The sequence below is a fragment of the Cibotium barometz genome, chromosome 41 (genome assembly GCF_041138505.1).
Source record: "Cibotium barometz isolate CiBa-2024 chromosome 41, ASM4113850v1, whole genome shotgun sequence".
Lineage (NCBI taxonomy): Eukaryota > Viridiplantae > Streptophyta > Polypodiopsida > Cyatheales > Cibotiaceae > Cibotium > Cibotium barometz.
This window is the reverse complement of record NC_141086.1, coordinates 15,488,020-15,776,377: the sequence shown is the minus strand read 5'-3', so window position 1 is coordinate 15,776,377 and position 288,358 is coordinate 15,488,020. Positions and strand designations below refer to the sequence as shown.

Genomic DNA, 288,358 nt, shown 5'->3' with positions numbered 1-288,358 from the left:
GGGTTTGCAGGCTTGGTTTAACCCTCATGGGTGTTATATGGAAGATTTTAAAGACAAGTGGTGCAGGTTGGTTGCAAAAGGCAACAGAGTGGGCAGAATGTTTACATTGAATGTAGACATGCCTGAAATGAGTGCTACGATGTTTGCAAATGGTTCAGGAGTTGTTGCAGACACGGACATATGGCATAAAAGAATTGGACATGTAAATGTGCAGAGATTGAAGTCTATGCAGACAAAAGGAATTATGACAGGGCTGCCAAAATTTAAAGTGGAAGGTATGCAGAAAATATGTGAAGCATGCCAATTTGGGAAGCAAACAAAGCATGTGTTTCCACGTAACAGATATGTGAGCAAAAATGCACTAGACGTTGTGCATTCAGATGTATGGGGTCCTACGAAGACCATATCTATGGGAGGCTGCAGGTATTATGTGACTTTCATTGATGACCACACAAGGAAAGTGTGGGTATATTTCATGAAAGAGAAGAGTGAGGTGTTCACTCACTTTCAGAATTTCAGAGTTTTGGTTGAAAAGCAAACAGGAAAATATGTAAAGTGCCTAAGGTCAGATGGAGGGGGAGAGTACTTCTCCAATGAGTTCTCTGAATTTTTGAAGAAGAATGGTATTCGAAGACAGTTTACATGCAGATACACTCCACAGCAAAATGGAGTTGCTGAGCGGAAAAACAGGCACATTGCTGAGATTGCGCGAGCATTGATGGAAGAGAAAAATATGCCACATAGTTATTGGGCTGAGGCTGTTTCCACAGCAGTATACATCATGAACAGGACTCCAACTGCAGCCATACATGATGTAACTCCAAAGGAGAGGTTTACTGGCAGAAAATCAGATTTGTCTCATCTAAAAGTTTTTGGATGCATTGCATATGTGCATGTGCCAGATGAGCTGAGAACTAAGCTAGATCCGAAAGCTGAAAAATGTGTGTTTATTGGATATTCCCTTGAGCAAAAGGGATACAGGTGTTATAACCCTGCTACACGTGAGTTGAGGGTAAGCAGGGATGTTGTCTTTGATGAGATGAGCAGCTAGTATGCTGCTGAAAAAGAAGCTGTTGGGGCTGATGTGAGTGGAAGTGTGGTTGCACAGAATGCAGGTCAGTAATCACAGTCTTTGAGTGGACCAGGAGAGTCCTCATCTAGTGGGTCTGTTGATAGACCATGGAGTGGCAGGCTGCGTCATAATACCAGCCCTGCAAATGTGATTACTACATCACGTAAAGGAAAAGAGAAAGTGGTTGAGCCCCTTGGTATGCCTGACATTTCTGCAGGGCATTCTCATGTTGATGGAGAGTCTAGTGGCTCAGATATGAGCCTTGATGAGGAGCTTGGGATCCCAGCTATGAGAACACCTGGTGTAAAGAAGGCTATAGAAGCCATGAATGAAAAGCTGCGAAGATCAAGGAGAGTGAAGAACCCTGTGCAGAGATTTACATATGATGGTTATGTGGCACATCACTATGCATATATGGCAAAGGTTGTGCAGGTTGTAGAGCCCACATGCATTGATGAGGCTGTTGGAAATGTGTGTTGGGAGAAAGCTATGGATGAGGAGATGGATGCACTATATGGAAATGAAACTTTGGATTTAGTGCAATTGCCTGAAGGCAAGAAAGCCATTGGATGCAAGTGGGTGTACAAAGTTAAACATAACAGTGATGGAAGCATAAACAGGTACAAGGCTAGATTGGTAGCCAAAGGATATGCGCAAACATATTGGATTGATTATGAGGAAACTTTCAGCCCAGTTGCCAAGATGGCAATGGTGAGAGTTGTGATAGCAGTGGCTGCGTCAAAGCAATGGTCTTTACAACAGATGGATGTAAAGAATGCATTCTTGCATGGGGATTTGCAAGAAGAGTTGTATATGTTGCAGCCACCTGGTTATGAGGATGTGAGTCACCCCGAGCATGTTTGTAGGTTGAAGAAAGCCTTGTATGGCTTAAAGCAAGCACCAAGAGCATGGTCTGACAAGATTTCTGAATATCTTGTCACTATTGGCTTTCATGTAGCCAATGCAGATTTCTCGCTGTATTGATAGAGGGGTTGTGCTTGTTGTCATCTATGTAGATGACTTGATCATTACGGGGGACCATGATGCAGAGATCTTTGATGTAAAGATCTTGCTAAGACAGAAGTTTGAGATGAAGGATCTGGGGGAGCTCAGATATTTCTTGGGCATTGAGGTGATTAGGTCACCACATGGTATTGGATTACTGCAGAGACAGTATGGCTTGGACATGTTGTCCAAGTATGGTATGACAGGCTGTAAGCCTATTTCTGTGCCATTGGATCAGAATGGGAAGTTGAGTGCAAATTCAGGAGAGATCTTGGAGGATCCTACTATGTACAGGAGCATAGTAGGAAGTTTGATCTACATGATGATCACCAGACCAGATTTGAGCTATGCTGTTGGGTTGGTGAGTCAGTTTATGCAGGTTCCACGGAAACCGCATTTGGATGCAGTGAGACGCATACTGAGGTATGTGAGGTCTACTTTGCATTGTGGACTATTCTATGAGACTGGGACAGAGATATGTGTACATGGGTACACAGATGCTGATTGGGCTGGTAGTATCTCAGATAGGAGATCTACTAGTGGATTCATGTTTTCTTTGGGGAGTGCTGGTGTGACTTGGAGCAGCAAGAAGCAGCCTACAGTTGCTCTATCGAGTACAGAGGCCGAGTATAGAGGAGCTGCTATGGCAGCATGTGAGGTAGCTTGGTTGAGAAAGCTACTTCCAGATTTGGGTCTATCAGTGGGATAGACAAGTTGCAGTATACAGTTGGCCAGGAACCCAGTCTTTCATGCTCGTACGAAGCACATAGAGGTCCGCTACCACTTCGTCAGAGAGAAGGTCTTGGCAGGAGACCTTGACCTTGTTTATGTCAGCACAGAGGATCAGGTAGCTGACATCTTCACCAAAGCATTGGGTACAGAGAAGCTCCGCAGATTCAGGGCTTCGCTTGGTGTACATGAGATGGAGTTGAGCTCGAGGGGGAGTGTTGAGATATCGAGCTCGTCTAGTGAGGCGGTGGCCACTGATGACCCGCCTGGGGGATAGGCCCCACACTTACACCACTGGCATGGTTGGTGAGATCATGGGAGATATACGGCCAGTGGGATGACAGGCTGTGTAACAGCCATTCTAGAGACTGGCATAGTTATAGCGCCAGCTCATTTAGTCGGGTTCACACTATACAGAACCCGTGTATGTATTGGTTGAGTACCTTTCATATTATGTGTACTCTTATCTTGTATATGGTGTGTTGAGTGTTGAGTAGAGAAGAAGAAGATTTTCAGTCTCTCACCTTGTGTGTTCTCTATTAGGGTTTTGTGAGTGTGTGTGTGTGCTTGCAAGAGCTCAAGCTCTCTTCCCCCCTGCATCTTTTCTGTGGATGGGGTAGAGACTTGTTGTGAAGTGAAGATGGTTTGCAATGCGGATGTGGAGAGCATGGAGGAATATCCTATTATTATGGATTTTCTTGGATAGCTTGATGGTGGTCTGGTACCTGCGACGATGAATGATGTGGATGTTTTTCCATTTGATGCATTATGTGCTGGGGAGTCTTTGGACGATGATACTAGGGGGGTTGGCAACACTCAAGAAGATATGCATGTAGATTGGGCTGATGAAGAGCATTGTGAGGTGAGTATTGTGCTTGAGGATGATATGTGGGTAGTTGCTAGCCTTGATGAACAGGAGCCAGAGATAGACATGGATGCAAATATGGTTGTGAGAGTGTAACAAAAGCTTCTTTGCGTGTTGCTGAAATGCTAAAGGCAAAGTCCATGGATGACAAGGATTCTGAACCAGTTGAGTCGTATGGTTGTGAAGAGATGCCTATTGTACAAGAGCTGGAAGTGCTTGTGGACACTGCTGTTGGAAAGGATCTTGATTTGTGTGTGCATAAAGGTCAAAATGTTCGAACCTGGCCTTCACTGGTTTTGATGAATTGGATGCTAGATGTTGCAATGCCACAGGTTTTGAAGACAAGGAGGTTTGTTGTGGGTGAAGTGTTCTTTCATGGTTTATTTGAAGAGCAAAGGCTCGAGTATGATGCTGTGTGGTCAGAGTCTGTGAATGCTTATCAGATGATGGACGTAAATGATTTTATAGCACATATGGTTGATGTTTGGTATGTAGTGATGCAGCCATTGTTTTTCACAGATGTTGGGAAATGGGATAGTGAATTACAGCAGTTTCCTTTTGATCCTAGTGGATAGCTATTGGACTTTATCTTTTTGTTGCTGAGCATAAATGCTCTAGCAGATGGGGGGGTTGGCAAAGTATGTCAGGCGTTTTTCTGAAAGGTGTTTTGGGCTTGTGTACATATGGAATGCATGGCGTGTATAGAGATTTGCCTTGGAATGCCTTGGCAGATGTACAGGGTGGATGGTTTTGCTACAGGCTTGTACAGGCTTGTTCGGAGTGTGGTCCGCTGGAGGTGGTATCAGCCGTTCAGTAGCTCTGAATATGTGTTCGTATCCCTAAAATAAAATGGGCACTCGAAGATTGTATTCAAAGGTGTGGAAGCATGGGGGGCAATTAATGATTAAGGGGCCAACGTTGCCTTGAATATGGTGTGAAAAGAAAGGCTTGAAGTTGGCTACGTGTGCATGGTAGCAAGGGTAGTGAGCTGGGGACACAAAAAGTAGGTGACGTGGCTGTGGTGCCTGCTGGCGACAACTCGAGGAGGCTGGCAGGTTCTTCAAGAATACGCTTAGAGAAGGCGGTGGCTGATGGGGCGCTAAGTGGAATGCAGGCGGGAGTAGGGGCCCCTGTTTTTGGATGGGCTAGCATGGCTAGCAGCACGCAGGCGCAGGGGAGAAGCCTGGCGTTGGGTTTTGGAGGGATGTGTAGGCGAATACTAGAGGGGCCGCCTGGGTTTTGTTTGGGCAGCCCACAGGAGCTGTCTGGCGAGGGGCTGATGAGCAGATAGAGCTGCAGAGGACAGACAAGAGGTGTGCCTGGCTGGTGGCTACTGGCCAGCAGAGAGGGACAGGCGACAGCTGGGAAGGCTGCCTTGGTGAAGAGATGAAGCTGGTAGCGCAAGAGGGCGCCGGCTGACTGGGCAAAAGGAGCGAGTGGTTTGGGGTCGCCGGTGATTAGCGACCAGAGAGCAGTGGCGGGGAGCAGCGAAGAGGACAGTGTGGAGTGAAGCTGTGGCTGCTGGTGTTGACAGAGGGCTGGCGACAACTGCGAATTGCCAGCAGGGAGAGAGCCGTCTTTGGAGTTGGCGGTGGCTGGATGCTGGGGGGGTCGCCGTTTTCTTTCGGTGGTGTGGTTGGAGCAGCACGCATGCAAGAGAAGAGAGAGCAAGGGGGTTGCTGGTGGGGCACCCTCTGAAGAGAGAGAGTTGATGATAGCCGGGGTGTTGGCACACGCGAAGACAGAGAGTAGTTGGGTTCTCGTTTTGTTTTTGGTGGCTAGAGGAGCTTCACCAAGCGTGAGAGAGAGTGGGGCGCCGTTGGATGCAGAAAGAGGAGAGGTTACGTTTGCTGGGCTGCATAGAGGCTGGTGGCAACGTCAGAGGATTGCCCTCAGGAGAGAGAGTGCAGTGCAGAGATGTATGAGTCAACTGGTTGAAGAGGCTTGGTTGTTAGACAAAAGGTTGTAATTCCAGAGGCAGTGAGTGGCCGTGGTCGAATTCCCTTGGCAGTAAATCCAAGCCAAAGTGTTTGTAAGGTTGTGTGAGTAAGGCTTCTGTGTCGGAAGAAGCTTGTATGAAGTGTTGACTGGGAATTTAATTGTTGGGTGTTTGCTTTGATTCTGGTGCCCCTGTTTTGTGCTGTCTTTCTGGTGTGGGTGGTGTGGTGAACCGTGAGAGAAGTGTTCCAGCCGGTGGCTGGTGGTGCCCCCATTCGTGTTGGTATTTCCAAGGCTATTGGAGTAGACAGCTATAGAGGCAGCTGATTCCGTGTCCGGAATTTCCGACACCATGCATCCAGAAAAGCATGCGCCTACCGCAAATTTGGAGTTCCCTTCCATAGTAGAGCTCCTTTGCCAATAATAGTTGTAATGTGTGCTTTTTAGGTCTAGAAGGGATGTCCCAAATATTGTCTAGAGCTCGTCTTTTGGTCGCAACGTGTATTAAATAAGTCCTACTACCTAATGTGTATAGCTTATAAGTTATTCGGTCACTTATAAGTGTGTGTGAACCTACACCCATAATTATTAGTGTGTGAAATCATAAAGCTATAAATTGGGTTTTTAGGTAAACTTTCCACCTACAAAACACATGTAGACCACTTGTCAGTCCCAAACAGGTGTGCACATACATGTTCACAGGGTGCCCAAGTGGACAATGGAGGCAGATATCTCAAGCATTGTCCAAGAAAACAAGACAAGTCATCCAAAGGTAAAATCAAAGTTATACACACACATGAGTGTAGCGAGATTGGAAGAAACATCCATCTACTTAATTATATCAGCTAAAATTTCCAAGGCTCATGATCCTTCTAGAACCTTCCCAGAACATAAATACAAAAAATCTCTAGGATAGCTAGTCCCAGGGAATCACATTATGTGAAGCTCCATGAGCCATACATGTACACCATGTTAGGCCCCACAAACCACACATGTATTATCATGTCAGGCTCCATGAGTCATACATGTATTGTCATGTCAGGCTCCATATGCCACATAGACACACCATGTCCGGCTCTACTAGCCATATATATATGTCATGTCAGGCTCCATATGCCCACTTCGATTCCAAGAGTGCACAAGTTTGGGTTTGGGAAAAGTGAATATTTGAAAATATGCATGGACACGTAGGAGGCATTATCTTCCTATCTCGACAAGATGGAGTCGGCACCTTGAGCACCTGGTATTCCGGATCTGGAATACAAGGGCCTATGCTTTGGAGTAATTGTTGGATGATTTCGAGGACGAAGTGACAAAACTTTATGGAGGAGGATTTTTCATTGCTTTGGATGCAGGTAAGGATGAGCTTCGCTCCAGTCCAACAGTTGTCACTTTACACCTGCACGTGTAGTGGGCCAGGGAGATGCCACTTGCATCATCCTTCATAGTGTTCCTCTCTAGTAGATTCTTTGGATAGTTCTCGCTCACCTTCAATGGCTCGATGTCAGGGGATTGCTCGTTGGCTGAGTTCTTCCTTCATGTCTCATGAGGAAAGAGAAGCTATTGAAGTCTCCCAAGCAACCGGAAGATGGTGTTAATCCCATTTTGGATTAACAAACATGATCCTCCAATTGAGGACATTAATAAGTGTCATGAAACAGCACTATAAAAGTTGTACATTATAAGATATTTGCCACCCAAGGCCCAGTTAAGTAAGTTTGGGGCATCCAAGTGTGAATAAGGGCCAGTTAAGTAAGTTTTGGGCGTCTAAGTGTGAATAAGGGCCAAATGTATATAAGGCATTTTCTCATAATGAAAAGACACAATCCCCTTTTGTGCTATAGAGAGCTCTTCTTTGTGTCTTGAGAGAGATTAAGAGAGAGAGCATTCTAGCATTGTTCCTCTTCTATGCTTGTATGATTCATGCTTGTGTGGGAGAGTGAGAGAGAGTGATTGCCTTCTTATGCGACGGTGCGAGGAATTGGTAAGTTCCTTATGATAGTTGTGATCTATTGCTCATCCTTTAGGTGAATGCATTGAGTTCCCTCTTGGAAGTGTGGTAGCCCATAATTTTGGTGCCGCTACTGGGGAAACACCTTTGTTTCTTTCTTCCTCTTGGAGTTTCAACTCCCATTGCATAAGATTGATGATTTCCCTTGCATTGTGGTAGTACATTGTGTAGAAAGTGAATGGATAAGATTTGTGTGGAAGTAAGAAAATTGTGTAGAAAGTGAACCATTTTTTGTTCACGACATGAACTTTTCCTGCAAACTCACGGTTTAGTCCAATCCAACGTGCACAGTCAGTAGGCTAAGGCTATGAAGGTTGGTAAAGGAGGGATGTCTACAGCAAGGATGAGGGGTTTTGACCCTAAGAGCAAAATTTTTTGAACACGTGAAAGTGCAGTAAAACATTCACAACGTGAACTGTTTTCTGACACTTCATGCTGTGAACTATTCTCTGCAATCTCACGGTCTCAGAAACAGATCAACAGAATCATATCAAAATTAAATTGGGTCATCAAAGTAGCTTATCAAATCATACATATATGTACTTAAAATTTAGAAAGCTCATCGAAGACAATCGATAGTGCATCGAATCACCCAGGATCTTCCTATCAAAAAAGTGTGGCTTCAGGTCATTCAACAAGCACTCACCGGAGTGTCTTAAGGAACCTGACCACTGTTTAAACTAGTATTGAAGAATTGAGGTACTTTGGGTTTGGGGAGGAGGAGAAACCACCCTCCCTAATCAGGTCCAGTGGTATCATTGATATCCCCCGAGGATTTTTTGGTCTCCAAACTAGTCATCTCACAAAGAAGCACAGTCTGCGGGTATGGATCTGTCAACCAGCACTAGACTTGGTCCAAGGCAATAAGTGCCCATCCAACATTAAATTCAAGGCTATCGAACACCGACACCCCCCGAATGAGATGGTACATGGAAAGTGCAGCTAGGACGGGTCAAGTATTCTTCCCCACCTCAAAGGAAGTAGAGTTAGATCTCAGAAGGAGCGAGGTGGAACGACAACTACTATGAGAGTTAAGCTTAAGGAAGCAAGAGCTCGATACTCGAAGGGCGAGAGCTGAGCAAAAGGAAATGGGAAATTCAAACCTACTCCAATCACGGGGTAAGGAGCCGAAATTGGTCATGGGAAGAAGTGAGAGAGAAATTCCAAACTTAGAACCCATAAATGAAGAGCCTAGAGCTGAGAAAGGGTTTGTAACCCTAGAAGAAGAGGATAACCTAGCGAGAGTGGCGGGCGAAGTGGAGGACCGTCTGGACACCAAAAAAGATATTGAGTAGATGATCAATCATCCTACATTCCTACAAGACATGGAACTTTCAATTCTGCAAAGCTGTACAGAGGTAACTAATGATGAGCCACTCCAAGGTACAATGGTAGGACCATCCCCTGGACTGGAGATACCTAGAAGAGCCAAAACAAGAAGAGGACGAGGTCTAGGAAGGGGGGGAGTAATTCCTCAAAGACGAAGGATGGATCCAACCATTGATCTCAATGTAGCCACAAGGACAGATATGCTAAATATGGCTGATGGAACATCTTCAAGGCCCATTGGACTTCTCGTCGAGAATGTGAAACTCAAACTCTTTACGTTTTGCTACCACCATACATTTGTGGTCATGGACTTCCTGCCTCAACCGGATTCATATGATATAATATTGGAGAGACCCTTCATGAGGGAATCCAAATTGGTACATGATTGGGCATTAGATCACGTGTATGTGCGTAAGGTTCACAAATCTTAAAGATAGATCTGAGAACATGGAAAGCACATCCCATGGAAGAACAACTGTTTGATAATGATTCGGTCACAATGGAACGGACCACATCTGTACAAATATGCCAGCCCTCGTCGGTGCGAAATTCCAAGGAAGAAGAGGGAACGGAAATGTATGTGTCACTTCCTCCTCCAGACTCAGTGAAAACTGGATGCATGTGTTAGCTACCATAGATGCGATGCAACCCAAGGGGACCCAATATGTGGAATCTGGAACTGTCCCCACGACCTCTGTCTATATGGTTAATTGTTGGCAGACCATTGATGAAGCATCAGAAGAGGAGACCTCTAGTATAGAAGGGACCATAACACAAGGCTGTACTAATGCTCAACGTCTCAGAAGGTGGCAAAAATGGAAACGATATATTGTCTGACGAAATGCCCTATTACAAAGAAAACCCACGGATACCCAGTGGCTGAGATACCTTGAGGCCACTAAGGTATACGATGAGTTTTCTAAGGATTGGGGTGAGGAGTTGAGTAGGATATCACTGGAAGGAAGACACAAGGAGAGAGTTACCCTTCAAGAGCTAGAAACACCTAAGCTTACAAAAGCTGAGCATCGAAAACGCAATAAAGCCTTGGTAGAAGCGGAATGTGAGTCTAGAAAGATCATGATTAAAACCAAAAGTGAAAACGAGGACAAACTAGACTTGCTCTTAGTACCTGACCACTTCAAAACCTATACTAAGACAAGCGGAAAGTGGTCCGTGACAACTGACGGCAACAAGGGTTAAGGAGGATGGGCTGTCCACATCATACGATGGTCCGAAGGAAGTGGATATTGCGGGACCAGGGGAGGAAGCTAGACTCGTATACATTGCTAAGGACTTGACTTTGACTGAAGAAGATGATTGCTCGTTGCTCTCCTTAAGGAATTTAAGGACTGTTTCGTCTAGAATTACAAGGAGATGAAGGGGGTACCACCTGAGGTAGTACAACATACGATTCCAATCATGGAAGGGTCAAGGCCAACTAGGCAAAAACCATACCAGATGAATTCTAAGTATGTGGCAATTGTAAAGGAGGAAATAGACAAGCTCATTGCTGTGGATTTCATTTATGAAATCGAACATACGGATTGGTTGTCACCAATCGTAATAGTGCCAAAAAAGAATGAAAAACTTAGGGTATGTGTTGATCTTAAAAAGGTCAACACAACTACTAGGAAATACCATTATCCACTACCCTATACGAAACATGTTTTGGAAATACCATTATCCACTACCCTATACGAAACATGTTTTGGAAAGAGTGGCTGGTGAAGAAACTTACAGTTTCTTGGATGGATTCTCCGGCTACAATCAGGTGTCCATAGCACTAGAGGACCAGCATAAGACAACTTTCAATACATTGTGGGGGGCATTTGCATACAAGGTTATGTCCTTCGTTCTCACCAATGTCCCAGTAACATTTCAACGATTGATGTGCACAGCCTTCAAAGACTACTTACAGAAGTGGTTGGAGGTATTCATTGATGATCTGTGTGCACACTCACACTCTCGATGGGTGGACCATCTGGCTTGCTTAAGGAAAGTGTTTGAGCAATGTTGATTATATCGTATATCCCTGAACCCTTTAAAGTGTCAGTTTTGGGTCAAACATGGTGTGATATTGGGACACAATTGTCTCAAAGAATGGTATATCCACGGATGATAGCAAGGTCAAGTTCATATTGGAGCTGCCACCACCTACTAATTACAAAGATGTGCAAAGATTTATGAGCCACATGGGATATTACCATCACTTCATAATTTTCTATGCTGAAATTGCCAGACCATTGTACAAGCTACTCATTGTCTTTGAATGGACTGAGGAATACCAGGAAGTATATGATTGACTGAAGCAAGCATTGGCTAGCACCAATTCTACAATCCTACAATCCCCCAATTGGGATCTCATATTTCATGTGCATATTGATGCATCAAACTTTTCTATTGGATGCATACTAGCCCAGCCTGGTGAGTTCAAATTGGACTATCTAGTCTACTTTGCTAGTCGTCAGTTAAATGATGCAGAGGTGAACTACACCACCATCGAGAGGGAAGGATTGGCCATGGTTTACACCGTCAAGAAGTATCGACATTACCTATTGGTCAACGAATTAGTATTCTTCGTGGACCATTAAACCTTATTACACTTAGTGAATAAGCCTTGCACCACGAGGAGAATCACACAATGGTTGCTATTATTGTTGGAATTTGACTTTACAGTCACTACTGTAAGAAAAGGAACACAGCATGTCTTAGCCGATCATATGTCAAGAATTCCAACTGGTGTTGAAGATGATCTCCTTGATGCTTGTTTGTTCAAATTGGACATGGTACCCAAATGGAGCAAGGAAATATCAAATTATCTAGCTCATGGTTTTCTGCAAGAAATACCTTTGGACAAAGATAAAATGCGGCGGCTTATCAAGCTTGCTGCACCTTATCAACTGATTTTTGCAGGAGAACTAATAAGCTAGGAAAAGATAATGTGCTAAGAAGATGTATGAGAGAAGATGAGTTCATTAACGATATTGGATGAAGCTCATTCAGGGATCGTAGGCGGGCATTTTGCTGGAGAGATCATGGCTCGCGAAGTGCTTCAAGTAGGATTATGGCTCGCGAAGTGCTTCAAGTAGGATTATGGCTCGCGAAGTGCTTCAAGCAGGATTATGGCTGTTGAGAAGGTTTGATATTGCAGTTTCCCGAACCATCCTTTGCAGCATCAAAATCCTCGAATCTTCGGGTTGCATCCTCTTGGACACGCCAAGCTGTTGCTTCTCTTTCTTGAGCTTCGGTTATTTGTTGGAGTCAGCAGCCACAGCCTCTGACTGTCCTGTAGTTATTGTGGAAGTTGTGTCATTGCTTCTTGGTGGGCCAATTCTTTCCTTTGCATTTTGACTTGGCTTGCACTTATAGTGTCGTTAAGTGTTCTTAATTTTTCTGCATGGGCCTTGTTTGATTGTTCTCTCTCTTGCTGTAAGTGAGTTGCCCTCTCATCGTCGCTGCTTTCAGATTTGAGGTTAGCTGTTACATCTGGCATTGGAGCTCTTCTTCTTTGGTCTTGGCATTGTGCTAGAGCTCTTGTACTTGGTGGGCATGAAAAGTGCTGTGAGCTCATTGGTGTGGGTGACCTCCTTTTGAAGTTTCTCTTTAGCTTGTTCTATCTTTGCCTTGAGATCTACATTTTCTTTGATTCTTTGTACAATGGTTTGGTTGAGGACCATATTATTGCTTTCTAGGGCTTTATATCTGTTGTCTTGCTTCTCCGTGGCCTTCAAGCTTTTCATTATGACATCTTTATGTGTGGCTTCAGCTCTGCTGCTAAGTGGTTCTTTAAGGTTCACACTTGTGTGTTTAAGTCATTAATCTGCTTTCAAAGGGCAACATTATGATCGTGGTGCATGTGTGTTGTGAGGAGGTGGCAACACCAGACCTTTTGCTCCTGCTCCTCCCAGAGTGTGCTTGTGCTTGATCCAGGTTCAGCAGCTCATCCAACCCTTCCATTGTCTCTTGCATGAATTGTTGATAGGTAGTCAACTTTTTGTACGGAGGCCAGCTAGGGTATTCTTTCCTCATCTTCCGACCGCCTTCTTTTGCTTGGGCTTAATGGCTCTGCACTTCTTTGTCTTTTGCTTGCATTATTGTGGGCTGCTGTTTCATGTACTTGAGTCGTTGCTACCTCAACGCCTTGTGTTTTCTCAGCCTGTACTGATGCTTCTTGTTCAGGCGTTGTCTGTGTTGGTATGTGTGCCAAAGCTAAATCTTTAAGTGGCGATAGGTCCGTGAATATCAGCTGTGCAGGGCTCGTCGGGGAAGTAACTTGCTGTATGGGCTCCTGTGTGGCTTGGCTGATTGTGGTTTCTTGCAATGCTTCTTGGTATATTCGGATTTCTTGTGCCACCTCCACCTCTAATCTTTGTGATTTGGTAGCTATATCTGGGATGATCTTCCTCATTTTCTTCTTTGTCTTCTTCAAGGTCCTCATGCAAGTGATTCCATTGAGCCAACTCGGCGGATCATGCCAGAAGTCTACTGCGAGGTCACACCAACAAAGCAGCACAATATGCCATACCCTCTACGAGCTCCTCGCTCTGATTTAGAAGAATTAATTCCCTTGGCTGGAGAGGGCACATTATGGGCAAATGTGGCCAAGCACACAAAGTTGGCCAGCCCCCAATTAGCTGACCTGCTGGAAATAAGGATTGTTACCTTCGTGATCCTCCACCTGCTTCCGCAGGTGGAGGAAGGCTCACCCTGTACACACAAGAGGCGGCTATGCCACCATTGTCACAGATGAGATGTAACCCAAATTGGAAGATTTTAGAATATAACCAGATTGGCGAAAAGAGTACTTAACAATTCCAGAGTACAGCTGTGCGTGCCACCAACACAGTGGGTTGACCCATTATACATATGCTCTACTACTATCGTCTAAGATGTCTTCCGGGTTACATGCATGTCACGTTTGAAGACATGGTGGACACAGGATTTTGACGCTCCCACTCAACGTTCAAATACAAACTCAGAAAGCTCCAATCACGAAGAAATTTCTTCCGACATGAGTTCGGTGACCAGGTCTTTAGATCTCGGTAACAAGTCCTGCGGACAGAACCTACATTAGGAAGGGGGGAATGCTAATCCCATTTTGGTATAAAAGTTGTACATTATGAGATATTGGCCACCCAAGGCCTAGTTAAGTAAGTTTTGGATGCCCAAGTGTGAATAAGGGCCAAATGTATATAAGGCATTTTCTCGTAATGAAAAGACACAATTCACTTTTGTGCTATAGAGAGTTCTTCTTTGTGTCTTGAGAGAGATTGAGAGAGAGAGCATTCTAGCATTGTTTCTCTTCTATGCTTGTATGATTCATGCTTTTGGGAGAGTGATTGCCTTATGCGACGGTGGGAGCGACTCTATGGTGATAGCGTGGAGGTGGAGCTTGGAGGTTTGGAGCTTAACAAGTGAGCTTGGAGGCCTCAAGGGACTCAAGTTCGAAGCATTGGTAAGTGTCCTACGACAGCTGTGATCTATTGCTCATCCTTTAGGTGAATGCATTGAGTTCCCTCTTAGTGGTGTGGTAGCCTATAACAGATGGACGGAGAAGTCATTACCAATTGGACCCGTGAGATGGTTTAGCAACAACATGTGGTTCAGATATGTTTCAATTCCATTTGGTGCGTACGGCTTTGACGGGAACCACTCTCTTAAGAATCACTCCATGGCTTGCTGCTGGGATGACTGTCACAAGGTAGTCTTGAAGTAGTTTATTCCTGTAGATCATGAGTCTAAATTGAAGAAATAATGGGGGAGTTTTATGCAAAAACATGGCAAATTGAAAACCAACTATCTTGCTTGTTTCTAAAAGCTTTTTCTCATGCTCCTAACAAGGACTGGCCGAAGGACTGAATAGGTTGAGCTGTTTGTGGATGGTTTGAAATTGCCTTTGTAAGTACAAGTTCGTGCACATCGGCCCCATGATCTTTTAGATGTGGTTGATCTTGCTACAACCCTTGAGAGGTGGAAGGGTTCCAAGTCTGGGATGTTGGATGTGTCATCTCCACTGTTCTGGGTGCTTCCTTGTTGTTTTTGCACCTCTGGGGGACCTCCCCCAACCAGGGAAAATTTTTGGGATTTTTTTTCACATTTTTTGCACCATTTTCTGGCATGTTCCATTTTATGCTCCATTGGGCCTATTTTATGTTGGCGGACTAGGCTCTCTAGATGCTATATATGCATGGGCTTTGCCCTCAGTTATATCATCTCATTTTCTGCGTATTTTGGGATCTTGGTTGCACCTATGGTGTGCCTTGTACTATCACTCCAGCTTGTAACCACCTTTTGGTGTATATGATCTTCCTTTAGTTCTTGTGCATCCTGTATTTGTGAACTTCACTTTGTCATGGTAGCGGGTTCAAGGCTGAGGATTTATCTAGACAACATCTATATCTATTTCTTCCTGGAGGAGGTGGGCTATGTTTTCTTCTAGAGAGCTTCTTACCTACCCCGGACTAACTAGAACGTTAGGTTCTAGTTGCCATACCCACTCAACCTTCATCGCGCATCAGGAGAAACTCCTGTCTTCACCCCTCTACCTTTTACCTTAGCTTATGCTTTGGCTAGTGGTGGTTGGTTTTTTGCTGTGTTCTCATCTACAATAATATTTTTGCTGAATTAATAGCCTCTTCTACCATTCCTTTTCCTAGCCTTTCCCTCCCTCTTGCTTTTGAACCCTCTCTCTCTTTCCTGCCTTCTTAGATCTGCAGGTTGCGTTAGATCCGCAGGCTACGTTTTCTTATGCTTTAGAGGAGGAGTTTTCACAAAGAGGTTGGCTTCAAATACTTTCACCATTCCCTAGTTGGAGAAAGACTTCAAATTTAATGGCTCCAATCATCCCTAGTGGAAGGATGCCATCTTTAACCTTCTAGTGGGTCTTGATCTTTGGCGGTTCGTTTTGATGCTTCTACTCCAAAGCCCAACCCCACAACTAACTCATCACAGACTACGAAATCCTGGACCAGCATGGATATTCAAGCTTGCACAATCATCTCCTACAACTTGAACCAACCATATCTCTTGGAATTTTGTGGTATGGATAAAGCTACCCAAACCTCTAAGGAATTATGGGATGCACTATGTCATGCCCAAAGCGCAAGAACTCAAGAAGATCCGTTAACAACAAGCCATCTTGGGAGTCCAAATTCCCGATGAGATGACTTTGTCATTGAGTTACCGGGAAAACTTCCTCCATCTTATCAATCCTTTAAGGATATCATTGCCTTTCACCCTGTTCTTCCCTTAGTGTATGCAGTGATTGGCATGCTTCAGGACAGGCTAGATCTCATGAAGATCTCTGACTCTTCTCCTACTATACTGAGTCAACTTTTTGAGCCAAAGGGAAGCCCAAATGGCAATCCTAAGGAGGTAATGAAAACGGCGGCAAATCCAAGGAGTCGTTTGCTTTAGGCTCCAAGGATAAAGATAAAAGAAAAGAAAAGGAAAAATCTACGGAGAGGAAATGCCACTACTGTGACAAGGCTGGTCATCTTCGGCCCGACCGATCGCTTAAAGAAGAAGAGAGATGAGGAGAAAAAGTCAAAACAAAAGGACTCAGACAACAAATAGTCCAAATCCAAAGACAAAGATGTAGCCTTTGTTCTATTCGAAGAGTGCACCTCATCCACTGAGGCGCTTTGGGGCTACTTCTCGTATGACTTAAAACAAGGATATTGAGGACTCACTCTGTCTCTATACAGGCCCAACTTGCGAACAATCAAGCTGTTGATACACTGATTATGGGTAATATTCCTGTAGTCACTCCCTCAGGGAGGCCCCAATACTTGAGAATGTTCTTTATGACCAAAAACTTACTTTTTTTCTCTAAGATAGCCCGGAAAGGCTACGGCTTATACTTTGATAAGGTTTTGGAGATCATTCTCACAGAGGTTCTCAACACAGGATTATCACTCGAGACATACAAGAGGGTGGTCTCTCGAAGATCACTAGTTTTCACGAGGAACCCAATCTTAATCACTCTCATATGTTCCAACTTCTAGCCTCTCATTAGGCTCTTCTTACAGAGGAGGATACCCGCTACCGGCATCTTCCCTTCTCTTCACTGGAGCTTCTTGTCTCCCGCCATATGGTGGAAGGCTTGCCTTGACTACCTCGGATGTTTGGCATCTGCTTAGCTTGTCTACAAAGGCAAGCAACATCGGGATTCTTTCCTGAGGAGGCCTCTTTTAGGGCTTCCACCGCTCTTTAGCTTGTCCATATAGATTTGAGCGGACCTATGACTACGGTCACACCTGGAGGAGCCAGGTATTTTTTCTTATTTGGTGGGTGATTTTTCTTGGAAGGTTTGGGTCTTTTTCCTGTCCCTCCCGAAAATCTCAGAAATTTACAAAGTTCAAAGACAAGGTTGCTATGGTAGAGGCCGACACTAGCCTCAAAGTCATCAAAGTACGCTCTAACAATGGTGGTGAGTTTACTTCTCGACCATTCACTAACTTTTATAATTCCCACAACATACAGAGATAGTTTTCTACTCCCCACACTCCTCAACAAAATGGGGTAGTATAATGGAAGAATAGGACCGTGGTTGAGATGGTTCGATCTCTTCTTTCTCATTCTCAGCTTCCTCAAAAGTTTTGGGCTAAAGCAGGTAACATTGTGTACATCATCAACCATTCCGCCACAAAGACAGTCGATGGGAAGACTCCAGAGGAGGAATATTCTGGGAAAAAGCCATCAGTTTCTCATTTCTATGTCTCTGGATGTGATGCTTATGTTCATGTTTCCAATTCTCATCGGACGAAATTTGACCCCAAATCCACCAAAATGATCTTCGTCGGCTACAGCAAACACTCCAAAACCTTCCGGCTTTGGGATCCCAACAAAGAGAAAGTTATATTATCTTGGGACGTGTGCTTTGATGAAACCACGAAGACTTCCAGATCCCCGAAATCACCTGGAGCTTCATCAACACCTTCCTTGGTTCCACTTTCACCATTGGTTCTTACCTCTCCTCCGCCTTCGTCGAGTACCTCCCCCCCTCCACGGTGGCTTCACTCTACATTGTGGGATTCTCAAGTCCCTTCTCTGACAATTTATCAATCTAGGATTGCTCCATCCAGATTGAAGAGATCTGTCAGATTACAACCTTAGAGTGCTGGCATGCTTACAACTAATTTTGCATTGATGACTTCCTTGATGCATCATGCGGAGCCTTCTACACCAGAAGAGCCTTACAAATTCTTGAGTAGCAACTTGCGATAGAGACGAAAATGGATATTATTAACATAAATCACACATGGGAACTTGTTACCCGCCCTTCTCATAGGAAGGTTAAATTGGTGTCAAATGGAGTTATAAAGTGAAGTTTCTTGTGATGGTTCATTTGCTATGATTATGGATCTTCTGAGTCATACCTTGGAGATGACTAATCTTGGTCTACTTCACTACTTTCTTGGCATGGAGGTCTGGCAGTGCCCACATGGGATATTTCTCTCTCAAACAAAAGTACACCTCTCAGATTTTGGATAGGTTTGGTATGAAGGACTATCGCTCTTTATCTTGCCATATGGACCCAAATCAGAAGTTGAGTTAAAACGATGACTATCCACCCTATCATGATCCTACTCAATATAGGGAGCTTGTTGGCTCACTTATTCATCTCACCATTACTAGCAGGCCTAAGCTTGCTTACAACATTAGTATCCTAAGTCAATTTCTTTTAGCACACCACATACTTCTCATTGACAGGCTGCCGTTCGTGTTCTCAGATATGTGAGATCCCTATTCCCACCGAGCAACGGATTCGGGGTACTAGCAGCGGAAGTAGCACTTCTCGCGCGGGACAGGGGTCCCACACTCGGGGCCTCGCCCACGGATATCCGGACAAGAGACTAATCCGTCGGTTTGTCCAAAACCGAAACCGGAAAAACTTCCTTTACCCGGAAAGCACGGGCGATTCCACCAGGATAACTCTTTACTCTAACGTAGTCAAGATCATTACTGATCAAACTGATCTGACTGCACCTTTAACGGTACTGGGTCAAATCAAGGAAGAACTTGCACTTGGATCATTGGGATCAACGCTTTTTTCCCCATCAAGAGGCACAGCCGTTGATTCCTATCCATAGAACAATTTCTATCCGGGATTTACTTCATCTATCGTAATAATAGAAATTAAATCTCGATTTATGGATCCATCAGTCCAGCCTAACCCCATCCGATCCCATGGGTTAGCCAACCGCCCAACCACTGTAGTGATGGGATCCAATTTGGAATTTGGTTAGGTTTTGTCCCGGGTACCAAGGAAAAGAGTTCCAAGGCCCCCTAGCCGGAAGTTCATGCAAACATAAAACTAGTCATACCACTTACACACCCAATATGAAATTGCCTTTTTCTTAGCATCAACTAGCTTTAAAACAATCCTTTAATAAAACCATTATGTCACTGATGACAATCCTCAAAGTCTCTAGTTGAATCCTTATTTCCAGTCATTCTTTCATCGGTGTACTTATGGCATCATTGGCAACCAGAACGCTCACCACCTGTTCTCTCAGGGGCCTTTTCCATAGTTCCTAGCTCATAGTAACCGGCAATATATTCATATAATAGAATGGAATCTCCGTGGAAGATCAGCAAGATCAACCCACAGATCCATATAAAAGAGCCATGGACTCATCTGTTGAGGACCAGCAAGGTCAATCAACCAGATCCATGCCCGGTTTCAGAGAACAACTCTTACTCCTTGTTCCAATATCTTCCACGACGCACGTGTGGGTATCTTCGGCGACCCAGAGCCCGAGCACCGTATGGTCAGCACCCTCTAGGATCCTTCGCAGGTGACCTAGCGCTTCACTCATAGGCCGCTTCCTTGGTCCCTCATCCACCGTACCAGAAGCTCACCATTTAAATCGAGCCGAGGCTGGTCAAGACCTCGATCGACCTTGCTACGCGAGACGTCCTCCATTGACTCTCCGTCAGCAGTTGCAACTTTATCAGTTCAGTCTTCATGACCTTAATCCTCAAGACGGTCAAAATGCTTCTCCAGCATTCTTGACATAAAACAGTCATTTACAAACAGTCACAAATACAATTTCTATAACGAACTCTTGTCTTTCCATATTATCCACTCTCGGACCACATTACTTATTCCACATTCCATTCAGTGTGTACTCGTTCTCATCCATTCACTCATATAGACTACATTATCTCACATACATCTTCATATTCATTATTCTACATACATATCCATGTTCGTACGTCCACATCATACATCCAATTTCACATTCATACATACGCATCTACATGCATACATCCACATCTACATTCATACATCCATACCTCCATTTCCACATCCACACATCCACATTCATATTCATACATCCACATTCACATGCATACATCCATTTTCACATCCTCATTCATACATCCACATTCACATACATACATCCACATCCGTATCTACATCCATACATTCACATCCACCTCTTCATTCACAATCACATCCATACATCCACATCTACATACATACATCCACATCTACATACATACATCCATACATCCACATCTACATACATACGTCCATTTTCACATCCTCATTCATACATACACATCCACATACATACATACACATCCGTATCTACATCCATACATCCACATCCACATCAACATTCACATTCATACATATACATCTACATGTATACATCCACATCACATTCATACAATCATATTACATTCATTCTCGTCCTAACACATCCCATATACATCTTAACACATCCTAACTCATCTTAACACATTCTATCACATCTCATACACATCTTATCATATCTTTTTACATCTCATACACCTCTTATCACATCCTATCACTTTCCATACGCATCTTATCAAATCTTATCACATCTCATACACATCTTATCACATCTTTTTACATCTCATACACCTCTTATCACATCCTATCACTTTCCATACGCATCTTATCAATTCTTATCACATCTCATACACCTCTTATCACATCCTATCACTTTCCATACGCATCTTATCAATTCTTATCACATCTCATACACCTCTTATCACATCCTATCACTTTCCATACGCATCTTATCAATTCTTATCACATCTCATACACCTCTTATCACATCCTATCACTTTCCATACGCATCTTATCAATTCTTATCACATCTCATACACCTCTTATCACATCTTATCACATTTCATATCTTTTTAAAAAAAAGAGAATTCTTATATTTGATATAAGATTTCTCTACACATTTATTTATACATAAATTCCATTTAAGGAGACTAACACTTTCGAAATTAAAATCAATCTTTTATACATCTTCTTATGCATAAATTCAATTTGGTAGGAAATTACACTTTTAGAATAAAAGAATTTCTCTTATGCATCTAAGTTAAGCATAAAATCCATTTATGAGGAAAATCACACTTTTAGTATAAAAAGAATATCTTTTATGCATACCTATATGCATGAAATCCAATATGATAAAAGTAACACTCTTACAATAAAATAATCAACTTTTATGCATACCTCTATGCATGAAATTCAATTATGATAAAAGTCACACTTTTATAATAAAATAATCAACTTTTATGCATACCTCTATGCATGAAATCCAATATGATAAAAGTAACACTTTTGATATAAAAAAATTTCCTTTATGCATACTTCTATGCATGAAAATTAAAAATGATAAAAATAACACTTTTGATATAAAAAATTTTCCTTTATGCATACTTCTATGCATGAAAATTAAAAATGATAAAAGTAACACTTTTCATATAAAAATTTTCTTTTATGCATACTTCTATGCATGAAAATTAAAAATGATAAAAGTAACACTTTTGATATAAAAAATTTTCTTTTATGCATACTTCTATGCATGAAAATTAAAAATGATAAAAGTAACACTTTTGATATAAAATTTTTTCCTTTATGCATACTTCTATGCATGAAAATTAAAAATGATAAAAGTAACACTTTTGATATAAAAAATTTTCCTTTATGCATACTTCTATGCATGAAAATTAAAAATGATAAAAATAACACTTTTGATATAAAAATTTATCCATTATGCATACTTCTATGCATGAAATAAAAATGGTAAAAATAACACTTTTGATATAAAAATTTATCCATTATGCATACTTCTATGCATGAAATAAAAATGGTAAAAATAACACTTTTGATATAAAAATTTATCCATTATGCATACTTCTATGCATGAAATAAAAATGGTAAAAATAACACTTTTGATATAAAAACTTATCCTTTATGCATGATATTAAAATTCAATTTCTCCATGATTGTAATGAAATTCTTTCAATTAATCTAGGATGATAATTCCTAGAATATGGTAGGAAGTCCTCTTTTTATGCTTTGAATGAGATTATTTTATGCATAATTTTTATAAAAATTTTACCATAGCTCCGCTGCTATGACTGATAAATCTCAATTTTTCTAAGGGATAATGCTTATCATTAAGGAAATAATTAAATGATTTCTAATTGGATTATTAATCCATAATGGATTGAATCATCAATATACATAAACTAAAAGCATAGAAAAAAGCCATTAATTTGGCCTCAAGCATAGCTTAATCTTGGGTTAAGGAAAAGCTTTATGAAAAACTTGATTTGGATTGAGAACGGGTCATGAGTATGACCATTTCTTGAGTGAGAGAGAGAATTTACATAAAAATCATTAGAATTTAAACATAAATGAAAATAACTTCAATAGCATTTATTAAATTATGTAACTCTTCACTACTATTCAAACTTCAATAGCATTTAAAAAAACCATACCAATTAAACTTCTCAAGCTTGAGAGGGGTTGAGAAGAGAGAAACATTGAGAAATTATAGAAAGATCAATATTCACTAATTACCTTACAACTTGCTTGATTCTTTGTTCACGGTAGAGGCCCCCAACCAATCAATTGGTTAAGTATGTTGATGGAGCCACTAATGGGGATTGAAGAAAGAGGGAAGCTCCAAAAACTAGTGAATTATTAAATGAATTCACAGTTCTTGGCTTAGGTGGAGTAGAGTAACGATGCATAAATACTATATCTTTTTCAACAAGGGGGAGGCTTCTATTTATAGGAAAAATTGAGCTCCTAACCAAACAAACTGATTCTAGAATTTTCTAAATCAGTTTGGTCAATATTTGACCATTTTTAGGTCAGTTAAGCTAACTTTTTGGAACTAGACTTAAATGAGGAGAGAGGAGAGATGAAATATCTCAATTTTTATGAGTTTAAAACTCATTCAAGCATGTGAAATATGCACCTCCTTTAAAGAACTCCCTTTCCTTACATATGTGTCATAATGGAATCATTTTAATATTGCTCATAGTTTTTTACTAATAAACCTTGTACATTTTCAACTCTTCATCTTATGTGAAATATGCACCTCCTTTAAAGAACTCCCCTTCCTTACATATATGTCATAATGGAATCATTTTAATATTGCTCATAGTTTTTTACTAATAAACCTTGTACATTTTCAACTCTTCATCTTATGTGAAATATGCACCTCCTTTAAAGAACTCCCCTTCCTTACATATGTGTCATAATGGAATCATTTTAATATTGCTCATAGTTTTTTTACTAATAAACCTTGTACATTTTCAACTCTTCATCTTATGTGAGCATTTACTCATTTTTGGATACCCAAAATATCTCATATTTTTAATATTGCTCATAGTTTTTTACTAATAAACCTTGTACATTTTCAACTCTTCATCTTATGTGAGCATTTACTCATTTTTGGGTATCTTCTTTTACAAATTGGATTTATCTCCTCCCTACACATGGATTGATGCTATTGGCCCATAGGAACCTTAATTGGACCATAATCCAAAAATTTCTGAAAATCTAGACCCTTAGGCTAAGGTCCTTTATACCCATTTCCAATTAATTCCAATTGCACATTGGAAAGTTCTTTTTGAATTTCTGTTTCAGGGGAACTTATTTTAATAAGATGAGTTATTTTTCTATCCAAAAATATTCATAATTTGAATATTCTCTCTCTAGAATAATTTTCTCTCTCTAGGCTAAAACAGTAGAAATAAGGTCTTTATATTTCTGAAGAGGGATTGATTACAGGGGAAGATACTAGACATCAAAAAGGGGGTTGGGGGAGGAATCTTACATTCTACCCCACTTAAAAAACGCGAGATGTCCTCATCTCGCAACTTGTGATAATTTCGCAAGATTCACGAATATGAGACTTAGAGAAAAATTTTAATCAAGATTAACCACCAAGATAAGTCTTAAAGAGAGCAAGATTCAAAATAAGAACAAGATTTAAACTTTATTCATTCTCGGAACTTATACAGTAAAGATAGAGGAACTCTTTACACTTCCATAAGCCCGTCCATCATATGGTCACAAAAACAGTCCTCACAAGCTGCACAAGTATAAGGTAACTCATCTATGGGAATGATTCTGTTGGTTATTGCTGCGCCTATCTCAGTGGTATGAGGTGTTCTAACAAAAGGACCTCCGAGAGGTAAGCCAAAAACGGGGTAAAGGCATATCTTCTCATTAGGAAGAAAACACGCCAGTAAGAAGACCCGCTCAGAAAACCCAAGATGTCTTGATCTCATGACGCAGTAGTATCGAGGACCCAAACCCAAGGCTTCGATAACCATGGCCAAGCGGACATTGTTACGAAAGTGCTGCTGACCCCAGGGTGTTACCCTAGTTATGTCTTGATAGGTCCGCCATTTGGTCTGCGCTACAGAAGTTCCTAGGTGAGGAAAAAGTGAGCGCTCATACTGTTCTATAAAATCCTTCTTCACAGACTCACTTGCATCTTGAAGGTGAGGAATCATTATGGATAAAACTAATTCTTGTTGCCAAGCCATGAAGGAGATTAAGAAAGAAAGGAGATCGATGGGAGTAAGATTACTGTGAACGACAAGTAAAAGTTACGACTTATATAAAGGAAGGAGCTAGCGTAACTTAGAAGCCAACGGTAACTTGCCACTGAAGTTTTACCGTCTTTCCATGATTTGGGTTTGGCATATTTTTCTATAGAAGGCATTTAGAACTTTGAGATGAGGAGATAAAAGAAGTTCGTAAGCTAAATCACCTACTTTCTTTGGTCCACAATATCTGGGAGATAACTTCTTATACTTCCCAAGAGATAAAGAACTTCTTTTGGGCCGTACTCGAATGAAGACCAAAACCTTGATATCCAAAACATCGATTCTCACTTCTGAACTCATTGTTCTGAATCTTAAAACAGGTGGGACTCTTGAGAAGTATTCAGGGAAAAGGTTCTTCCTTTTTTAAACAGAATCTTTCTTTTATTTTAGAGAGAGAATAATTATAAGATCAGAAAGGGAGATTCTTACTCCTGTATACCTCGAAGGCTGGGGGAGAATCTTACATTCTACCCCACTTGAAAAGTGCGAGATGTCCTCATCTCGCAAGTAGAGGACAACTCTTTTGCTTAAGATCCAATTTATTCTGGGGTTCCTTATATTCCGGTTAACCCAACAGAATATGGGGATAAATATCCCTTATATAGAATTCATCATTAAATAACAATTCATTCAGATCATATCATTCATATCTTTAACACGATAATGGTCCATTAGACCGAAAAATTTCCTTCTGAACATTCCTCCACGGAATTTAAGTTAAGCAAGTTCTCAATTTGTCATCTCTTAACTTGATTTACCGTCTCAAGTATTAACAGTAGCAATTTGACAGCACAATCCACTAATCTCATAGTGATTTGCTGAATCATTTTCATCATTTATCATTACAGGGACTCGTCCCAATCATCCACATTGTGGTTTCGCTCAGCTTATTACATTTCAACCCATTTTCAGGGATCATCATTTTTCAATCAGAATCCAAATCAATTCATCAGTTTCCAAACAGAATTAAAAATCATATCAACCACATTCAAAATCATCATCTGGATAGCATTAACGCTTATAATTTCAAGTCTTAGATTTACTCGTATATACTGTCGGTAAAGAGCTGCAGTTATACCCTCGATATATACGGATAGTCATGATACTCGAAACTATAAGGTAAATACCATCATGTCTAGGTCTCAAGCAAGTCAGGGTTCCATACAATTGCGGTACTTCCAATTGAAGACCCAATTAGTAATTTACGAATTTCAATTTGAATTAACAATTTGTATGAATTATATCAAACAATTACAACCTTTTTGTGCGTCTTGATAAACTTTTGACATAATTGGCTCCTCAGTTGATCTTATTGGAGATCTATGACTTAAGTCTGATAAATAGATTTTTCTTTATCCGATCGTCCGTAAAAAAAAACATTTGTATATTTATATACAAGTTGCAATAATTACATAGAGTGGCTCGGCTCCAAAATTCAAAATCTCCTCGAGAGACATATAAGAGGACCGTACTGGGCCATAGTCATGCCCTGTTACATAAGTTCTCTAACTGCGAAGGGAGCTATTATTTTCTCCTTAGGGATAAATCGACTAAGGAGTCTATAAACTCGGCAAGCACGTCTGAAATTTTGAGGCGTTGAAAGATATAGAATGACACCACGCACCATTTTCAGCTTTAACAGGATCATAGTCAATGAGAGATTTTGCCACAGCATTGTACGGCGGTTGCAATGGGCGTGGACATATTGCCCTGCAAACCACTTATGTTGTATTCTCTCCGCTGGGGTAGGAAAATATAAATCCGTGAAATGGCGTGCGAGTCTTGCTCGGCTTGTTTGAGTTGAAGAGGAAGAGATGAGATGCTCGAAGGCAAATGCAATCATATCTTGAGACTGGGTGAGGTCGAGAATACCAGATAAATGTGGAACTTCCATCTATAAAAATAATTTCTTTGATTAAAATTTCTTCATTAAAGAAGCTTACGGAATGAAAATACATTATGAAAATGCTGTTTCTGAATTCTTATTACCAATTTCAGATAAGAATTTAATTATCTTTATTAGCTTTCAAAAGCTGCTCTGATACCAACTATGAGATCCCTATTTCCACCGAGCAACGGATTCGGGGTACTAGCAGCGGAAGTAGCACTTCTCGCGCGGGACAGGGGTCCCACACTCGGGGCCTCGCCCACGGATATCCGGACAAGAGACTAATCCGTCGGTTTGTCCAAAACCGAAACCGGAAAAACTTCCTTTACCCGGAAAGCACGGGCGATTCCACCAGGATAACTCTTTACTCTAACGTAGTCAAGATCATTACTGATCAAACTGATCTGACTGCACCTTTAATGGTACTGGGTCAAATCAAGGAAGAACTTGCACTTGGATCATTGGGATCAACGCTTTTTTCCCCATCAAGAGGCACAGCCGTTGATTCCTATCCATAGAACAATTTCTATCCGGGATTTACTTCATCTATCATAATAATAGAAATTAAATCTCGATTTACGGATCCATCAGTCCAGCCTAACCCCATCCGATCCCATGGGTTAGCCAACCGCCCAACCACTGTAGTGATGGGATCCAATTTGGAATTTGGTTAGGTTTTGTCCCGGGTACCAAGGAAAAGAGTTCCAAGGCCCCCTAGCCGGAAGTTCATGCAAACATAAAACTAGTCATACCACTTACACACCCAATATGAAATTGCCTTTTTCTTAGCATCAACTAGCTTTAAAACAATCCTTTAATAAAACCATTATGTCACTGATGACAATCCTCAAAGTCTCTAGTTGAATCCTTATTTCCAGTCATTCTTTCATCGGTGTACTTATGGCATCATTGGCAACCAGAACGCTCACCACCTGTTCTCTCAGGGGCCTTTTCCATAGTTCCTAGCTCATAGTAACCGGCAATATATTCATATAATAGAATGGAATCTCCGTGGAAGATCAGCAAGATCAACCCACAGATCCATATAAAAGAGCCATGGACTCATCTGTTGAGGACCAGCAAGGTCAATCAACCAGATCCATGCCCGGTTTCAGAGAACAACTCTTACTCCTTGTTCCAATATCTTCCACGACGCACGTGTGGGTATCTTCGGCGACCCAGAGCCCGAGCACCGTATGGTCAGCACCCTCTAGGATCCTTCGCAGGTGACCTAGCGCTTCACTCATAGGCCGCTTCCTTGGTCCCTCATCCACCGTACCAGAAGCTCACCATTTAAATCGAGCCGAGGCTGGTCAAGACCTCGATCGACCTTGCTACGCGAGACGTCCTCCATTGACTCTCCGTCAGCAGTTGCAACTTTATCAGTTCAGTCTTCATGACCTTAATCCTCAAGACGGTCAAAATGCTTCTCCAGCATTCTTGACATAAAACAGTCATTTACAAACAGTCACAAATACAATTTCTATAACGAACTCTTGTCTTTCCATATTATCCACTCTCGGACCACATTACTTATTCCACATTCCATTCAGTGTGTACTCGTTCTCATCCATTCACTCATATAGACTACATTATCTCACATACATCTTCATATTCATTATTCTACATACATATCCATGTTCGTACGTCCACATCATACATCCAATTTCACATTCATACATACGCATCTACATGCATACATCCACATCTACATTCATACATCCATACCTCCATTTCCACATCCACACATCCACATTCATATTCATACATCCACATTCACATGCATACATCCATTTTCACATCCTCATTCATACATCCACATCCACATACATACATCCACATCCGTATCTACATCCATACATTCACATCCACCTCTTCATTCACAATCACATCCATACATCCACATCTACATACATACATCCACATCTACATACATACATCCATACATCCACATCTACATACATACGTCCATTTTCACATCCTCATTCATACATACACATCCACATACATACATACACATCCGTATCTACATCCATACATCCACATCCACATCAACATTCACATTCATACATATACATCTACATGTATACATCCACATCACATTCATACAACCATATTACATTCATTCTCGTCCTAACACATCCCATATACATCTTAACACATCCTAACTCATCTTAACACATTCTATCACATCTCATACACATCTTATCATATCTTTTTACATCTCATACACCTCTTATCACATCCTATCACTTTCCATACGCATCTTATCAAATCTTATCACATCTCATACACATCTTATCACATCTTTTTACATCTCATACACCTCTTATCACATCCTATCACTTTCCATACGCATCTTATCAATTCTTATCACATCTCATACACCTCTTATCACATCCTATCACTTTTCATACGCATCTTATTAATTCTTATCACATCTCATACACCTCTTATCACATCCTATCACTTTCCATACGCATCTTATCAATTCTTATCACATCTCATACACCTCTTATCACATCCTATCACTTTCCATACGCATCTTATCAATTCTTATCACATCTCATACACCTCTTATCACATCTTATCACATTTCATATCTTTTTAAAAAAAAAGAGAATTCTTATATTTGATATAAGATTTCTCTACACACTTATTTATACATAAATTCCATTTAAGGAGACTAACACTTTCGAAATTAAAATCAATCTTTTATGCATCTTCTTATGCATAAATTCAATTTGGTAGGAAATTACACTTTTAGAATAAAAGAATTACTCTTATGCATCTAAGTTAAGCATAAAATCCATTTATGAGGAAAATCACACTTTTAGTATAAAAAGAATATCTTTTATGCATACCTATATGCATGAAATCCAATATGATAAAAGTAACACTCTTACAATAAAATAATCAACTTTTATGCATACCTCTATGCATGAAATTCAATTATGATAAAAGTCACACTTTTATAATAAAATAATCAACTTTTATGCATACCTCTATGCATGAAATCCAATATGATAAAAGTAACACTTTTGATATAAAAAATTTTCCTTTATGCATACTTCTATGCATGAAAATTAAAAATGATAAAAATAACACTTTTGATATAAAAAATTTTCCTTTATGCATACTTCTATACATGAAAATTAAAAATGATAAAAGTAACACTTTTGATATAAAAATTTTCTTTTATGCATACTTCTATGCATGAAAATTAAAAATGATAAAAGTAACACTTTTGATATAAAAAATTTTCTTTTATGCATACTTCTATGCATGAAAATTAAAAATGATAAAAGTAACACTTTTGATATAAATTTTTTTCCTTTATGCATACTTCTATGCATGAAAATTAAAAATGATAAAAGTAACACTTTTGATATAAAAAAATTTCCTTTATGCATACTTCTATGCATGAAAATTAAAAATGATAAAAATAACACTTTTGATATAAAAATTTATCCATTATGCATACTTCTATGCATGAAATAAAAATGGTAAAAATAACACTTTTGATATAAAAAATTATCCATTATGCATACTTCTATGCATGAAATAAAAATGGTAAAAATAACACTTTTGATATAAAAATTTATCCATTATGCATACTTCTATGCATGAAATAAAAATGGTAAAAATAACACTTTTGATATAAAAACTTATCCTTTATGCATGATATTAAAATTCAATTTCTCCATGATTGTAATGAAATTCTTTTAATTAATCTAGGATGATAATTCCTAGAATATGGTAGGAAGTCCTCTTTTTATGCTTTGAATGAGATTATTTTATGCATAATTTTTATAAAAATTTTGCCATAGCTCCGCTGCTATGACTGATAAATCTCAATTTTTCTAAGGGATAATGCTTATCATTAAGGAAATAATTAAAATGATCTCTAATTGGATTATTAATCCATAATGGATTGAATCATCAATATACATAAACTAAAAGCATAGAAAAAAGCCATTAATTTGGCCTCAAGCATAGCTTAATCTTGGGTTAAGGAAAAGCTTTATGAAAAACTTGATTTGGATTGAGAACGGGTCATGAGTATGACCATTTCTTGAGTGAGAGAGAGAATTTACATAAAAATCATTAGAATTTAAACATAAATGAAAATTAACTTCAATAGCATTTATTAAATTATGTAACTCTTCACTATTATTCAAACTTCAATAGCATTTAAAAAAACCATACCAATTAAACTTCTCAAGCTTGAGAGGGGTTGAGAAGAGAGAAACATTGAGAAATTATAGAAAGATCAATATTCACTAATTACCTTACAACTTGCTTGATTCTTTGTTCACGGTAGAGGCCCCCAACCAATCAATTGGTTAAGTATGTTGATGGAGCCACTAATGGGGATTGAAGAAAGAGGGAAGCTCCAAAAACTAGTGAATTATTAAATGAATTCACAGTTCTTGGCTTAGGTGGAGTAGAGTAACGATGCATAAATACTATATCTTTTTCAACAAGGAGGAGGCTTCTATTTATAGGAAAAATTGAGCTCCTAACCAAACAAACTGATTCTAGAATTTTCTAAATCAGTTTGGTCAATATTTGACCATTTTTAGGTCAGTTAAGCTAACTTTTTGGAACTAGACTTAAATGAGGAGAGAGGAGAGATGAAATATCTTAATTTTTATGAGTTTAAAACTCATTCAAGCATGTGAAATATGCACCTCCTTTAAAGAACTCCCTTTCCTTACATATGTGTCATAATGGAATCATTTTAATATTGCTCATAGTTTTTTACTAATAAACCTTGTACATTTTCAACTCTTCATCTCATGTGAAATATGCACCTCCTTTAAAGAACTCCCCTTCCTTACATATATGTCATAATGGAATCATTTTAATATTGCTCATAGTTTTTTACTAATAAACCTTGTACATTTTCAACTCTTCATCTTATGTGAAATATGCACCTCCTTTAAAGAACTCCCCTTCCTTACATATGTGTCATAATGGAATCATTTTAATATTGCTCATAGTTTTTTTACTAATAAACCTTGTACATTTTCAACTCTTCATCTTATGTGAGCATTTACTCATTTTTGGATACCCAAAATATCTCATATTTTTAATATTGCTCATAGTTTTTTACTAATAAACCTTGTACATTTTCAACTCTTCATCTTATGTGAGCATTTACTCATTTTTGGGTATCTTCTTTTACAAATTGGATTTATCTCCTCCCTACACATGGATTGATGCTATTGGCCCATAGGAACCTTAATTGGACCATAATCCAAAAATTTCTGAAAATCTAGACCCTTAGGCTAAGGTCCTTTATACCCATTTCCAATTAATTCCAATTGCACATTGAAAAGTTCTTTTTGAATTTCTGTTTCAGGGGAACTTATTTTAATAAGATGAGTTATTTTTCTATCCAAAAATATTCATAATCTGAATATTCTCTCTCTAGAATAATTTTCTCTCTCTAGGCTAAAACAGTTAGAAATAAGGTCTTTATATTTCTGAAGAGGGATTGATTACAGGGGAAGATACTAGACATCAAAAAGGGGGTTGGGGGAGGAATCTTACAAGATATATATAGGACACCTTGACACATGGGATTTCATATGGCTCTAGTCTTGATTTGGATATTGAGATTTTGATTGGGTTTGGTGATCCAGATACTCGGAGGTCCACTATGGACTATTGTTACTTACTTGGTACCGGACTCATTTCCTGGCAAACAAGGAAGCAGCCTATAGTTGCCGGTTCTTCAACAAAAGCAGAGTATCATACTTCCTCAAAACAATCAAAGAGCTCTGTTTCTTCATTAGTTGCTTGATCATCTTCATGTCCTTCCTCCAATGCCTACTGTTGTCTACTCTGACACAGTCAAAGTGCCATGGCTCTTGCACACGGAACCCGATCTTCCACACAAGTCCAAGCACATTGCTGTTCATTATCATATGGTTCGTGACTACTTGGCGCTTGGGACCTTAACACTGGAGTACTGTCTTACCAAGGCACTTTCCAAAACCAACTTTGGATCACACTTACTTCCACGCACCAGTGTGTCGGTCCTCTTCAGCGGAGGTGTTGAAGGGGTCATCTCCGTTGTTTTGGGTGCTTCCCCATTATTTTTGCACCTCTAGAGGACCTCCTTTTCTGGATTTTTCTGACATTTTTGGCACCTTTTGCTAGCATGTTCTATTATGCTCCAGTTGGCTTGCTTTGTGGTGGCGGATTGGGCTCTCTAGGTGCATGGGCCTTGCCCTTAGTTGTATCATCTCATTTTCTGCATATTCTGGGATCTTGGTTGCACCTACGGTGTGCCTCATGGTGCCTACTCCAGCTTTGTAACCACCTTTTGGTGTAAATAATCTTCCTTTAGCTCCTGTGCATCCTGTATTTGTGAACTTCTCTTCTCTTTCATTGTTTGGTACTTTGTCATGGGACTCAACAACATAGACAATAGAAAAGCAAAGACAAGGGTAGCCAATCCAAGGCCAAGGATGGTAAGGAAAAGGCAAGTGGGGGAGCCTCGATGACTTGCCTCACCCCTAAAGAGCATCATGCCAAGATAGTTGTTGGAGAGTGCTTTTATTGTTACTTCATTGATCACATCATGAAGGATTGTTTGAGAACCTTGGAGGAGGAATCCGAGGAGGCGGCTTCTTCAGCCACCACAAAAAGAGAGACAAAGGGGAATTTCTGAGCACCCACTGTCTTGCCCCCAAAGGATTAGGAGCCATACCCTCCTCTCTGAAGAACAAGAAATAGAAATAGTTATTTGGAGAATACTGTGTATGCTCGACTACCAAGCCTCGGGAGGACTAGTTATTTCTAATCCAAGACTTTAAGACTTCAGCCAATGGAGCAGTTTGAGGAGGTGGCTTCTTTAGATCTGGAGGATGAGTGTGAAGTGTTGGAGAACAAGCCTTATCGAAGTACAAAAGAATAAAAGTGTGTGAACAGCCTCTAAAAGGTCTACATGTGTGTGTGTGTGTGTGTGAACATGCTTTTAGAGTGGTTCAATAAAATATCTAGATATTATACGTGTACCTAAGTAATGATGTCATACAGGAGAGGATCTAAGCCTATAAAAGCATTGTACTCGATTGAAGTAATACGAGTCACATCATTGAGTCGTGAAATTTCTCTCTCTTTGAAGCATTGTCTTTCTCTCTCTAACTGTCTCTCTATCCCTTACTTCTGTTCAACAAATGCCTTATTAATGTTTATCTATAAGCCTCCATATCTCTTCATGCCTCCATTAATTGGTATCAGAGCCATGCATCGCCTGTACATCTGCATGCTACCCAATAGCATAACCCATCCGCTTCATTGTTGCTCACTCATCTCAACTAAACCTGCTTGCTTTGCCTTATGCACAACCGCCCCAGCTTGCGCCTGTTGTCGAGTGCATACGTAGCTGTTGCCCGTTAGCACACATAGTCTAGCACATGCAGAAATAGACATTGTCAACCTGTAAGAGCTAGATTCGATAGTGATTGCACAACGAATGTTGAGCTATTGTACACTCTTGCCTAAGTGCGGCTCTCTTCTAGAGACCTAGCAAAGCAAGAATCTAGAGCACACGTAACCAGCAACAAGAATCTGGAGTCTGCTCTCATTTCCTCAGCAAGTCAACATCAGCTGCATGACTCAAATGGGTAGCAGAAATCAATCAAGAGTCATTTCCTCAGCAAGTCAACATCAGCTGCATGACTCAAATGGGTAGAAGAAATCAATCAAGAAAGTCGTAAAAAAATCAATTTGGGCCTTTTTTTTCATTTTTTGCAAATCCTTCTTAATCAAAGTAATTAACTCTAATTACTTTATGATTTTTTCAAACTTGAGGGTGCAAATTTAGCATTGAAGTATTGCTATAGCATGCTAAAACATCATTGATCAAAACCCCCTTGTTTGGAAACCCTAATTTTAGGGGGCATTATCTCTAAGGGATTAGACATTGACATTGGAAACTTTCCTCTGTTAAGACCTTCCTAGATGCATAGCATATCATGGCTACCCACATGTTCATTTTGCAAAGTTCAATGAGGAAAGTTTCCACACCTGGCAGACTAAGCTGAAGTTTAGTCTCATGAGGGAGGGCCTTTGTGTTAGAATTTGTGCATCTCATTGAGTGTGGGATCTGGCCTTTTATTGGACACATATATTTTTCTCGTGTTTTTGCCTAGTTTGTGGAATTTATGGGTCGTGGGCTGCTGTCGGGCAGCTTCATGCTGCTAGTCGGCCAGCTTCATGACCTCCCTATATAAACTCAGCCTCACTCCTATGTTTTGCTTCTAAATTGTGTAACTTTATCACTTTGGCCTTTCACTGAAGAGGAAGAGAAGATGCGTGAGAATGAAGATGCAACCTAGAAAGCATGGAAGTTAAGAGATCAAAGAGCCTTTGGCCTCATAGCCCTTGGACTCTCTGATAGTTCTATACACGATGTTGTAGATTTCCTGACCTCCAAAGAAGCCTATGAGAAGTTGGACAATAGATTTGGGGCTTAGGAAAAGAACTCCAAAGTTTCTTTTCAAATAGAGTTCTATGGTCTTATGATGCAACCACATGAGAGCTTTGATGCTCATGTGAGCAAGATGAAGTCCTTAATGAACAAGCTTGCAGGTCTAACGGTACATGCTGAAAGAGCTTTAAGGGAACCTCACCACAGTGAAGTATCTGTCAAATCTTACCTTCTTGGAAGGGGTCATAGCCTCCTTCAAGGAATAAAAAAGGAAGATTAAGAATAAAGCAAAGGGGGACAACTCCTCCTTCACAAAGAAGAACTTCAAAGGTCTAGAGTGATTCCTCTGTGGTAGGAACATCATGCAAATAAGGACTGCTATTCAAAGAAGCCTTGCAAACATTGTGGGAAAAACAACCACAATGAGAAGAAGAAAAGGCCAATGTCACAGAGGATGAAGAAATCTACAAAGAAGATGCAAACATTGCTGAGTATGAAGATTCATGGGCCTTTTAAAGGTCTACTACACAGAATGTCACGTGCATCCCACACTTGGATGCCACGTTGACAGATCTGGACAGCAAGTGTAGGACCTAGAGTGCTAAATAGCCCCTTGTGAGCCCTAGTTGAGGACGAGGTAGCCAAGGATCCACTATACCAGTCCATGGCAAGTGTACAAGTCCAGTACATGGTCATGGTCAGGTGTGCATGTTTCGCACATGGATGTGGTGCAAGTCCTGCACACTATCGTCACCCTTTGGAATGATGAAGTGGTGTTCTGGGCATTGATAGGCTTTCAGCCAAATGCAGGGATACCGAGTCAAGCATTTAAATGTAGTTAGTGTGAGGGCAAAAGGATGAAAGGACCATATGTGTGCGAGAGATCAGAGCAAATCAACACATCATGAAATGGATGAATCAGTGTATGTACAATGATGAATGCAATCTTGTACAAGAGGCCCTCTAATGTGAGGTGACTCTGAGTAGTAGACCGGCGAAGAAGCAAAGATAAGGTCGGAGCTGAAGCACGGTCGGTGACGAAGGCTCACGGTGAGAATAGTAGTGGCACTCTCTGAGGTGGTAGATGTGTGTAGTAGTGGGCAGCGGAAATGTAGTGGTGTAGGCTTTGGTGACAAGGGTGCTACTATACCTGAGGGGTGTAGACAAACACAAATCTACAGATGAGTGGACTACAGGAGAAACGCAAATCTGAGGAGCAGAGAAAGAAAGAAAGAAAGAAAGAAAGAAAGATTTTATTAACGTCTTCCAAAAGACCGAACTCGGCCTATGAGACAAATCAGTGTACCTGTATGGGGTATCCTCTATCATCCCAACAAAATGAAAAAGTACTCAACTAAAAAACTGAATTTGGGTGTGCAATAAGTACAATGAGTGGGAGAGGGGATTGAGCTCTACTACTAGGAGAATGCAAAGCTATATGCATGGAGTATACAATCATGATATGCAACCTAGCTAGCTCCATCCTGTACCATACTGGGGGTATAAAATGGTATACATCAATGAAGGGGGTGTCCATAGCTCCCTGAAGAACATGCTTGGGTCTGCTCTGAAGCTAGCCAGTCGCTCCGCACCCTCTCTGTGAAACTGAGCTCTAATCTCTGTCATCTCTCTCTGGTATAGGCGTGGTGTCCGAAAGCCAAGTGTCCTTTGTCTCTTGTGGGCTCTGAGTGTCTCTGCTCTCTAGAGAGTAATTCCCTACTGTGTAGGGGCTGGGAGTGGGATGGATCTCTGAAAAAATGTAGTAATCTATATCTGTCGTCCCCCCTCTGGAGCTGTCTGAGCCTGTAATGATGTCTCTCTATGACGCTGTATGTCTAGAATGAATCTCCCCAGTATGCATTGGTCTGCTGCCTCAAAGATCTGGCTTAGGGAATGTGCCTCTCAGAATAAAATGGGATATCTCTCTCTGATGGCTGTATATGCTCTGCATCTGCATACATAATGCTCGTCACTCTCCACCTCCTCTCTGCAGAATCTGCATACCCTCTCCTCTCTGGGGATCCGTGCTGCTCTGCAAGTCTCGATCTCCAATCGATGTGATGAAACTCTAAACTGACCAATAGCCACTCGGGACTCGTGTGGTAAAAAGCCCTCCATGTATCTAGGCCTCTCTATAAATCCATCATCAGTGATACTCATGAAGTGATCTCTGTAGTATAGCATCTTCGGTGGAAGAAGCTGTGTAGGCGATATCCATGTCTCTCCTGTATAGAGCTGCCATAGGTCTTGTCTCAATACTCTGTTCCTCTCACTATGAGAGAGATGGATATGTGGTGCATCCTGTCATACTGGAATGGTGGTAGATGATCCATGTCTAGGCCATGCTGTGAGAACCAATGTGTGACCTATGCATACCATGATCCTCTGTCTCTTGCCTCAGCTAGCTGTCTAGATGCCTCAAAAGCTCTGTATGACAATCTGTCCTGTGGCATCTCTCTGAATCTGTCTGGCATGCATATAGTCTGGAATATGGCCTCTATCATCATAGGAGGCGTAGCAAACTCTGCTCGGATAATGTCATGAGGTACTGACGGTTTGTTGCGTATCATGCGTGCCATCATGAGGGACTGTGGTCTCTCTATATGTGTCCACCAATGGGTAGCAAGGCCTGGCGCCCATACCGCTGCTCCATACATCAGTGCCGATGTGACTAATGTGTCAAATAGCCACCCCTTCGTCCAGAGCTCCTAAAAATGCGCCTGGTGGCACTGTCTCTCTAGCATAGCCAATGCTGCATATCCCCGTGTCAATCTAGCTCTGGTTGCTGAACCCATGGTGAAGCGTGTGGCTGCTGCAGAGAAGGGAACTCGTAGGTACATGTATGATGTCACCACCTCTACCTGGCATCCTGCGAGAGTGAATGTCAGCTGAATCCTGCCCTGTCTCGATGTATGAAAGACCATAACCTTGGTTTTCCCAGGGTTCACAGTAAGACCCCTCTGTGTGCAGAAATCATCGAGTGCATGTAGATGCTGCTGTAGACCTTCTGGAGACTCAGACAGTAATACAATATCATCAGCATAAAGCATAATATGTACTGAGGTACCTGCTAAATCAACTCCATCTTCGCCTCCCCGTGTAATGAAGTCAGCCACCTCATCAATGTATAACCCAAACAGCGTGGGGGAAAGTGGGCTTCCTTGCTTCACACCAATGGTGCTAGCAATAGTCTCGGACATACCTCCTGGGCATCTGACTCGCCCAAAAACCTGCTCATATAATGCGTAGATGCCCCATGTCATATCTGTTGGTATGCCAAGAGACTATAGGCGTTGAAAGAGCCTCTCTCGTGGTACTGTGTCAAATGCCTTGCGGAAATCCACAAAGCAGCAATAGAGCTTTCTCTTCCTCACTCTGGCTTGATCAATCGTACATCTCAAAGTGAATACATGGTCAGTGGTAGAGAAAGCTCTCCTGAAGCCTGCCTGCCCTGATGAGTGTAAACTTGCTCGTCGTCGCTGAGCATATAAGCTAAGCTCTTGCTCCAACACTGCACCATAGAGTTTGGCCAACACGTGGCCAACCATAACCATCCTGTAGTTGCTCGGATCGAGCATATCCCCTGTTTTGTGAATCGGCGCAATGGTGTGCATCGTCCACTCCGCAGGCAAACCCTCTGCTAGTGCCCTGTTAAACAAGTGTGCAAGAAAAGAAACCAAAAAGTCTACTGCATATATGAGATGCTCACCCTACAGGCCCATATGGTCGGCGGCCCATCCATGTTGTAGGTGGCGGATAGCTTCCTTTACCATCGAGTGGGTAAAGAAGCTAGCTATGGTAGGTCGAAGCTCCTGTGGTGGCTGAGGTATAGGTGGCTATTGTGGGTCGTGGTATAGGCCCTCTGCATATGTGTGCCATGTCTATGGGTCTGCAATAGGTGTCGGTGTCCGGGGCTCTCTGAAGTGCCGCCATGAGATAGGGCTATCTCTAGCTCCTGTATCTCTGCGAAGGCCCGCCTTTTGCGGCGAGTAAGTCTCCTCATCTCTCTCCTCGACTCATGCTCTGTGATTTCTCCCAAGGCTCTCTATATGCGGAGCCGTGAGTATAAGGCTCTGCACTTGTCATCATACCATCTGTTCTCTGGGGCATAGTCCCAGATCTCGCAGGCTCTCTTGAGTGGACACGATGTGGGAAGCTCTGTAATGCAGCCGTGTGTAGGAGTGATGCCAGCTATGGGCTGTAATGGTTTCCATAGGTGCTAGGGGATCCATGAGTAGGAGCCCATCCTCTCCTCTGCCAATGTATATGTCTGCCATGTCATGTGTGAAGTAGATGGTAGTGTGTGGCGTCGGTATGCCAGCTATGGGCTGTAATGGTATCCATAGGTGCTAGGGGATCCATGAGTAGGAGCCCATCCTCTCCTCTGCCAGTGTATATGTCTGCCATGTCATGTGTGAAGTAGATGGTAGTGTGTGGTGTCGGTATGTGCGGGGCCAGTGATACTGGTGATCCGGCTAGTGAAAATGCCAAGTATGTATGATCTGCCCCAATAGGACGAGGTGGAATGGAGAATGAGGTGACAAGCTATGATGCCTCCAAAGACCCCATAATGTAGTCTACCACCATGCCTCCGGTCCGTGTATGACCCCCATGTGGGAAGCATGTTAGCCCTCCTGATCCCGACCACTGTAGCATCCCGTTATAAATAACAAGACGATGCCTCGCTCCCAACTCTAGTAATTGGTCCCCATAATGTCCTCTGTCTGGTCAAGTGTCCTCTGATGCCTGACTAGCCCCTATCTCCTCTGGATCCACAGAGTGGAGGATCTCCATGTCATCATAGTCATACACCTCACACTGTCTGCTCTGTGTGTGGGCATTGAAGTCGCCCGTAAGAAATACTTCCCCTAGTGTAGAATAATGCATAATCTCCTCTGACAAACAAGTGTATGGCGAGGCTTCTGTCTCCTCCTCCTGTGGCATGTCCTCTGTAATGACTGTTGAGATATCGAGCTCGTCTAGTGAGGCGGTGGACACTGATGACCCGCCTGGGGGATAGACCCCACATTTACACCACTGGCATGGTTGGTGAGATCTTGGGTGATATGCGGCCATTGGGATGATAGGCTGTGTAACAGCCATTCTAGAGACTGGCATAGTTATAGCGCCAGCTCATTTAGTCGGGTTCACACTATAGAGAACCCGTGTATGTATTTGGTTGAGTACCTTTCATATAGTGTGTACTCTGAATCTTGTATATGGTGTGTTGAGTGAAGAAGAAGAAGATTTTCAACCTCTCACCTTGTGTGTTCTCTATTAGGGTTTTGTGAGTGTGTGTGTGTGCTTGCAAGAGCTCAAGCTCTCTTCCCCCCTGCATCTTTTCATGGTATCAGAGCCTGGTTCGTGCTAAGGGCTGAGCTGCAAGCAAGAGAACCACAGGAAGCGGTACGAGGGTAAGAGCTTCAACTACTCTTCCCTATTTGTGTTGGTGACTACACCCTTGTCGGGAGCTCTACGGGAGGCACCGGCAACGATCTCTGATTGAGGAGCTTTCTTTGTGGGAGTAAAGCTATTGGGCAACTATATAGTTCTACGGACTGAAATTTCCGGGCCGAAAATGCGATCCGGGCGCGTCTGGACCTCCGTTTTTCAGAAAGCAGGCGATTTCGAGCACTGCGGGTAAGTCATCGATTCTCTGCAGAACTCTGTTTTAAGAACTGCAGGAAGACAGATTGACTGTGCAGACACTGTGGGTGCTGCAAAGAGGTCTACAGTTGCCATTGGGTGTATGTATGCACATTGAAGTCACTGGTTGTGACATTTGAGAGTACTACAGTACCGCTGTGCAGAAAATACAGCAGTTTGTGCAGAAAAACCAGAGTGCAGTTTCTGGTAAAATTGTGTGTTTGGCAAGATGTCAAATGATGGGATAACTCAGATTGTGGCTGAGAAGCTTGACAAGAATAACTTCCATGCTTGGAGGTTCAGGTTGACGAATTTCCTAATGGGAAAAGGCTATTGGGACTACATAGAAGGTGAGCATGAAGAGGCAATGGAGATACCGGATATAAATCCGACTGCTGCAGATGTGAAAGAATTTAAAAACTGGAACCAAGGAGCCAGGAAGGTTATGTATTGGCTCTCCATTAGTATACAGGACACCATGATTGGGCACATTCAGGATACCAAGTCCCCTAAGGAGGCGTGGGACACCTTGGTAAAGCTTTATGAAACAAATACCAAGGCACGTAAGATACAGTTGAAGAATGAACTTCATACTGTGGAGAAAAAGAGCATGTCTATGAATGACTATGCGCTGAAGATAAAGGGTATTGTGGAATCCCTTGCATCTATTGGTGTGTCAGTAGATGATGATGACAAGGTGGAAGTCTGTCTATGTGGTCTCGGGCCACAATACAAGGCGTTCAAGACGTCCATTCAGACTTGGGAAAACATTCCCAACTTTACAGATTTGGTGAAGAGAAGAGCTTGGGTGAAGACCAACAGTCTTCACAAAGCAAAAATAGTTCAGAGCAACAGGCCTTCTACACGAGTTCAGGAAGAGGACGAGGTAGAGGAGGCCGTGGACGCGGTCAAGGAGGTGGCCGAACAGGTAATCAGAATTATGGCCAGCAGCAGAGCAGCAACAACAACAGTCCCAGAATCAACAACAACAACAACACGCAGGTGGAAGAGGCAAATTCAGACACAGGGGGAGTCAAAGAGACCGTGGAAATTGGCAAAGGTAATATAATGATGCACATGAATGCTATTATTGTGGTAAGCCTGGACATGTGCAGGTAGAATGTTATAAGAAGCAGGCTGACATGCAAAATGGGAAAGTGCAGCAAAACAACTATGCATCCTCAAGCAGAAATAATGAGGATAATGAAAGGTTGTTTGTTATGCAGCATGTCGTGATGAATGCCATGTCTGAAAATATTGATGCAGCACAAAAAGATAATGTATGGTTTGTGGATTCAGGCGCTTCGAACCACATGACGAGTCATGGGGAGTGGTTCAAGGAGATGAAAAACCCAGAAAGACCAGGTTTTGTGGAAACAGGGGATGACACTGCTCATCCAATTGCCCATGTTGGAGATGTGCCATTGTCTATACAGGATGGCAAAGTGAAGTACCTTGCAGATGTACTTCATGTACCGAACATAACAAAGAATCTGGTTTCAGTTGGCCAGATGATTGAGCAGGGTTTACAGGTTCGGTTTAACCCTGATGGTTGTTATGTTGAAGACTTCAAAGACAAGTGCAAGTTGGTTGCAAAAGGCAACAGAGTGGGCAGAATGTTTACGTTGAATGTAGACATGCCTAAAATGAGTGCTACGATGTTTGCAAATGGTTCAGGAATTGTTGCAGACACAGACATTTGGCATAAAAGGATTGGACATGTAAATGTGCAGAGATTGAAGTCTATGCAAACAAAAGGAATTGTGACAGGGCTGCCAAAATTTAAAGTGGAAGGTATGCAGAAAATATGTGAAGCATGCCAATTTGGGAAGCAAACAAAGCATGTGTTTCCACGTAACAGATATGTGAGCAGAAATGCACTAGATATTGTGCATTCAGATGTATGGGGTCCTACGAAGACCATATCTATGGGAGGCTGCAGGTATTATGTGACTTTCATTGATGACCACACAAGGAAAGTGTGGGTATATTTCATGAAAGAAAAGAGTGAGGTGTTCACTCACTTTCAGAATTTTAGAGTTTTGGTTGAAAAGCAAACAGGGAAATATGTCAAGTGCCTAAGGTCAGATGGAGGGGGATAATACTTCTCCAATGAGTTCTCTGAATTTTTGAAGAAGAATGGTATTCGGAGACAGTTTACATGCAGATACACTCCGCAGCAAAATGGAGTTGCTGAGTGGAAAAACAGGCACATTGCTCAGATTGCGCGAGCATTGATGGAAGAGAAGAATATGCCGCATAGCTATTGGGCTGAGGCTGTTTCTACAGCAGTATACATCATGAACAGGACTCCAACTGTAGCCATACATGATGTAACTCCAAAGGAGAGGTTTACTGGCAGAAAACCAGATTTGTCTCATCTGAACGTCTTTGGATGCATTGCATATGTGCATGTGCCAGATGAGCTGAGAACTAAGCTAGATCCAAAAGCTGAAAAATGTGTGTTTATTGGATACTCCCTTGAGCAAAAGGGATACAGGTGTTATAATCCTGCTACACGTGAGTTGAGGGTAAGCAGGGATGTTGTCTTTGATGAGATGAGCAGCTGGTATGCTGCTGAAAAAGAAGCTGTTGGGGCTGATGTGAGTGGAAGTGTGGTTGCACAGAATGCAGGTCAGCAATCACAGTCTTTGAGTGGACCAGGAGAGTCCTCTTCTAGTGGGTCTATTGATAGACCATGGAGTGGCAGGCTGCGTCAGAATACCAGTCCTGCAAATGTGATTAGTACATCACGTAAAGGAAAAGAGAAAGTGGTTGAGCCCCTTGGTATGCCTGACATTTCTGCAGGGCATTCTCATGTTGATGGAGAGTCTAGTGGCTCAGATATGAGCCTTGATGAGGAGCTTGGGATCCCAGCTATGAGAACACCTGGTGTAAAGAAGGCTATGGAAGCCATGAATGAAAAGCTGCGAAGATCAGGGAGAGTGAAGAACCCTGTGCGGAGATTTACATATGATGGTTATGTGGCACATCACTATGCATATATGGCAAAGGTTGTGCAGATTGTAGAGCCCACATGCATTGATGAGGCTATTGGAAATGTGTGTTGGGAGAAAGCTATGGATGAGGAGATGGATGCACTATATGGAAATGAGACTTGGGATTTAGTGCAATTGCCTGAAGGCAAGAAAGCCATTGGATGCAAGTGGGTGTACAAAGTTAAACATAACAGTGATGGAAGCATAAACAGGTACAAGGCTAGATTGGTAGCCAAAGGATATGCGCAGACATATGGGATTGATTATGAGGAAACTTTCAGCCCAGTTGCCAAGATGGCAACGGTGAGAGTTGTGATAGCAGTGGCTGCGTCAAAGTAATGGTCTTTACATCAGATGGATGTAAAGAATGCATTCTTGCATGGGGATTTGCAAGAAGAGGTGTATATGTTGCAGCCACCTGGTTATGAGGATGTGAGTCACCCCGAGCATGTTTGCAGGTTGAAGAAAGCCTTGTATGGCTTAAAGCAAGCACCAAGAGCATGGTTTGACAAGATTTCTGAATATCTTGTCACTATTGGCTTTCATGTAGCCAATGTAGATTTCTCGCTGTATGTGAGACATGGTGATAGAGGGGTTGTGCTTGTTGTCATCTATGTAGATGACTTGATCATTACGGGGGACCATGATGTAGAGATCTTTGATGTAAAGATCTTGCTTAGACAGAAGTTTGAGATGAAGGATCTGGGGGAGCTCAGATATTTCTTGGGCATTGAGGTGATTAGGTCACCACATGGTATTGGATTACTGCAGAGATAGTATGGCTTGGACATGTTGTCCAAGTATGGTATGACAGGCTGTAAGCCTATTTCTGTGCCATTGGATCAGAATGGCAAGTTGAGTGCAGATTCAAGAGAGATCTTGGAGGATCCTACTATGTATAGGTGCATAGTAGGAAGCTTGATCTATATGATGATCACCAAACCAGATTTGAGCTATGCTGTTGGGTTGGTGAGTCAGTTTATGCAGGTTCCACGGAAATCGCATTTGGATGCAGTGAGACGCATACTGAGGTATGTGAGGTCTACTTTGCATTGTGGACTATTCTATGAGAATGGGACATAGATCTGTGTACATGGGTAAACAGATGCTGATTGGGCTGGTAGTATCTCAGATAGAAGATCTACCAGTGGATTCATGTTTTCTTTGGGGAGTGCTGCTGTGACTTGGAGCAGCAAGAAGCAGCCTACGGTTGCTCTATCGAGTACAGAGGCCGAGTACAGAGGAGCTGCTATGGCAGCATGTGAGGTAGCTTGGTTGAGAAAGCTACTTGCAGATTTGGGTCTATCAGTGGATAGACAAGTTGTCATTTTCTGTGACAACATTAGTAGTATACAGTTGGCCAGGAACCCAGTCTTTCATGCTCGCACGAAGCATATAGAGGTCCACTACCACTTCGTCAGAGAGAAGGTCTTGGCAGGAGATCTTGACCTTGTTTATGTCAGCACAGAGGATCAGGTAGCTGACATCTTCACCAAAGCATTGGGTACAGAGAAGCTCCGCAGATTCAGGGCTTCGCTTGGTGTACATGAGATGGAGTTGAGCTCGAGGGGGAGTGTTGAGATATCAAGCTCGTCTAGTGAGGCGGTGGACACTGATGACCCGCCTGGGGGATAGACCCCACATTTACACCACTAGCATGGTTGGTGAGATCTTGGGTGATATGCGACCAGTGGGATGACAGGCTGTGTGACAGCCATTCTAGAGACTGGCATAGTTATAGCGCCAACTCATTTAGTCGGGTTCACACTATAGAGAACCCATGTATGTATTTGGTTGAGTACCTTTCATATAGTGTGTACTCTTATTCTTGTATATGGTGTGTTGAGTGAAGAAGAAGAAGATTTTCAGCCTCTCACCTTGTGTGTTCTCTATTAGGGTTTTGTGAGTGTGTGTGTGCTTGCAAGAGCTCAAGCTCTCTTCCCCCCTGCATCTTTTCAATGACATAGGAGGATCCTGATGGAGGAAAGTAACATAGGGCTATGTATATAACCCTAACCCTGCGAGAGCTGTAAGCTGATCCACATGTATCTGGCCTCTAGATCCTGTGCTACTACTCTGAGTCTCCCCTGTAGCTCCGTCTAAATAGAACTGCTACTCCCCCCGACCCTCTCGAGGTACCCTAGCGTGTGGTCCTCTTGTATGCTGACTCCCACTGGAATCCCTCTCTCTGGGCTCTGATGTGTCTTTGTCAGAAGTATGATGTCTCTCCCCACCATAACATGCGCCAGTCATCTAGGCTGCACCCATAGTGAACCATTACCATTCCATAGTGTGCCATGTGTATCTCTGTGAGTGGCCTGGTCTATGTCCCATAGGCCCCAAACCGCTAATCCATGGGCCGGCCATCAATGATGACCTGACCATCTCGATAGAAGGCCTTCTTGCCTTCTCTCCTCGTGTGTAAGACTCGTGGCATGCAAGCACTCCTATGCTCAAGTTGCATCCTCGTGAGATCATCATCCAAGAAAATAGGAGCTCCCTCTAAGCCTCGTAGTATGACCCTCTTCCTCATGAAGGTGACCCTCTCCGTCTCTCCTACAAACTGTAGGATGAGGGCTCGCTTGCGTGTTGAGTCTTTCTCGACTCTCCATGCTTTGGTGAAGGGGAGAGGTTCCTCTTCCCTGTAGCCTAGCTTCATGCATAGAAGCTGTCCATCTTTCTCGGGAGTGGGATTGGGTGTCTCGGCTATACCTGTGACTCGAATGTTGAGGCAGCGGGCATGCCTCATCTTCTCCTCCTCAATGGTGGTGTGAATGATTTGATCTTTCCTTTGAGTCTCCTCGCTCACTTCTTTACGGATGTTCTTCTTCACCACCTCAACCCATCCTAACTGCTTGGCTTCGAGTTTTCCCTCCATGTCCTTTGTGATCTCCTTGGAGATCTCTTCTTTGATGGTCGTGAGAGTGTTGTCATTGATCTCCCCTTCTTCCTTCTCGGTGTTCTTGATGGCTACCAGTTCCACTTTCAATGCACTCACCTCCTCCTTGAGTGCTGCGTTCTCTTCTTCAAGGTCGGTGACCCATGCTTCGAGGGCCATGATGTGTCAGTGTAGTTTGTTCTCCACCTCATTGAGGTTGGAATCGGATGTCTTCTTGTTCTCCTTGATTAGTGCCTTCCGTCTCGAGGGCCTCGAGTTTCTCTTGGAGACTCCGGGCCATTCCTCCATATTACTCTTCAGTCCTTCCCAAAGGAAGGGAGGAGAGAGAGAGAGAGAGAGAGAGTTATGTTGCTGCCTTGGGGGTCTGAGCAACGCTGGGTGGGGAAAGAGGCCCACTGGGCCTAGCGGAGAGGGAGGCGGGCCAGCATAGTGGGCGGTGGCGAACAGTGAAGCGAATCAGCGAGGCGGAATCACAGGGCCTACCAATTGCCCGTCCCCACGGGTCCACGGGGGTTCCCAGTTGTTCCTGGTTTGGTGGAAATTTAGAGGCAATAAAACTAGGCAATGTCCACACGAGAAAACAAGTTCACGTATGAACGTCAATTTATGCACAATGCACTATGGACTGTTGTTCAAACTTGTACACCAGAACATCATGGATCAAGGCACTAGTATGAAACCTCTTTGTTCCTTTTCGCAAGAGTCCGTTCACCAAATGTTCACACCATGGCATCTGTATGGTCACCCATACCCATGGTTGCCATGCAAACCATGATAATAAATTTAGGCATGGGTCAGGATGTCACTCCATGAGCTCTGTGAAATAAATCAGTCCCATGGATCTAGGGGTTCAATATCTAGTTGGTGACCTGGTTGGGCTGGTCAGCCAGCTTAGGGGCCATTGTTGCCTATACAATGGGCTGCCATCGTGCATCCCCTAGCCTTCTTCATTCTTATGTTTGGAGCCCACAACATCCAAACCTGCTATTGCCGTTTATGACCTACTAGAGGTGCCTTAATGAAGCCCAAATAAGTAGCAAGATTTCCTCTTCCTCTTCATTCAGAGTTCCACCTTAAGTCGGCAGCTTTTGGTGTGACGAGGATTGTCCTGGATAGAGTGGCAGGCTCCTAATTCATTTCAACCTTGATTCAGACTGGTATGTTTATAAATAGAGTGTTGCTCATAACAGAAAGCAGGTTCATGTATGAGTATCAAATCTATTGGTGAGGGTGCAAATCCATGGTTGCATCTTCATCAGCTGGTCTGGTGGAAATTCCGAGGCAATAAAACTAGGCAATGTCCACACCAGAAAACAGGGTCACGCATGAATATCAATTCATGTACGATGCACATCAGCTGTCATCTGTATGGTCACTCATACCCATGGTTGCCATGCAAACCTCGATAATAAATATAGACATGGGTCAGGATGTCACTCCATGAGCTCTCTGTGAAATAAATTAGTCCCATGGATCTAGGGGTTCAATATCCAGTTGGTGACAGCTTATGACCTGGTTGGGCTGGTCAGCCAGCTTAGGGGCCATTGTTGCCTATACAATGGTCTGCCATCCTGCATCCCCCACACTTCTTCATTCTTGTGTTTGGAGCCCACAACTCCCAAACCTGCTATTGCAGTTAGAGGTGCCTTAATGAAGCCCAAATAAGCAGCAAGATTTCCTCTTCCTCTTCAGTGAGGGTTCCACCTTAAGTCGGCAGCTCTAGGTGTGACGAGGATTGTCCTGGATAGAGTGGCAGGCTTGTAATTCATTTCAGCCTTGATCGAGACTGGTATGCTTGTTAAATAGAGCGTTGCTCATAATAGTCGTAGAATGCAGTACTAGAAGTATCTGTGCGTAAGTCTCCCATTCTGTTAAACGTGACAGATAGGCCTATGTAAGAAATATGGCACCTTGAGGTTAATAAATATGAGTAGAGAGAAGGCTCAAAGAAATTTCTCTAGATGATAATACGCTCTTTATATGTGGTTAAGACGATTTTATTCGTGTATTTCAAAAGTAATAATCAAGAATGTTAGGTAATGCAATGCAATGTTGTGGTGTTTTATTAAAAAGCTGTCTATGCTATTTAAGCCGCGCTTGATTAAAAACAAAACACAGACAAAGGTTGTGTAGTTATATTATGCAAGAGTCAATCACAAGCTAACATAAATTAGTGGTAAAGAGTGCAAATCTATTGGTGAGGGTTCAAATCCCAAGATTAAAACGGAGCTATTGAAGGAAAGCCTACCTTTACCAAAAGGTGGTATTTGATTGCTTTACATTTGTCCTAGCATTGGTGGGTGAAGGAAAACAATCGTAGAGGTTCTATATGCGTAGGGAAGTATGCGGTGTCATCTTGGGATGCTTGATTCAATGGGGAAGAGTCTTTGCAGGTTTTATAAAGCAAGCTAGTGCAGTCAGATTTATTTTAATGTTTGGCGTCTCCTATGAAGTGACTGGGCTTATAATCTGTGTTGTGAATTTGGACGACAGACATCTTCCCCGCCATCAGTTTGGTAACCTGCAGTCAAAAATGTTCCCAGCCTACTTCAGTATTGTCTCGCCCTAATTCGTTTGTTGGGTTTTGGCATGCTGCATCCATGGAAATCATCTTCAATCACACAGAGAAGACTCAGATCGTGTGCTTGTTGGCATTCTCTTTGATTTCCACAATTGCCAACATTCTCGTGTTTGAGCCTCTCACAATTGCCAACATTCTCGTGTTTGGTCAGATAGTAAATAAAATGGGAATCCACAAACCACCCGTAAGAGGACACGCAAAAGACAGGTTAAGCTATCTTCTCACAGTGTGGCAAGTATGTGATTGAGCTTGTGTTGTGTCCACTGACTATGTGAGAGAGGCACAAGGTGGAGAGAGAGGCATCTCTATTGGGAGAAATAGAGGTTGGTCTCTCCAAAAACAGGGAGGTTGCCAAAGCGCAACCCAAAGCTAGCTAGCAGAGATAAAACAAAAAATTTGGCATGGTTCATGGGCTTCAGCCTTAAAGCAGGAACTTGTGGAGGCCAAATTGCATGCTAAAAGTCAAGCGGCTGAAATCTCAGCCCTCAAAAAGGAGTTGGAAGCCACTTCACAAGGCAAGCTTGAGGATGGAAAATTTCAGCCCTCCTTTATTGAAGAGCTGAATACCATCAAGGAACAAATGAGGATCATTTGAGAGGAGGAGGAGCAACATAAAGAGAAGACATCTTCATGGGTGTAGGTGATCACAGAGACACAAAAGAAGATGGACGAGGCAGAGAAATGGATCGAGGTCGCCAAGAAAGGGAAAGGTAAAGAATCGCCACCCATCCCCACTCCCACCATCATCAACATGACCCTTGAAGAGGAGCAAAGGAGGAAGACCCGGGCCTTAAAGAAAACCATAGATTCTTCATTAAACCAGTAAGAAAATTAGTTTACATGGAGCTTGTAAGCTCTCCTTTGGTTTGAGGGATTGAGGGTTCTACTCTTGTTTGAAGCAAGAGTGGCCACCAATTCACTTTGGAGAGGATTAGGCCAAAAACAATTGAATTATTAAAAAATTCAATGTAGATGGCTCAGGACAGGAGCAGAGTAACAGTGCATAAACACCATTGAGCTTTTACAAAGGGGGAGGCTTCTATTTATAGGAAAAAGTGAGCCTCTAACCAAACAAACTGACTCTAGAATTTTCCAGATTAGTTTGGTCAACTTTTGACCATTTTTGTGTCAGTTCAGCTTACTTTTTGGATCTAGTTTTGAGATAGGAGAGAGGAGAGATGAAATATCTCATTTTATCTCAGTTCAGTATTGTCTCGCCCTAATTCGTTTGTTGGGTTTTGGCATGCTGCATTCTCTTTGATTTCCACAATTGCCAACATTCTCGTGTTTGAGCCTCTCACAACAATCAAGGTAAGATAGTCAGATAGTAAATAAAATGGGAATCCACAAACCACCCGTAAGAGGACACGCAAAAGACAGGTTAAGCTATCTTCTCACAGTGTGGCAAGTATGTGATTGAGCTTGTGTTGTGTCCACTGACTATGTGAGAGAGGCACAAGGTGGAGAGAGAAGCATCTCTATTGGGAGAAATAGAGGTTGGTCTCTCCAAAAACACGGAGGTTGCCAAAGCGCAATCCAAAGCTAGCTAGCAGAGATAAAACAAAAAATTTGGCATGGTTCATGGGCTTTCCTCACTTGAGCTTCACAATTCACTTGATTATCCTAGTCATGTACTCCTTTGTAAAAAGGCAGGCCTTCATGGTGTGTAATAATTGCTTAGGGACTGGTTCAAGACGTTAGCTGTTAATCCTCTCTCTCGTCTCTCTCAGCACAATTATCAAAGAAAACAAGAATATGGTCGACTCTTCCGTTATCGCAATCATAAACCGCCTCTCTAAACTCGAGAAGGGATTTGACAAAGTCCAAGAGCTCGAAGAGAGAACATCCAGGCAAGAGGCTGAGATTTCAGCCTTAAAGGAGGAACTAGTGGAGGCCAAATTGCATGCTAAAAGTCAAGCGGCTGAAATCTCAGCCCTCAAAAAGGAGTTGGAAGCCACTTTACAAGGCAAGCTTGAGGATGGAAAATTTCAGCCCTCCTTTATTGAAGAGCTGAATACCATCAAGGAACAAATGAGGATCATTTGAGAGGAGGAGGAGCAACATAAAGAGAAGACATCTTCATGGGTGGAGGTGATCACAGAGACACAAAAGAAGATGGACGAGGCAGAGAAATGGATCGAGGTCGCCAAGAAAGGGAAAGGTAAAGAATCGCCACCCATCCCTTGAAGAGGAGCAAAAGGAGGAAGACCCGGGCCTTACATGTATGAGTGTCTGGCCTAAAAGACCGTGATGATGCAGAAGGGGAAACCAAGGAGCTCTTCTCTATGATGGGCATTGAAGTCACACACACAAAGGCATGGAGAGTGGGAAAGAAGAGAGAAGGTAGTGGTGGTGAATCTTCTAAGGAGAGAGCACTTATCATTCGTTTCCCCTCCATGGAAGCGAAGAAGGACTTCTTGAAGAGATGTCCTACACTCAAGAAGACGGGAATATTTCTTGGAGATGACCTCACACTCTCGCAACTTGCCCACATGAAAGAAGTTATGCCCGAGATAAGGGCAGCCCAAGAGAAAGGGAAAGTGGCCTTCTATAGAGATGGTAGAGTGGTGATTATGGAGAGGCGCTCTTCATGACAGCGCGAGCCCTATGGGACTACACTCAAAGTTGCTACTTGTAATTGTAATGGATCTCTACGCCTTGATGCAGGGGCTTTTGAGGATAGTTTCATTTGGAGGGACATCATCTTCTACTGTGAGATGCATCAGGCTATGGACAGTCCATGCCACATGTTAGTGGATAACGATGGGAGACAGCTTGTAGACAGGAGACTCGTTCAGAGCATAGAGGACGGGGCTCAAGAGGAGTGGCAGTATTGTTTAGAGAGGAGCTGCAGCCACTGATACATATAGTCCGCAGAGATGAGTAGACTAGGTACATGTGGGTTAGATTGAGGGCAGAGATGGGCAGATATCTCTACATTGCTATATGCTATTTTGCTCCTAGTACATCAATGTATGCATCACCTAGCGGGGCAGTCTCCCTTTTCTATTTTGGATGATGACATTTGGGAGTTCTCCAGGGATGGTGACATCATTCTTTTGGGAGACTTCAATGCCAGGACTGCCCATAACCAGACAGTATTTTATGATACCTCAGAGGAGATGTTGAGGGAGCTTGATGTTAGGAATATGGGCCTATCTAGACTCTCACATGATGAGGAACATACTGTGTATGGGCGGTATTTGATAGACATGGGGACTGCACATGGATTGTTGGCCATCCTGAATGGCCTGCAGAGATTCCCGAGAGCGGACGGTTTTGCTAGCTTTCCACATCGGCATGGTGCTAGTACAGTTATGGTTCAGCCCAGTCTCATTCCCTCTTTTCAGGATTTTATGGTAGGCACTAGGCCGGTTGGAGTAGCAGTGGATCATGCTATCTTGTCCTTCACTCTCACATTTCAGTTCAGCACAGCTCCATTGGGACAGGTCTCCACACACACTCGTTATACCTTTACGAGGGAGACTGACACCGTGTACACGGATGAGATATACAGACGCTTATGTGCCGAGGAACCGGGACGGCCATTAGATGAGCTCACTCAGATATTGATAGAGACGCTTCATGGTGCAGCATCAGAGGCATATCCCCATAGTCAGCCTACACGGAGACGATCTGGGAACATGCCCCAAAACAGCTGGTATGATGAGGAGTGCAGAGAGATGAGGATCAAATTACAGAGAGAGGTGCTCATGGGTGTTACCACTCACAGACAGTCACGGACTACCTTTCGGCGCCTAGTGCGACGGAAGAAGAGGGCTTATCTTGCTCAGTTAGAGAGGGATTTGTATCAGTTAATTATGAGTCAGTACTCGGACGAGGCATGGAGACTATTCCATGAGCATTCACCATCACCAGCCATTACCTCCATAGAGATTTGGGGTGAGTATGTAGCATCCCTGTACATAGCACCAAGACAGCCGCCCTTGCCAGACCCATCGGCCAGAGACATGTGCTTTCTTTACTGCTGAGATGGTAAGGAAAGCTATTGACAGGATAAGGACTGGGAGAGCTTATGATCATGATGGTTTGGTAGCAGAGCACTTTATTCATGCCAGAGATATGCTTGTAGAGCTTATTGCTATGATGTTTAACCGAGCCATGTGTGAGGATTTTCCTGAGACTTGGAATATGTCCACGATTGTGCCTATCTTCAAGTCAAGGGATCCCATGCTTCCTGGGAATTATCGTACCATCATGATTGGTCACACATTGGCTAGATTATATGCATCTATTCTTGAGCAGGAGTTGAGTAGATGGGCAGAGAGAGAGGGCATATGTGCATCAGGGCAGGTAGGGTTCAAGAGAGGTTTCTCCACTCTTGACCATATCTTGACACTCAGAGCTATTATTGAGGAGGGCAGATTATATGGCAGGAGGATTTATTGTTGCTTTGTGGATTTCTGCAAAGCTTTTGACATAGTATCGAGAGCCAAACTGATGCGCAGATTACAGGAGATGGGAGTGCCCACAGAGCTGATTTGGGAAATCATGGCTTTATACAGGACAGTTGTGGGGCAGGTACGTACTACTCAGGGTATATCTGAGATGGTTCACTCCACTATTGGGGTGAAACAGGGCTGCCCCCTTTCTCCCACCTTATTTGGGATGTATGTGGATGAGACTGTTCATGAGGCCCGCAGAGCAAGCAAGTGGGCTATCTACAGAGATGGTAGAGTCATTATCACACTGAGTGCCGTCCCAAATAGGGATGCGGGGTCTATGAGACCAAACAGGGTTGGCAGTATGGAACTACAATGGCATACTGTGGTCGAATCCAGGAGGCTTGAGCGAGATTCTCACAGGCACGGATGTCATTTTTTATACAGAGACTCATCAAAGCCCTAAGAGGGGCTTACCATACATAGCCGGGTATGAGTGGGAGTCAGCTTTTCGAGGCGAGACCCGCACATCAAGAGGAGTTCGTGGCTCTGGGGGGGGGTATCTGTCCTTTTTAGATCCCATCTCCGATAGATTCTCATCATCGTCCGGAAGGACGAGGATGCATGATATCTTTGGGTGCGGCTATAGCTTAGCAGTGTGACAGAGTCATCCACATTGCTGTGTGTTATTTTGCACCACGCCACTCCCCTTACGCCGCACAACATGGCCAGTCACCGTACTTACCATTATATGAGGATATCATGGAGTTCTCATAGTTGGGGGAAGTCCTCCTACTTGGGGATTTCAATGCCAGGACGGGAAGTCAACAAGTCCCACTACTCAAACTAGATGACCCTATCAGACTACAGGAGCTGGACATCACTGACACAGGGCTGCAGTGATCATCACAGGACCGTGAGGAGGTCACAGTGTTCGGGAGATATTTCTTAGAGGTGGGAGCTGCACATGGTCTCGTTATCTATAAAATGGGATGTCCGGATGGCCCTCCTACGGCACCCTCACCTCCTTCCCTCACTCAGGAGGTACTAGCACTGTGGACTACCTTATGGGATCTCCGGCTTTCGCACACCTTATCCCTGACTTCTCCATTCCGCCACTCCCTTTTGAAGCTGACCAAGCCTACCTCTCTTTCACTCTTACCTGCACACCACCCGTCCCTCCACCACCCCCCCATCTCACATTACACTTAGGTCCTCTTTGATCATGAGCTTGACCTTGTTTACTCCAACCACATCTACCGCCAACTCCAAGATGTGGAACCTACTATCCCCCTATCCACCGTCACAACATCACCACCATACTCCACACATCCGCCAGCTTCTTTCATCTACACGCGGCGGTCTACTCTCCCAAGCCACCTTGCGGTGCCATGCCCCATAACTGATGGTATGATGACGAATGTTGGGCCACACGCTCCCGTCCTAAGCATGAGGTACGGATTGGGCAAATCACGAAGTGCTAAGCGCAACGGATTTCTCAACGGCTCACCCAATGCAAGAAACAAGAGTTTTATGCTCGGAAAGAGGATGAGTTATACCGACTTATCTTAGGGCCAAACTACTGCAGAGGCATGGAGGAAACTCCGAGAACATCGCCCTCCCACACCTATCACCTACCCAGACACATGGCACTCCTATGCACGCTCCCTCTATCATATCCCCCATCAGCCACCCCTACCCCTACCCCCGCCCCACCACCTCCTTCTTCACAAAGGGCATGGTCCTCAAGGCCATTTGTAGACTACGCAATGGGCGAGCCCAAGATCATGAGGGACTCACAGCCGAGTACATCTCGCGCATGCCCATGATACCCTAGCGGCCCTACTAGCCTACATGTTCAATAGAGCCCTTTGTGAAGGATTTCCACCCTCTTGGTCCACCAACACCATCACCCCCATCCTCAAAGCCAAAGATCCACTTGATCCTAATAACTACAGGATGATCATGATTGGCCACACATTGGCCAAACTCTATGGATCAGTGCTAGAGGCGGAGCTCAGTTCATTTGCAAAGAGCCAGGGATGAAGAGCCTCAAGACAGGCTGGCTTTTGGAGGAGCTACTCTACCCTTGACCACATCTTCACCCTTCGTGCCATCATTGAGGAGAGTAGAGCATGACACCAGAGGATTTACTGTTGCTTTGTGGATTTTCGCAAAGCTTTGATACTGTACCCCGAGCCCGCCTCTTACACTGTCTATAGGAGATCAGAGTCCCAACTGACATGGTTTGGAGCATCATTGCCCTCTATGAGTCCGTCATCGGACGAGTGAGAGCCCCAGGAGGACATCACAGGAGATTTCCAGCACCATTGGGGTGAAACAGGGCTGCCCTCTATCACCCACTCTTCTCGGCCTCTACATTGATGAGATCTTGAGCTTCATTGATGGATTAGGCGAGGCTGGTCCCACACTGGCAAGCATATTGATCCCCATACTACTTTATGCAGATGACATCGTCCTCCTCTCAGACTTAGCCGAAGGGCTTCAGAGACAGTTGGATGCCTTACATGACTTTTGCACTCAGCGGGACCTCTCTGTTAAGCTTGGTAAAACCAAGGTAATGGTCTTCAATACCTCTCGCCCTGTCACATCCAGATTGAGCTTCACATATAGAGGAGATTGTCTCATCCTATGTCTACCTTGGTGTCACTTTCAGTGGTGGCTGACGCTTTATCATGCTTCCCACAGCACATGCCAGAGTGACGCGGGGATATGTAGCCTTGAGCTTACTTGAGCGACAGTGCTTCTAGGCATATTTCCAGGAGCCCAGGAGAAAGGGCTGGCTTTTTGACACCCTCGTCACACCAGCCTTGATGTATGGAGCAGCTTTCTGGGGGCCAGATTTACCCGATGAGGATTGGCAGCGAGTTGAGAGGCTCTAGGTAGGCCCCAAGTCATGATGTTCTCCTGTATGATCCGCAACAAACCACCAGTCCCACACCAAATTATCGAGGCAGAGTTTCCGATTGTAGTGGAGGCACTCTTCCAGATAGTCACATACCTTCATCACATCAGTCACATGGATCCCCATAGGTACCCGAGGCTTTCCCTGAAGTCCTCCAGAGAGCTAGCACTTGAGGGGCACTCTGGAGTATGGTATGCACTAGTTTCCACTTGGTTCTCAGTATATGGGCTTTGCATGGACTGCCTACCCCCCTTCAGTACAGTTTGGACTCCCCTTTTTTTAGGTTGTCTCACGCGGATACCAACCAAGTTATCAAGTCAGATCTTCTTAGCCTCTACACATATTGCACATGGATCACACCCCCGGAGCTCCCCACACGAAGATGCACTTTTACAGAGACCACCTCCTCACACTCATTGAGGATGGATTCATCCAGCAGAGCAGCCGGGCTACTTGAGTGTTGCAATTGCGCAGAGTGGAGACAGGTAGAGTTGAGCGCATCTATAGAGCCGGGAAGCTTGTACGGACACCCAGAGAGGAGAGGATCTTCCAACTATGCCACACAGAGGTTGAGACGGAGGAGCATTACATATGCCACTACCCAGTATACTATGAGATCCGCGGGAGGTTTCACTATCTATTTCGTGAGGGATTCGGTCCACTCTCCAGGATCATTGATTTCTAGGACCAACATTGCCTGGGCCTCTTCTTGCTTGAGCTTCGTAGACACAGGGACACCTTCTTGAGACACAAGCCCCAGCCACCCCGCCCCCTCCCTCGGCAGCCAACCATCACCAGTTTCTTCCGGACCCAAGAGGTGGAGGACACCGACATAGTGGATCTTGTGGACCCTCCACGAGCTGCTGTGGACCTGCCTCATGTGAGAGGAGTTACCTTGGACCAAGCCTCTGCACTCCAGCGTGCCCGACGCCCTCGACCCCCCCGTTGGCCACGATCACCTCATCAGCTCCAGATCTAGGACATGCTCCACTGCCATCGAGCTACCTTTCCACGTTACATAGCTGAGGGAGATCTCTCGGCCATACTCGTCAACCCCATGCTTGACATTTTGGAGAGTGGTATACCATCTACTCGAAGCTGATGTTTTTATGTTCTTAGTATTCCATGAACGAGTTTCCATGGACAGTTTTGTATCACCCCAGTGAGATAGCTATATTTATGTTTTCATTCTGTTTTATTTTCCATTCCATGATGAGATATGCCATGGACATTATTGTACCACCTTGGTCTCATAGGCCCATTGGGTCTTTAGTAGATGCTTAATATATCTTTCTCTCTCTCTCTCTCTCTCTCTCTCTCTCTCTCTCACACACACACACACACACACACACACACACACACACACACACACACTTAAGAGGCACCTGCAGGATTTGGATAACCCTCCAAGATGATATGGGGCAACAACACACATGCATGCACACAAGATTGCTTACTATCTCTTGTACCTATGCATGTAGATAAGTAAAAATATGCAATCATAATACTTCCTTAAATTAGCGAATACTCTTATCATTTCACACACCCACACACACATTGGTTTCTCTCTCTTTCTCTCACATACTTTTTTAAAAGAAATAGTGAAACCATTGCTTCATTAATAAAGTAACGTACTATCCCAGATTGGGACAACTATGACTCACAATGAGAAAACACCTCGAGTTGTGAAAAAGAGCTCTCCAAGATCAAAAGAATCTATGAGAGACTAGTAAAGTGATTTACAAAAGAAGGAAAAAGGGTTGACATGTGATTCTGGACATGGTAGATAGTCTTGAGTGCCCAAAATCCCATCCTTGGAAATTGTGCCCATTGGTGGCTCAAGACACAAAAGATGGGGCACTGTCTCATGTGGGTGAGAGCATCATGTTGAAGCAATGTGTATGTGCCAAAAGAATCCCCACTGGAAAAACACACATAATACATCTTCATAGAAACAATTGTTTCTTCAAGGGCAACTTCCTCTTCCATATCTGTTCCAATGCCGCTTTCCACGGAGTCAAGGATTTAGATATGCACCATAATAGATGATTCGCATGCTCATGAATCCAAGGGGGAGGGGAAGAAAAGGAGCTTGTGCGCCCTAGAAATTGTGAGCTGATGAAAAAGAAGAGAGCTACCTGTCAAAAAGCCCAGGGTGTTGGGTGATTTGTGTGAGCCAAGTAATTGTGGTTACTTTGGTAAAAATATCCATAATAGAAACCTGTTCTTTTTCACATTTGAAACTGAAAAATAGGTCAACTTGATTTATGAGTCTTTGAGTTGACCTTCTTCTTGAAACCCATGCAGTGGTTGCAATGGTTGCATCATCTCCATAATGACCCTCCAAATCGACTTATGATGCAATCCCAAATGACAATGTCTGATTGCTTGAGGAAATGAAAAACCATACCATGCTCATCAGTAATGTCCCGTATGTGGCGAATTCCAAGCATAGAAAGGTTATAGGACATCGTTGGTTGGGATAATGCAAGTGGCACTTTAAACACTGTACTCCTATGAATGCTCTCTATAGTCAAAGAGTTTCCTTGGTTTGGGGGCTGGCGCAACCAATGTAGGTCCTGTAAAAAGCGGCCCAGTCTTGAATGAGAGCAGTAGCATAGGGTGAACATGTGATTTTGCCATTAAAGTGTTCAAAAACTATATCATCATAACGGGTGACCCAAAGTCCATATGCTTCTGTATGCATGTTGCTCAACATGCGAGCCCATGGCTTTGTGTGTGCCACAAAATCAGGTAGAATCATCATGTTCCTCGCGAGAACATGATAATGGATATTGAGAATATTAAGTCCACCATGCATCTTAGGCTAGTAGGGATATCCAAGATGTGTGACTATCATGTATGTGTGTACATATATACACATACATATATACTAGCAGGGATATCCAAGATGTGTGACTATCATGTATGTGTGTACATATATACACACACATATATACTAGATAGATAGATAGATATACATATACATGTGTGTGTGTGTGTGTGTGTATTTTACAATCACAATAGTAGGTCAGTTGTTGGTAGAAGAGGTAGAGTGTTGTCTCATAGGTCTTGGGTTCTACACACACACACACACACACACACACACACACACACACACATGTATGTGTATGTGTGTGTGTGTGTGTGTGTATTGTAACCACAATGGTAGTTTAATTGGTAGAAGAGGATGAGTGTTATCACAGAGGTTCTGGTCTCAATTCTCGTTGACTACGGTGGACGTGCACCCTTGTACAAATTTTAGTTGTATACACAAGCCGATTGTAAATATACATTTCTTGTTAACTTCAAGAGTTTGTGTGTGTGTGTGTGTGTGTGTGTGTGTGTGAGAGAGAGAGAGAGAGAGAGAGAGAGAGAGAGAGAGAGAGAGAGAGAGAGAGAGAGAGAGAGAGAGAGATGTATGTGTGTGTGTGTATGTGTGTGTATACATATATATATGTAGATATATGTATATCTATGTGTGTGTGTGTGTGTGTGTGTGTGTGTGTGTGTGCGTGCGCATGTATAGAAAGAAAGAAAGAAAGAAAGATTTTATTAACGTCTTCCAAAAGACTGAACTTGGTCTATGAGACAAATCAGTGTACCTGTGTGGGGTATTCTCTGTCATCCCAACAAAATGAAAAAGTACTGAACTAAAAATCTGAATCTGGGTGTGCAGCAATAAGTACAATGAGTGGGGGAGGGGATGGAGCTCTACTACTAGGAGAATGCAAAGCTATATGCATGGAGTATACAATCATGATATGCAACCTAGCTAGCTCCATCTTGTACCATACTGGGGGTATAAAATGGTATACATCAATGAAGGGGGTGTCCATAGCTCCCTGAAGAACATGCCTAGGTCTGCTCTGAAGCGAGCCAGTCGCTCTACACCCTCTCTGTGAAACTGAGCTCTGATCTCTGTCATCTCTCTCTGGTATAGGCATGATGTCCGAAATCCAGGTGTCCTTTGTCTCTCTTGCGGGCTCTGAGTGTCTCTGCTCTCTCGAGAGTAATTCCCTGCTGTGTAGGGGCTGGGAATGGGTGGATCTCTGAAAAAATGTAGTAATCTGTGTCTGTCATCCCCCCTCTGGAGCTGTCTGAGCCTGTAATGATGTCTCTCTGTGACACTGTATGTCTAGAATGAATCTCCCCAGTATGTGCTGGTCTGCTACCTCAAAGATCTGGCGTAGGGAATGTGGCTCTCTGAATAAAATGGGATATCTCTCTCTGATGACTGTATATGCTCTGCATCTGCATACATAATGCTCCTCACTCTCCACCTCCTCTCTGCACAATCTGCATACATAATGCTCCTCACTCTCCACCTCCTCTCTACACAATCTGCATACCCTCTCCTCTCGTCGGGGGATCCGTGCTGCTCTGCCAGTCTCGATCTCCAATCGATGTGATGAGACTCTAAGCTGACCAATAGCTACTTGGGAGCTGTATGGTAAAAAGTCCTCCATGTATCTAGGACTCTCTATAAATCCATCATCAATGATACTCATGAAGTGATCTCTGTAGTATAGCATCTTCGGTGGAAGAGGCTGTGTAGGCGATATCCACGTCTCTCGTGTATAGAGTTGCCATAAGTCCTGTCTCAATACTCTGTTCCTCTCACTATCAGAGAGACGGATATGTGGTGCATCCCTGTCATACTGGAATGGTGGTAGATGATCCATGTCTAGGCCATGCTGTGTCACCTACTTTCATTGAATTCAGATATAAGGGTCACAATATCTGGGGGATAACTTCTTATACTCCCCAACAGATAAAGAACTTCTTTTGGGCCGTACTCGAATGAAAACCAAAACCTTGGTATCCAAAACACCGATTCTCACTTCTGAACTCATTGTTCTAAATCTTTAAAATAGGTGGGACTCCGGAGAAGTAATCTAGGGAAAGGGTCTTCCTTTTTTAAACAAAAACTTTCTTTTATTTTAGAGAGGGAATAATTATAAGATCAGAAAGGAAGATTCTTACTCCAGTATACCTCGAAGGTTGGGGAGGAATCTTACATTCTACCCCACTTAAAAAGTGCGAGATGTCCTCATCTCGCAAGGTAGGGGACAGCTCTTTTTCTTAAGATCCAATTTTATTCTGGGGTTTCTTATATTCTGGTCAACCCAACAGAACACTGGGATAAATATCCCTTATATAGAACTCATCATTAAATAACAATTCATTCAGATCATGTCATTCATATCTTTAACATGATAATGGTCCATTAGACCCAAAAGTTTCCTTCGGAACATTCCTCCACGGAAATTTCAGTCAAGCAAGTTCTCAATTTGACATCCCTTAACTTGATCTACCGGTCAAGTATTAACAGTAGCAATCTGACAGCACAACCCACTAATCTCATAGTGATTTGCTGAATTTGTTATCATCATTCTAGTTATGAATATCATTACAGGGACTCGTCCCATTCCCCCTCATTGTGGTTTCATTATATTTCAACTAATTTTTTAAAAAAATTAACATTTTTCAATCAGCATTTTCAATCAGAATCCAAATCAATTCATCGATTCTCAAACAGAATTAAAAATCATATCAATCACATTCAAAATCATCATCTAGATAGCATTAACGCTTATAATTTCAAGTCTTAGATTTACTCGTATATTTGGTCAACCCAACAGAACACTGGGATAAATATCCCTTATATAGAACTCATCATTAAATAACAATTCATTCAGATCATGTCATTCATATCTTTAACATGATAATGGTCCATTAGACCCAAAAGTTTCCTTCGGAACATTCCTCCACGGAAATTTCAGTCAAGCAAGTTCTCAATTTGACATCCCTTAACTTGATCTACCGGTCAAGTATTAACAGTAGCAATCTGACAGCACAACCCACTAATCTCATAGTGATTTGCTGAATTTGTTATCATCATTCTAGTTATGAATATCATTACAGGGACTCGTCCCATTCCCCCTCATTGTGGTTTCATTATATTTCAACTAATTTTTTAAAAAAATTAACATTTTTCAATCAGCATTTTCAATCAGAATCCAAATCAATTCATCGATTCTCAAACAGAATTAAAAATCATATCAATCACATTCAAAATCATCATCTAGATAGCATTAACGCTTATAATTTCAAGTCTTAGATTTACTCGTATATGCTGTCAGTAAAGAGCTGCAGTATACTCTCGGTATATACGGGTAGTCACGGCCCTTGGAATTATAAGGTAAATACTATCATGTCTAGGCCTCAAGCACGTCAGGAATTCTATATAATTGCGGTACTTCCATCTGAAGACCCAATTACCAAAATTACGAATTTCAGTTTGAATATCAAATTGTATGAATTATCTCACATAATTATAACCTTTTTGTGTTTCTTGATAAATTTTTGTCATATTTGTCTTCTCAGTTGATCTTTATTAACCAAATGCTCTGATACCAACTCTAAGATCCCTGTTCCCACCGAGCAACAGATTCGGGATACTAGTAGCGGAAGTAGCACTTCTCGCGCGGGACAGGGGTCCCACATTCGGGGCCTCACCCACGGATATCCGGATAAGAGACTAATCCGTCGATTGTTCCAAAACTGAACCCGGAAAACTTCCTTTACCGGAAAGCACGGGTGATTCCACCAGGATAACTTTTTACTCTAACGTAGTCAAAATCATTTCTGATCGAGCTGATCCAATTGCATCTATAAGATACATGGTCAGATTAAGGAAGAAACTTGCACTTGGATCATTGGGATCAACGCTTTTTTCCCCATTCAAGAGGCACAGCCGTTGATTCCTATCCATAGAACAGTTACTGTCCGGGATTTATTTTATCTATCGTAAAAACAAAAGTTTGAGTCTCGATTTACGGATCCATCAGTCCAGCCTAACCCCATCCAGTCCCATGGGTTAGCCAACCGCCCAACCACTGTAGTGATGGGATCCAATTAAGAATTTGGTTAGGTTTTGTCCCGGGTACCAAGGAAAAGAGTTCCAAGGCCCCCTAGCTGGATGTTCATGCAAAATAAAACTAGTCACACCACTCACACACCCAATATGAAATTGCCTTTTCACAGATTCAACCAGTTTAAACAATCCTTTAATAAAACCATAGAATCATTGATCACCATCTTCCAATTTATCCAATTGATTCTTAATTTCCCATCATTCCTTCATCAGAGTATCTATGGCATCATTGGCAACTAGAACGCTCAGGGGCCGTTTCGATAGTTCCTAGCCCATAATACTCGACAATATAATCACTTATCAAGATGGACTCTCGTTGAAGATCAGCAAGATCAACCAACAGATCCATATAAAGAGCCATGGACTCATCCATTGAAGACCAGCAAGGTCAATCAACCAGATCCATGCCCGATTTCAGAAAACAACTCCTACTCTTGTTCCAATATCTTCCTCGACGCACGCGTGGGTATCCTAGGCGACCCAGAGCCCGAGCACCGTATGGTCAGCACCCTTTAGGATCCTTCGCAGGTGACCTAGCGCTTCACTCATAGTCCGCTTCCTTGGCCCCTCATCCACCGTACCGGAAGCTCACCATTTTAATCGCACCGAGGCTGGTCAAGACCTCGGCCGACCTTGCTATGCGAGACATCCTTCATTGACTCTCCGTCAGCAGTTGCAACTTTATCATCACGACCTTAATCACAAGACGGTCAAAATGCTCCCCCCAGCATTCTTGACATAAAACAATCATTTACAAACAGCATTTACAAACAGTTTACAAATACAATTTCTATATTAACTCTCATTTTTCCACATTATCCCTCATCAACCCACCTTACTTATTCCACATTCCATATCCACATTCACATCCTTACATCCCCATCTACATGCATACATTCATATCTACACGCATACATCCACAACTCCATGCATACATCCACATCCACATTCACATTCACATCCATACATTTATATCTACATGCATACATCCACCTCCACATTCACATCCACATCTATACATCTACATCTACATGCATACATCCAACTCCACATCTACATCCACATCTACATGCATACATCCACCTCCACATCTACATCTACATCTACATCTACATGCATACATCCACCTCCACATCCACATCTACTTCTATACATCTACATCTACATGCATACATCCACATCTCCATTCACATCTACATTCACATCCACATCTCCATTCACATCTACATCTATACATCGACATCTACATGCATCCATCCACCTCCACATCCACATCTACATCTATACATCTACATCCACCTCCACATCCACATCTACTTCTATACATCTACATCCACATGCATACATCCACATCTCCATTCACATCTACATCTATACATCTACATCTACATGCATCCATCCACCTCCACATCCACATCTACATCTATACATCTACATCCACCTCCATATCCACATCTACATCTATACATCTACATCCACATGCATACATCCACATCTCCATTCACATCTACATCTATACATCTACATCTACATTCATCCATCCACCTCCACATCCACATCTACATCTATACATCTACATCCACCTCCACATCCACATCTACATCTATACATCTACATCCACATGCATACATCCACATCTCCATTCACATCTACATCTATACATCTACATCTACATGCATCCATCCACCTCCACATCCACATCTACATCTATACATCTACATCCACATCTCCATTCACATCTACATCTATACATCTACATCTACATGCATCCATCCACATCTCCATTTACATTCTCATCTATACATCTACTTCTACATGCAAACATCCACATCTCCATGCATAATAAAATTCTTTTAATTAATCTAGGATGATAGTTCCTAGAATATGGTAGGAAGTCCACTTTTTATGCTTTGAATGAAGTTATTTTATGCGTAATTTCTATAAAAATTTTGCCATAGCTCCGCTACTATGACTGATAAGTCTCAATTTTTTCTAAGGAATAAGGTTCATCATTAAGGAAATAATTAGAATGGTCTCTAATTGGATCATCAATCCATAATGGATTGAATCATCGATATACATAAACTAAAAGTATAGAAAAAAGCTATTAATTTGGCCTCAAGCATAGCTTAATCTTGGATTAAGGAAAAGCCTTATGAAAAGCTTCATTTGGATTGAAAAGGGTCATGAGTATGACCATTTCTTAAGTGAGAGAGAGAAAGACCATTAGAATTAAATATAAATAGAATTTTATGTAATTCTTTACTATCATTAATTAAATAACTTCAATAGCATTTCAAAAACCATATCAATTAAGCTTCTCAAGCTTGAGAGGGGTTGAGAAGAGAGAATCATTGAGAATTTATAGAAAAGATTAAAATTCACTATACTTATCTTATAATTTGCTTGATTCTTTGATCACGGTAGAGGCCCCCAACCAATCAATTGGTTTAGTATGTTGATGGAGCCACCAATGGGGATTGAAGAAAGAGAGAAGTATCAAAAACTAGTGAATTATTAAAGAATTCACAGTTCTTGGCTTAGGTAGAGTAGAGTAACAATGCATAAGACATTATATTTTTTTCAACAAGGGAAGGCTTCTATTTATAGGAAAAATTGAGCTCCTAACCAAACAAACTGATTCTAGAATTTTCCAAGTCAGTTTGGTTGAATTTGGACTAGATTTGGACCTAGTTTGATTACTTTTTGATTCGATTTGGTTCCATTTTGATTTGGTTTGGTTCAAGAGATATGAGAGATAAAAATATCACATTATTTTTGAGTTTAAAACTCATTCAAGCATGTGAAATATGTACCTCCTTTAAAGAACTCCCCTTCCTTACATATGTGTCAAAATTTTATTGCTCATAGTTTTTTTACTAATAAACCTTGTACATTTTCAACTCTTCATCTTATGTGAAATATGCACCTTCTTTAAACAACTCCCCTTCCTTACATATGTGTCAAAATTTTATTGCTCATAGTTTTTTACTAATAAACCTTGTACATTTTCAACTCTTCATCTTATGTGAAATATGCACCTTCTTTAAAGAATTCCCCTTCCTTACATATGTGTCAAAATTTTATTGCTCATAGTTTTTTTACTAATAAACCTTGTACATTTTCAACTCTTCATCTTATGTGAAATATGCACCTTCTTTAAAGAATTCCCCTTCCTTACATATGTGTCAAAATTTTATTGCTCATAGTTTTTTACTAATAAACCTTGTACATTTTCAACTCTTCATCTTATGTGAAATATGCACCTTCTTTAAAGAATTTCCCTTCCTTACATATGTGTCAAAATTTTATTGCTCATAGTTTTTTTACTAATAAACCTTGTACATTTTCAACTCTTCATCTTATGTGAGTATTTACTCATTTTTGGGTATCTTCTTTTACAAATTGGATTTATCTCCTCCCTACACATGGATTGATGCTATTGGCCCATAGGAACCTTAATTGGACCATAATCCAAAAATTTCTGAAAATCTAGACCCTTAGACTAAGGTTCTTTATACCTATTTCCAATTAATTCCAATTGCACATTGGAAAATTCTTTTTGAATTTCTGTTTCAGGGGAACTTATTTTAATAAGATGAGATATTTTTCTATCCCAAAAATATTCAAAATCTGAATATTCTCTCTCTAGAATATTTTCTCTCTCTAGGTTAAAACAGCCACAAACAAGATCTCTTATATTTCAGAAAAGGAATTGATTACAGGGGAATATGCTAGACATCAAAAAGGGGTTGGGGGAGGAATCTTACATCCTCAATTGGAGGATCATGTTTGTTAATCCAAAATGGGATTAACACCATCTTCCGGTTAAACTTGGGGAACTTCAAAAGATTCTCTTTCCTCACGAGGCATGAAGGAAGAACTCAGCAAACCAGCAGTCCCCTGACATCAAGCCAATGAAGGTGAGCGAGAATTGTCCAGAGAATCTAATAGAGAGGAACACCGTGAAGGAGACAATGACGCGAGCGACCTCTCCCTTGCCCACTACACGCAGGTGTAAAATGATGACTATTGAACTAGAGCAAAGCTCATCCTTGCTTGCATCCAAAGCAGTGAAAAATCCTCCTCCATAAAGTTTTGTCACTTCGTTCTCGACATCGTCTAACACTTACTCCGAAGCATAGGCCCTTGTATTCCAGATCCAGAATACTAGGTGCTCGAGATGCCAACCCCATCTTGTCGAGATGGGCAGATATAGCCTCCATTTTAGTCTCCTACGTGTCCATGGATGTCTTCATGCTGAGAAGCAAATCAATGAGTTGTGAATCCATGACAAATATCAAGTGATCAAGGACCATGTGAGAGATTTCAGCTCTGGTCAATGAGGGACAGGTTTGGTGGAGCAAGGAGCACAATGTACCCCAATCAACCCAAGTGCAATGAAGAGAACTCAAATATTCACAAATGCAGGTTCCCTAGGCTCTGATACTAACTGTAGAATACTTGCATCTATGTGCTAGGGTTTTGCAGATATAGAAGAGTGCGGCAAAATCACACATTCAATACACACACGAATCCTCAACTACCACTTTGTATTATGTACAAGAAAGAAGTAATACAACTAAAATTCAAGTACAAGAAGGTGTGGCTCGGAATGAAGATTAAATCACAACCCTCTGACCTACTATATACTCTTGGCTATGAAGAAACACTCTGTGAAGTCTAACCATGAGGAAAGAAACACTCTGTGAAGTCTCCATGAGGAAAGTAGATGAATAAAACGTTTTAGCTACCCACATATATATGTGTTGCATGCATTGAGATTGATTGTGGTATAGCACAATAGGGCCATCTTTATACCTTTATGTGGTGAGATCTTTAGCATTCAAGTCACAGAGTAGAGAGAGAGAGAGAGAGAGAGAGAGAGAGAGAGAGAGAGAGAGAGAGAGAGAGAGAAGAGAAGTAGACGACATAGTATTGAGTCCCAATCACCCACTGAAGGGCCACCCCCTGCAAAAGTAGGAGTATTTTCTTATATTAATTCTTTGGAGAACTATTGTACAATGCTTGAGAACAAGTGATATGATTGCCCAATGCAAGGACTGTTGAGAAATGTGGTGCTAAAGACCACAAGGAAGAGGTAGGGAGTGAGAATGAGTAGCCAAGAAAGTGCAAAGCCTAGCATGAAACCACTTAAGCAAAGGGATTTATCCCACATTGATGTACAAGCCCAAGAGTATACCTCCTCATATAAAAGGGGACCATTTCAAGCAATGAAATCATATCACTTGGCAATGCACACATCTCAAGCCTCTTTATGATGAGTACAAGCCTTAATCTTGCTATTTGTGCTTGAGTCTATTACATACACTCATCATTTATGAGTTCACCCACCTTAGATTAATCATGTTAATTGTGTTGTCATTAGTGTAAGATTAGCATGATATCAAAGCTTAGGTCTAGCTCTCCTAGCTCACATTAGGGATTGGATCATTAGCAAGTGTTTAGGTTTCTTTCCATTAGATATTGTAAGTTATTCCTAAGTGGCAAACCTACTCCTAAATATGAGCAAAGGTGATTGGAACTCTTTTTTTTTTTTTGGATGTGTGTGTAGAAGGTGATAAAGATTAAGGTTCCATCCCAAAGAGACCCAAGCAATGGCCAAGAGACCTCCGCCAAGAGAATCTAAAGACCGCTAAGTATCTCAAGGGCGACAGACCCTTTTTCTTTCTTTTATGACATAAGGAGTACCCCTTGAAGATGAGGGCATCGGTCCCGAGGGCCCATAGTGTACCCCAGAGTCCTACCAACATCCATCAAGGTGATAGATTCCTCAAAGGTCTTTTTCTGAAACTTTTAGACATCAGTGTTGACCCCATAGAAACCAAGGCATCGGCCCCAAGGTGCTAAGACAACCCCAGGTCCTACCAAGCATTTCTCATGGCTGTAGACACGTCATGTCTCAATTCACTTTAGATATATATATATTTTTTAGGGTATATTTTCGTAAATTTTTATTACTCCTAGCACCTAGCTCATATCTAAGAGGTAGCCACCACTAGGGATAACTAATATACCTTGAAAGCATAAGAACTTGGCATATTCCATTGGTATATATCCTACACTGGCTTTAGATAGAAATATCTTTTACTAAGTCTTCTAAGACTCTAGAATTCACTCACCATATTTTAAGAACTAATAAAAAACTTAAAGCAGCCAACATTGTGTGAACATGCAAACCATATATTCGAAAGATAAGAGCACATAAAGAAATAAAGATTAAGATTTGAATACACCTGTTGTAGTGCCCTGTTGATGTTGTTCGTTTGCATTGATGAATTGCTGATTTTGTGCAGATTGCTCCTCCTTGATCTTTGTAGGCGTAGCATGTCTCCCCCCTTCCTAATTTGTGTGCACGATAGGTGGACTATTGGGGCGTGTTTGATGCTCTTGTTTTTTACGGAGATCTCTGTAAAATTTTTATTAACAAACAAGAAAAGAAAAGAAAAGAATAAAATTTGCCATTGGTGCCAAACACCGACGAATATAGCCGAGGGGAAAAACCCAATGGGAGAAAAGTGCCCTGGCTTGTCGATCGTATTATGGAGTCACTAAACTTACCCTTGCGCTGGTGGTGGATCCGTGTCCTCGTCTACTGGAAAGATGGTATCAATTTCCTCAAGATGCAGAGACAACCCCTCACAAAAACCGGCCGCTGGAGAAGGTGGTAGAGGAAGGAGTGCTTCCTCACTAAAATATGGCATTGGTTCTATGGGAAGGTTAATCAGACAGTTTCGATTTTGGAACTGCTCAATATAGGTACTCATATTTATCCAATATTGACATGTTGAGGCTTGGGGAAGGAGGGCTTGCAAGATCGGTGGTTGCAAGTCATTTAAGCTTGTATCCCTCCATTGTTGTGCTTGAACCTCCTCAGGTAATCTACGTTGATTTGGTCCTCTCTCTGGTATTCTCACATTAAGAAGATTATGGCGTTGGGGTGTAACTCCCACAATTTGCTTCATTAAGCCCGTGCCATATCGTCTAAAGTAAGAGCGGCATATCCAACAAATATGTGAAGCTTCTTCTAATATGAGCCGTGCACACTCTTGACAATGTGGAAATGGGTGATGCTGTTGATAGAATAACGTGACAAAGTGATGCCCACAACAATTTTCACCTAAGGGAGCATAGAAGTACCTAGAATGTGTTTGAAACGGAGGAGCACTATAACCCCCGCGATGATCTGGTCGAGTACTATCAGGGTCAATGCATGGTGGACATGTATCTTGCCAAATATCCATCAGGAGTTATCTGGACGTAGAACAATGAAATTTAGAACACTCATATCCATCATGACAATTCCAATAAAAAACAAGATTATCTCAAAGAGAACACATCTTCTAAAGGCATAAGGAACTACATTATTCAAACATTGATTTACCAAAGAGCTTTAATTGTAGTGTTAATGCCTTATCTTTAGTTTTTGGTATATCCTTTTTAAGAGGTGGAAACTTTAGCAGTTGTCTTGGAATTTGAGCAAGATAAGAGGATTTAGGCATTGAAATGCTAGAATCTATGCTCAAATGAGACTCATTTGGACATGTCATAGGTACACAAGTTGATGGTTGAATTGTGTAACAAGGAGAAATCGGGACAACCGGTGTTTCAATACATGTTTTAGGAAGATCAACACAAGTAGTTTTGTAGGTGCTATCACAGCCACCTTTCCTTTCTTGAAGAGTTTGTGTTGATTTCTTTTGCACCCACTGATATGGACAATCAAGGGTGGCTTTTGGAATCTTTCTGAAACACTCTGTTACCCCTAGCAAAGCATGGCATTTTGGAAGCCAAATTGCTGTTGCACCCTCATAATAGCCTTGTGCTTTAAGAACATGTTTTGGGACCCATCGATTAACAATTCGAGGTTTAGGCTTGGAAATGATGTGCTTCTTAGGAGGCTTAGCAACTAGACTAGATGGTACAAGTTTGTACGCATCTTTGGGTAGCCACATTGATAATTCCTTCTTACCTGGCCTTCTTTGAGCAGCAACTAGAGTAGTTGGAACATGCCAGCCATGGCCCTCACTTGAGTACTCATCAATTATCCACATCATTTGTTTTGGAGCTTCAAGAGCAAATTTTGATTGTGGGTTGGGTAAGGTAGAAACATTACCCCTTTGACACGATAAAGCTCGTGGTGTAGCAGATCCCAAGATGCAATCAGAATCAATTTGCAACTTGTATTGTCTATTCTTCCAATCTAATGAGCAATTGGTAGCACTTAACCACGATCTACCGAGAACAACCTCTACTACTGCCTTGGACTTACGTGCCACATAAAAGGGCACTGACATCTGGTGATCCTGAATGGTCATCATAATGACACATTTTCCCTCTATAGGGTTATCTTCTCCGGAGAAGCTTCGTAGGTCCACAGGAATTTGCACCAGTGGTGGTTGACCCAAGGCTATCCAGGTGTCAAACAAGAGAACATTATAATCTGCACCAGAGTCAATTAAGGCAGAGACAAAGTAGGTAGTCTCATGAAGGCACACTTGAATATTGAATGGTTCGACATATGGTTCATCAGTAGCCAACTGTATGGCTAACATAGAAGCTTTGCGACGCTCCTTGGCTTTTGCAACTCTAGCTTTAGCCTCCTCTTGAGCCTGACGTTTAAGTAGGTCAAGTGCTTCTTTCCGTGTTTGTGCAGCATGCATCTGTTGAAGCATGGCTTCAGTTAATGGTTCATTGTATTTCTTGAGATGACTTCCATTAATGAAGTTAGACATTTGCTCACCTAGTGTCTCTAAACGCACTGCACCACTTGGAGTAAGCTCATTAATCACAAACGGTCCTAGGCCACGTTTTTTGAGCTTTCTCTTATGCTTCTTAAGTGTGTACAAGAGCACCAGGTCTCCTTTTTTGAATCGGCCAGTTGTTACATTTCTATCATACCATTGCTTTTGTCTCCTCTTCTCGGCATACATCCCCATTACTGCCAATAAGCGGGTCTCATCAAGCTTTTCCAATTCGTCAACGCGTTGTGAAAGCTCATGACCAGTCCAATCCAATTGTTTAGCTACTCGTAGAGTAGGTACAAGAAATTCAATGGGAAGAATTGCATCTAGCCCAAAAGCAAGTTCAAATGGGGTTGTGCCCACAGATGTTTTATAGGCTGTCCTATATGCCCAAAGAACTGAGTGCAACTTTTTCTCCCAATCAGTCCTATGTCCCTCAACAATCTTTGTGAGTGCTGTGCAGAGAATCTTGTTAGTACTCTCGGCTTGTCCATTGGTCTGGGGATGATAGGGTGCAGAACGCTTGTGAATTACCATAAATTCTTGAAGCAAAAATTCTATGACTTCATTTACAAAGTGTACACCTTGATCACTAACGATCTCAATTGGTAAGCCATAGCGTGTAAACACGTACTCATACAAGAACTTGGCTGTGGTTCTGGCATCATTTTTGACTGTTGCCTTTGCCTCAACCCATTTGGTCAAATAGTCAGTTGCGACTATAATATATTCTGCACGCGTGTTACGAGCTGGAGGTTTAATGGGACCGACAAAATCAATACCCCATTTTGCAAAAGCACGTGTGCTTAACATAGGTTGCAATGGCATATTGTCCTTTGTGATGGGAGGTTTGGTCCTTTGACAATCGTCACAACGTTTCACATATTCTTCGGCATCCATTTGTAAGGTTGGCCACCAAAGCCCAGACCACCCAATCAACTTAGCTGTGGTATTGCCAGAAAAGTGTCCACCACCAACACTTGCATGTGCGTGAGTTAAGATTTTCAGATAGTCAGCTTCACATACACACATGCGTAAGTTGCCATCCTTGCCCCTCTTGTAGAGTTGGCCCTCTATCAGCATATAGTTTGCTGCTTCAATTTTAATAGCCTGCTTTCGATGTTTAGGAATTGTTTGATCCAAATGACCATGCTGAAGATAGTCCACAATATACTTACTCCAACTTGGTGTAGTTGAAATTTAGAATAATGTGACATTATGAATTGGCTTCTGAATTTTACATGAAACACAGTTACGAACAAATGTTTCAGCATCTGCATGCATGGTAGGCCACCATTGCCCATCCTGAGAGATACGTCGCACACAAGTAGTAGTTGATGCATGGATTCCATCGATACCCGCATGTGCCCATTCCAAGATCTCCTCATATTGGTCAGGGTTAGGTATAAGCCTCAACACTCCATCATTACCCTGACGATATAATCTCCCTGAGATTAACTTGAATGGTCGCCATAGGTCCACATTAGGACCCGCTAGTTGTATCTGCCCACTTGTCAAAATTTCTAAAATGGATTCAGACCATCTAGGAGCTGTCTCTACAAGGAAAAGTGTTGAATCTAACATATCATCATCCACACCCACAGGAGCTTCTCCAGAGGTGATTCGAGACAAATGATCTGCCCTTAGATGAGTTGTTCCTTTTCGAACTGCAACTTCAAAATCAAACTCAAGAAGGATGATAAACCACCTTACTATCCTTCCAGTTGCACAAGGCTTATTCACCAAATATAGCAATGCTTGATGGTCCACAAAAAATATGAATTTGTTTGCCAAAAGGTAATGGCGAAACTTTTTCACTGCATATATCATGGACAATCCTTCTCTTTCTGTTGTGGTGTAATTCTTCTCAGCATTGTTCAACTGTCGACTAGCATATGAGATTGGGAAATCCTTATTGTGTTCTCCCGATTGATCCAAAATACATCCAATTACAAAGTTTGAAGCATCAATATGGACATGAAAGATTTGGTTCCAATCTGGTGCCCGTAAAATGGGTGCAGTCACTAATGCTTGCTTCAACTTTTCAAAGGATTCCTCACACTCATCAGTCCAATTAAACTTTACAAGAAGAGCATATAACAGTCTGGCTAGGACAGCATACATGTAGATGAATCTACGGTAATAGCCACAATGTCCCATGAATGTTTGTACCCCTTTAGGGTTGATAGGCCGAGGTAATGAGACAATGACATCAATTTTATCCATATCTGTTGAAATCCCATTGCGAGAAACAGTATGGCCCAAAATTTTCCCTTGTCTTACCATGAATTTGCACTTGTCAGGATTCAAGCATATACGATAAAGTTGACACTTTTGAAACACAAGTCTCAGGTGTTCTATATGATCATCACGCTCTTGTGAGTGAACACATAAATCATCCATGAAAATCTCAAGAAATTGCCTAAGGTACTCCTTGTTGAGATATCGAGCTCTAGTGAGGCGGTGGACACTGATGACCCGCCTGGGGGATAGGCCCCGCACTTACACCACTGGCATGGTTGGTGAGATCTTGGGTGATATGCGGCCAGTGGGATGACAGGCTGTGTGACAGCCACTCTAGAGACTGGCATAGTTATAGCGCCAGCTCATTTAGTCGGGTTCACAATATAGAGAACCCGTGTATGTATTTGGTTGAGTACCTTTCATATTGGGTGTACTCTTATTCTTGTATATGGTGTGTTGAGTGTTGAGAAGAGAAGAAGAAGATTTTCAGCCTCTCACCTTGTGTGTTCTCTATTAGGGTTTTGTGAGTGTGTGTGTGTGCTTGCAAGAGCTCAAGCTCTCTTCCCCCCTGCATCTTTTCATGGTATCAGAGCCTGGTTCGTGCTAAGGGCTGAGCTGCAAGCAAGAGAACCACAAGAAGCGGTACGAGGGTAAGAGCTACAACTACTCTTCCCTATTGTGTTGGTGACTACACCCTTGTCGGGAGCTCTACGGGAGGCACCGGCAAACGATCTCCGATTGAGGAGCTTTCTTCGCGGAAGTGAACCTACGGACTGAAATTTTCGGGCCGAAAACGCGTTTCGGGCGCGTCTGGACCTCCGTTTCTCAGAAAGCAGGCGATTTCGAGCACTGCGGGTAAGTCATCGATTCTCTGCAGAACTCTGTTTTAAGAACTGCAGGAAGACAGATTGAGTGTGCAGACACTGTGGGTGCTGCAAAGAGGTCTACAGTTGCCATTGGGTGTATGTATGTGCATTGAGGTCACTGGTTGTGACATTTGAGTGAACTGCAGTACCGCTGTGCAGAAAATACAGCATTTGTGCAGAAAAATCAGAGTGCAGTTTCTGGTAAAGTTGTGTGTTTGGCAAGATGTCAAATGATGGGATAACTCAGATTGTGGCTGAGAAGCTGGATAAGAATAACTTCCATGCTTGGAGGTTCAGGCTGACTAATTTCCTGATGGGAAAAGGCTATTGGGACTACATTGAAGGTGAGCATGAAGAGGCACCGGAGATACCGGATATAAATCCGACTGCTGCAGATGTGAAAGAGTTTAAAGATTGGAACCAAGGAGCCAGGAAAGTAATGTATTGGCTTTCCATTAGCATACAGGACACCATGATTGGGCACATTCAGGATGCCAAGTCCCCTAAGGAGGCGTGGGACACCTTGGTAAAGCTCTATGAAACAAATACCAAGGCACGTAAGATACAGTTGAAGAATGAACTTCATACTGTGGAGAAAAAGAGCATGTCTGTGAATGACTATGCGTTGAAGATAAAGGGCATTGTCGAATCCCTTGCATCTATTGGTGTGTCAGTAGATGATGATGACAAGGTGGAAGTCTGTCTACGTGGTCTCGGGCCACAATACAAGGCGTTTAAGACGTCTATTCAGACTCGGGAAAACATTCCCAACTTTACAGATTTGGTGTCTATGCTGATTATCGAAGAAAAGAACTTGGGTGAAGACCAACAGTCTTCACAAAGCAAAAACAGTTCAGAGCAACAGGCCTTCTACACGAGTTCAGGAAGAGGACGAGGTAGAGGAGGCCGTGGACGCGGTCAAGGAGGTGGCCGAACAGGTAATCAAAATTATGGCCAGCAGCAGCAGCAACAACAACAGTCCCAGAATCAACAACAACAACAACACGCAGGTGGAAGAGGCAAATTCAGAGGCAGGGGGAGTCAAAGAGGCCGTGGAAATTGGCAAAGGCAATATAATGATGCACGTGAATGCTACTATTGTGGTAAGCCAGGACATGTACAGTCAGAATGTTATAAGAAGCAGGCTGACATGCAAAATGGGAAAGTGCAGCAAAACAACTATGCATCCTCAAGCAGAAATAATGAGGATAATGAAAGGTTGTTTGTTATGCAGCATGTTGTGAATGCCATGTCTGAAAATGTTGATGCAGCACAAAAAGATAATGTATGGTATGTGGATTCAGGCGCTTCGAACCACATGACGAGTCATGGAGAGTGGTTCAAGGAGATGAAAAACCCGGAAAGACCAGGTTTTGTGGAAACAGGGGATGACACTGCTCATCCAATTGCCCACATTGGAGATGTGCCATTATCTATGCAGGATGGCAAAGTGAAGTACCTTGCAGATGTACTTCATGTACTGGTTTCAGTTGGCCAGATGATTGAGCAGGGGTTGCAGGTTCGGTTTAACCCTGATGGGTGTTATGTTGAAGATTTCAAAGACAAGTGCAGGTTGGTTGCAAAAGGCAACAGAGTGGGCAGAATGTTCACGTTGAATGTAGACATGCCTGAAATGAGTGCTGCGATGTTTGCAAATGGTTCAGGAGTTGTTGCAGACACAGATATTTGGCATAAAAGGATTGGTCATGTGAATGTGCAGAGATTGAAGTCTATGCAGACAAAAGGAATTGTGACAGGGCTGCCAAAATTTAAAGTGGAAGGTATGCAGAAAATATGTGAAGCATGCCAATTCGGGAAGCAAACAAAGCATATGTTTCCACGTAACAGATATGTGAGCAGAAATGCACTAGATGTTGTGCATTCAGATGTATGGGGTCCTACGAAGACCGTGTCTATGGGAGGCTGCAGGTACTATGTCACTTTCATTGATGACCACACAAGGAAAGTGTGGGTATATTTCATGAAGGAGAAGAGTTAGGTTTTCACTCACTTTCAGAATTTCAGAGTTTTGGTTGAAAAGCAAACAGGAAAATATGTCAAGTGCCTAAGGTCAGATGGAGGGGGAGAATACTTCTCCAATGAGTTCTCTGAATTTTTGAAGAAGAATGGTATTCGGAGACAGTACACATGTAGATACACTCCGCAGCAAAATGGAGTTGCTGAGTGGAAAAACAGGCACATTGCTGAGATTGCGCGAGCATTGATGGAAGAGAAGAATATGCCGCATTGCTATTGGGCTGAGGCTGTTTCTACAGCAGTATACATCATGAACAGGACTCCAACTGCAGCCATACATGATGTAACTCCAGAGGAGACGTTTACTGGCATAAAACCAGATTTGTCTCATCTAAAAGTCTTTGGATGCATTGCATATGTGCATGTGCCAGATGAGCTGAGAACTAAGCTGGATCCGAAAGCTGAAAAATGTGTGTTTATTGGATATTCCCTTGAGCAAAAGGGATACAGGTGTTATAACCCTGCTACACGTGAGCTGAGGGTAAGCAGGGATGTTGTGTTTGATGAGATGAGCAGCTGGTATGCTGCTGAAAAAGAAACTGTTGGGGCTGATGTGAGTGGAAGTGTGGTTGCACAGAATGCAGGTCAGCAATCACAGTCTTTGAGTGGACCAGGAGAGTCCTCATCTAGTGGGTCTGTTGATAGACCATGGAGTGGCAGGCTGCGTCATAATACCAGCCCTGCAAATGTGATTACTACATCACGTAAAGGAAAAGAGAAAGTGGTTGAGCCCCATGGTATGCCTGACATTTCTGCAGGGCATTCTCATGTTGATGGAGAGTCTAGTGGCTCAGATATGAGTCTTGATGAGGAGCTTGGGATCCCAGCTATGAGAACACCTGGTGTAAAGAAGGCTATGGAGGCCATGAATGAAAAGCTGCGAAGATCAGGGAGAGTGAAGAACCCTGTGCAGAGATTTACATATGATGGTTATGTGGCACATCATTATGCATATATGGCAAAAGTTGTGCAGGTTGTAGAGCCCACATGCATTGATGAGGCTGTTGGAAATGTGTGTTGGGAGAAAGCTATGGATGAGGAGATGGATGCACTATATGGAAATGAAACTTGGGATTTGCAAGAAGAGGTGTATATGTTGCAGCCACCTGGTTATGAGGATGTGGGTCACCCCGAGCATGTTTGCAGGTTGAAGAAAGCCTTGTATGGCTTAAAGCAAGCACCAAGAGCATGGTCTGACAAGATTTCTGAATATCTTGTCACTATTGGCTTTCATGTAGCCAATGCAGATTTCTCATTATATGTGAGACATGGTGATAGAGGAGTTGTGCTTGTTGTCATCTATGTAGATGACTTGATCATTACGGGGGACCATGATGCAGAGATCTTTGATGTAAAGATCTTGCTTAGACAGAAGTTCGAGATGAAGGATCTGGGGGAGCTCAGATATTTCTTGGGCATTGAGGTGATTAGGTCACCACATGGTATTGGATTACTGCAGAGACAGTATGGCTTGGACATGTTGTCCAAGTATGGTATGACAGGCTGTAAGCCTATTTCTGTGCCATTGGATCAGAATGGCAAGCTGAGTGCAGACTCAGGAGAGATCTTGGAGGATCCTACTATGTACAGGAGCATAGTAGGAAGTTTGATCTACATGACGATCACCAGACCAGATTTGAGCTATGCTGTTGGGTTGGTGAGTCAGTTTATGCAGGTTCCACGGAAACCGCATTTGGATGCAGTGAGACGCATACTGAGGTATGTGAGGTCTACTTTGCATTGTGGACTATTCTATGAGACTGGGACAGAGATATGTGTACATGGGTACACAGATGCTGATTGGGCTGGTAGTATCTCAGACAGAAGATCTACCAGTGGATTCATGTTTTCTTTGGGGAGTGCTGCTGTGACTTGGAGCAGCAAGAAGCAGCCTACGGTTGCTCTATCGAGTACAGAGGCCGAGTACAGAGGAGCTGCTATGGCAGCATGTGAGGTAGCTTGGTTGAGAAAGCTACTTGCAGATTTGGGTCTATCAGTGGATAGACAAGTTATCATTTTCTGTGACAACATTAGCAGTATACAGTTGGCCAGGAACCCAGTCTTTCATGCTCGTACGAAGCACATAGAGGTCCACTACCACTTTGTCAGAGAGAAGGTCTTGGCAGGAGACCTTGACCTTGTTTATGTCAGCACAGAGGATCAGGTAGCTGACATCTTCACCAAAGCATTAGGTACAGAGAAGCTCCGCAGATTCAGGGCTTCGCTTGGTGTGCATGAGATGGAGTTGAGCTCGAGGGGGAGTGTTGAGATATCGAGCTCTAGTGAGGCGGTGGACACTGATGACCCGCCTGGGGGATAGGCCCCGCACTTACACCACTGGCATGGTTGGTGAGATCTTGGGTGATATGCGGCCAGTGGGATGACAGGCTGTGTGACAGCCACTCTAGAGACTGGCATAGTTATAGCGCCAGCTCATTTAGTCGGGTTCACAATATAGAGAACCCGTGTATGTATTTGGTTGAGTACCTTTCATATTGGGTGTACTCTTATTCTTGTATATGGTGTGTTGAGTGTTGAGAAGAGAAGAAGAAGATTTTCAGCCTCTCACCTTGTGTGTTCTCTATTAGGGTTTTGTGAGTGTGTGTGTGTGCTTGCAAGAGCTCAAGCTCTCTTCCCCCCTGCATCTTTTCACTCCTTGAATACATGACTCATTAACCGCTGAAAGGTTGCTGGTGCATTTGTTAGACCAAATGGCATAACACGATAGGCAAAGATGCCATCTTCAGTAGCAAAGGCTGTCTTGTGTTGATCCTTTGGATCAATTGACACTTGATTGTACCCGGAGAATCCATCCAAGAAACTATATGCCTTTTTCCCTGCAACTCGTTCCAGAACATGATCCGTGATTGGAAGTGGGTAATGATCACGCACAGTAGCTGCATTTACCTTCTTGAGGTTTACACATACTCGAAGTTTTCTATTTTTCTTGGGCACCACTACAATAGGGGAGACCCATTCAGTGTGTTCAATCTCATAGATAAATTCTGCCTCTAAGAGCTTGTCTATTTCTTCCTTTATCTTCCGTGCGAAGTTTTCATTGTAAGTATAAGGACGTTGCTTGGAGGGTTTTGCATCCTCTCGCAATGGAATTGTATGCTGACATATGCTTGGATCAACTCCTTTGAGGTCTTTATAACTCCAAGCAAAAACATCGCGATACTCCTTTATTGTTTGTATTAATAACTTCTCCTCATCTAAGGACAAGTTTGTGGCAATCCACACATAGCGAGGCTCTTCTTCTGGCTTAGCAATATCAATCTTTTTTGCATCTTCTGGACCATCGTATGAAACCCCTGGCACGCTTGGTTTTTGTCGCATGGGCTATTGAAGAACAATCTTCCGATCTTGAAGAGTGTACTGTGTGAAATTGGGAGGAACATTTAGACCTTGTTCTTGTCCACTTGAGTCTTCACTCATTGAAGACCATGCGGTTTTGAGCTCTCCTTTGCCATCTTGCTTCGGATTTTTTTGTTCAACCGTTGTCTTTGCACTTCCCACACTCTTTTTTGAATCAGTTTTAGACTTGAGTTTTGGTTTTTGTTTCTTCGTTTTTTTACAATTTTTGCTAACAGTTGTTAGCTTTTCCCCTGCTTGGAATCCATCTGATCGTCTTATTTGGTCTTTGATACTATCTTGTGCTTGGACATAGTATAGATATCCGTTCTTTCCTGAGAAGTGAGGTGGTGGTCGAGAGTTTTCACTCTTAGACTCCTCCTTTTCTTTTTGTAGTCTCTCACATTGTTCCCGCTCATCTTGTCTACTGATTCTCTTATGGCTCTTACAGCATTTACGTTTAGGTCGGCTTTGAGGGATCTCTACCTGAACCTCCCTTCCTCTCAAGAGTAGGCGTGCCTTTCCTAACTCTTCCTTAGGGATTGTCACATCATTATTAAAATCAGAGTCCCATCCATCTTCCTTATCAGCATCATTAGCAGATTCGAGTGTTAAGTCCTCCACTGAGACTTCCTCGACATGCATAGCTGTTGTGGATGTATCTCTATAGTACAAATCATCTAGAAGGGCACGTGGTTGTACCATTCGTATAGGAATAATATCATATCCATCTGAGTCACAAAATTGAATTGGCTTCAATAAAGCACATGTCGATAATGTTGCAAGGACATGACTCCATTCTAATGGATCAATTAAATGCTCAGGGAAGGGTTGTGGAATGTATGCCTCGTCTGATACACTTCGATTACCCTTAAGTCTCTCAGTGTTGAAATCCCTACATGAGGCTCCACACATCCACAGATCTTCTCGTCCATCTGATAATGTAACTCTTGAGCCCTCAGATGAAGCAGAATCAAACTCATCTATTGGAGACCTTGTTACATCACGATATGAGTGATTCCTTAGGTTGACCCTTGTGATGACAGAATCATGTCAGAGGTACAAATAATTGTATCCCCAATCTTGAATCATTTGAAATTGTCGCATAAATGGTCTACCCAATATCACTTCGTAGTTTGGATGTTTTCCAAAATCCACTACTGCAAAGGTGTGCTCATATTCAATCCCACATGTGGTGACCAATATGTTCTCAAGCAGCCCAAGGGGATGTTCTAAGCTTCCATCTGCTAGCTGCAAGCGCATCCTGGTACTCCTAATAGCTGGTTTGCCCCACTTTTCCCAAATGGACCTTGTCACAATGCCCACTCCTGCACCACTATCAAGTATTGCAGTTGAAGATACTTTTCGCACTTCTAATGGGAGGGTAGCATTTCCCTGATCGTCCTCACAAAATTTTCCTACTTTGTTGATAGGAACTGGCATTACATGCTTTGTCTCAGGGTGTATAGTACACTCATGGTGACCCTTTTGTAGCAATACCTGCTCTGACAAACATGTGGCAATATCATTCCACAACTCAGGTCGAATTTTTATCAAATCAAGCAAAGGTAAGGTACAAGCCACTGGTGCTGACAAAATAGCTTGCACCATACTCATATCCCTCTCCTTTGTCAACCTTTTATGCATGGAGGGTATCCTCAAGGTTTGAGAACAGTTCTCATATTCTCCCAGATATGATGGTAAGGTTTTCATTGTATGCTTACTTCTAGGAGAAACAATTGTTTGAACTTCCTCCTGGATGCTTGGGCGTCTAAAGTTGTTTTCCGTGCCCCTGGTAAAATCCACCTCAGAGAATGGAGGCGAACTATATAGAATACATGTTCTCATGAACTTTCTCGTGAACTGCGGCCCACATCTCATTTGCCATGTCCTCATTAGCATCAATAACTTCATCATTGCATGGGAAGACAAGGCTCGGTGGTGGCAGATTACCCCCTTTCAATTGGGTGTCACTACAAGACAATGCTGCCATACACGCGTTTCATACACGCGATAAATTACGAACGCGTGTATGGTCGCGCTTGTATTTGAATAGAATCGGGCGCGTGTATTTTAGCATTTAAGTTCGCGTGTATTTTTGCATTTATCATCGCGTGTATAAACGCGTTTATATACACGCAGTAATACACGCATAAATACACGATAATATTTACGGGGTAATACTCGCTATTATACACGGAAAAATACACGCTACTGTACACGGATTAATACACGCATGGCAGAGAAAAACTGAAAAAAAACTGAATTCCTTAACAAAATTAAAAACTATTTTCCTTAAACCATCTCATAGTACATTACAGTATACATCATTACACAATCCCACTACATGCATTTACAACAATGAAATATATTCAAAAATAAATCATGCATATGAGATGATAGAAATGTCATCAATTTAGAACATACAGTGACGGATTGGTTAGGGTTCGATCTCATCTTCAATAAGATCCATCCTTGTCAAACGATCAACATCAATATCCATTTGATCAATTGGTAAGGCTACGATTAAATTTATTCCACTATCGATATTCTGTACTCCATTGATAATGGTATCGATGTCCTGATCATCCTCATCAACATCATCATCATCCTCAATGGTAGGGTCATTCTCATGATCATGAGAAATGGCATGCTCATCCTCATTATCACGATCATCTCTTATTTCTTGATCATCGATCACAACATCTTCAATGGCATGTTCGACGTCATCTTCATTGCGGCTTGTTACATCCTCCATATGCTCCATATCAGTGAATGTATTATACATCACTTTGGAATGTGGTGCAATAGGGATGACGTACCACCATTTGATGTCATGCACCATTGGTAGATAGATAACCTACTCAAATACACACAGTACAATAATTAATTAGCATATCAAAAGTCAAGGGGTACGCGAGCTTAGATATATATGTACATAAAACACATTAGTAAAAAAATGCATACCTGCTCACATTGTTGTGGCAATACGAGCCTATCTTTCTTTGTTTGCCAGAACTTTGTAGAGTCAATAGTTACATATCCACTTGCATGGCGTTTTATCGTTGCATCAGGCCCTTTTTCCACCACGTTCATTTGCCATTTGACATCCAAAACATACACAAAGAAGCGACGAAAGTCAAGCCTAAATATGTCTTGGATTATGCCACAATAATCATCCATTTTTCCATTAGCTCCCTCAAAGCTACTAATGACACCGCAATCTTGTGTATTTCTCTTTTCATCAATTCTTTGTGTTCGAAAATGCTTGCCTTCACACCATATAGCATTGAACATAGTGCACTGGACCAAAATAGAAGCAATATTTGTGTAAGCAATGTGAATAAATATTAAAAGCAAATCACTTACAACTAATGCAAAACATTAGTTCTATGTACCTTTGACATGCATCCTCGTGCATACTCCCATTCTTCCGCCGTGATATGCAGCCCCTCGTCGCTCTCTGCTCTCTCCATTTCCTCATGCAACCAATCAACATGGATATCATTCGGAAGTGTTGCTAGATGCTTAGGGTACGCCTTCCGAGAGCCATGTTGCCTCTGAAAGAGAGCTCTTTCTGCTTGCCTTTTTGTCTTTGCATCCTCATATCTTGTAACCCATCTGCTCATCACATCACTATTAAGGATACAAGTGAAATTGAGATCATCAATCAATGTTCTGTCAATTACTTTACTCTGTCCTTTTCCTTGAGGCACAATAGAGGTCATCCTCAAGTCCTCTTCATTGCTCCATAGTCGTGGCAAAGAGCTGTCCACCTGACCAAGAAATTCTGAAATATATACAAGAGACTCTTGTATCAACCAACCCTCGGCCATGCTTCCTTCAGGCCTTGCACTTTGCCTCACAAAGTCTTTTAAGGTCTTCATGAAGCGCTCTAGGAAGAACATCCAACGTGCATGCACAGTACCACATAAAGCAATTTCGTCCACTAAATGCACAATGAGATGTAGTTGACTTGTGAGAATGGTTCGCGGAAAAGTCTCCTCTACCAAACAAACCACCTCCACTGCCATAACACGCGCATCATCCAACGTGGCTGGATCAATTGCTTTGGAACTAACATATCTGAAAAATAAATAAATAGTACGTTATACCTCATGCACGTTCATTTTGCAAGGTATAATGAAGGGTGATCTGAGCATGGGTTTTACATACCTCACAAGCTCGCCCATCTTATAAATACATTTTTTCAAACTCTTATTCGCACAATGGTCGATGCTAGTAGGTAGTATGAACTGCGCACATAAGAGCACATTTATGGTTTATGGCATTACAAAATTTAATTTCAACGTACGTACAAGACTTGGAAAACACTTACTTGAAGCATCTTGTGCCAATCGTGGGACTTCAACCCATATAGTTGCTCAACGCCTCTTTTCTTAGTGGTTGTAAAGGCTCCCTTCAATGATCTCATGCATCCAGTGGGAGTACGCAAAGTGGTGATGGCCTGCTTACCTGCTTCTCCTCTTTCTTTGATATAATCCATGGTGCAGGCGGAAGACGAACGTGCCCACCCACCTCTCGTGGCCAAGCTTGACGCATACGTCCTGCGACCCGCAAGTCCTCACGTACGCTAACATTGTCTCGTTTACCAGTAATATGTTCCCAAATACCAGATCCCACATTCTTGAAGATGTGCATGGGATCAAGAAGATGGTTGATCTTAAGATGGGTCCAATATGGCAGCCAGAAAAAAATGGAGTACCTGCACAAGGGATTGCTCTATGTGACCTTTAATCCAATTAGAGACTACACAAAACAAGATTGAAAAAACATCACTATACCTGTTCATGCCATCTGGAGGAAGAATAGTTGTAGACTCCCAAATACGCTTCCAATCTTTTGCACGAAGTGTTTGTGGAGGAATGTTACTCTTACTAGCAACATATTTAGGATGATCTGAGGGGAGAAATCGATGATGATTATCGAATATAGTCTTACACAAACCATCAGCATACTCATGTACTAACGAAGGGCCACAAACAGGACATGCATGTTTACCCGATGTTTTCAAACCTGTTAAAATATAAATAAAAGTTAGAATAATAAAGTTAAACCGTCTAATTAATATATATAGCCAATAGTAATAGAGTAGGGAGGTAATTAGAATTCTTACCAGAACAATCGCTGTATCCTGGAAAGTCATGCATTGTCCACATCAACACTGCTTTTAAGTCGAAGTGTCGAGAGGAGGGAGGCCTACTAATGTCCACCACCGCAACACCTCTCCATAGTTCCTCCAACTCATCAATCAGTGGTTCAAGATAAACATCCATATGCTTGACTTTATGTTTCCCTGGAATTAGAAGGGATAACATAAGATGTCCCTTCTTGATCGCCATTGATGGTGGAAGGTTATAATTCACCAGCACAACTGGCCACACGCTGTAGGCGGTGCTTTTGAAACCAAATGGATTCACTCCATCCATACCCAGGCCAAGTCTCAAGTTTCTGGGCTCTGTTTTAAAGCTGGGCCACTCATCTTCAATATGCTTCCAAGCAGGAGTGTCTGCGGGAATTCTCCACATGCCATCATCCGATCGATGTGAGGAATGCCATGAAATGAGCTCTGCTATGGATTTGCACTTGAACATGTGTTTGATGCGAGGAATTATAGGAAAGTGTCGCAAGACTTTACGAGGTACATCAAAACTCTTCATATCTGTTCTGTACCTTGCTTCACCGCAAGTGGGACATGTCAGAGCCTCCTTATGCGTCCCACGAAAGAGAACGCAATCATTGACGCATGCATGTATTTTATCATAATCCAGTCCTCCAAGAGATGTCACATAGCGCCTCGCTATGTCTCTTGAGGTGGGCAGTCTATTTTCCTTTGGAAGCATGGAAGACAATAGCCTGCATCCAATATCATCAATTATAATTAGTCTTAAATCCTAAACCTTAAACCACTAATTCAAATTTATAAGTTAGAATGCTTACTTCAACAATGCGTCAAGACTTGCATTGCTCCATCCATAAACTGTTTGTATATTAAGTAGTTCAAGGGAAGCACGTAAAACTGAGAATGTGCACCCTTCAAACACCGGTGTCGATGAAGCTTTATAAAGATGCTCTTGTTCCATATCATCGTCGTCCATACCTTTGGGATCATCCTTAAAAAGATTCCGCACCATATCATCAAGCACCTCCTCTTCCACAACTTCGTGGGGTGCAGGGCTATTGTCGTCCCTTTCCCACTCATCTCTGACAATAGATCCCGAAGCTCCAGCATCATCTCGTCGACGCTTTACGTGCTCTCGTCGCGCGTAGGGTACCATGTTAGGGTGTGGTACTGCATCCTGCTTCAATTTATCAAATTATATGTTACAACTCTATTAATTTAATTTGGATACCATGAGTCATTTGAATACCATCAATTTACATCTACTCACCTCTAAACCTGTTTGATTCCATTCTCCATACATGGAGATGTGATTCAAGGTAATTCGACGTGCTCGTACAATGCATCCTTGACATCGATTACACATACATTTGATCCGTTGTCCCAACCACACATCGCGATTACGATGACGCATTGTCTCATCTTCCCCAGAACTGCTTAAAGAGGTTGATGACATCCTGTGTACAAACCAGAAAACACAAACTCATTATATATTTTTAATGAAAGCACAAAATCGCGTGTATTCACGCGGCTATCTCCTAAAACTTGCGTGTATAAACGCGGCTACTTCCTAAAAAACGCGTGTATTCACGCGGCTAATTTCTGCAAAACGCGTGTATAAACGCAGCTAAAATCATGTACACGCGAATATACCTGCGTTCATAAACGCGAACATAAACGCGACGGCATATTTAAACTAAAAATAGCCCGCCTTCCCCAAATATAGATTTTGAACTTAGAAATCAACAGTGCATGCGTTTTTGCCTGTTTTCGCCTCTTCCAACAGCAAGGAGGGAGCAGAGAAAGGAGCACACACACGGGAGAAGGAGGGAGCAGAGAAGGAGCAGAGAGGACTCACTTTTTCAGAGGTGAGTCACTTTGTCCTGTGCCTTGTCTCTTTTGTCAGATTTGTTTACTTTGCTCTTTGCTCTTTGGGTTTGTCTTTTTGCACACGATTGGGTTGCTGCATCCTGACAGGGGCGACAATGGCTGGTCCTTTTATAAGGACATTCTGTCTTTGTCGGGGGGTCGGTCTTTTCACGCGCATATACACGCGTTTTTTGCCGGGTGTATACACGCGTTTCTGCAGACAGAAAACTGCGGCGTTTCAGATTTCATGGTTTGCAGGCAATTGACTTGTGTAATGACAATGTGTGAGTCAAGAGACAGCCCATGATGTACATGATGATGTTTGTTGCAGGTTCTTTATGGATATTCCAGGTTCTTCATCCGATCCATTTGCGTATAGCAATTGGTTGATGGAGATGATGAATCACTTTGGGCGCCAACCTGGTCCGGTTGAGCTTACAGAGTATATGTATGCCCATCCCCCTCCTTCCCTGCCTGGTGTCTATACCCCTACCGCGAGTATCCAGGGCACTCCAGTGCCGTCTATTCCTCCGAGTCCGACGAGACGGCATGCAGCTTCTCCTCTTCCACGTCCACCGAGGAGACATACCTCGTCCCAGACACACTCACGTACACCCTCACAGCCACCATCACGTGCTCCCTCAGAGCCACCGTCACGTCAGGGCTCACAGCCACCGTCACGTAGACAATCGCCCAGTCGTGACTCCACCCGCAGCAGTAGGAAGAGTGGGAGTGGAGGATGCGGCGGGTGCTTTGGTGGGGGAGGTGGGGGAGGTGGGGGAGGTAGTAGGGCACGGGGTGAGAGAGGAGATAGAGGGAGAAGAGTTAGAGGAGACAGTTCGGAAGAGGAGGAGATGAGAGAGATGGAGAGAGTGGTTTGCTATGATGTGACGGATAGGGGCGGGATAGTGATGGATGCGAGGGGGAGGGAGGTAATGGAGTACATGCGTGGGGTAGTATCAAACTCATATAGAAATTGTTTTATTAAATTTAAAGATCAAAATAGCCGATTAGTTGGGGAGGTGATAGAGGCTGTACACAGTCGGTACCCCAATCCCCCACATGCTACATTCTCGGATGTATGGGGAAGGACGCGACACCTTAAAAAACTCGCGTACGATGACCGGCTAAATGTAGCTGCGGGTGGCTATCCTGCCGAGAAACCTGCCACTGCGCACAAACGCGAGTGGAAGGAGGCAAAGAAACGAGCAGAGGGTGGCGTGAAGAGCAGGCAGCATGTGGAGGCACGACGGATCCAGATGGAGACCGTTGGATCTTCGCATTTCGGATCTGGCGGCGTCGAGTCATGGGAGGCAGAGTTCATAAGTATCCTGTCACTTTATTTGATTGTTTACTTAATTCATTGATTCTATGAATTGTTTTAATCTTACAAATTGTGTTGATTATGATACAGCGACGGGTTACGGGGAGGAAGCCCACAACCCACGATACTGCGTATGCTCGCCGGCATAGCAGACGTGACACGTGGGCCATCTTCAGAGCCGAGGGACGTATTACGGACGCGTAGTTTGAGTTGGCCATGAGACCATACGGTCGACAGGTACTTGAAAATTCGTAACGAATGGTTTTGGTTTATTGAATTGCATATATATATATATATATACTTATATACTATATATTACTTGAACAGGCACAAGCTGCTGATGATCCACCGGCCGCCGCTGCAGAGGGTGGACGTGAGCACTACTCCTCGGACATTCCGACCGATGCGAGCTCATCTGAGCATGGGGGGAGCACCGAGTCATCATCTGGGTCTGAGTAGTACTCAGATTTGTAGTATCACATTCCATATTTAGGATGTGATTGTATATATTTTTTTGTAAACTCGAGCCATGGGCTACTTCGAGATATGGACTCCCTTGTATACATGTATGAAATTTTGATAGTAATATTGAATTGATTGATCGATAGTATTACATTCATGGCTGTCTTGAATCGTGTAATGACAATGTATGCATTCATGTCGTTCTTGTCTTAATCTCCCTCGTGCATATGTTCTTCGTGGATGGTCTAATGGGATGGTCTAATGCACCAAAAACCCTAAACCAGAGAGTGCTATTGGGTGCTGGAATGCTGGAACAATATTCAGGCACCAAATAGCACTCTCTGGATTTTTTTTTTTGCTCTCTGTTCGCGTGTATAAACGCGTCCAAACTGCTAAAATCTGCGTGTATCTGCGCGGATACTCTGGAAATTACCCGTGTATTAACGCGTATAAACTGGCAATAACGCGTGTATAAGCGCATCTAAATAAAAAAACGCGTGTATAGACGCAAGTAAAAACGCGTCTATACATTGGAACTGAACAGGATGCGGCTATGCACCCGTGTATAACCGCGTCTAATATAATAAGAAGCGTGTATACAGGCGTGTATTAACGCGTCTATGAAAAAAAACGCGGCTACACACCCGTGTATACGCGCGTCTGAGAGGTACTGTACACGCGGTTTTACACGCATGTCTCTGGCTGCGATTATACAGGTGCTGATACACGGGCCCGCTACTTTTTTTCACAAGTCATTTTTAGCCGTGCCTTTCCTAACTCTTCCTTAGGGATTGTCACATCATTATTAAAATCAGAGTCCCATCCATCTTCCTTATCAGCATCATTAGCAGATTCGAGTGTTAAGTCCTCCACTGAGACTTCCTCGACATGCATAGCTGTTGTGGATGTATCTCTATAGTACAAATCATCTAGAAGGGCACGTGGTTGTACCATTCGTATAGGAATAATATCATATCCATCTGAGTCACAAAATTGAATTGGCTTCGGTAAAGCACATGTCGATAATGTTGCAAGGACATGACTCCATTCTAATGGATCAATTAAATGCTCAGGGAAGGGTTGTGGAATGTATGCCTCGTCTGATACACTTCGATTACCCTTAAGTCTCTCAGTGTTGAAATCCCTACATGAGGCTCCACACATCCACAGATCTTCTCGTCCATCTGATAATGTAACTCTTGAGCCCTCAGATGAAGCAGAATCAAACTCATCTATTGGAGACCTTGTTACATCACGATATGAGTGATTCCTTAGGTTGACCCTTGTGATGACAGAATCATGTCAGAGGTACAAATAATTGTATCCCCAATCTTGAATCATTTGAAATTGTCGCATAAATGGTCTACCCAATATCACTTCGTAGTTTGGATGTTTTCCAAAATCCACTACTGCAAAGGTGTGCTCATATTCAATCCCACATGTGGTGACCAATATGTTCTCAAGCAGCCCAAGGGGATGTTCTAAGCTTCCATCTGCTAGCTGCAAGCGCATCCTGGTACTCCTAATAGCTGGTTTGCCCCACTTTTCCCAAATGGACCTTGTCACAATGCCCACTCCTGCACCACTATCAAGTATTGCAGTCGAAGATACTTTTCGCACTTCTAATGGGAGGGTAGCATTTCCCTGATCGTCCTCACAAAATTTTCCTACTTTGTTGATAGGAACTGGCATTACATGCTTTGTCTCAGGGTGTATAGTACACTCATGGTGACCCTTTTGTAGCAATACCTGCTCTGACAAACATGTGGCAATATCATTCCACAACTCAGGTCGAATTTTTATCAAATCAAGCAAAGGTAAGGTACAAGCCACTGGTGCTGACAAAATAGCTTGCACCATACTCATATCCCTCTCCTTTGTCAACCTTTTATGCATGGAGGGTATCCTCAAGGTTTGAGAACAGTTCTCATATTCTCCCAGATATGATGGTAAGGTTTTCATTGTATGCTTACTTCTAGGAGAAACAATTGTTTGAACTTCCTCCTGGATGCTTGGGCGTCTAAAGTTGTTTTCCGTGCCCCTGGTAAAATCCACCTCAGAGAATGGAGGCGAACTATATAGAATACATGTTCTCATGAACTTTCTCGTGAACTGCGGCCCACATCTCATTTGCCATGTCCTCATTAGCATCAATAACTTCATCATTGCATGGGAAGACAAGGCTCGGTGGTGGCAGATTACCCCCTTTCAATTGGGTGCATGTCAATTGGTGCAGACCTTTCGCTATGAGCTTGTGAAATGAGCTCACTTTTCATTTCCCGACTTGATGACACTTCTGGTATGTGTGAGATCCCTGTTCCCCACCGATCAACGGATTCGGGGTACTAGCAGCGGAAGTAGCACATCATGCGTGGGTAGGGGTCTCACACTCGGGGCCTCGCCCACGGATATCCGGACAAGAGACTAATCCGTCGGTTTGTCCAAAACCGAAACTGGAAAAACTTCCTTTACTCGGAAAGCATGGGCGATTCCACCAGGATAACTCTTTACTCTAACGTAGTCAAGATCATTACGGATCAACTGATCTGACTGCACCTTTAACGGTACTTGGTCAATTCAAGGTAGAAACTTGCACTTGGATCATTGGGATCAACGCTTTTTTCCCCATCAAGAGGCACAGCCGTTGATTCCTATCCATAGAACAATTTCTATCCGGGATTTACTTTATCTATCGTAAAAACAAAGTTGAGTCTCGATTTATGGATCCATCAGTCCAGCCTAACCCCATCCGATCCCATGGGTTAGCCAACCGCCCAACCACTGTAGTGATGGGATCCAATTTGGAATTTGGTTAGGTTTTGTCCCGGGTACCAAGGAAAAGAGTTCCAAGGCCCCCTAGCCGGAATTTCATGCAAACATAAAACTAGCCACACCACTTACACACCCAATATGAAAATTGCCTTTTTCTTAGCATCAGCTAACTTTAAAACAATCCTTTAATGAAACCATAGTACCACTGATCACAATCTCCCAATTTATCCAGTTGATTCATAATTTCCCATCATTCCTTCATCAGAGTATCTATGGCATCATTGGCAACTAGAACGCTCACCACCTGTCCACACAGAGGCCGTTTCCATAGTTCCTAGCCCATAATACTCGGCAATATAATCACTTATCAAGATGGACTCTCGTTGAAGATCAGCAAGATCAACCAACAGATCCATATAAAAGAGCCATGGACTCATCCGTTGAGGACCAGCAAGGTGAGTCAACCAGATCCATGCCCGGTTTCACAAAACAACTCTTACTCCTTGTTCCAATATCTTCCTCGACGCACGCGTGGGTATCCTAGGCGACCCAGAGCCCGAGCACCGTATGCTCAGCACCCTCTAGGATCCTTCGCAGGTGACCTAGCGCTTCACTCATAGGCCGCTTCCTTGGTCCCTCATCCACCGTACCGGAAGCTCACCATTTTAATCGAACCGAGGCTGGTCAAGACCTCGGTCGACCTTGCTACGCGAGACGTCCTCCATTGACTCTCCGTCAGCAGTTGCAACTTTATCAGTTAGGTCTCCACGACCTTAATCACAAGACGGTCAAAATGCTTCCCCAGCATTCTTGACATAAAACAGCCATTTACAAACAGCATTTACAAACAGTTTACAAATACAGTTTCTATATTAACTCTCATTTTTCCACATTATCCCTCATTAATCCACATTACTTATTCCACATTCCATGTATATGTGTACTCATCCAATCACCTCCTTTTCCATCTCTTCACTTCAGATTCCTTCACATCACATATCATATATTCACATCCATATCCACATCCATACATCCACATCCACATCCACGTTCACATCCATACATCCACATCTACATGCTTATCTCCATTTTCACATCCTCATTTATACATCCACATCCCATATCCACATTCATACATACACATCCATATATCCACATCTACATCCACATACATACATACATCCACATCCACATTCCACATTCACATCTATACATCCACATCTACATTCACATTCACATACATCCACATCCACATTCCCATACATCCACATCTATACATCCACATTCCACATTCACATCTACATTCACATTCACATACATGCATCCACATCTACATGCTTACCTCCATTTTCACATCCTCATTTATACATCCACATCCCATATCCACATTCATACATACACATCCATACTCGCCCTATCACAACCCATATATATCTTATCCTATCACATACACTTCTTACCTCATCCCCCCATACACATCTTAATTCATCTTATCACATCCTAACTTATTTCATAAGCATCTTATCACCTCTTATCACACCTCTTATCACATCCTATCACTTTCCATACGCATCTTATCAATTCTTATCACATCTCATACACCTCTTATCACATCTTATCACATTTCATATCTTTTTTTTTTAAGAGAATTCTTTTATTTGATATAAGATTTCTCTACACATTTATTTATACATAAATTCCATTTAAGGAGACTAACACTTTCGAAATTAAAATCAATCTTTTATGCATCTTCTTATGCATGATTTCAATTTGGTAGGGAATTATACTTTTAGAATAAAAGAATTTCTCTTATGCATCTAAGTTAAGCATAAAATCCATTTTTGAGGAAAATCATACTTTTAGTATAAAAAGAATATCTTTTATGCATACCTATATGCATGAAATCCAATATGATAAAAGTAACACTTTTGATATAAAAATTTTTCCTTTATGCATACTTCTATGCATGAAAATTAAAAATGATAAAAGTAACACTTTTGATATAAAAATTTTCCTTTATGCATACTTCTATGCATGAAAATTAAAAATGATAAAAGTAACACTTTTGATATAAAAATTTTCTTTTATGCATACTTTTATGTATGAAATAAAAATGATAAAAGTAACACTTTTGATATAAAAATTTATCCATTATGCATACTTCTATGCATGAAAATAAAAATGGTAAAAATAACACTTTTGATATAAAAATTTATCCTTTATGCATACTTCTATGCATGAAAGTAAAAATGATAAAAGTAACACTTTTGATATAAAAATTTATCCATTATGCATAATATTAAAATTCAATTTCTCCATGATTATAATGAAATTCTTTCAATTAATCTAGGATGATGATTCCTAGAATATGGTAGGAAGTCCTCTTTTTATGCTTTGAATGAAAATTTTTTATGCATAATTTTTATAAAAATTTTGCCATAGCTCCGCTGCTATGACTGATAAATCTCAATTTTTCTAAGGGATAAAGCTTATCATTAAGGAAATAATTAAAATGATTCTCTAATTGGATCCTTAATCCATAATGGATTGAATCATCAATATACATAAACTAAAAGCATAAGAAAAAGCCATTAATTTGGCCTCAAGCATAGCTTTATCTTGGGTTAAGGAAAAGCTTTATGAAAAGCTTGATTTGGATTGAGAATGGGTCATGAGTATGACCATTTCTTGAGTGAGAGAGAGAATTTACATAAGAATCATTAGAATTTAAACATAAATGAAAATTAACTTCAATAGCATTTATTAAATTATGTAACTCTTCACTACTATTCAAACTTCAATAGCATTTAAAAAAAAACCATACCAATTAAACTTCTCAAGCTTGAGAGGGGTTGAGAAGAGAGAAACATTGAGAAATTATAGAAAGATGAATATTCACTAATTACCTTACAACTTGCTTGATTCTTTGTTCACGGTAGAGGCCCCCAACCAATCAATTGGTTAAGTATGTTGATGGAGCCACTAATGGGGATTGAAGAAAGAGGGAAGCTCCAAAAACTAGTGAATTATTAAATGAATTCACAGTTCTTGGCTTAGGTGGAGTAGAGTAACGATGCATAAACACTATATATTTTTCAACAAGGGTGAGGCTTCTATTTATAGGAAAAATTGAGCTCCTAACCAAACAAACTGATTCTAGAATTTTCTAAATCAGTTTGGTCAATATTTGACCATTTTTAGGTCAGTTAAGCTAACTTTTTGGAACTAGACTTGAATGAGGAGAGAGGAGAGATGAAATATCTCAATTTTTATGAGTTTAAAACTCATTCAAGCATGTGAAATATGCACCTCCTTTAAAGAACTCCCCTTCCTTACATATGTCATATTTTTAATATTGCTCATAGTTTTTTTTACTAATAAACCTTGTACATTTTCAACTCTTCATCTTATGTGAAATATGCACCTCCTTTAAAGAACTCCTCTTCCTTACATATGTCATACTTTTAATATTGCTCATAATTTTTTACTAATAAACCTTGTACATTTTCAACTCTTCATCTTATGTGAAATATGCACCTCCTTTAAAGAACTCCCCTTCCTTACATATGTCATACTTTTAATATTGCTCATAGTTTTTTTACTAATAAACCTTGTACATTTTCAACTCTTCACCTCATGTGAGCATTTACTCATTTTTGGGTATTTTCTTTTTACAAGTTGGATTTATCTCCTCCCTACACATGGATTGATGCTATTGGTCCATAGGAACCTTAATTGGACCATAGTCTAAAGATTTCTGAAAATCTAGACCCTTAGGCTAAGGTTCTTTATAGCTATTTTCAATTAATTCCAATTGCACATTGGAAAATTCTTTTTGAATTTCTGTTTCAGGGGAACTCATCTGAATTAGAAGAGATATTTTTCTATCCAAAAATATTCAAAATCTGAATATTCTCTCTCTAGAATATTTTTCTCTCTCTAGGCTAAAACAGATAGAAACAAGGTCTTTATATTTCTGAAGAGGGATTGATTACAGGGAAAGATACTAGACATCAAAAAGGGGGTGGGAGAGGAATCTTACATTCTACCCCACTTAAAAAAATGCGAGATGTCCTCATCTCGCAAACTGGGATAATTTCGCAAGATGCACGAATATGAGACTTAGAGAAAAATTTTAATCAAGATTAACCACCAAGATAAGTCTTAAAGAGAGCAAGATTCAAAATACGAACAAGATTTAAACTTTATTCATTCTCGGAACTTATACAGTAAAGATAGAGGAACTCTTTACACTTCCATAAGCCCGTCCATCATATGGTCACAAAAGCAGTCCTCACAAGCTGCACAAGTATAAGGTAACTCATCTATGGGAATGATTCTGTGGGTTATTGCTGCGCCTATCTCAGTAGTATGAGGTGTTCTAAGAAAAGGACCTCTGAGAGGCAAGCCAAAAACGGGGTAAAGGCATATCTTCTCATGAGGAAGAAAACACGCCAGTAAGAAAACCCGCTCAGAAAACCCAGGATGCCTTGATCTCATGACGCAGTAGTATCGGGGACCCAAACCCAAAGCTTCAATAACCATGGCCAAGCGGACATTGTTACGAAAGTGCTGCTGACCCCAGGGTGTTACCCTAGTTATGTCTTGATAGGTCCGCCATTTTGTCTGCGCTACAGAAGTTCCCAAGTGAGGGAAAAGTGAGCGCTCATACTGCTCTATAAAATCTTTCTTCACAGACTCCCTTGCGTCTTGAAGGTGAGAAATCATCATGGATAAAACTAATTCTTGTTGCCAAGCCATGAAGGAGATTAAGAAAGAAAGGAGATCGATGGAAGTAAGATTACTGTGAACGACAAGTAAAAGTTACGACTTATATAAAGGAAGGAGCTAGCGTAACTTAGAAGCCAACGGTAACTTGCCACTGAAGTTTTACCGTCTTTCCATGATTTGGGTTTGGCACATTTTTCTATAGAAGGCATTCAAACTTTGAGATGAGGAGATAAAAGAAGCTCGTAAGCTAAATCACCTACTTTCTTTGGTCCACAATATCTGGGAGATAACTTCTTCCCAAGAGATAAAGAACTTCTTTTGGGCCGTACTCGAATGAAGACCAAAACCTTGATATCCAAAACATCGATTCTCCTTCTGAACTCATTGTTCTGAATCTTAAAACAGGTGGGACTCTTGAGAAGTATTCAGGAAAAAGGTTCTTCCTTTTTTAAACAGAATCTTTCTTTTATTTTAGAGAGAGAATAATTATAAGATCAGAAAGGGAGATTCTTACTCCTGTATACCTCTAAGGCTGGGGGAGAATCTTACATTCTACCCCACTTGAAAAGTGCGAGATGTCCTCATCTCGCAAGGTAGAGGACAACTCTTTTTCTTAAGATCCAATTTATTCTGGGGTTCCTTATATTCTGGTCAACCCAACAGAATACGGGGATAATTATCCCTTATATAGAACTCATCATTAAATAACAATTCATTCAGATCATATCATTCATATCTTTAACACGATAATGGTCCATTAGTCTGAAAATTTTCCTTCTGAACATTCCTCCACAAGAATTTTAGTTAAGCAAGTTCTCAATTTGTCATCCCTTAACTTAATCTACCGTCTCAAGTGTTAACAGTAGCAATCTGACAGCACAATCCACTAATCTCATAGTGATTTGCTGAAATCATTATCATCATTCCAGTTATGAATATCATCACTGGGACTCGTCCCATTCATCCTCATTGTGGTTTCGCTCAGCTTATTACATTTCAACTAAATTTCGAAAATCATCATTTTTCAATCAGAATCCAATTCAATTCATCAATTCTCAAACAGAATTAAAAATCATATCAACCACATTCGAAATCATCATCTGGATAGCATTAACGCTTATAATTTCAAGTCTTAGATTTACTCGTATATACTATCGGTAAAGAGCTGCAGTTATACCCTCGGTATATACGGATAGTCATGATACTCGAAACTATAAGGTAAATACCATCATGTCTAGGTCTCAAGCAAGTCAGGGTTCCATACAATTGCGGTACTTCCAATTGAAGACCCAATTACTAATTTACGAATTTCAATTTGAATTAACAATTTGTATGAATTATATCAAACAATTACAACCTTTTTGTGCGTCTTGATAAACTTTTGACATAATTTGCTCCTCAGTTGATCTTATTGGAGATCTATGACTTAAGTCTGATAAATAGATTTTTCTTTATCCGATCGTCCGTAAAAAAAACATTTGTATATTTATATACAAGTTGCAATAATTACATAGAGTGGTTCGGCTCCAAAATTCAAAATCTCTTCGAGAGACGTATAAGACGACGGTACTGGGCTATAGTCATGCCCTGTTACATAAGTTCTCTAACTGCGAAGGAAATTATTATTTTCTCCTTAGGGATAAATCGACTAAGGAGTCTATAAATTTGACATGAAAGTCTGAAATTTCGAGGTGTCGAATGATATAGAATGACACCACGCACCATTTTCAGCTTTAACAGGATCATAGTCAATGAGAGATTCTGCCACAGCATTGTACGGCGGTTGCAATGAGCGTGGACATATTGCCCTGCAACCCACTTATGTTGTATTCTCTCCACTGGGGTAGGAAAATATAAATCCTTGAAATGGCGTGCAAGTCTTACTCGGCTTGTTTGAGTTGAAGCGGAAGAGATGAGATGCTCGAAGGCAAATGCAATCATATCTTGAGACTGGGTGAGGTCGGGAATACCAGATAAATGTGGAACTTCCATCTATAAAAACAATTTCTATGATTAAAATTTCTTCATTAAAGAAGCTTACGGGATGAAAATACATTATGAAAATGCTGTTTCTGAATTCTTATTACCAATTTCAGATAAGAATTTAATTATCTTTATTAGCTTTCAAAAGCGGCTCTGATACCAACTGTGAGATCCCTGTTCCCCACCGATCAACGGATTCGGGGTACTAGCAGCGGAAGTAGCACATCATGCGTGGGTAGGGGTCTCACACTCGGGGCCTCGCCCACGGATATCCGGACAAGAGACTAATCCGTCGGTTTGTCCAAAACCGAAACTGGAAAAACTTCCTTTACTCGGAAAGCATGGGCGATTCCACCAGGATAACTCTTTACTCTAACGTAGTCAAGATCATTACGGATCAACTGATCTGACTGCACCTTTAATGGTACTTGGTCAATTCAAGGTAGAAACTTGCACTTGGATCATTGGGATCAACGCTTTTTTCCCCATCAAGAGGCACAGCCGTTGATTCCTATCCATAGAACAATTTCTATCCGGGATTTACTTTATCTATCGTAAAAACAAAGTTGAGTCTCGATTTATGGATCCATCAGTCCAGCCTAACCCCATCCGATCCCATGGGTTAGCCAACCGCCCAACCACTGTAGTGATGGGATCCAATTTGGAATTTGGTTAGGTTTTGTCCCGGGTACCAAGGAAAAGAGTTCCAAGGCCCCCTAGCCGGAATTTCATGCAAACATAAAACTAGCCACACCACTTACACACCCAATATGAAAATTACCTTTTTCTTAGCATCAGCTAACTTTAAAACAATCCTTTAATGAAACCATAGTACCACTGATCACAATCTCCCAATTTATCCAGTTGATTCATAATTTCCCATCATTCCTTCATCAGAGTATCTATGGCATCATTGGCAACTAGAACGCTCACCACCTGTCCACACAGAGGCCGTTTCCATAGTTCCTAGCCCATAATACTCGGCAATATAATCACTTATCAAGATGGACTCTCGTTGAAGATCAGCAAGATCAACCAACAGATCCATATAAAAGAGCCATGGACTCATCCGTTGAGGACCAGCAAGGTGAGTCAACCAGATCCATGCCCGGTTTCACAAAACAACTCTTACTCCTTGTTCCAATATCTTCCTCGACGCACGCGTGGGTATCCTAGGCGACCCAGAGCCCGAGCACCGTATGGTCAGCACCCTCTAGGATCCTTCGCAGGTGACCTAGCGCTTCACTCATAGGCCGCTTCCTTGGTCCCTCATCCACCGTACCGGAAGCTCACCATTTTAATCGAACCGAGGCTGGTCAAGACCTCGGTCGACCTTGCTACGCGAGACGTCCTCCATTGACTCTCCGTCAGCAGTTGCAACTTTATCAGTTAGGTCTCCACGACCTTAATCACAAGACGGTCAAAATGCTTCCCTAGCATTCTTGACATAAAACAGCCATTTACAAACAGCATTTACAAACAGTTTACAAATACAGTTTCTATATTAACTCTCATTTTTCCACATTATCCCTCATTAATCCACATTACTTATTCCACATTCCATGTATATGTGTACTCATCCAATCACCTCCTTTTCCATCTCTTCACTTCAGATTCCTTCACATCACATATCATATATTCACATCCATATCCACATCCATACATCCACATCCACATCCACGTTCACATCCATACATCCACATCTACATGCTTATCTCCATTTTCACATCCTCATTTATACATCCACATCCCATATCCACATTCATACATACACATCCATATATCCACATCTACATCCACATACATACATACATCCACATCCACATTCCACATTCACATCTATACATCCACATCTACATTCACATTCACATACATCCACATCCACATTCCCATACATCCACATCTATACATCCACATTCCACATTCACATCTACATTCACATTCACATACATGCATCCACATCTACATGCTTACCTCCATTTTCACATCCTCATTTATACATCCACATCCCATATCCACATTCATACATACACATCCATACTCGCCCTATCACAACCCATATATATCTTATCCTATCACATACACTTCTTACCTCATCCCCCCATACACATCTTAATTCATCTTATCACACCCTAACTTATTTCATAAGCATCTTATCACCTCTTATCACACCTCTTATCACATCCTATCACTTTCCATACGCATCTTATCAATTCTTATCACATCTCATACACCTCTTATCACATCTTATCACATTTCATATCTTTTTTTTTTTAAGAGAATTCTTTTATTTGATATAAGATTTCTCTACACATTTATTTATACATAAATTCCATTTAAGGAGACTAACACTTTCGAAATTAAAATCAATCTTTTATGCATCTTCTTATGCATGATTTCAATTTGGTAGGGAATTATACTTTTAGAATAAAAGAATTTCTCTTATGCATCTAAGTTAAGCATAAAATCCATTTTTGAGGAAAATCATACTTTTAGTATAAAAAGAATATCTTTTATGCATACCTATATGCATGAAATCCAATATGATAAAAGTAACACTTTTGATATAAAAATTTTTCCTTTATGCATACTTCTATGCATGAAAATTAAAAATGATAAAAGTAACACTTTTGATATAAAAATTTTCCTTTATGCATACTTCTATGCATGAAAATTAAAAATGATAAAAGTAACACTTTTGATATAAAAATTTTCTTTTATGCATACTTTTATGTATGAAATAAAAATGATAAAAGTAACACTTTTGATATAAAAATTTATCCATTATGCATACTTCTATGCATGAAAATAAAAATGGTAAAAATAACACTTTTGATATAAAAATTTATCCTTTATGCATACTTCTATGCATGAAAGTAAAAATGATAAAAGTAACACTTTTGATATAAAAATTTATCCATTATGCATAATATTAAAATTCAATTTCTCCATGATTATAATGAAATTCTTTCAATTAATCTAGGATGATGATTCCTAGAATATGGTAGGAAGTCCTCTTTTTATGCTTTGAATGAAAATTTTTTATGCATAATTTTTATAAAAATTTTGCCATAGCTCCGCTGCTATGACTGATAAATCTCAATTTTTCTAAGGGATAAAGCTTATCATTAAGAAAATAATTAAAATGATTCTCTAATTGGATCCTTAATCCATAATGGATTGAATCATCAATATACATAAACTAAAAGCATAAGAAAAAGCCATTAATTTGGCCTCAAGCATAGCTTTATCTTGGGTTAAGGAAAAGCTTTATGAAAAGCTTGATTTGGATTGAGAATGGGTCATGAGTATGACCATTTCTTGAGTGAGAGAGAGAATTTACATAAGAATCATTAGAATTTAAACATAAATGAAAATTAACTTCAATAGCATTTATTAAATTATGTAACTCTTCACTACTATTCAAACTTCAATAGCATTTAAAAAAAAACCATACCAATTAAACTTCTCAAGCTTGAGAGGGGTTGAGAAGAGAGAAACATTGAGAAATTATAGAAAGATGAATATTCACTAATTACCTTACAACTTGCTTGATTCTTTGTTCACGGTAGAGGCCCCCAACCAATCAATTGGTTAAGTATGTTGATGGAGCCACTAATGGGGATTGAAGAAAGAGGGAAGCTCCAAAAACTAGTGAATTATTAAATGAATTCACAGTTCTTGGCTTAGGTGGAGTAGAGTAACGATGCATAAACACTATATATTTTTCAACAAGGGTGAGGCTTCTATTTATAGGAAAAATTGAGCTCCTAACCAAACAAACTGATTCTAGAATTTTCTAAATCAGTTTGGTCAATATTTGACCATTTTTAGGTCAGTTAAGCTAACTTTTTGGAACTAGACTTGAATGAGGAGAGAGGAGAGATGAAATATCTCAATTTTTATGAGTTTAAAACTCATTCAAGCATGTGAAATATGCACCTCCTTTAAAGAACTCCCCTTCCTTACATATGTCATATTTTTAATATTGCTCATAGTTTTTTTTACTAATAAACCTTGTACATTTTCAACTCTTCATCTTATGTGAAATATGCACCTCCTTTAAAGAACTCCTCTTCCTTACATATGTCATACTTTTAATATTGCTCATAATTTTTTACTAATAAACCTTGTACATTTTCAACTCTTCATCTTATGTGAAATATGCACCTCCTTTAAAGAACTCCCCTTCCTTACATATGTCATACTTTTAATATTGCTCATAGTTTTTTTACTAATAAACCTTGTACATTTTCAACTCTTCACCTCATGTGAGCATTTACTCATTTTTGGGTATTTTCTTTTTACAAGTTGGATTTATCTCCTCCCTACACATGGATTGATGCTATTGGTCCATAGGAACCTTAATTGGACCATAGTCTAAAGATTTCTGAAAATCTAGACCCTTAGGCTAAGGTTCTTTATAGCTATTTTCAATTAATTCCAATTGCACATTGGAAAATTCTTTTTGAATTTCTGTTTCAGGGGAACTCATCTGAATTAGAAGAGATATTTTTCTATCCAAAAATATTCAAAATCTGAATATTCTCTCTCTAGAATATTTTTCTCTCTCTAGGCTAAAACAGATAGAAACAAGGTCTTTATATTTCCGAAGAGGGATTGATTACAGGGAAAGATACTAGACATCAAAAAGGAGGTGGGGGAGGAATCTTACAGTATGGTTTCTAATGTTGGCTTAAGAGAGGTTGGGCCCCGAGGAATAGGTGGTGGTGGTCCCTCAAGTATTGACTGAGCTTCCCTAATGAGTTGCTGATGTACAGCTAGATTGATCTTCTCCTCACGAGGGTTTGGGTATTCTTGAAGCTTCTTGGGTAGCTCACATAAAGCTGCAATGCGACTTCTATGAGCATCAATGATGGTCTCTAGAGTCTCATTCACTTTATCCACAAAAACAGAACCCCCAGAACTATCCTCAGTCGTACTAGCCTCATTTTGTTTAACACTAAGCCCAGGTTGAGGTTGATGTTCCTCATGCACTTCTTGGGATGTAAAAGTTTTATCCCTCATGTTTTGTTTTAAGGGTTCTTGAGAACTAGTGGATGTACTTTTAGTTTGCTTGTTTCGGTTCTTCTTCCTCCAAGTGGTTTTTTTTTTATTGAACTGTAGGGTCTTGTCCACTAGATTTGTCTTTGCGTCCCTAGTTCGAGGTGTCTCATCAGTCTGTATTTCGGCATTTCGTGTCTGTGATCTAGTCATGACTCTAAGTGGCACGACATCCTCATTCTTAGATGAAGGTGGCGATGGAACTGCCCCTACAAGGTTGAGTGAGACCTTTGGTTGAGAGGTGCCTTCCTCATGTGGTTTCAACAGACAGTCTTTTGGGAAGTGTTCTACACAACACCCTAGACAATATCTTTCAATTGGTGGAAACTGTTGTACTGTGTTATTGGACCGAGATGCTTGCCTAGAGCGATGTGGACAATCACGAGCCCAATGGGGTTCTCCGCACTCATAACAGGGGCCCATTGGTTTGGCCTCTACTTTCCTTGGCTGCCATTGACCTGAGGGGCCTGGAGTCCTAGGTTGGTAGCCGCCTAGCAACATTAAAGAGTTTTGTTCCCTTGGTTGAGTGTCTAGTGCTGGGCTTGGGTATGTGGGACTTTCAAAGATATTTTCTTTGGATGAATATGATACATATTCCTCCTCCACATAGCCTGGGTACAAGAGCACCAGGTCTCCTTTTTTGAATCGGCCAGTTGTTACATTTCTATCATACCATTGCTTTTGTCTCCTCTTCTCGGCATACATCCCCATTACTGCCAATAAGCGGGTCTCATCAAGCTTTTCCAATTCGTCAACGCGTTGTGAAAGCTCATGACCAGTCCAATCCAATTGTTTAGCTACTCGTAGAGTAGGTACAAGAAATTCAATGGGAAGAATTGCATCTAGCCCAAAAGCAAGTTCAAATGGGGTTGTGCCCACAGATGTTTTATAGGCTGTCCTATATGCCCAAAGAACTGAGTGCAACTTTTTCTCCCAATCAGTCCTATGTCCCTCAACAATCTTTGTGAGTGCTGTGCAGAGAATCTTGTTAGTACTCTCGGCTTGTCCATTGGTCTGGGGATGATAGGGTGCAGAACGCTTGTGAATTACCATAAATTCTTGAAGCAAAAATTCTATGACTTCATTTATAAAGTGTACACCTTGATCACTAACGATCTCAATTGGTAAGCCATAGCGTGTAAACACGTACTCATACAAGAACTTGGCTGTGGTTCTGGCATCATTTTTGACTGTTGCCTTTGCCTCAACCCATTTGGTCAAATAGTCAGTTGCGACTATAATATATTCTGCATGCGTGTTACGAGCTGGAGGTTTAATGGGACCGACAAAATCAATACCCCATTTTGCAAAAGCACGTGTGCTTAACATAGGTTGCAATGGCATATTGTCCTTTGTGATGGGAGGTTTGGTCCTTTGACAATCGTCACAACGTTTCACATATTCTTCGGCATCCATTTGTAAGGTTGGCCACCAAAGCCCAGACCACCTAATCAACTTAGCTGTGGTATTGCCAGAAAAGTGTCCACCACCAACACCTGCATGTGCGTGAGTTAAGATTTTCAGATAGTCAGCTTCACATACACACATGCGTAAGTTGCCATCCTTGCCCCTCTTGTAGAGTTGGCCCTCTATCAGCATATAGTTTGCTGCTTCAATTTTAATAGCCTGCTTTCGATGTTTAGGAATTGTTTGATCCAAATGACCATGCTGAAGATAGTCCACAATATACTTACTCCAACTTGGTGTAGTTGAAATTTAGAATAATGTGACATTATGAATTGGCTTCTGAATTTTACATGAAACACAGTTACGAACAAATGTTTCAGCATCTGCATGCATGGTAGGCCACCATTGCCCATCCTGAGAGATACGTCGCACACAAGTAGTAGTTGATGCATGGATTCCATCGATACCCGCATGTGCCCATTCCAAGATCTCCTCATATTGGTCAGGGTTAGGTATAAGCCTCAACACTCCATCATTACCCTGACGATATAATCTCCCTGAGATTAACTTGAATGGTCGCCATAGGTCCACATTAGGACCCGCTAGTTGTATCTGCCCACTTGTCAAAATTTCTAAAATGGATTCAGACCATCTAGGAGCTGTCTCTACAAGGAAAAGTGTTGAATCTAACATATCATCATCCACACCCACAGGAGCTTCTCCAGAGGTGATTCGAGACAAATGATCTGCCCTTAGATGAGTTGTTCCTTTTCGAACTGCAACTTCAAAATCAAACTCAAGAAGGATGATAAACCACCTTACTATCCTTCCAGTTGCACAAGGCTTATTCACCAAATATAGCAATGCTTGATGGTTCACAAAAAATATGAATTTGTTTGCCAAAAGGTAATGGCGAAACTTTTTCATTGCATATATCATGGACAATCCTTCTCTTTCTGTTGTGGTGTAATTCTTCTCAGCATTGTTCAACTGTCGACTAGCATATGAGATTGGGAAATCCTTATTGTGTTCTCCCGATTGAGCCAAAATACATCCAATTGCAAAGTTTGAAGCATCAATATGGACATGAAAGATTTGGTTCCAATCTGGTGCCCGTAAAATGGGTGCAGTCACTAATGCTTGCTTCAACTTTTCAAAGGATTCCTCACACTCATCAGTCCAATTAAACTTTACAAGAAGAGCATATAACAGTCTGGCTAGGACAGCATACATGTAGATGAATCTACGGTAATAGCCACAATGTCCCATGAATGTTTGTACCCCTTTAGGGTTGATAGGCCGAGGTAATGAGACAATGACATCAATTTTATCCATATCTGTTGAAATCCCATTGCGAGAAACAATATGGCCCAAAATTTTCCCTTGTCTTACCATGAATTTGCACTTGTCAGGATTCAAGCATATACGATAAAGTTGACACTTTTGAAACACAAGTCTCAGGTGTTCTATATGATCATCACGCTCTTGTGAGTGAACACATAAATCATCCATGAAAATCTCAAGAAATTGCCTAAGGTACTCCTTGAATACATGACTCATTAACCGCTGAAAGGTTGCTGGTGCATTTGTTAGACCAAATGGCATAACACGATAGGCAAAGATGCCATCTTCAGTAGCAAAGGCTATCTTGTGTTGATCCTTTGGATCAATTGACACTTGATTGTACCCGGAGAATCCATCCAAGAAACTATATGCCTTTTTCCCTGCAACTCGTTCCAGAACATGATCCGTGATTGGAAGTGGGTAATGATCACGCACAGTAGCTGCATTTACCTTCTTGAGGTTTACACATACTCGAAGTTTTCTATTTTTCTTGGGCACCACTACAATAGGGGAGACCCATTCAGTGTGTTCAATCTCATAGATAAATTCTGCCTCTAAGAGCTTGTCTATTTCTTCCTTTATCTTCCGTGCGAAGTTTTCATTGTAAGTATAAGGACGTTGCTTGGAGGGTTTTGCATCCTCTCGCAATGGAATTGTATGCTGACATATGCTTGGATCAACTCCTTTGAGGTCTTTATAACTCCAAGCAAAAACATCGCGATACTCCTTTATTGTTTGTATTAATAACTTCTCCTCATCTAAGGACAAGTTTGTGGCAATCCACACATAGCGAGGCTCTTCTTCTGGCTTAGCAATATCAATCTTTTTTGCATCTTTTGGACCATCGTATGAAACCCCTGGCACGCTTGGTTTTTGTCGCATGGGCTATTGAAGAACAATCTTCCGATCTTGAAGAGTGTACTGTGTGAAATTGGGAGGAACATTTAGACCTTGTTCTTGTCCACTTGAGTCTTCACTCATTGAAGACCATGCGGTTTTGAGCTCTCCTTTGCCATCTTGCTTCGGATTTTTTTGTTCAACCGTTGTCTTTGCACTTCCCACACTCTTTTTTGAATCAGTTTTAGACTTGAGTTTTGGTTTTTGTTTCTTCGTTTTTTTACAATTTTTGCTAACAGTTGTTAGCTTTTCCCCTGCTTGGAATCCATCTGATCGTCTTATTTGGTCTTTGATACTATCTTGTGCTTGGACATAGTATAGATATCCGTTCTTTCCTGAGAAGTGAGGTGGTGGTCGAGAGTTTTCACTCTTAGACTCCTCCTTTTCTTTTTGTAGTCTCTCACATTGTTCCCGCTCATCTTGTCTACTGATTCTCTTATGGCTCTTACAGCATTTACGTTTAGGTCGGCTTTGAGGGATCTCTACCTGAACCTCCCTTCCTCTCAAGAGTAGGCGTGCCTTTCCTAACTCTTCCTTAGGGATTGTCACATCATTATTAAAATCAGAGTCCCATCCATCTTCCTTATCAGCATCATTAGCAGATTCGAGTGTTAAGTCCTCCCACTGAGACTTCCTCGACATGCATAGCTGTTGTGGATGTATCTCTATAGTACAAATCATCTAGAAGGGCACGTGGTTGTACCATTCGTATAGGAATAATATCATATCCATCTGAGTCACAAAATTGAATTGGCTTCGGTAAAGCACATGTCGATAATGTTGCAAGGACATGACTCCATTCTAATGGATCAATTAAATGCTCAGGGAAGGGTTGTGGAATGTATGCCTCGTCTGATACACTTCGATTACCCTTAAGTCTCTCAGTGTTGGAATCCCTACATGAGGCTCCACACATCCACAGATCTTCTCGTCCATCTGATAATGTAACTCTTGAGCCCTCAGATGAAGCAGAATCAAACTCATCTATTAGAGACCTTGTTACATCACGATATGAGTGATTCCTTAGGTTGACCCTTGTGATGACAGAATCATGTCAGAGGTACAAATAATTGTATCCCCAATCTTGAATCATTTGAAATTGTCGCATAAATGGTCTACCCAATATCACTTCGTAGTTTGGATGTTTTCCAAAATCCACTACTGCAAAGGTGTGCTCATATTCAATCCCACATGTGGTGACCAATATGTTCTCAAGCAGCCCAAGGGGATGTTCTAAGCTTCCATCTGCTAGCTGCAAGCGCATCCTGGTACTCCTAATAGCTGGTTTGCCCCACTTTTTCCAAATGGACCTTGTCACAATGCCCACTCCTGCACCACTATCAAGTATTGCAGTTGAAGATACTTTTCGCACTTCTAATGGGAGGGTAGCATTTCCCTGATCGTCCTCACAAAATTTTCCTACTTTGTTGATAGGAACTGGCATTACATGCTTTGTCTCAGGGTGTATAGTACACTCATGGTGACCCTTTTGTAGCAATACCTGCTCTGACAAACATGTGGCAATATCATTCCACAACTCAGGTCGAATTTTTATCAAATCAAGCAAAGGTAAGGTACAAGCCACTGGTGCTGACAAAATAGCTTGCACCATACTCATATCCCTCTCCTTTGTCAACCTTTTATGCATGGAGGGTATCCTCAAGGTTTGAGAACAGTTCTCATATTCTCCCAGATATGATGGTAAGGTTTTCATTGTATGCTTACTTCTAGGAGAAACAATTGTTTGAACTTCCTCCTGGATGCTTGGGCGTCTAAAGTTGTTTTCCGTGCCCCTGGTAAAATCCACCTCAGAGAATGGAGGCGAACTATATAGAATACATGTTCTCATGAACTTTCTCGTGAACTGCGGCCCACATCTCATTTGCCATGTCCTCATTAGCATCAATAACTTCATCATTGCATGGGAAGACAAGGCTCGGTGGTGGCAGATTACCCCCTTTCAATTGGGTGTACGTCAATTGGTGCAGACCTTTCGCTATGAGCTTGTGAAATGAGCTCACTTTTCATTTCCCGACTTGATGACACTTCTGGTATGGTTTCTAATGTTGGCTTAAGAGAGGTTGGGCCCCGAGGAATAGGTGGTGGTGGTCCCTCAAGTATTGACTGAGCTTCCCTAATGAGTTGCTGATGTACAGCTAGATTGATCTTCTCCTCACGAGGGTTTGGGTATTCTTGAAGCTTCTTGGGTAGCTCACATAAAGCTGCAATGCGACTTCTATGAGCATCAATGATGGTCTCTAGAGTCTCATTCACTTTATCCACAAAAACAGAACCCCCAGAACTATCCTCAGTCGTACTAGCCTCATTTTGTTTAACACTAAGCCCAGGTTGAGGTTGATGTTCCTCATGCACTTCTTGGGATGTAAAAGTTTTATCCCTCATGTTTTGTTTTAAGGGTTCTTGAGAACTAGTGGATGTACTTTTAGTTTGCTTGTTTCGGTTCTTCTTCCTCCGAGTGGTTTTTTTTTTATTGAACTGTAGGGTCTTGTCCACTAGATTTGTCTTTGCGTCCCTAGTTCGAGGTGTCTCATCAGTCTGTATTTCGGCATTTCGTGTCTGTGATCTAGTCATGACTCTAAGTGGCACGACATCCTCATTCTTAGATGAAGGTGGCGATGGAACTGCCCCTACAAGGTTGAGTGAGACCTTTGGTTGAGAGGTGCCTTCCTCATGTGGTTTCAACAGACAGTCTTTTGGGAAGTGTTCTACACAACACCCTAGACAATATCTTTCAATTGGTGGAAACTGTTGTACTGTGTTATTGGACCGAGATGCTTGCCTAGAGCGATGTGGACAATCACGAGCCCAATGGGGTTCTCCGCACTCATAACAGGGGCCCATTGGTTTGGCCTCTACTTTCCTTGGCTGCCATTGACCTGAGGGGCCTGGAGTCCTAGGTTGGTAGCCGCCTAGCAACATTAAAGAGTTTTGTTCCCTTGGTTGAGTGTCTAGTGCTGGGCTTGGGTATGTGGGACTTTCAAAGATATTTTCTTTGGATGAATATGATACATATTCCTCCTCCACATAGCCTGGGTACAAGAGCACCAGGTCTCCTTTTTTGAATCGGCCAGTTGTTACATTTCTATCATACCATTGCTTTTGTCTCCTCTTCTCGGCATACATCCCCATTACTGCCAATAAGCGGGTCTCATCAAGCTTTTCCAATTCGTCAACGCGTTGTGAAAGCTCATGACCAGTCCAATCCAATTGTTTAGCTACTCGTAGAGTAGGTACAAGAAATTCAATGGGAAGAATTGCATCTAGCCCAAAAGCAAGTTCAAATGGGGTTGTGCCCACAGATGTTTTATAGGCTGTCCTATATGCCCAAAGAACTGAGTGCAACTTTTTCTCCCAATCAGTCCTATGTCCCTCAACAATCTTTGTGAGTGCTGTGCAGAGAATCTTGTTAGTACTCTCGGCTTGTCCATTGGTCTGGGGATGATAGGGTGCAGAACGCTTGTGAATTACCATAAATTCTTGAAGCAAAAATTCTATGACTTCATTTACAAAGTGTACACCTTGATCACTAACGATCTCAATTGGTAAGCCATAGCGTGTAAACACGTACTCATACAAGAACTTGGCTGTGGTTCTGGCATCATTTTTGACTGTTGCCTTTGCCTCAACCCATTTGGTCAAATAGTCAGTTGCGACTATAATATATTCTGCATGCGTGTTACGAGCTGGAGGTTTAATGGGACCGACAAAATCAATACCCCATTTTGCAAAAGCACGTGTGCTTAACATAGGTTGCAATGGCATATTGTCCTTTGTGATGGGAGGTTTGGTCCTTTGACAATCGTCACAACGTTTCACATATTCTTCGGCATCCATTTGTAAGGTTGGCCACCAAAGCCCAGACCACCTAATCAACTTAGCTGTGGTATTGCCAGAAAAGTGTCCACCACCAACACCTGCATGTGCGTGAGTTAAGATTTTCAGATAGTCAGCTTCACATACACACATGCGTAAGTTGCCATCCTTGCCCCTCTTGTAGAGTTGGCCCTCTATCAGCATATAGTTTGCTGCTTCAATTTTAATAGCCTGCTTTCGATGTTTAGGAATTGTTTGATCCAAATGACCATGCTGAAGATAGTCCACAATATACTTACTCCAACTTGGTGTAGTTGAAATTTAGAATAATGTGACATTATGAATTGGCTTCTGAATTTTACATGAAACACAGTTACGAACAAATGTTTCAGCATCTGCATGCATGGTAGGCCACCATTGCCCATCCTGAGAGATACGTCGCACACAAGTAGTAGTTGATGCATGGATTCCATCGATACCCGCATGTGCCCATTCCAAGATCTCCTCATATTGGTCAGGGTTAGGTATAAGCCTCAACACTCCATCATTACCCTGACGATATAATCTCCCTGAGATTAACTTGAATGGTCGCCATAGGTCCACATTAGGACCCGCTAGTTGTATCTGCCCACTTGTCAAAATTTCTAAAATGGATTCAGACCATCTAGGAGCTGTCTCTACAAGGAAAAGTGTTGAATCTAACATATCATCATCCACACCCACAGGAGCTTCTCCAGAGGTGATTCGAGACAAATGATCTGTCCTTAGATGAGTTGTTCCTTTTCGAACTGCAACTTCAAAATCAAACTCAAGAAGGATGATAAACCACCTTACTATCCTTCCAGTTGCACAAGGCTTATTCACCAAATATAGCAATGCTTGATGGTCCACAAAAAATATGAATTTGTTTGCCAAAAGGTAATGGCGAAACTTTTTCACTGCATATATCATGGACAATCCTTCTCTTTCTGTTGTGGTGTAATTCTTCTCAGCATTGTTCAACTGTCGACTAGCATATGAGATTGGGAAATCCTTATTGTGTTCTCCCGATTGAGCCAAAATACATCCAATTGCAAAGTTTGAAGCATCAATATGGACATGAAAGATTTGGTTCCAATCTGGTGCCCGTAAAATGGGTGCAGTCACTAATGCTTGCTTCAACTTTTCAAAGGATTCCTCACACTCATCAGTCCAATTAAACTTTACAAGAAGAGCATATAACAGTCTGGCTAGGACAGCATACATGTAGATGAATCTACGGTAATAGCCACAATGTCCCATGAATGTTTGTACCCCTTTAGGGTTGATAGGCCGAGGTAATGAGACAATGACATCAATTTTATCCATATCTGTTGAAATCCCATTGCGAGAAACAATATGGCCCAAAATTTTCCCTTGTCTTACCATGAATTTGCACTTGTCAGGATTCAAGCATATACGATAAAGTTGACACTTTTGAAACACAAATCTCAGGTGTTCTATATGATCATCACGCTCTTGTGAGTGAACACATAAATCATCCATGAAAATCTCAAGAAATTGCCTAAGGTACTCCTTGAATACATGACTCATTAACCGCTGAAAGGTTGCTGGTGCATTTGTTAGACCAAATGGCATAACACGATAGGCAAAGATGCCATCTTCAGTAGCAAAGGCTGTCTTGTGTTGATCCTTTGGATCAATTGACACTTGATTGTACCCGGAGAATCCATCCAAGAAACTATATGCCTTTTTCCCTGCAACTCGTTCCAGAACATGATCCGTGATTGGAAGTGGGTAATGATCACGCACAGTAGCTGCATTTACCTTCTTGAGGTTTACACATACTCGAAGTTTTCTATTTTTCTTGGGCACCACTACAATAGGGGAGACCCATTCAGTGTGTTCAATCTCATAGATAAATTCTGCCTCTAAGAGCTTGTCTATTTCTTCCTTTATCTTCCGTGCGAAGTTTTCATTGTAAGTATAAGGACGTTGCTTGGAGGGTTTTGCATCCTCTCGCAATGGAATTGTATGCTGACATATGCTTGGATCAACTCCTTTGAGGTCTTTATAACTCCAAGCAAAAACATCGCGATACTCCTTTATTGTTTGTATTAATAACTTCTCCTCATCTAAGGACAAGTTTGTGGCAATCCACACATAGCGAGGCTCTTCTTCTGGCTTAGCAATATCAATCTTTTTTGCATCTTCTGGACCATCGTATGAAACCCCTGGCACGCTTGGTTTTTGTCGCATGGGCTATTGAAGAACAATCTTCCGATCTTGAAGAGTGTACTGTGTGAAATTGGGAGGAACATTTAGACCTTGTTCTTGTCCACTTGAGTCTTCACTCATTGAAGACCATGCGGTTTTGAGCTCTCCTTTGCCATCTTGCTTCGGATTTTTTTGTTCAACCGTTGTCTTTGCACTTCCCACACTCTTTTTTGAATCAGTTTTAGACTTGAGTTTTGGTTTTTGTTTCTTCGTTTTTTTACAATTTTTGCTAACAGTTGTTAGCTTTTCCCCTGCTTGGAATCCATCTGATCGTCTTATTTGGTCTTTGATACTATCTTGTGCTTGGACATAGTATAGATATCCGTTCTTTCCTGAGAAGTGAGGTGGTGGTCGAGAGTTTTCACTCTTAGACTCCTCCTTTTCTTTTTGTAGTCTCTCACATTGTTCCCGCTCATCTTGTCTACTGATTCTCTTATGGCTCTTACAGCATTTACGTTTAGGTCGGCTTTGAGGGATCTCTACCTGAACCTCCCTTCCTCTCAAGAGTAGGCGTGCCTTTCCTAACTCTTCCTTAGGGATTGTCACATCATTATTAAAATCAGAGTCCCATCCATCTTCCTTATCAGCATCATTAGCAGATTCGAGTGTTAAGTCCTCCCACTGAGACTTCCTCGACATGCATAGCTGTTGTGGATGTATCTCTATAGTACAAATCATCTAGAAGGGCACGTGGTTGTACCATTCGTATAGGAATAATATCATATCCATCTGAGTCACAAAATTGAATTGGCTTCGGTAAAGCACATGTCGATAATGTTGCAAGGACATGACTCCATTCTAATGGATCAATTAAATGCTCAGGGAAGGGTTGTGGAATGTATGCCTCGTCTGATACACTTCGATTACCCTTAAGTCTCTCAGTGTTGGAATCCCTACATGAGGCTCCACACATCCACGAATCTTCTCGTCCATCTGATAATGTAACTCTTGAGCCCTCAGATGAAGCAGAATCAAACTCATCTATTGGAGACCTTGTTACATCACGATATGAGTGATTCCTTAGGTTGACCCTTGTGATGACAGAATCATGTCAGAGGTACAAATAATTGTATCCCCAATCTTGAATCATTTGAAATTGTCGCATAAATGGTCTACCCAATATCACTTCGTAGTTTGGATGTTTTCCAAAATCCACTACTGCAAAGGTGTGCTCATATTCAATCCCACATGTGGTGACCAATATGTTCTCAAGCAGCCCAAGGGGATGTTCTAAGCTTCCATCTGCTAGCTGCAAGCGCATCCTGGTACTCCTAATAGCTGGTTTGCCCCACTTTTCCCAAATGGACCTTGTCACAATGCCCACTCCTGCACCACTATCAAGTATTGCAGTTGAAGATACTTTTCGCACTTCTAATGGGAGGGTAGCATTTCCCTGATCGTCCTCACAAAATTTTCCTACTTTGTTGATAGGAACTGGCATTACATGCTTTGTCTCAGGGTGTATAGTACACTCATGGTGACCCTTTTGTAGCAATACCTGCTCTGACAAACATGTGGCAATATCATTCCACAACTCAGGTCGAATTTTTATCAAATCAAGCAAAGGTAAGGTACAAGCCACTGGTGCTGACAAAATAGCTTGCACCATACTCATATCCCTCTCCTTTGTCAACCTTTTATGCATGGAGGGTATCCTCAAGGTTTGAGAACAGTTCTCATATTCTCCCAGATATGATGGTAAGGTTTTCATTGTATGCTTACTTCTAGGAGAAACAATTGTTTGAACTTCCTCCTGGATGCTTGGGCGTCTAAAGTTGTTTTCCGTGCCCCTGGTAAAATCCACCTCAGAGAATGGAGGCGAACTATATAGAATACATGTTCTCATGAACTTTCTCGTGAACTGCGGCCCACATCTCATTTGCCATGTCCTCATTAGCATCAATAACTTCATCATTGCATGGGAAGACAAGGCTCGGTGGTGGCAGATTACCCCCTTTCAATTGGGTGTACATGTCAATTGGTGCAGACCTTTCGCTATGAGCTTGTGAAATGAGCTCACTTTTCATTTCCCGACTTGATGACACTTCTGGTATGGTTTCTAATGTTGGCTTAAGAGAGGTTGGGCCCCGAGGAATAGGTGGTGGTGGTCCCTCAAGTATTGACTGAGCTTCCCTAATGAGTTGCTGATGTACAACTAGATTGATCTTCTCCTCACGAGGGTTTGGGTATTCTTGAAGCTTCTTGGGTAGCTCACATAAAGCTGCAATGCGACTTCTATGAGCATCAATGATGGTCTCTAGAGTCTCATTCACTTTATCCACAAAAACAGAACCCCCAGAACTATCCTCAGTCGTACTAGCCTCATTTTGTTTAACACTAAGCCCAGGTTGAGGTTGATGTTCCTCATGCACTTCTTGGGATGTAAAAGTTTTATCCCTCATGTTTTGTTTTAAGGGTTCTTGAGAACTAGTGGATGTACTTTTAGTTTGCTTGTTTCGGTTCTTCTTCCTCCGAGTGGTTTTTTTTTTATTGAACTGTAGGGTCTTGTCCACTAGATTTGTCTTTGCGTCCCTAGTTCGAGGTGTCTCATCAGTCTGTATTTCGGCATTTCGTGTCTGTGATCTAGTCATGACTCTAAGTGGCACAACATCCTCATTCTTAGATGAAGGTGGCGATGGAATTGCCCCTACAAGGTTGAGTGAGACCTTTGGTTGAGAGGTGCCTTCCTCATGTGGTTTCAACAGACAGTCTTTTGGGAAGTGTTCTACACAACACCCTAGACAATATCTTTCAATTGGTGGAAACTGTTGTACTGTGTTATTGGACCGAGATGCTTGCCTAGAGCGATGTGGACAATCACGAGCCCAATGGGGTTCTCCGCACTCATAACAGGGGCCCATTGGTTTGGCCTCTACTTTCCTTGGCTGCCATTGACCTGAGGGGCCTGGAGTCCTAGGTTGGTAGCCGCCTAGCAACATTAAAGAGTTTTGTTCCCTTGGTTGAGTGTCTAGTGCTGGGCTTGGGTATGTGGGACTTTCAAAGATATTTTCTTTGGATGAATATGATACATACTCCTCCTCCACATAGCCTGGGTTTACCAAGTCTCTACACATATTTGAATTGTCGTAGTCAACAACCCTCACAGGAGCAGTCCCTGGAGCAGGAGGTTGAGCACCAAGAACAGGTCGTGCTTGCTCTTGTGCCATCGGTGGCTTACGTTCAAAATTAGTATACTATTGATACATTTGTGGAGCCACTCCACCCCTTGGCTGCTCACGTTCCTATCTCATTCTCGCAATGCGAGTACATTCCTGTGTGGTATGGGTAAAGTTCCAAGCACAGGCTTGGCACCACTTTTTTGTGGGTTGGTTTGTGACTAGAGGAGAAAAGGTGTTACAATCCTCTGTTTTATGGTTACCGCCACATGCTCCACAAAGATGAGGACCTGTAGGAAGTACACTCCTCACTCTCTGCTGCTGTTGTTGTGGCTGCATGGGTGGACGATAGGTCTGTCCCAATCTCTGTAGTACTAGGTTAGCTATCTGGTCTGGATTTACTAGCGCGCTAGACCCTGAACTTTGGTCGTCTCCCCACTGATCTCTAGGTTTCACCTCTGGGCCAGAACCATCTTGGAACTTGAAGTTATCGGTGAAATCCATAGCATCATGGCAACACTCATTGAAATTTGTATGCTTCTTCGCATAGAGATGTGTATGCAGAGTCGAATTTTTGAGTCCTTTTAAGAAGAGAGAAATTAATCGACTTTGGGCGGGCTTCTCATCTTCTGGGCAACGATTAATGTACTGCTTCATTCTATTTACACAGTCTCTAACACTCTCATTCTCGCCTTGCTTGAAAGAGTAGATGTGTGCTACCGTGTCATGTTGAATTCCCATCAAGGAAAAAGCAGCAATGAATCTCTCTTCCAAAACTCGTAAAGAAGATTTGTCTGAAGCCTCTAATGCCTGAAACCAAGCCAGGGCTTTTCCCTCAAGAGTGAGTCCAAATCCTTCAATTTGAGTATGCTTATCAGCCACTTGCTCAGCTCGAACTGCTTGCCTAAATGCTGCTACATGGTCGTATGGATCTCCCGACCCTTCATACTTCTTTACCAGTTTCTGAAGAGTTGATGGCCTTACTTGTCTTGAATACTCATCATAGGGCCTACGGCCTCTCACTCTCAGTGGGAATTGTTCCTCTCTTTGGAAAGATGGTCCACATGTTTCCAAAATTGGTGTGGGTACCCTATTACCAGCCTCACCAGGAGGTGCATTAATGGGAGGCCGAGTTGGCTCCCCTACCCTCCGATTGTTATAGTGAGAAAGATGTTGGTGTGGTGTGACCTGTGGTCGCACATTTGGTGTAGGACGATATCTTGGTGCTAGAGTTGGGCTACTAGCAGAGGTCCACTTTGATGTTGAAGGTCCCTCTCTAGTGAACTCTCGTAGGGGAGGAGCAACAGTTTCTCCAAGAAAGGCTGTCTCTCCTGGTTTGGCTGTACTTGTTGAGAACACTTCCATGAATAATGGTTGTCTTTTCCACGTGAGTTCCCGAATCTCTTTCCAATCTAAGGTTCGGTATTCATTGGCCCATTTATCAATTATTCTGTTCATGTGTCCTGCAAACTTCTCAACTCCCACCACATGAGCTAGAGGAAGATCCAGCTGTGGCAATCTAGTTGTGGCATAATATCCCTCTAACGAGTCCTTATAGACCTCTTGAAGTGGGTCATCCTGTAAGACCTTTGTCACAGGAATTTGTCGTACAAACTCCCATTGGCTTTCAGCCCCCTGATCTATTTTACTCTTGCCTTTCCTATCCCTTTCCAAATTTAGATCTACAAGAAGTAAATCATCTATGGATGGCTTTGAGGACTGGGCATTGGATGGTCCAGGCATGTCCGGCTCAATGAGCCAGTCATCTCTAGACTCCCTTGCTCTGGAAAGTTCTGATAAGTCTAAGAACTCGGTTTTAGAGAGCTCCCCTAATTTGTCTACCCTTTCTGGATGGTAGGTGACTTCGTAGCGAACACCATCTCCACCCATGTACATGTTACCCTGGTCATTGACTAGAGGTGCTCTATCAAGTTCTGAGAAAATGTCTGCGATCTTAACAAGATACCGTTGTTGTGGATCCCTAAAGATCTCAGCTCCTTGAGCATTTGTGTAGACATATTGGAGTCTCACATTGAGTGTTAACCCCATGGTGTCGGCTTCAAATGGATTAAAGGATCTTGAGGGTGTCCTATTTGGGGCTACGGGATGACTATTTGTCGGCCCTAGATTGTCCATGGACAATAAACTAGTTGTTCTGGAGGAAAGGGTATCGGATTGGGATTCAGAAAGGGTTTCAGCAATATCTGCCAAATTGCCTACCGATTGGGTCCCACTTTCTTGCGTAGGTACTCTAGAAGGTGCCCTAGGCCCTATGGCAGAATCTACAAGACGTCCCGACCGCAAGTGCATAAGGTCAAATTTTTTGGGTTTTTTTATGTGTTTTTGTTTTGTTTTTTTTAAAATAAAATATATATATATATATATATATGTATATATATATATATATATTTTTAACCTACCCAATCACTAAATGCAACTAAAATGAGTATGTGTGGCGTAACTATCTATCCTATTTTTATTATTATTATTATTTTTTTTAAAATGATTTTTTTAATGATTTAATGATTTTATGATTTTTACTTTTTTTTTAAAACACAAAAATTATGAATCACACTAAAAAAATACTAATTATGCACAAAGTTACAAAAATTAAAAAATGCAGGAAAATACTAATTATGCAAAAAATTTAAATGAAGAATTACAAAATATGCACAAAGGTAGACTCCTAAAAACACTTAAAAATTTATTTATATTTTTTATTTTTTATTTTTAACTTTTCTTTTGTTTTCTTTTGTTTTTTTTTCTCCTTTTGTTGGTTTTTTTTTAATTGTTTGTTTGTTTGTTTGTTTTTTTTTGGTTTTTTTTTTAAACTAATAAATTTCGTGCCTAATTACAAAAAAATATAAATCTACTAATTATGCACTCAATTACAAAAATAAAAATAAAAAATGCACGCTACTTTACTTATGAAAAATTTAAATAATGAACAATGGATTCAAAAAAATAAAAATTGTTTTTTTTCTTTTTTTAAATTTAATTGTTTTTCCTCTTTTTTTTCTTTCTTTTTTTTAAAAAAAATCTCTTTTTCTCTTTTTGTTTTTTTTTCTTTTTTTTATATAAAAAATATTATTTTTTTGTTTTTTATTTAAAAATACAAAAAAAACATGAAAAATTAATAAAAATAAAAAAAATAAAAAAAAGGAAAAATTCCACCTACCTTATCCTCCGCCTCCCGGCTCGCCCGGATTCGTCGCTAGCGCGCGCGTGGGTTGCCTTCAATGCCTTCTGCTTGCCACCGCTTGCTCGCCTTTCGCTTCCCACTGCAGGGCTCCACGCTGCCTACGCCTCTACTCCAACTGGCCTCACCCCAATGCAGCGCTCGATGCCCTTTGCTTGCGCCTACTCCACGCTGCTACAGCTCTCCACCAGTCTGCTGCCGCTCGCCTTCTTTCGCTTCCTCCAGCCGCCGTCTGCTGCAGGCTGCGCCCAGCTTCTTCCACCGCCGTCTGCAGGTTGCTCCCACTGCAGGCGACGCTTGCTACCTTCTCTTCCTCTTCTGAGCTCGCTTCAGTTGCAGCAGTCGGCCATCTACTCCACTGCAGACACCTCCACCCGTTTGTTGTCGTCTTCAAGCTACGCCCACTGCAGAGCTCGCTTCAGTTGCTGCACCTTCGCCTGCGCTTCTACCAGCCTACGCCAGCGTTTCCACCCGCCTACGCCAACGTAAAAAAACGATTATATATATATATATATATAATTGTTTTTTTTTAAAAGCCGTCTCCTCTGCGTTCCTTTCAGCCCTCCAGCGCTTGATGCAGCGCTCACATCACTGCAAATATATATATATATATATATATATATTTATAATTTTTTTTAAGGTCGCCTTCTTTTTTCAGCTGGCCGCCGTCTGCTGCACATATATATATACATATATATATATATATAGATATATATATATATGTATAACTATTTGCCTTTACTTCACTTGAGGGAGATGCCTCCCCACACTATAACAAAACAACAAAACAATAAAAGAAAGGCCGCCTCCAACACTTCCTATCTACCACTCGCCAACCCCGTCAAAAATACAAAAAACTTGAAGTACTTAAATCTGATTAGTGGCGGGATTTCTCTACCGCAATGAGGTTTTAATTAATTTTGTTTTTTTTTTGCTTCTAATCAAAAACCGAAAACACACAAGGCGCCCTTGAGATCACACACTCAATGCCCTTGCAAACTCTACTCTAATCTACCCTAATCCACGATTTTGCAATCAATGGAGCACTTAGTAAGAAGTAATGGTTAACACCCTTCACTAACTTAGGTGTGCGTTCCCCGGCAGCGGCGCCATTGTTTGGGACATCATAGCATAGCGGAGGCCACACTCCAACCCACACACTTGTCAATCCGTGAATGCAACCCGGTTAGTGCATAGAGGCTATCCCGAATGGGAGAAGATGAGTTAACCACATACTAATGACTTCTAGTCCTACTCAATCCTTCTTCAACACTCAAGCAATCAATCTAACATAATCAACACATCAATCTAACATAATCAAAGCATCAAGATTAGGCTACACACAAAGAGCTATCACACAAGCCTCAACTACACATCATTTCATGCACAAGCTTCATCACATGCACTCTACAACTCACAAATCAAAACATCATTAAGAAATCTAGATTAGCAAGTGTGTAGACCAAAATCTCGTATCATTGAAAATGTAGAGAATAAAGAGTACAAGATTGAAGCATGAATGGAGATGGAGAGCCTTGGGAGAGCACTTGAGAAGGAGCTATGGAGCAAGCTCTCTCTATGAGCCTCTCAACCAAATGACCAAAGAGTCCTCCCTAGCTCTCAAATGGGCCACCTTTTATACAAAAATTCTAGAACTCCCAAAAGTTCCCATGTGGGATTATTGTCAAGCCCTCTCCCACATTCATCTACAACTTTGAACTCTTTTCAAGAGCCCTAAGTGTCTTTTTTGTTGCATCCTTGTATTGATCTTCATTCGTCATGCAACAATGACACAGGAATTGATTGAGGAAGCTTGTATTTGTCCAAAGTAGAGTGTGTAGGAGATAGAGGGTCTTGTAGAAAGTTGTGGTGTCCTAGGACCTTTGGGTGTTGCAGCTATGTTAGAACTTGGGTAGATCCAATGTTTTGTTCAATCATTCTTGGTGTGTTTGAAGGTGAGGACTTGTAGAGTGTGGCTGCAGTGTTTATTGAGACTGGTTCTTGTGGAATTGAAGATACAGACCTGAAGGGCTATTGCTAAGATAATCTGGTGAAGATCCCTCTGCTTCTTGGTTTTCTCTTTTTGCTAGAACCATGTCTCAGGGTTGTTGAGATAGGTTAAATTATCATTTATATCCAAAGGATTCCCTATGTGTTTTGATTGATGAGTTGTTTATGCTCTGGTATATGTTGTTTGTTCTGAGATTGTTAAGAGAATACTTGTGTGAATGAAGACTTGAAGTTTGCTGAATCAAGTCTGAGTTAGAAAGCTCTAATTTTGACTCAGCAGGGTCTGACAGAGTCAGATGTGTATTTTTATTAGTTAGGTGATGCTATAGAAGTACAGATTTTGTCTTGTTGGAAGCCTCTTAAGTCTGTTCTAACAATCAAAGAATTATCGAAAGTCAAACGAATAGGTTGTGGGGTGGATAGTGGTCTAGGTTGGCTTAGGGCTGATTCAAGTCAGTAAGGTGTCAGCACAACTAGGGTAGTTGAGTATCAATAGAAGTCAATTGAGGGTATACAAGGTTAGATCTGGTCTTTTTGGGTTGAAAGGAAGTGATATAGGGTTTTTGTCTGGCTATCGGATTTTTAGTCAATTAGCAGCAGCAGCAGTCAGATTTGCAGGATTGAAGAGGAAAGTTTTCCAGAGTCAGTTGTTGTCAGCCTTAAGTTTGTGGAGTTGAGTCTTGGTAGGAACTGAGGTATTTGAGGGATTGGAGGTGTCAGTGGACCCTGGAGTGTTGAGATCTAATTCAGTACTAAATTAGTTGAGTGAGCTATTTTGAGGCTATTTTTGGTGGGTGGTAGTCAACAGGAAGTCAGCAAGAGAGAGATGATATGATCAGTGAAGTTTTGAGGCAAGTATTTGAAGTTTACTGATACTGGAGGACAATTTGGGAGCTTGGCGAACATATTTTTGACTGGGGTTAGCACAACAGCTATCTGATTCAATTTACAATTGGAAGTTGATCAACAAGAGTCAGTTGGGAATTTGGTCAGCTAGGTGTCAACTAAGGTCAACTGAGATGTTAGAAGTGAAGATCATAGTTGTGGGAGGTCAGGACTGACTTGGGAGGATAGCTGGTGGAGTCAGCTGAATCAGTTTGAGGAGTTTAGAGAGTTCAGGTGTCCGACTGCATCAGCTAAAGGACTGAGGGTATCAATTGAGTGGATTGGTACTCTGGATTTGTGCTATGCTTGTGTTGTGGTGTAATTTTATAGACAGTGAAGATCAGAGTTGTGGGAGATCAGGACTGACTTGGGAGGATAGCTGGTGGAGTCAGCTGAATCAGTTTGAGGAGTTTAGAGAGTTCAGGTGTCTGACTGCATCAGCTAAAGGACTGAGGGTATCAACTGAGTGGATTGGTACTCTGGATTTGTGCTATGCTCGTGTTGTGGTGTAATTTTATAGAGCCCTCCCTATGGTGGTGTGCCTGGATGAGCTATAGAGGCAGACTCCCCCAACACATCAACGACGTGATTTTATTTATATGGGTTCTTATGGTGGTGACTCGATGATATGTGGGAAGGCTGGAAATCGATGTATGGTGGGCATGCTATTCTTGATGATGTGGATGGTAATGTCTTAAGGTTTCATGTTGAGGCCATGATTGCTTAATGCCACTGATGTTGCTGTGCTGGTTGTTTTACGAGGATGCTATGTCACATGTTCCCACATTGGGGGGAAGATGTCCTGTCAATTATGTGATGAGGCTCTGAATGTTGCAGGTACCCTTGCACAAACACATGATGTTAAGCCCTCCTAACATGTTTCAAGTCATAGAGACTTAGAGCTTTTAGAAGGCTGACGTTGTGTCCACATCTGAATTGGCAATCTCTAAAAGTAGTTTAGAACTTGCTTCTCAACAATAAGGCATATGCAAGAGAGATGTATGGTTGTCAAATGACACCAGATTGTCCATGATGATGTTCAGATTTCACATGATATGCTCGTGGTGATGACCATGCTCTAGTAGTTTGATATATATGTTTATGAGTAGGATTCAATGGATGTTTTGGTGGAAATTGTTGATTATCTAGCTTGCCACGATGTTTCACTGGTGGGGGATCAGATTTATTATGCTCATAATTATGATTTAAATGCCAATTTCGTGGTGTTTTCTTATGTGATATATCATGGTAGTTCTTTAATGATTGCTTTAGGTATGATCTAGACATATATACTTTTATGATGCACATGATCAAACAGATTGATACACCTTATGCTCTTAAGGAGGATGGTTAAGATTCTTGGAATGATGAGGGTGTGATTTTTGATGAACATATGAAGGGTTCTAGTAAGATGAAGTGATGGGGGTAAACAAGTTCCCATGGACATTAGCAGTGTACTTGATGCTCGTGTAGTGCTGTCTGATGATTCAGAGGGTCGACATCTATTTCCAGGATCCATTCCAAAAATATGATGGTCGGACACGGTCTGACGTATCTAACGATGCTATGCAGTTGTCCGACTAGGTTATTCTAGTTTTGACAATGTTCAATAAGGATCTTCTATTTTTAACGTCTGATATAGATTCGGAGTGTTTGACAGTGGAACCTCTAGAAGACTCTGAGCCAAGATGTTTTTGGACAATTCCCAAGCCGGAGGATTCCCACAACAAGAAGTTTCAACTGTGAGTCCAACTAAAATTTTGGGCTTTCTGACATGTGATGAATTGCACGCAAATTCCAACTCAAATTCGATGTTTGCGTGAAGGATGGAAATCGAACACGGTGATGTAGACATGGGAATGATTCCTGAACAACCACCTTTTTCCTAAAGTTCTGAATATACTCAACGGTTTACTTTAGTTCTGCGGTTTGGGGGGTAAGCACATCTATTGGGAACAATGGTCTTGACACAAAAAAACCCATCATCATCAGCATGCCCACATTGCAAGAATTCTTGGTCTCAGATTGTTCGTGGCCCCCATGGCCATGGCCATGGTGATGGAGAGTTCTTCTCCGAATCATGTCAAGTCCTTTTGTGCAGAGACATTTAAACCTTAACCTAATATAGTTTTTAGATCATAGGTTAAAATAATCAAAGAATCAATACAAAACTCATGCATCGTACCATAAAGATGTTTGATTTAGTAATTACTTTACCTACGGATCATGATTTGACGTGTGCTACATGGCGCTTGATAATTGCAAGTGCAAACTACTGTACACGCTTGATAATTGCGAGTGCAGACTACTCTACGTGATTGAAAATTGCCAATGCCAGATTGATGTAATCACGTAAAGTAGGCATTAATGTGTGTGAAAATATTTGAGCTTGGTGTACACAAAAATATATGAGCCTTATTCAACATATATATAGTCGAAATTTTCACGTGTGGTCTGTAAACGTGCTGCCACGTGTATACGGTTCACATGGCCAGTTCACGTCAAGTCGTATTGCCACGTGTCCATGCAACGGTCAATTATACTGCCACGTGTATACGTACTGACTTACATATGTCAATTATATTGCCACGTGTCTATGTACTGACTTACATTTGTCAATTATACTACCACGTGTTTACGTACTGACTTACACATGTCGAGGTACTACCATGTGTCCACTATCCGCTAGTCATACTACCACGTGAAACTTGTACGTTTGCTAAGAGTAGTATAAAAAAGGGTAACCCAATATTTTTCAAAGTTCTTTACATCATGCAAGTAAGATCAAAATGTTGAAATGTCAAGCTCGTGGAGGATAGCACATGGGTGCTGACAGAGTGACAGTATGGTAGATGGATATCGTGTGGTGTGTTTATGACCGCGTCCAGCTGGTCATGTGTGGTGTGGACATTACATTAGGTTTACTTTGTAGTGTGGACATAACACTATGTTGTGTTCTCTTTTGTGTGTGTGAGAGAGATGATGACTATGGCTTCTCTCCTTCTTTATGATTGATGAATATGGATTAGGGTTTGCTTCTCTTGTGTGTGCTCCCTCCTTCTTCTGTTTTTTATCATGGTATCAGCATAGAGCTCATTAGTTGTGTTGTGAGAGTGAGTGAGAGAAGAGGGAAGAAGAAGAAGAAGCTGTGAAGATTTCCATTGAAGCTATGGAGCAAAAGAAAGCTGTGGAGCTCACCTCGGTTACAGATCTGAAGCTTGGCCTAACGGGTAAGAGTAGCAAAACTCTCTTGAGCGGATTGCAGGTGCCAAAGAGCAGGTTCAGTGAAGATTGAAGTGCATAAAGCAAGCAAAAAATTTCTGGTTTTGAAGCTTTCATGGAAAGCTTGTGAAGGAATGTATTTTGTCAAATGTATTGGGGCAAATACAAAGGAAACACAGAGGTTCTCATGTATTGTGAAAGGGCACATGTATTAGCAACACTGGAGCAAACCATTGCATGAAACATTGATGTATTTCAGGAGATTTGCGAAAGAAAAATTCTGGTTTTTTTGACTCCTGCAAAACAGAGAATATATGCCCCGTGGAGAATCAAATGCGGCAATACTACTCAAAATTGGAGCTTTCCCTTCATACCCATGATGCATTAGGTCATAACTAAGGATCCTATCAACTCAATGGTGATAACCCCTCTCTCCTAGAGCCTCAGAAGCAGGCGACGCTTTTTTGTAGCAGTTTTGGGATAGGTTTCAACATTTTTCATGCCATTTACTCATTTCTACACCATTTGATGCCATTCAAAGCTTGGGGAGTTGAGCAAAGGCATTGCTAAGGCATTGTGAAGCTTGGTTGGAGCTCATTTGTTGGATTAAGAGCTCATTGAAGTCAATTATCAGTCATTTGTAGGTTTACAAAACTGTCTACAGAAACAGAGTCCCACTAATCAAAGCATTAATCCCTACCTGTAGCAAATTAAGCTAATTCCTTTGGTACAAGCAAGGAGCTATGAGTTGCTAAACTTTTGATTCAAAAAGTTTTGAATTTGGATGAGATTTGAAGAATCTATGAGCTTTTTAGTGACTGTTGGTCACTGACATATGCAGAAATAAGCAAACCAAAGAGTCACATTTTTTATTATAGCTCACTCAAACTTAAAGAATTTGGTCATTTCCTCTTAGGAGCACTTGGAGAAAAGTATTGGGAAGCTAAAGCATACCTCAAAATTGGATTTCAACAACTTTTTGAAGGATTAAGGATCATTCTTTGACTGGTTTTTTTACTGGTTCTCTGGCGAGAAAAAACCAGAAAATTTCAACTAAACTTTTTTGAAGTGTAATGCCTTGGATGGTTGAGATACATGCATTGGAGAGTGTTTGGAGGTAAATGTGTATGCAAAACACATATTTGAAGCATTTTACAAAGGATTGAAGTCTTGGATAGCATTTGCAAGTGTGACATTACAGGGTACATTTAGTACATTGTTTCGAGTACAATCTGTAAGCAAACATGGGAGATGGTCTGGTACAAATTGTTGGAGAGAAGCTTGACAGAACTAACTTTCAAGTGTGGAAGTTTCAAATGAAGAGTTTTTTGAAAGGCAAAGGTTTATGGAGTCTCGTGTCGGATGAAGACCCGGAGCCATTTCTACCTCCTCAACCAAATAATGCTCAGTTGGTGGCTCACAAGCAATGGGTAGAGCGGTCTTCGAAAGTGTTGCATTACTTTTCAATATGTGTAACAGATGCCTTGCTTATTCACATCCAAGATGCAAATACATCGAAAGAAGCATGGGATATATTGTGCCGAATGTATGAGATAGACACTGGTGCAAGGAAGATACAACTAAAGCAACAGATTCATAGTGTAACACGAAGGAATAGGAGTATACATGAGTATGTTCAGGAAATCAAGGGTTATGCAGATTCACTATCATCAATTCATGCCCCAATGGATGATGATGATTTGGTTGCTCTCACATTGCATGGTTTAGGCCAGGAGTACAAATCTTTTGATACTTCCATCTCAGTAAGGTTGGGAGGAATGCCAGACTTTAATGAGCTTGTGTCATTGCTCATTGTGGAAGAATTAAAGCTTGGACTTGGTGGTATGAATATTACAGGTGGTGCATCCTCATCCAGTAATGATGAGCATGCAAGGAATCAGGCTTTTTACTCATCTAGAGGCTCTCGAGGTAGGGGGAGATTTGCCCCTCGAGGCCGTGGAGGACGTGGTTGGAATGACAGGTCTACTCAACCACAATCAAATCAGAATTTTCAGAATTCACAGTCATCATTTGGACCACGTGGAGGTCGTGGATTTCAATCCCATAGGGGGAGAGTTGGAACAGGTGCTCGTGGTAGAGGACGATGGCAAGGTCCTCAACAAAATTTGAATGGGATTGAATGTCACTATTGTGGCAAACTTGGACATATGGCAAAAGATTGTTACAAAAAGCAGAATGATGTCAGGAATGGAAGACCACAACATGGAAATTATGCATCTACTAGTAACAATGATGGGAGTTCAAATCATCTTTTTGCAATGAAGCACATTATGGGGACAATGGATTCTCAGAATGCTGGAGATGAGTCATGGTATATGGATTCGGGTGCCTCAAACCACATGACATGTCATGGTGAGTGGTTTGAGAAGATGCAACCATTGGGTACAAATGGTTATGTGGTCACAAGAGATGATACTCAGCATCTTATAACACATGTTGGCAGTGTGCCTTTGAGGATGCATGATGGAAATGTGAAGAATATGTCAGAAGTGCTATATGTACCATCCATTACAAAGAATTTGGCATCAGTAGGCCAAATGGTTGAGCAGGGACTACAAGTAAGATTCAATGAGAATGGGTGTTTTGTAGAAGACTTTAAGCATGGCTGCAGATTGATTACCAAAGGTAAAAAGGAAGGAAGGTTATTCAAACTAGATGCAGGCATACCAGAATTGAGCTCAGCCATGTTTTCAAAAAGCAATGGGATTGTGCAGGACATTGATATGTGGCACAAGAGGATTGGACATGTGAATATACAGAGATTAAAGAACATGCAAACAAGAGGCATTGTCAGTGGATTGCCTAGATTCAAATATGATGGACATATGCATGTTTGTGAAGCCTCTCTTTTTGGAAAGCAGGCAAGGTTGAGGTTTCCTAGAGAAGGAAATATGAGTAACAGGCCACTTGAGATAGTACACAGCGATGTATGGGGTCCTGCACAAAACCCATCTATCAAAGGTAGTCTATACTATGTGACATTTATAGATGATTTTAGCAGGATGACATGGATATACTTTCTGAGAGAGAAGAGTGAAGTGTTGGAAAAGTTCATGGATTTCAAAGCTCTTGCAGAAAAGCAATATGGCTGTTGGATTAAATGTTTGAGAATAGATGGAGGTGGTGAATACACCTCAAAAGCTTTTGAGCATTTCTTGAGGAAGCATGGAATAAGAAGACAGTTGACTTGCAGGTATACACCTCAGCAGAATGGTGTGGCTGAGAGAAAGAATAAAGTCATATGTGAAGTGGCAAGGGCAATGCTCAATGAAAAGAGCATGCCAGATTACTATTGGGCAGAAGCATGTGCTACTGCAGTGTATATACTGAACAAAACACCTACAGCAGCCATTCATGGAAGCACGCCAGAGATGCAGCTTACAAGTTACAGGCCAGACATTGGACATCTCAAAGTTTTTGGATGCATAGCTTATGTACATGTGCCTGACGAAAGAAGAAGGAAGTTGGATCCTAAGGCAGAGAAATGTGTATTTGTTGGATATGCACAGGATCGAAAGGCATACAAATGTTATAACCCTCAAACTAGACAAGTGGTCATCTCACGAGATGTGGTGTTTGATGAGCTTGCTAGTTGGTACAAAGCAAAAGTTGAGGGAGTCATTGAGTCACTTGAGGCAGATGTGCCTGTGAACTTGCCACAAGCAAGTTCTAGTTCTACTACTATGTCTGGGCCAGCAGCAGAAGCTGAGTAGCAGTGTACGTCCATGGTCAGGACGTTTGAGGCATGAGAGTGTGAGCACTGGGAGTAGTGCTATGGATAAAGGAAAGAAGAAGGTCGAAGGAATTAGAGTCACAGGTTATGAGTCATCTAGTTCAGAGAGTTTGGATGAGGAGCTTGGCATACCTATTTTACGCACACCTGGTGCTAGGCAGGACAGATATGTGCCACCACATGCTAGAGTTACAGGTGTACAGAAAACCCAACAAAAGCCATTTCTCCCAAAAATCAATATCACTAGTTCTCCCAATCAATTTCAACAACACAAAGTTCTCCAGTTTTAAATATTTTAGTATTCCATAGAAGGATGGCGTTATATGAAGAATCCATATTAAACATTTTACACATATCACGTTGTCTTTCCATGTGGTACATTATGGAAATGTTCCTATATTTTTACCTTTTTAATGTCAAAATATACTATATGGAAGGATGGTGTGATATGAAGAATCCAATTATAGCATGTTGCACATATCGTGTCATCTTTCCATGTGGTATATTTATATAAACTCTTAAGATGTCTTACATTTTTAATGTCTATTTTTTTTGTATAAGTGTATACATGATGGATGATGAAGAGATGCTAGTCCTGGAACAAACAAATGCAGAAAGACTTTTTGACTTTTTGCAATCAAAGCAGGTGCAGAAAGTAGAAGACTATTGCCTTGGGTTGATAGCAGATGCTTATGAAGCTGCTTTGGACTTCATTCATCCAGATGAGATTAATGAATATCTTCAGTTCCTTGATTTAGAAGCAAGTAATAATTTCATTGAAGCACCAAGGGCATTAGAAATGTGTCTTAAAAAAGCTGAAGAATAGGAGAGCACTCTTCCCACAGAAGAAGAATTTGGAGCTGTTCAAGAGACATGGGAATTACTAATATGGGAAGGGATCCAATGCCAAAGGTTATTGAGGCAGCAGCAAAAGAAATTAATTTACAAGGATCAATGGGAGGACAAACAACTTATTGCAAATGAGAACAAAAAGGTATTTTTTAGAAGTACACATAAGAATGCTATTGATATCCTTTGAGTTAAGAGTTTAATTAAGTAATCTATGTATGCTTCCTTTCTTCAAGCTGAAAATAGCAGATAATGATGGATTCCTTAGCCAAGAAGGAGGCATATGTAGGCAATGGTTTGGGATTGTGTAGTATAAAGGATCCGGGGGCTATGGCCATGAGCACAGCCACACTCGCAACAAAGAAAAATGGAAATAAAAGCTTTGCTATGCATGGCTAGTAACACGGCCAGATGCAAGCCTTGGTGCCTAACAGTCATGCATGTGGCCATGCATGCAACCAGCTGGCCACGTAAATGATCATGCGTATGACTACAAATATGGCCCGCACATGTGGTCGTGCATATGGCCATGCATATGACCGCTCATATAGCCGTGTGTATATAACCACACATTTGGCCACACATATACATGTAATAAAAAATAGAGGGCTCTCCTTGAGGCTACACCCATTAGGACCAAAAATGAAAAAAGAGGGCTGTGTAAGGATTGGATTAAGTTTCTTAATCAAAGTCATTTGATTAAAATAGAAGAGACAAAAAGCTATATTAAATGCCTCTTTTCACCTATATTTAGAGTAGTGTCTTTAATACGTTGACCATTACCTATCTTTTCTTTTTGACCTATATTTAGAGGGTAGTGTCTTTAAGACGTTGACCACCACCTATCTATTCTTGGTAGTCGTCTTACCTATTTTAGTACACTTTTTGAATGTTTTTTAAATGAGCTTATTTAAAAATTCAAATTCATAACGTACTCCTCTCTTCCACAGACATAGCGCGAGTTTTTCTCCCTCCCCGCCATCTCTTACTTTCTCTTTGAATCTATATCATAGTTCTTTCTTTTCTCTTGTTGCTATGGTGACTTAGGAGGTGGATCCTACCTCAAAGAAAAGGCACCATATAAACTTAGTGCTTGACAAAGACTATTGCACAAAGAAAAGTATTCATCATAAAGCTCTATGTGATGAGACTGAAGCTCAAAGACTACATGTAGAAGGGAAAAAGCATGTGGATTTGTGGCTTCAAGGAGTTCTATACTCTCTTGATCCATCAAATGGTAAGCCTCCATCATTTAACACTTTACATGATCTTGTTCAATTCATTGGGTATGGTAGAGAAGACTTATCTGGGTATTGCTCAAGATTGAACAATCAAGCTATCATTTCCTATTATTAACACAAACCCATGGCTGAAAGTATGCTTGGTGTATACAAACAATCTGTTAAAGGGCTCAAAAACATTATGCTCTCACAAAATCAGCATATAAATAAGTTAGAAAGACTACTTCAATCATCTTAAGTAGAGATGGCAGAGCTTAGACAAAGTAACAAAAAATTGGAGGAACGTGCACTCCAAAAAACCCAACTAAAAAGCGTTCCTCTTGGGTTAAGGGCAAGGTCTAGACAGTTTAAGAGTGTAACATGCATAGCAACACATGGGCGTGCTAAGAAGAAATTGATGAAGCTTGCTCAAAGTTACATGAATAGTGTCGGAGGATTTTACATGGATAACCTATGGATAGAACTATTTTCATCAAAAGTTTGCTATCAGAAACAATGAATTAATTTGAAATGCTCAAGCTTCTAGAGTGTGCATGGCTTCGAAGGATGGTAGTCAAGGAAGTTTCCAACATCTCTACCACCTGATGAGGTGGTAAAGACATGTGACAAGGTTTTAATAAGCAACCATATCAAAGCTATGGTACCTAGGGACAGTTACAGTGCCAATGGAGAGTCACGATACGCTCAAGTGGTTGTTTTATCACACAAAAATTTCAAGCATCATTAATACTCAAAATAAAGGTGAGAAGCAATCAGGTGCCACTAGTGATGTTGTGGTGGCAGATGAGTCAATGGCAGGAGCCTAATGGTAAATCTTTGCATGAGTGTTTGAAAAGAGCTAGACAATTTTATAAAATAGCAATCAACACTCTTGTAAAAACAATACTGTCCGAGAGCAGAATCTTTTCCATTACACCCCCCCCTTTGCCTTTCTTCCCCACACACACTTTCACACTTTTACACTTGATGTGATTTTAATCTCCCTATCTCTCTTTCTTTAATGTTGTTGCCTCACTTTAAATCGAAAAAAAAACATTTTTTTAATTATTTTTCCTCCCATTAGTAATTTACTTTTCCTATATTAAAGTTTTTAATTTCTTTTATTAAAAAGAAGAAAAAAACCCTCCTTTTTTTTATTTTTTTCACTTTTAAAACACTTTGCTTTATTTTTTATTTTCTAAACATATAAAATAATCATCTTATGTATAACAAAAAGAACTCCTCTCTTTAAAAAAGAAAATTAAAAAAACATCTATATGTATATATTTATATCATTCGCTTATTATTAAAAGCCAAAATGGAGGAAAACACTATCTTCTTTCTTTCTTTCTTTCTTTCTTCTTCTTCTTCTTCTTCTTCTTCCTCTCTCTCTCTCTCTCTCTCTCTCTCTCTCTCTCTCTCTCTCTCTCTCTCTCTCCGTTTTTCCTCCCCTCTCTTTGCTCTCTCTTCTTTTTCCCCTCTCTCCCCCCCCCCTCTCTCTCTCTCCCCCTTGTTCGTTTAAAAAATTTGGGAAAAAAACTTTTTTTTTCTTATTTCTCTCTCAAGTTACTTTTAGTCCCTACCTTTTTCTCTTGCTTCTCTTTTTTCGCATTGCCACTTATCTATAAAATAGTAAAGAAAACAAAACCTTACCTTACCTTTGTTGCACCATTGATGACTCCGTAGACCACGTTGTCGTGACGTGTGCGGTCTAGCCGGGAACACACTGGGTGTCTGGCTGTGAGAGTTACGTTGATTTGCATTCACTTGATTTGATTATTCAGAGAAAATAAATCCCACCAAACCTCCTCCCTCCTCTCTCAGAGACGCATGTACAAGGGGAAAAAGGTATCTCTCTTGGCTAAACACCAAACCATCATGATCATCAAGTCTTCAATTAAAGCAAGAACATGGCCCAAACACCGTCAGCACCCATTACACATAGCTTTATGAGCTTTTTCTGTGATTGTAACAGCATTTTGATTTTGCAGCCTTGATAACGTCCATGTAGGCATTACATCAGTTTTAACATTAACTTACCAAAGAAAATTCTAACTCACATTTTTACATGACCATTCACATGTCAGCATAGCATCTGCAACCAAAGCCTGCCCCACAAGCTGCAGCCTCAGAATGTCACCTTCATGATACCAACTATAGATAGGCTCATCAGTTCTAAGACTTAGAACCTGGCAACATGATTCTACTTGTATCCCAAAAGCACCTCAAATCTGCAGTTTTCCAACAACAAAGCGTGGCCAGAAGGTGGGCACTGTATCCCTCACTAAGGTATGCAGTCTTAACCTGTCTGGCTTTCTTTTTCAATTGCCTGTATGCAATCCAAGATAGATGCTTTCTTTGACATGACCGCCATCAATGCCTCATGAACTTGGCTATTGTTTTTCAAAAGTGAAGCAGAGAAGAGAACCGCCCATCTGGTAAGATTTTGCTGCTGGTCATTGTTTTTGAGTGTCTGAAAGCACACGCAGCTCCACACGGCCGTCCCTCTTTATCACACACGAACCCCCTCTGCAGCTTCAGCTCATGAGGCGGCTAACTCTTTCACCTCGCCTTTGTGCTGAATAGAAATCATCGGCTTGTCACCAGGACCAGCAAACACCTTGAATGGCCACAGCTTGATGTCACTCTGGACAGAGACGTCAGAGAATCGCCGACCAATGAGGCGCTTAGCATCAAAGACAGTGTTGGTCGGGTTCATAGCGACCTGGTTCTTTTTGGCAGCATCGCCGATGAGACGCTCCGTGTCAGTGAAGGCGACATAGGAGGGATAGTGCGATTGCCCTGGTCATTGGCGATGATCTCCACTCTGTCATGCTTCCTGTTTAAGCTCTGAAGAGGACCTGCATGGGCCACTCTCACTTCAAACGTCGCCAGCTACCGCACCCTTAGCCTGCAGTCACACCACCTTTGGCTCCTCTTCACGTCGCCTCCCCAATTGCAGACCTGCCGCTGCAACCTCTACTTGCGCTGACAGCACACGCCCCCTGCAAGCAAGACCGCCTCTCCCTCTTGGATTCGGCGCTGCACACCTCCCAGAGCTCCTTTGCTCTCCCCTGCATATAGCATGTGGCTCCCGCCAAACTGCTCCCCGGTGACCTTCCAGCTGTGCATCTTCACGTGCATCGCCAGCTTCCAGAACTGTGCGCTGGCACTCCTTCCAATCTCCACGTAGCTAGCCACCTATTCATTATTTTATTTATTAAGGCCACCAATTAATCCTTCTCACACCAAATGCCCAAGACAACTTTGGCCCCTCCTCATTTCAATTTCAAATTCACACGCCACGCCATGACCTTGTCATCAGGAACATCATCAGTTTTCCAAACAATGCTGCCAACTGTCATCATCCACATCATCAACATTATGAATTCCCAAATACGACTACAGTCGGTGCCATACTTGCATCCCGAATAAGCTCCAGATCTCCCATATTTACTCCGAAAAAAAAACACACACCTGACATGTTTCCTGAAAAATCATCAAACCTGTACATCTGCCAGGGGCTTTCATGACAAAGCTTTATTTATCACACCATACATCCATATGTACACAAGCACTTAATCCCATGCATCTGGATTTGTATTTAATGGCCTCACATGCATGGTTTCACACCATAGACGTGCCGTGGCACGACATCCACCCCCTCTAAACCTGCACATCCTCTGGTATGTGCCACACAGGTCCTGTATCTTAGCAATCACATCTGAATGGTTCTGCTTTCCCACCTGGATCAAATACCAATCGCTTTTGGCATATGTGCCATATCCTTTGCTCATATGAAGCCCTATCCTCTCTTAGATTCTCTGCATATGCATAATTATCCTCATCATTCAAAGTGGGAAGCTCTTCAAAATGATTTGCTTCAAAAATTTCCTCAGGCCATGTTTGAAGCCTTTGCACCACATATTGTATGGCCACACCAAGTAACAACTGCATTAACAGCATGGAACACACACTTGGTAACATCCCATCCAAATCTACCTTGCCTGGATCCAGCTCACCCGCTGACAAACATTCATTCTTCTCATCCAAAGACGGAAAAGCATCAACACATACAAAGTCCAACAAGGCATCATCGAGAATAGCCTCCATCTCTGAATCAATCTCATCACAATCATTTGGCTTACATAACACCTGCTCATCCTCACTTGCAACCAACAGTTGACTAGCTTCAAGCATAGAAGAGTCCAAAGCTAATGGGGATCTATTATATACCATGAAATCATCCAATGCATCATCTAAGATAGCATCCAATCCAGGATCAATCGCATTGAAGCCATTATCATCTTGCAATCCAACATGTTGATTATCATGAACATTCATACCCCCATATCTATATCCATTTGGTTGCTCACATGCAGCCTCTTGAGGCTCTGTGACCACACTTTGCATATCCTGCATCTTATCTCCCAGTATTTCTTGATACCTGTCTGCAGATGGGCTTAGATTTATGGGTCCCTCACCCGAGTACCCTTGAATCTGTATGTCATTGAACCCTGTATGATTCAAAAAGACAGATTCAATTTCCCTCTCCAAATCATCATCATAAACAGGCTTCCAAGCTCGAGATTGTTGCTCACAAATGTGGTTGCAAGGTAACCCTGACACTGATGACATAGCATCACCCTGTTTATTGTTGGAACACCCTGTTAGCATTCCAGAATAACCCAAATCCAAAGAACCTTGGCAACCAGCTTCAGAAACAACATCACTGTTGGAATCACCCATATCACTCACCCCCTCTAAATCAATCACACATACTTGTGGCCCGTCTGCATATTCATGTACATCATCCTGCTTATAAGCATCATAACCAGATAAGAATGCAGTGATGATAGCATCTTCTTGTTGTCTTAGATCTTCAAACTCTGCAATCATGCTTTCAGCAAGAAGCATTGGTTCCTGCTGTTCTTCACACATATGATACGACCCCTGAGGAATACCCTTCAAATGTGTCTCCTCAAGCATAGGCATACATACATCATGTGGTATGATTATAGGACCCTGTATGTCTGCACCCAAGGAAATCAGATTATACTTGCACAGTTCACCCATTGCATCTTTATGAGGCTGTAGCAAAGCATCCCTTTTTGCACTGTGAAGGCCTTGTTGCTCACTAATGGCTTTTTGCAGTCCCAATTTAGCATAAACAGCCTCCACAATCTCTGTATCAGCCTTGAATAGCAATTGATTGTCTTCCATAAGGCATGCATCGACAACCGCTTCTAAATTGGCTCGGATTGTTGCTGGAACACTATCACAGCTCACATTATACCTGGAACTCGCATAAATAAGTGCATCTGCAAAATCACTCCATCGTTTGGAGTGATACTCTGCTAGTTCCAGCACTTCATCCTTTAAATCAGGACTTACAAGGTATGCAAAAGATGCAATCATCATGTTTTCTGGAACCCCTTGATTCTTCATCTCTGTCTCATAACACCTTAGATAGCTTTCTGGATCATAACCATCAAATATATTGACCCTGTCATATACCAATTGCACCGCAATTTCCACTGCTTCCTGAATTTTCTTTTCTTCTTCAATCTTCCTGAACCGCTCTTCAAGCTCTTTCATCTCTGCATACAAATGCTCCATTTTGCTAGCCATCTCTACGTACTCTCACCCCAGCGGTTTCACGTCGGGTTCACCAAAAGCTGTCGTGACGTGTGCGGTCTAGCCGGGAACACACTGGGTGTCTGGCTGTGAGAGTTACGTTGATTTGCATTCACTTGATTTGATTATTCAGAGAAAATAAATCCCGCCAAACCTCCTCCCTCCTCTCTCAGAGACGCATGTACAAGGGGAAAAAGGTATCTCTCTTGGCTAAACACCAAACCATCATGATCATCAAGTCTTCAATTAAAGCAAGAACATGGCCCAAACACCGTCAGCACCCATTACACATAGCTTTATGAGCTTTTTCTGTGATTGTAACAGCATTTTGATTTTGCAGCCTTGATAACGTCCATGTAGGCATTACATCAGTTTTAACATTAACTTACCAAAGAAAATTCTAACTCACATTTTTACATGACCATTCACATGTCAGCATAGCATCTGCAACCAAAGCCTGCCCCACAGGCTGCAGCCTCAGAATGTCACCTTCATGATACCAACTATAGATAGGCTCATCAGTTCTAAGACTTAGAACCTGGCAACATGATTCTACTTGTATCCCAAAAGCACCTCAAATCTGCAGTTTTCCAACAACAAAGCGTGGCCAGAAGGTGGGCACTGTATCCCTCACTAAGGTATGCAGTCTTAACCTGTTTGGCTTTCTTTTTCAATTGCCTGTATGCAATCCAAGATAGATGCTTTCTTTGACATGACCGCCATCAATGCCTCATGAACTTGGCTATTGTTTTTCAAAAGTGAAGCAGAGAAGAGAACCGCCCATCTGGTAAGATTTTGCTGCTGGTCATTGTTTTTGAGTGTCTGAGAGCACACGCAGCTCCACACGGCCGTCCCTCTTTATCACACACGAACCCCCTCTGCAACTTCAGCTCATGAGGCGGCTAACTCTTTCACCTCGCCTTTGTGCTGAATAGAAATCATCGGCTTGTCACCAGGACCAGCAAACACCTTGAATGGCCACAGCTTGATGTCACTCTGGACAGAGACGTCAGTGAATCGCCGACCAATGAGGCGCTTAGCATCAAAGACAGTGTTGGTCGGGTTCATAGCGACCTGGTTCTTTTTGGCAGCATCGCCGATGAGACGCTCCGTGTCAGTGAAGGTGACATAGGAGGGATAGTGCGATTGCCCTGGTCATTGGCGATGATCTCCACTCTGTCATGCTGCCTGTTTAAGCTCTGAAGAGGACCTGCATGGGCCACTCTCACTTCAAACGTCGCCAGCTACCGCACCCTTAGCCTGCAGTCACACCACCTTTGGCTCCTCTTCACATCGCCTCCTCAATTGCAGACCTGCCGCTGCAACCTCTACTTGCGCTGACAGCACACGCCCCCCTGCAAGCAAGACCGCCTCTCCCTCTTGGATTCGGCACTGCACACCTCCCAGAGCTCCTTTGCTCTCCCCTGCATATAGCATGTGGCTCCCGCCAAACTGCTCCCCGGTGACCTTCCAGCTGCGCATCTTCACGTGCATCGCCAGCTTCCAGAACTGTGCGCTGGCACTCCTTCCAATCTCCACGTAGCTAGCCACCTATTCATTATTTTATTTATTAAGGCCACCAATTAATCCTTCTCACACCAAATGCCCAAGACAACTTTGGCCCCTCCTCATTTCAATTTCAAATTCACACGCCACGCCATGACCTTGTCATCAGGAACATCATCAGTTTTCCAAACAATGCTGCCAACTGTCATCATCCACATCATCAACATTATGAATTCCCAAATACGACTACAGTCGGTGCCATACTTGCATCCCGAATAAGCTCCAGATCTCCCATATTTACTCCGAAAAAAAAACACACACCTGACATGTTTCCTGAAAAATCATCAAACCTGTACATCTGCCAGGGCCCAGGGGCTTTCATGACAAAGCTTTATTTATCACACCATACATCCATATGTACACAAGCACTTAATCCCATGCATCTGGATTTGTATTTAATGGCCTCACATGCATGGTTTCACACCATAGACGTGCCGTGGCACGACAACGTGTAACTTGAGTCTCAACCACCTTGAAACCAACCTTCACATGATCTCGTACTCTACCTTGTCCAACCGCCGCTGTCATCCCTTTAAGAATACTACTAATGTTAACCCTCACTAGATCTCCACCATCACACATGTCTTATGAAATCCCATGCAATAGGTAGTTATATCTTGTAATCAACATCAACACACAATCAATTTCAACATATACTATTCGCCTAATGCTCTACATATATCTCTATGTCTATGTATTTGTGGCCAACTTGATTAGTAATGTTTATTCTCCTCAATCCTACATCTACTTTCATGGTATTAGATTCTCGGGTTCCTCGCTTATCCTGAGTACTCTGGGAAAATCAAAAGAGAGTAGGCTATTATTGATGAATTCCTCTCCTCTCTAGGTGAATATTTTTCTCTACTACTATTATGGCTAGCGCATCTGCATGAGAAGAATAGGAGAAGGTGTATGAGAAGAACATGGAGTGGGAGATTTACAACAACCAGCACGAGATGGCCCAGTGTTGGCATACAAGAAGGGACTAGCGCATGCATAGTTCTATGTATACAGAGAGCTCATGCATAAATCTCTATGCATAGAGCAACACATAAAGTAATGCATACAACTATACATAAATCTATGCACATACATACGTAGAGCCTATGTATGCATAGAGCTTGTGTGTGTAGAGCTTGTGCATAAAGCTCTGTGTGTACAGCAGTGCATAAAGCAATGCATAGAGCTATGTATGCATACATAAAGACTTGCATTTCTTTATGTATCGAGCTATACATAGAGCTATGCATGTATACATAGAGCCTTGTAGCTCTATGCATTCATACATAGTAGCTCTATGCATTCATACATATAGCTACAAGGCTCTATGTATGCATAGAGAACATGCATAAACCTCTATGCATAGAGCCTTGCATGCATATATAGGGCCTTGTAGCTCTACATATGCATTCATAGATCTATGCATACATACATAGAGCTACAAGGAGCTATTTATGCATGTATAGTGCTCATGCATAAAGCTCTATGCATAGTGCAACGCACAAAGAAATGTATAGAGTCTTCTAGCTCTATGTATGCTTACTTAGCTCTGTGTATGCATACTTAGCTCTATATATGCATACAAAGAGCTATTGTGTATGCATACATAGAGTTTAAATTCTCTATACATGCATGCATAGCTCTATGTATGCATAGAGCTCGTGCATAAAGCTCTATGTGTAGAGAAATTCATAGAGCTATATATAGAGCTATGTGTGTATACATAGAGTCTTATAGCTCTATGTGTGCATGCATAATAGCTCTATATGTATACATACATAGAGCTACAAGGTTCTATGTATGCATGCATAATATCTCTATGTATGCATAGAGCTCATGCATAAAGCTCTATGCATAGAGTAACGCATAAATCAATGCATAGAGCTATACATAAAGCTATGCATGCATACATAGAGCTATGTATGCATGCATAATAGCTCTATGTATACATAGAGCTCATGCATAAAGCAATGCATAGAGCTATGCATGCATACATACATAGAGGCTCGTAGCTATATGTATGCATACATAGAGATATTATGCATGCATACATTGAAGTGTGATTATTTTGTGAGATTTTAGTTCATAGCTTTTTACAAGATGTTTAAAAAAATTTACAGCTTTTTGTAAAGACACAAACTATAACTAGCTCAAAATAAAAGAAATACTCATCTTACATTAAAGAACAAAACCATACAATATATAGACAAGTTTTTTCTTTCCAAATATCACATCAAGTTTCCACATAGGCCATAAAAAAGTTACATTTTGAAGATTTCACATGCTAAACTAAGGCTTTCCACACTAAAGATATTATCCTAAGTGTCATCATCATCCGCATTGGGATCAGGCTCTTTTGTGAGTGTCGAATTTGGTGTTGGCACGCTTGTTGTCATCGATGTTAAGAGGTGTGTGAGCATTGGAGAATATTAGGTCATCTTCATCGGTAAGGAGTTGGGTTTTGAGTTGTATTTCATTGGTAATTGAACCATTTTTGATTGCGTCATCTTCATGAGTGCTCGACATCTCCTCTCTAATATATATCTATGAATCTATATATTCATCTTTCTTAAATGTCTCATCATGAGGCTTTCTTATTCTTTCAATTATTCTCATGCATGAACATAAAATAATTGATTGCACAATGTACTTAGTGAACACAAATGTGTTGGCTCCATGGAATAGATACCATATTTAAATGACTTCTTCTGATTCAGCTTGCATAAATAATTAAACTATACAACATAATGCATCATTGACCAAACCACAATGCTTTTTCTGAGGACCCCTTTGTGGTTGGACTATGACCATCCAAAAAAAGACAACCAATGGACATACAATACATTTTACTATTTCATGTACAAGAAGCATGAAAAATACTTTTAAGTAGACTTACATTCTTTTCTCAAAAGCCACTATTGTCCTAAATCTACATAACAGGCAAGTGGTTATTTGGGTCCAAAGTTACATTTCTAACTTACCAAATGTAATTCATTTCTTAAAATCGGTAAGTGTTTACCTTCTATTTTGCACAAGAGGAAGCATCTCCTCTAAGAAGTTGTAGGGTGATGACCATCTTTGCCATTGCCATCTAAGTCTCGCTCATCACTAGTTACACCTCCATTATCAACCCGGCTAATCTATTGGCCTAGTACTTGGCATGCTTCCATTGATCGAACAATGATAATGTGGAATCTTGATCTAACCATGAGAAAGGTGACAAGAAGGCAACATCTTTTCAAAGCAACCTACCATGGGTTGAATATTAATACCAGCAATGGTGGAGAGATGGCATTCTATACGACTGGAGAGGGGGTCAACCCTGTTAGCAATAATGCTATGTGGTAAGACTCTCCACAGTGGTTTATCTCGTAGTACAAAGGCAAAAAAAAGAATTGCTAAAAAAAGTGGGTGCTTTCTCCAGTGTTGTGAGCAATTGAAAATTAGCTACTAGGGGGTTGCAGCCCACAACTTCTCCCTTCTTTTCCTCAAAGGAACAGGGAACACCCCTCTTTCTTCTCGTTCACAAAAATAGGAGGTTCATGTGAATCAACAAGCTATACCTACTCTTTATTGTGAGAAATGCAAAGCTTCAATTTTGTTGCAAGTGGATCTTTGATACTAATTGTGGCATTCTTGCAATGTTGTCTTATATCTAGCATACACACATGCGCATACATAGAGCACACAAAAGGAAAGCAGGAGGAAGACATCTCGCAACCATAGACTCGCTGCTCGGAGGCACCCTTGAGATTAGGAAAGGTAGATATGCACCACCATATCATGACTTATGAGACAAACCTGTAGTCAGACCACTACAACACATATCCTATTCGCCTAATGCTTTACATATATCTTTATGTCTATGTATTTGGGACCAACTCGATTAGTAATGTTTAATCTCCTCAATCCCCCATCTACTTTCATGGTATTAGATTCATGGTTTCCTCGCTTTATCCTGAGTGTTGTGGAAAAATAAAAGGAGACCAGGCTATTCCTCTCCTCTCCGGGTGAATATTTTTCCTCTACTTTTATTGTGGCTAGCGCATCTCCTCCCTGCATATGCGATTATCTCAATTGACTCAAAGATAATCTCAAATTTTGACTTTTGTGAAGATGATGCAATGCAACTTATCAATTTCTTTGCAAAAGATCACCACAAATCCTATATTTGGAGCTGTGCATGCCCTTGGGCTTGATCGATGTGCAACAATTTAGTGCTCCAGATTGCACTATATACCTATTATAATTGACAAAGGCCCTTTTAATCCTCCACCCCAACACAAATTCGAGGATGCCCAACATGCAACTTGCTTGTTGCTAACTCTTGTAATTCTTGGAACCCCACTTTTAATATGTCCTAATTAGGCACAAATCGCCACGAAGACCTTCAGAATTTTGATGCAACCCTCCTAGCCCCCAATTTTGGTGCCTTCCTTGCCCCCCTCGTGCCCAACTAAGACTGCTTTCTTGGGCTTCCAAATATGCGATCTCCTTCACCAAAGTCAATCCCAGTGTGCCCACTCACCTTGATGCTATAGGAAATCAAGGTTTGGTAGCATAGTAGATAGGAAGCAGGCTATGGAGGGTCGAATATCTCCACCACGTTAATGTGTGTGCACAGAGAGAGAGAGAGAGAGAGAGAGAGAGAGAGAGAGAGAGAGAGAGTAGATTGCACGACTCAAGGCTGAATGTATTGATATTATAAGCCTACAACAGCTACATGCTTTTATAGGCTAGTAGCGAGTGCTCATCATGAAAAACTACTTTCTGAAGCAATGGAAAAACTGCCTACTGAAAAATATATCCAAGATATTTGAGATTCTTTTGAAAAAGGACATCATAGAATTCTGTTCAGTTTTCATGAAGATAAAACACTTTTTTAATTCTCTTTTTAAACTAGAAATCCAAATATGCAATAAACTATTTGAGTAAAAATACTGGAGTGATATACCTCTGTACATGAGAAAAACCTACAAATAATAATAATGAGGTTTATCCATTTTTGTACAAAAATTAAAGAATATAATTTTTACATATCATTAAATTCAAAGTATTAGTAGTTTTTTAGTCCTTTAGAACCTCTACCCTTGAGATAAAGCAATGATCGACTAAGTCTTACTACCACTCGAAGAAATTTAAACGGCATTGCGAAGTTTAAACGCACACACATCATGAGAAAAAGCTGTCAGGAAAGCAACAACACTGACGGGGACATCTTGCTTGACTCGAAGAAATTACCTGGAAGTAGCCAATCTCTTCTAATGGAGACGAGAGGCTGACATAGCGCTAAGAGAGAGAAGCAGAGGAAGAGAAACGTAGTGGGGGGAGAGAGGGAGAGAGAGAGAGACACACACACACACACACACACAGATGTTCAGGCAGTCTCTTGGCAAGGATGATGACGATCTTGATCTCGGGGCAGGAATGAACAAGCGACCCCGCCTGAGCAGCGAAGTGAGTCCGCGTGCAGTGTTTATCAGCCACATCATGGGATTCACATGAAAGCGTGGATTTGCAAATACACTTTACTATTTCCTGAAAAGCCGTGGGATCAAACCAATAATGCTATGTGGTAAGACTCTCCATAGTGGTTTATCTTGTTTTTTTTAAATAAAAAAAGCATAAGCATAAGTGGGTGCTTTTCTCCAGTGTTGTGAGCAATTGAAAATTAGCTACTAGGGGGTTGCAGCCCGCAGCTTCTCCCTTCTTCTCCTCAAAGGAACACAGGGAACACCCCTCTTTCTTCTCCTTCACAAAAATAGGAGGTTCATGTGAATCAACAAGATATACCTACTCTTTATTGTGAGAAATGCATATCTTCAATTTTGTTGCAAGTGGATCTTTGATACTAATTGTGGCATTCTTGCAATGTTGTCTTATATCTAGCATACACACATGCGCACGCATAGAGCACACAAAAGGAAAGCAGGAGGAAGACATCTCCCACCATAGACTTGCTACTCGGAGGCACCTTTGAGATTAGGAAAGGTAGATATGCACCACCATATCATGACTTATAAGACAAACTTGTAGTTAGACCACTACAATACATATCCTATTCGCCTAATGCTCTACATATAGCTCTATGTCTATGTATTTGGGACCAACTCGATTAGTAATGTTTAATCTCCTCAATCCCCCATCTACTTTCATGGTATTAGATTCATGGTTTCCTCGCTCTTTATCCCCTGAGTGTTGTGGGAAAATAAAAGGAGACCAGGCTATTCCTCTCCTGACTTTTGTGAAGATGATGCAATGCAACTTATCAATTTCTTTGCAAAAGATCACCACAAACCCTGTATTTAGAGCTATGCATGCCCTTGGGCTTGATCGATGTGCAACAATTTAGTGCTCTAGATTGCATAAGCTCCTATGTACCTATTGTAATTGACAAAGGCCCTTTTAATCCTCCACCCCAACATAAATTCAAGGATGCCCAACATGCAACTTGCTTTAGGCACAAATCGCCAAAACGAGGACCTGAATTTTGATATAACCCTCCTAGCCCCCAATTTTGGTGCCTCCCTTGCCCCCCTAGATGGGCTCTTATGTGCCCAACTAAGACTGGTTTCTCGGGCTTCCAAATATGCGAGCTCCTTCACCAAAGTCAATCCCAGTTTGCCCACTCACCTTGATGCTATAGGAAATGAAGGTTTGGTAGCATAGTAGATAGGAAGTAGGTTATGGAGGGTCGAATATCTCCATCACGTTAATGTGTGTGCACAGAGAGAGAGAGAGAGAGAGAGAGAGAGAGAGACTAGATTGCACGACTCAAGGTTGATTGTATTGATATTATAAGCTACAGCAGCTACATGCTTTTATAGGCTAGTAGCGAGTGCTCATCACGAAAAACTACTTTCTGAAGCAATGGAAAACACCACAGAATTCTGTTCAGTTTTCATAAAGACAAAACACTTTTTTAAATATATTTTTAAACTAGAAATCCAGATATGCAATAAACTATATGAGTAAAAATACTGCAGTGGTATACTTCTATACTACATGAGAGAAACCTCTACGAATATTAACGAGGTTTATCCATTTTTGTACAGAAATTAAAGAATATAATTTTTACATATCATTAAATTCAAAGTACTAATAAATTTTTCGTCCTTTAGAACTACCTACAACTCTACCCTTGAAGCTGGATATTGGCTTTGAAAAATTACACTAACTGCTAGTTTTTGGTGAGCAGTGCCACACAGCCAGTAACCTTATCTTTTAGAGATAAAAGCAATGATCCTTATGTTTTAGAGATAAAAGCAGTTTAAACGCGCCTTCACACACACACTGGACTGGGACATCTGGGATATCTTGCTTGACTCGAAGTTTTAAAAGTCCGTCTCTTCTAATGGAGAGAGAGCGAGAGAGAGAGAGAGAGAGAGAGAGAGAGACACACACACAAACACACATGTTCAGGCATGAACAGAGAAGCGACTCCGCGCCCTATTGCTCATCTGCCTTTGTATTCATCTATCGGGGCACCCATGCGGTGTTTATCAGCCATCATGGGATTCACATGATGTTTTCTTTGGGAGCATGACCATTATGCCATCGGTGTATTTTACTTGCCTGACTTGATGCTTCAATAGCAGTAGGTGAGAGTCGCCATTTCTCACACATGTCAGGGTGTTTTGTCGTTTTTTCTTGTTGTACAAGTTTCTTTGTGTGCTTTTGCAAACTTTGCTTTAAGTGAAAAAGATAAGATCTTTCACAACCCTTTGATACATTATATGGTCCCCCATTATACACTACTCTATTGGCTATCCAATTGGCACTTGCTTCATCTGCCCATGAATCCTGCAAAGCCAGCTGGTGGATAACCTTGTTCTCTTATCACATTATTAAGATTATTCCAAAACGGTATTTGAGAGTCACACCCTCCTCTTTTGTCTCGCATATAACAATCACTATTAACCCTTTCAAGCTTAACAATAAAATCCAACAATCAATGCACTGTGAAACTAGCAACCATCTAAAGCATGTGTTCCTTTTACGATAGAGACATGTTGTAAATAACTCACCTTGGATCGTAAACTGAACAAGACATTGTTGCCCATCCATCAATTCTATGGGTGTAATCAAAATGTATCCAAACTTTACATAGATCTCCATGTTTTGATTAGCGTATTCAGTTTACCAAGTCCACACTTGAACCTGGTCCTTTAGTGGACATCTTGAAGAGAAAGCATTTCTCTTTAGTCCCGGAAGTGACAATTATGGAAAATAGAAACATGTATTTTATTTAGAGATAAAAGCAATGATCCTTATGTTTTAGAGATAAAAGCAATGATTGAGTAAGTCTGACTACCACTCGAAGAAACCATGGCAAAGGTTAAACGCCGGAGGTTTTGCTTGACTCGAGGAAAGCATTGCAAAAGAAGTTGCCTGAGGTTTTGCTTGACTCGAAGAGACCATTGCGAAGTTTAAACGCGCCTTCACACACACACTGACTGGGACATCTTGACTCAAAGAAACCATTGCGAAGTCTAAACGCGCCTTCACACAACAACACTGAGTGGGACATGTTGCTTGACTCGAGGAAATTACCCGGAAGTAGCCTGGATTGCGAAGTTTAAACGCGCCTTCACACAACACTAACTGGCTTGCTTGACTCGAAGAAATTACCTGGAAGTAGCCTGGATGCTCTGTGTGATGCCTCATGGCTCGAGGGCTTCCGCCTGGAGACCTTTAACAAGTACCAAACTACTTTTGATTTGCAACCGTTTTTTGTAGAGTTAATCTTCTCACTTATATCACTAATCTATGCGATATTATCTAATTATGTGCATTTTTGAAGGACGGTTGCTGGAAGCTCTCGTAGAGAGGATAGCACAGGAGATTCAGGGCAGGATTCCCGTGGAGGATGACCTCAAAGCAGTTGGTTTGGTGGAGAGGGTCCATGATGTGCTCGAGCTGTTTCATTTGAAAGAAAAGGGAAGTGTGTACTTTGTGCTGCTTTGGGGCATGGGTGGCATTGGCAAGACCACTCTTGCTCGCGCTATTTACAGGAGACTTGGAAAGGAGTTTCAAGCAGCAAGCTTTGTGGAAAATTGTCAGCGTAAGACACCGAGTCAATTACAGAATCAGCTCCTCGAAGATTTGCTGCATGAAAAGAAGTTCCAAGGGGACGATGTGGGAAAGAAGAAAGGGCATTTAAAAGCTGGATTAAGGGGGAAGGAGGTCCTGATCATATTGGATGATCCAGAGAACTTTGAATCCATCGAGGAAATCATAGATCTGGCATCCCTTCAGCCGGGAAGTCGAATGCTTGTAACATCCAGGAACCAAACAGTATTTCCTCACGGCGGCAATGATTTCTCTGATGTCATCAGGGGTGAACGCTATGAGGTACAAGGCATGGACCGTGATGAGTCCTTGCAACTTTTGTGTCTGAACGCTTTCAAGAAGCCTTCGCCAGATCTAGGTTTTGAAAAGCTAGCAGAGAAAGTAAGTGAAGCATGCGCTGGTCTTCCCCTTTCGCTGGAGGTGCTTGGTAGGCATCTTAGGGTGAGGAAGGAAAAGAAATTCTGGGAAGAAGCAATCAAGACTTTAAGTAGTAGCGCTACTTCAACGTTCAAACGCATAGAGACTTGTTTGAAGGTTAGCTATGAGGCTCTTAGTAAGCATGAGCAGGAAATGTTTCTAGATGTGGCTTGCTTCTTGATTGGTGAAGGCAGGCAGAGTGCCGAATACTTTTGGGAAAGCGATGATTTGGTAGAGGGGGGATAAGTTGCCTTTTGAGCTTGGTAGACCTCTGCCTAGTGAAGGTGGATGAAAATGAGTGCCTGACAATGCACGATCACTTGAGGGATTTGGGGAGAGGCATTGTCAAACAGTCGGGCAAGTGGAGTAGGGTGTGGGATGATACCGACTTGACGCAAGTGCTGCGAAGTAAGCAGGTGCATATCCACTTCTCTATTTACTTATCTGTTTTCAGCACACATTTATGTATGCAAACAATGCCGTAGGAAGTAAAGACAATACAAAAAGGAAAGACTACAAAGATTCAAATTAGTTGTTGCGAATGCCTAGAAAGCAACTTGTTCCACTGTTCATCCTTAACTTTTTACTCGAGAAACTCTTCTGATTGGTGACTGGTCGCTTTTCCTTTTTTCCATCTTTGCACTTGCACTTGTTGTTTTGAAGCTTTTTTCTGGTGTGGAGGGTGGGTGGCTCTATTGCAGGAGCATAATGCAGATGCTTGTTACAGATCTACATTCACTAATGTAGTTCCCATCGACTCAATAACCCAGACACTCGTTAAATATATGGATATTGCCCAAACATTGTAAGATCTACATGATTGATAAAACACGATCCATGCAATAATGGCTTGGTTTATGGTTGCAGGGTCTTGATCAAATCCGTGGGCTTGCCACTTACCGGAAAAACTTGAATGCGAGTTTGCTTTCCCAAATGCAATCTTTACGATTGCTTTTTCTGCATGGAACATATCTGGAGGGTGATGATGAGGGGCTAAAAGCATTGGAAATAAGGTGGTTGAAATGGGCTCCTTCTAAAGAAATATTAGACCTGGAGTTTCTTACTGTGCTGGAATTCCGGTACACTAGGAACTTTAAGGTATATAGTCATTATTATTATTTTTAAATGTTTGATTTGATCTTCAAACTTTTGTAATTTCATGAGATCTGACTTTAAAAAGTGAACTTTAATTTTACAAGAGAGAATTCAATTTAAGAAATCCATGATTGCAAACTGACTTCCTTTGAGCAGCTGAAAATTTGATAATGTTAGAAGACTCTGGTCTTTTAAAAGTTTAGATGTTCTGAACTTTGATTCATGTACTTTACAGATGAAACCTTCTTCTTCCTTCGGGCAGCTGAAAAAGCTTCGGAAGCTTGACATGGATGAGTTCTCTGAGCTGCAGGAGCTACCGGAAGATTTTGGGTCTCTTGAAAGTCTAGAAGAGTTTTGTGGAAGGGGCTCAGTCATCACGAAGCTTCCTGCTTCCTTCGGGCAGCTGAAAAAGCTACGGAAGCTTGACATGGATGAGTGCTCTCAGCTGCAGGAGCTACCGGAAGATTTTGGGTCTCTTGAAAGTCTAGAAGAGTTTTCTGGAAGGGGCTCAGCCATCACGAAGCTTCCTTCTTCCTTCGGGCAGCTGAAAAAGCTACGGAAGCTTGACATGGATTGGTGCTCTGAGCTGCAGGAGCTACCGGAAGAGTTTGGGTCTCTTGAAAGTCTAGAAGAGTTTTGTGCATGGGGCTTAGCCATCACGAAGCTTCCTTCTTCCTTCGGGCAGCTGAAAAAGCTACGGAAGCTTGACATGGATGAGTGCTATGAGCTGCAGGAGCTACCGGAAGATTTTGGGTCTCTTGAAAGTCTAGCAGAGTTTTGTGGAAGGGGCTCAGTCATCACGAAGCTTCCTGCTTCCTTCGGACAGCTGAAAAATCTACGGAAGCTTGACATGGATGAGTGCTCTCAGCTGCAGGAGCTACCGGAAGATTTTGGGTCTCTTGAAAGTCTAGAAAAGTTTTCTGGAAGGGGCTCAGCCATCACGAAACTTCCTTCTTCCTTGGGGCAGCTGAAAAAGCTACGGAAGCTTAACATGAATTGGTGCTCTCAGCTGCAAGAGCTACAGGAGGAGTTTGGGTCTCTTGAAAGTCTAGAAGTGTTTTGTGGAAGGGGCTCAGCCATCACGAAGCTTCCTTCTTCCTTCGGGCAGCTGAAAAAGCTACGGAAGCTTGACATGGATCGGTGCTCTGAGCTGCAAGCCGGAAGAGTTTGGGTCTCTTGAAAGTCTAGAAGAGTTTCATGCATGGCGCTCAGCCATCACGGAGCTTCCTGCTTCCTTCCGGCAGCTGAAAAAGCTACGTGAGTTTTACATATAGTACTATAAAAAGATATAAATCATTATATACCTTTCTACATATTGATTTGCTTATAACATTTTGTTGAATTTTTGTTCTTTGTTATAAAAATATTTATGTTTTACAAATTTATATGATAAATTTTTTACTATAAAATTTATCACATAAATTTTTACTATAAATTTTTTGTTCTTTATTATAAAAATATTTATGTTTGATAAATTTATATGATAAATTTTTACTGGATATTTTTGTGGACTTCATTTGGAGTATTTTGTTAATTTTTCTAGCGCCACACGTAGCGGTGCTTTTAGCAATGTTTATAAATGCCATTGAGTGGTGCTTATAACGATGAAATATAAAACACCGTTAAATCGGTAAAAAACGTCAAAGTTTATGGAATTCAATTCTATTATACATGTCCACTAGCTTAATCTACATAATCATTAACACTATATGTCCACTATTCATTTTCTCTGTCCTTGATGTTTGTGTACTCTATCCCATTGTTATTAAACACTTTCCAATATCCTTAAGGAGAAAATTAAGCGTGTGAGCTGCACGTGAAAACCATGTTATCTTTGGATGCTTTGTCATTACATTTTGTTTTGCTAATTTGTAATTTGATGCATTATCTGAAACTACTGCAGTTACATTTTTACACCCACCCACACGAGATATTGTGGACCATATGTAATTACACTGAGAATCAGAGATCAAGCTTACGAACTTTTACTTCCTCCAATTGGGAGCACACGTTGCACTTGGATCTATGGGCCTACATACAAGGTGGCTACCATTGGACATAAAGTGGTAAGGTGAGGTGGCACGGTGCTTATGTGGATCCTCTCGAAGCTCATGTGGACATAAAGTGACATGTACATTTAAGATTTGTGTCTACCCAAGGCTCACACATGGCATGATCTCTAGGATTTGAATATTACCAAGCCTAGATTTCCAAACCTAACAAGGATTGGTTTTAGACTTGAAAAAGGGAGAGTAGACACAATATGGAAATTTTCACCTTGGAGGATTGAAAACGGACCTTTCCATACTTAAATTAAGCTAAAATCCACAATATTTTTCATGTTAATCTACTAAAGAAGTATGTGTCTCGGATACTAGTCATATATTGGATGATGAATAAGTTTCTTTTCTTACCTAAGGATAAGTAGAATTGGAACCAGAAGCATTTTTAAACGTGAGAGAAAAGCCTCTCAAAAACATGATTTTAAAAGTGTATACAGTCAAGTGTAAGTTTTTCCCGCCTAGGGATGCCACTTATATCATGATAGTGCTACACAAGCACGAACATGCTATATTACGATAGTGCTACATAAGTACAAACATGGTATATCAGTATTATATCACCATAGTGCTAAAAAAAGAACAAACGTTGTCGTGCCACAGCACGTCTATGGTGTGAAACCATGCATGTGAGGCTATTAAATGCAAATCCAGATGCATGGGATTAAGTGCCTGTGTACATACGGGATGTATGGTGTGTGGAGGGTTTTGCTTTTAAGGGCGTCGCCAGGTGTTAAGGGTTGACGGTATTGGCTCTGAGCTTGTTACAAGCCTGTTCGGAATATGGTTGGATTGAGGTGGTTTTAGCTGTTTGGTTGCCTTGAATTGTGTGCACATCCAAGAAATGAGTGGACACTTGCAGATTGCATTTGGAAAGTGTGGAAAGTGGGGAGCAATTAATATTGGTGTTGCCTTTGCTTTGGTGTGAAAAGGAGAATAAGGTGGCCATCTTAGGCAAAATAAAAAAATATATATATAATATTAAGTGGCCAAAAAGTAAAGGGAACGTGGAGCGTTGAGGGGCTGCCAACCCATGCTTCTGGAAGCTGGTCGGCGCAACTGGATTGCAGAGAGCCGCCGCCGATGTGTGTGTGTGTATAGCCAAGAGTGTGTGTGGACGGCGGGAAGCCGACGGGGAAGAGAGCCCGGTGTGTTCTGGTGTGAGGGCTGCAGAGAAGAGCAGCGATGGGCTGCTGAACCGTGGAAGGGCTGCAAGCAGAGTTTAAGGGGAGGTCCGCCTCTGGTTGGAGCAGTAGTTGTGGGGGAATCCTACCACCTACAGGGTCTAGGGGGGGTCGCCTCTGCTTGTCATAAGAGAGAAGAGCCGCCTCTGATGGGCGAAAAAGGTGAGGAGGTGTTGCTGTGAAGCACCTCGGCTGGTAACGAAGGAGGAGAGCAGCGAAGGAAATAAACATCCACTGCACGAGTAGAGGGATTGAGGCCGCTTTGGTCAGAGGAGAGAGTCGCCTGGACACGGCGCAAGAGGGAGAGAGCCCGTGACTGGTGTTTGAGTGGCGAGCTACAACCACAGGCGCTGCAGAAGAACAAAGAGTGGGTGTGAGAGGCGACAAGGACAGAAGCGCAGCAGCAGCTATACTAAAAGGGAGATCACCGTGGAGTGAAGAGCTGGGATTGTGGACTCTTGCTGTGATAGGGAAGTCGGCTGATTTCTTGACGCTGGTGTATCTTGGTCCCCACCCAACGTGCCTAGGTCGCAGTTGTCGGAGGACACAACGATCCATGTGGCTGCGATCTTGAAAGATCAAACAAATTGGCTTATAAGCATGCTCCATGAGGTGGTGCTGGGCAAGGACATTAAGCTGTTTTTGAAGGTAGAGCTGGGTTCTGAAGGACTGCAGAGATAGTCGCCTGGGCTCCCTCTGGCGCAGCTGCAAGACAAATCAAAAGGAGGCTGCTGTGCGTGTGCAGTTGACGGGCTGAAGGACTGCAACGATGTGGAAGCTGCCGATCGACCTTTGACTGTACAGGCTTCCTTATCCCTAGCTTGAAGGAATACATTAGAATTATTGGAATGTTCTTATATGCAGATGTCAAAGCCACAGTGGTGCAAAGTTGTGAGGTTGATGCGGGTCCTCCATGTGGCAAATATTGTTGATGTGTCTATGATCCGAGGGAATGCAAGTGAATGCATAAGCCTTGAAAGCTCAGTATTGTGAATATGATGTGAAGGTTCATAAAGTTGAGGTCCTATGTTTATGACATGTTATGATGATGTCAGCCTTGTCTTTGATATGGACTATGGTGCCAATGCTGGCCATGAATCTTGGATGTATATACCTATGAGATGTTTTTCTGGGGTTTGATGTGATGAGTTTTATGAATCAAGCTATGTTAATGCCAGTTTTTGGCTTGGATCATGAGGCTTTCGTTTGCTTTGACTACCCATGTATGGCTGAGTCTTAAATTAATGATGGTTCTAGCTTTTGCTAGTGATGCCCCTTGAAGTTCAACCACTTACTCTCACAGCCAGAAGCCTCGTGCTTTCCCAGCGACACCGCCCACGTCACGACAGCTTTGGTGAACCCGACGTGAAACTGCTGGGGTGAGAGTGTGGTGAAATATACAGGGAAGCTATGGCTGAGAATTCTGAGGGTCAGGGGGTTCATTTTGACCCCGGAGTTATGCAGATGTTTCAAATGTTTACCATGTACATGCAACAGCAACAAGCTGCTGAGAGGGGACAAATTTCCACGACCAAGGCATTGCAATCAATTGTGAAAAAGGTGGATCAATTTGATGGGAAGGACATTACAAAGTACCTGCGCAATTATATAAAGGAGATGGAGCTAAACAGGGTGACTGAGGAGGATATGGTTCGAAGTTTCGAGCTGGTATGCGTTCCTGAAATAAGAGAGCGCATAAAAGGATTGCAGACAGCACAGGGTGGCAGAAATTGGGAAGAGTTCAAGCTTGCTTTAAAGGATGAATATTTCATGGAGGATTCTGAGCGAGTGACCAAACGAACTTTCTTGGAATGGGTCACAAAACCTAAAATGGGAATTTTTGCCACAGAATTGCTAAGAGAGTTTGAGAAGCGTTATACCCAGTTGTCAAGGATAGAGCGTGCAACTTTGGATAGAGAAAAAACAGAGCTCTTCTTACAGGCAGCTGGGAAAGATCTCGAGGAGAAATTGGAAATCCTCCTTGAGGACAAGGATACAGAGCAGGGATTAAAGAGTGATTGGAATGATGTTGAGGATGCAGTCACTATGTTAGCAAAGCGGCAGCGGAGGAGGGATAAAATGGTGATGGGCTCTGCACCCCCCATAGCTGCTGTTGCCCCTGAAAATCTACCCAAACCAGCTGCTGCAATTCCCAAGGTAGATGGGCCAATGGATGAGCTTATCAAGGGTATGCGTGACTTAAAATTGAAGATGTCCAGGATTGAAGAAAAAGGTCTACCATTGGGGCAGGCTTCTATGCAAAGACCTCAAAGCAAAGAAGGGTTTACATATAGATGCATATGGTGTGATGACCCAGAGCATGCAAAGAAGGATTGTACCAGCTATAAAGAAGCTCTTAAAAATCAACTTGTGTTTTTCAAAGATGAGAAAATCCATCTTACAGAGACTGGTCTTCCATTGAGTACAAACTTTGGGAAAGGAGGGATGAAAAAGCTGGTAGAGGATATGGCTGCTAGTCATGCCATTTCTATGGTTGAGGCAGCAACCTATGGATTAAAGGTTGGTCAATTAAAGCAGGGATTTGAGAATGATGAGGATTATGAAAATGATAATTTTTGGCCATCAACAATGGAATTAATTGCGTCAAAGAAAGTGTCAAAGCAAGCTTTGCATGAGGCAGGTGATTGTATACGTCTTGAGACTGGCTGGGAGGAGCCTGTGGATTCTTTATCCATTCATGCCTATATTGCCAAATGCCAAAATAATGAGGCACAGGTAGAGGAGAAGCGTAAAAGGGAAAATGAGGAAGGAGGGCCATCAAAAAGAGTTACACATGGAAGTGAAAAGAAGGATCCTGGGCCATCACATATGCCTCCACAGCATAGCAGACCTCCACAGGATGTTTCAATGGAAGAAGTGCCAGCAAAAATGAAGGAGAAGGGTAAAGGGAAAAGTCCACTCTACAAGCTTCAATCTGATATTGAAGTTGCAACAGATCTCAAAAAGGTACTTGAAGAAAGGATTCTAAACAGCAGGGTGGAATTCACACTAGGGGAAGTCTTGGGGATTGCAAAGAAAGAATTTCATGATGAGATAATTGATATTATACGAAGAAAAAGGCAGTCCATAATTGAATCTATTCCATCACAAGGGGAGGCAAGCACTTCCAAGACTCATGGAGTACAGGTACAGAAAAAGGAAGAGAGAGAAAATGTGGTGGAATGTAATCACTCTGCTGATGGGGCACGACAAGTGCGCTTTGTGGAAGAGGATGATGAAAAAGAAGTTCTTACAAAGAGTCATTACTCCAGGAGTCATTGGGCAAGAGCAACCACTGAAACCCTTGTCAAGATAGGTGATTTGGAAGAGCCATATGTCGCTCTAATTGATCATGGGTCTGAAATAAATCTTATGGCTAAAAATCTCTATAACAAATGTAAGTGGCCAATGGATGTGGATCATGGGTGGATGATTAAAGCAGCTAATAATTCATCTGGAGAGCTTTATGCAGCATGTCCAAATGTAAGGGTAACTATAGGGGATGTGAAGGATGATCAGAATTTCTTTGTTCAGGAAATGTCATCGTATCCCCTTATCCTTGGGCAACCCTACATTACAGCTATAAGGATGGAAACAAAGGTTTTAGATGATGGTTCAGCATATGCAAGAATAAGGAGTAAAGATGGCAAAAAGGCTGTTCAGTTTTTGACAGTTTGCATTAATCATGAAAGGAATCGTGAGTCTCTTCGGGCACAGTCACTCCCAAAGATAAACAGAGAGTTTATGAATTACAGGGAGATGAGGGATTTTGGCCAGGTGCCATTGTAAAGCGGGATTCCAATGGTACAAGGGAAAATGAGTTCTCGTAGGACTCAATCAATGTAAATAGTTTTTCAGCAAATTTTCAGGGATTCTCCAGCTATGGGTCACTGGTTTTTGTAAAAAGCAAGGATTTGAAGCGTGGCATGCAAAAACATATACAAAATGAACAAAAAAGTTTTGAGCAGTGTGGTCTTTTGGAGAAGAATGAGTTTATTTCAGGGGTGCTTGATGAGGTGTCATTTATAGATACTATGGATGTGCTTTTTGATATGGGAAGAGCATGCTTACAGGGTGGAAATGAAATGATAAAGGTCTCATCTGTGGAGATGTATGATATAATCCAGGAATTTAAGGGGGTGGAATGTAAAAACATGAATTGTGAGATGGATGCTCATGTTGATACAAAGTACAAAACGGTTGCAAAGAAGGTGAAACCAGTTGCCTTGCCCTTGCCACCAGGAAGCAAGGAGAAGATAGATGAAGCTTCAAAGCAGCCAAATCTTAGAGATCCGAAGAAAATTGGACATAAATTTACTCAAGAAACTCTAAAAGAACTGAAGATTGGTGAGAAGGATTTTCTGTTGTCAGTGGAAAGGGAATGCTTTGAGGAGATGCTTGTAAAACATGGGAAAGCTTTTGCTTTTCAGCCGCATGAGATAGGCTGTGTTGATCCAAGTGTAGCAGCACCAATGGTGATCTTTACTGTTCCACATGTGCCCTGGAACCTGCGGCCAATTCCAGTTCCAAAGGCTCTCTTGCCAAAGTTGATGGAATTACTAAAGGAAAAGATCAGGATGGGAATCTTGGAGCCTTCATGTGCCCCATATTCCAACAGATGGTTTACTGTACCAAAGAAAAATGGGACATTGCGCTTTATTCAAGACATGCAACCTGTAAACAAAGTCACAATCAGGAATGTGGGAGCAGGTCCAATTGTGGATGAGTTTGCAGAAGCATTTGCAGGGAAAGCTATATACTCTATGGGTGATCTGTATTCGGGATATGATCAGTTCCAGCTGGATATACAAAGCAGGGACTTGACCACAATGAGAACTCCTTTGGGATTAGTAAGGATGTGTACCTTACCACAGGGAGCCACTAACTCAGTGGCACATATGATGAATGGAATGAATAAAGTCTTACGAGACTTCATACCACAAAAAACTATGCCATTTTTGGATGATGTGCCAATAAAGGGCTGTGATGAGAAAGACAAAGATGGGGATTTGGATTCAAAAGGGTGCCGCAAGTTTGTGGCAAATCATATAAAGGATTGTGACATGATTCTATCCAGGCTTGAAGAAGTGAATCTTACTTTATCTGGGCTGAAATCAATGTTTGGAGTTGGTGAAGTGCTAATAGTGGGACATCTTTGTAGTACTAGTGGACGCCGACCTTGTCCAGCCAAAATAGATGCAATACAAAGAATGAAAGAGACATGCATTAATGTTACAGAGCTAAGGAGATTTCTTGGAGCATGTGTCTTTTATGTTATTTGGATCCCACATTATGCACATGTAGCAGATCCTCTTTATCAACTTTTGAGAAAAAATCAAAAATTTTTGTGGAGTGCAGTACATATTAAAGCTATGCGGAAGCTGAAATATTTGCTCCAATCATCACCCATTTTGAGAAAGGCAGATTATGAGTGTGGCAGGCCTGTGATTGTTATAGTTGATACTAGTCCTACTGGGATAGGATGGGCAGTAGGGCAAGATGATGAGGATGATCATAGGTATGTAATTAGATTTGGAGCAAAGGTGTTAAGCCTTCGGCAACGAAAGTATCCACAGATCAAGAGAGAGTTATGGGGGATAGTCACTGCTCTAAAATGTGAAAAAGAATATCTTATTGGGGCATCTGTACTTGTGGAGACTGATTGCTTGCCACTTCTTGGGATGATAGCAAGTTGTACCACTCCAGATATTGCTATGCTTAGGTGGATTACTTATATCAAGTCACTAAATCCTGAGTTTGAGCATATTGCGGGAAAAGATAATCCAGTTGCAGATATGCTATCAAGAGCTAGGTATGAAGATGAGAAAGAGATGATTAGTGACATTGATGATGTGGGTACAAAGTTCTATACTACAGCATATGCAAAAGGGGATCATATTTGCCTATCAAATGCACTTGAGTCTTTTATTGAGGAAATATATGAAGGAGATTGGTTGCTTATTGGTCAATATTTGAGTACTCTGACAAGGCAAGAAAATTGGTCTGACTCAGAATTTAAGAGGATCCGTAGAAAAGCATATGGTTACTTTCTAAAGGATGGGTATCTCTGGAAGCATCCTAAACAGAGGAATGCTATGCCACAGAGAGTCATATGTGATAAAGAGACTCAAGGAAAGCTTGTGAAAGAATTCCATGAGAGTCTCTGGGCTGGGCATAGAAGTGTGTGGGCCACCTTTACCAAAATAAAGGAAAAATATTGGTGGAGAGGAATGTACAAGGATATTTCCCAATATGTGGAAACATGCATAGTATGCCAAATGTACTCAAATGTGCGGCATCGTGATGGCTTGCAACCAACCTACCCACCTGCCATGCACTACAAATGGGTAGTGGATCTAGTTACAATGCCTTTGGGAATTTGGCGGATGCGGTATATAGCACTTGCAAGAGAAGATTTGACAAATCAGGTAGAAGGGCGTGCTCTTAGAACAAAGAGTACGGGAACAGTATGTAAATTTCTCTTGGAAGATGTGATCTGCCGATATGGTTGTGTTGGGAAAATAACAGCTGATAGGGGTGAGCTAGATGTTGAAGAAGCAAGGGAATTCTTCTCTAGAATTGGTATCAAACTGTCCCTAACATGTGCTTACAATCCTGAGGGCAATGGGAAAAGTCAGCGAGGACATCCTCCAATCATTAAAGCTTTGGCTAAGGCATGCAGAGAAAGGATGAGAGAGTGGCCAAAGCTGCTACCATATGCCTTGTGGGCTGACCGTACAACTCATAGCTCAGTGACAGGATATATGCCTGCAGAATTAATGTATGGTCAGAAGCCAGTGATGCCAGTTGAAGAAGTAATTCTAACTTGGAATGTATTGCCCTGGGTGGATGGATTGAACAGAGATGACCTCCTTGCATTGCGAATAAGACAGTTGGAGAGGAGGCCTGAAGATGTAGAGCTTGCTAAAGCTCGCTTGAAAGATGCAAGGCTGAAAAATAAAGAAAGATTTGATAGTAGACACAGACTCCGGCCAAAACCTATTGAAGAAGGTGATTGGGTTCTAATGTATGATAGTAGCCTTGACAACCAATTCACTGTTCAAAGAAAATTTGCAAAAAGATGGTTTGGCCCTTACATTGTCAAGCATGTGCATGGAAATGCCACGTATACTCTGTGTGAGCTTGATGGAACAGAAGTAAAGAATCTTGTGGCTGGCAAAAGAATCAAGATATTTAAAAGAAGGCATGATGGTGATCCTTTTGATTCACAAGAGATTCAGGATGAGAAGCTTGACAGTGGTAGTATGGATATGATTGAAGAGGAAGAGGATAATCTTCCTGGAACTGCAGAAGATGAAGACGACATCCAGTTATATGTGGACCTTGATGATGATTTGGCACATACCAGAGGATGTGCAGGTTTAGAGGGGGTGGATGTCGTGCCATGGCACGTCTATGATGTGAAACCGTGCATGTGAGGCCATCAAATACACATCCAGATGCATGGGTTAAGTGCTATGACGAGTCATTATATGCATTAGGACCTCAATGGAAGGCTTCTTGGGCCCTTTTATTTGGCAGTTTAAGGAGTCAAACCTTTTCTCTTAAGAAGAAACGTTTTCTAATTAGAAGCTTCAAAACGGCTACTTTATTCGAATTTGAATTTTGGAGGGAAAATCAAATTTAAAATCTAGCGGACAAAACCATATCATGTAACATATCTATGGAAAGCTCTTGATGCGTAGATCACGGATCTATAATCTCCGCTCAAATCGGAGCTTGTATGTAGAAGTTATGGAGGTCCGAAAATTGTAAAATTGCCTCCCCCCCTTTTTGGAAGAAAAAGTGCACCCTTTGACCACTCTTACACCTCTCTTACAAACCCAACATTTCAGTCCACATGGCAACCCCCCATTTGGCTATTCCTTAATCACCTTGATTAGGCTTGGGCAAATTAAAGGGCCCAAGAAGACCCCATTCACTTCCTAATGGATGCCATGTACATATGTTCATATTGTAAATGAGGTTCAATAAGACGAGCTGAGGCTGAGCCAGATCTAGGAGTTTTTGTATATGAGTATGGAGGATGATGTTTTTGCTGTTACTCAGAGCTCATGGGCAAGTTAGAAGCATCCAGTTATATATGATGGCATGAGGGCATACCAATGCACAAAGGAATGCATTTATGAAGGCATGGAGAAATACTTGAATGAGCAATTGGGGATTCTATAAATCACATGGGCCGATATGATGATTTATAAACTATGAAGGTGTCAAGAGAAATGGAGATTTAATGAACATCACAGTGCCGAAGAGTTCATTGAATGTGGGGAAAATGTGGAGATAGAAAACTGCACTTGGACTTCATGGATCATCATGTAGAGGTACATGTATCTTATGTATATCTAATGTGGAGATAGAAAACATGGGGCTTGTAAGCATGTCTTCATAGGTGTGAGAATGCTTTGGGAATCTTATGTTTGTGCCAAAGCAGAGAATTCAAAGTGTCATCGGCTAAAATGCCTTATGGGTGAATGTATGTTAAGGTTATGCCTTGCAACCTTAATGCTAAGGTTAGAAACAAAGCATTAAGGCTAGCAACATACGTGGCTAGCAGCATACGTGGAAAAGGGAAGATATTTCTGTAATTTAGAATTTTCTGGAGCAAGCGCAGCATTTTGTAATTGGAAAATCCGGATGAATAGCTGAAAAAAGGGTGGTAAGCACGAGTTCTCCGCGGGAAAGAGTGAGATATACCGGAGGCAGACGGCGGCGAACCAGTGTGTGAGAAAAATTTCTGCAGAGTGAAGGAACAGCGTCCATTCGACCAGAACGTTTGGTTTCATGCAGTGAGCGACTGTGTATGGTGTGTTGGGGCTCGAAATAGAGAGCAAAGTTGCTTCTATCTAATGATATGCTTATTACAAATTCACAAACCTAGCTATGCGCCGGCTCTACGCTGCCTGCAGTGAAGCGTGGAAAGAATATTTTTCAAGAAAATCCGAATGAATCGCTTTTCCACGTCGTCAGATAAGTGAAGCTTGATAAAAATCTCTTTGTTTTTTTTTACCTACCTCTTGTTAATACACGATTCCAACGAACCTTCTAAGGTTTTGTTAAAAAAAATAAAGGGTGGATTTTGATATGAAGAAATGTGAGAATATTCCATCAAATGACATGGAATCAAAGAGTCAGAAATGCAGCAACGACTCTAGTGAGAATTGATTTTGATTCTACCTTAGTGGAACTAAATGCAGGCCATGGATTTCTTTTAAAATCATATGAATATGTTTGAGTTATGCCGAATATCATTTTGTGTTTGTGAGTTGTTGGAATTTTAAGCCAGATTTTCAGGTGATAAAGAACATTATGAGATGTTGGGAATGGTGACAGTGGATGTATGGAATGAAAGGGGACACATGTATGTTGGAAATACTTAAAGGTTATGTTATGCCTACATGTGATTAGCTGGAAAGTTTTGGAAAAAGAAGCCAGTGAATCTATGCTTGGAATGGGATAAGCAATTGGAACACGAATTTGAGGATGATTTTGTCTTATGCTTTTTGGGAAATTTTGAATGTGAGTTCCCTTGTTAGGTTTGGCACCAACTCTCACAGCTAAAAGTCTCGTACTTTCCTGGCTACTCCGCACACATCACGACAACGTGCTATACCACGATAGTTCTACAAAAGCACAAAAGTGATATATCACTATAGTAAAACATGAATGTACGATATCATGATCGTTATATATATTTTCCATGATGTGCTATCTACCACGATCATGGCACGTATATGTTTTATTAAAGTTTGCTTATTTTGTATGTTTAATTTAAATTTGTATTATTTTCGTGACATTCTTTTCGATGCATAACAAAATTGAAGACATTTCTACTGATGCTTAGGGCTAAGGAAAAAAAAAAAGAGTGAGATAACATGGCTATTGCGAGTTTGGTTATCCTGCTTTGTAGGCAACAAATACCACTTTAAGTGTGATTAAAGTTATGTATGCTGATTTTTTGGAGATGAGGGAGAGAAACAAAGGTAATGCAAAGGGATATAGTAACATACCATTCTTTTTATTTGTCAAGATACAATGAGGTAGCACAAAAATGACATATGCATCTCAAACGGTTTAGAAAAGAGAAGTATAGTGTTTGTTGAAAGGTACTCTTCATTATCACAAAAATGACATCAAAAGTCTACAAAAGACTAACTATATTACGCATCTCAAAAGGTCTACAAAGACATATACAGTGTTGTTTGAAAAGAACTCTTTATGATCATCCGTGTCCTCTTCTCCTTCATTTTCTAAACGATGTCCTCTTCTCCTTTGGCATCAACTCATCAAGGAGGATTAGTGACCCCTCTCTACTTACAAGCTATTGGTCAAATAATGGAATAGAGTATTAGCAAGAGAAGTTGTAGCAATTAAACTTTTCTTACCATAAAAGCCTCAGCCCAGTTGACACCTACCATGCACTCATTTTACATCCAATTGAGGAGAGCACCCATGTTGTGGGGTGAATGGCATAGTCACAAATATGTGTTGGTGAATGAGGTTACCAAGATTCTACAGAACTTATGAAGTAAGCAAAGAAGAGCCCCAACCTAGATGTGAGACAGATGAGCTATGGCTCCTTGCCTCTTTCTACTACTTCTACTTACTAGGATTCTCATTGGATACAATCCTCCAATCATGCTCACTGATGCCAATATGTTTGTTCTTACCTTGCTTCTTGCAACCCTACAAGTGTGAGTAGGTGATGTTTCATCGCACCAAGCATCCATTTTTTTTCAAATCGTTTTGCATCTACTACTAAATATTCCATGTGGAGCTGTTCAATAATGTAATAATTCTTCTTGTGAAACTGAGATCTCCTTCCAATGCATCATCACCTCATTTTGAAAAGCTAGCCTCAGCAATTGCCTCATCCGGTGTTCAATGACCCCTTTATCAGCATCATTAAGGAGGATTACTCCCCGAGCATCATCAACATTATAAGGAGGTACATTATAAGGAGGTAGATTAGAAGCACGCAGCATATGAGATGTAAAAGTTGTGCACACCTGGGTTTCCTCACAAGGATGGAGGGATGGTTACTTCCGGAGTAGATGTGACACTTTCTTGTGGGGTAGATGGGATACTCATTTGTAGGGTTGATGCCATAGCTATGTGGGTTTCATTATAGGGTAATAAGATCTGGAGTGAATAATGGGTTTCAAGAACTTGAAAGCGATGGTGTTACTGCATCCATGCCAACACATAGGCTACCACAATCACCACCATTGCCACCATGCACACTACTTCTACTCTAACAAGGCTGACCATGTCTCAAGATGCTGGATGCATCACTGTAATGTGATGCCCTTAAATCTTGGATCATCAAGAGCGACTAACAGGGTGGCCTCCAAACGTAATGACTTATTACTCTCGCGAGAGATTCACAAGAATGTCTTACAATTCTTCATCAATGAGATGATCCTGCAAGACAAACCTCTTATACTAGAATGTGTCAGTGGTGTGGCCATAGAAAGAAGGCACATGCACACTTAGTGTGGATGCATTCGGCTCCTTAATCTTGTAAAAGGACTAAGAAAAATCACAATGAGCAAATATGGAGATAAAGAGGGATAAAAATGGTATATAGAAAGGATGAGAGAGAGAATGTTTCTCACATCTTCTTGTTGCATGATGACAATCAAGAGCCATTACTGAACAAGTGACTCAATCTTATAGGTTATTGGGATTGGTTGTATCCCAATTCTCACAAAACATGGCGACTAAACCACCATGATGGATAGAGAGAGAGAGAGAGAGAGAGAGAGAGTGTAAGATTCCTCCCTCCAGCTTTTGAGGTGTACAGGTGTAAAAACCTTCCCTGCTGATCTTGTAATTATTCCCCTCTCTGAAATAGAAGAAAGATCCTGTTTTACCCTGTTTTGGCCTGGAGAGAGAAAATATATAGAGAGAGGTAATCCAAAATTGAGATATTTTTGGATATAAAAATTCTCATAGTGTCTAAAATGGTTTCCCCTGAAACAGAAATTCAAAAAAAACTTTTCAATGTGCAATTGGAATTAATTGAAAATGTGTATAAAGGACCTTAGCCTAAGGGTTTAGATTTTCAAAAATTTTTAGATTATGGTCCAATTAATGTTCCTATGGGCCAATAGGATCAATCCAACTGTGAGGAGGAGATAAATCCAATGAATAAAAGAAAATACCCAAAAATAAGTAAATGCCCACATAAGATGAAGAGTTGACTGAGTACAAGGTTTATTAGTTAAAAACTATGAGATATTACTAAAAAAATGAGATATTTTGGTATTATGATACATTTTTGACACCTTGGTAAGGAGGGGGGAGACTTCAAAGAGGCGCCTATTTCACACATGTGGTGGAGTTTTTAACTCAAAAAAATTGTGATATTTTTATCTCTCCTCTTCAAACCAAATCAAAAGGGAGCCAAACTAGGTCCAAATCTTATCCAAATTCAATCAAACCGAACTTGCAAAATTCTAGAACCTAGTTGGACTTGGTTAGAGGCCTCTCTCACCTATAAATAGATCCTTAGTCTTTTGTAAAAAGATATGTGAATTATACCATGCCAGTATTACATTAAAATAATGATATTTTTATTATCTCTTTAAAATCCTCTACTTTTGGAGAGAGTGGAGCCTCTCTCTCTCTTCAACCATCCTTAGAGCTTTCCTTTCAGCACACTAACCAATTGATTGGTTGGGGGCTTCTTCTAAGACAGAGAAGCAAGCAAAAACAAGAGGTAAAGTGTAATTTTATGGTTTTTCTCTACTATTCTCAATGTTTTCACTTCTCAACCCCTCTCAAGATTGAGAAGTTTCTAAATTAAGTGTTTATAATGCAAATCAATCTTTTCTTAAGAGTTGTAAAGAGTTTACATTTATGCTTAATTAGGATGCTTTTTATCTTTATGTCTCTCTCCCCCAAAGAATGGTCATTCCTATGACCAATTCTCTATTCAATTGATGTTTCTCATGGAGAAATTCTCAATTCACAAATCAAACTCTAGGCTTGTGAAGCTAGAGGTTCAGAAAATGGTTTTTTATACTTATATGCTAGTAAATTATGGTAATCTTATGAGTTAAAGAAGGTGGATGCAGACCTTGCAAGAATTTGATTTTGAAATCAAGTACTACCCAGGCAAAGAAAATGTGGTAGCAGATGCCCTTAGTAGAAAAGCCTCCTTGCTTGCAATTACTGTAGTGTCAAATCCTTTGATTAAGAGAGAAGATCATGCAGGATAGATTCTTTGGCCCTATTGCTACCCTACTTATGCAAGAAAGCAAAACTCCACAGGAGTTGAACCGAGTTCAAGGGTACAGCCTGGATGATGGAATTATGTATTATAATCACAGGCTATGCATTCCCAATGATGAGGAAACTAAGGATCAAATTCTGATGAATGAAGCCCATGACAGCCTTATTTTGCAGGACATCCAAGTTTCATCAAAACCTACATGTCTATGAAGAAAAGCTTCTTTTGGCCTGGTCGAAAAAAGGATGTGCTTAATCATGTACGTCAATGTCTGACCTATCAGAAAGTCAAAGCCAAGAGAGTAAAAATGCCTGGGAAGTTACATCCATTAGACATCCCCCAGATGAAGTGGGAATGCATCAGTATGGATTTTATTACTAGATTACCTTCATTGCAATAAGGTTACAACTCCATCTTCGTGGTAGTTGATAGACTAACCAAAGTTGCCCATGTGATTCCAGTAAAAGAAACCTACACTATTGTAGTGGATGTGGCCAGAGTGTTCCTCAAGGAAATCTTCAGATTGCATGGCCTACCCAGAAGAATAGTAAGTGATCGAAATCCCAAATTCACGTCAAGATTCTGGACTGCATTTTTTGATGCAGTAGGAACTTTCTTGGATCTCAGCACAGCTTACCACCCTAAGACCGATGGTCAAACAAAAAGGGTAAACCAAGTAATCAAAGATATACTTCGGTCATGCTATGGCAGGGAACCCAAGAAGTGGCTAAGCTATCTGCATCTAGTCGAGTTTGCTTACAATGCTTCTTATCACTGAAGTATTGGGATGAGCCCTTTCAAAGCTCTATATGGACAAGATTGCTTAACTCCTTTAACTTGGTCCGACCCATTGATTAGGGTCGAGATGTCAAGACAGATGCTTGACGTCATGGAGTAGCAGATGCAGGCAATTCGTAAAGATATAAAAGCTGCCCAGGATAGACAGAAGCAGTATGCAGATAAGAAGATGACAGACAGAAAATTCGAAGAAGCAGATATGGTCTTCATTCAAGTACGCCCTAAAAGAAGTTCTCTATCTCTTGGAAAGAACAAGAAGTTATCCCCCAGATATTGTGGGCCATATTTGATTACAAAGAAAGTAGGTGACTTAGCCTACGAGCTTCTTCTGCCTCCTCATCTCAAAGTACATAATGTATTTCATGTCAACCTTCTTAAAAAGTATGTACCAAGCCCAAATCATGTGCTTGATGATGAAATCTTAACTTCTTCAACCCAAGGGCAGATGGAACTCCAACCTGAAGAAATCCTTGATGTTCGAGAAAAGGTTCTCAGGAATAGAATTCTAAGAGAATTATTGGTCAAATGGAAGTTCTATCCTTTTGAAGATGCCACCTGGGAGAAAGAAGCCGAACTGTTGCGGGATTATCCCTAATTTGCGAGATGAGGACATCTCGCATTTTTCAAGTGGGAGAGAATGTAAGATTCCTCCCCAGCCTCTCAAGATGTCCAGCATCTTCCCCTGTAATCAATCCCCTCTTCAAAAATATAAAAGATCTTGTTTTTACTTGTTTTGGCCTAGAGAGAGAAAATATTCTAGAGAGAGATTATTCAGATTTTGAATATTTTTGGATGGAAAAATATCTCTTCTTAGTAAAATAAGTGCCCCCGAAACAGAAGTTCAAAAAGATTTTCAGAAGGTGCATTAGAAATCAAGTATAATTTGTTCAAGAGGCCTTATCTTAGGGGTCCAGATTTTCTGAAAATTGTAAATTAAGGTTTTGAGGGGCCAATTAGATTCATCCAAATGTGTGGAGAAGATAAATAGAAGAAATAAAGAAAATCCCCCCAAAAATGCGTAAATACTCACAAAAGATGAAGAGTGGACTAAGGACCAAAGGAATTACTAAAAAAAAGGTTTTTTGACACCTCACAATGGGGATTCCCCCCCTCATGAAGGAGGCGCCTACTTCACATGTGTGGTGGAGTTTAAAATTATCAAAAATTGAGATATTTCATCTCTCCTCTCTCCTAATTCAAGTCTAGTTCCAAAAAGTAAGCTAAAGTGACCTAAAAATGGTCAAAAATTGACCAAACTGATCTGAAAAATTCTAGAATCAGTTTGCTTGGTTAGGAGCTCACTTTTTCCTATAAATAGAAGCCTCCCTCTTTGTTGAAGCTTAATTAATAGTGTTTTATGCACTGTTACTCTACTCCTCCTCCCAAGAGCCAAGAACTGTGAATTTCTTAATAATTCATTAGTTTTTGGCCATTCCCTCTTCTAAAGAATTGGTGGCCACTCTTGTTACAAACAAGAGTAGATCCCTCAAACCATCAAGCCAAAGGAAAGCTCCCAAAATTTCATGTAAGTAAGAAATCTTACTATTTCTTATTTTTTTAAAATGGTTTTCTAAATTGTTTGTTATCTTAAAATGATAAACAGATGCTATGCCTTCTTGGAAAGGCTTTCTCTCTCTCTCATTCTTAAAATCAGCGCTTCTTTATCCTAGTTAAGTGATCTAATTGTTGGAAGTAAACTTTTCATATTGTTTCTCTCTTAAAAGTGAAAATTGATTAGTTTAGAATGCTTTAAATCAATTGGGGATAATTCCTAAGTAGATTAAGGTTAGAAAAATTAAAAAATGGTCAGCCATATAAAGGAGGTTATGGCGAATTTTTTTAAAAATTTGTGAAATAAATTTTATCTTTTATTAATCAAAAAGAGTAATCTCCATCGTTTGTGTATTCTAAAAGTGTCATTTTCATTCATGCATAGAAAGATGCATATTGATTATTTTTATTATAAAAGAGTGATTTTCAAAAGAATTAAGTTCTATGCATAGAAAGATGCATATTGATTATTATTTTTTATTATAAAAGAGTGATTTTCTATGCATATAAAGATGCATATTGATTATTATTATTTATTATAAAAGAGTGATTTTTATTAGAATTAAATTCTATGCATAGAAAGATGCATATTGATTATTTTTTTATTACAAAAGTGTTAATTTCATCAAAATGGATTTTTATGCAAAGATAGATGCATAAAAGAATATTTTTTTAATTATAAAAGTGTTACTTTCATCAAACTGGATGTTTATCCATAGATAGATGCATAAAAGAATATTTTTTATTATAAAAGTGTTACTTTCATCATTATTGATTTTTATGCATAAAATGATGCATATAAGATTTTTTTTAAATTATAAAAGTGTTACTCTCATCATTATTGATTTTTATGAATAAAAGAATATTTTTTTATTATAAAAGTGTTACTTTTATCAAAATGGATTTTTATGCATAAATAGATGCATAAAAGAATATTTTTTATTATAAAAGTGTTACTTTCATCAAAATGAATTTTTATACATAGATAGATGCATAAAAGAATATTTTTTATTAGTAAAGTGTTACTTTCATCAAAATGGATTTTTATGCATAAATAGATGCATAAAAGAATATATTTTTTATTATAAAAGTGTTACTTTGATCAAAATGAATTTTTATGCATAAATAGATGTATAAAAGAATATTTTTTATTATAAAAGTGTTACTTTCATCAAAATGGATTTTTATGCATAAGTAGATGCATAAAAGAATATTTTTTATTATAAAAGTATTACTTTCATCAAAATGGATTTTAATGCATAGATAGATGCAGAAAAGAATATTTTTTTATTATAAAAGTGTTACTTTCATCAAAATAGATTTTTATGCATAAATTGATGCACAAAAGATTTTTTTTATTATAAAAGTGTTACTTTCATCAAAATGGATTTTTATGCATAGATAGATGCATAAAAGAATATTTTTTGATTAAGATTTTTAAAAAAGTAAACTAGGGCGTCGCCCTGCATGTGGGATCGACGGTGGAGGTGGGTGGAAAGCACACAGCCATCAGATGCAAGTTCAGAAAAAGTAAACTTGGGAAGGTGGCATCGACGGTGGAGGTGGGCGAGAAGGGCACAGCTGTCGCTCAAACCTGGGGAGCAAGTAAACTAGGGCGCATGCTGCGTTCAACGACCGAGGACCAGCAACCCAGAGGAGCGTTTGAGGGGGATTTCCTCGCCCACATTCAGCATCGTCTGCGCCTCCCGTTTGGTCTAGAACGATTCCACAAGTACCCTCTTACCACAAGTACCCCTTCTTCTTCTTTGTATATGAAGAAGAGGCAAAAGTGTGTTGTTTTTTCTCCTTTGAAGGTAAGAGATGGATGTACTAGTTGGTCAGAGGGCTTCTGATGTACTAGTTGGTCAGAGGGCTTCTTTGCAAACATGGTACTAACCTTAAATTGTATTTGCCATGAAACTTTGTAATCTTCCAATTCAAAAGACTCGATCAAAGAAAAATGTTCAAATCCATGATAGTGAAGGCTCCTCACATAGAAACAAAAATATCAATGAGGAAGTGTCGATGAGAAATGTGGAATTCGAGGGAAAAGCCTCCCTTACAATGGTATGAAAATACTACTCTTCAACCTTTGTACTACTGTATTTCTTGTTTTCCTTACACTAATATACATAAATATGCATTGTTTCTTGTTTCCTCACTTTAGGAGAAAATTGTCAACAAGGAGGCTCATGTAGTGCTCTCTAAAAAAAGTAAGAAACGGAAGAAGGTAAGGGGTGGAAGATGTCTCTTTGTACACAATTTAAGAGTAGGCTTTATTTTACATACCTTGGCTCCTTATGTCAAGTCTTGTTTGTTTGAACTTGAAGGGGATGGCTTGCAATGTAAATGCATCTCATGTTGATATTAGCTCTCCGAGTGAGAGTAAGCCTTCAAATGTAATAATAACAATATCCACTGGTGAGATTAAGACGCACAATGTCTTGGGCATGGTAAAAGATCTAAGTGTGGTATATGAAAGGTATACTTTATTTAACTCTATGGCTTGAATATTGAATTATCTTAACATATGCTTGGTTTCAATCTTAACATGTTTGATTTTGGGTTATGTAGACTTCAACACGGAGAAACTATTCACTTACACTCTACACGTTGGGGATTCATTGCCGAGGTGGATGTGCAACTAGCCGAGTCAATCATGCATGTGGAAGCGTCTACTCGTGTGCTTAACCTATTTGCCATGTCGGTAATTTTTTTAGTTCTGAAATATAGCTTTTGGATTTGCAGCTCAAAGATGCTTAAAGCATGCTGATTTTGTAAGTGGATGGAAAAAACCCTACCTGTAGATGCTGTGAATGTACAACAAATCTCTTTTAGGGCTTCTACCACCTTCTTCTTCTGTTCATCTCGATTCCTCTGATTTCATTTCAAGATGAGAAGAGGTAAAGGCTTTTTCCCTATCCTAATAGCCGCTAAGCTAGAGGAACCCCAAACAAACCTGGTGGGAGTCTCAAAAACAAATGTTGGTTCACAATCTATCACCACGGGTAAAGCCGTATAGTCACAGGTACAAGGTTGTGTGGACCAGCACATCAGTCCCATCACCACGCAGGTAACTCAGCTGGAACCGTAAGGTTTCAACTTGACCCATCACTCTGGATACGGTGCCCACTCCAAGTTAATCATGAGGGAGAAAGGCCCTTCTCAGGATTCCTCTTCTCGTATGTGAACCACACGGGTCACATGTATAAGAATATGTCACAGTGAAAAGAGAGATATCAAGACAAAGCACAATAGACAATGAAATAGATACACAATGGAGAGAATAAAAAACTTTATTTATACCAAAGAGGTACAAGTGATGGTGTTGTCCACCCATATGCTCTCTAGTAGAGCTTAGATGGAGATTTAGATAGACTCTGGTGGATGGAGGATGTACTAAGTGTAGAAGGGGGTGGATACTTACGAGAATTGGATGCCTTAGCTCATGGCAACCATGTGCATATATAGCATTGTAGGCGGTGTGGTAGATGCATAGACAATGAGGGCAGTTACACTGCATAGACACAGTCACTGTGTCTATGCAGTTACACTGCATAGACACAGTCACTGCCCGCGTATCAAGAATGCGGCCCACCGATCACCACCCACTAATGATGGACCTGGTATCTGAGGGAATATTCCTCATACTGTCGTCTTGCAGTCTCCAGTACTCGAACCCCCACTAGGGAGGCTGCTAGCCCCCTAGGATCTCCCAACCGAGGTGATGCCCCGGGCCCCAACTAACGCTCGTACCCTAGCTCTCCAACTCATTCCACACACCTAGCTCATATCTCCTTACATGACAATAGGCTCTTCTCTCCCTTTCCCTTCTCTACTGCCAGTCAGCTCCATCCTTCTCCTCCGGTAGAGTCTTTACGTGTAGGAATGATTCTTTTCCATAGAACAATTTTTATCCGGGATTTACTTCATCTATTGTACCATAACAGAATTTAATCTCATTTTAGGGATCCATCAGTCCAACCTAACCCCATCCAGTCCCGTGGGTTAGCCAACCGCCCAACCAATGTAGTGATGGAATCCATTTAAGAATCTGGTTAGGTTTTGTCCCGGGTACCAGTGAAAAGAGTTCCTAGGCCCCCCAGCTAGATATTCATGCAAACTTAAAACTAGTCACATCACTTACACACCCAATATGAAATTGCCTTTTTCACAGATTCAACTATCTTTAAAACAATCATTTAATGAAACCATAGTGTCACTGATCATAATCCTCCAAAATATCCGGTTGAATCCTAATTTCCCGTCAATCCTTCATTGGTGTACCTATGGCATCATTGGCAACCAGAACGCTACCTGTCCACTCAGGGGCCTTTTCAATAGTTCCTAGCTCATAGTACCCGGCAATATATTCACTTATAAAAATCAAAATGGAATCTCCGCTGAAGATCAGCAAGATCAACCAACAGATCCATATAAAAGAGCCATGGACTCATCCATTGAGGACCAGCAAGGTCAATCAACCAGATCCATGCCCGGTTTCAGAAAACAACTCTTACTCCTTGATCCAATATTTTCCCCGATGCACGTGTGGGTATCTTTGGCAACCCAGAGCCTGAGCACCGTATGGTCAGCACCGTCTAGGATCCTTCGCAGGTCACCTAGCGCTTCACTCATAGGCCGCTTCCTTGGTCCCTTATCCACCGTACCGGAAGCTCACCATTTAAATCGAACTGAGGCTGGTCAAGACCTCGGCCGACCTTGCTACTACGTGCGAGACGTCCTCCAATGACTCTCCGTAAGCTGTTGCAGTTAGGTCTCCATGACCTCATTCACAAGACAGTAAAAATGCTTCCCCAGCATTCTTGACATAAAACAGTCATTTAAAAACAGGCAGGGGGAGTCAAAGAGGACGTGGAAATTGGCAAAGGCAATATAATGATGCAGGTGAATGTTTTTATTGTGGTAAGCCTGGACATGTGCAGGCAGAATGTTATAAGAAGCAGGCTGACATGCAAAATGGGAAAGTGCAGCAGAACAACTATGCATCCTCAAGCAGAAACAATGAGGATAATGAAAGGTTGTTTGTTATGCAGCATGTCGTGAATGCCATGTCTGAAAATGTTGAAGCAGCACAAAAAGATGATGTATGGTATGTGGATTCAGGTGCCTCAAACCACATGACAAGTCATGGGGAGTGGTTCAAGGAGATGAAAAACCTTGAAAGACCACGTTTTATGGAAACAGGGGATGACATTGCTCATCCAATTGGATGACACTGCTCATCCAATTGCCCATGTTAGAGATGTGCCATTGTTTATGCAGGATGGCAAAGTGAAGTACCTTGTAGATGTACTTCACATTCCGAACATAACAAAGAATCTGGTTTCAGTTGGCCAAATGATTGAGCAGGGTTTGCAGGTTCAATTTAACCCTGAAGGTTGTTATGTTGCAGATTTTAAAGACAAGTGCAGGTTGGTTGCAAAAGGCAACAGAGTGGGCAGAATGTTTACGTTGAATGTAGACATGCCTTAAATGAGTGCTGCGATGTTTGCAAATGGTTCAGGAATTGTTACAGACACAAACATTTGGCATAAAAGAATTGGACATGTGAATGTGCAGAGAATGAAGTCTATGCAGACTAAAGGAATTGTGACAGGGCTGCCAAAGTTTAAAGTGGAAGGTATGCAGAGAATATGTGAAGCATGCCAATTTGGAAAGCAAACAAAGCATATATTTTCACATAATAGATATGTGAGCAAAAATGCACTAGATATGTGCATTCAGATGTATGGGGTCCTACGAAGACCATGTCTATGGGAGGTTGTAGGTATTATGTGACATTCATTTGATGACCACACAAGGAAAGTGTGGGTATATTTCATGAAGGAGAAGAGTGAGGTGTTCACTCATTTTTAGAATTTCAGAGTTTTGGTTGAAAAGCAAACAGGGAAATATGTAAAGTGCCTAAGGTCAGCAGATGGAGGGGGAGAGTACTTCTCCAATGAGTTCTCTGAATTTTTGAAGAAGAATGGTATTCGGAGACAGTTTACATGCAGATACACTCTGCAGCAAAATGGAGTTACTGAGCGAAAAAACAGGCACATTGCTGAGATTGCGCGAGCATTGATGGAAGAGAAGAATATGCCGCATAGCTATTGGACTGAGACTGTTTCTACAGCAGTATACATCATGAATAGGACTCCAACTATAGCCATACATGATGTAACTCCAGAGGAGAGGTTTACTGGCAGAAAACCTGATTTGTCTCATCTAAAAGTTTTTGGATGCATTGCATATGTGCATGTGCCAGATGAGTTGAGAACTAAGTTGGATCCAAAAGCTGAAAAATGTGTGTTTATTGGATATTCCCTTGAGCAAAAGGGATACAGGTGTTATAACCCTGCTACACGTGAGTTGAGGGTAAGCAGGGATGTTTTCTTTGATGAGATGAGCAGCTGGTATGCTGCTGAAAAAGAAGCTATTGGGGCTGATGTCAGTGGAGGTGTGGTTGCACAGAATGCAGGTCAGCAATCACAGTCTTTGAGTGGACCAGAAGAGTCCTCATCTAGTGGGTCTGTTGATAGACCATGGAGTGGCAGGCTGTGTCATAATACCAGTCCTGCAAATGTGATTAGTACATCACGTAAAGGAAAAGAGATAAGTGGTTGAGCCCCTTGGTATGCCTGACATTTCTGCAGGGCATTATCATGTTGATGGAGAGTCTAGTGGCTTAGAGATGAGCCTTGATGAGGAGCTTGGGATCCCAACTACTATGAGAACACCTGGTGTAAAGAAGGCTATGGAAGCCATGAATGAAAAGTTGCGAAGATCTGGGAGAGTGAAAAACCCTGTGCAGAGGTTTACCTATGATGGTTATGTGGCACATCACTATGCATATATGGCAAAGGTTGTGCAGGTTGTAGAGCCCACATGCATTGATGAGGCTATTGGAAATGTGTGTTGGGAGAAAGCTATGGATGAGGAGATGGATGCACTATATGGAAATGAAACTTGGGATTTAGTGCAATTGCCTGAAGGCAAGAAAGCCATTGGATGCAAGTGGGTGTACAAAGTAAAACATAACAGTGATGGAAGCATAAACAGGTATAAGGCTAGGTTGGTAGCCAAAGGGTATGCACAGACATATGGCATTGATTATGAGAAAACTTTCAGCCAGTTGCCAAGATGGCAACAGTGAGAGTTGTGATAGCAGTGGCTGCGTCAAAGAAATGGTCTTTACATCAAATGGATGTAAAGAATGCATTCTTGTATGGGGATTTGCAAGAAGAGGTGTATATGTTGCAGCCACCTAGTTATGAATATGTGAGTCACCCCGAGCATGTTTGCAAGTTGAAGAAAGCCTTGTATGGCTTAAAACAAGCACCAAGAGCATGGTCTGACAAGATTTCTGAATATCTTGTCACTATTGGCTTTCATGTAGCCAATGCAGATTTCTCGCTGTATGTGAGACATGGTGGTAGAGGGGTTGTGCTTGTTGTCATCTATGTAGATGACTTGATTATTACGGGGGACCATGATGCAGAGATCTTTGATGTAAAGATCTTGCTTAGACAGAAGTTTGAGATGAAGGATCTAGGGGAGCTCAGATATTTCTTGGGCATTGAGGTGATTAGGTCACCACATGGTATTGGATTACTGCAGAGACAGTATGGCTTGGACATGTTGTCCAAGTATGGTATGACAGGCTGTAAGCCTATTTCTGTGCCATTGGATCAGAATGGCAAGTTGAGTGCAGATTCAGGAGAGATCTTGGAGGATCCTACTATGTATAGGCGTATAGTAGGAAGCTTGATCTACATGACCAGATTTGAGCTATGCTGTTGGGTTGGTGAGTCAGTTTATGTAGGTTCCACGGAAGTCGCATTTGGATGCATTGAGACGCATACTGAGGTATGTGAGGTCTACTTTGCATTGTGGACTATTTTATGAGACTGGGACAGAGATATGTGTACATGGGTACATAGATGCTGATTGGGCTGGTAGTATCTCAGATAGAAGATCTACTAGTGGCTTCATGTTTTCTTTGGGGAGTGCTGCTGTGACTTGGAGCAGCAAGAATCAGCCTACGGTTGCTCTATCCAGTACAGAGGCCGAGTAGAGGAGCTGCTATGGCAGCATGTGAGGTAGCTTGGGTGAGGTAGCTTGGTTGAGAAAGCTACTTGCAGATTTGGGTCTATCAATGAATAGACAAGTTGTCATTTTTTGTGACAACATTAGCAGTGAACCCAGTTTTTCATGCTCGCACGAAGCATATAGAGGTCCACTACCATTTTGTCAAAGAGAAGGTCTTGGTAGGAGACCTTGACCTTGTTTATGTCAGTACACAGGATTAGGTAGCTGACATCTTCACCAAAGCATTGGGTACAGAGAAGGTCCGCAGATTCAGGGCTTTGCTTGGTGTACATGAGATGGAGTTGAGCTCGAGGGGGAGTGTTGAGATATCGAGCTCGTCTAGTGAGGCGGTGGACACTGATGACCCGCCTGGGGGATAGGCCCTACACTTACACCACTGGCATGGTTGGTGAGATCTTGGGTGATATGCAGCAAGTGGGATGACAGGCTGTGTGACAGCCATTCTAGAGATGCATAGTTATAGCGCCAGCTCATTTCGTTGGGTTCACACTATAGAGAACCCTTGTATGTATTTGGTTGAGTACCTTTCATATTGGTGTGTTGAGTAAAGAAGAAGAAGATTTTCAGCCTCTCACCTTGTGTGTTCTCTATTAGGGTTTTGTGAGTGTGTGTGTGCTTGCAAGAGCTCAAGCTCTCTTCCCCCCTGCATCTTTTCATATGGAACCACCCTAACCTCACCTTTTGGGTTCCTTGGGAGAATGAATAGAGGATTGGATAGTGGTCTAATAGAGCTATGCTTTATTTCACTTTCACTTTAGTGTTTAAGTAGCTATTACATATGGCTGATGAGAGTAGCAATGATCCAGTCTAGCCTTTCTCATCTAATTGCCTTGCCTACCATTTCCCCAAGTGAAATCATAGTCGCATGCCATGTCATGAAGGGTATGAATGCCCTTAAAACCTAACCAACGTGTCATTTTGAACCTCTGACAGTTTGACCCAAGTTTGAGAGTCTACCCTATGGGGATTCTACCATGTTAAAGTCCCCTACAAGGATGATGGGATCCACAAAATGCATTAAAGATTCCCATAGTTCTGCTTTGGTGACCGCCGGTCCCGTGGTCCCGTGGCATACACTGAGACCAACATAAAGTTTTGGTCATTTTTTTTTGTAGATGAATAGCAACCCACTGTTTTTGGGAGTCTATCTCATGATTCAAATAGAAAGGCATCCATGAATTGTGAAGTCCTACAGAAGTACCTCCCCCATCCTATTCATGGTTAGAGTTGAACCAATTATGATGTTTGAAAACTAGTTCCAAATTTTTTTGAAGTAGCTGACCTGTTGCCTTGACTTCTTGGAGACAAATTATGAGAACTTGAAGGTTGATTTGGGTCATCCAATTTTTTATAGTCCTTGCTCTATTATCATCTATTAATCCTTTTGTGTTATAGGAAAGAATATTGAACTTAGTCATAACTTTTGATTTTTTGGGGGGGTTTAGACGACTCTTGTGACCTTTTCTTTATGGGAATCGGGGATGCCATTCCTCCTACCTGGGATTACCTTTTTTGTTTCTTAGAGGGAGGGATTCTTCTTCACCTTGAGATTGTCCTTGATCAAGATTGATTTTGGATGTATCCTGGAAGTCCATGTCTTATATTTCCTGGAAGTCCATGTCTCATATTTCCTTTTCCAGATCACTATCCTAGATCTAGGTGTTTGGAGCTTCCTCATCCTCCTCCTCACTTGAGGAATACTTGCAGGTTTGTGAGGGGTCGTTTTGATATCTACCAAAAGGGGAGAGAACCTATTAGAGTTGGTTCTTCTTGGTAGATTCCGGAATGGTTTAGGGTGACTTTGTCCTTTCCCTTTCTACCCACAGGCTGGAATCCTTAACTATCCTCTTTTTGGACCACCTCTCCTGGGGGCAGTGGTGGTTTAGGCCCTGTTTCCACGCGAGAAACTGATCCAGAAACCTGTATTCTCCGCGAGCAAGTGTCCCCAATGCTTGCCCTAAGCACCTGTTACGTCCCCCGATATGAGAAAATTAAAGGGACCACAGAAAGAGAGACAAAGGGGAATTTCTGAGCACCCACTATCTTGCCCCCAAAGCATTAAGAGCCATACCCTCCTCTCTCTGAACAGGAAACAGAAATAGTTATTTGAAAAGTACTGTGTATGCTTGACTACCAGGCCTTGGGAGGACCAGTTATTTCTAATCCAAGACTTTAAGACTTCAGCTAGGGCTCTTGGTCCATAAGCACAAACCAATAGGGCTCGGGAGACTGGTAAGTTTGTTGCCACTCTTGAACAATATTTGCAGGAAGAGTGACAGAAATCTTACCATTTCTATCTGCTCTCTACAACTTCTCCTCTAGTAAATCCAATACTTCCGGTTTGGTGATGTTGGGGTCCAAGTCGACGTGGAATCCTCTTGGCTTCTTCATGAGGGCTCCCTTTAGTTGTAGCATTTCCCTCTCTGTCATATAGAAGAATTGGTAAGTCTCCAAGGTTTTCTTGTTTTTGGAGCTCTGGTGGTTGGGGCCCTCTTGTTGGTCCAGAAATAGAAATTCAAAAAGAACTTTCCAATGTGCAATTGGAATTAATTAAAAATAGGTAAAAAGGACCATAGCCTAAGGGTCTAGATTTTTTGAAAATTTTGGATTAAGGTTTCTATGGACGAATCAGATTAATCCAAATGTAGGGAGGAGATAAATTGAAGAATAAAAGAACCCCCCCCCCCCAAAATGAGTAAATGCTCACATAAGATGAAGAGTGGACTAAGGACCAAAGAAAGCAATTAAAAAACTGAATTTTGACACCTCAGAGTGGGGATGTCCCCTCATGAAGGAGGCACCTATTTTTCTCATCATTACCCCCCATTTTAAATCAATAAAATGAGATATTTCATCTCTCCTCTCTCCTATCTCAAAACTAGATCCAAAAAGTAAGCTGAACTGACACAAAAATGGTCAAAAGTTGACCAAACTAATCTGGAAAATTCTAGAGTCAGTTTGCTTGGTTAGAGGCTCACTTTTTCCTATAAATATAAGCCTCCCCCTTTGTAAAAGCTCAATGGTGTTTATGCAGTGTTACTCTGCTCCTGTCCTGAGCCATCTACATTGAATTTTTTAATAATTCAATTGTTTTTGGCCTAATCCTCTCCAAAGTTAATTGGTGGCCACTCTTGCTTCAAACAAGAGTAGAACCCTCAATCCCTCAAACCAAAGGAGAGCTTACAAGGTCCATGTAAGCTAATTTTCTTACTGGTTCTTGAATTTTAAAAAACTGTGTAGATTAGAGTTCTATGAATCTAATTTGGATTAATTTAAGTTAAAATAGAATGATAAAAATGAGAAATGGTCAGCCATACAAAGGAGGTTATGGTAAAATTTTTCAAAATTTTATGGAAAAGAAAGTTTGTTTTTATGTTATTCCAAAAGAGTAATTCCCACCATTTTTGCATCTAAAAGAAATATTCTAATTACTCCATGTACATATTCACCTAGAATATGCATGGATTTCACTGATATTAATTATTAAAATTGATTTTTATGCATAGAAAGATGCATAAAGTAATTATTTTTATTTCAAAAGTGTTATTCTTATTAAAATTCATTTTTATGCAAAGAAAGATGCATAAAGGACTTATTTTTATTTCAAAAGTGTTATTCTCATTAAAATTGATTTTTATGCATAGAAAGATGCATAAAGGAATTATTTTTATTTCAAAAGTGTTATTCTCATTAAAAAAGATACATACATGATTTATTTTTAATTCAAAAGTGTTATTCTCATTAAAATTGATTTTTATGCTTAGAAAGATGCATAAAGGAATTATTTTTAATTTAATAGTGTTATTCTCATTAAAATTGGATTTTATGCATAGAAAGATGCATAAAGGAATTTTTTTTTTAAAAAGTGTTATTCTCAATAGCTCGCTGAAGCTTCCACTCCCCCCTGTTCACGCTGCAACTTGCACGCACACCCCCTCCTTACCTCCTGTCTGCCTTCGCGCCTGCTCCCCCCGTCTCTGCTCATTAGCGCCCCCCATCTCTCTGCTCATTTGTTGCCTCTTCACATTCGTGCCCCCCGCCTGTGCTCATTCGCGCCAGCCCCCCCGCCTTTGCTCATTCGCGCCAGCCCCCCTGCCTCTACTCATTCGCGCCAGCCCCCCCCCCCGCCTCTGCTCTTTCGCGCCAACCCCCTTGCTCCGTCTCCTTCGTCCCCCCCTTTTTTCGTTTTTTCTCACCCGCCCCCGGCCTTTGTTTTAATCCCCTCCCCTCATTTTCTTTCTGCCCCCGTTGTTCTTCTGCCCCTCCCCGCTCCGCCTCTTGTGCAGCTTGTTTCTTGCAGGGCTTTCCGTTTTCGCTTTGCCTTTCGACAAAGCTTCAGACTCTGATGGAGGCTCCTCCCGCCCCACCTCAGAGGGACTCTTCGGCATCCCCCTCGCCCGCCCCTGAGGATACCCCCATCAGGCTTTCTCTCTCGCCAGAAGAGGAAACGAGCCTCGCCGCAGAAGTGGAACGCCTCCAGGAACATTCCACCATCTGTCGGCACTCGCCCCAGTAGAGGGGAGATCCGGGATCTTCTCCAGGCCCGTCTTCTTGTAGATGTGGGCAAGATCCTGGACGTTCAGCTACTGGGCCGCAGACACTACCAGATTGAGTTCGAGGCAGCCCAGAGCGTGGCCCAGGTCTTAGCCATGAGTCCCCTTGACATCAAGGGCGCTCGGGCCTTCTTCAGACCTTGGCAGCATGGCTTCGACCCAGCAGCCGAGCAGGGAGAGCGCCTATTTCATGTCACAGTTTGCTTCCCTAGACTCCGCCACGAGTACCTTTCGCTCCTTTCTAAAATAGGAGCATTGGTGGGTTCGGTGCTTGAGACTGGCCCCACAGCAGCTTCAGTGGTGGCTAGAGCAACTGGCTTGCCTTCGATCAGAGTTTTGGTTCCTGACATCTCCTCTCTTCCATTCAGTTACCTAGGATAGGGGGGATGGATTGATCAGAGTGGAGTTCTCGGGGCTCCCGAACCAGTGTTTTATATGCAGGCAGGTCGGCCACTTGTTGGCCAAGGCGTGCCCTCGCAGGAGACCCCGACCTTCACCGCAACAGTAGGCCCTCGATGGCCCACCCATAGATGCGGCTCGACAGGCAGCCTCCGGGACACCTGCTCAGCCCACAGAGACCTCGGATTGGCAGCCTGGATAGGGGCACCGTAGAGGGAGACAGCCACAGCAGTAGCAGCAGGCCCAGAGGCCGATGCAGCAGCAGTCACACTCTCGGCATCACTGGGTTCTAGTGAGGAATAGCTTCACTCCCCTCGAGGAGGAGACCCCAGTGCAGATTGAGGATCTGGAGATGCCAGCACCCCCTCCTTTGCCCCCACCCCCCACCCCCCCTCCCGCCTCGCTTCCGCCTTCGCCTCCTCCCATTCCCACTGTGCCGTTTTGTCAGCGGCTCCTGGCGCTCACCTGCTGTCTGGCAGGCACTGAGCACCGACCTTGCACGAGCACCGTAGAGGAGACCTACCATGCTGATTCGGGCTTCACGGATATCCTCTATTCGCAGTCGGCTGAGTAGGCTCGACATTAGTCAGCGCTCGGAGGCTTTTGACTACTCCTTCACATGGCTTTTTGGAGCAGAGGGCCCCCATGAGCCAGCACCCATTAGAGTGCATGTGGTGATACCTCCGACCCAAGGGGAGGAGGCACTTGATTCAGCGGTGGCCTTCTCCTTCCCTCTCTGTGGCACTAGTGACAGGGAGTGGACTCTGGATCTCGCTCTTAGCATACTGAAGACTCAGGTAGTTGAGTTTTCTCATCATGTGAGCAATCTGGAGGTGACAGACGTGATAGGCCGACTCTGGGAGCTGGCTCACTTCTTTGATTCCGGGAGTGCGGATGCCTCTGGGGTTTGCCACTTGGTGGTTCACATATAGTGGCAGACCTAGCACGCAACCCTGGATATGTATGTATACACGAGGTTGCTCTCTCTGAGCGGGAGGCAGTCGCCATGGGACACAGCCACCACTGGCGCCTGATCCAAGATTCTTGCAGCACACCAGGTGGGCAGATTTGTAGGGTGGGAGGCAGTCATGTTACAGTGCACGGCACGGAGCTTGCAGCTTGGGAGCGTTTTTGCATGACACTGCGGATTTGTGATGCATGGCAGCATGAGGCTTTCTCCCGCTCTCAGGACAGTCTTAGTTTTTCTCGGTCGGATCGCCGGTAGGGAGGGACTAATCTATCATGGATTGATCACTTCTATGTGGGCGACAGGTTCGGGGAGCGTGGGGGCTCCGTTGGCATTCTCGCTGGCACTTCTTTTTCAGACCATGCACTAGTTATTTTGACACTTGAGGAGGGGACACGGGAGACCAGCTTGCAGTTGAGGATCCCAGAGAGGATACTTACAGATTCCAGTCTTTCTGAGGACATTGAGAGGATATGGCATGATAGTCAGAGCTCTAACCTGGATGCGGCAGGCCAGTGTGCCCAGGGACTCATCGAGCTCAGCTCTTTTTTGCACGCAGTAGCCTTGACACGGCTATGAGAGACACGAGAGCTGGAGCGCCACTTGAGACGTAGCCTTGCCTCGCTCAAGCGCCTTCAGGAGCAGTAGCCTATATGTGAGTGGGTGGCATCCGAGCTGAGCCAGGCACGCTAGGAGGTTAGAGAGGCGGAGGAGCAGAGACCTGAGTTCTACTATCATCGCCAGGCCTCACAGTGGACGCAGCTTGGTGATAGAGTGGCTGGGGAGTTCTTTGAGATTACCGGACCCCACCATGCTCGAGCAGGTGTACGCCAGCTCAGGAGACCGGACGGCTCGTTAGCCCACTGAGCCCGGGGAGATTAGAGCCATTGCCACTGAGTTCTATTGAGACCTACTCTCAGCAGAGCTAGCCACACGGAGGCACATGATGCTTGCAGACACAAACTGTGTGGGCCCATGTACAGAGGAGAGTCACAGATCATATGCGCACAGTTCTGGGTGAGCCTCTTTCAGAGGATGAGCTTGTTGAGGCTTTGAGGGTCCTTCCGCACCATAGCTGCCCTGGGGAGGATGGATTGACGCTTGCCTTTTTTATGGCTATTGGGACATTTTGGGGCCAGGCCTCCGCAGGGGCTTTCAGTATGTTTTGGACACTGGGGTGATTCCACAGAGCTTTTCAGAGGGCTTGATCTTTCTTATCCCCAAGGGGGAGGGAGTGTCTGCTGATGATATTCGACAGTGGAGACCTATCACGATCCTCAACACTGTCTACAAGGTCCTGGCCAAGGCATTGAGTTTGAGGATCCAGCCCTTCCTTAGCGAGTTGATTCATGCTACCCAGACGGGATTCATCAAGGAGCGCAGTATCCTTGACAACATTTTCACTTTCTGGGAGGCGACAGCCCGAGCTAGATTTCTTGGCGACGAGGACCTGGTCGTTATGCTTCTTGATTTTGAGAAGGCATACGATAGAGTCGATTGGGGTTTCCTAGAGGACACTATGCTTCGCCTGGGTTTTGAGCCATTCTGGATTCGAGGGGTGGCGGCTCTATATTCCACAGCTCGTAGCCAGGTGCTGATGGCAGGAGAACGGGGGCCGAATTTTTAGTTGACCAGATCAGTCTGTCACGAGTTTTGAGCCAGTCTGGATTCGAGGGGTGGCGGCTCTATATTCCACAGCTCATAGCCAGGTGTGCTGATGGCAGGAGAACGGGGGCCGAATTTTGAGTTGACCAGATCAGTCCGTCTCACGGGTGCCCTCTCACCCCGTTTCTTTTTCTCTTCTTTGCTGTGAGGCTATGAGCATGTATCTGACAGCAGCAGAGGAGGTTGGTTTGAGAGGGCTCCAGCTCCCAGTCCGAGGTGAGTACCTGCTCGATTCTGAGTTTGCTCATGACACGAGATTATTTTTGCATGGCCAATCTTCAGAGGGCAGAGCAGTCATCACTGCAGGTTTTTGGTGCAGCTTCGGGAGCATTGATCAATTGGTGCAAGACAGTGGCCTTTTGGATCAGTAGCGCTCCCACTCCGGCATGGAGCCCAGACCCGGGTTTTAAATGGATTCCTCCTGGCACAGCAATGCGGTATTTGGGATGCCAGATTGGACTTGATTTGTCACCTGAGCAGCAGATCGCCCCGCTTCTTCTGAGCATTCAGAAGAAGCTTTTGTATTGGAGTACAGCTTGGCTATCCTTGGCTGGGAGGGTGGTGGTGACAAATCAGGTGCTTTTAGCAACCATGTGGTACATCACGTCTTGCTGGATTTTCTCGAGCTCTTGCATCAGCCAGGTACAGAGGCTGATCACAAACTTTCTTTGGTCTGGGCGGGACGGTCAACCAGCCCGGGCTAAGGTTGCTTGGGCAGTTATTACTCTTCCGCTGGCCCAGGGAGGCTTGGGCATTATAGATCCAGTTGATCAGAGTAGAGCCTTATTGGGGAAGCTTATTGTTCGGGGGCTACTTCCAGGCAGCACTGAGCCTTGGAAGGAGCTTCTTTTTCAGCAACTACAGGCTAGGGCTCCTCCAACAGGGGGCACTTGGGTACCAGAGATACGATGGATCTTCATAGAGATGAGGAGGACAAGCCTCAGTAGAGGATGGGAGGACAGATTTGCCTTGAGCATCTTGCGAGCTTGGGAGCTGCTCAGACCGGGGCTTTCTCAAAGACCTCCTGCTTGTGATGAGGAGCAGGCCAGACAGCCGCTCATCTGGAGCCCCGCGATACGCACTGATACGCACTGAGCAGGGTCATATGCTGGGTTCTCGGCCTCGTCTAGCCTGGGGACCATTGGCGGCAGGCTCAGCACGCAATTTTGGAGACTAGCAGGCCCTCTGCAGTCTCCCAGAGGCGGCCCAGCACGCAGTTTTGGAGACTAGCAAGCCTTCTGCAGTCTCCTAGAGGCGGTCCAGGTGGAGAGACTGAGTCACTTCAGAGGGGGGCTGATTATGAGGGATGACATTCAGGAGGCACTCACTGAGGAGTGGTTCACGCCTTTCGAGCCAACGGCCCCATGGTGGATGGGAGCCTTTACACAGATGGAGATCCTAATTGCTATCAGAGCTTGCACTAAGGATGGCAGATGCCTCTACTATGAGATTCAGGATGAGGGCAGACTTCAGAGAGTGGAGGCGGAGTCGCCTTTGGTTGCAGAGTGCATCTTTTAGAGGATATGGGTAGTGGCCTCGTCGCTTCCCGGAAGTGGCATATTGATCCAGACCCTGCAGATGTGGACTCAGATTGGCGCATTTGGGCATATGTTGCACGCCCCTTGACCCTGGCGAGTATGAGTGGCATGATCCTTAGGCGTCCCCCGAGGCCATAGAGATTACCTTTTTCCAGTACACTGTTCGGTTGGGGAGGCATATTTTGACTGCGAGGAGGATGGTCTCTCTAGCCACAGCGGAGCATTGGCGGCTACTAGAGGGACTCTCACAGGAGTTCTTGGAGGATTTTTGGGCCAAGCTCTAGGCTAGTCGACAGGCACGCAGGATCTTGACTTTTTAGTGGGGCTGGTTGCCCACAGGGGCTTTGCAGTTGGCACCTGGCTTGTCTACAGTGGTCTTCCGGCGGCCTGTGTCCGATGATGCGGCCACCCATTGGAGACACAGAGACACTGCCTATGGGACTGTCTACAGGCGTAGCAGATTTGGCTGAGGATGCTGCGCATTTTGGCTCCCCTCTCTCCAGAGGGCATGTATACGTGGGGTGCCGCTGCTTGGTCGACATCGTCAGGGCCTGCTTTGGGATACGAGACGGAGCAGGACAGCCAGGCCATCAGATTCATTAGGGGCCAGCCTCGCCTTGTTCCTTCAACAGATTTCTCGTCCGCCGTCTGGACACACAGGAGAGGGATTTACGATGGGAGCTCCTCAGCAGCCTCACCATCTGGTTCACCTAGAGATCCTGGTGTTTCAGGGCCTTTGAGGGGAGACTGGAGCCAGCAGAGCAGAGACTGTTTGGGGGATTTGGTAGGAGCTGATCCACACCCTACGCGGACAGTATGACCGCATCCGCCGAGGCGACTCGGGATGTGGCGATCTTGCAATGCCAGGCCTTCCACACCACTTGGCGCAGCGGCCCCTTCTATACACTTCATGTGAGTACCCCCCGCTGGCATTACAGGCCACCTGTTTGGCTTTTCCCCCCTCCTATTATATGATATAGCTCTCAGTCATTTGTATTGATCTTTGTACCTTTTTGCACCTAGGGAGAGTCTCCCTAGCTGCCTTGATTGGATCTGTGCTCTGCCTTCTTATGAGGAGGAGGGTTTTTTGTAGCCCAGTGGGCGTTTTTTTAAACTAATGAAAGGATCTTTTCTTGAAAAAAAAGTGTTATTCTCATTAAAATTGATTTTTATGCATAGAAAGATGCATAAAGGATTTATTTTTAATTCAAAAGTGTTATTCTCATTAAAATTGATGTTTGTGCATAAAAAGATGCATAAAGGAATTATTTTTATTTCAAAAGTGTCATTCTCATTAAAATTGATTTTTATGCATAGAAAGATGCATAAAGGATTTATTTTTTATTTTGAAAGTGTTATTCTCATTAAAATTGATTTCTATGCATAGAAAGATGCATAAAGGAATGATTTTTATTTCAAAAGTGTTATTCTCATTAAAATTGATTTTTATACATAGAAAGATGCATAAAGGAATTATTTTCATTTCAAAAAAAATATTCTCATCAAAATTGATTTTTATGCATAGAAAGATGCATAAAGGATTTATTTTTATTTCAAAAGTGTTATTCTCATTAAAATTGATTTTTATGGATAGAAAGATGCATAAAGGATGTATTTTTAATTCAAAAGTGTTATTCTCATTAAAATTAATTCTTATGCATAGGAAGATGCATAAAGGATTTTTTTTTATTTCAAAAGTGTTATTCTCAATAAAATGGATTTTTATGCATAGAAATATGCATAAAGAAATTCTTTTTATTTTAAAAGTGTTATTCTAATTAAATTTGGTTTTATGCATAGAAAGATGCATAAAGGATTTTTTTTATAAAAGTGTTATTCCCATTGAAGTTAAATTTTATACATAAATAGATGCATAAAGAATTTTATATCAAAATTAGAATTCTCTTAACTTCTATGTTTAAATTCTATGAGTATCTGATAAATGAATAATTAAATACTCTAAGACAAAAAATTCTATCGTTTTATATTCACCCGGATTATAAAAAGAAAATTCAAGAGATCTACCGAGATCAAAATATTCATATAAATGATTAATTTATTCCTCATTGAAATTCGTAATTAATTTAGAAATTAGTTAAGTGAATATTCAAAGAAAGAAATTCAGTAAAATAGTAACTGAATTATCAAACCTTTTCAAGAAAGATAGTTTAGGAAAAATCTTATCCGAGTGAATAGATGTGATGAGATGCGATGTGAATAGATGTGATGAAATGTTATGTGAATCAGGATGTAAATGAATGATATGGGTTGTGAGTGGATGATATGTGATGAAAATGGATGTGAATGTATATGTGAAGAATGGATGTGAATGTGTATGTGAAGAATGGATGTGAATGTGTATGTGAATAATGGATGTGAATGTATATGTGAAAGAATAGATGTGGATGTGTATGTGAAGAATGGATGTGGATGTGTATGTGGAAGAATGGATGAGGATGTATGTGAAAGAATGGATATAGATGTGTATGAATGAGACATGATGTGGATATGATTTAATGTGGATGGGATGAATGAGATATGATGTGGATAGATGTGATGTGATGTAATGTGGATAGAAAGTATGTGATGAGATGGTGATGAGAATGAATGTGATGGATATGAATGAATGTGATGTGATGGATGTGAATGGATGGAGGTGATGTGATGTGAAATGGATAGATGTGAGTGAATAATATGTGAATCGGGATGTGAATGAATAAGATGTGATGTCATGTGAATCGGGATGTGAATGAATGATATGAGATGTGATGTGATGTGTTATGAATCGGGATGTGAATGAATGAGGTGTGATGTGAAATGGATGTGATGAGAAACGGGATAGATGTGAATGGATGATATATGATGTGAATGATGTGATGTGATGGGATGTGAATCGGGATAGATGTGAATGAATGAGATGTGAGGTGAAATGGATGTGATGTGAGGTGATGTGGATCGGGGTAGATATGAAATGAGATGTGAATGAATGTGATGTGATGAGATGTGGATATGGGTAGATACAAGTGGATGAGATGTGATGAGGATAAATGAGGAAAGAAATGATGAGATGAAAAATGATGTGATTGCATGAGAATGGGAATACATATAAAATGGATGTGGAACAATGTGGAAAGACGAGAGTTCGTTATAGAAACTGTATTTATGACCTGTTTTTAAATGACTGTTTTATGTTAAGAATGTTGGGGAAGCATTTTGACCGTCTTGTGAATGAGGTCGTGGAGACCTAACTGATGAAGTTGCAATAGCTGATGAAGAGTCATCGGAGGACGTCTCGCGTAGAAAGGTCGGTCGAGGTCTTGGCCAGCCTCGGTTTGATTTAAATGGTGAGCTTCCGGTATGGTGAATGAGGGACCAAGGAAGCAGCCTATGAGTGAAGCGCTAGGTGACCTGCAAAGGATCCTAGAGGGTGCTGACCATACGGTGCTCGGGCTCTGGGTCACCGAAGATACCCACATGTGCGTCGGGGAAGATATTAGATCAAGGAGTAAGAGTTGTTTTCTGAAACCGGACATGGATCTGGTTGATTGACCTTGCTGGTCCTCAATGGATGAGTCCATGGCTCTTTTATATGGATCTGTTGGCTGATCTTGCTGATCTTCAACGTAAATTCCATTTTGATTTTTATAAGTGAATATATTGCTAGGTACTATGAGCTAGGAACTATTGAAAAGGCCCCTGATGAGTGGACAGGTGGTGAGCGTTCTGGTTGCCAATGATGCCATAGGTACACTGATGAAGGAATGATTGGAAATTAGGATTCAACTGGATATTTTGGAGGATTATGATCAGTGACACTATGGTTTCATTAAATGAATTTTTTAAAGACAGTTGAATCTGTGAAAAAGGCAATTTCATATTGGGTGTGTAAGTGGTGTGACTAGTTTTAAGTTTGCATGAATATCCGGCTAGGGGACCTTGGAACTCTTTTCCCTGGTACCTGGGACAAAACCTAACCAAATTCTTAAATGGATCCCATCACTAAAGTGGTTGGGTGGTTGGCTAACCCACGGGATTGGATGGGGTTAGGCTGGACTCATGGATCCCTAAAATGAGATTAAATTCTATTATGGTACGATAGATGAAGTAAATCCTGGATAAAAATTGTTCTATGGAAAAGAATCAACGGTTGTGCCTCTTAATGAGGGAAAAAGCTTTGGTCTTTATGATCCAAGTGCAATCTTTTCCTTGGTCTGAATATGGGTCAGATCAGTTCAATTAGTTAAGGCTTTTGACTACGTTAGAGTAAAATCTATCCTGGAGGAATCGCCCGTGTTTTCCAGGTGAGGGAAGTTTTTCTGAGTTCGGTTTTGGAAGAACCGAGGGATTAGTCTCTTGTCTAGATACACGTGGGTGAGGCCTCGAGTGAGAGGCTTTGCCCTATGCAAGAAGTGATACTTCCGCTGCTAGCACCCCCGAATTCATTGCGTAGAGGGGGCAGGGATCTTTCAGGCGGTATCAGAGCGAATTGGCTAAAGTGAATCAATCGAGTAGCCAAAAATGTCAAAAATTTATAAGGTAGCAGTAAAAGGTTGTAATTGTGTGATGAAATTCTTACAAATTGATATTCAGACAGAAATTCATAAATTAGTAATTGGGTCTTCAGATGGAAGTACCGCAATTGCATGGAATCCCTAACTTGCTTGAGGCCTAGGGGAGGTTGCAAGATGAGGGTACTCACTTTTGTTCACTCTCTCTAAAATTGGGACATCCACGCATCTCGGGTGGAGTACCTCAATCGTGATATCGCCGTGAATTAAAACATGACACGTGCCTCCCAAGCTTAAAGCGACATATCTCGATCGAGATACCAACTAATGCCATGCTAGCAGGCTCGGGTTTCCAGTCATCATCTATGTCACCACTACAAGTCACCGCCACCACATTATCTTGATCGAGATATCTATGCCACTCGGATCCACATGAGAGCCACGCTCTAGGCATATTTGACTAGTCCATCTCCACCGTCCATGTATCTCAAACGAGATATCAAAATAAAATCTCGACCATTCATTGTTCGAGGTAAAGGGATACAATCTCCATCGTCCACATATCTCAAACGAGATATTGAGATCAAATCTTGACCATTGAAATACCTCGTTCGAGATACAGAGATACAATCTCCACCGTCCAAATAGCTCGTTCGAGATACAGATCCAAATGATAGTTATTCTATCATATTGTATTACTAAAACTTTATGCTTTCAAAATTATTAAAAATTATCAGTAATAGTAGCGGAGCTATGGCAAAATTTTTAAGAAATTGATGCATAATTCATTCTTATGCATAACGTAAAAAGAGGAATTCCTACCATATTCTAGGATTGAATATCCTAGGCTAAAAGAATGGTTTTTGTCACATTCAATGGAAAACTCATTTTTAAGTTTATGTGTAATTAAAAAATTAAGAAAAGAGAAAATTATGATAATTATATTTAAATGGTAAAAGAGGAATTCCTATGACATTTGGAATTCAATCATTTAGATGGGAAAAGATAAATTCCTAGCATATTGAATTAATGGATATTTTATTTAAATTCAAAGATCAATTTTAGATAAATTTATTTTATCTATGAGAAATATTTAAATGGTAAAAGAGGAATTCCTATGACATTTGGAATTCAATGATTTAGATGGGAAAAGAGAAATTCCTAGCATATTGAATTAATGGATATTTTATTTAAATTCAAAGATCAATTTTAGATAAATTTATTTTATCTATGAGAAATATTTAAATGGTAAAAGAGGAATTCCTATGACATTTGGAATTCAATCATTTATATGGGAAAAGATAAATTCCTAGCATATTGAATTAATGGATATTTTATTTAAATTCAAAGATGAATTTTAGATAAATTTATTTTATCTATGAGAAATATTTAAATGGTAAAAGAGGAATTCCTATGACATTTGGAATTCAATCACTTAGATGGGAAAAGAGAAATTCCTAGCATATTGAATTAATGGATATTTTATTTAAATTCAAAGATGAATTTTAGATAAATCTATCTATGAGAAATATTTAAATGGTAAAAGAGGAATTCTTATGACATTTGGAATTCAATCATTTAGATGGGAAAAGAGAAATTCCTGGCATATTGAATTAATGGATATTTTATGAATTTATTTTATGAGAAATATTTGATGATAAAAGAGGAATTCCCATGACATTAGAATGCAATGCAAAAAGAGGAATTCCCATGATATTTGAGGTCCAAGAAATTAAATGAGAAAAAGAGAAATTTTTAGTATAATTCAATTTATGATTATTTATCAAAAGTGAAAATATGGGTAGAATTGATTTCTGTAAATCCCATGAATTCTTTTATTCAGAAGAGGAATATTGAATATAATTCAATTGAGGAATTCAGAAGGAATATGGAAATAGTCGTCGAGAAAAAGAACCTTTAATTAGGCCAAGCAATTGGCAGAAATTTAGAAAAAGTCCCATTATCGGTATCAAAGTAGTAAAAACTACTAAATGGGAATAGGATGTGGAACGGATGTGATAAGATGTAAATGGGATGTTATAGGATGTGAATGGATGTGATAAGATGTAAATGGGATGTGATAGGATGTGATAAGATGTAAATGAGAAGCGATAAGATGTGAATGGATGTGATAAGATGTAAATGGGAATGCGATAGGATGTGGTGTGATGAAAATGAATGGAGATGAGATTTGAAGTAAATGGATGTGGATGAGAATAAGGAGATGAGAATGAGATGAGAGGATATGTGAAAGGGTGAGATGGGAAGTACATGGATATGGATGTGGATGTGGATGTGTATGTGAAAGAATGGATGTGGATATGTATGTGAAAGAATGGATGTGAATGTGTATGTGAAAGGATGTGATGTGATGTACAGGGATGTGGATGTGTATGTGGAAGAATGCATGTGGATGTGGATATATATAGATAGATGTGGGTAGTCGTACATGTGAACGATTGGATGGATGTGGATGAATGAGATGAGATGTGTATTTATGAGACATGATGTGGATAGATGTGATGTGATGTAATGTGGATAGAATGTATGGGATGGGATGGTGATGAGAATGAATGTGATGTGATGGATGTAAATGGATGTGATGTAAATGAATGTGATAGACGTGAATAGATGTGATGTCATGTCATGTGAATCAGGATGTGAATGAATGAGATGTGATGTTATGTGAATCCAGATGTGAATGAATGATATGGGATGTGAATGGATGAGATGTGATGTAAATTGGGATAGATGTGAATGAATATTATGTGATGAGATGTGGATATGGGTAGATGTGAAATGGATGTGATGTGAAATGGATGTGATGTAGATGCGATGTGAAATGGATGTGATGTAAATTGGGATAGATGTGAAGGGATGATATGTGATGTGAAGTGATGTGAAACAGGATAGATGTGAATGAATATGATGTGATGAGATGTGGATATGGGTAGATGCGAGTGGATGAGATCTGATGAGGATAAATGAGAAAAGATGTGATGAGATGGAAAATGATGTGATGAGAATGGGAATACATATGAAATGAATATGGATTAAGTAATGTGGATTGATGTGGAACAATGTGGAAATATGAGAGTTTGTTATAGAAACTGTATTTATGACCTGTTTTTAAATGACTGTGTTATGTGAAGAATGCGGGGAAGCATTTTGACCGTCTTGTGAATGAGGTCGTGGAGACCTAACTGCTGATAAAGTTGCAACAGCTGACGGAGAGTCAACGGAGGACATCTCACGTAGCAAGGTCGGCCGAGGTCTTGACCAGCCTCGGTCTGATTTAAATGGTGAGCTTCCGATACGCTGGATGAGGGACCAAGGAAGCGGCCTATGAGTGAAGCGTTAGGTGACCTGCGAAGGATCCTAGAGGGTGCTGACCATACGGTGCTCGGGCTCTGGGTCACCGAAGATACCCACACGTGCGTCAAGGAAGATAATGGAACAAGGAATTAGAGTTGTTTTCTGAAACCGAGTATAGATCTGGTTGATTGACCTTGCTGATCCTCAACAGATGAGTCCATGACTCTTTTATATGGATCTGTTGGTTGATCTTGCTGATCTTCAACAGAGATTCCATTTGGATTTTTATAAGTAAATATATTACTGGGTACTATGAGCTAGGAACTATCAAAAAGACCCCTGAGTGGTCAGGTGGTGAGCGTTCTGGTTACTAATGATGCCATAGGTACACCGATGAAGGACTGATTGGAAATTAGGATTCAACCGGATATTTTGGAGGATTATGATCAGTGACACTATGATTTCATTAAAAGATTGTTTTAAAGATAGCTGAATCTGTGAAAAAGGCAATTTCATATTGGGTGTGTAAGTGGTGTGACTAGCTTTAAGTTTGCATGAATATCCGGCTAGGGGGCCTAGGAACTCTTTTCCCTGGTACCCAAGACAAAACCTAACCAAATTCCTAATTGGATTTCATCACTATAGTGGTTGGGCGGTTGGCTAACCCATGGGACTGGATGAGGCTGGGGACTGATGGATCCCTAAAATGAGACTCAATTCTGTTATTGTACAATTAGTGGATTGTGCTAACAGATTGCTACTATTAACACTTGACCCGGTGGATCAAGTTAAGGGATGACAAATTGAGAACTTGCATGACTGAAATTCCCGTGGAGGGATGTTCAGATAAAATTTCTAGTCTAATGGACCATTATTGTGTTAATGATATGAATGATATCAGATAACTGAATGAATTGTTATCTGATAGTGAGTTCTCTAAAAGGGATCTTTATGCTAGGATTCTCTTCGGTTGACCAGACTATAAGGCACCCCAAAATCAGTTGGATCTTAAGAGAAAGAGTTGTCCCCCCAGCTGCTGAGATGAGGACATCTCTCGTTTTTAAGTGGGGTAGGATGTAAGATTCCTCCCTCCAGCTTTTGAGGTGTATAGGTGTAAGAACCTCTCCTTCTGATCTTATAATTATTCCCCTCTCTGAAATAAAAAAAAGATTCTGTTTTACCCTGTTTTAGAGAGAGAAAATGTCTAGAGGGAGGTAATCCAAAATTGAGATATTTTTGGATATAAAAATCCTCCTAGTGTCTAAAATGGTTTCTCGCCGTGAAACAGAAATTCAAAAATAACTTTCCAATGTGCGATTGGAATTAATTGAAAATAGGTATAAAGGACCTTAGCCTAAGGGTCTAGATTTTCAGAAATTTTTGGATTATGGTCCAATTAAGGCTCCTATGGGCCAATAGGATCAATCCAAGTGTGGGCAGGAGATAAATCTAATTTATAAAAGAAAAATATCCAAAAATGAGTAAATGCCCACATAAGATGAAGAGTTGACTGAGTACAAGGTTTATTAGTAAAAAACCATGAATATTACTAAAAAAAAGAGATATTTTGAGTATAATGATACATTTTTGACACCTTGGTTAAGGAGAAGGGGGCTCTTCAAGGAGGCACCTATTTCACATGTGTGGAGGAGTTTCAAACTAAAAAATAATAAGATATTTTTATCTCTCCTCTCTCATGGATCAAACCAAATCAAAAGAGAGACAAACTAGGTCGAAATCTTGTCCAAATTCAGCCAAACTAGGTCCAAATCTTATCCAGGTTTAGCCAAATTGAACCTGGAAAATTCTAGAACCTAGTTGGACTTGGTTAGAGGCCTCCCTCACCTATAAATAGATCCTTAGCCTTTGTAAAAAAATATGTGAACTATACCATGCCAGTATTATACTAAAATAATGATATTTTCTATTATCCTCTAAAAATCCTCTACATTTTGGAGAGATTGGAGCTTCTCGCTCTCTTCAACCTTCTTTGGAGTCTTCATCAACATACTAAACCAATTGATTGGTTGGGGGCCTTTCCAATGACTAAAGAATCAAGTAAAACAAGAGGTAAAGAGTGATTTTATGGTCTTTTTCTTAATCTCCAAATGTTTCTCACTTCTCAACCCCTCTCAAGCTTGAGAAGTATTCAATTGAATGGCTCTTTAATACAATTGAAGCTTTTTAATGAATTTTGTAATTAAACACATAACGTTTACACTTATGCTTAATTTAAAATATTTTTTAAGCATATCTCTCTCTCCCCCAAAGAATGGTCATTTCCTATAACCCATTCTATATTCAAATGATGCTTCTCATGAAGCAATTCTCAAATCAAAAAGTAAATTCTATGCTTGTCAAATTAGAGGCCAAAGAAGTGGCTTTTTAATGTTTTTAAATTATGAAAAACTTAGGAATCAAGTCCATAATTGGATATTGATCCAAATGCTAGTTATTCTATCATATTGTAATACTAAAACTTTATGCTTTCAAAATTATTGAAAATTATCAGTAATAGCAGCGGAGCCATGGCAAAATTTTTAAGAAATTGATGCATAATTCATTCTTATGCATAACATAAAAAGAGGACTTCCTACCATATTCTAGGATTGAATATCCTAGGCTAAAAGAATGGTTTTTGTCACATTCAATGGAAAACTAATTTTTAAGTTTATGTGTTATTAAATAATTAAGAAAAGAGAAAATTATGATAATTATATTTAAATGGTAAAAGAGGAATTCCTATGACATTTGGAATTCAATCATTTAGATGGGAAAAGAGAAATTTCTAGCATATTGAATTAATGGATATTTTATTTAAATTCAAAGATGAATTTTGGATAAATTTATTTTATCTATGAGAAATATTTAAATGGTAAAAGAGAAATTCCTATGACATTTGGAATTCAATCATTTAGATGGGAAAAGAGAAATTCATATGACATTTGGAATTCAATCATTTAGATGGAAAAAGAGAAATTCCTAGCATATTGAATTAATGGATATTTTATTTAAATTCAAAGATGAATTTTAGATAAATTTATTTTATCTATGAGAAATATTTAAATGGTAAAAGAGGAATTCCTATGATATTTGGAATTCAATCATTTAGCTATTTCCATGTTTCTTCTCAATTCCTCAATTGAATTATATTCAATATTCTTCTTTTGAATAAAAGAATTCATGGGATTTGTAGAAATCAATTCTACCCATATTTCCACTTTGGTAAATAATCATAAATCGAATTATATTAAAAATTCCTCTTCTTCCCATTTAATTTCTTGGATCCCAATTACCATGGGAATTCCTCTTTTTGCATTTAATTATTTACATTCCAATGTCATGGGAATTCTTCTTTTCCCATCAAATATTTTTCATAAAATAAATTCATTAAAATATCCATTATTTCAATATGCTAGAAATTTCTCTTTGCCCATCTAAATGATGGAATTCCAAATGCAATAGGAATTCCTCTTTTAACATTTAAACTTATCTATGCAAAAGATAAATTTAACTAAATTTTTCTCTTAAATTTTAAATAAAAATCTCCATTAATTCCTTTGAACTAGGAATTACACTTTCCTTATTTAAATATTTGAATTCCAATATGGTGGGAATTCCTCTTTTATCATATAAATTTATCTATGCAAAAAGATAAATTTTACTAAAATCTTTCTTTAATTCTTACATAAAATATACATAATATTAGTATTCTAATTTTTTTCTCTTCATTCATTGGAATACATGGATTTCCATTGTCATGGGGATTACTCTTTTAAGATAAAAATAAATTACTAGAAATTTCTCTTTTTCTAATTCACTAATTATGCATAAACATAAAAATTAAAATTTTCATGATTACAATGAGAATCATTCAATTAATCTAGGATGATAATTCCTAGAATATGGTAGGAAGTCCTATTTTCATATTTTGAATGAAAATGATTTATGTGTAAATTTTTCCAAAAATTTAGAGTAATCCCCATGACAATGGAAATCCATGTATTCCAATGAATGAAGAGAAAAAAATTAGAATACTAATATTATGTATATTTTATGTAAAAATTAAAAAAAGATTTTAGTTAAATTTTTCTTTTTGCATAGATATATTTATACGATAGAGGAATTCCCACCATATTGGAATTCAAATATTTAAATAAGGAAAGTGTAATTCCTCGTGCAAAGGAATTAATGGAGATTTTTATTTAAAATTTAAGAGAAAAATTTAGTTAAATTTATCTTTTGCATAGATAAGTTTAAATGTTAAAAGAGGAATTCCTATTGCATTTAGAATTCCATCATTTAGATGGGCAAAGAGAAATTTCTAGCATATTGAAATAATGGATATTTTAATGAATTTATTTTATGAAAAATATTTGATGGTGGGAAAAGAGGAATTCACATGACATTGGAATGTAAATTATTAAATGCAAAAGAGGAATTCCCATGGTAATTGGGATCCAAGAAATTAAATGGGAAGAAGAGGAATTTTTAGTATAATTGGATTTATGATTATTTACCAAAGTGGAAATATGGGTAGAATTGATTTCTACAAATCCCATGAATTCTTTTATTCAAAAGAAGAATATTGAATATAATTCAATTGAGGAATTGAGAAGGAATATGGAAATAGTTGGGTGTCAGAAAAAGAATCTTTAATCAGGCCAAGCAATTGGCAAAAATTTAGAAAAAGTCCTATTATCGGTATCAATCTAGAAAAAGCTATTAAATGGGAATAGCATGTGAATGGATGTGATAAGATGTGTATGGGATGTGATAATATGTAAATGGGATGCGATAAGATGTGTATGGGATATGATAGGATGAGAACGGATGCGATAAGATGAGTATGGGATGTGATTGGATGTGAATGCAGATGTATATGTGAAAGAAAGGGTATGCATGTGTATGTGAATGAATAAATGTGGATATGAATGTAGATGTGTATGTGAATGTATGGATGTGGATGTGTATGTGAATGTATGGATGTGGATGTGTATGTGGATATGGATGTAGATGTATGGATGTGGATGTATGGATGTGGATGTGTATGTGGATATGAATGTATGGATGTGGATGTGAATGTGGATGTGGATATGGATATGGATGTGGATGTATGGATGTGCATGTGTATGTGGATATGCATGTAGATGTATGGATGTGGATATGGATGTGGATGTGTATGGATGTGGATGTGTATGTGGATATGGATGTAGATGTATGGATGTGGAGGTGTATGTGGATATGGATGTAGATGTATGGATGTGGATATGGATGTGGATATGAATGTGGATGTATGGATGTGGATATGGATGTGGATATGAATGTGGATGTATGGATGTGGATGTGTATGTGGATATGGATGTAGATGTATGGATGTGGAAGTATGGATGTGGATGTGGATGTGGAAGATTATGTGGAAGAATGAATGTAGATGTGTATGTGGAAGTACGAATGTGGATGTGAATGTGGAAGTACGAATGTGGATGTGAATGTGGAAGAATGAATGAGGATGTGTATGTGAAAGGATGTGATGTCGATATGTGAGTGAATAGATGAGATGTAATGTGCTGTGAATCGGGATAAGAATGAATGAGATGTTATGTCATGTGAATCAGAATGTGAATGAATGATATGGGATGTGAATGGATGATATGTGATGTGAATGAATCTGATGTGATGAGATGGAAAATGATGTGATTGGATGAGAATGGGTACACATATGAATTGGACGTGGATTAAGTAATATGGATTGATGTGGAACAATGTGGAAAGACGAGAGTTCATTATAGAAACTGTATTTGTGACCTGTTTGTAAATGATTGTTCTATGTCAAGAATGCTATGGAAGCATTCTTGACCATCTTGTGAATAAGGTCGTGGAGACCTAATTGATAAAGTTGCACAACAACTGACGGAGAGTCAACGGAGGACGTATCACATAGTAGCAAGTTCGGCCGAGGTCTTGACGAGCCTCAGTTCGATTTAAATGGTGAGCTTCCGGTATGGTGGATGAGGGACCAAGGAAGTAGCCTATGAGTAAAGCGCTAGGTGACCTGCGAAGGATCCTAGAGGGTGCTGACATACGGTGCTCGGGCTCTGGGTCACCGAAGATACCCGTTGTGGAAGATATTGGAATAAGGAGTAAGAGTTGTTTTCTGAAACCGAGCATGGATCTCGTTGATTAACTTTGCTGGTCCTCAACGGATGAGTCCATGGCTCTTTTATATGGATCTGTTGGTTGATCTTGCTCATCTTCAACGGAGATTCCATCTTAAATTTTTTATAAGTGAATATATTGCCCGGTACTATAAGCTAGGAACTATCGAAAAGGCCCCTGAGTGGAGAGATGGTGAGCATTCTGGTTGCCAATGATGCCATAGATACTCCGATGAAGGAATGATTGGAAATTAAGATTCAACCGGATATTTTGGAGGATTGTGATCGGTGATACTATGGCTTCAATAAATGATTGTTTTAAAGATAGCTGAATTTGTGAAGAAAGAAATTTCATATTGGGTGTGTAAGTGGTGTGACTAGCTTTAAGTTTGCATGAACATCCGCCGGCTAGGGGGCCTAGGAACTCTTTTCTCCCTGCTGGTACTCGGGACAAAACCTAACCAAATTCTTAATTGGATCCCATCACTACAGTGGTTGGGCGGTTGGCTAACCCATGGGACTAGATGGGGTTAGGCTGGACTGATGGATCTGTAAAATGAGACTCAATTCTGTTGTAGTACACTAGATGAAGTAAATCATGGATAGTAATTGTTCTATGGAAAAAAAAGAATCAACGGATGTGTCTCTCTATGGAAAAAAAAGAATCAACGGATGTGTCTCTCTATGGAAAAAAAAGAATCAACGGATGTGCCTCTCGATGGGGAAAAAAACGTTGATCTCTATGATCTAAGTGCAAGTTTCTTCTTTGATCTAACCAAGTGACTTTAGGTTCGGTCGGATCAGTTTGGTCAGTAATGACCTTGACTTCGTTAGAGTAAACATATCCTGGAGGAATCGCCTGTGCTTTCCGGGCACGGAAAGTTTTTTCGGGTTCGTTTGGAAGAACCGAGGGATTAGTCTCCTGTCCAGATATCCGTGGGACGAGGCCCCGAGTGAGAGGACCTTGCACCACGCAAGGAGTGCTACTTCCGCTGCTAGCAACCCCGAGTCCGTTGCGCGGAGGGGACAGGGATCTTTCAGAAACAAATACCAAGGCACGAAAGATACAGTTAAAGAATGAACTTCATATTGTGGAGAAAAAGAGTATGTCTGTGAATGACTATGCATTGAGAAGATCAAGGGTATTGTGGAATCCCTTGCATCTATTGGTGTTTCAGTAGATGATGATGATAAGCTGGAAGTCTGTCTACGTGGTCTTGGGCCACAATACAAGGCGTACAAGACGTCTATTCAGACTCAGGAAAACATTCCCAGTTTCACAGATTTGGTGTCTATGTTGATTATAGAAGAGAAGAGCTTGGGTGAAGACCAACAGTCTTCACAAAACAAAAACAGTTCAGAGCAACAGGCCTTCTACACAAGTTCAAGAAGAGGACGAGGTAGAGGAGGCCGTGGACACGGCCAAGGAGGTGGCCGAACAGGTAATCAAATTTATGGCCAGCAGAGCAGCAACAACAACAATCCCAGAATTCACAACAACAATAACACGCAGGTGGAAGAGGCCAATTCATAGGTAGGGGGAGTCAAAGAGGTCATGGAAATTGGCAAAGGCAGTATAATGATACACGTGGATGCTTTTATTTTGTGGTAAGCCTGGATATGTGGAGGCAGATTGTTATAAGAAGCAGGCTAACATGCAAAATGGAAAATTGCAGCAAAACAACTATGCATCCTTGAGCAGAAACAATGAGGATAATGAAAGGTTGTTTGTTATGCAGCATGTCATTAATGCCATGTCTAAAAATGTTGAAGCAGCACATAAAGATGATGTATGGTACGTTGATTCAGGTGCTTCAAACCACATGACAAGTCATGGGGAGTGGTTCAAGGAGATGAAAAACCTTGAAAGACCAGGTTTTGTGGAAATAGGGGATGACACTGCTCATCCAATTGCCCATGTTGGAGATGTGCCATTGTCTATGCAGGATGGCAAAGTGAAGTACCTTGCAGATGTACTTCATGTTTCGAACAACATAACAAAGAATTTGGTTTCAGTTGGCCAGATGATTGAGCAGGGTTTGCAGGTTCACATTAACCCTGATGGTTATTATGTTGAAGACTTTAAAGACAAGTGCAAAAGGCAATAGAGTGGGCAAAATGTTTACATTGAATGTAAACATTCTTGAAGTGAGTGCTACAATGTTTGCAAATGGTTCAAGAATTGTTGCAGACACAGACATTTGGCATAAAAGAATTAGACATGTGAATGTGCAGAGAATGAAGTCTATGCAAAATAAAGGAATTGTGACAGGGCTGCCAAAGTTTAAAGTTGCAGGTATGCAGAAAATATGTGAAGCATGCCAATTTGGAAAGCAAACAAAGCATGTATTTCCATGTGACAAAAATGTGAGCAGAAATGCACTAGATGTTATGCATTCAGATGTATGGGGCCCTACGAAGACCATCCATGTCTATGGGAGGCTACAGTATGTGACATTTATTGATGACCTTTCAAGGAAAGGGTGGGTATACTTCATGAAGGAGAAGAGTGAGGTGTTCACTCATTTTCAGAATTTCAGAGTTATGGTTGAAAAGCAAACAAGGAAACATGTAAAGTGCCTAAGGTCAGATGGAGGGGGAGAGTACTTCTCAAATTAGTTATCTGAATTTTTGTAGAAGAACGGTATTCAGAGACAGTTTACATACAGATACACTCCATAGCAAAATGGAGTTGCTGAGCGGAAAAAGAGGCACATTGCTGAGATTACGCGAGCATTGATGGGAGAGAAGAATATGCCGCAAAGCTATTGGACTGAGGCTGTTTCTACAGCAGTTTACATCCTGAACATGACTCCAATTGCAGCAGCCATACATGATGTAACTCTAGGAGAGGTTTACTAGCAGAAAACCTGATTTGTCTCATCTGAAAGTCTTTGGATGCATTGCATATGTGCATGTGCCAGATGAGCTGAAAACTAAGTTGGATCCAAAAGCAAAAAAATGTGTGTTTATTGGGTATTCCCTTGAGCAAAAGGGATAAAGGTGTTATAAACCTGCTACACGTTAGTTGAGGGTAAGCAGGGATGTTTTTGATGAGATGAGTAGTTGGTATGCTGCTGAAAAAGAAGTTGTTGGGGCTGATGTGAGTGGAAATGTAGTTGCACAGAATGCAAGTCAACAATCACAGTCTTTGAGAGGAGAGTCCTCATCTAGTGGTTCATTTTTGATAGACCATGGAGTGGCAGGCTGCGTCATAATACCAGTCCTGCAAATGTGATTAGTACATCACACATAAAGGCAAAGAGAAAGTGATTGAGCCCCTTAGTATGCCCGACATTTCTGCAAGGCATTCTCATGTGTTGATGGAGAGTCTAGTGGCTCAGAGATGAGCCTTGATGAGGATCTTGGGCACCACATGGTATTAGATTACTGCAGAGATAGTATGGCTTGGACATGTTGTCCAAGTATGGTATGACAGGCTATAAGCCTATCTCAGTGCCATTGGATCAAAATGGTATTAGATTACTGCAGAGATAGTATGGCTTGGACATGTTGTCCAAGTATGGTATGACAGGCTATAAACCTATCTCACTTGCCATTGGATCAAAATGGCAAGTTGAGTGCAGATTCAGGAGAAACTTTGGAGGATCCTACTATGTACAGGCACATAGTATGAAGCTTGATCTACATGATGATCACCAGGCCAGATTTGAGCTATGCTGTTGGGTTGGTGAGTCAGTTCATGCAGGTTCCTCGGAAGCCGCATTTGGATGCATTGAGATGCATATTGAGGTATGTGAGGTCTACTTTGCATTGTAGACTATTTTATGAAACTGGGACAGAGATATGTGTACATGGGTACACATATGCTGATTGGGCTGGTAGTATCTCAGATAGAAGATCTACTAGTGGCTTCATGTTTTCTTTAGGGAGTGCTGCTTTAACTTGGAGCAGCAAGAAGCAGCCTACAATTGCTCTATCCAGTACATAGGCCGAGTACAGAGGTGCTGCTATGGCAGCATGTGAGGTAGCTTGGTTGAGAAAGTTACTTGTAGATTTGGGTCTATCACAGTGGATAGACAAGTTGTCATTTTTTGTGACAACATTAGCAGTATACAGAGCATATAGAGGTCCACTACCGTTTTGTCAGAGAGAAGGTTTTGGCAGGAGACATTGACCTTGTTTATGTCAGCACACACGATCAGGTCGCTGACATCTTCACCAAAGCATTGGGTTCATAGAAGCTCCACAGATTCAGGGCTTTGCTTGGTGTACATGAGATGGAGTTTAGCTCGGAGGGGAGTGTTGAGATATCGAGCTCATCTAGTGAGGCGGTAGACACTGATGATCCGCCTGGGGGATAGGCCGCCACACTTACACCACTGGCATGATTGGTGAGATCATGGGTGATATGCGGCTAGTGGGATGACAGGCTGTGTGACAGCCATTCTAGAGATTGGCATAGTTATAACGCCAGCTCATTTAGTTGGGTTCACACTATAGATAACCCTAGTATGTATTTGGTTGAGTACCTTTTCATATTGTGTGTACTCTTATCATTGTATAGGGTTTTGTGAGTGTGCGTGTGCTTGCAAGATCTCAAGCTCTCTTCTCCCCTACATCTTTTCATACATACCCATGGAGCAGATTACTTTCTTCCTGCTTGGAAAGAACAAAGAGACCTGCAGTTTTGGGCATACCTATGTAACATAGTTGTGGAGTAGAAATACTGCCAACATATTCAGTAAGAGCTCTCTCTTTCGTTTATGTGTTGTGTTGGCACTACATTTGAGTATGTGCCGCGAATGTTTTCACGTGGAAACAGGACAGGGGTTTCATGCTGGGCTAGACCAGATGTTTCATGGGGAAACAAGTCACCCAATGTTTGCTGAAATAGGCCCCTAAGGGTTTCATGTGGAAACATGTTTTTGGGTTTCTCCAGGAGATACGTCACAGGCAAGCAGCAATAACAGGAATGAACACATGTTTGGTACAGCCTTGCTATTGATTGGATAGGGGACAAGGAAACCATGACTGAGATGGATAGTACCCTTGGAAGGGAGAGAGGGAGTGTATAGGTGTGTCTACTGTATGGTATGCTGTGCTATGATGCGAGTTCTCTTTTGGGAAAAAGTTGGGAGTCTTTGTTGTGATGTAGAAGCACTGGATGTGTCAGGGTGTGATGCTGTTTATAGGGTGAGAGGCTATGGATGGTTGTGGGAGCCTTGATCATGGGAGAAAGCTTCTGTATGCAGGATTCATGTGAGAGAGTCTTTCAATGTGAACAATGGCTGGACTTGGTTGTGGATGTCGAGTGGACAAGAAGCCATGATGCAAGGTCTTTTCAAGCCTCAGGGGTTCTACTTTGATGGTGGCTGAGTTTCCAGCCTTATTGTAATCAAAGCTCTCTTATAATCAATTAAAGAAATACCGCAAGGGATGCCACTGCGTTTTGGGGCCAATCGGTGTCCGTGTACTATTTGCAAGAGCACTCTAGCTCCCCCTATTTGTTTCCCTTTTCTTGGTCCTCAAAGGTGTTGAAGTGTTTTGGTGTGTGCAAGTTTGTTTTTGCACCGCACTTTGGTTTTGTATGAAGATTAGACTAGTTTACAAGGTTCCATTGCTGGGACATCATCGACTTTCTCAAGTAGGCGAGCCCATGGTTGCTCTCGTTGGGACAATCACCAACTTTCCCAAGGGGGTGAGCTCGTGGTTGTCTCATGAGAGTTACATCAAAAGCTTTAACACGTGGAAAGTCAAAAGGAAGTGCAAGAGGCAGTGTAGGATCATGTGTCTTTGCCTGTATGAGGTGAAGAGAAAAAGCTAAGGGTGAAGCTTAGGAGAAAAGACACTAAGGACAAGAAGTAGTCAGCCAAGAACAAGAAGCAGTTGAAGTGTTATGGTGCAAAAGATGGGTTGAAGGATATGGCTTCCGACACTTTGTCACCAGTGGTATCTTCATGGAGGCTTCATGGGTTTGGAAGGCAATTTCTTTCTATGTTTAGCAGTGGTGATCTACTATGCTTCATTAGGGACTTGTGCTTACAGCTTGGGTGAAGTGCAAGTAGGTTTTGGGTGCTTGAGGATGTATCAGATGAGGCTCAACCAGAAGTGGAGGAACTTGATGAGGTTCTTATTCCCGAGCAGATACTGGCACGTAAGGAAAGAAAGCTACAAGGTAAAGTTTCCCATCGCTATCTTGTGAAGTTCAAGAACTATTCACCAATGGATGTGAAGTGGATGAAGGAGGATGACTTAGCAGATTCACCTCAGGTATTGCAGCTTTATCTTGATGCTTTTGAGTAGGAGTCGACTTTTGCTACGGCTCATTCAGGTTTAGCAGAGCTAGGGTCTAGAGCATTGCCTAATGCTCAAGAGGGGGATATCACCTCCGCTTCCTTGTTTTACAGACATGCTTAGTTGTCAATACATCTGACAATACATCTGCTTATGGGACTTCTATGATATTGTGTACTAGTCACATGAGATGGTAAGGTTGGGTATGGTTCACAGTTGGCCGCTCCATGAACTATAACTGTAACTATGGATGGTTTTTTGCCTTTGGAACTAAGGTATGACTGAGGAAGATTGGGACATTGATCTTTGTCATATGGTTCTAGTTGTTCTTGACCACAGGATTGGTCAATTGGATATTGAGATGATGCTATTTGTGGAGCTGGTCTCCTATGGAATGGCATGGTTTGGTTGAGCTCAAAGTCTGTGGCAACCTGAGCTAACACTTTGAGACTCTATGGAGGGCGTATGTCTTGCGAGCAATCCTGAAGTTCATTTGGTTCATAGATATATGGATCGAACTCTATTTGTGCATGTATGCATACACTTTTTGAGGTATTATTGTATTTTGGTGCCATTGGATCTTGGTACCCTTGAGAATACATGGGTAATACTCTCGATTGTGTGGTGTGATGCATGTATGTTCGTATGATACATTAGGTACTTTATTACATTCATGGATGCACCACTGGTGGGTGTGGCTCCTGTGGGATGGCCATGAGCAGAGTGGGTAAAGCATCAAGAGGGACATATGTGGAAAGTACTTATTGGATGTATTATTTGGATGCATTGAGTGCTTTCTTATGCTCATGTTGTACCACTAGTCGTGACTCCTACGGGATGTCCATGGACATAAGGCTTGCGGCAGCGAGTAGCCCTTAGACTGTTACTTTAGAGTAGGTAGAGCATATTGTTTGTGAATGCATGTGTCATGCATATGTGTGTCATATGTAGAATGATGCATGGTTTTGTTTTTGGCTAACACAGGTTACGTGTTTCCACTTGGTTTTAGACTTTTGTTGCAGGTTCTGAAGGAACAAGCAAGATTTGTTTGTTACTTTCACATGATGGTGTGGCCATATTATGCAGGATGATTTTTTCATCACCTAGATGCATTGGAGGGTCATTGCTTTTGTCATATGGGGCATCTTTGCTCATAAGATGCCTTACTATGCCATTGAGTGCAATCGAGGACGCTTGCTATTTTTCAAAAGGGGGGAAGACCACCAAGGATCCCATTTGTACTTGAAAGAGTTCAAGGATAGATTTTATGTCCAGTTTTTCCCTCCAAATGCAGAGCAAACTCTCAGACGAAAATGGGATAGAATTGAGCAAAAAGACAATGAGAGTGTGCAACAATATGTGAACAAATTCTAGAAGATTTTGCTTGAGGTTACTCCTTTTATGTATCTCACTGAAAATTAGAAGAAAAGGACGTTTCGCTCTGGGTTGCAACAACCAACCTATCATTTGGGCATCGAATTGCACTCGAAACACACCCTTCAGTAGCTCATAGCATCTACTCTTGCTACAGAGAAATTGGTGCTTAAAATTACGCAAGATTATGGGGGTTCTAAGAGTAAAAACAGGGCTGTCCCAAACTTGCAAAAAGGTGGACAGACACCTAAAAAGAACTTTCAGGAAGCCTAAAAGGGAGGTAAAGCAGAAAATACATCATCTAACGAGATAATGGGCCAAAGAAGAATAAGTTTGGCCTGACTCGCGGGCGGCAAAGGGAGCAATATGCAAAAGAGGGGAAATGCTTTTCTTGTGGTAGTAAAGAGCACATGTCTAGGAAATGCCCTATCTGCAAGCAAAAGCAAGAGGATAAGCCACTTATGACCAATGTGCATGCTTTTCCCGGTGTACAAGGTAATACTGAGCAGCATGATGGTAAAGAGAGGGTGGTATGCAAAGCTTGGGGGCCAATCAAGGATTAGCCCACCTTGTTTATGTTTGATGATTGTGCGACAGATAACTTCATCTCTACACAGATGGCAGCTGCCTTGGGCATAGAGATTGGGGACATGGGACCCCATATTGAGGCAGAGGCCGCCTTTGTTGGCAAAGAGGTGCAGGTTAGTTCTGCTTACATATACAGGGTTATTTCGATCATGAGCACTTCTTGATTGCTCATCTTAATCGATGTGATGTAGTGGTAGGCCTTGGCATCATAGGCTTGAGCCTTACAAAGAGTACAAAACAAATAGGATTACTTTTATGCATAAAGGCTACATGCATGTCATTGATGCTGGCAAAGAGGGGGATTCCATCCCAGTTGTATTACACATCCAAATTATAAGTCAATGAAAAAGAGTCTTTCCGCGTATTTGGTTTTTGTTCATGATAAGATTGAACAAAGTAACGTGAATGCGGATGTATTGACTCAAGATATGCTGAATTTTCTTAATGCATATAATGATTGTTTTGTTGATGCACTGCTAGGAGAGCTACCTCCTGAGAGGCTCAAGGATCATTGCATAGATCTTGTGCTAGGTATTTCCCCACCTAACAAACCTGCATATCTTGTGAGTGATGCACAAGTAGAAGAAATTATGAAGCAAGTTAATGAGCTTTTGGATAAAGGGTTTGGTTTAGCTAAGCTCCTCTCACTTTTGTTCTCCCGTGCTTCTTGTACAAAAGAAAGATGGATCATTCTGTATGTGCATGGATTACTGAGCTCTAAACAAGCTCACCATCAAGAATCAATGTTTGATTCCACGCATAGATGATATCTTAGATAAACTTGATTGTTCGGCTTGTTTTAGCCATATTGATTTGAAGAGTGGTTATCGCCAGATTTGTCTGGTACCCCAAGATGTCCATAAGATCGCATTTAGGACAACTTTTGGATTATATGAGTTTTTGGTGATGCCTTTTGGCCTGACCAATGCCTTAACATTTAACCATATGATGGACATGATATTTTGAGCCCATCATAAATTCACAAGTGTATTCTTTGATGACATCTTGGTTTTATCCAAGAATGAGCAAGAGCATAGGATTCACTTGGCCACAATGTTTGAAGAGTTGTGAAAGCATAAACTCTTCATAAATGCCAAGAAAAGTGACTTCTCTCTCACAGATACACTATTTGGGGTGCAGTATATCGAAAGAGGATGTGAGAATGGATCCTGCTGAGGTTGAAACCATTCAAATTGGCCAGAGTTGCAGATTGTACATGAGGTCTGTACCTTCCTTGGATTATGCTCATATTACAAGAGGTTCATAAGGCATTTTGCCAAGATTGCCTCGCCATTACATGTGCTTACAACAAAGAAGAAAACCACTTTCAAATGGACTCAGGATGAGCAGGATACCTTCTACCAACTCAAGCATGCTATCATATGTGGGCCTGTATTGATCATTCTGGACTTATAAAATCCATTCGCTCGCGATGGAATGTGATGCTTATGGGAATTGCATAGGGACTGTCCTCAATCAAGAGGGTCATGTAGTGGCCTATGAAAGCATTATCTATGAAACCGTAGGTTTCATGATTCAGAGACCCATATGGACATCTAGGAAATAGAGGTCTTGGCTATAATTCATGCCTTGAAAATATGGAAGCATTATCTTCTTGGGACTGAATTTACAGTAAAAACCGATCACCAAAGTTTGAGGTACTTTTTATCTCAAACAAAGCTCTCGGAGGATCAAATGAGAATGGAAAATTTCCTTTCTATGTTCAATTTTTAGATCATACATACTCTAGGAAAGAAGAAGGTAGTGGTAGATGCCTTATCTATAGGAGGCCATACGTGGCTGGCTGTTTCAGTAGCATCACATGGGGACTTGACTGCCATGCATGATTTACATCATTTGGATACTAATTTTTACCATATTTGGGCTGATTTGATGGCTAGTCACACACATGCCCCTTATGTGATTACAGACGGTTATCTTATGAAGGATAATTGATTATGTGTGGTGAAGGATATGCATCCCCCAAAGGTCATGGAGGAATGTCACGCTCCACCTTATGTTGGTCATAGAGGTATTTTAACTACGACACGCATGATAGAGAGATATTTCTTTTGGCCAAGCATGCGTAAAGACATTGATGTTTATATACGTGCATGTATTACTTGCCAGAAGGACTATGAGCCTCTTTTGGAGGGTTGTATTTGACAACATGGGCACTAAGCTTGAGTTCTCATTTGCTTATCACCCCCAAACAGATGGTCAAAGTGAGGCTGCAAATTCTACTATGTTGGATTTGTTGAAGTGTTATGTGGCGGATCAAAAGAGTGCATGGGAGAAGTATCTTCCACTTGTAGAGTTTGCCTATAATAACACGGTACATGCCTCCACAAGAAAGGCCCTGTTTGAGAGTATTTATGGCACAGTGATCTTTCCACCCATCCTTCGTAGTACAAAGGATGAGATTTTTATCGATGAGTATGTGCGTGATTTGGATGTCGCCTTTGGTCAGGTGCGAACAGCCATTGCACAATCTCAAGACAAGCATAGAAGGGGCATGCAAGTCAAGGATGGTGATTGATTGGGTATTGTTGAAATTTGAGAAAGCTAGGCTTTGAAAGAGGCCAAGACGAGAGGGATCATACCCTTAGTTTTCTACTTGGCGTTATGGACCCTTCAAGGGTGATTGAAAAAATCAATGAAGTAGCTTATAGGCCTTCTTTACTCAGTCATTGGGAAGATTCACAATGCCTTTAATGTGAGTCTTTTGGGGAAAGTATGTGGGGCCAGATCTTGAGGAGCCCGTTCACAAAAGATCCACCGGAGATTGATAAGCTTGAGGAGATCCTTCAGCCACCAGAGTAGATTGTGTTTCATAAGGAGAGAAGGCTACCAGTAGGAGAGCTTTCTAGGAGATACCTTGTGAAGTTTAAGAATTATTTACCTATTGATGCAAAGTGGGTAGATAACGATTACTTTGTTGATTACCCACACCACACCTTTGCAGCAGGCATATCACGAGGCTTTTTAGTTGATGTCACCATTTGGTCCATCTCCATTTTTGGCGCCACTCCTATGGCATTGTCACTCCATAGAGCGGCTAGATTTGTGCCATGTTCACATGAGGCCAGGCCAGTGTCTCATGTAAAAGGGGGCCAGTTACTTTGTGGCACATGGATGGGTCACCCGTGTGTGACCAGGATTGTGTCATATGGACGGGAGCCTATGTGCTGCCACATGTGTATAGCCAAGATGGTGTCTTGTCCATGGGACTGTCACTTCATGGAAGGACCCGTGTTTGTACTGTGTCTTGCCTATGGGATTGTCACTCCATAGGAAGGCCAAGATTTTCACATTCTGTTGTCGTGCAGTTTCGTGCTCGACGAGAATGTTTTGTACAAGTTTCATGAAAGGGAGATTTCGTCCATTATATGTGCACGTGCATCCAACTTTGTATGCTGGATTTGTTTTTGCATGATTTATTTTCATGTGAAAGCCTTTTATGTCGTGCCATTACACTGGATGGGGACACCCTCTAGTGTACCATGGGTGTGCCTATCTTTTGACATGTTTTATTGCATGTGAACACGTAAGTTTGGCATATCCATTTATTTTAAATGTTGTTATTCTAACCTTTATATTTATGAAGTTATGTATTCACATTCATTAAAATTATTGGCCTTGGGCAACAATAAATGTGGGTACTAAAAAACCATTTGAAGTAAGTTATGTATTTTCCATAAAAGGAACACGATGGATGGAGTACGTGGAGGTGAGAAATTTTACCAGCCCAATTCTCTCTCTCTCTCTCTCTCTCTCTCTCTCTCTCTCTCTCTCTCTTCCATGCTATCAACGTGTAGTAGCAAACCGGACTCCTTTTCTCCTTCTCATCTCGGCATATGGAAAGCACCCCGAATCCCTCTACTTGGCATATTGATGCAGAAGTACCAAAAACTCTTCTTTCTCTCTCTTCGAGGTGTTACAACAAGGACCCGACTGCACTCTCTCTTTCTCCCTCTAGCTTGGATACAACTGTCAAAAGTGCATAGTGGAAAGCGTGAGACATAGGCATAGAGAGGAAGAAAAGGAATCTGTATAATGATGAAGAAGCAATGATACAAACAACCCTGTGTGCAAGGGGTGGTCCCCGTAAGTGAGGGCATGATGAACAAGTACTCCCATAAGGGAGGACCTGGGCTTGGAAGCCCCTATCAAGGTGAGTACTAATGAAATAAGAGCCTAAATTTTATAGCCCCTATAGGAGCTAGCTGACTTGCTCTAAAAAGGACTCACAACTAGCTAATAATAAACATGTGAAAATGGGTGGCCAACCCATTTTCACATGTTTATTATTAGCTAGCCGACTTGCTCTAAAAAGGACTCACAACTAGCTAATAATAAACATGTGAAAATGGGTGGCCAACCCATTTTCACATGTTTATTATTATAGCCCCTACAGGAGCTAGCCGACTTGCTCTAAAAAGGACTCACAACTAGCTAATAATAAACATGTGAAAATGGGTGGCCAACCCTACAACCAAGGGTCCTAACCAGAGGGAAAAAAATGGTGCTGCTCCGGATAAATCTGGGCACCCCTGATACTCAACTTGGGCACACTACTAAGAGATGAATAATGGTAACATCCCCTCTTAGATTGTGGGAGAGAAACCGGTCCAAGGATCTGGAAAAGGAAACCTCCAAAGCAAGTTGAGAAGTCAATCTGATCCCGCCTTTGCCACTTACTCCAAGAAACTGGTGCCGATCTAGAAGTCAAGCAAAATCCAAAAAATGAACCACTAGATGTTCATATCTCCAACCCAATCTGTATCACACCTGTCACACAATGTGCTCCCTCTTTAGCCCAAGAAAGGATGTCGTCTGACTTTCTACCTCCAAGAAAAAAAATCTCCTCCTTAGAGAAAGTGCCAAACTCTCCCTGTTGGCACCCCCTCTAGACACCCTAAAGGCCCACAATGTCTACATCAGCCCTGGTACTCAAGCCTCCAACTCTGAGCTTGTTGAGTACCAATCTCCAAATACAAGGTTTCTGGATCTCCATGTATCCCTCGAGTCGGTCCAAGAATGCCTCTCTGTCTTGCTAACACTCCAAGTGGAAGAAACATACCTCCAGCATTGTAGCTGACAATGCTGGAGGTATGCCTCTCTATCTTGCTAACACTCCAAGTGGAAGAAACATACCTCCAGCATTGTAGCTAACAATCCTGCCAGCACCTGACCTTTAAAACTTATATCCATAACTTGCCATCACGTGATGGGACTACTACTCACACACCCCTATGAGTCACCCAGTCACATGGCAACACCCCCCCTACGGTCTTTGGTGTTAACTATGGCACTGAGCTCAAGAAAGCTCTCGTGCCAAAACCCGACACCCCCAGTTGGGCAAGCTCTCAACCAACTAGTCACGTGTCCATGTGGAACCAACCATCCACAACTCATCATCCCAAAGCATAATCTGATGTCAATCATCTTCTCCAAACCACTGCTGTTAGTTTGGGGGGAGTACCAGGTTTTCCTCTGTAAGATAGAACCTCCCTTTCTGTTCTTGAAATTATTCCCCTCTCTGAAATAGGAGAAAGACCTTATTTTACCATGTTTTGGCCTAGAGAGAGAAAATGTCTAGAGAGAGGTACTCCAAAATTGAGATATCTTCAGATATAAAAATCCTCCTAGTGTCTAAAATCGTTTCCCCTGAAACAGAAGTTCAAAATGAACTTTCCAATGTGCATTAGGAATCAATTAAAAATGATATAAGGGACCTTAGCCTAAGGGTCTAGACTTTCAAAAAAATTTAGATTATGGTCCAATTAAGGTTCCTATGGGCCAATAGGATTAATCCAAGTGTTGGGATGAGATAAATCCAAAGAATAAAAGAAAATACCCAAAAATGAGTAAATGCTCATATAAGATGAAGAGTTGACTGAGTACAAGGTTTATTAGTTAAAAATTAAGAGATATTACTAAAAAAATGAGATATTTTGGAGAAATGATAAATTTTTTGACACCTTGGTAAGGAGAGGGAGACCTTTGAGGTAGGTGCCTATTTCACACATGTGGATGAGTTTTTAATTCAAAATAATTGTGATATTTTTATCTCTTCTCTCTCCTGGATCAAACCAAATCAAAAAGGAAGCCAAACTGATCCAAATCTTGTCCAAATTCAGCCAAACTGAAGCTCAAAAATTCTAGAACTTAGTTGGACTCAGTTAGTGGCCTCCCTCACCTATAAATAGACCCTCATTCTTTTGTATTCTCATCTTTGAGCTATACCATACCAATATTACATTAAAATAATGATATTTTCTATTATCCCTTAAAAATCCTCTACTTTTGGAGAACTTGGAGCTTCTTTCTCTCTTCAACAATTCTTGGAGCTTTCTTCTTAACATACTAAACCAATTGATTGGTTGGGGGCTTCTTTCTAAGATAAAGAAGCAAGCCAAATCTAGAGGTAAGAAGTAATTTCATGGTTTTCATTAATATTCTCAATGATTTCACTTCTCAACTCCTCTTAAGCTTGAGAAGTTTCTATTTAGTTGTTTTTAATGCAAATCAAGCTTTCTCTAAGAGTTTTAATGATTTTTTTAAAAAAGTTAATCTTTAGGATGCTTTTTATGTATATCTCTATCTCCCAAAAGAATAGTCATTCCTATGACTAATTCTTAAGCAAATGAATGCTTCTCATTGATAAATTCTTAATTTAAAATCAATCTCTAAGCTTGTTAAGCTAGAGGTTAAGAAAATGGCTTTTTATGTTTTTATGCTAATAAATTTATGGTAAACTTATGATTTAATTTCATAAATTGGATTTAAGTTTAATAATATTTATTCTATCATAATTGTATTACAAAGTCTTATTCTCTCTAGAAATATTGAAAATTATTAGTAATAGCAGCGAAGCTATGGTAAAATTTTTAGAAATTAATACATAGCTCATTTTAATGCATAATGTGAAAAGAGGACTTCCTGCCATATTTTAGGATTGGTCATCCTATGCTAAAAGAATGATTTTCATCACATTCATAGAAAACTAATTTTTAGTATTTATGAATAAATAATTAAATTAAGAAAAGAAGAATTTTTGGTATTTTTATTTTTATGCAAAAAGAGGAATTCCCATGATAATGGAGATCCATGTAACTAAATGGAAAAAGAGAAATTTTGGTATATTAAAATAATAAATATTTTTATTTTAGATGACATTTGGAATTCAATCATTTAAATGGTAAAAGTGGAATTCTTGGCATAATTGAAATAATGGATATTTTTATGAAAGAAAAGAGGAATTTTAGATAAATTTATTTTATGATAAAAGAGGAATTCCCATGACATTTGGAATTCAATCATTTGAATACAAGAAGAGAAATTCCCATGATATTTGAGATCCAAGAAATTAAATAGTAAAAGAGGAATTTTTAGCATAATTCAAATTATGAGTATTTATCAAAAGTGGAATTTTGAGCATTATTAATTTTATTGAGAAATATGGGTAGAATTGATTTTTGTAAATCCCATGAATATTTTACTCAAAAGAAGAATACTGAATATATTTCACTTGAGAAATTTGAGAAAGAATCTGAAAATATCTGTCGAGAAAAAGTACCAAGAAATTGGGAGAAATTTAGAAAAGTCCCATCGGCATCGAAAATAGGAAATGTTACTAAATGTAAATAGATGTGAATAAGTTGTGAATGCGATGTGATAAGATGTGAGTGGATGTGATAAGATGTGGTGAGATGTAAATGAATGTGGATCGGATGTGAGGCGATGTAAATCGATGTGGATGTGAATGAAGAGATGAGAATGAGATGTGAGGATATGTGAAAGGATGTGATGTGATGTAAATGGATAGGGATGTAAATGTGATGTAAATGGATAAGGATGTAAATGAAGAGATGAGAATGAGATTTGAGGAGGATATGTGAAAGGATGAGATGTGATGTAAATGGATGTGGATATGGATGTGATAAGATGTGATGTAAATGAATGTGGATGTGGATGTGATAAGATGTGATGTGATGTAAATGGATGTGGATGTGGATGTGATAAGATGTGAATCGGGATAGATGTGAATGGATGAGATGTGATGTGAATGGATGTGATGTGATGTGATGTGGATCAGGGTAGATGTGAATGAACGAGATGTGATGTGATGTGATGTGAATCGGGATAGATGTGAATGGATGTGATGTGAATGGATGAGATGTGATGTGAATGGATGTGATGTGATGTGATGTGAATCGGGATAGATGTGAATGGATGAGATGTGATGTGATGTGAATCGTGATAGATGTGAGTGGATGAGATGTGATGTGAATGGATGTGAATGGATGAGAATGGATGTGAATCCGGATATTTGTGAATGGATGAGATGTGATGTGAATGAATGAGATGTGATGTGAATCGGGATAGATGTGAATGGTGTTAAAATTACAGCAAATGTGATGAGCTATGGTGGATCAAATACTAGAATCAACATGATTAACAAAATGATTAGAGGATAATTAAGATGTGATTAGTGAGTAATTAACTAATAGCTTAATGTAGGCATGGATAATCAAAAACCAGCAAGTTCTCATTAGGCCAATGCCTCAATTTATAGAGTTTACATCCAAGCATCTAATCCCATTGATTTCTCCTTGATTTTATCCAAGCATCTAATCCCACTAATTTATGAGATCCCTGTTCCCACCGAGCAACAGATTCAGGATACTAGCAGCAGAAGTAGCACTTCTCGCACGGGACAGGGGCCCCACATTCGGGGCCTCACCCACGGATATTCGGATAAGAGACTAATCCGTCGGTTGTTCCAAAACCAAACCCGGAAAAACTTCCTTTACCGGAAAGCACGGGCGATTCCACCAGGAAAACTTTTTACTCTAATGTAGTCAAGAACATTTCTGATCAAGCTGATCCAATTGCATCTTCAAGATACTTGATCAGATCAAGGAAGAAACTTACACTTGGATCATTGAGATCAACGCTTTTTTCCCCATTCAAGAGGCACAGCCGTTGATTCCTATCCATAGAACAATTACTGTCCGGGATTTACTTTATCTACCATAATAACAAAAGTTGAGTCTCGATTTACGGATCCATCAGTCCAGCCTAACCCCATCCGATCCCATGGGTTAGCCAACCGCCCAACCACTGTAGTGATGGGATCCAATTAAGAATTTGGTTAGGTTTTATCCCGGGTACCAAGGAAAAGAGTTCCAAGGCTCCCTAGCCGGAAGTTCATCCGATCCCATGGGTTAGCCAACCGCCCAACCACTGTAGTGATGGGATCCAATTAAGAATTTGGTTAGGTTTTATCCCGGGTACCAAGGAAAAGAGTTCCAAGGACCCCTAGCCGGAAGTTCATGCAAACATAAAACTAGTCACACCACTTATACACCCAATATGAAATTGCCTTTTTCTTAGCATCAGCTAACTTTAAAACAATCCTTTAATGAAACCATTATGTCACTGATGACAATCCTCATAGTCTCTGGTTGAATCCTTATTTCCAGTCATTCATTCATCGGTATACTTATGGCATCATTGGCAACCAGAACGCTCACCACCTGTTCACTCAAGGGCCTTTTCCATAGTTCCTAGCTCATAGTAACCGGCAATATATTCATATAACAGAATGGAATCTCCGTGGAAGATCAGCAAGATCAACCCACAGATCCATATAAAAGAGCCATGGACTCATCCGTTGAGGACCAGCAAGGTCAATCAACCAGATCCATGCCCGGTTTCAGAAAACAACTCTTATTCCTTGTTCCAATATCTTCCACGATGCACGTGTGGGTATCTTCGGTGACCCAGAGCCCGAGCACCGTATGGTCAGCACCCTCTAGGATCCTTCGCAGGTGACCTAGCGCTTCACTCATAGGCCGCTTCCTTGGTCCCTCATCCACCGTACCGGAAGCTCACCATTTAAATCGAACCGAGGCTGGTCAAGACCTCGGTCGACCTTGCTACGCGAGACGTCCTCCATTGACTCTCCGTCAGCAGTTGCAACTTTAACAATTAGGTCTTCATGACCTTAATCCACAAGACGGTCAAAATGTTTCCCCAGCATTCTTGACATAAAACAGTCATTTACAAACAGTCACAAAATACAGTTTCTAAATCGAACTCTCGTCTTTCCACATTATCCCTCTTTAGTTTACATTACTTATTCCACATTCCATTCAATGTGTACTCATTCTCATCCATTTCCTCATATCGACGACACATTAATTCACATACACATTCACATTCACATCTATACATCCACATCTACATGCATACATCCATTTTCACATCCTCATTTATACATCCACATCCCATATCCACATTCATATATACACATCCATATCCAGATCCATACATCCACATCCACATCCACATCCACATTCACATTCATACATCCACATCCACATTCTCATTCACATCTATACATCCACTTCTACATCCACATACATACATACATACATCCACATTTGTATCTACATCCATACATCCACATCCACATCCACATTCACATTCACATCCATATATCCACATCTACATGCATACATCCATTATCACATCCTCATTCATATATCCACATCCACATACATACATACATCCACATCCGTATCTACATCCATACATCCACATTCACATCCACATCCACATCCACATCCATACATCCACATCCACATCCACATTCACATCCACATTCACATTCACATCCACATCCACATTCACATTCACATCCATATATCCACATCTACATGCATACATCCATTATCACGTCCTCATTCATATATCCACATCCACATACATACATACATCCACATCCACATTCCCATTCACATCTATACATTCACATCTACATCCACATACATACATACATTCACATCCACATTCCCATTCACATTTATACATCCACACACATACATACATGCACATCTACATCCACATTCACATCTACGCATATACATCTTCATGCATACATCCATTTTCACATTCATACATCCACACTCCCATCTCCACATTCACACATCCACATACCCATTCATATAACCCCATATGCCTTCACATCTAATCTTTTACATCACATCCATTCTTGCCCTATCATCCACAATCCATATACATCTTATCCTATCACATACACTTCTTACCTCATCTCATACACATCTTAATTCATCTTATCACCTCTTATCACATCCTATCACATCTCATATCATACACCTCTTATCACATCCTATCACATCTCATATCTATTTATAGAATACAAGAGAACTCTTATATTTGATATAAGATTTCTTTACACATTTATTTATCCATAAATTCCATTCAAGGAGATTAATACTTTCGAAGTAAAAATCAATCTTTTATGCATCTTCCTATGCATAAATTCATTTTAAATGAAAATGACACTTTTGAATTAAAATTCAATCTTTTATGCATCTTCCTATGCATAAATTCAATTTAGATGAGAATGACACTTTTGAATCAATCTTTTATGCATCTTCCTATGCATAAATTCAATTTGGTAGGAATTACATTTTAGAATAAAAAAATTTCTCTTATGCATCTAAGTTATGCATAAAATCCATTTATGATGGAAATCACACTTTTAGTATAAAAAGAATATCTTTTATGCATACTTCTATGCATGAAATCCAAATATGATAAAAGTAACACTTTTATAATAAAATAATCAACTCTTATGCATACTTCTATGCATGAAATTCAATTGTGATAAAAGTAACACTTTTATAATAAAATAATCAACTTTTATGCATACCTCTATGCATGAAATCCAAATATGATAAAAGTAACACTTTTATAATAAAATAATCAACTTTTATGCATACCTCTATGCATGAAATCCAAATATAATGCATGAAATCCAAATATGATAAAAGTAACACTTTTATGATAAAATAATCAACTTTTATGCATACCTCTATGCATGAAATTCAAATATGATAAAAGTAACACTTTTATGATAAAATAATCAACTTTTATGCATACCTCTATGCATGAAATTCAAATATGATAAAAATAACACTTTTATAATAAAATAATCAACTCTTATGCATACTTCTATGCATGAAATTCAATTGTGATAAAAGTAACACTTTTATAATAAAATAATCAACTTTTATGCATACCTCTATGCATGAAATCCAAATATGATAAAAGTAACACTTTTATAATAAAATAATCAACTTTTATGCATACCTCTATGCATGAAATCCAAATATAATGCATGAAATCCAAATATGATAAAAGTAACACTTTTATGATAAAATAATCAACTTTTATGCATACCTCTATGCATGAAATTCAAATATGATAAAAGTAACACTTTTATGATAAAATAATCAACTTTTATGCATACCTCTATGCATGAAATTCAAATATGATAAAAATAACACTTTTATAATAAAATAATCAACTCTTATGCATACTTCTATGCATGAAATTCAATTGTGATAAAAGTAACACTTTTATAATAAAATAATCAACTTTTATGCATACCTCTATGCATGAAATCCAAATATGATAAAAGTAACACTTTTATAATAAAATAATCAACTTTTATGCATACCTCTATGCATGAAATTCAAATATGATAAAAATAACACTTTTATAATAAAATAATCATCTTTTGTGCATACATCTATGCATGAAATTCAATTATGCTAAAAGTAACACTTTTGTAATAAAATAATCATCTTTTATGCATACCTCTATACATGAAATTCAATTAAGCTAAAAGTAACACTTTTATAATAAAATAATTTTATGCATACCTCTATGCATGAAATTCAATTAAGCTAAAAGTAACACTTTTATAATAAAATAATAATCTTTTATGCATACCTCTATGCATGAAATTCAATTAAGCTAAAAGTAACACTTAACCATTAGAATTAAGCATAAATAGAAATTTATGTAATTCTTAACTATCATTAATCAATTAACTTCAATAGCATTCATCAAATTATGTAACTCTTCACTAACATTCATCAATTAACTTCAATAGCATTCAAAAACCATTCCAATTAAGCTTCTCAAGCTTGAGAGGGGTTGAGAAGAGAGAAGCATTGAGAAATTATAGAAAAGATCAAAATTCACCATTTACCTTCAATTTGCTTGATTCTTTGTTCACGGTAGAGGCTCCCAACCAATCAATTGGTTAAGTATGTTGATGGAGCCACTAATGGGGATTGAAGAAAGAGGGAAGCTCCAAAAACTAGTGAATTATTAATGAATTCACAGTTCTTGGCTTAGGTGGAGTAGAGTAACGATGCATAAACACTATATATTTTTCAACAAGGGGGAGGCTTCTATTTATAGGAAAAATTGAGCTCCTAACCAAACAAACTGATTCTAGAATTTTCTAAATTAGTTTGGTCAATATTTGACCATTTTTAGGTCAGTTAAGCTAACTTTTTGGAACTAGACTTGAATTAGGAGAGAGGAGAGATGAAATATCTCAATTTTTATGAGTTTAAAACTCACTCAAGCATGTGAAATATGCACCTCCTTTAAAGAATTCCCCTTCCTTACATATGTGTCAAAATGGAATCATTATACCCAAAATATCTCATATTTTTAATATTGCTCATAGTTTTTTACTAATAAACCTTGTACATTTTCAACTCTTCATCTTATGTGAAATATGCACCTCCTTTAAAGAACTCCCCTTCCTTACATATGTGTCAAAATGGAATCATTATACCCAAACTATCTCATATTTTTAATATTGCTCATAGTTTTTTACTAATAAACCTTGTACATTTTCAACTCTTCATCTTATGTGAGCATTTACTCATTTTTGGATACCCAAAATATCTCATATTTTTAATATTGCTCATAGTTTTTTACTAATAAACCTTGTATATTTTCAACTCTTCATCTTATGTGAGCATTTACTCATTTTTGGGTATCTTCTTTTACAAAATTGGATTTATCTCCTCCCTACACATGGATTGATGCTATTGGCCCATAGGAACCTTAATTGGACCATAATCCAAAATTTTTTGAAAATCTAGACCCTTAGACTAAGGTCCTTCATACTCATTTCCAATTAATTCCAATTGCATATTGGAAAGTTCTTTTTGAATTTCTGTTTTAGGGAAACTTATTTTAATAAGATGAGAAATTTTTCTATCTACAAATATTCAAAATATGAATATTCTCTCTCTAGAATATTCTCTCTCTCTAAGTCAAAACAGTTAGAAACAAGGTCTTTTATATTTCTGAAGAGGGGATTGATTACAGGGAAAGATGCTGGACATTTTGAGAGGCTGGGGAGGAATCTTACATAATTTCTCCTTGATTCACTCCACCTCTTTTGCTTGATTCTTTTATATTGTGTAGATTCTTTTTGTGGTTGAAAGAAAAAAGCCATATTCCCTCGGTTTCTATTATTAGAGCAAGAAAATGGCTCTTGCTCAACAAAGAGGAGGAGTGTATGTATCCACCACCCATGCACAACCTCTCTCATTTTGGCAGTTGGATAACTACCCATGGTGGATAGATATGGTGCCGGGGCATGTGCTTGAGAGAGAGAGGGAGCTTAAAGACCAAATGAAGCACAATGACTTTGTTGAAGAGCCCGCTACAAGGATACGAACTCCTCAAGATACAGGTTTTGAAAATTCTTGTTTCGTGAGGTTTCTTGTTTCTTGTTTCTTGTTTTGGTGTTGGCTGTATGTTCAAAAGGATGATGTGTGTGCTTTCAAGGTCTTGGGGGGCAAGGTGAAGCTCACCCTTCTTTGTCTTTTGCAGAGCAGCACGTCAATGATCTGCTAGAGGATGTGCCACCTCCAGATGGTATTGCTATAATGATTTATTGTATTGCTATGTGTTTATGTGATTGTGTTTCAATTCTTTGGGGTCTTAATATTCTAGGGTATTTGGTTTTTATGTAGGCTTTAAAGGCCACATCGTTAAATCTAGGTTTTTTGGTTTTTATGTAGGACTTGAAGGCCCCATCGTTGTCAAAAAGTCATCTTCTTTTGTATTTGTGTCGGAGCTTGCATATGGTGATGATCTACCACTACTTGGAGATGTTGAGTGCATAGCGATAGCCACCAACTACGTTGCTATAGACCATGATTTTGCACCTGACGTGAGAAACCTTGGATGGGCACAGGTACATGAGCATATGATCAAAACTAAGCTAGAGGATAGAGAGTACATTAGGAAGGGGAGGCTGGTGAGTTGGGTTGTAGATTTCGGCTGTAGATTTCATCTTCTTGGACCTCCCGTTTGGAGGGGTACATCATGAACTGACCACACACCCTATTTGGGATGTGTGTATAGAGGACCATGTGCATTATGGTGTGGGCCTTTTTGCTTTGACACTATCAGACTCTGGTTGGTTTCTTATTATGGCATCATTGGGAGGTACGTCTATAAATTTTGTTTAGAAATTGAGTGTATTTGATATTGTGTCCGCATGAATCATCGCTCCTCTCACTTTTTTACTAGGAGATTCGATAGGGTGGGTAGAGAGGTTATGTCGAGTTTCAGACTTGGTGATAGTACGTTGCATTGTTGTGATTCACCACAACGTATATGGCTACCTTGAGACTGTTGGGCTACATACCGAGGTAAGATTGGTGTGTGCTTGTTTGCATGTTTTGTCAAAAATGTGTTAATTGAAGTCATGCTAATATTCATTATGTTGCTTGATGTTTCAGGCTGACACTTGTGTGCTTTTTCTGATGCATCGTTATGGAATGCATCCGCCATCTTACATTGGTGATAGTCTTCCCTACTTTGATTGCTTACGCATGCATCTTGTAGACATGGTGTTGCATTGCCTCCATGACGGATGCATATATGGCATTAGCCTCCTCAGAAGAGCCATGGGGCGAGGGAGTCTTGAGAAGATCCAGAGATTTCTTGGTTGTTTTATGGAGTTTCTATGTCGACGAGGAGGTATCTGCCTTGAATTAGGATGTGGCACAACTCCCATCCTCAAGGCATGTTTGCTTACATGGCATTTTTGTGCATCCATTTATAGGGATGAGAGACTTATGACTTCTTATGTTCAGCCTTTGCTGCTTCGCACTGGGAATCGGCATAGGGAGTATGATTCTACATCTTTTGGAGGTGAGGATGTAGACAAAAATGCGGGTGCAAAACCCGTTCGATGATTAGTGAGTCTTGCACCTTCACTAGCTACATGTTTCTTGCTACCTATGGATATTTACGTTAGGGTTTCTATTGTTGGGAGTTTTTGATGTGGTGTATGTTTTGACATATCATGGTTTGACATATCATGGACATATATGACACGTTTCTGGTTTTGATGCTATCAGTTTGTCTTTTGAGTGGTGATTTTTGAAAGCTAACGTATCTTTTGGTTTCTTGGAAAAGTATGTTGCCTACGTATGCTACAGCAATGTCAAGATCAATGGTGGATGATGAGTTGTGCGAGAAGGATTTCCAACAACGTCCACTAAGGCGCAACGTCTTCATTGATGATGAGTGTGACTCATCTTAGCCATTCAGATTAGCTTTTATATTTGTGCTTCAATTTTGTTTGCGAGGCGATCTTTTTTCCTAGTATCTCAAGGTTAATTGTTAGTCTTTCGATATACTCACACAAGCTACAAATATACCGAGGGTCTCCTATGTACAATGCATTAAAAAACAAGAAATTAAATTTTATATTGTTATCTTTTGTTGTTGATGCAAAATCTTCATTGGTGATAGGTGCAACCTATCTTTGTCTTTGTTTTTCGATTTTGTTATATAGCGATAAAGTACCCTCGTATCTTGGTTGATCATGTGTCATTTGGAAAACAAGTCACATTACATCTTTTTTGAACATTGTAGTCACTAGATGAAGGATCTAATTGGTATATTATAATTTGTTTTATTCCATCATGACAATTCTTTGGCTCTTCTTTTTAATAATGCAATTTGATGAGTTAGGCTGTTTTCATGGGTTCCGCTCAGTTATTTTGGTTTGCTTAGAAAATCTCGCTTGGTGTTTGGTAGAACTCCATATATATACATAGATGCAAGGGGAACATAGTGATGTGTATGATAAATAACAAGGTAAAAAATGGAAAAAAATATACATAGATGTAGGGGTAACATAGTGATGTGTATGATAAATAAGAAGGAAAAAAATGGAAAAAAAATATGTGATTTGTACATAAGTTATAAGGTCTAAAATATTACCAATAGTAATGACAAGGTGGTGTGAAATAATTGTAAAAAAAAGGTTTCTATAAAACATGTCTCAACATATATACAAATAATTACAATTATACACACGTACTTTTATAGTTAATATAGACTATTAAAAGTCTAACCCACACACACATACACAATTAGTAACTGTCACATCACACCCCCTCCAGCTTAAAAGTTTGTTTGTTCTTCTTGTTATATCCTATTTCTTATATATGTGCCATTTTTTTGTGTAGCATTATCCTATATCGTTTTTTTTGCAAAAAAAAAGATCCTTCAATTAGTTAATGAGAAAACAACCACAAAGGGCTAAGTACAACCACGAAGGGCTAAGTACAACCAGGAAGGGCTAAATACAAACTCGCCTCATACCTCGCCTCATATAAGGGCGGGAAACAAGTGATCGTAAGGGGGATAGATGCTTCTCCTCTAGCTAGCCGCTCTATGAGGAGAAGGCTAACTCATACAAGGGGAGGGGGGGGAACAACCACATAGGTGGTTTGTAGTGCCAAATGGGGTCACCGCCTCTATCTGTGAGGAAAGGGCTAGGCCTCCAAAGTCTCAAGAAGGCTTTTTGTTGCTTCCGCATGCGGTCAGAACCTCCTTGTAGCTTCCCCCACCACTGATCGCAGCAGAGGGTGTGAATGATGTTGAGCCATATGCTGGCCTCGCTACATCTAGCATGCGAGATGTGCCAGGCACATCTAGCATGCCAGATGTGCCATGCTGCTATGCTTCTGTGAATCTCCTAGTGTTGGCATGAGCCTAGTCACCAAACACCTATAGGTGGGGCTATGACTAGAACTACTGCAATACGATGGTGGGAGACCAGAAGGGCATGGCCTCCCCCATCCTCCTCGTAAGTCTTGACCACTCTAGCCTCGGTGGCCCAAGCGACAGTACCCCAAGTGATAATCCGGGTCAATGCCGTGTCCATAGCAAAGATGCAGAAAATCTGCTGAGCCTTCGGGCAATCCCAAAGGCAATGTCGCTGAGACTCATGGGGGTGGCCGCACCTCGGGCAAGCTGCTGGCCGCCCTCCGCCGACCGCCACCAGCAGCCAAGTACCCACTGCTAGACTCTTGTGTGCCGTCAAACTAGAGGAAGAGAGTGATCTTCCTTTGCCAAAAGCTGTCCCAAAGCCTCTTCCAAAAATCTGAAAGGAAGCGTTGTGATGATAGGCTCTAAGACTACCAGTGTGCTGCTGTTGTGCTGGTGTGCCATCTATCTCCGACATCTGGATCTTGCGGCCGAGCCTTGCTGTATATGCAAAGAAAGGGGCATCCAGAGTCTCCACCCAGTTTGTGGGATCATGCTATGTCCACTCTCTTGGATCTCACTGCAACTGCGTGAGAGGTCGGCACTCCCAAATCCATAACCGCTGCCAAAATCTCTCCCTAGCCACCATGGCCGGTGCTAGATCTATGTGCCATGCACGTGCCCAAAAACTAATCACTCTCACCCTATGCAAGGTGCAGCTCTGAAATCCTCTAAGGGGTGCTCTAATCTCTCTAACCTACCATGTAATCCAATAGAAAAAGTGAGCCAACAACTGTCCTCATCTGCTCCATAGACCACCACGAGAATATCGTGTCTGGTGAACATGCCTAGCCACATCCCGGGGGGGGAGGTCGGGTCTGGAATAGGAGTTAGCCACTCTGGAGGAATAGCTGAGTCAATGTCAATGTTGAGCTTGTCTCTACCTCTCTTGCTCCTCTCTTGAGGTAACTGCCTATGTGCAACCCAATCTTCAAGAGACCTGGTTGGTCCCATGCTCAAGGTGCCCCAGGTTATGTGGGGTCGAGCCCCTAGCATGTGGCCACTAGGTAAACGGATCAAGGCATTCCAGATCAAAGGTTGCGGAAGATGCTCCTCTGAGGCCACTGGAATAATATGTCTGAGGACTGCTGGCCTAAGATGATCCCAAGCACGAAGTAGATTGGTTGTGAATCTATCCTCAAAGGTAGTACAAACCACGAGCTTGCATCTCTGTGAAGATCCATCTAGTACTATGCAGGGGCCTCCAAGGCTCAGAGTGCAAGTTGAAATCCGGGCCAAGAGAAAATCCTTCTAAGGCTTAACTTCTTCAACCCAAATGCAGATGGAACTCCAACATGAAGAAATCCTTGATGTTCGAGAGAAGGTTCTCACGAACAGAATTCTGAAATAATTATTAGTCAAATGGAAGTTCTATCCTTTTGAAGATGCCACCTGGGAGAGAAAGAAGCCGAAGTGACGCAAAATGAGGACATCTCGCATTTTTCAAGTGGGAGACAATGTAAGATTCCTCCCCATCCCCTCAAGATGTCCAGTTTCTTCCCCTGTAATCAGGATTACAATCCTTCCTTAGCTTTGGGCTCCTCATTTATGGGTTTTGAGTTTGGAATTTCTCCCTCACCTCTTCCCATGACCAATTTTGGCTCCTTATCCCATGATTGGAGTACGTTTAAACTTTCCATTTCCTTTTTCTTAGCTCTCGCCCTTCGAGTATCAAGCTCTTGCTTCCTTAAGCTCAACTCTCGTAGGCTATCATTCCACCTTGCTCCTTCTGAGATCTAACTCTACTTTCTCTGAGGTGGGGAAGAATACTCGACCCGTCCTAGCCGTAGTTTCTATGTCTCATCTCATTCGAGGGGTGCCAATGTTTGACAGTCTTGAATTTGACATTTGGTAGGCCATGCAATCTGAAGATTTCATTGAGGAACACTCTGGCCACATCTACTGCAGTGTAGGTTTCTTTTACTGGAATCAGATAGGCAACTTTGGTTAGTCTGTCAACTACCACGAAGATGGAGTTGTAACCTGATTGCACTAAAGGTAGTCCAGTAATAAAATCCATATTGATACATTCCCACTTCATCTGGGGGATGTCTAAAGGATGTAACTTCCTAGGCATTTTTACTCTCTCGGCTTTGACTTTCTGACATATCAGGCATTGACGTACATGATTAAGTACATCCTTTTTTAGTCTAGGCCAAAAGAAGCTTTTCTTTACAAACATGTAGGTCTTGATGAAACCTAGATGTCCTGCTCTATAAGGCTATCATGGACTTCATTCAAAATTTGACGCTTGTCTGACAATTTATCAGTCTGGGATTGCTCCATCCAGATTGAAGAGATCTGTCAGATTACAACCTCAGAGTGCTGGCATGCTTACAACTAATTTTGCATTGATGACTTCCTTGATGCATCATGCGGAGCCTTCTACACCAGAAGAGCCTTACAAATTCTTGAGTAGCAACTTGCAATAGAGACGAAAATGGATATTATTAACATAAATCACACATGGGAACTTGTTACCTGCCCTTCTCATAGGAAGGTTATTGACATCAAATGGAGTTATAAAGTGAAGTTTCTTGTGATGGTTCATTTGCTATGATTATGGATCTTCTGAGTCGTACTTTGGAGATGACTAATCTTGGTCTACTTCACTACTTTCTTGGCATGGAGGTCTGGCAGTGCCCACATGGGATATTTCTCTCTCAAACAAAAGTACACCTCTCAGATTTTGGATAGGTTTGGTATGAAGGACTGTCGCTCTTTATCTTGCCCTATGGACCCAAATCAGAAGTTGAGTTAAAACGATGACTATCCACCCTATCATGATCCTACTCAATATAGGGAGCTTGTTGGCTCACTTATTCATCTCACCATTACTAGGCCTAAGCTTGCTTACAACATTAGTATCCTAAGTCAATTTCTTTCAGCACACCACATACTTCTCATTGGCAGGCTGCCGTTCGTGTTCTCAGATATATATAGGACACCTTGACACATGGGATTTCATATGGCTCTAATCTTGATTTGGATATTCAGATTTTGATTGGGTTTGGTGATCTAGATACTTGGAGGTCCACTATGGGCTATTGTTACTTACTTGGTACTGGACTCATTTCCTGGCAAACAAGGAAGCAGCCTATAGTTGCCGGTTCTTCAACAAAAGCAGAGTATCATACTTCTTCAAAACAATCAAAGAGCTCTGTTTCTTCATTAGTTGCTTGATCATCTTCATGTCCTTCCTCCAATGCCTACTGTTGTCTACTCCGACACACAGTCAAAGTGCCATGGCTCTTGCATGGAACCCGATCTTCCACACAAAGTCCAAGCACATTGCTGTTCATTATCATATGGTTCGTGACTACTTGGCGCTTGGGACCTTAACACTGGAGTACTGTCTTACTAGGGACAATGTGGCGGATATCTTCACCAAGGCACTTTCCAAAACCAACTTTGGATCACACTTACTTCCACGCACCAGTGTCGGTCCTCTTCAGTGGAGGTGTTGAAGGGGTCATCTCCGTTGTTTTGGGTGCTTCCCCACTGTTTTTGCACCTCTAGAGGTCCTCCTTTTCTGGATTTTTTCGACATTTTTGGCACCTTTTGCTAGCATGTTCTATTTATGCTCCAGCTGGCTTGCTTTGTGGTGGCGGACTAGGCTCTCTAGGTGATATAAGCATGGGCCTTGCCCTTAGTTGTATCATCTCATTTTCTGCATATTCTGGGATCTTGGGTGCACCTACGGTGTGCCTCATGGTGCCTACTCCAGCTTTGTAACCACCTTTTGGTGTAAATAATCTTCTTTTAGCATCCTGTATTTGTTAACTTCTCTTTTCTTTCATTGTTTGGTACTTTGTCATGGGACTCAACAACATAGACAATAGAAAAGCAAAGACAAGGGTAGCCAATCCAAGGCCAAGGATGGTAAGGAAAAGGCAAGTGGGGGAGCCTCGATGACTTGCCTCACCCCTAAAGAGCATCATGCCAAGATAGTTGTTGGAGAGTGCTTTTATTGTTACTTCATTGATCACATCATGAAGGATTGTTTGAGAACCTTGGAGGAGGAATCCGAGGAGGCGACTTCTTCAGCCACAGAAAGAGAGACAAAGGGGAATTTCTGAGCACACGCTGTCTTGCCCCCAAAGGATTAGGAGCCATACCCTACTCTCTGAAGAACAAGAAATAGAAATAGTTATTTGGAGAATACTGTGTATGCTCGACTACCAAGCCTCGGGAGGACTAGTTATTTCTAATCCAAGACTTGAAGACTTCAGCCAATGGAGCAGTTTGAGGAGGTGGCTTCTTTAGATCTGGAGGATGAGTGTGAAGTGTTGGAGAACAAGCCTTATCGAAGTACAAAAGAATAAAAGTGTGTGAACAGCCTCTAAAAGGTCTACATGTGTGTGTGTGTGTGTGTGTGTGAACATGCTTTTAGAGTGGTTCAATAAAATATCTAGATATTATATGTGTACCTAAGCGATGATGTCATACAGGAGAGGATCTAAGCTTTATAAAAGCATTGTACTCGATTGAAGTAATACGAGTCACATCATTGAGTCGTGAAATTTCTCTCTCTGTGAAGCATTATCTTTCTCTCTCTAACTGTCTCTCTATCCCTTACTTCTCTGTTCAACAAATGCCTTATTAATGTTTATCTATAAGCCTCCATATCTCTTCATGCCTCCATTAATTGGTATCACAGCCATGCATCGCCTGTACATCTGCATGCTACCCAGTAGCATAACCCATCCGCTTCATTGTTGCTCACTCATCTCAACTAAACCTGCTTGCTTTGCCTTATGCACAACCGCCCCAGCTTGCGCCTGTTTTGCCGAGTGCATACGTAGCTGTTGCCCGTTAGCACACATAGTCTAGCACCTGCAGAAACAGACATTGTCAACCTGTAAGAGCTAGATTCGATAGTGATTGCACAACGAATGTTGAGCTATTGTACACTAAGTGCAGCTCTCTTCTAGAGACCTAGCAAAGCAAGAATCTAGAGCACACGTAACCAGCAACACGGTGTGGAGTCTGCTCTCATTTCCTCAGCAAGTCAACATCAGCTGCATGACTCAAATGGGTAGAAGAAATCAATCAAGAAAGTCGTAAAAAAATCAATTTGGGCCTTTTTTTTCATTTTTTGCAAATCCTTCTTAATCAAAGTAATTGACTCTAATTACTTTATGATTTTTTCAAACTTGAGGGTGCAAATTTAGCATTGAAGTATTGCTATAGCATGCTAAAACATCATTGATCAAAACCCCCTTGTTTGGAAACCCTAATTTTAGGGGGCATTATCTCTAAGGGATTAGACATTGACATTGGAAACTTTCCTCTGTTAAGACCTTCCTAGATGCATAGCATATCATGGCTACCCACATGTTCATTTTGCAAAGTTCAATGAGGAAAGTTTCCACACCTGGCAGACTAAGCTGAAGTTTAGTCTCATGAGGGAGGGCCTTTGTGTTAGAATTTGTGCGTCTCATTGAGTGTGGGATCTAGCCTTTTATTGGACACATATATTTTTCTCATGTTTTTGCCTAGTTTGTGGAATTTATGGGTCGTGGGCTGCTGTCGGGCAGCTTCATGCTGCTAGTCGGCCAGTTTCATGACCTCCCTATATAAACTCAGCCTCACTCTTATGTTTTGCTTCTAAATTGTGTAACTTTATCACTTTGGCCTTTCACTGAAGAGGAAGAGAAAATGCATGAGAATGAAGATGCAACCTAGAAAGCATGGAAGTTAAGAGATCAAAGAGCCTTTGGCCTCATAGCCCTTGGACTCTCTGATAGTTTTATACACGATGTTGTAGATTTCCTGACCTCCAAAGAAGCCTATGAGAAGTTGGACAATAGATTTGGGGCTTAGGAAAAGAACTCCAAAGTTTCTTTTCAAATAGAGTTCTATGGTCTTATGATGCAACCACATGAGAGCTTTGATGCTCATGTGAGCAAGATGAAGTCCTTAATGAACAAGCTTGCAGGTCTAAAGGTACAAGTTGAAGATGATGTGGCCCTCGTAGTACTCATAAAGTCCATGCTGAAAGAGCTTTACGGGAACCTCACCACAGTGAAGTATCCGTTAAATCTTACCTTCTTGGAAGGGGTCATAGCCTCCTTCAAGGAATAAAAAAGGAAGATTAAGAATAAAGCAAAGGGGGACAACTCCTCCTTCACAAAGAAGAACTTCAAAGGTATAGAGTGTTTCCTTTGTGGTAGGAACATCATGCAAATAAGGACTGCTATTCAAAGAAGCCTTGCAAACATTGTGGGAAAAACAACCACAATGAGAAGGAGCAAAGGCCAATGTCACAGAGGATGAAGAAATCTACAAAGAAGATGCAAACATTGCTGAGTATGAAGATTCATGGGCCTTTTAAAGGTCTACTACACAGAATGTCACGTGCATCCCACACTTGGATGCCACGTTGACATATCTGTACAGCAAGTGCAGGACCTAGAGTGCTAAATAGCCCCTTGTGAGCCCTAGTTGAGGATGAGGTAGCCAAGGATCCACTATACCAGTCCATGGCAGGTGTACAAGTCCCATACATGGTCATGGTCAGGTGTGCATGTTTCGCACATGGATGTGGTGCAAGTCCTACACACTCATCACCCTTTGGAATGATGAAGTGGTGTTCTAGGCATTGATAGGCTTTCAGCCAAATGCAGGGACACCGAGTCAAGCATTTAAACGTAGTTAGTGTGAGGGCAAAAGGACGAAAGGACCATATGTGCGAGAGATCAGAGCAAATCAACACATCATGAAATGGATGAATCAGTGTATGTACAATGATGAATGCAATCTTGTACAAGAGGCCCTCTAATGTGAGGTGACTCTGAGTAGTAGACCGGCGAAGAAGCAAAGATAAGGTCGGAGCTGAAGCACGGTCGGTGACGAAGGCTCATGGTGAGAATAGAAGTGGCACTCTCTGAGGTGGTAGATGTGTGTAGTGGGCAGCGGAAATGTAGTGGTGTAGGCTTTGGTGACAAGGGTGCTACTATACCTGAGGGGTGTAGACAAACGCAAATCTACAGATGAGTGGACTACAGGAGAAACGCAAATCTGAGGAGCAGAGAAAGAAAGAAAGAAAGAAAGAAAGAAAGAAAGAAAGATTTTATTAACGTCTTCCAAAAGACCGAACTCGGCCTATGAGACAAATCAGTGTACCTGTATGGGGTATCCTCTGTCATCCCAACAAAATGAAAAAGTACTCAACTAAAAAACTGAATCTGGGTGTGCAATAAGTACAATGAGTGGGGGAGAGGATTGAGCTCTACTACTAGGAGAATGCAAAGCTATATGCATGGAGTATACAATCATGATATGCAACCTAGCTAGCTCCATCCTGTACCATACTGGAGGTATAAAATGGTATACATCAATGAAGGGGGTGTCCATAGCTCCTTGAAGAACATGCTTGGGTCTGCTCTGAAGCTAGCCAATCGCTCCGCACCCTCTCTGTGAAACTGAGCTCTAATCTCTGTCATCTCTCTCTGGTATAGGCGTGGTGTCCGAAAGCCAAGTGTCCTTTGTCTCCTGTGGGCTTTGAGTGTCTCTGCTCTCTAGAGAGTAATTCCATGCTGTGTAGGGGCTGGGAGTGGGATGGATCTCTGAAAAATGTAGTAATCTATGTCTGTTGTCCCCCCTCTGGAGCTGTCTGAGCCTGTAATGATGTCTCTTTGTGACGCTGTATGTCTAGAATGAATCTCCCCAGTATGCGCTCGTCTGCTGCCTCAAAGATCTGGCTTAGGGAATGTGCCTCTCAGAATAAAATGGGATATCTCTCTCTGATGGCTGTATATGCTCTGCATCTGCATACATAATGCTCGTCACTCTCCACCTCCTCTCTGCACAATCTGCATACCCTCTCCTCTCGGGGGATCCGTGCTGCTCTGCAAGTCTCGATCTCCAATCGATGTGATGAAACTCTAAGCTGACCAATAGCCACTCGCAACTCGTGTGGTAAAAAGCCCTCCATGTATCTAGGCCTCTCTATAAATCCATCATCAGTGATACTCATGAAGTGATCTCTGTAGTATAGCATCTTCGGTGGAAGAGGCTGTGTAAGCGATATCCATTTCTCTCCTGTATAGAGCTGCCATAGGTCTTGTCTCAATACTCTGTTCCTCTCACTATGAGAGAGATCGATATGTGGTGCATCCTGTCATACTGGAATGGTGGTAGATGATCCATGTCTAGGCCATGCTGTGAGAACCAATGTGTGACCTATGCATACCATGATCCTCTGTCTCTTGCCTCAGCCAGCTGTCTAGATGCCTCAAAAGCTCTGTAGTATGACAATCTATCCTGTGGCATCTCTCTGAATCTCTCTAGCATGCATATAGTCTGGAATACGGCCTCTACCATCATAGGAGACGCAGCAAACTCTGCTCGGATAATGTCATGAGGTACTGACGGTTCGCTGCGTATCATGCGTGCCATCATGAGGGACTGTGGTCTCTCTATATGTGTCCACCAATGGGTAGCAAGGCCTGGCGCCCATACCACTGCTCCATACATCAGTGTCGATGTGACTAATGTGTCAAATAGCCACCCCTTCGTCCGGAGCTCCTAAAAATGCGCCTGGTGGCACTGTCTCTCTAGCATAGCCAATGCTGCATATCCCTGTGTCAATCTAGCTCTGGTTGCTGAACCCATGGTGAAGCGTGTGGCTGCTGCTGCAGAGAAGGTAACTCGTAGGTACACGTATGATGTCACCACCTCTACCTGGCATCCTGCGAGAGTGAATGTCAGCTGACTCCTGCCCTGTCTCGATGTATGAAAGACCATAACCTTGGTTTTCCCAAGGTTCACAGTAAGACCCCTCTGTGCAAAAATCATTGAGTGCATGTAGATGCTACTGTAGACCTTCTGGAGACTCAGACAGTAATACAATATCATCAGCATAAAGCATAATATGTACTGAGGTACCTGCTAAATCAACTCCATCTTCGCCTCCCCGTGTAATGAAGTCAGCCACCTCATCAATGTATAACCCAAACAGCGTGGGGGAAAGTGGGCATCCTTGCTTCACACCAATGGTGCTAGCAATAGTCTCGGACATACCTCCTGGGCATCTGACTTGCCCAAAAACCTGCTCATATAATGCGTAGATGCCCCATGTCATATCTGCTAGTATGCTAAGAGACTATAGGTGCTGAAAGAGCCTCTCTCGTGGTACTGTGTCAAAGGCCTTGCGGAAATCCACAAAGCAGCAATAGAGCTTTCTCTTCCTCACTCTGGCTTGATCAATCATACATCTCAAAGTGAATACATGGTTAGTGGTAGAGAAAGCTCTCCCTGAAGCCTGCCTGCGCCCTGATGAGTGTAAACCTGCTCGTCACTGAGCATATAAGCTAAGCTCTTGCTCCAACACTGCACCATAGAGTTTGGCCAACCGTAACCATCCTGTAGTTGCTCGGATCGAGCATATCCCTTGTTTTGTGAATCGGCGCAATGGTGTGCATCGTCCACTCCGCAGAGGCAAACCCTCTGCTAGTGCCCTGTTAAACAGGTGTGCAAGAAAAGAAGCCAAAAAGTCTACTACATATATGAGATGCTCACCCTACAGGCCCATATGGTCGGCGGCCCATCCATGTTGTAGGTGACAGATAGCTTCCTTTACCATCGAGTGGGTAAAGAAGCTAGCTGTGGTAGGTCAAGGCTCCTGTGGTGGCTGAGGAATAGGTGGCTATTGTGGGTCATGGTATAGGCCCTCTGCATATGTGTGCCATGTCTGTGGGTCTGCAATAGGTGTCGGTGTCCGGGGCTCTCTGAAGTGCCGCCATGAGATAGGGCTATCTCTACTCATGAAGAAATGAAAGATCTCTAGCTCTTGTATCTCTGCGAAGGCCCGCCTTTTGCGGCGAGTAAGTCTCCTCATCTCTCTCCTTGACTCATGCTCTGTGATTTCTCCCAAGGCTCTCTATATGCGGAGCCGTGAGTATAGGGCTCTGCACTCGTTATCATACCATCTGTTCTCTGGGGCATAGTCCCAGATCTCGCAGGCTCTCTTGAGTGGACATGATGTGGGAAGCTCTGTAATGCAGCCGTGTGTAGGAGTGATGCCAGCTCTATGGGCTGTAATGGTATCCATAGGTGCTAGGGGATCCATGAGTAGGAGCCCATCCTCTCCTCTGCCAGTGTATATGTCTACCATGTCATGTGTGAAGTAGATGGTAGTGTGTGGCATCAGTATGTGGGGGGCCAGTGATACTGGTGATCCGGCTAGTGAAAATGCCAAGTATGTATGATCTGCCCCAATAGGACGAGGTGGAATGGAGAATGAGGTGACAAGCTATGATGCCTCCAAAGACCCCATAATGTAGTCTACCACCATGCCTCCGCCGGTCCGTATATGACCCCCATGTGAGAAGCATGTCAGCCCTCCTGATCCCGTCCACTGTAGCATCCCCTTATAAATAACGAGACGATGCCTCGCTCCCAACTCTAGTAAGTGGTCCCCATAATGTCCTGTGTCTGGTCGAGTGTCCTCTGATGCCTGACTAGCCCCTATTTCCTCTAGATCCACAGAGTGGAGGATCTCCATGTCATCATAGTCATACACCTCACACTGTCTGCTCTGTGTGTGGGCATTGAAGTCGCCCGTAAGAAATACTTCCCCTAGTGTAGAATAATGCATAATCTCCTCTGACAAACAAGTGTATGGCGAGGCTTCTGTCTCCTCCTCCTGTGGCATGTCCTCTGTAATGACATAGGAGGATCCTCATGGAGGAAAGTAACATAGGGCTATGTATATAACCCTAACCCTGTGAGAGCTGTAAGCTGATCCACATGTATCTAGCCTCTAGATCCTGTGCTACTACTCTAAGTCTCCCCTGTAGCTCCCGTCTAAATAGAACTGCTACTCCCCTTGACCCTCTTGAGGTACCCTAGCGTGTGGTCCTCTTGTATGCTGACTCCCACTGGAATCCCTCTACTCGAGGTAGCCCTCTCTCTGGGCTCTGATGTGTCTTTGTCAGAAGTATGATGTCTCTCCCCACCATAACATGCTCCAGTCATCCAGGCTGCACCCATAGTGAACCATTACCGTTCCATACTACGCCATGTGTATCTCTGCTGCTGTCAGTGGCCTGGTCTATGTCCCATAGGCCCCAAACCGCTAATCCATGGGCCGGCCATCAATGATGACTTGACCATCTCGATAGAAGGCCTTCTTGCCTTCTCTCCTCATGTGTAAGACTCGTGGCATGCAAGCACTCCTATGCTCAAGTTGCATCCTCGTGAGATCATCATCCAAGAAAATAGGAGCTCCCTCTAAGCCTCGTATGACCCTCTTCCTCATGAAGGTGACCCTCTCCGTCTCTCCTACAAACTGTAGGATGAGGGCTCGCTTGCGTGTTGAGTCTTTCTCGACTCTCCATGCTTTGGTGAAGGGGAGAGGTTCCTCTTCCCTGTAGCCTAGCTTCATGCATAGAAGCTGTCCATCTTTCTCGGGAGTGGAGTTGGGTGTCTCGGCTATACCTGTGACTCGAATGTTGAGGCGGCGGGCATGCCTCATCTTCTCCTCCTCAATGGTGGTGTGAATGATTTGATCTTCTTCCCTTTGAGTCTCCTCCCTCACTTCTTTACGGATGTTCTTCTTCACCACCTCAACCCATCCTAACTGCTTGGCTTCGAGTTTTCCCTCCATGTCCTTTGTGATCTCCTTGGAGATCTCTTCTTTGATGGTCGTGAGAGTGTTGTCATTGATCTCCCCTTCTTCCTTCTCGGTGTTCTTGATGGCTACTAGTTCCACTTTCAATGCACTCACCTCCTCCTTGAGTGCTGCGTTCTCTTCTTCAAGGTCGGTGACCCATGCTTCGAGGGCCATGATGTGCCGGTGTAGTTTGTTCTCCACCTCATTGAGGTTGGAATCGGATGTCTTCTCGTTCTCCTTGATTAGTGCCTTCATTGCCGTCTCGAGGGCCTCGAGTTTCTCTTGGAGACTCCGGGCCATTCCTCCATATTACTTTGCAGTCCTTCCCAAAGGAAGGGAGGAGAGAGAGAGAGAGAGAGTTATGTTGCTGCCTTGGGGGCCTAAGCAACGCTGGGTGGGGAAAGAGGCCCATTGGGCCTAGCGGAGAGGTAGGCGAGCCAGCATAGTGGGCAGTGGAAAACAGTGAAGCGAATCAGCGAGGTAGAATCACAGGGCCTACCGGTTGCCCGTCCACGGGTCCACGGGGGTTCCCAGTTGTTCCTGGTTTGGTGGAAATTTAGAGGCAATAAAACTAGGCAATGTCCACACCAGAAAACAGGTTCACGTATGAACGTCAATTTATGCACAATGCACTATGGACTGTTGTTCAAACTTGTACACCAGAACATCATGGATCAAGGCACTAGTATGAAACCTCTTTGTTCCTTTTCGCAAGAGTCCGTTCACCAAATGTTCACACCATGGCATCTGTATGGTCACCCATGGTTGCCATGCAAACCATGATAATAAATTTAGGCATGGGTCAGGATGTCACTCCATGAGCTCTGTGAAATAAATCAGTCCCATGGATCTAGGGGTTCAATATCCACTTGGTGACCTGGTTGGGCTGGTCAGCCAGCTTAGGGGCCATTGTTGCCTATACAATGGGCTACCATCGTGCATCCCCTAGCCTTCTTCATTCTTATGTTTGGAGCCCACAACATTTAAACCTGCTATTGCCGTTTATGACCTGCTAGAGGTGCCTTAATGAAGCCCAAATAAGCAGCAAGATTTCCTCTTCCTCTTCATTCAGATTCCACCTTAAGTCGGCAGCTCTTGGTGTGACGAGGATTGTCCTAGATAGAGTGGCAGGCTCCTAATTCATTTCAACCTTGATTCAGACTGGTATGCTTGTAAATAGAGTGTTGCTCATAACAGAAAGCAGGTTCATGTATGAGTATCAAATCTATTGGTGAGGGTGCAAATCCATGGTTGTATCTTCCATTAGGGAAAAACGGAGCTCATTTTGGGGCCCTGTAAGAAATTCACTATTTCTCGATTTATTTCTCTCCTAAAAGATCTCAAAAATAATAAAATATGGAAACGTGGCTCAGAACTGTCAGTAAGGACCACTGAACTGTCAGTTCAGAAAAGAATAAGATAATCTTTTATCTAACTAACACGATTTTGCATTAAATATCTCCTTAATTTTTTTTGTTTCTCGAAGATTTCGCATCTCTTTTGACGACGTGTGCAGGCCTCTCATAAAGAATCCATCACTGAACTTAATGATTGTATGGATACCGCCACACTTCCACAATTCATGTTACAAAAAGACTATGAGATTGACAAGCCAACTTTACAACCTCAGAAGCACAAAAATGGCCGATACTAGTGAAGTACAATCTCAGAAGAAGCGATTATATCATCTTCACATCGACTTAGAAGAACAATATGCTCCAGCACAAAAAAGACGAAAGGATACGGTGCTAAATGCTCAACAACGGGAAAATATGAGAAGAGAAGGGCTCCAACATATTGACTTATGGTGTGATGGAAGTATATATCCAAAATGTCTAGTACAAAACTCTACACCTCCATTTGTCAATCCAACCACACTATTGAGGTTTGCGGGCGATGGACAAAATGGACTTCTTGGTTATATTTCAGCACAGTCTGCATTTGCAGAAACATATAAAACAATGTACCTACAAGAAAAGGGAGCCAGGATTCAAGAGATAGCTATTCGTGCAAAATTGGAGCAGCAGTTGCAGAATGAAATTGAGGAGCATTCAAAGAGTAAAAAAGAGTTAACAAGATCAAGAAGGAAGAGAACCATGCTTGGAGACAGACAACGAAGTAGGAAGATTAAAAACATTGCAAATTTGAAGGCTGGGACTGGTGGATGCAAGCGAAGAATTCAGGAAGCAAGGTTAGTTTGTAATTTTTTATTTTTTAAACTCAAAAATACTCTCAAATGACTATGTATTTTGTCCATTAATGCAAAACAGGATTGGAAGTGTTGAATAATATAGGCATATTGTGTTGTTACTATATTGTTACTATAGAAAATTATTGGAGCCTGCAAAAGAAAATATGGATCCCAACCTTCTTCCAATTAAACAAATGAAAGGATTGCTTTCTTGTGGTGTAGCAAAAGGTTTGATTGAAGAAAAAAAATACAAAACAATCAAACGCAATGTTGTAGAGGACTTTATATCCAATAATCAAGTTGATGGTACTACAATCCAAGAGGCTCTTGATGTTAGTGGAGTTAGCAGGAAGGGATATAGTTCGATTTTCCATGCGATATCCTCAACTTTGAGAGATCAAAGGATTAAACGAGTTTTACTGTCAAATCCAGCAACAGTGTGGAAGATAAGAGGTCATTTGAATGAAAGTATAGATGAGTTTATTGGACCATATATCCATATTGAAGATATATTTCATGGTGCTAAAGGAACCACCGTGTATGACCCTTGGAACAATATATTTGTAGATCTACAACAACTTCAAAGAAGAATGGTCGAGTTTTATGGAATAACATTTGAAGAGTGCAAAGGCATTTTGAAATTTGTTATCAAACTGGATGAGTGTGAGGTTGTAAAGGAAAAGAAAATGGAAAGGATTACTATCACATTGATGAATGGAGCACTTGATACATCATTGAATGAAGCGAGTTCGAAGTATTTTAGTGTGCAGTCGGAGAAACACATATGGTGGTTGGGCTCATTCCAGGTATGATCATTTTTTATTTCGTACTTGATTTTAGTCAATGTTTTCAAATCTTTTATAGTAAGACTTTTGTTTTGTATAATCACAGGTAAAGACAGAAGACCATGAAACACTGGATTGGGTGTTTCACCACACGGAAATACCAAGAATAATTAAAAGACAGGTGCAAGGAGAGAATCTCCATGTTGCAGGAAAAGGTGATTTTCAAGTAGAGTGGCACATGGCGGGGGATCTTAAAACACTTAAGTGCATGTATAACGTTAGTAAAGGAGGTAACTCAAAGTCTCCTTGTCTTTACTGCAAAGAATCAGCGCAAGTAATGGATTCTAATGGTGGAAGAGAGCACCTAATAGAGATAAAGTTGACCCTGACTTCAAGGCCATTCTTGACATTCCACTATGTAATGTTCACATATGCACATTGCATGCTCTATGTCGAATTATTGAGAAATTGGTATTTTTGTATATTGGATTTGCTTGGAAACTCCGTCCCGAAAGAAATAGAAAGGATGCTCTTCATGCATTGGAAAAAGTGTTATCCGATATAGGTCTGCATGGAGGTGATGTTCATATCACAAAGGATTTTAAAAAGTCTAGCAATGGCAAGGAGGTACCAATCAAGCCCTCTATTGGTGGTGTTAAGGCAAGAAGATTCTTGTCTCGACCCAAACACAATAGTAAGCAAGTAAGGCAAGGTAGAACAGTTTCAAGGATTAGTTATGGATTGTGGAAGCAAGTCCATAATGCCGTGAAAGATCATGAGGCAGATGGGGAAGCACGAAATGTGAAGGCAGAGGTGTGGAGGTCTCTTGATCAACTCTTCATGTTCTGTGACAATGTAACATGGACAAAGAGTGATTACAAGAACTTTGAAGAGGCAATAAAACATTTTGGGAAGTCAATGAAAGACGCATGGACAGCCTGCAATATAACTCACTACATGGTAAAGTGATGTCTTCTTTTTTTTACTTAAGTGTGATCCTCTTTTCTTTTATAACTTACTATGCATTCTTATGTCTTTGTGAAAACAGCATATCATCTACAACCACCTTCCCTATTTTGTCAAAAAGTATGGATGCCCAGCAATTTGGTCTACCCAAGGCATGGAGAAGTCTCACTACATGGCACGTAATGCATTTTTCAGACACACACAACATTATGGAGGGAGTCAAAAGGCAAATAGTCTGAAGGAAGTCTTCCAATGGTTTTACCGAGGCATTCTACAAAGGCTGCATGCTAAAAGAAAAGTTGCTAGCTCCAAAGTCAAGCTTGCTTTTATTCTAGCCCAAAAGCAAAGACGAAGACAAACTTTGGACAATTCAATGGCAGCAGAGAGACATAGACAGTGGAGGGATTCGAAGATATTTAGAAACCATAAATGGACAAGTAAACATGAATAGCAGTTTGTAACATATTGGTGTTATGTCCACATGTTTTCAAACTCAATCAATAGATTTTTATTCTGTGGAACAAGTGACTCTTGGTGTAATGCCTATATGTTTTGAGACTCCATCAAAAGTAAGTCTTTTGTGAAACATGTGATCTATATTAACAAGCATCAATACATCCATATATTAACACACAAAAAATTCAATCAATACTACTTAATTATGCTAGACATACTGTTGATCCTTACCAATAAAATACTGAGTGTCAAACACTTTTAGAAGCTTTTGAGTGTGGGAAGAGTACTGAAGTGTCTAAGGACAAGGAACTGATGAGGATCAAAGACTTTGTACAAATCAGTTCAACTTCAACATAATGTTTGTGCTATATTTGATGACTAAATCCTATTACTCCCAAGGCTTGCGAGTCGGAACTCTCTTTTTGAACTTGATTGGACTCTTTTTCTTCCTTATTGGCTTGATGTCGACTTTCTGTTTATCAATGCTTGCCTCTGTTGCTTGTCTGAGAGGGGTATCCTTGTCTTCAGCTATCTCCACATGTTCTTCTTCTTGGATTGTGTGGCCTGATGCAATCATGGGTGGCTCTCGAAACCTTATGAGCTTGTGTTTTCCATAGCCCTCTAGACATTTGGGCTCCTTAACACCACATGCTAATGCATAAGAAGTGTAAGACAAAAAGTAAGAGGCCCGAGAGGCCTGCTTATTCACATAATCCCCAAATATATCTATGGCGGACAACCTCTCTATTAAAATGATCTTTTCCTTTTGCCATGGAAGATCATGTCCACCTAATACCCTAGACAAACATTTAAAGAAGTAAACAATGGCTTCTCCATTGTTGCTCAACTGCCTATGGTAAATCAAGATCTTAGCACTACCTAGATCATGAATATAATGAGCTAGGCTTGACATTTTGCCAAACCCAGCTGGCCTGCTTCCACTTGATCTCTGGAGGAATGTGTCATCCTCAATTTGTAGCTGCCATGTATCAAAAGATTATAGTGAGACAATGATACATAACTACAAAACATTTAAACACAACATAAAGTATTTGATTTGAAGTAATAATATCATACCCTCTCATTTTCATCAGCAACAAGAAGTTCATCTTTCCAAAGATTTATTCCTCTCCCCTCCAGTCCAGCCTCTTCTTTAAGTTTTTCCTTATGAAGTGATGAGAGATTCATAGCTTCCTGGGTGAGCTGGAAGGCAGCTTCATCTGGCTCTTGGAAACTTTCAGCCTCTTTGAAACAAATAGTAAGGGCCTCTGCAGGATCAAAGGTTGTTTCCAAAGCTAGCAGTGAATGGTCATCCTCTATGCCAACCTCCTTGTCAAGCCTTGAAGCCTGGGCAATAAGGGAAATGGCATAGTCCTCCCTCAAATTGAACATACACTCTATATCATGGAGGAAAACATAATCTTTACCACCAATCAAGACACCTGGAAGCATGGGCACTGCATAGTTGCTGCTCTGAACATCAAAGTCTTCAACTGGCTGTGCTGCCCTAAGAGTCTCAGTCCTTAGCTGAACAAGGTCAAGAGCAGCCACTTGCAGCCCCTCATCCTCGAGGTTGATATCTTCTTCCTGCTCTGCTATATCTGTTGCCATAGGAATATCCTCTTTTACCTCTGCTATAGATATATCTTCTTCTTCAGTCTCCTGCCCTTGCTCTTCTAGAGATTGCTGTTGGAAGACAATGTACATAAGGAATGCCATGTTTTCCTCAAGCACTCTACACTTTCTGGTGTGCAAGTTACAACTGAATTTATATTCCTCAGGCAGGCTGTCAAACCTTCTATTCACATGGTACCTCAGCTTGTCAATGGAGACAATATGATTTAAATGCACAAAAACCTTTTCACCTTCCACAATCCTTCCTGCCTCTGTCAGTTGTTTGAAGGTATCCCAATGGTCTGAAAGGAAATCTCTGTGATGGTCCAAAAGAGAGCTCATAGTGAACTCCCTGTTGAAAATACTGTGGTATATGTGGAAGTTCCTTTGAGCCTTGCACTTGTGAAGAAAGTCAAATAGGAGCAAATCTGGAGATTTGTCCTCTTCTGGTTCCCTTTGTTTTGAAAGGGAAGACTCAGCTTTCTGCTCTAGTCTCTTGCTTTTGCCTGAAGCAAAATTTATATAACATGAATTCTATATGCTCACATATGCAATCAGATAATGTATAGGATATCACCAAACAAAACTCTTCATCAGCACACATGAATCACCTGGTGATTGCTGTGGTCTGAGTACAGCAGCAGAGAAGTCCAACTTCCTCTTGAAAGGAGGGGCCTGAGGATCAACTGTTCCAAAGCAGAAACATTTCTCATCATCAAGAAAGACATCTCCATGGACATAGAAAGCAAAACAATGAGCAAACAGTAAAAACCAAAAGAGACACAAGACTCTGCAACAAAACGCGATACAGATCCATTTGAAAAATGTAAAGTGTTCTCCTCGCATTTTATTGCAAATTCTGAATTTCTACTGACATCCACTTCCAATCTAATGCTAGGGATATCTCACAATGTTCAGGACAGTAAATGATGCAAGGAGGAATTCCCCAGTGCAAAAGAGATTAAAAGAAGGAGAAAAAAGAAAAACTAGAACAAGTATCAGAATTTGTAGCAAAACGCGATTTGGAGCATTTGGAAAATATAAACCTGTCTAATCGCATTTTGTTGCAAAATTCTATATCCTACTCATATCCATCTCTAATCAAATCCTAGGGTGATCTGCCAGATTTCTAGGCACTGAGATTTAAGAATTCTACAGATGGAAGAAACATATGTCAGAAAACATTGGAAATGGTATAGATCTCTGACCTTTCTTTTCCTCTTCCATACTGATGGAATAGCCCTGGAGATTGTCCTGCTCTCTTCCAAAACTGAGCTGTAGCACTGGTAACCTGGAGTTCTGGTAATGGTAGTAGTCTTCAGACAGGTTGCAGAGTGGATGGAGTGTGTTGGGTAGAAAGTGGTCAAGGTGGGAGAGAAGAGGATGATGGGAGGGTGCTGGCAGGGATGGAATACGGGGAGGGAAAAGTGTTAATGGATCTAATTATGAAATCATGATTGGCACAATTTCCAAGGCAAAAAGTGACCCACAAATTTAAAATCCCAAAAGATTTGGTGGGACCCACACGTGTTAAAAAACGACTATATCTCACACGTGTGGTATTAATAACTCCATTATTTGTATTTTGTAATAATCTACTCTCCTAACTCAGTTCTCTTGCATCTCTACCTCTCTACTCCACAGCATCAGCATCCAGACCAGCAGCAGAGATTCATACCCAGCACAGGATACTCATCATCAGCACAGAACACTTGCAGATAGCTTCCAGGTTAGTAAGAAAATCTTTTTCCTCTTCTTCTTGTTTAATAGTATATTAGGGTAAGGAATTGATTAATGTGATGTAGGTTACATATTATGATAAATACTATATGCATTTTTTAGATTTTCTCCACTGCATGTAGAAGTAGGAAGACTTTTTATTTGGCCCTGTTGAATGAGAGTTTGATAACTTCTTGATGTCTATAAGCTCAATCCATGTTGCACCAAGCTGCATACACACTGAAATGACTAAATGCATGATAAAGTATGTTGTCTCTAGGATTTGCAGCAAAACGCGAGGAGGGTATTTTAGAAATCTCAAAATAGTTCAAATCGCATTTTGTTGCAAATTTTAAAAATCTTCTTCATCCACCCATTTCAAGCCTGCATAGTTCTTCTATAGACACAATACATATAGTTTATAGTTGGAAAGATAGAGAATTCATCATATGAATGCAGAAGCATGTTGTTTCAAGCATTTGCAGAAAAACGCGATTTTGAGCTGTTACAGATTTCAAATGTTCATAATCGCCTTTTGTTGCAAATTGTTCAATTTTGCTTCATCCAAGTTGTCATCACCTTCTTTAATCATTCTATGTTCTCCATGTTTCTAATCTTTTACTATTGTTTTATATGGACCTTTTCAGAGTGATGGCAAGAACCAAGGCAACTGCAAGGAGGACTGGCAAGGGGCCAGGGCTTGCAGCAGCAGCAGCTGGGGCTGATGTCAAGGAATCTAGTGTGCCTACAAAAGGAAGAGTTGCACATGGCAGGAAGGGGAAGCCAATGAGCATGCTACAGCAGAAGTCCAAGAGGTTAAAGCATTCTGCTGGTGTGCTAAAGGAGATCAGGAAACAGCAAAAAGCTATAGGCTTTGCAATCCCCAAGGCACCTTTCCAGAGGCTAGTCAGAGAAATTTGTGATAGCTGGCACCTTGGTTTCAGGTGGAATAGGACTGCCATTCTTTCCTTACAGGAAATGGTAGAGGATTACCTAGAGAAGTACTTTGAAGATGCAATGCTTGTAGCAGCCCATGCTCACAGGGTAACTCTGATGGCCAAGGACTTCAACACATTGTCCAGAGTGAGGTGGAGGTATGACAAGCTGGTCCATCCTGTGGAATGGCAGGACATAAAAATGAGAGACATATTATTAATTCCACCTACAAGGAAATTGAAGGCAGACAAGGTGAAGGTTGTTGAGGTGACCCACTCAATGAGCACCAGAGGGAAAGCTGCTTATGAGGAGTCACTGAAGCAGCAAATAGAGGAATCCAAGTCTGCTATAAATGTGGAGACTGTACAGATGGAGCTACAGATACAGAGAAGGTTGCAGGAGCTGGGCCCTAACATAGTTGTCCATATTGAAGATGATTTTTCAGAGAATAATTTTGACTTGACAAGAGCATGCTTGGCAGCATTGGCTCATAAGAATGAGTATTGCTCAGATACTATCATTCTTGCAATGCTCTAGTAAGTGTCTTTTATTTTACATTTGTTTGCAAAACAATCCTTATTGTACCTCCTCCCTTACACCTTACCTTAATTATTGTTTTGTCCAATGTAGCATGATGAGAAGCTGGCTGAACCATGCTGTACAGCATACAGTTTATATTATTGATCCTGCAATTTCCTTCAAGTTGAGAGATCCAAAGGAAACTCCCATGGATATTTCCAATTGGTTCAGACACTGTGATTTTGATCATGTTGATATTTTGCTACTTCCATACCATAACAAGTATGTGTGTGGCTGCTTCTTTTGGGATTTTCCTTCAAGATTGAGTACTCTTGTAGCCTTTGATTTCTTAATGCTTTTTTCCTTATGCAGTGACCACTGGAGCTTTGCTTCTATTGACATCCAGCAGAAGCAATGCTTTTTATTCAACTCTCTTAGAAACACACACAGAGAGGTTAAATTGTAAGTGGTTTGTGTGCTATTTTTAACTTTAAACTTCATTATTTGGATTTAATGCACACTAACTGAATTATATGTATTGCAGTTGTATTAGAAGACTTCTAGATGCATTGGATCAGTGTCCTCCTAATGTCAATCTTTTGGATTCAATAGAGCCAATAGATTTAGAGGTAGAAAGTTGCTCCCTCTACTGATGTCTATTTCATGCTATGCCTTTGAACTTATTGAATAATTTTATTTTGTTTAGACATTAACAGTTTCTAACATATCTTTCCAACTATCCAGACACCACAACAAGATGATTCAAGTAGCTGTGGCTGGAGAGTGCTGATTAGTGCCAAATATATACTTTCAAGCTATTTTGAGATAGGACAGCCAGAGCTTGTAAGAAAAAATAATTTTCATTTAGCTTCAAAAAATTTGATATTGGTACAAAGTGTTCTAAATCATCATATCTCATTGCAGATGAGAGAAGATAGCTTCAACTCGAGCTATGTGTATAGTTTCAGAGCTGATATAATTTGGAAGTTTTTGAAGTATGCCTTCCCCAAACCTATTGTACCAGCTACTGTCGAGTTAGGTGAGAGCTCTAAAGTCCGAGAAGGTGTCATACACCTTGATGACACAGATGATGCAGATGTGGTGCCACAAGAACAAAGACCTAGTGCTGATGAGGAGAAGCCACAAGAACAAGGACCTGTTGCTGCTGATGTTATTGAGGAAATGATGGAGCAACAGCAAACAGATGCTTCAAGGGTAGTAGAGGAGACAATGGAGCAGCACCAAGAGACTGTACACGACAAGATGGAGCAACAGAAAGTAGATTCTCCAAATAAAGATGAAACGGTGAGCTTGGACCATGTAGAGCAGCCTCTAGATCAACCTGTAGATAAATAGAAAATTGTTGTCAAGAATATGTTCTACATATGTAATTAAACACTTCTGTACAGAATTTTACATTTCTGAATATAATACCTTTGTTTATGGAGTCTGTGTTATCTCAATTTTAAAATTTTTAATGTCTTTGCATTTTATTGATCTCTCTCTTCTTTTGAGCACCTGCAAAAAAGAAATATGAAACAATAAGGTAAAGTAAACTAATAGCAGTGCTTAATGAGACTAGGATAAGTCACATGGTATACCTTCTTATTGTTGTAGATAAATAAAAAGTCCTTTGAAATAGAACCTTCTGTCTCAAATAGAATGTCATTGCGCAATTGAGCTAGGGAGCAGCATTGTCTTAATGTGATATTGACTAGCACATCACCATTCTCAACAACATCAATATCAAGAAGTTTATTTTCTGCACCAAAAGAATCTTCATCTTGATCCATAGGGACTAGTTTTGTACCTAGCATTCGACTGCGCTTATAATAAAAAGAAAAAATGAAATTTTGTGATGCAACCATGTACTTCAGTTGCATAGAAGGTTGGACAACCTCACAAAACACTGAACTACATGTCTTCTTATCCCAACCTTTATCCAAAAATTGTGGCATGCATGCCAGACTTGTTGCTTTAACTGTGAACATTGTTTTTGAAACCTTCACTGGAAAGGTATTAAACAAGTCTACAAAAACTGTGAGAGGCATGCACAAAGAAATTTTTATTATCCTTGTGGCAATATTGGGCCTAAGAGCTTTCTGTACTTCTTTGAAAAGCTTGGCTCTATATGCCTCTGTAACACTAAAATGTGGGAGAGGCCAATCCACTGAATTCCATGCTGGAAGGTCTTGTTTTCTTAACACACCATGTGTGTTTGCATTGTCCAGCAACTGATAAAAATGATCAGTAAAAAATATACCGGATTGAGCTAGCTCTGTTGCACATCAACCTTCGTATTGTTGTTCTCCTATCGATCCATGCAAAACATCTATAAATCCCAGAATACAATCGATGTTTTGCCATGTCTCATACGATGAAGGGTATAAATCTGGAATAAAATAACACAAGAATATCAATAAGCAAAGAAAGAAAGCGTTGTCTTAAAAATCCATGCACCTCATGAAAAACAAAACCACAATAGAAAAATATACAATTAGGCCTGTGTTGCGGAAGATCATTTGGATAGTCTCGCAAGACAAGTTCTTTATGCATGTACACATGCTAAATCAAAACTTCTTTCACCGATATCTTTCCTCTGGTGATTTTAAAATCTCGTACTCTTCCCTTCCATGATGCCAAGAAAATATTTTTTGTCTGGGGTCTCTTTCTTTTACTAGGTTGCATGAGCACCCATGCTCCTTTCGAAACAGTAAACCTTTCCCAAGTTCCTTCCGTTTTGACTGTACTTGAATTCTCTACCGAAGAAATAGAAGAAGCAGGTCGACGGGGTAAGGATGTGTGGTATAATTCTGCCTTCATAGCATTATCATCCACAGAGCGTCTTCCACAAGAACGACCATAGTTTTTATTCACCATGGATACCTTGTGAATCTGTAACCACAGCAAAGTAATGTAAACAAGATAACAAAGTGAAGTTTCAAGTAAGAGAAAGTAGGCAGACAGATAGTTGACAAGAAACATCTTACTCTAAGCCAAACTGGATCAAGGGAGCAGTTTTGGAAAAGAAGAGGTTACTGCACAATGAGGTAGTGGTGTAGAATGGTAGACCTTTCGAAGGAAAGGCAGCACAACAATTCAAAGTTCAAAGGGAGGTGGAAGCGGGAAGGCCCTTGTCAGAGAAAATGTCAGACTAGATTCTATCTTCATGTCCAAAGATCTTGTGAGAATAAAAAACCAATCTCCACATTAATGTAGCACGCTTGTACCTACATAAAATATTGTTTCTTTTATCTATTTTCTTTTATTTTTGTGAATTTCCAACGTTACGTTGGCCCTCTGTTCATTGGTTGAGAGCTTATTTTTCCAAACCGTAAAAGGCCCCAAAATGAGCTCCCTTTTTCCCTAATGATCAGCTGGTCTGGTGGAAATTCCGAGGCAATAAAACTAGGCAATGTCCATTCCAGAAAACAGGGTCACGCATGAATGTCAATTCATGTACGATGCACATCAGCTGTCATGTGTATGGTCACTCATACCCATGGTTGCCATGCAAACCTCGATAATAAATATAGACATGGGTCAGGATGTCACTCCATGAGCTCTCTGTGAAATAAATCAGTCCCATGGATCTAGGGGTTCAATATCCAGTTGGTGACAGCTTATGACCTGGTTGGCTGGTCAGCTAGCTTAGGGGCCATTGTTGCCTATACAATGGGCTGCCATCCTGCATCCCCCAGACTTCTTCATTCTTGTGTTTGGAGCCCACAACACCCAAACCTGCTATTGCAGTTTATGACCTGCTAGAGGTGCCTTAATGAAAACCAATAAGCAGCAAGATTTCCTCTTCAGTGAGGGTTCCACCTTAAGTCGGCAGCTCTAGGTGTGACGAGGATTGTCCTGGATAGAGTGGCAGGCTCGTAATTCATTTAAGCCTTGATCAAGACTCGTATGCTTGTTAAATAGAGTGTTGCTCATAATAGTAGTAGAATGCACTCTAGAAGTATCTGTGTGTAAGTCTCCCATTTTGTTAAACGTGACAGATAGACCTATGTAAGAAATATGGCACCTTGAGGTTAATAACTATGAGTAGGGAGAAGGCTCAAAGAAATTTCTCTAGATGATAATGCCCTCTTTATATGTGGTTAAGACGATTTTATTCGTGTATTCCAAAAGTAATAATCAAGAATGTTAGTTAATGCAATGCAATGTTGTGGTGTTTTATTAAAAAGCTGTCTATGCTATTTAAGCCGCGCTTGATTAAAAACAAAACACAGACAAAGGTTGTGTAGTTATATTATGCAAGAGTCAATCACAAGCTACATAAATTAGTGGTAAAGAGTGCAAATCTATTGGTGAGGGTTCAAATCCCAAGATTAAAACGGAGCTATTGAAGGAAAGCCTACCTTTACCAAAAGGTGGTATTTGATTGCTTTAAATTTGTGAATATTCTTAAGGAAAACAATCGTAGAGGTTCTATATGCGTAGGGAAGTATGCGGTGTCATCTTGGGATGCTTGATTCAATGAGGAAGAGTCTTTGCAGGTTTTATAAAGCAAGCTAGTGCAGTCAGATTTATTTTAATGTTTGGCGTCTCCTATGAAGTGACTGGACTTATAATCTGTGTTGTGAATTTGGACGACAGACATCTTCCCCGCCATCAGTTTGGTAACCTGCAGTCAAAAATGTTCCCAGCCTACTTCAGTATTGTCTCGCCCTAATTCGTTTGTTGGGTTTTGGCATGCTGCATCCATGGAAATCATCTTCAATCACACAGAGAAGGCTCAGATCGTGTGCTTGTTGGCATTCTCTTTGATTTCCACAATTGCCAACATTCTCGTGTTTGAGCCTCTTACAACAATCAAGGTAAGATAGTCAGATAGTAAATAAAATGGGAATCCACAAACCACCCGTAAGAGGACACGCAAAAGACAGGTTAAGCTATCTTCTCACAGTGTGGCAAGTATGTGATTGAGCTTGTGTTGTGTCCACTGACTATGTGAGAGAGGCACAAGGTGGAGAGAGAGGCATCTCTATTGGGAGAAATAGAGGTTGGTCTCTCCAAAAACAGGGAGGTTGCCAAAGCGCAACCCAAAGCTAGCTAGCAGAGATAAAACAAAAAATTTGGCATGGTTCATGGGCTTTCCTCACTTGAGCTTCACAATTCACTTGATTATCCTAGTCATGTACTCCTTTGTAAAAAGGTAGGCCTTCGTGGTGTGTAATAATTGCTTAGGGACTGGTTCAAGACGTTAGCTGTTAATCCTCTCTCTCTTGGGCTTTGTCACATCTCTCTCTCAGCACAATTATCAAAGAAAACAAGAATATGGTCGACTCTTCCGTTACCGCAATCATAAACCGCCTCTCTAAACTCGAGAAGGGATTTGACAAAATCCAAGAGCTCGAAGAGAGAACATCCAGGCAAGAGGCTGAGATTTCAACCTTAAAGCAGGAACTTGTGGAGGCCAAATTGCATGCTAAAAGTCAAGCGGCTGAAATCTCAGCCCTCAAAAAGGAGTTGGAAGCCACTTCACAAGGCAAGCTTGAGGATGGAAAATTTCAGCCCTCCTTTATTGAAGAGCTGAATACCATCAAGGAACAAATGAGGATCATTTGAGAGGAGGAGGAGCAACATAAAGAGAAGACATCTTCATGGGTGTAGGTGATCACAGAGACACAAAAGAAGATGGACGAGGCAGAGAAATGGATCGAGGTCGCCAAGAAAGGGAAAGGTAAAGAATCGCCACCCATCCCCACTCCCACCATCATCAACATGACCCTTGAAGAGGAGCAAAGGAGGAAGACCCGGGCCTTAAAGAAAACCATAGATTCTTCATTAAACCAGTAAGAAAATTAGTTTACATGGAGCTTGTAAGCTCTCCTTTGGTTTGAGGGATTGAGGGTTCTACTCTTGTTTGAAGCAAGAGTGGCCACCAATTCACTTTGGAGAGGATTAGGCCAAAAACAATTGAATTATTAAAAAATTCAATGTAGATGGCTCAGGACAGGAGCAGAGTAACAGTGCATAAACACCATTGAGCTTTTACAAAGGGGAAGGCTTCTATTTATAGGAAAAAGTGAGCCTCTAACCAAACAAACTGACTCTAGAATTTTCCAGATTAGTTTGGTCGACTTTTGACCATTTTTGTGTCAGTTCAGCTTACTTTTTGGATCTAGTTTTGAGATAGGAGAGAGGAGAGATGAAATATCTCATTTTATTGATTTAAAATGGGGGTAAATGATGAGAAAAATAGGTGCCTCCTTCATGAGGGGAGATCCCCACTCTGAGGTGTCAAAATTTAGTTTTTTAATTGCTTTCTTTGGTCCTTAGTCCACTCTTCATCTTATGTGAGCATTTACTCATTTTTTTTGGGGGGGGGGGTTTCTTTTATTCTTCAATTTATCTCCTCCCTACATTTGGATTATTCTGATTAGTCCATAGGAACTTTAATCCAAAATTTTTTAAAAATCTAGACCCTTAGGCTATGGTCTTTTTTACCTATTTTTAATTAATTCCAATTGCACATTGGAAAGTTCTTTTTGAATTTTTATTTCTAGAGCAGCAAGAGGGCCCCAGCTAGAGCTCCAAAAACAAGAAAACCTTGGAGACTTACCAATTCTTCTATATGACAGAGAGGGCAATGCTACAACTAAAGGGAGCCCTCATGAAGAAGCCAGGAGGATTCCATGTCGACTTGGACCCCAACATCACCAAACTGGAAGTATTGGATTTACTAGAGGAGAAGTTGCAGAGAGCAGATAGAAATGGTAAGATTTCTATCACTCTTCCTGCAAATATTGTTCAAGAGTGACAACAAACTTACCAATCTCCAGAGCCCTATTGGTTTGTGCTTATGGACCAAGAGCCCTAGCTGAAGTCTTAAAGTCTTGGATTAGAAATAACTGGTCCTCCCAAGGCCTCGTAGTCGAGCATACACAGTATTTTTCAAATAACTATTTCTGTTTCCTGTTCAGAGAGAGGAGGGTATGGCTCTTAATGCTTTGGGAGCAAGATAGTGGGTGCTCAGAAATTCCCCTTTGTCTCTCTTTCTGTGGTCCCTTTAATTTCTCATATCGGGCCCAAAATATCTCTGTGCCCCATTTGGATAGAGATTCCCAAATTTCCATTGCACCTTCATCCACTAATTAAACGGCTTCTTGAACCAATCAGTAGGCTATTGAGGGTTAGAACGAATGTTGAGCTGAATCCCAGATGGCATCCCCAAGACCTGGTAGAAATTGATTTGACCAAGGAGCTCCCAGACTCTCTTGCCCCATTAATGTAGGATTAGAGGTTGACCCCTTGTGTTTAAGAACATGCCCAAAACTTGCTTCCAAAGGATCACTTCATCATAAACTTTCGGATCAAATTTCCACCACTGCCCCCAGGAGAGGTGGTCCAAAAAGAGGATAGTTAAGGATTCTAGCCTATGGGTAGAAAGGGAAAAGGACAAAGTCACCCTAAATCATTCCGGAATCTACCAAGAAGAACCAACTCTAATAGGTTCTCTCCCCTTTTGGTAGATATCAATGACCCCTCACAAACCTGCAAACAAGTATTCCTCAAGTGAGGAGGAGGATGAGGAAGTTCCAAACACCTAGATCTAGGATAGTGATCTGGAAAAGGAAATATAAGACATGGACTTCCAGGAAATATAAGACATGGACTTCCAGGATGCATCCAAAATCAATCTTGATCAAGGACAATCGCAAGCTGAAGAAGAATCCCTCCCTCTAAGAAACAAAAAAGGTAATCCCAGGTAGGAGGAATGGCGTCCCCGATTCCCAGAAAGAAAAGGTCACAAGAGTCATCTAAACCCCCCCAAAAAATCAAAAGTTATGACTAAGTTCAATATTCTTTCCTATAACACAAAAGGATTAATAGATGATAATAGAGCAAGGACTATAAAAAATTGGATGACCCAAATCAACCTTCAAGTTGTCATAGTTTGTCTCCAAGAAGTCAAGGCAATAGGTCAACTACTTCAAAAAAAATTGGAACTAGTTTTCAAACATCATAATTGGTTCAACTCTAACCATGAATAGGGTGGGGGAGGTACTTCTGTAGGACTTCATAATTCATGGATGCCTTTCTATTTGAATCATGAGATAGACTCCCAAAAACGGTGGGTTGCTATTCATCTACAAAAAAACATGACCAAAACTTTATGTTGGTCTCAGTGTATGCCACGGGACCGGCGGTCACCAAAGCAGAACTATGGGAATCTTTAATGCATTTTGTGGATCCCATCATCCTTGTAGGGGACTTTAACATGGTAGAATCCCCATAGGGTAGACTCTCAAACTTGGGTCAAACTGTTAGAGGTTCAAAAGGACACGTTGGTTAGATTTTGAGGGCATTCATACCCTTCATGACATGGCATGCGACTATGATTTCACTTGGGGCAATGGTAGGCAAGGCAATTAGATGAGAAAGGCTAGACTGGATCATTGCTACTCTTCATCAGCCATATGTAACAGCTACTTAAACACTAAAGTGAAAGTGAAATAAAGCATAGCTCTATTAGACCACTATCCAATCCTCTGTTCATTCTCCCAAGGAACCCAAAAGGTCAAGTCAGGGTGGTTCCATACGGATCCCAAACTGTTCCAACTCTCAACTATTCGTAACAATATTGAATTAATATAGACTACTCACTTCAATAAATTTTCTTTGCCTAATAAGGCTTAGCGCCATGCAATGAGAGATTCTCAAAAAATTCTCATGAAAAAGGAAGTGATCAAAATTAGGTCTAACAGAAGGCTTCATAAATTTTGAGAGCTCTAGTCTCTCGAACAAAGAATAAGCCAAGGCTAGATCCATCTCCAAGATAGTCTGATTACAATAAGAGAACAATTAAAAAAAGAAGATGAAATACAGTGCCAACACATTAAACTGTTATTTAGAGAATGGTGGGCAGGTAAGTTAGACAGACTTGCACAGGAGATGTTCAACATTTTGAAAAAGAAGACAGCAGTAGACCACATTCCTATGTTCAAAAATAAAAATGGAGTTTGTGCAGAATCTATATAGCGGAGAACCTTGATATTATCAAGGAACACTTTTCTAATATCTTCACTGTCAAAAAAGCCCCAACAGAAGAAAGATGTAAAGCTATGCAAGCTATTTCAAAATGTAGAAAAACAAAATGGTCTCTTAGAGTTTGGCAGGTACATTGGAGGTTGATCTTACTTGTGGAGAGATAGAAGAAGAAATTATGGCCATGAAAAATGGTAAGAGCCCTGGCCTTGACGGCCTTCCTATATAGTTCTTCAAATCCTTCAAGTACTTCGTGCTTAATCTGCTTCTTGAGGTTTGGAAAGAGTCTATCAAGTATGGTGCTCTTGCACTCTCCATAAAAAAAGGGGTCATCAAACTCATCCATAAGAATGGCTCCAAAGAAGAAATATCTAACTAGCGACCAATCACAATTCTCTCCATAGCTTATAAAATATATGCTAAAGCTTTAGCCAGAAAACTCTTTGGACACTTGCAGGATTGGATAAGACCTATGAAAAAAGGGTTCATCAAGGGAAGGTATATTTTGGATGCCATTATTTCCCTATGGGAGGGAGTTGAACATGCCCAACAAGATTTTATATTCTTCAAAATAGATTTTGAGAAAGCTTTAGACAGATTAGAATGCAATTTTGTTCTGTAATCCCTCAAAGACATGGGGCCCAAGTTCATTAAAAATGGTACATGTCCTTTTTGGTAATGCCAAGGCAGGCCACAGTTAATGGTAATCACACTGAGCCATTCGAGTTGTGCAAATCTATTAGACATGGTTGTCCTCAAGCCCAATTGCTCTTTGCCATTGCATCTAATGCACTAAGATGGTCCACAAGGTTATGGAAGATGGACATATGTAGGGCATTTATCTTCCAAATGATGGCCAAACTTGTCTTCAAAAGTTTGCGATGACACCAATGGTCTTATCCATAATGATTTGCTATTAATCTATACATTTTGGAAATGCCTAGAGTTGTTCTGTTTGGCCTCAAGATCTATCATCAATCACTCTAAAACGGGAATAAGAACCATGATTTCTCAGCCGCCCACAGTTGGCTATTGGATCAAGGATGCACGATTCTGTAAGAAGGCCAACTATTCAGACTCCTTGGGATCCCAATGGGTTTTGGAGTGTTTATGAATCAAAGATGGACATGGGTTATGATAAAGTGCAGAAAAAATTCAAAAAATGGTATGGTATGCAATCTTGTTGGCAGAATTGTAGTTCTAAAGCATATCCTCTTCCCCACTGCCATTTACTTTTGGTCATGTTGGCACCCCTCTAATTCTAACCTAAAGTAGCTAGAGAAGCTATGCACAAACTTTCAATGGTCGGGAAATGTAGAGGAAGCCAAAATACCTAAAGTTACATGGAAAGTATGTACAAGACCCAAAAAACAGGGGGGGTTGGGGTTTCCAAACATAATTAACTTTGTTGATTGCATGGTAGCTAAAAGGATTGTCAAAAGTTTCATAATGCCCCAAGAAGACTGGGCAATTCTTCTCAACCAAAATCTGGGTAACTTGAGTCCTTATAGATTTCCCCTAGTGGAAAAAACTTCCTTTGATGACGCTCTTCTTTAGCCCTGTAAATATCAAACCGCAAGGAAGTCCTCTGGTTAAAGCTATATATGGCAAGCATGGAACAATGCAAATGAGAAATCAAACTAGATTGTAAAGCAAGAAAACATGCTCATGTCCTGGATCTGGATCCCATCTAGTTCTCTTTAGCATGTAAGACTCCTCCCCAGCCCCTCAAGATATCCAGTTTCTCCCCCTGTAATCAATCCCCCTTTTTTGAATAATAACAGATCTTGTTTTTATCTGTTTTGGCCTAGAGAGAGAAAATTTTCTAGAGAGAGATAATTCAATTTTTAGATATCTTGGATGGAAAAATATCCCTTCTTATTAAAATGATTTCCCCTGAAACAAAAATTCAAAAAGAACTTTCCAATGTGCAATTGGAATTAATTGAAAATAGGTAAAAAGGACCTTAGCCTAAGGGTCCAGATTTTTTGAAAATTTTGGATTAAGGTTCCTATGGACCGATCAGATTAATCTAAATGTAGGGAGAGGAGATAAATTGAAGAATAAAAGAAAACCCCCCCAAAAAATGATTAAATGCTCACATAAGATGAAGAGTGGACTAAGGACCAAAGAAAGCAATTAAAAAATTGAATTTTGACACCTCAGAGTGGGGATCCCCCCTCATGAAGGAGGTACCTTTTTTCTCATCACTCATCACCCCCAGTTTTAAATCAATAAAATGAGATATTTCATCTCTCCTCTCTCCTATTTCAAAACTAGATCCAAAAAGTAAGTTGAACTGACCCAAAAACGGTCAAAAATTGACCAAACTGATCTGGAAAATTCTAGAATCAGTTTGCTTGGTTAGAGGCTCACTTCTTCCTATAAATAGAAGCCTCCCCCTTTGTAAAAGCTTAATGGTGTTTATGCACTGTTACTCTGCTCCTGTCGTGAGCCATCTACATTGAATTTTTTAATAATTCAATTATTTTTGGCCTAATCCTCTCTAAAGTAAATTGGTGGCCACTCTTGCTTCAAACAAGAGTAGAACCCTCAATCCCTCAAGCCAAAGGAGAGCTTACAAGCTCCATGTAAGCTAATTTTCTTACTGGTTTAATGAAAAATCTATGGTTTTCTTCATTTTTATGTTTTGTAGTTAATTGAAATACATTCAAATGCTATGCCTTGATGAAAAGGCCACCCCCTTCTCTTCTTTACACTCTAGCCTTTCTTAATCCTAAAAAGATTAACTAAGGGATTAATTAAACTCTTCTTATTGTTTACTCTCTTGAATTTTAGAAAACTGTGTAGATTAGAATTCTATGGATCTAATTTAGATTAATTTAAGTTAGAATAGAATGATAAAAATGAGAAATGGTCAACCATACAAAGGAGGTTATGGCAAAATTTTCTAGAATTTTGTGAAAAACAAAGTTTGTTTTTATGTTATTCCAAAAGAGTAATTCCCACCATTTTTGCATCTAAAAGAAATATTCTAACTACTCCATGTACATATTCACCTATGAATATGCATGGATATCACTGATATTAATTATTAAAATTGATTTTTATGCATAAAAAGATGCATAAAGGAATTTTTTTTATTTCAAAAGTGTTATTCTCATTAAAAATTGATTTTTATGCATAGAAAGATGCATAAAGGAATTACTTTTATTTCAAGAGTGTTATTCTCACTAAAATTGATTTTTATGCACAGAAAGATGCATCAAGGAATTATTTTTATTTCAAGAGTGTTATTCTCATTAAAATTGATTTTTATGCACAGAAAGATGCATAAAAGAATTATTTTTATTTCAAGAGTGTTATTCTCATTAAAATTGATTTTTATGCACAGAAAGATGCATGAAGGAATTGTTTTTAATTCAAGTGTTATTCTCATTAAAATTGATTTTTTTGCACAGAAAGATGCATAAAGGAATTGTTTTTAATTCAAGAGTGTTATTCTCATTGAAAATGATTTTTATGCATAGAAAGATGCATAAATGAATTATTTTTAATTCAAGAGTGTTATTCTCATTAAAATTGATTTTTATGCATAGAAAGATGCATAAAGGAATTATTTTTATTTCAAAAGTGTTGATTTTTATGCATAGAAAGATGCATAAAGGAATTTTTTTATTTCAAAAGTGTTATTCTCAATAAAATTAATTTTTATGCATAGAAAGATGCATAAAGGATTTATTTTTATTTCAAAAGTGTTATTCTCATTAAAAATGATTTTTATGCATAGAAAGATGCATAAAGAAATTCTTTTTATTTTAAAAGTGTTATTGTTATTAAATTTGATTTTATGCATAAATAGATGCATAAAAGGATTTTTTTTAATAAAAGTATTATTCCCATTGAAGTTGATTTTTATACATAAATAGATGCATAAAGAATTTTTATATCAAAGTTAGAATTCTCTTAAATTCTATGTTTAAATTCTATGAGTATCTGATAAATGAATAATTAAATACTCTAAGAGAGAAAATTCTATCGTTTTATATTCACCCGGATTGTAGAAAGAAAATTCAGGAGATCTATTGAGATCGAATTATTCAGATAAATGATTAATTTATTCCTCGTTGGAATTCGTAATTAATTTAAAAATCAGTTAAGTGAATATTCAAAGAAAGAAAATCCGTAAAATAGTAACTGAATTATCAAACCTTTTCAAGAAAGATAGTTGAGGAAAAATCTTTTCCGACTCGAACCTTGAATCAGACTATGACCAAGACCAAACTCTTTCGTCAGTTTTTCGAGGAAAGAAATTGTGACCAGTTTAGAAAAATACACTCAAAACTCCGTCAAATTAAATGATCTTGCTGATCTTCAACGAGAGTCCATCTGGATTTTTATAAGTGATTATATTGCCGAGTATTATGGGCTAGGAACTATTGAAAAGGCCCTTGAGTGGACAGGTGGTGAGTGTTCTAGTTGCCAATGATGCCATAGATACTCTGATGAAGGAATGATGGAAAATTTGAGAATCAACCGGATAATTTGGAAGACTGTGATCAGTGGTACTATGGTTTCATTAAAGGATTGTTTTAAAGTTAGCTGATGCTAAGAAAAATGCAATTTCATATTGGGTGTGTAAGTGGTGTGCCTAATTTTATGTTTGCATGAACTTCCAGCTAGGGGGCCTTGGAACTCTTTTCCTTGGTACCCGGGACAAAACCTAACCAAATTCCAAATTGGATCCCATCACTACAGTGGTTGGGCGGTTGGCTAATAGCCCATGGGATCGGATGGGGTTAGGCTGGACTGATGGATCCGTAAATCGAGACTCAATTTTGTTATTACGATAGATAAAGTAAATCTCGGATAGTAATTGTTCTATGGATAGGAATCAACGGCTGTGCCTCTTGATGGGGAAAAAAGCGTTGATTCCAATGATCCAAGTGCAAGTTTCTTCCTTGATCCGAACGAGTACCTTTATAGGTGCAATCGGATCAGCTTGATCAGTAATAGTCTTGACTACGTTAGAGTAAAAAGTTATCCTGGTGGAATCGCCCGTGCTTTCCGGGTAAGGGAAGTTTTTCCGGGTTCGGTTTTGAAACAACCGTCGGATTAGTCTCTTGTCCGGATATCCGTGGGCCAGGTCCCGACGACGAGTGTGGGTCCCTGCCCCGTGCATGAAGTGCTACTTCCGCTGCTAGTACCTCGAATCCGTCGCATGGTGGGGACAGGGATCTCATAGTTGGATCCGTCGCATGGTGGGGACAGGGATCTCACAGTTGGTATCAGAGCCTTCGGTTAATAAAGATCAACTGAGAAGGCAAATATGTCAAAAATTTATCAAGAAACACACAAAGGTTATAATTGTGTGATATAATTCATACAATTTGATATTCAAACTGAAATTCGTAATTTGGTAATTGGGTCTTCAGATGGAAGTACCGCAATTATATAGAATCCCTGACTTGCTTGAGGCCTAGACATGATGGTATTTACCTTATAATTCCAAGGGCCATGACTACCGTATATACCAAGAGTGTAACTGCAGCTCTTTACTGACAGTATATACGAGTAAATCTAAGACTTGAAATTATAAGCGTTAATGCTATCCAGATGATGATTTCGAATTTGGTTGATATGATTTTTAATTCCGTTTCAGAATTGATGAATTGATTTGGATTCTGATTAAAAATTCTGATTGAAAAATGATGATTTCTGAAATTTAGTTGAAATATAATGAAACCACAATGAGGATGAATGGGACGAGTCCCTGTGATGATAAATGATGATAATGACTTCAGCAAATCACTATGAGATTAGTGGATTGTGCTGTCAAATTGCTACTGTTAATACTTGACACGGATGATCAAATTAAGGGATGTCAAATTGAGAACTTACTTAACTGAAATTCCCGTGGAGGAATGTTTAGAAGGAAATTTTTCGGTCTAATGGACCATTATCATGTTAAAGATATGAATGATAAGATCTGAATGAATTGTTATTCAACCAACATATCCATATAAAGAGCCATGGACTCATCCATTGAAGACCAGCAAGGTCAATCAACCAGATCCATGCCCGGTTTCACAAAACAACTCTTACTCCTTGTTCCAATATCTTCCTCGACGCACGCGTGGGTATCCTAGGCGACCCAGAGCCCGAGCACCGTATGGTCAGCACCCTCTAGGATCCTTCGCAAGTGACCTAGCGCTTCACTCATAGACCGCTTCCTTGGCCCCTGATCCACCGTACCGGAAGCTCACCATTTTAATCGCACCGAGGCTGGTCAAGACCTCGGCCGACCTTGCTACGCGAGACGTCCTCCATTGACTCTCCGTCAGCAGTTGCAACTTTATCAGTTAGGTCTCCACGACCTTAATCACAAGACGGTCAAAATGCTTCCCCAGCATTCTTGACATAAAACAGCCATTTACAAACAGCATTTACAAATAGTTTACAAATACAATTTCTATATTAACTCTCATTTTTCCACATTATCCCTCATTAATCCACATTACTTATTCCACATTCCATTTATATGTGTACTCATCCAATCACATCATTTTCCATCTCTTCACTTCAGATTCCTTCACATCACATATCATATAATCACATCCATATCCACATCTATACATCCACATCCACATCCACATTCACATCCACATCCACATCCACATCCACATTCACATCCATACATCCATATCTACATGCTTGCCTCCATTTTCACATCCTCATTTATACATCCACATCCTCATTTATACATCCACATCCCATATCCACATTCATACATACACATCTATATCCACATCCATACATCCACATCCACATCCACATCCACATGCATACATCCACTATCACGTCCTCATCCATACTTCCACATCCACATGCATACATCCACTATCACGTCCTCATCCATACATCCATACATCCACATCCACATACATACATACATCCACATCCACATTCCCTTTAACATCTATACATCCACATCTACATCCACTTCTACATCCACATACATACATACATCCACATCCACATTCCACATTCACATCTATACATCCACATCTACATCCACATTCACATACATTCACATCCACATTCCCATTCACATCTATACATCCACATCTACATCCACATACATACATACATCCATATCCACATTCCACATTCAATAACCCCATATGCCTTCACATCTAATCTTTTACATCACATCCATTCTCGCCCTATCACAATCCCATATACATCTTATCCTATCACATACACTTCTTACCTCATCCCATACACATCTTATCACATCTTAGTAATTCATCTTAATTCATCTTATCACCTCTTAACCTATTTCATAAGCATCTTATCACCTCTTATCACATCTTATACACCTCTTATCACATCCTATCACATCTCATATCTATTTATAGAATACAAGAGAATTCTTATATTTGATATAAGATTTCTTTACACATTTATTTATGCATAGATTCCATTTAAGAAGATTAATACCTTCGAAGTAAAAATCAATCTTTTATGCATCTTCCTATGCATAAATTCATTTTAAATGAAAATGACACTTTGAATTAAAATTCAATCTTTTATGCATCTTCCTATGCATAAATTCAATTTGGTAGGAATTACACTTTTAGAATAAAAGAATTTCTCTTATGCATCTAAATTATGCATAAATTCCATTTATGATGAAAATCACACTTTTAGTGTAAAAAGAATATCTTTTATGCATACTTCTATGCATGAAATCCAAATATGATAAAAGTAACACTTTTATAATAAAATAAAAAACTCTTATGCATACTTCTATGCATGAAATTCAATTGTGATAAAAGTAACACTTTTATAATAAAATAATCAACTTTTATGCATACCTCTATGCATGAAATCCAAATATGATAAAAGTAACACTTTTATAATAAAATAATCAACTCTTATGCATACTTCTATGCATGAAATTCAATTGTGATAAAAGTAACACTTTTATAATAAAATAATCATCTTTTATGCATACCTCTATGCATGAAATTCAATTATGATAAAAGTAACACTTTTATAATAAAATAATCATCTTTTATGCATACCTCTATGCATGAAATTCAAATATGATAAAAGTAACACTTTTACATTAAAATAATAATCTTTTATGCATACCTCTATGCATGAATTTCAATTATGCATAATATAAAAATCAATTTCTCTAGGATTACAATGAATATCTTTCAATTAATCTAGGATGATAATTCCTAGAATATGGTAGGAAGTCCTCTTTTTATGCTTTGAATGAAATTATTTTATGTGTAATTTTTAGAAAAATTTTACCATAGCTCCGCTGCTATGAGACTGATAAATCTCAATTTTTCTAAGGGATAAAGCTTATCATTAAGAAAATAATTAGAATGGTCTCTAATTGGATCATCAATCCATAATGGATTGAATCATCAATATACATAAACTAAAAGCATAGAAAAAAGCCATTAATTTGGCCTCAAGCATAGCTTAATCTTGGATTAAAAAAAGCTTTATGAAAAGCTTCATTTGGATTAAGAATGGGTCATGAGTATGACCATTTCTTGAGTGAGAGAGAGAAATTACATAAAAACCATTAGAATTAAGCATAAATGGAAATTTATGTAATTCTTAACTATCATTAATCAATTAACTTCAATAGCATTCATCAAATTATGTAACTCTTCACTAACATTCATCAATTAACTTCAATAGCATTCAAAAACCATTCCAATTAAGCTTCTCAAGCTTGAGAGGGGTTGAGAAGAGAGAAGCATTGAGAAATTATAGAAAAGATCAAAATTCGCCATTTACCTTACAATTTGCTTCATTGTTTGTTCACGGTAGAGGCCCCCAACCAATCAATTGGTTAAGTATGTTAATGGAGCCACTAATGGGGATTGAAGAAAGAGGAAAGCTCCAAAAACTAGTGAATTATTAAATGAATTCACAGTTCTTGGCTTAGGTGGAGTAGAGTAACGATGCATAAACACTATATATTTTTTCAACAAGGGGGAGGCTTCTATTTATAGGAAAATTTGAGCTCCTAACCAAACAAACTGATTCTAGAATTTTCTAAATCAGTTTGGTCAATTTTTGACCATTTTTAGGTCAGTTAAGCAAACTTTTGGAACTAGACTTGAATCAAGAGAGACTCGGGGGGGTCACTCGTATAAATATGTAAGTATCACGTGGGTTCAACAGAAGGACATTTTAAATATTTAAAACTCACAAAAATATATTTACAGAGAGGATTTATTTATTGTATTTTAAAAAAAATTTACAGATTTGAATAGGAAAGGATACATTATATTCACTAAAAAATTCACAGATAAGGGACTTTTTAAATAGGCCTTGAACGCACGTGATATAGAGGATTTACATATAGTGACCCCCCTGAGAGGAGAGAGGAGAGATGAAATATCTCATTTTTTTTAGTTTAAAACTCATTCAAGCATGTGAAATATGCACCTCCTTTAAAGAATTCCCCTTCCTTACATATGTGTCAAAATGGAATCATTATACCCAAAATATCTCATATTTTTAATTTTGCTCATAGCTTTTTACTAATAAACCTTGTACATTTTCAACTCTTCATCTTATGTGAGCATTTACTCATTTTTGGATACCCAAAATATCTCATATTTTTAATATTGATCATAGTTTTTTACTAATAAACCTTGTACATTTTCAACTCTTCATCTTATGTGAGCATTTACTCATTTTTGGATACCCAAAATATCTCATATTTTTAATATTGCTCATAGTTTTTTACTAATAAACCTTGTACGTTTTCAACTCTTCATCTTATGTGAAATATGCACCTCCTTTAAAGAACTCCCCTTCCTTACATATGTGTCAAAATGAAATCATTATACCTAAAATATCTCATATTTTTATTAATATTGCTCATAGTTTTTTACTAATAAACTTTGTACATAGTCAACTCTTCATCTTATGTGAGCATTTACTCATTTGTGGGTATCTTCTTTTACAAATTGGATTTATCTCCTCCCTACACATGGATTGATGCTATTGGCCCATAGGAACCTTAATTGGACCATAATCCAAAAATTTCTAAAAATCTAGACCCTTAGGCTAAGGTCCTTTATACCCATTTCCAATAAATTCCAATTGCACATTGGAAAATTCTTTTTGAATTTCTGTTTCAGGGGAATTCATTTTAATAATATGAGAAATTTTTCTATCTAAAAATATTCAAAATTTGAATATTCTCTCTCTAGAATATTTTCTCTCTCTATGTCAAAATAGCCAGAGACAAGATCTGTTACATATCTGAAGAGGGAATTGATTACAGGGGAAGAAACTAGACATTAAAAGGGGGTTGGGGGAGGAATATTACATTCTACCCCACTTAAAAAACGCGAGATGTCCTCATCTCGCAACTTGGGATAATTTCGCAAGATGCACGAATAAAGATTAACCACCAAGAAAAGTCTCAAAGAGAGTAAGATTCAAGACAAGAACAAGATTTAAACTTTTTTCATTCTTGGAACATATACAGTAAAGATAGAAGAACTCTTTACACTTCCATAAGCCCGTCCATCATATGATCACAAAAGCAGCCCTCAAAAGCTGCGCATGTATAAGGTAACTCATCTATGGGAATAATTCTGTTGGTTATTGCCGCACCTATCTCAGTGGTATGAGGTGATCTAACAAAAGGACCTCTGAGAGGTAAGCCAAAAACGGGGTAAAGGCATATCTTCTCATGAGAGGAAGAAAACACGCCAGTAAGAAGATCCGCTCAGAAAACCCAAGATGTCTTGATCTCATGACGCAGTAGTATCGGGGACCCAAACCCAAAGCTTCAATAACCATGGCCAAGCGGACATTGTTACGAAAGTGCTGCTGACCCCAGGGTGTTACCCTAGTTATGTTTTGATAGGTCTGCCATTTGGTCTGAGCTACAGAAGTTCCCAAGTGAGGGAAAAGTGAGCGCTCATACTGTTCTATAAAATCCTTCTTCACAGACTCACTTGCGTCTTGAAGGTGAGAAATCATCATGGATAAAACTAATTCTTGTTGCCAAGCCATGAAGGGGATTAAGAAAGAAGGAGATCGATGGGAGTAAGATTACTGTGAGCGACAAGTAAAAGTTACGACTTATATAAAGGAAGGAGCTAGCATAATTTAGAAGCCAATGGTAACTTGCCACTGAAGTTTTACCGTCTTTCCATGATTTGGGTTTGGCACAAATTTCTATAGAAGGCATTAAGAACTTTGAGATGAGGAGATAAAAGAAGTTCGTAGGCTAAGTCACCTACTTTCTTTGGTCCACAATATCTGGGGGATAATTTCTTATACTTCCTAAGAGATAAAGAACTTCTTTTGGGCCGTACTTGAATAAAGACCAAAACCTTGGTATCCAAAACACCGATTTTTACTTCTGAACTCATTGTTCTGAATCCTTAAAACAGGTGAAACTCCTGAGAAGTATTCTAGGGAAAGGGTCTTCCTTTTTTAAACAGAATCTTTCTTTTATTTTAGAGAGGGAATAATTATAAGATCAAAAAGGGAGATTCTTACTCCTGTATACCTCGAAGGCTGGGGAGGAATCTTACATTCTACCCCACTTAAAAAAGTGCGAGATGTCCTCATCTCGCAAGGTAGAGGACAACTCTTTTTCTTAAGATCTAATTTTATTCTGGGGTTCCTTATATTCTGGTCAACCCAACAGAATACTGGGATAAATATCCCTTATATAGAACTCATAATTAAATAACAATTCATTCAGATCTTATCATTCATATCTTTAACATGATAATGGTCCATTAGACCGAAAAATTTCCTTCTGAACATTCCTCCACGGGAATTTCAGTTAAGTAAGTTCTCAATTTGACATCCCTTAATTTGATCATCCGTGTCAAGTATTAACAGTAGCAATTTGACAGCACAATCCACTAATCTCATAGTGATTTGCTGAAGTCATTATCATCATTTATCATCACAGGGACTCGTCCCATTCATCCTCATTGTGGTTTCATTATATTTCAACTAAATTTTAGAAATCATCATTTTTCAATCAGAATTTTCAATCAGAATCCAAATCAATTCATCAATTTTGAAACGGAATTAAAAATCATATCAACCACATTCGAAATCATCATCTGGATAGCATTAACGCTTATAATTTCAAGTCTTAGATTTACTCGTATATACTGTCAATAAAGAGCTGTAGTTATACTCTCGGTATATACGGTAGTCATGGCCCTTGGAATTATAAGGTAAATACCATCATGTCTAGGCCTCAAGCAAGTCAGGGATTCTATATAATTGCGGTACTTCCATCTGAAGACCCAATTACCAAATTACGAATTTCAGTTTGAATATCAAATTGTATGAATTATATCACACAATTATAACCTTTTTGTGTTTCTTGATAAATTTTTGACATATTTGCCTTCTCAGTTGATCTTTATTAACCGAAGGCTCTGATACCAACTGTGAGATCCCTGTCCCCACCATGCGACGGATCCAACTGTGAGATCCCTGTCCCCACCATGCGACGGATTCGAGGTACTAGCAGCGGAAGTAGCACTTCATGCGCGGGGCAGGGACCCACACTCGTCTCGGGACCTGGCCCACGGATATCCGGACAAGAGACTAATCCGACGGTTGTTTCAAAACCGAACCCGGAAAAACTTCCCTTACCCGGAAAGCACGAGCGATTCCACCAGGATAACTTTTTACTCTAACGTAGTCAAGACTATTACTGATCAAGCTGATCCGATTGCACCTATAAAGGTACTCGTTCGGATCAAGGAAGAAACTTGCACTTGGATCATTGGAATCAACGCTTTTTTCCCCATCAAGAGGCACAGCCGTTGATTCCTATCCATAGAACAATTACTATCCGAGATTTACTTTATCTATCGTAATAACAAAATTGAGTCTCGATTTACGGATCCATCAGTCCAGCCTAACCCCATCCGATCCCATGGGCTATTAGCCAACCGCCCAACCACTGTAGTGATGGGATCCAATTTGGAATTTGATTAGATTTTGTCCCGGGTACCAAGGAAAAGAGTTCCAAGGCCCCCTAGCCGGAAGTTCATGCAAACATAAAATTAGGCACACCACTTACACACCCAATATGAAATTGCATTTTTCTTAGCATCAGCTAACTTTAAAACAATCCTTTAATGAAACCATAGTACCACTGATCACACTCTTCCAAATTATCCGGTTGATTCTCAAATTTCCCATCATTCCTTCATCAGAGTATCTATGGCATCATTGGCAACTGGAACGCTCACCACCTGTCCACTCAGGGGCCTTTTCAATAGTTCCTAGCCCATAATACTCGGCAATATAATCACTTATAAAAATCCAGATAGACTCTCGTTGAAGATCAGCAAGAACAACCAACAGATCCATATAAAGAGCCATGGACTCATCCATTGAAGACCAGCAAGGTCAATCAACCAGATCCATGCCCGGTTTCACAAAACAACTCTTACTCCTTGTTCCAATATCTTCCTCGACGCATGCGTGGGTATCCTAGGCGACCCAGAGCCCGAGCACCGTATGGTCAGCACCCTCTAGGATCCTTCGGACGTGACCTAGTGCTTCACTCATAGGCCGCTTCCTTTTCCCTCATCCACCGTACCGGAAGCTCACCATTTTAATCGCACCGAGGCTGGTCAAGACCTCGGCCGACCTTGCTACGCGAGACGTCCTCCATTGACTCTCCGTCTCAGCAGTTGCAACTTTATCAGTTAGGTCTCCACGACCTTAATCACAAGACGGTCAAAATGCTTCCCCAGCATTCTTGACATAAAACAGCCATTTACAAATAGCATTTACAAACAATTTACAAATACAATTTCTATATTAACTCTCATTTTTCCACATTATCCCTCATTAATCCACATTACTTATTCCACATTCCATTTATATGTGTACTCATCCAATCACATCATTTTCCATCTCTTCACTTCAGATTCCTTCACATCACATATCATATAATCACATCCATATCCACATCCATACATCCACATCCACATCCACATTCACATCCATACATCCATATCTACATGCTTACCTCCATTTTCACATCCTCATTTATACATCCACATCCCATATCCACATTCATACATACACATCTATATCCACATCCATACATCCACATCCACATGCATACATCCACTATCACGTCCTCATCCATACTTCCACATCCACTATCACGTCCTCATCCATACATCCACATCCACATACATACATACATCCACATCCACATTCCCTTTCACATCTATACATCCACATCTACATCCACTTCTACATCCACATACATACATACATCCACATCCACATTCCACATTCACATCTATACATCCACATCTACATCCACATTCACATACATTCACATCCACATTCCCATTCACATCTATACATCCACATCTACATCCACATACATACATACATCCATATCCACATTCCACATTCACATAACCCCATATGCCTTCACATTTAATCTTTTACATCACATGCATTCTCGCCCTATCACAATCCCATATACATCTTATCCTATCACATACACTTCTTACCTCATCCCATACACATCTTATCACATCTTAATTCATCTTAATTCATCTTATCACCTCTTAACTTATTTCATAAGCATCTTATACCTCTTATCACATCTTATACACCTCTTATCACATCCTATCACATCTCATATCTATTTATAGAATACAAGAGAATTCTTATATTTGATATAAGATTTCTTTACACATTTATTTATGCATAAATTCCATTTAAGAAGATTAATACCTTCGAAGTAAAAATCAATCTTTTATGCATCTTCCTATGCATAAATTCATTTTAAATGAAAATGACACTTTGAATTAAAATTCAATCTTTTATGCATCTTCCTATGCATAAATTCAATTTAGATGAGAATGACACTTTTGAATCAATCTTTTATGCATCTTCCTATGCATAAATTTAATTTGGTAGGAATTACACTTTTAGAATAAAAGAATTTCTCTTATGCATCTAAATTATGCATAAAATCCATTTATGATGAAAATCACACTTTTAGTATAAAAAGAATATCTTTTATGCATACTTCTATGCATGAAATCCAAATATGATAAAAGTAACACTTTTATAATAAAATAAACAACTCTTATGCATACTTCTATGCATGAAATTCAATTGTGATAAAAGTAACACTTTTATAATAAAATAATCAACTTTTATGCATACCTCTATGCATGAAATCCAAATATGATAAAAGTAACACTTTTATAATAAAATAATCAACTCTTATGCATACTTCTATGCATGAAATTCAATTGTGATAAAAGTAACACTTTTATAATAAAATAATCATCTTTTATGCATACCTCTATGCATGAAATTCAATTATGATAAAAGTAACACTTTTATAATAAAATAATCATCTTTTATGCATACCTCTATGCATGAAATTCAAATATGATAAAAGTAACACTTTTACATTAAAATAATAGTCTTTTATGCATACCTCTATGCATGAATTTCAATTATGCATAATATAAAAATCAATTTCTCTAGGATTACAATGAATATCTTTCAATTAATCTAGGATGATAATTCCTAGAATATGGTAGGAAGTCCTCTTTTTATGCTTTGAATGAAATTATTTTATGTGTAATTTTTAAAAAAATTTTGCCATAGCTCCGCTGCTATGACTGATAAATCTCAAGTTTTCTAAGGGATAAAGCTTATCATTAAGGAAATAATTAGAATGGTCTCTAATTGGATCATCAATCCATAATGGATTGAATCATCAATATACATAAACTAAAAGCATAGAAAAAAACCGTTAATTTGGCCTCAAGCATAGCTTAATCTTGGATTAAGGAAAAGCTTTATGAAAAGCTTCATTTGGATTAAGAATGGGTCATGAGTATGACCATTTCTTGAGTGAGAGAGAGAAATTACATAAAAACCATTAGAATTAAGCATAAAAAAAAATTATGTAATTCTTAACTATCATTAATCAATTAACTTCAATAGCATTCATCAAATTATGTAACTCTTCACTAACATTCATCAATTAACTTCAATAACATTCATCAATTAACTTCAATAGCATTCAAAAACCATTCCAATTAAGCTTCTCAAGCTTGAGAGGGGTTGAGAAGAGAGAAGCATTGAGAAATTATAGAAAAGATCAAAATTCACCATTTACCTTACAATTTGCTTCATTCTTTGTTCACGGTAGAGGCCCCCAACCAATCAATTGGTTAAGTATGTTGATGGAGCCACTAATGGGGATTGAAGAAAGAGGAAAGCTCCAAAAACTAGTGAATTATTAAATGAATTCACAGTTCTTGGCTTAGGTGGAGTAGAGTAACGATGCATAAACACTATATACTATATATTTTTTCAACAAGGGGGAGGCTTCTATTTATAGAAAAATTTGAGCTCCTAACCAAACAAGCTGATTCTAGAATTTTCTAAATCAGTTTGGTCAATTTTTGACCATTTTTAGGTCAGTTAAGCTAACTTTTGGAACTAGACTTGAATGAGGAGAGAGGAGAGATGAAATATCTCATTTTTTTTAGTTTAAAACTCATTCAAGCATGTGAAATATGCACCTCCTTTAAAGAATTCCCCTTCCTTACATATGTATCAAAATGGAATCATTATACCCAAAATATCTCATATTTTTAATATTGCTCATAGTTTTTTACTAATAAACCTTGTACATTTTCAACTCTTCATCTTATGTGAGCATTTACTCATTTTTGGATACCCAAAATATCTCATATTTTTAATATTGGCCATAGTTTTTTACTAATAAACCTTGTACATTTTCAACTCTTCATCTTATGTGAGCATTTACTCATTTTTGGGTATCTTCTTTTACAAATTGGATTTATCTCCTCCCTACACATGGATTGATGCTATTGGCCCATAGGAACCTTAATTGGACCATAATCCAAAAATTTCTGAAAATCTAGACCCTTAGGCTAAGGTCCTTTATACCCATTTCCAATAAATTCCAATTGCACATTGGAAAATTCTTTTTGAATTTCTGTTTCAGGGGAATTCATTTTAATAATATGAGAAATTTTTCTATCTAAAAATATTCAAAATTTGAATATTCTCTCTCTAGAATATTTTCTCTCTCTATGTCAAAATAGCCAGAGACAAGATCTCTTACATTTCTGAAGAGGGAATTGATTACAGGGGAAGATACTAGACATCAAAAGGGGGTTGGGGGAGGAATCTTACACACATTAGAAAGTTTATTTTGAACTTCTGATTCAGGGGAATCCATTTTAGACATTAGGAGAATTTTTGTATCCAAAGATATCTCAATTTTGAATTATCTCTCTCTAGATATTTTCTCTCTCTAGGCCAAAACAGGGTAAAACAAGATCTTTCTTCTATTTCAGAGAGGGGATGATTACAAGAATATAGGGGAAGGTTTTTACACCTTTACATCTCAAAAGCCGGAGGGAGGAATCTTACACTTACTGGTGTCCCATAATACCCCTAGGTGATGGATACATGCGAGAGAGTCTGGAGACACACGAGAGAGGTGGTTCCCCCCTCTCTTTGGTCTTTCTTATTGACCCTTTTCACTGTAGAGGAGCTGGCGGAGGTGGTGAAGGCATTACCCAGGGGAACATTCCTGGGGGTGGATGGGCTTCTTGCTTCTTTCTTTCTTTTCCATTGGGACCTCATGGAAGTTGTCCTTCGCGCTATCTTCAATGAGATTATGCTCACAGGTGCCATGCCAGAGAGGCTCATAGAGGGCTTGATATATTTGATTCGACAGTGGAGACCCATCACCCTTCTAGGGACAGCCTATAAGATTTTGCCCAAGGCCATCAGCAAAGCAGCCGACTTCAGCCTTCCCTCCTAGACTTGATCCATGACGCTTATACTAGTTTTGTTTAGGATCAGAGTGTTCTAGACAATATCTTTACCTTTTGGAAGGCGACAGCTTTGGCCAGGATGCGACAATAGGACCTCATTGTGCTTCTCCTTGACTTTGAGAAAGCAATGGAGGTTTCTAGAGGGCACAATGAGCCAGATGGGATTCCCCATGGAGTGGATTCGTGGAGTCTCAGGACTCAAGGAGCCCAAGGCGATAGATTCTCCCTTTCCCGCTCGGTTCGATAGGGTTGTCCTCTGGCATTGTCCTCCTCTGGCACCGTACCTCTTTCTATTTGTCCTCCTCTGGCACCGTACCTCTTTCTATTTGTCACCGAGGCCGTGAGTAGTTTTCTCTCTACCCAAGAGAATGCACTTCACGGATTGCACCTTCCCCTCCGCACACAGGAGGAGCTGTTGGACTTAGAGTTTACAAACAACACAATAGCCTACCTTGCTGGAGAGGTTGGCAATCTCTAGAGATTTGCAGAGGTGATAGAGATTTTCTACCTTTTATCAGGAGCACAAATTAATCGGCACAAGTCATGTGGTTTTTGGGTAGGCTTAGCACCTACCCCAACTTGGCGACCAGTTGAGGCTTTCTAGTGGATCTGAAGGGGCACTCCAGTCTGATACCTCGGCTGCCAGATTCGCATTGATATCTCTTTTGAACAGCACCTCATTCCGCTTCTTTTGAGTATTCGGAAGAAGCTTCTATACTGGAGCTCGGCAAGGCTATCCATAGAAGGCAAAGTGGTCATGTGGGGAGCAAACCAAGTACTGCTTTGCCACCATGTGGTACATCACCTCATGCTGGGCCTTTTCTTGAGCTTGTATTGGCCAGGCATAGCATTTGATCCGAAACTTCTTGTGGGACGGAAGTGATGGGAGGCCAGCCAGGACCAAGGTGGCATGGAGAGTGATCATTCAACCATGTAGCATAGGTGGGATAAGTCTCATTGATCCAGATAGGTCTCATTGATCCAGATATTCAGAGTCGTGCCCTATTGGGCAAGTTGATTATCAGAGAACTTGTTAAAACCCTGAGATCTCTCTTGATAATTGTCATGCATAAACTCATCCACCCAACCACCCCCGAGCCTAAGGGTTACACACATGAATTACAATGAAGTACCTCACACCTTAACCGTGATGTCCCATACCATGAAGAGGTATGACTCCAATCTAGGAGCATGTAGCTGCAGTGTGAAATGGCATGAGAGTAGATACGATCCTCTACACACAAGAGAACATAACATAACCTAGCCTCCCTTTAGTGTGCACCATGCCCCTATTATATACGAGGGCCCTCAAGTGACTCTGGACTCTCCATTTCCCATGTGTGACCCTTGAATGCCTGACCCTAACCTCAACCCTTAAGGTTAGCCCTAACCCATGCTCCACTAGAAATTATTCCCATGCTCCCATGCTCACAAGACCAATGTGGGTTAGCCTCCTAGTATATGCACATATAATGTGTACATAACAGGACTCCAACCCGGTGGTGAGGCTTGGAAGGATTTTCTCTTGGCCCGCATTTCAGCTAGCACTCCAAGCCTTGGGGAGGCCCGTGGCCGCATAGTACTAGATGGATCTTCAGAGAGATGCAAGCCCGTGGTTTGTACTACCTTTGAGGATAGATTCACAGCCAATCTACTTCGTGCTTGGGATCATCGCAGGCCAGTAGCCCTCATACATATTGTTCCAGTGGCCTCAGAGGAGCATCTTTGGCAACCTTTGATCTGGAATGCCCTGATCTGTTTACCCAGTGGCCAATGCTAGGGGCTCGACCGCACATAACCTGGGGCACCTGAGCATGGGACCAACCAGGTCTCTTGAAGATTGGGTTGCACACAGGCAGTTACCTCAAGAGGAGCAGGAGAGAGGCCCGGGGTAGAGACAAGCTCAGCATTGACATTGACTCAGCTATTCCTCCGGAGTGGCTAACTCCTATTCCAAACCCGACCCCCCCCGGGATGTGGCTAGGCATGTTCACCAGACACGATATTCTCGTGGTGGTCTATGGAGCAGATGAGGATAGTTGTTTGCTCACTTTTTCTATTGGATTACATGCTAGGTTAGAGAGATTAGAGCACCCCTTAGAGGATTTTAGATGCTGCACCTTGCAGAGGGTGAGAGTGATTGGTTTTCGGGCACGTGCATGATGGCACATAGATTTAGCACCAGCCAAGGTGGCCAGGGAGAGATTTTGGCAGTTATGGATTTGGGAATGCCGACCTCTCACGCAGCTGCAGTGAGATCCGAGAGAGTGGACGTAGCCTGATCCCACAAACTGGGTGGAGACTCTGGATGCCCCTTTCTTTGCATATACAGCAAGGCTTGGCCGCAAGATCTAGATGTCGGAGATAGGTGGCACACCAGCACAACAGCAGCACACTGGTAGTCTCAGAGCCTATCATCACAGCGATTCCTTTTAGATTTCTGGAAAAGGCTTTGGGACAGCTTTTGGCAAAGGAAGATCACTCTCTTCCTTTGGTTGACGGCACACAAGAGTCTAGCAGTGGTGGGTGGGGCAGTCGGTGGAGGGCAGCCAGCAGTTTGCCCAAGGACCTGTTTTTAAATGACTGTTTTATGTCAAGAATGCTAGGAAAGCATTTTGACCGTCTTGTGAATGAGGTCGTGGGAGACCTAACTGATGCAGCCACCCCCAGGAGTCTCAGCAGAGCGACATTGCCTTTGGGATTGTCCGAAGGCTCAACAGATTCTCCGCATCTTTGCTATGGATAGGGCATTGACCCAGATTATCACTTGGGGTACTGTCACTTGGGCCACCGAGGCTAGAGTGGTCAAGACTTACGAGGAGGATGTTGAAATATACAAGTGAATAGGGTGTGCGCGGGAACAAGCCCTTGGCTAGAGGTTGTAAAAGAGAATCTGTAAATGTGAGAAAACCTATGAAAAGGTGAGAAGAATCTACTGGGAGAGAATAAAGGGTAGCATGAGAAGATTTAGGAAGTGTGGAGATATTCTGGGAGAGGTGGAGAGAATCAAGCAAAAGAGGTGGAGTGAATCAAGGAGAAATCAGTGGGATTAGATGCTTGGATGTAAACTCTATAAATTGAGGCATTGGCCTAATGAGAATTCGCTGGTTTTTGTTTATCCATGCCTATATTAAGCTATTTGTTAATTACTCCTTAATTATTTACTAATACTCACTTTGTTAACGATGTTGATTCTAGCATTTGATCCACCATAGCTCATTACATTGCTATAATTTTAACATGGTATCAGAGCCAAGCCTAGAATCCATCAAGTTTATGAGCCCATTATCTAGTTAATTAGGATTAGTAGATAATTAGAAAATAATCAAAATTTTTAGTTATTTTCAACTAGCCTCTGTACCCCCAGCCAGTGGAGGAGCTCCCTCTCCTTGCACACTCAAAATTAGCCCAAACCATTCTAGCCCAACATAGTCAACACTCTTGTGCTTCAGCCCATCAAGAAAGAAGTGCAAACCGCCAACGCCAACTGCAGAAATTGGCGAATGAAGAGGCACCGTTTTTTTGAGGTGAATTTGATATTTCTACTTCCACAAATCAAATTGGTCTAATTCCTCATAGCTCTAGGGGTTTTCAAGCATGCTCTACAAGCTGGTGAAGTCAGAAATTGATTTGATCAAGTCTACAGTGAGATCCAAGCTCTTCATCAAATCTACAGATGACTTTGGTAAAACAGAGATTAAGCATTCAATGTTTGGTCAAATCTTGTATTTCTTGGCTTGATCCTCTACTCGACTAATTGCTATTGATGGACTTGAAAGGATTTGAGCTCATTTGAACTCTAAGGCCTCAGATCTGGGCTCCTCGCATACTCTATTTTTTGCATACAAAATAGAGGATTAATTTACTAATCAATGATTAATTAGAGCTAATCACTATATTTTGGTGCAATTGAGGGTTAAAATTAACCATTAGGTATCTGATATACAGATCCCTGAAACTTTAGATTGCAATTCGGAGTTGGTTTGATACTCCAAACATTCCGTACAAATTGGTTACCCTTGATTTAATGTAATTTCTGGTAAAATTATGCTGATAATTTGTGGTAATCATTATTTTGCATTTAACCCTTGGTTAATGCCTGCAAATCACACTCAAATTCAAGATTATTCACAACCAGAGTTGCATTTGGGAATGTGCATAAGAATGAATGCTATACGCATTATGTATTGGGCACATTACATCAATGTAAAAATGGGATCAAACACTACCCTTGTCCAGAATAAGGCAAGAGGTAAGACCTCCCGCATAGATTTGGGTTTGCATTGCATAATGATACAAGATAAACATCAAAAGCCCAAAAGAACTCTCAACAAAACATTTAAACATGTTGCTCACATGGAGCAAGAAGAACTGACGGACAAGCTCATGGCCCTAGCCATGAAAGAAGAAGAACATCTCTTTCCAAGAAGAGGATCCACACCAAGAAGAAAAGCTAGAGGAAGCATTGAAGGAAGACATGGACACGAGAAGAGAAGGTGCCACAACAAGAAGACTGAAAGAAGAGACGGACGCACGGAGAGAAGCTGCCACACGACAAGAAGACTGAAGAAAGAGAAGATGTGAGGCTCCAAAGAGTGAGGAGCCATGTGAAAATCTCTGAGAGAGAGAGAGAGAGAGAGAGAGAGACCCCACAACCCAATGTAACCTGCCCCAACAAAGTAAAACCACCTCTGAGCCACCGATGATGTAGGCCACGTGGTAGATGTATATGTTAGCACTTTAGTCAAGGTCACGGGGGCACTTGTAGTAGCCTTGGACACATAGAGAGAGAGAGTGTCAAGGACTATGAGTTTAGGGACTTGAGGCACTGGTCGCGGACTATCAAGTAAGAGAGAAACTTGGTATAGGGTCCAGGTGTGCTAAGTTAACTTGAGGGGAGGTATGCTAGACACTGGTCACGGACTATCAAGTAAGAGGGAAACTTGGTATAGGGTCCAGGTGTGCTAGGAGTATTCACTTGAGGGGAGGTGTTGAAATATACAAGTGAATAGGGTGTGTGCGGGAACAAGCCCTTGGCTAGAGGCTGTAAAAGAGAATCTGTAAATGTGAGAGAACCTGTGAAAAGGTGAGAAAAAACTACTAGGAGAAGATAAAGATATTCTGGGAGAGGTGGAGAGAATCAAGCAAAAGAGGTGGAGTGAATCAAGGAGAAATCAGTGGGATTAGATGCTTGGATGTAAACTCTATAAATTGAGGCATTGGCCTAATGAGAATTTGCTGGTTTTTGACTATCCATGCCTATATTAAGCTATTTGTTAATTACTCACTAATCACATCTTAATTACTCACTAATCACATCTTAATTACTCACTAATCACATACTAATCACATACTAATCATATCTTAATTACTCACTAATCACATACTAATCACATCTTAATTATTTGCTAATCACTTTGTTAATTACTCACATACTAATCACATCTTAATTATTTGCTAATCACTTTGTTAATGATGTTGATTCTAGCATTTGATCCACCATAGCTCATCACATTGCTATAATTTTAACAGAGGATGGGGGAGGCCATGCCCTCCTTCAGGTCTCCCACCATCGTATTGCAGTAGTTCTAGTCATAGCCCCACCTATAGGTGTTTGGTGACCAGGCTCATGCCAAGGCTGGGAGATTTGCAGTAACATAGCAGCCTGGCACATCTAGCGTGCTAGATGTAGCGAGGCCATCTTAAGGGTACCCACACTCCGCTGTGGCTGAGACCATTAGGAGCATATGGCTCAATATCATTCACACCCTCTGCTGCGATCACTGGGGGAAGCTGCAGGGAGGTTCTGACCGCATGTGGAAGGAACAAAAAGCCTTCTTGAGACTTTGGAGGCCTAGCCCTTTCCTCACAGATAGAGGCGGTGACCCCATTTGGCACTACAAACCACCTATGTGGTTGTTTCCCCCCCCCCCCTCCCCTTGTATGACTTAGCCTTCTCCTCATAGAGCGGCTAGCTAGAGGAGAAGCATCTATCCCCCTTATGATCACTTGTTTCCCGCCCTTCTATGAGGCGAGTTTGTATTTAGCCCTTCGTGGTTGTACTTAGCCCTTTGTGGCTGTTTTCTCATTAACTAATTGGAGGATCTTTTTTGAAAAAAAAAGGATATAGGATAATTCTCACAAAAAAATGGCACATATATAAGAAATAGGATATAACAAGAAGAACAAACAAACTTTCAAGCTGGAGGGGGTGTGATGTGACAATTACTAATTGTGTATGTGTGTGTGGGTTAGACTTTTAATAGTCTATATTTGTTAAGATTCTAGAAATGGGATTGATCATGGTGGACATAGATTAAGCATAAGATTAAGGTGGATTAAACCACACTAAAAACTCCATGACTAGAGAGAGAGAGAGATTGCACACTCAACACTATTCCCTTGTATTGCATATCACAATGAACCATACAATGATATAGGCTCTCTAGCCTTATCCCACTTTACACATCATCATCTATGTGGCAACTCCTTTTCCACTTCTTTATTGGATGCTTCTTAGCTCTTGGCCTTTGCTATTTGGCTTGACTCTTGGCTCTTTGATAGGTTCTTTGATGTGGACTAGATGCTCTTTGTTGCATAATGCTTTATACTTGATCTTCTTATGTGCCTTTGATGCATTATGTATGGATGTCATGCTTTCTAAACATGATTAAAAGAGCATAAACACAAATGAAAAATAACTAAAAGAGATAAACAAGATATGCAACCAAGTGGACTTACTTGATATTGCTTGAGATAAGTGGATTGTGTGTTACATTTTCTTGTTGGAAGTGACTCCCTTTTATAAGAGTTGGGTACAATCCTTGAACTCGTCTGAGATAAACCTAGCTTGCCCATGTGGCAGCTTGCTAGCTTTGGGTACCATGGGGATGGTGTGATGTACAACCTCTACAAGAACTCCCTTCATATCATGGTATGTCCATGCAAAGCAATCCCTATAATCCTTGAGGAGAGCTACACGTTTAGCCTCCTTGGCCTTATTTAAGTCCTTATTTCTTATGGTTCGGCCAAGTCTACTTCCTTGACCTCTGACACTCTGACTTATGGGGTTACGTTTGAGATTATTAAACACTAACTTGCATTCCCGTATGGTGTATGATTTGCAATGCTCAGGTACTAGGTGCAAATTATGCTCATTTTCCTTTCCTTCATCAGCTGCTTTAGCTACAGCCTTAGCCTCTCATTCCTTCTGTGCTAGTTCACGATTTTGTTTCCTTCTAGGTGAGCGACTCTATTTTGGTTCATAAGATACTTCCACCTTATCTATATCAATTGGGGGTGGTCTACAATAGTTGATGTTTTGTAACTCCTCCTCCAATCGTCTATAAAATTTCGATGTAGTAAAATGCACCCATGTACTAGAGCCATTGGGAAGTAGTTGTTCTTTCTTGCAGCCTTTTATGATGATTCACTGAATAGTGTTTACATCTCCGCCATCTTCAAAGATTCTCCTTGCCGTCTTGATGAACATCCCTTTCTTCAAATTGGGAATTTGTATTAGATTCGGAGCTACTCCCTGTAGTTTCTTTGGATGTTATGGGCTCTGTTTTTCTTTTGGTGACTGAGGAGCTGGTGTCACTTTCAATCTCCGTTTCAGACCTCTCACCACTATTGGTGCTTGAGCTTGAGTCATCACATGTGAACTCAAGTTCACTATAACCAATCCCCTCGGTATCATAAGGTAGAGTACGAATCATTCTCGCAGGGGCACGACCTTAGGGAGCTCCTCACCACTAGGTGTAACCCATGTAGATCCTCTAGCTCCCCAATTATCGATTGTAGCCATCATATGTATCCAATTTAGATCATCTTCAGGCTCAATAGCTTATATTTTAGCATCTTTATAGGGTGGCTTCTTCCCTACATCAATCTCTTCTCTGCAAGTATAGCAGTATTGCAATGGGACTGAATAAGTGGTGGTGTATGAACGGTTTTCAAAAAGTCCTCCACTACCCATAGGATGTACGCGGCCCTCAACCTTGATGATGGAATCATCAAATTGGAGGTAGACATGGTTTCTAGACCAGTCATGTACCATCTTTTCTTCTCTCATGAATGTGCATCCTAAGATCATTTTATATGATTCTTGCTGTTTGGAAGAGTCCATAACAATGAAGGTATGTTTAACTTGATATATTTGAAAACCTTGATTTTTAATTCTCGTAGCATCCCAATAGGTTAGCCCCGTTAGCCATCTTGACAATGATGTCTGAGACTTTTAGACATGGCTTGGCCATCTTCTCCCAACATTTCTTGGTGATTATGCTCTCTCCCGCACCACCATCTATGACTCCCATTACTGTGATACCCTTGGCCATGATTGGTAGTAGTGTGTTAGACTCATCACTCACCTTCAAATTATTGTCCTAGTTTGTTAGGAAGTTTAACCATAGATTTGGCATTTTCTTCGTCCATTGGGACTATTGATTTGGGTACAACCTAAGGTGTCTCCATTGTATATTGGCGACGTGCCTTATGCATGTCAGCAAATGATGGTAATCCGACATTGAGTTACCATTAAGCTCTCATCACTTCAAACAATTTTGGATCTCCACACTCAATCAGGTGGTTATAGTTGTACTGGTTTATGAGGCCATAAAGTCTAACAATTTGGGTATATTTAGTGGTATGTTCATGACCTGGTTTCCATAAGTAGGCATCGGTGAGATTGGAAAATCCATTTTCAAGATGGGCTCAGGGTTTCTGTATGGTAATTGTCCCTTGAACCAATCGGATCGAGCTATGGGAGGTGGAGGTCTTAGTCTCTTCCATGATGACACTCAACACATTTTGAGGTTTGCGAATCTCAGTAGTAGGCATTAAGTCTCATGTGCATCATAGATGCCATGGACATTTCAGGGCTAAATCCAGAAGAGGCAGCCAAATAAAGAGTATGAACCAGGTAGAACCAGGGATGGAGCACATAGCACTCTTGGCAGTGTAGACTGAAGCAAGGCTTGGAGAAGAACCAAAAGAAGCTGTCGTCGGCTGCCAAAAAAGGACTGTCGGCTGCATGAAGGAGGACATAAGCGGTGCCAGAGGTGTGTCGGCTACAAGCGCTATAGTATGTGTAGATTAGAGTCCAGTCGGGCAGCGTAGAAGAACTTGATGGTCGTGGAACTGGCCGACCAGCAGTCGGCCAGTTGGTCAAGCTTGGAAAGGTCCTATAAAAGGGGACCATGTGCTCATTGTTAAGGCATTCAACTCTTTAGGAGTTGGGTCCCTAGTATAGGAATGTTTTGGTGATGTTCACCTTTTCAGGAAGGCAGCCAAGGGCTGCAATTTTAGGTACCTTTTTGTAATATACTAAATTTCCAGCACATCTCACTCTCTCTACTCTCTCTCTATATCTACGTTTTGCATCAGATGTTTTCCAAGAGTGTTTAGGGCTGAAAGAAGACTCCCAGAGCTTCCACGTGTTACATTGGTATCAGAGCATCGGGCTCAGCAAAGCTAAACACTGAATCAGTCCCATATGATGGTGTACAGGTCCAAGGTACATGAAAGTACACGGATTCAAAGCCCAAGGCAAGGAACACAGATCGGGAAGAACTCCCAAAAGGTTTGTTGGTGGTGTTCCACAGTGCCAAAGGGGGGGATGGCAGTCCTGTGAGCCAGATAGGTTCTCGGGCAACGGTCCCAAGGGAGGTTTATCCTCCAAGGGTGATGTGAGAGTGCCAGACTCATTTCTCAGGAATGAAGACCAAGACGGTGTTCAGAGTCAGGGCAGGAATGGATTGTAGACTTGAGGAAAACAGATGCATAGATCTTCGTCAGAGACAGAGTGGTTTGGAGAACAGGCCGGGTTTTCAGAGAAAAAGGGTTGGGATGATGACAGTCATCCAAGAGCAGGTTGGAGTCCCATCATCAAGTTTAGCTGAGGGGGATGTCATGTGCATCATAGATGCCATGGACATTTCAGGGCTAAATCCAGAAGAGGCAGCTAGATAAAGAGTATGAATCAGGTAGAACTAGGATGATGGAGCACATAGCACTCTTGGGAGTGTAGATTGAAGCAAGGCTTGGAGAAGAACCAAAAGAAGCTATCGGCTACCAGAAAAGGACTGTCGGCTGCATGAAGGAGGACGTAAGCAGTGCCAGAGGTGTGTCGGCTGTAAGTGCTACAGTATGTGTAGATTGGAGTCCAGTCGGGCAGCAGCACAAAAGAACTTGATGGTCGTGGAACTGGCAGCAGTCGGCCAGTTGGCCAAGCTTGGAAAGGTCCTATAAAAGGGTACCATGTGCTCATTGTTGTTAAGGCATTCAACTCTTTAGGAGTTGGGTCCCTAGTATAGGAATGTTTTGGTGATGTTCACCTTTTCAGGAAGGCAGCTAAGGGTTGCAATTTTAGGTACCTTTTTGTACCATATGAATATACTGAATTTCCAGCACATCTCACTCTCTCTACTCTCTCTCTATATCTGCGTTTTGCATCAGATGTTTTCCAAGAGTGTTTAGGGCTGAAAGAAGACTCCCAGAGCTTCCACGTATTACATTAAGGTACTAGGGTGTACAATATTTGAGGCTCTCACTTGCTTAGGTTTTGGTTCAAGCTCCTCTTGGGTTTTGTAACTAAATCACCAAATTCTTGGAGTTGCTCAATCTCCTTCTAAGGCTCACATGATAAGAGCCACGTTTTGTCATGTGTGATTTAGTTTCTGGAATCGCATATTCTCGTGGGATCTCCCTCCTGTTGCTCTTGGTTTTGGAGGGTATTTTGCTAGAGTTAGCCCTTGTGTCTAGGGAGTCCCAGTCCTTATCTAGGTCTAATGAAGACTGGCTCTTAGATTTGTCTTTTTGGTTTCCTTTATTTTCTCATTCTTAACTGACTTTTTTCTCTAGTTTTTTTTCTTCTTCTTCTTAGATTCCGCTACCTAGGCCATGGATCATAGTTGGGTGATAGCATTCAACGGTGTGCGATCTAGATTTTTTAGGATAACTTTGAGTTTGATTACTTACCCCAATCATGTTTAGGGGTGTGATGATGGGTCCTATTTGTGGGCTTATCACCACAATCTTGTTGGGAAAATCCTTAATCCAATGATCTATGCTTGACATTGGGCTTGTACTTCATTTGGACTACTCATACTCACTCCCTACCAACTCCTGTGCTCAATGACACCACATTTCTCAACAAGGATCAACCCTAAACTACGCTAGTATAGATGATGAATGATCAACTTGCAGGATTCAAATCTGAGGAAGAATAAAGCATAGGAAGTAGCTCTAAAGAGTGAATTATGAAAGAGTCAAACAAACAATTCCATAGATAGATTTGAAAGAAATGCTACCGAGCTAGAAAGAACAAAGACCTTTTGTACACATGTAGATGGCACAATGGCTTAGATTTATTGAAGCCACAAATGTTCACGAAAATTTGTCCACCAATTGGGGTGGAGAATTGAACCAGGTTGTGGGAAAAGGTTTAAAAAAAAGCTTGAAGATGAAAAATTCTCAAAACCCAAACTTTCTTGGTCAGCCCACAAAAGAAAGGCTAATAGAGCAATATCAAAAATTGAGAGGGTTGCCAAGAGAGCTTTAGCTACCAACATGATAGAAGAATAAGATGAAGATCTAAGGCAAGTACTTGAGCATTTCAAGACTTATAATGTTGATGAGAGAATGGTGGCACACCTTAGAGCACAAATGTCCAAGGAAGGACAAGCATCTTATGATGGACCAATAGAAGTTAAGGAAGTAAATATAGTGGAGCTTGACCAAAAGCCAAAGATCGTGTATATTTGTATGGACTTTACTATAAGGAAGAAGAAGACCTGATTAAATAAATCAAATAATTAGAGGATTGTTTTACATGGTCATACACATATGAAAGGAGCGTCCCCATCAGTGATGTAACCACTGTACCTATAGTGGAAGGATCACTTATAAAAAAAAATCAAAATACACAGCAATTATAAAGAAGGAAATTGATAAACACAATGATTCAAGATTCATTAATGAAATTAAACACACTGATTGGGTATCACCCATCGAACCACCCAGTATATGAAGTCCCATTTTGACTTTTACTAGAACTTTAGTAGCTTTTAAAGCCCTAAGTTTGTGCACATGCCAGCTTAACTAGTTAACTTAAAAATTTAAATTTTCTAATCTTATTTTCTCAGCCTCCTAAGTCTCTCCTATTAAATGCACACCTTCTTTAAAAGAAACATTCTCTCACTAAAAAGTGCACCTTAGTTATAAGCTCGGAGATTTTCCATAATCATTTTGCATAAGACAAAATATATGGTTTAAGAAGCTGTTGTACATGGAGTAATGTTAGCCAATGTGGTTAACATACCCCTTCCCTAATCACGGTTCCATCCTTGAAATTGTCAGTGAAGCTCCATGGGAGGTTAGTGGTAAAAGCCACTGAAATTGTAATAGAAGTCAAAGTGGACTTCGATTGTGGGAATCTGTAGACCTTCATATTCATGCTATAGATATTTTTGTGCTTGGCCTCTTTCAAATTTATATGAATGTTTTACAGTTTATGGAATTCAATTCTATTATACATGTCCACTAGCTTAATCTACATAATCATTAATACTATATGTCCACTATTCATTTTCTCTGTCCTTGATGTTTGTGTACTCTACCCCATTGTTATTAAACACTTCCCAATATCCTTAAGGAGAAAATTAAGCGTGTGAGCTGCATGTGAAAACCATGTTATCTTTGGATGCTTTTTCATTACATTTTGTCTTGCTAATTTATAATTTGATGCATTATCTGAAACTACTGCAGCAGTTACATTTTACACCCACACACACGAGATATTGTCGACCATATGTAGTTACACTGAGAATCAGAGATCAAGCTTACAAACTTTTACTTCCTCTAATTGGGAGCACAAGTTGCACTTGGATCTATGGACCTACATACAAGGTGGCTACTATTGGACATAAAGTGGTAAGGTGAGGTGGCACAGTGCTCTTAGCATATTGGAATTAATGGATATTTTATTTAAATTCAAAGAGAAATTTTAGATAAATTTATTTTATGCATGAAAAATATTTAAATGATAAAAGAGAAATTTCCATGACATTTGGAGTTCAATCATTTAAATAGTAAAAGTGAAATTCTTGGCATATTGAATTAATGGATATTTTTATTGAAGAAAAGAGGAATTTTAGATAATTTTATTTGATGATAAAAGAGGAATTCCCATGACATTTGGCATACAAGCAATTAAACGTAAAAAGAGGAATTCCCATGATATTTGAGATCCAAGAAATTAAATGGAAAAAAGAGGAATTTTTAGTATAATTCAATTTATGAATATTTATCAAAAGTGAAACTATGGGTAGAATTGATTTTTGTAAATCCCATGAATTCTTTTATTCAAAAGAGGAATATTGAATATAATTCATTTGAGAAATTGAGAAAGAATATGAAAATAGTCGTTGAGAAAAAGAACCTTTATCTAGGCCAAGCAATTGGCAAAAATTTAAAAAAAGTCTTGTTATTGGTATCGAAGTAGAAAAAGCTACTAAATGGGATGCGATAGGATGTGAATGGGATGCGATAGGATGTGAATGGATGTGATAAGATGTAAATGGGATGTGATAGGATGTGAATAGATATGATAATATGTAAATGGGATGCGATAAGATGTGAATGGGATGTGATAGGATGTGAATAGATGTGATAAGATGTAAATGGGATGCGATAGGATGTGATAAGATGTAAATGGGATGCGATAGGATGTGAATAGATGTGATAAGATGTAAATGGGATGTGATAGGATGTGAATGGATGTGATAAGATGTAAATGGGATGCGATAGGATGTGAATGGATGTGATAAGATGTAAATCGGATGTGATAGGATGTGAATAGATGTGATAAGATGTGATAGGATGCGAATAGATGTGATAAGATGTAAATGGGATGCGATAAGATGTAAATCGGATGTGATAAGATGTGAATGGATGTGATAAGATGTGAATGGGATGTGATAGGATGTGGTGATGAAAATGAATGTGGATGAGATGTGAAGTAAATGGATGTGGATGTGAATGATGAAATGACAGGATATGTGAAAGGGTGAGATGGGAAGTAAATGGATGTGGATGTGTATGTGAAAGAATGTGATGTAAATGGATGTGGATGTGTATGTGAAAGAATGTGATGTAAATAAATGTGGATGTGGATGTGATGCAATGTAAAGAGATGTGGATGTGAAAGTGATGCAGATGTGGATGAGATGTCATGAGATAAAAAGAGATGTGGATGTGAATGTGCTGTGGACGTGGATGAGATGTGATGTAATGTAAAGAGATGTGGATGTGAATGGGATGTGATGTAAAGAGATGAGATGTGAATGGGATGTGATGTAAAGAGATGAGATGTGATGTGAATATATGTGGATGTGAAGTGATA

The 288,358-nt window shown here is 40.8% G+C and overlaps 1 protein-coding gene and 1 long non-coding RNA gene across 2 annotated transcripts; both read left to right on the top strand.

Moving 5' to 3' along the window:
• The first annotated feature begins 59,811 nt into the window (after positions 1-59,811).
• LOC147614707 (uncharacterized) lies at positions 59,812-233,460 on the top strand. The gene is made up of 3 exons (XR_015262956.1): positions 59,812-59,990; positions 60,034-60,157; positions 233,318-233,460. It is a non-coding gene; the product is annotated as an uncharacterized LOC147614707 (long non-coding RNA).
• Positions 148,190-151,216, top strand: LOC147614708 (disease resistance protein RUN1-like). Its single transcript, XM_086779738.1, has 4 exons — positions 148,190-149,090; positions 149,129-149,307; positions 149,759-149,989; positions 150,222-151,216. The coding sequence occupies exons 1-4, from the start codon at positions 148,190-148,192 to the stop codon at positions 151,164-151,166; spliced, it is 2,256 nt and encodes a 751-aa protein (XP_086635864.1). The 3' UTR covers positions 151,167-151,216.
• Positions 233,461-288,358: the final 54,898 nt, after the last annotated feature.

Bases quoted from the DNA above. Each gene is read 5' to 3' on its own strand.
- LOC147614708 (XM_086779738.1), top strand. From the start codon at position 148,190: ATGTGCATTTTTGAAGGACGGTTGCTGGAAGCTCTCGTAGAGAGGATA. The intron at 149,308-149,758 runs GTGCATATCCAC...TTATGGTTGCAG, and splicing joins AAGTGCTGCGAAGTAAGCAG to GGTCTTGATCAAATCCGTGG. The intron at 149,990-150,221 runs GTATATAGTCAT...TGTACTTTACAG, and splicing joins GGTACACTAGGAACTTTAAG to ATGAAACCTTCTTCTTCCTT.